Here is a 288,358-nt window from a genome sequence, read left to right as displayed (position 1 = left end):
TTTTTTTTAAAAAGAGGGTTAAATAATAATAAATAAAATATAAACAAAAAAGGAAAAACAAAATGAACCTCCGCAATATCTGCATTTGAATAAATACCTTGAAAATATCCACACAGTTTGTGAAATGAAATATCGCGATATATTGCAGAACCCATATTTTCTTAAACCCCAAATTAGGAATATAGAAATGAAAATGTAAGATCCATAGTAAGCCGGAAGCTGAACAAACTGATACAAGTGCAAAACAGAAGAATCTCAATTTATTTTTGATCATTTGGTGACAATTACAGGAAACTTTACATGTTTTTAGCTTCAAAACAGCCTGACTAGAAAGAAGCTAAACATTCCTAATTACAACAAAACTCTTTAGCATCAAGCAAAATAAAAAACTAAATCACACATGTCAAACTAAGTCAAACATGCGGCCCGGGGGCCAAAACCAGCCCACCAAAGTTTCCAGTGAATTTGCAAAGTGCAAGTTAGGGCATCAAACTCAAAAATAATATTATGCTAACCTTTAAATAATGACAACACCACTTTTTCCATTTGATTTAGTGCAAAAAAACATTAAATTATGAAAATATTTACATTTACAAACTATCCTTTAACAATAAAATGTGAATAACCTGAATAAATATGAACAACCTGAAATGTCTAAAGAGAATTACGTGCAATTTTAACAATATTCTGTCTGTTACTACATGTTTTGTGCCTTCGTAGATCTGCTCTGTAATGCACATGTATAAATGATAAGTCAAGGCCTAATATTGATAAAATTGTACTTATATTTTTTTAACAAATTGCATTTTTTCTTCAGGTTATTCACATCCTTTTTGTTTGGATAGTTTGTAAATGTAAATATTGGCATAATTGAATGTTATTTTTTGCACTAAAACAATTTGGAGTTGCTATTATTTATTGGCTATCATGCTATCAACCTTTATCAATCAACCTTTATTTATAAAGCGCTTTTCATGCACAGATGCAACACAAAGTGCTTTACAGAATTAAAAACAATTACACAATAAAAACAGAATAACAATTACAAAGAAAACCCCTCCCTCCCACCCTCCATACTAGACACACACACACACACACACACACACGCCCACACACGCACACACGCACACACATGCACACGCACACAACAGGGAGACATGGCATGGCACTGTGGATCAAGGAAACGCCACCTTTGGGGCCGTCCACACTGGGAGGAGCCACAGGCCGTGCCATCGGGGGGACCGGCACCCAGGCCCCCCGACTCCGACAGACAGGTGGATCCCCACATCGAAGGGAGGACCCCCAGCCAGCCGGGCCAAAGGGACCCAAGGACAGTACCCCCACTAGCAGACCAGACACAGCTCCCAGTGTGGAGGACCCCCCTGAGGAAACACTGGCGTTAAAAGCTAAAAACTAAAAGCATAACATAGGACTAAGAGAATAAATAAAATAAAATAAATACAGTACCAAGAGTAAAATACGTAAGATTATAAATAAAATAGAATAGATAAAGTATCAGTGATAAATAAAACAAAATAAGAACAAGAAGAGTTTAAAAAATTAGTTCAAAGCCTGATTAAAAAGGTGTGTCTTTAATCTTCTTTTAAAAATAACAACGCTACTATTTTACTGGTCCGGCCCACTTCAGATTAAATTGGGCTGAATGTGGCCCCTAGGAGAAAATGAGTTTGACACCCCTGAACTAAATAAAATGTGCTAATGACTTAAGGCAGGGGTGTCAAACTCATTTTAGTTGACGGGCCAGATTCAGCTAAATTTGACCTGCAGTAGGCCGAACCAGTAAAATAATAACATAATAATATGTAAATAATGTCAACTCCAAACTTTTATCTCTGTTTTAGAGTGAAAAAAGTAAATTTACATGAAAAGGTTTACATCTGCAAACTATCCTTTCAAAAGATGTGAATAACATGAACAAACTGGAAAAAAAATAAGCGTAATTTTAACAATATTCTGCCTCAGTTTATCATTTACACATGTACATTAGAACTTACAGATCACAGTGGATCTACAAACACACACAACATTCAGTAACAGGCAGAATATTGTTCAAATTGTACGAGCTTCTCTTAAGACATTTCAGGTTATTCACATTTTTTTTCAGTATTATACTTTGTTTTAGTGTAAATACATGAAAATATTTACATTTACAAAGAGAAACATTTGGAGTTGTCATTATTTCTATGTTATTATGATAGTATTTTACTGGTCCTGCCCACTGGAGATTGAACTGTTCTGAATGTGGAACCTGAAATGAAAGGATTGTTCATATCTTAGTGTAATTTTTATATTTCACAAATTCATCCCAAGGACCAGACTGGACCCTTTGGTGGGCCGGATTTGGCCCCTGGGCCGCATGTTTGACACCTGTGACTTAAGGTATTGTTTAAGCTACATTACTTAGTATTACAGCGTGGGGAAGCAAAATTTACAATGAACATTTAGTTGTTTTTTCTCAGCAGGCACTACGTCAATTGTTTTGAAACCAAACATATATTGATGTCATAATCATACCTAACACTATTATCCATACCTTTTCAGAAACTTTTGCCCATATGAGTAATCAGGAAAGCAAACGTCAAAGAGTGTGTGATTTGCCGAATGCACTCGTCACACCAAAGGAGATTTCAAAAATAGTTGGAGTGTCCATAAAGACTGTTTATACTGTAAAGAAGAGAATGACTATGAGCAAAACTATTACAAGAAAGTCTGGAAGATACTATTAAAGAAGAATGGGAGAAGTTGTCACCCGAATATTTGAGGAACACTTGCGCAAGTTTCAGGAAGCGTGTGAAGGCAGTTATTGAGAAAGAAGGAGGACACATAGAATAAAAACATTTTCTATTATGTACATTTTCTTGTGGCAAATAAATTCTCATGACTTTCAATAAACTAATTGGTCATACACTGTCTTTCAATCCCTGCCTCAAAATATTGTAAATTTTGCTTCCCCACCCTGTAGAATAAAAGTATAGCCACTCAGAGACTGTCCAGCCAGACTTGGAAAGAAAAAAAAAGTGTTGTTCTTTTTCTGGGAAATTATACAAGCATTTTTTACAGTTGCAGGTCAAGTTTATCTGAGCACCATCTGTAATATCTAAGACAAACTTTGACATGTTTTCTTAAAACAAGATTACATTTCCAGTAAAAAAAAACAAACAAACTGCACAGCAGGCTTTTTTTTTTTCTCAGGAAAAGATAAAACTGACTAAACAACTGTTTTACTTTTCATTTCTTTTTTTGTTTTTTTTACCGTGTAAAGCATTCACTTACACAATGTGTGAAGCGTCTCCATAAATGTGCCAAAAACATCTTTATGGGATCATGAACAGTGTTTTCCGGTGCAGAAGTGGTCAGGAGGACAATGGCTCACGTTGCCTCTCTGACGTTGTCGTCCCCTGGCTCTTTGATGCTTCTCGTCTCAGTCCAACATGATGACGTAGATTCGTTGCCCTCGGTCTCATAGGACAGACACAGAAACACACACAGACACTTCATGTAAAATAAAATGCAGAAGCCTGACAGTAACAGCCACACACTTTTCCTGCCAGAGCATTGTTGGCGTGCCCGGCCTCATCTTAACAGGAAGCAGTATTTCATAGAGGAACTGTTGATGGCCAAACCTGCGGCAACTTTTCAGACAAGATTCTAGATAAAAGAGCCAACAAACCCAGGATATCAAAGACAAATACAAGATATAAACAGGCACCGTGTCGACTGCATTCAAACTGAAGTGGGTTGTTTTTATCCTCAAATCTAAACACCGGGTTTAGGCGGGGTTTCACATGAGTTTACATTTGGAGCCACGCATGGGATGGTGCCAACCAGGCTGACACAGCACTGTTAAAACACTTAATAAGATTTATTGCATAATTTTTCTGCCAGTTACAGAATCTCTATGACATTGACTATTTAATAAAATATATATATGTATTATTTTAGAGTTCATTCCTATGACTCGTACTGTGTTGTATCAGAACCAACATTAGTTAAGTCTGTCAATGTAAACACTGAAAATCTTTTGTTTGTAGTTTTATTGGTTAAATAAGATAAGATAAGATAAGATAAGATAAGATAAGATAAGATAAGATAAGATAAGATAAGATATGCTTTTATTTATCCCACAAGGAGAAATTCCAGGTTATAGCAGCAAAGCACACAAGAAAAGCACAGAAGAGCAGAAGAAGTGCAAAATCAAAGAATAAAGACCAATCGAAAAAGCTATACATACTGTTTACAGTTGTGTGTATGTTGATCATGGTACAGGTTGAACAGAGATATGATTTATTGCACGGTTTATTGCACAGAGTTATAAATAAATAAATAAATGTTCATGCAAATTAATACATCACATATTTTTGTTAGAAACTCTTGCATCTTTTCTTAGTATCTCTTTTTAAATCCACAGTATGTAATTTCAAGCACTAGGAGTCTCTAAAATACAGCAAATATAAAAGATCAGAATCAGAAGGAACTTTATTGACAAATATGTTTTCACATACCTGTACATGGAATTGGTCCATGTGCAAATGGAGAAAACAATAACAATAAATATATATATATTTAACGAATAGAGAAATTTTAAAAAATCACACAATAGATGAAAATATAAATATATAAAAATAAAAATATACAGGAATGTACAAAATGTGCAATAATGTGTGAGAAAAGTGATAACCAGACCAGAGACGTACTAGTATTGAAGTAGTGAAGGATCATGGGAGTTGTTGTTTTTGCTGTTATTAAAAATGAAAATATAGTGTGGCTCTGGCTGAAATGTATCTAAGTTGTTCTTTTTAATGCTTATATTATGAAATACCATCAAATAATGTTAAAAAATGTAATGTGATGCTTGAAAGAGCATGAAAGACAAGCCGTAAAAACTGAATATTAACGTCTCTGAATTTGAACATCGTTGGAAACATCTAACGTAAGATAAGCACAGAAGTCAACAAACTATTTTTTTCTTTCTTTAAATACAGAAATGTTGCATATTTTAGCTCTTTTTTCAAACTGTCAATAAGCAGTAATGGGCACACAGAATAAGGCATTAATGAATGTTTTAAATGATTGATAAACACTGATAATACTTTTTAATGGTTAACTCATGTAGGTAATATTACCTAACAGATAATATACATTGCCTAATAGGGTGGTCCAACAATCATGGTAAAAAATAAAGTTTCAGATAACCTCAATTAGAACCCTGCATTAGGTTTTGGCATTCAAAAGATGATTTAGGAAAAAATTTGGAAGAAAAAGGAGGTGTTTTGGAGGTTGCACAAGTTGCTGGAAGTTTCCTAGAAATTGACTAATTTTGCGTTTTCAGCATAGCCGAGCTGACCTGCTAAGAGAAACAGCAGTACTATCAAAACCAAGGTTTGAGTGCTTCATCTAGCAATATATGTGTCGAGGCCCAAAATGGAATCTGGCCCGATTCAGAATCGGGCCGGCCCAGAATGGAATTCTATTCTAGGCCGGCCTAGAATGGAATCCTGCTGCTATAATGTTATTTTTATACCATGTTTAATGCAAATGATCTAAATTATTACAAAAATCAATACATGGAATTGGCAAATATGTGAAAAAAAATGAAACAAACAACATTTTAATTGTAAACTATAATACACTTTATTTACAAATAGAACCTAGTGGTACTCCCCACCAATACATGGTACAGTGAAATCGACTGAAATTGACAATAGTTACTCAAGGTATGTAAGACTGAAAATGTAAAATTATGACAAATTATGGAATTATGGATCATTTGCATTAAACATGGTATAAAAATAACATTATAGCAGCAGGATTCCATTCTAGGCCGGCCTAGAATAGAATTCCATTCTGGCCCGGCCCGATTCTGAATCGGGCCAGATTCCGTTTTGGGCCTCGACATATGTATGAAGTAAGGCCGCCGACATCTGTGGTACTGGAGTGAAGAATTAGTTGGTCTGGCATTCTGTGACTCCAGTGTGACACAAGAGCAGAAGCGGCTGATGGTTCACAACATGATGGAAAATGAAGGTTCAGAGGTTCCACTAAAGCGTTGGGATGCCCTTAATCAAGCAGATTATGAAGGGAAGCAGATCAGTGATTTTATCACCACCAGCACCATGCGTTTCTTTGAAACTTTGGATCTGCCACAAATATTCTTCAGAATTCCTCCAGAAGACTGGGCTGATGATGCAGACTTTCAGAAGGCTGTGTCATGATCCACTTTTTGGTTTGGTTTGGTTGTCTTCTGTTCCCTCCCCTCCCCCTCTGTGATTGACCAGGTAATGGTACACACCAGGAGCTGATCTGCAGTCAAGCTCTCCTCCTGCTTTAAGCCCTGCAGCTCCTGTGCTGTGTGCCAGAATGTTTTTGCTTCCATGCTGGTAAGGTGGGCTCTCATTTTGGTTTACTTCATGTTGTGGTTTCCTGGTGCTTGGGTCCTTTGTTAATTTAGTCTGTGTCTGAGTTCAGACCGTCGTATGTATCAACCCTCAGTTTCCATCGTGCGTTTCTTTCCCTGTGTGTGTTTTTGAACGCCACATTCTGTTGTGTTTCAGGTCCGGTTCCCTTGATTCTGTTCATGTCCATCTCCTGATTCGGTGACGCCTTTGGTTCTCCTTTGTCAGAGTTTTACTTTTCTTCTGTATGTTTGATGGACTAATAAATGTTTAAATTGCATTCACACTTGTCCAAGTCTGTCTGTTGTTGTTGTTGTTGTTCACCACATGTGCTTGGGTTCCACTAGTCTCAGGTTCTAACAGGCTGCTGAAATTGTGCATTCCAGGAAAGTTGTCAATGATGTTGCCTGAAAGAGGGGTGAAGCTTATTCAAGACTTCAACTGTAGCCGAACAAAAAATGAAGATCGGAAACAATACTTGTTCCAAGTTGTCAATGAACATAGGAACATTTTTTTGTAATTTCAGTAAAGCAACAGTGGTTGCTGGACTTTCTAAGTAACATTTTTATGCAAGTTGCGGTTTGATTTTGAGAACAAAATTACAAACTATTCTAATATGCCTTATTCATTTGGCTAGTTATGTTATAGTATGTAGAGCAATCATCACGTGTCTTGTGCAACCTCTAAATATTAATTAATTTGCATAAAATTTGGACTGAAGTAATTTGGCCAGATATGGAACCAAATGCAGGGTTCTAATCCAGAGAATCTTAAAAAAAAAATTTGGACCACCCTATTGCCTAACTAAAACACATAAGTCATACACACTATACTTCATTATAAATATTTCCATCCAGACTTTCAATCATTTTCAGCAAGATCTTGTATTGATGATGGGATAGATGAACCACTGGGTAAAGCGTTCTCCATCACATCTCAAAGATTCTCCCTGGGGTTCAGGTCTGGACTCTGTACTGGACAATCCATGTGTCAAAATTAGATTTAAATGCTTGCTGAACTACTCTGACAATTTGAGCTGATGAATCCTGGAATATGCCGAGGCCATGACGGGAAAAAAAATCTATAGATGGAAAAATGAGGTCATTCAGTTTATTCAGGACACATAACATTACTGATCCTAGACCTGCTCAACTGAACCAACCTCAGTTCATAACACTGACCCCACAGGCATGTACTGTATTCACTAGGCATGATGGGTAATCACTTCATCCATCACTCTGGAACAGGGTCAGTCTGGACTCATCAGACCACATGACCTTCTTCTATTGAAACACAGTCCAGTCTTTATGCTCTTTATTTAACTGATGGTTGTTTATTAAATGAGAATCTAATTAAAAGGTTAAAGAACTTGTTGCATGTGAAATATATGGATCAGACAAGTCAATATTTAATGGAAGGATCTTCAGTTATTACCTCTGCCAGGAGGTTTTGTAATCACTTTGCTTTGTGTGATTGTTTGTTTGTTTTTTAGCAACTTTACAGGAAAACTATTCCAACCATCTTTACCAAATTGTACCCACAGATAGGCCTAGGCCCTGGGACCAAACCATTACATTTTGGACCAAGTAGGCCAAAGTTCAAGGTCACAGCAAGGTCACAAAATCTCAAATTTTCCTATCTCTGATCATTGAGCAATTTTTGAAAATTCATAAAAAATTCAAAACAACTCCGATTAGCCTCCAATTTGATCCACCTATGGCTTATACTGTAACAATATCTTGTATCTGGCACAAAACTGTGCACATCCACTGTGGAATGTGGACTCTGTGGACATTTCAATTTAACATTGAAAATCCCATTTACGACACATTTTTCATTATAACTCAACAAATATTGATTGGAATTTAATATAATTTGGCATGCACATGACTGGGACCAAGCTTCAACTTTTTCTGCTGTATGGAACAACCTTGAAACTGTTTAATTTAAAAAGAAATAGTCGATCCACACATGCACACCGTTCGGGGTGCTTGGTGGAGGTTTGCGTTCTCTGAACACTTGTTTCATTTAGATCTAGGCAGGGACTTCTTTTTTGGCCAAGGTGCATAACATGCCATTAATCGTTACCTGCAGAGGCTTTATAGCTGTGTTTTTCAACCTTGCCAATTACTGAAATTTCTAGTAATTGATAAAAATAAAAATAAACTTACTAATAAAAATTAATGGTGAGTTGAGACAGACAATCCCAATCCATAAAAGACATGACAAACTGTGAAGCTGAAACTGAAGCACTGTGGTACTGTTTATCTGTCACATGTTCATTGTGGTCAGTTTCAGATGCTGCAGCTCTTTCATAATTCATAGTTTGAGTTATTGTTTGTTCAGTATTAACCCTTTCATGCATAGTGGTCACTACAGTGGACAAGGCTAATGACGTTCATTTTGTCTTCTGTGAATGTAATTATACTTTTCTTTTGTTCAGACAAGGTATAGTTTTCAGATGTTACCTGCTTGACAGTTTTGACTGTGACCAGCTGATAAATGACATGTCGGATGACCCTTCCAAGGAAGACTGGAGTCACAGTCGAAACTATCAAGCAAGTAACATCTAAAAAGTATACCTTGTCTGAACAAAAGAAAAAAGAAAAGTATAATCACTACAGTGGACAGTTATTCTACAGCTGTTTTCTTGTACATTTATGGGTTTTGTTGTTTTCATTCCATATCAGCCAACACAGTGGAAACTTATGCATCATCCCATACAGTGCGATTCATACTGGTACTGTAACTATGCTGTTCTTGATAAACCTGTTCTGCACTAACATGTTTTAGTGTAAATCAGGTGCTAATTGTTATTAGACTGTACTTAACAGGGGATTTTTTTTTTTTATTCATTCATTCATTTTCTGAACCGGCTTTATCCTCACTAGGGTCACGGGGGTCGCTTAGAGCCTATCCCAGCTACATAGGGGCAAAGGCAGGGTACACCCTGGACAAGTCACCAGTTCATTGCAGGGCTTTTTTTTTTTAACAAAAAGTTTTGTTTTTTTTTGCGTATTATCTCCATGAAGTGAAAAATAACTAGTAATAGAGTATGATAAAATGTGAGAAAACATCTGATTAACAGCATTAAAAATGTTTTTATTGCATAGTATTCCATTCCACTTTCTGATATTAGTGTTTAAATACATGTTAAAAATTAAATGCATGGTGTCCAGCTGAGTGGAAATTTTTGTAACTCCTTAAAAAAGAAAGAAAAAAAAAAAACTCGATCGGATTGTTTTTTTCATGCCTATTGACGAATAAAAACACTCAGGAAAAATATCTTGGCTAAGGTTCTCATAATTCATGCATGAAAGGGTTAATTGTCAGCCTTGTAAATCCAGGCTGGACTGACTGTACACATCCTGACCAAAGAAAATAAAATTCTCACTTTGTGCAGTAATCTACACCTGGCTTTTCTACCTCCGTCCATAATAATATACATTATATAGACTAAATGTCATCTAAAATTAACATTTATTTGCAACATAGTACAGCAAACTATTACTAACATAATCAGAGACAAATAAATTTCAGCCAAAAAATGTCTCTGTTTTGAATGTCTGGGGTCGCCAGAAATGTTTGATGTTAAAATGGGATCACGAGCCAAAAAAGGTTGAGAACGACTGCTTTATAGTTATAGAAATGATCAGCTTTTTGTTATAAAATACCTGCAAACAACTATCACCCACCAGTGGAAGGATGTGGGTGTAACGGCTTCATGTAGAACTAGTGTGAACAGGAGAATCAAAGGTGAAAAAGCTGCTCCACTCCCACACATGAACAATCTGCAGTAGGAGTACAGCTTCTACTGACAGAAAGTACATGGCTGTGACAGATTACACTGGTACCGGTACAGGGAGTGAGGGAACACGAGCGTATTGTCTGGTGTAAGCATTGTTTGGGTTATAAATCTTCTGTTGGACACCGAGCGAAGAGAACAGTGTTTAAAGGGTTGTTTTCCTGTTTGAAGAAAATGTCTGCGCTGCATGAAGACGTTGTTATTGACATGTTTGTGATGTCACACACCTGAGTGATAAAGACTTAGATAGTTTATGTGTGTTAACGGGAACATGACCTCTTCTATGGGAATGATACTCCCCTTTTGCCACTGTAAAGGAAATAGCATCTATGAGCCTTTAGTACGAAGGTCAAATAATGATAACTCCAATTGAAAATAACCATGTTTCTCTCAAAATGATGCATTTTCTTAACCCTTTCATGCACAGTGGTCACTCCAGTGGATAGCTATTCTACAGCTGTTCTCTTGTATATTCATGGGTTTTGTTGTTCTTTTTTTTTTTTTTTTTTTTTTTTTTACACATATCTTTATTAAAGTTTTAAGACACTACATATCTTTTCTGGCATGAATTGGTAACATTATGTAGATCTCTCCTGAGCATAAACCCCCAGAATCATAAGCCCTCCCCATAGTTTTCACACAATTTATCAGTAAATACATGTTTCTGTGCGTCAAAAATTAAACGTGTGGTGTCCAGCTGGGTGGACATTTTTGCAACTTCATGAAAAATATGCTCATAAGAATTTTTTTTCATTATTATTTTTTTATTTTTATTATTTTTATTTTATTTATTTTATTTTTTTTATTGATTTTTCAGAGGAAAATTTTCAATCGCATTGTTTTTTTCAGGCCTAAAGAGGAATAAAAACACTCAGGAAAAAAAATTGATTAAGGTTCTCATAATTCGTGCATGAAAGGGTTAATTTAAACAGCTATTATAAATAAAATAATGGTTTATAAAAGCTGTAAATCATTACATTCTGTTTTTATTTACATTTTACACTCGGTTTGTATTATCAGTGTGCAATGTTTTATTTTGTGAAGCTTCTAAAATGTTCACTCATAATTAAGTAATGGTGAAATAATCTTCATACCATTGCTGCAGTTTCTTTGGGTTTGCTTGTCAACAAAACAAAATGGAATAGAAAACAAAAAAACAAGCGTATAATGCATATAATATATATGAAAAGAGATTTACAGTTATTAAAAGAAAAGCAGATTTTACAAGTCTGGACTGGATTTAAGCAATTATTAAAAGGAGAACATTCCCATACTTATGGAACAAAGCCCCCAGCCATCTTACATTTACATAAAACTGATCACTAATCAAAATGTAGTTAAATAATACTGACGTATTACCATAAATTTCAAGTATAGCCCCAGGAGTTTCTTCTGTCATCAGGGAACGTTTAAATTCAATGAACAGTCACATCCTCTGGTTCCACAGAATATTAATTATCATGGAATACACTGCCACTTAGTGGGACGTCAATACTACTGCAGCTAAAAACTTTTGGGCTCGATTCACCCACTGATATTATCTACTACAATACATCTCAAAGGCATAAATGTAGCTTTTATGCAACTACATTTTTTTCCTGACAGATTTATTTAAATTTCTTTTTACAGATTTTCAATCCTCTGGACAACCAGGTGTATGTCAGTTTGGAGTGTTTGCAAAACAGTACAAAGTATAAATGTTCCTTTGTAGAAATAAATGAACTCTGTTAGCTGTAAAAACCCTCTAAGATCAGCTACAAGTAGTAGTAGTGGTAATAGTAATAGTAGTAGTTCTAGTAGTAGTAGTAGCAGTAGTAGTAGTAGTAATGGTAGTAATAGTACAGGGTGGGGAAGCAAAATTTACAATGACCATTTAGTTGTTTTTTCTCAGCAGGCACTACATCAATTGTTTTGAAACCAAACATATATTGATGTCATAATCATACCTAACACTATTATCCATACCTTTTCACAAACTTTTGCCCATATGAGTAATCAGGAAAGAAAACGTCAAAGAGTGTGTGATTTGCTGAATGCACTCGTCACACCAAAGGAGATTTCAAAAATAGTTGGAGTGTCCATAAAGACTGTTTATAATGGAAAGAAGAGAATGACTATGAGCAAAACTATTAGGAGAAAGTCTGGAAGATACTATTAAAGAAGAATGGGAGAAGTTGTCACCCCAATATTTGAGGAACACTTGCGCAAGTTTCAGGAAGCGTGTGAAGGCAGTTATTGAGAAAGAAGGAGGACACATAGAATAAAAACATTTTCTATTATGTCCATTTTCTTGTGGCAAATAAATTCTCATGACTTTCAATAAACTAATTGGTCATACACTGTCTTTCAATCCCTGCCTCAAAATATTGTAAATTTTGCTTCCCCACCCTGTAGTAGCACTAGTACTAATAGTAGTAGTAATAGTAGCAGCAGTAGTAATAATAAGAGTAGTACTAGTAGTAGTAATAGTAGTAATCTTAGTAGTAGTAGTTCTAGTAGTAGTAGTAGTAGTATTAATGGTAGTAATAGTAGTAGCACTAGTACTAGTAGTAGTAGTAGTAGTATTAGTAGTAGTAATAGTAGTAATAGTAGTAGCAGTAGTAGTAATAATAGTAGTAGTACTAGTAGTAGTAATAGTAGTAATAGCAGTAGTAGTAGTAGTAGCAGTAGTAGTAGTAGTAATAGTAGTAGCAGTAGGGTAGTAACAATAATAGTAGTACTAGTAGTAGTAGTAGTAGTAGTAGTAATAGCAGTAATAGTAGTAGTGGTAGTAGTAGTAGTAGTAGTAGTAGTAATAATAGTAATAGCAGTAATAGTAGTAGTAGTAGTAGTAGTAATAGTAGTAGCAGTAATAGTAATAATAGTAGTAGTACTAGTAGTAGTACTAGTAGTACTACTAGTAGTACTAGTAGTAATAGCAGTAATAGTAGTAGTAATAGTAGTAATAGTGGTAGCAGTAGGGTGGTAATAATAATAGTAGTACTACTAGTAGTAATAATAGTAATAGCAGTAATAGTAGTAGTAGTAGTAGTAGTAGTAGTAGTAATAGTAGTAATAGCAGTAATAGTAGTAGTAGTAGTAGTAGTAGTAATAGTAGTAATAGTAGTAGCAGTAGTAATAATAATAGTAGTAGTACTAGTAGTAGTAATAGTAGTAATAGCAGCAATAGTAGTAGTAGTAGTAGTAGTAACAGTAGTAGTAGTTTTAGTAGCAGTAGTAATGTTAGTAGTAGGAATAGTAGTAGTAATAGTAATACTAGTAATAATAAAAGTAGTAGTAGTAGTAATACTAGTAATAGTAGTAGTAGTGGTAACATTAGTAGTAGCAATAGTAATAGTAATACTAGTAATAGTAGTAGTAGTAGCAGTAGTAATGGTAGTAGCAGTAGTAGTAGTAGTAGTAGTCGTCGCAGTAATAGTTGTATTTATTTGTTCATTTGTTTATTCATCTCTGTTCTGTTTAATCCATGCTGCTTTTGGTTCATGCTTGTTTAGTTTTTTTGGTTGTTTTTCTTTAATCAGAAAATGTGATAATTTAAAAAAAGTATCACTAAACTTTCCCTCCAAATTCCATCTCCCTTCCTGGGGTTTCTTTTCCTGCATGTTTGCTTAATTGTTGACTTGCTCGGAGGATCTGGTTGCCCAAACATGTGTGACAGACGAGCCGTATCAGGTGACTGGTCTTAAATAAAGGTCTGTGTTCCAGGGCTGGGCCGGTGGTAAATACCTAAGCAGACCAGCAGCCCAAGGAAACAAATAAGCAACGCAGTGCTAAATAACTGACTGTGGAGCGGTTCCAAAGGCAGCAGGAAACATTCCCTTTTGTTGTGCCGCTACAATATGTCATTGCTCGACACACAATATGTACTTCTACGGTGAGTTTAAAGAAATCCAGTCATTTATCACGACGCTGTAGGATAATATCGAAGACAGAAGTGTGTAAAATGAATTTCCTCAACAGGCTCTGTGATGTACAATCCTCTCAGATCATTTATTCAAGCTCCAATTTAATTTAAAATGAAAGCGGAGCTGTGGCCACTGGCTCCTGCGGTGACATGATAAGAGCGACTGCTGCATTCATATCAAAGGAATTCCCCCTTTTATCCGCGTTTTAAAATCATTTCTCCTTCTGAGCTAAGAGGCAGCGGCATGAGAAAAATAAGGAGGGATGGATGGGTAATGATGTGACGTACAGTGGGTTCCCATCAGGCGTCTCTCATCGGAGGTGACTGAAAAGGCCAAATGATAAATACCCATGAGTTAATCCCCCACTTCTTCTGTGTGTCTTCAACCCAGCAGATGTTTTCCCTTTGACCTGCACAAAAGGCCTCTGTTTTTGTTTCCAGGCTTGTCCATTCCTTAAAGGTCAGAGGTCACGCTGGTCTAAGGGAGATGCTGTCACTGCGAGTCTAAACATTTGATGGCCGTCGGAGCGTGATGAAAACGGCGAGCCTGTGAGAAGACCGCACTGACGCCTGGTGATTACTTTAAGTGAAGACCTACTTTCCATATGGTGATGTGGTTGAGAGCACACTGCTAACACCCTCAGATTGAATTACAGCGGTTGGCGGGGACGCCTCGGGGAGAGGGACGACCTAACTTTAGACACTGGGACATGGTGGGTGGTGGTGGTGGGGGGGTGATTGTGCTCGTGACGGAACCTCTGTTACGGGCCTTAAAGGTTAACTAAAATGGTTGAAATGTTAACTGAAAATGTTGTCCGACTCATGTTTGGGCCTGTCCTGACCTGCCAGTGGGCGGGGTTTAATCACCCAGCCTGTAATCTTTACTTACGCAAAACAAATCCGAACGCCAAAAGCCAAAAATCGTTTTAAGTCCGACCGACCACTTGGATCCACTTGGTTGAGGTCTGAACATAAGATTACAAGGTTTTAAAGGAGGATTGTAGGAAACTGAGGAAAATAAAAACTCTAAAATGTTATTCCCTAAAGATTTCATGGTTTCATGGTAAATAAAACACCTCTTAAAAATGTATATCAAAGATCCTTAATGCACACTTGTCCTGTAAATCATATTTTATATCATGTATTGTTTCATCTTACCTTTTTCCAGCTTCTATTATGTCTCTAAAAAAAAACCAAACTAAATAAAAACGAAAACTATCACTTGAAAAAATAAAAATTAGGGCTGTACTATTCAGTTTAGAACTCATTTATTGATTGTTTTGGGAAATAATATGCTGATGATGCTCCTGTTTATGTTTTATACAGTTCTTCTATCAACTTAACCCTCCGGTATCCCGTCCAGCAAGGCCCTTCCTAAGCACCAAGTGTGCCTTTTTGGCACACTTGTGGAATAATGTAAAAAAAAAAAAATTTCATACAGTTTGTTTTTAATTCTTTTACACTTTTTTCTATTTCATCAACTTGAGCTGTAAATAAAAATACCAAATACTCAATAATTGTCACCTTTTTTTTATACCCTTTAAATGCTGTGTTTGTGATGTAAACAAACCATTTTTTGGATGCAAAAAACAAACAAAAAAAATTTTTTCAATACACTACATAAAAAGTGGATCACATAATATTTGATTTTTTCATCCTGGCATATGTCAGTGATTAACTCCAACACTGGTTAATTTGCATTATTATTTTTGGCGCTAGGTCACATGTTCAAAAATACTAGCATATGTCACCAAGTGTGCGTAAAATGCACACCTATAAATCAAACTATTAAATATTATATATTGATTTATTTTTCTGCTCTAATTTGATTTTATTTTTGTAAATCAAGGTCAGCCCTAATCATACATATCAAATGGAAGAAATAGTGCGTTTTAGGCACACTTGGCAGACAGATGCTAGTCTTGTAATTTTCTTTTGTTTACAATGTGCACATTTTAGCTGGTGGCCAGAATTTTAAAGATCATGCAAAAATTAACAACTTTTGAATCCTAACCTTATTTAAATTGTGAAAAATAATATGAAGTTTTTTAAAACGAAGTGCAAAGTGTGCCTAAAAGACGCACCCGGATACCAGAGGTTTAATGCACACTTGCCCTGTAAATCATTCTATTCTATATCATGTATTGTTTCATCTTACCTTTTTCCAGCTTCTATTATATCTCTCAAAATACCAAACTAAATAAAAACTAAAACTATCACTTGAAAAAATAAAAATTAGGGCTGCACTATTCAGTGTAGAACTCATTTATTGATTATTTTGGGCAATAATACGCTGATGATGCTCTAGTTTATGTTTTACACAGAACTTCTATCAACTTAATATTACTAAATCTAAAAGTATAACAAAAAACAGACACACTGCACTCATTGTTTCGGTGAGGCTATGCTTTATTTATAGTACTGTTTGGAATAGTGTCAGGTGGCTGAAATGTATATTGTATATGATTTTGGGAAAAGTGGTGGGATTAAACAAGTGTTAACTTATTCTTTTTGGATTTGTAAGTAACACATAAATTATATTAAGTATTCACATTAAGTACATTTCTTTTGTATAGAGGGTCTGCACATGACGTCACCGCTAGTGGAAGTCACTGCGGTTCCACCCACTGAGTGGCAGAAAGAGGGAGATGAGTGACAGCGTTGGCTTCAATACTGTCTAAACTGAAGAACAATATTTAATAAAAAATGGGGAAGAGCTGTTGTGCGATTGATTGTACGAACAGGTTTGAAAAGCAGTCGGAGCTATCGTTTTACAGACACTGAAAGACAAAGAAAAGAGAAGTAGATGGATCCACAAATCCAGGAAACCAAACCTAGATCTGTGGGTCTTGTTTCATGTCAAGTAACATTAATTTATGCTGTATTTTTAGGTAAAATTATACCTTAAATGACGTATTGTTTTGGCTAACGTTCCTTCTTAGTAAAGTTCTTGGTTTCATGATCAGATCTTTCATGGTTTTTGTCTTCATTTTGTGATTCTGAACCTTGTGCTCCTACATGATTAGTAAACTAACTAAAACTGAGGCTAACCTAGTTTTTCAAATACAGGGGAACTTGAGAATAAAGCTACGACGGAGTATTAGGACCACATAAGAAAATAAAAACACTTGTGACTACGAGTATAAAGTCATAAAATATCGATATAAAACCCATAATTTTATGATAATAAAGTCGAATACAAAAAGAATCACAATGTTATGAGAATGAAGTCGTAGTTATAAAAAATCTCACATTTTAACAAAATTTGTCATTCGTTTATGAAATTAAAGTCGTCATATTCTGACAATAAAGCCATAATATTACAAGAATAATGTCATAATTTAAAAACAGGTGGGAAAAATATAATTTACCAGAATAAAGTTGTACCCTGCTCGTACAAAGCAGTAGTATCTGTGTTGTATAAAGTACTTGACATTAATTGATATAAGCTGTTATATAAGCTGCTATACTCTGTCATGTTGAGCAGGTTGGTTTTTGCTATCTGATTTAGAGGGGCGTGGCCCAGGGGGGAAGTGGCATATGTGCATACCCTCTATAGATGTATAATTTTTTTTTTCTTATTTTGCTTTTCTGGTGTTTATTTCCCCACCCCCTGAAGGGGAGGCAAAGGGTATTGTTTTTGGTTCAGTTTGTTTCTTTGTTTGCTTCTTTGTTTGTTAACACTCTAGCAGCAAAACTATTGGTTGAATTCATACCAAATTGGGTTTATAGATTGCCACTGACCCAGAATAGATCTGATTACGTTTTGGGAAAAGTAGGTCATAGTTCACATTTTTCATGAATTTTTCAAATCTTTTTTTTCCCCATTTACTTATAATGGGCGAAATTTCAAATGTCTATAAAAACATCAATTTTGTTTCAGTTTACTTCAAACTTGGCACATATACAGTGACAGTTGATATGATGACATCAGCTGGATCGATGCCAAAATAAGCTACAATACATGCGAGGGGCGGGGTTTGTTGTGCCTGGCACCAGGGTGCGATTTGTCAAAAAAACAGAAGGGGGGGTGTTTTTATTTTTATTGTTTTGTTGAGGATGGGGGGGGGGGGGGCAGCAGTTATATACGTGGGGGTGCGGTCCATAATTAATGTAACTAACGCTGGCGTGAAACTGAAGTGAAACTTTACATACATTCAACGTCCAACTCCCGGGTTCTACTCCTCTATTATACAATGGATCTTACACAAAATTTTCACAACTTCTAATCCACAGGTGTCAAACATGCGGCCCGGGGGCCAAATCCGGCCCGCCAAAGGGTCCAGTCCAACCCTTGGGATGAATTTGTGAAATGCAAAAATTACGCTAAGATATTAACAATCCTTTTAGTTCAGGTTCCACATTCAGAACAATTCAATCTCAAGTGGGTCAAACCAGTAAAATACTATTATAATAACATAGAAATAATGACAACTCCAAATGTTTCTCTTTGTAAATGTAAATATTTTCATGTATTTACACTAAAACAAAGTATAATTTTGCCAAAAAAAAAAAAAAAAATGCGAATACATGTCTTAAGAGAAGCAAGTACAATTTTAACGATATTCTGTCTGTTATTAAATGTTTTGTGTATTTGTAGATCCACTGTGATCTGTAAGTTATAATGCACATGTGTAAATGATAAACTGAGACAGAATATTGTTAAAATTACACTTATTTTTTCAGTTTGTTCATGTTATTCACATCTTTTGAAAGGATAGTTTGTAGATGTAAACCTGTTCAGAATGTAAATTTACTTTTTTTGCTCTAAAACATAGAGAAAAGTTTGGAGTTGACATTATTTATATATTATTATGTTATTATTTTACTGGTCTGGCCCATTTCAGATCAAATTTAGCTGAATCTGGCCCCTGAACTAAAATGACTTTGACACCCTTGTTCTAACCTGTGTCCACTGGACCCCCTCCACTGCTCTATGGGCCCCCAACAAATGCTGAACCCCATGAATTTATCACGTTTACCCCCTCCCCCCTTTATGGCGCCCCAGTGCAGGGGGATGTTCACGAATTCTGAGACTGCCAACAGTTCAGTTCAGGTGAACGTTAACGCCAGTAATGGAGGATATAGGTGTAAGAAAACTCAGTCACATTCTGCCTGTTATTCACATTTATTCCACCCCCCAAGGATGAAATAAATTGAGCAGAAGTAGGGATGTAAAAACCAGAGGGGGGATTGACACCCCACCCCCCCATCCACCCTAACAAATCGCACCCTGCCTGGCACCATTTGTTTGGTTTGGTTGGTGTTTGTATTGTGTTTTTTTTGTTTTGTTTATTGCTTTTTTTTTCATAAATCCGTCTGAAATAAAATTTTAATCTATTCAGTCAATTACTTCAACAAATTCAAAATCCTCTGAAGTGCAGCCTTTTGCACTTAATAACTGCACAGGCTGATATTGCCATGAATGGAAAAAAGTTTTCAGACACCCTTAAAATTGTACAGAAATTCAAATATTATCATGAAACATTTGTTGAAAAATCTGTTTCATGTTTCAAAAGGTGTGTATGGAAGTAAATCTGTCTCATCAGATTTTGAATAATAAAAGCCACTGAATTTCTAGCACTGATTTTTTTTTTTTGCACTGAAATTAAGTATCTGAATTTTTTTCAGCGTCACATGACCAACCTAAAGTAAATTGATTGGCTGGCTGTCGGTTCGACTTGAGATAGAATCCTTGCTTAACCTTGGTGTCCCGGATGTGTGATCGGAATTTTTTGCGTCTGAATTTTTGCAACAGAATTTTTTGCTTCTGAATTTTTTTATTCTAAATTCATGAACAAAGTAAAATTGAAAGACAAACAATTCAGACACTTAATTTCAGTGCAAAAAAAAATTCAGATGCTTAATTTCAGTGCAAAAAAAAATTCAGATACTTAATTTCAGTACAAAAAAAAATAAAAAATTAGATGCTTAATTTCAGTGAAAAAAAAAATTCAGATACTTAATTTCAGTGCAAAAAAATTCAGATGCTTAATTTCAGTGCAAAAAAAAATTCAGATGCTTAATTTCAGTGCAAAAAAAAATTCAGATGCTTAATTTCAGTGCAAAAAAAATTCAGTTACTTAATTTCAGTGCAAAAAAAATTCAGATACCTAATTTCAGTGCAAAAAAAATGAGATACTTAATTTCAGTGCAAAAAAAAAATTCAGATACTTAATTTCAGTGCAAAAAAAATCAGATGCTTAATTTCAGTGCAAAAAAAAATTCAGATACTTAATTTCAGTGCAAAAAAAATCAGATGCTTAATTTCAGTGCAAAAAAAATTCAGATACTTAATTTCAGTGCAAAAAAATTCAGATGCTTAATTTCAGTGCAAAAAAAATTTCAGATGCTTAATTTCAGTGCAAAAAAAATTCAGTTACTTAATTTCAGTGCAAAAAAAAATTCAGATACTTAATTTCAGTGCAAAAAAATTCAGATGCTTAATTTCAGTGCAAAAAAAAATTCAGATGCTTAATTTCAGTGCAAAAAAAATTCAGTTACTTAATTTCAGTGCAAAAAAACCATTCAGATACTTAATTTCAGTGCAAAAAAAATTCAGATGCTTAATTTCAGTGCAAAAAAAAATGAGATACTTAATTTCAGTGCAAAAAAAAAAAATTCAGATACTTAATTTCAGTGCAAAAAAAAAAATCAGATACTTAATTTCAGTGCAAAAAAATTCAGATGTTTAATTTCAGTGCAAAAAAAATTCAGATACTTCATTTCAGTGCAAAAAAATTCAGATACTTCATTTCAGTGCAAAAAAATTCAGATACTTCATTTCAGTGCAAAAAAAAAAAACTTCAGATACTTAATTTCAGTGCAAAAAAAATTCAGATACCTAATTTCAATGCAAAAAAAAAAAAAAAAAAAATCAGATACTTAATTCAGTGCAAAAAAATCAGATACTTCATTTCAGTGCAAAAAAATTCAGTGCTAGAAATTCAATGGCTTTTATAATTCAAAATCTGATGAGACACATTTACTTCTATAGGTGTGGCTGAAAAAACAACTAAACCAAATTCTTGGCTGCTTCCTGGATGAGTTTCATTATCTTGCTGAAACATCTAGTTTTGACCTCAGCAGAACAGAGCATGTGCAGAGGGCAGCATGTGGGTTTGGAGAATGAAACAATACTTATATAATCACAGATGCACGGGGTGTCCAAAGACTTTTTTCCACCAATGTATGATAATTAAATGTATTGCAGCACCAATTTAAAAAATTCACTCATTAAACCACATAAAAAAAAGAGTAATCAGTAATCCAGATGAAAACGTTCTAAACTGCTGTTAAAGGTCAGTAGCTGTTAGTTAGAGCTGCTTATGTTGGAAGTGTGAAACCTGCTGTACATTTAATTGAACTCTGCACACCCTGACATGCTCTGAGGCTTTTAAAAAGCAGTGTATTCATTCAGTCAACACGCTCCATCACAACAGTAACCAAACAGCAGATCACAGGCTGCGATCCGCATCAGCAATGTTTAACCTCAGAGGGGGTTTCAATGCATAGTTGTGGGTTGTAAATTATGGTCCCTGGCACCCTAAACAAACCTGGAGACCTTTCACCTCAATAAAGCCACACAAGGCCAGCAGAACAAAGACACAAAGTTGAGTCAAGAGAAACAAACCTGCATGTTCTGAGTCCACTGAACGCATCACAGTGTTATTGTTGCTCCAGTAACTAAACATAGCCTACGTGTTTAGAATCGAAAATAAGAGAAACTGTATTTAGCTGCAGTAACAATTCACACTGTTAAGAATACAGATATGTTTTTAACCCATAAAGACCCAAACATCCACCGGTTACCGAAGCCGTCTACTGATCTAACATGTTTAATACTTATAAATGCATGGAAATAATTGGTGTTCTTTTTTTTGTTTGTTTGTGAAGCGTTTTTGAGTGTCCAAAAAAGCGCTATAAAAGTGTGATGTGTTATTATTATTATTATTATTATTATTATTATTATTATGGAGCTTGTCATCTCTTCATGGTCATCAGATATGATCCATTTGGACATTCAGAAGCTCCGTAGTGAACATGCGCTGTAAAAAACAAAGTATAATTTAACAGAATTTTCACTGTTTATTTCGCAGATTTTTCCTGTATTTTAAAGATACAGGAAAATATCAATGAAATGACAAAAATAGACTGTGATTTTACATGTCAAATGTAAAATAACATGAAAAAACTGTAACTGTGAATAACCATAAAATTTCAGTTTTTTAAAAGATTTTTTTTTTGTTTTTCACAGAAAAGTACAGTTAAAATACATTTGCAAATGTGTTGTAATTTCACAAATATTTATTTTGTATTTATGAGATTAAACCATTAATTTAAAGTTTAATACTGTAAAAAATAAATAAATAAATAAAACGAGACAAAATTACTGACAGTTAACCATAAAAGAAATGTTTGTTCTGTAAGTTTAACAAGACTTGTTTGTTAATTGACAAATATCTTGTGTAATTACAGGAGATTTCACAACCAAAATGTTGAATAAATGTGTTTTTGTGAATGTATAACATGTATAAGCACTGATAAACTGTCCAAATACAGTTTTTATCAGTGGATCGTACAACTTAGTCTCATTGAAAATCATATGTATACATATATATATATATATATATATATATATATATATATATATATATATATATATATATTTATTTATTTATAGGTAATTTGATTGTTTTAAAACATGAAAATATTCTTTATTAAACATTAAAAAGTCAAAACAATATGTAAATCTCATGTAAAGTTAGGGCAAAAAACTGTATTTTAATTATGGAAAATTACCGTATTTTTATGAGATGGTTGTTTTCCGTTATTTTACAGTATTTTTTTGGCACCCCTGCTGCCGGAATATTACCGGTTTTTGTTTTTGTTTTTTTTACAGTGTGGAAATGCCACTATCTTTTACTTTTACACAGAGATTCCAAAAAAAAGGTGAGATGGTGATCCCACCTTTTTTCCACCATTTCCACAGCCAAGCTAAAGGAGTAACAGAGCTGAGAAAGGCTGGACTTTTACACAGCGGACCTGCATTCCGGAATCAAAGGGGCGGTGACACAATGCAGCGTATAGTGTGATGTATAACTTGTGTGTCAGAAATACTCCGAGCATAGCAGTGATACTAACCTCTCCAGAGTAGGTCTGTCTTTCATTGTTCTACAAATGTTAGCATGGATAGAGTCCTCCAAACAGAGTGAGAACAGCTTGCGGATCTCGGCGTGTCCCCAGTTCATCTTTCACGTTGATATGTTTGTTTACTGTACATGGCCCATTCTCTTTTTTAATTTTTTTTTTTTTTTTTAATTTATTACCTCCGCCAAGGAGGTTATGTTTTTGTCAGCGTTGGTTTGACTGTTTGTCTGTTTGTCTGTCTGTTTGTGTGCAAGATAACTCAAAAAGTTATGGACAGATTTGGATGAAAGTTTCAGGAAATGTTGATACTGGCACAAGCAAAAAATGATTAAATTTTGGTGGTGATCGGGGGTGGGGGTGGGGGGGCACTGATCTGCCTTGGCGGAAGTCTGCGCTCTACAAGTGCTTTTCTAGAAAAGACAGCGCAGACCTCCGCCAAGGCAGATCAGTGGCCCCCCCACCCCTGATCACCACCAAAATGTAATCATTAGTTCCTTGTGCCAGTATCAACATTTCCTGAAATTTTCATCCAAATTCGGGGCACTGATCTTCCTTGGCGGAGGTCTGTGCTCACCGAGTGCTTCTAGTTTACCTTATGTTTTCATCACAGTTTGTCTGTTTGTTTGTTTGTTTGTCTGTTTGTCTGTTAACAAGATAACTCAAAAAGTTATGGGAGAATTTTGGTGAAATTTTCAGGAAATGTTGATACTGGCACAAGGACTAAATTATTACATTTTGGTGGTTGATCAAGGCGGGGGGGGGGGGGTCTGCCTTGGCGGAGGTCTGCTTTTCTAGTTTTATTTTATTTTACCTTTATTTAACCAGGAAGTCCCACTGAGATCACAAATCTCTTTTGCAAGACAGACCTGGCCATGGTAGCAGCCATACAAAGCCCAAACAATAGAAAACACATACAAATCCCCCTGGCGCAGGGGTCGCACATGCAATACGCCATTAAAACATCACACCTTGGTTGCGGAAACAGAGGTGTTCCTTTTACATAGCGTTCCGGAAGCATGATTCCACCTGTATCTCGGCTCTGTTACTACCTCCAGAGGTGTTACAAAGCATTGGCAGAGGTGGAACCAAATGATCCCACCTTTTTGTTTACACAGATGTTGCTCTAGAATAAAGGTGAAATATTCCCTTAACAGAAGTGCTGTGTAAAAGAGGCTGTATTGATTCACCTGTCTGATAAATGACAGTGGATGGAGAAAAAAAGTCACTTTTTTTCCTGTTTTTTTCTTTTTCTGATCTAATAAATTTTGGATTTACTCTGAGCTTTAATGAACATCCACATGATCAGTGAATTAAATATAGGAAAATACATAATTTACACTAAAAAATGCAAAATACAGACGATACTATTATAATAAATGGTGATAAATCACTTAAGAATTGTGAAACAGAGGGATGAATTCATTTGGGAATTGTCACAAAAGTAGCACTGGGTCTTTATGGGTTAAAATCATGAGACTACTTTAAAAGGATTATGCTATATATGTATGCATTTGCTCTGACATTAAAAACATAATTAATTTCCCATAAACCTCCGATGTAAAAGCATAAAAGTGTGTTTGTGCGACCTACGGCTGCCAGCTGAGGGTGAATGTACAACGGCCAATCAAAATGCATGTTCAGCTAAGCAGAAAATTTACATGATTGATATTTATGTTCTATCTTTTTCAGCCATTTTATGCTGTGAGAAGACAAAGCCAAAACTGTGTCCTCTGGTTCCACTTTAATACTTTTACAATAATTTCACAATTAAACATTCTACTATGAATTGGAACAGGTTGCAGGTTTCATTTTAACCGGATACTGTAGATCACAGGTGTCAAACATGTGGCCTGGGGGCCAAAACCGGCCCGCCAAAGGTTCCAATCCGGTCCGCGGGATGAATTTGCAAAGTGCAAAAATTACCCTGAAGATATTAACAGCCAAGGGCATCAAACTCAAAATAATAGCATAATAACCTAGAAATAATTACTCCAAATTTTCTTCTTTAATGTGAAAAAAATAATAACAATATGACATTATTCCTATAAATAATGGCAACACCAATTTTTTCTCTTTGATTTAGTGCAACGAACATTAAACTCTGATAACCTTCAATAATAAAATGTCAATAACCGGAACAAATATGAACAACCTGAAATGTCTAAAGAAAAATAAGTGTAATTTTAACAATATTCTGCTGTTTTGTGCCTTGGTAGATCTGATCTGTAATGCACATGTAGAAATCCTAAGATGAGGCATTATATTGATAAAATTGTATTTGTTTTTCTTCAGAAATTACAGTTTTTTCCCAGTTATTCATATCTTTTTTGTTTCGGATAGAAATAGTTTCATCATTTAATGTTAGCATAATAACCTAGAAATAATTACTCCAAATTTTCTTCTTTAATGTGAAAAAAATAATAACAATATGACATTATTCCTATGAATAATGGCAACACCAATTTTTTCTCTTTGATTTATTGCAAAGAACATTAAATTCTGATATCCTTTAACAATAAAATGTCAATAAACAGAACAAATATGAACAACCTGAAATATCTGAAGAAAAAAATGTGCAATTTTAACAAATGTTTTGTGCCTTGGTAGAGCTGATCTGTAATGCACATGTAGAAATCATAAGTTGAGGCATAATATTGATAAAATTGTGCTTATTTTTCTTCAGAAATGTCTTTTTTTTTTAGATTATTCACATCTTTTTTGTTTTGGATAGTTTGTAATATGTAAAAATTTTCGGGATTTAAGTTATTTAAGTTATTTTTTGCACTGAAAAATTTGGAGTTGTTATTATTTATAGGTTTTTATGCTATTATTTTATTGGTTTGGCCCGCTTGAGATCGAATTGGGCTGAATGTGGCCCCTGAACTAAAATGAGTTCGACACCCCTGCTGTAGAAAATCCTCTTCACCATGTTACATAAACGTGTTTCTCTATATGTTCAGTTTGTAGCAGCATCGTGTAAACCCCACCTTCATTCACACTTTTATATGCAATAATAATGGAACAAATGCTGTAATTATTCAAATCTGTTACTCACTTTGAGTACAGAAAAGGTTAGAAAATACATTTACGCGTCTATAATATTTTGTGGGTTGTTCTGAGATGCATTTTAACACTGCAAATAAAGAAGAGCTGCAGATGGAAGCCTATACACTCATATTTATTTGTATGAAGAGGTGTATGGAACAGAAATAGAAGGAAACTGAACATTAATCAGGGGTTAATGTATACTTGCTGCTTGAGTGCTGCGAATTGATTTTTATATGGCTGAAAGCTACAACTTACATTCAGTTGCCGCTGTACTCCTCACATTTACCTAACGCCCATGCAGTCTAATACGCAAATGATACAAATTGTGCAAAAAAAAAAAAAAAAAAAAAAAGCCTTCCCACACAATACATCTGAACAGGAGCAGACACTGCAGCACAAAATACACAAGAAGTTGAATTAATACAAAATATACAGCCTGATCACAATCAAAAGTACCAGAAAGGGTGCACATATAGATAAAAAATAATAATCCTCTATCAAAAAATCAGAAAGGCCATTTTATTTGTCTGATATTTCTCTTTTAAAGTCCAAAATATTTTTGTATTATGGTGTCTACTAAAAATTTCACAGGCTTGTACCCCTGTCAAATCAGAAATTATTCAGTGTACGGACACTCCAGCCTAACAGCCTCCATATTTAATGCCTACAAAGATATACAAATGTTTCAGCACTCAGGATAATCATGCATTGTTCGTTGCATAGATGTCGTGTCCAAAGCATGCGCGCTGAAAAATTCCATATATTGACAGAAACAATAAAATTAGACCCACATATTTTGAATCTGGTGTATGGACACTACTTGGTGTACGGACTCTACAAGACTGGAATGGAAATCTGGCTTACCACATGGTCGCATCTGTGTTAGATCTGTAACTAAGTCTTCTGGTACAGGAGGAAATAAACATTTGTGAACAAGTTAAAACAATATATCTATAAGGCATATATGACATATTATTGATGGAAGTATATTGGTGTACGGACACTACATGAATTTCGGTGAACAACCCGTCATTGAAAACATGCGGTTGGACGTAAACATCCGTTTGACACATTGTTACCAAATTTTCTGCAGCCAGGGAGCATACCAAAATCTGTCTAGTTGTGCATATTTAGTCATAATAATACTTAAATAACAGGTTCCCATTCTATTATTATAATTAAAGGGCTGTAAAAGAAGGGTTTTCAGAACAAAATGGTTGATTGTCTTAAAACTAAAAATGAGAATTGATAATCAAACAGCTGTTCAACAAAAATGATCAATAAATGAAAAGTAATGTGATGTGTGTATTTTGTAATAAAAAAGACACAGGAGTTGTGTAGTAATTATTTATTGTGTTACAAAACATTATGTACAATAATTTTGCTCTCTTATAACAATAACATTGTGCACGTTTTCACGCTCATTGGGTCGCCATTTTATCAGTTTTTATCCGATTTTCTTCAGATTTGGAGGATTGCAAGATCTAGTGTAGCGTGGCTCAACTTCGTAAGGTTAATAATATGGCTAGTCGGAGAAAAAACAAAAAAATGAAGGTCTTCCTTTTAAGGTTTTTTAATTCCAGTCTTTCCAAACTCAGTGACAGCTATTTACAGAATATTAACAGGAAAAGGGAAAAGAAATAAGTAAAAAAAAAAACTCTTTGCAGACTGACAAAACACCCACAATGTGTCATCAGCTTTATCAGACTCTCCACAAAGCCAAAATGGCTGACATATGTGTAGGGAAAAGCCCCTCCCACTGGGCATGACCCACAGCAATCAATTATACAAACATGATTTCTCCTCAGAAAATCACAAAAAGAAGAAACCTCAAAACACAAGGGAAATAAAGAAAAATACCCTCTTTAACCTTTCCACTTTATTTTTTATCATATACCACTCTCTACCAGAGAGAAATAACCTTAATAAGTGGAAACCACCAATTAAATGGTCAGGTGACCATTTTCCCGCCAGACGTCCCCTTTATTACACGGCGGCACAAGCTACGCCCCTGTTTGGCCGGCTCGGGGTCAGTCTGCAGGAAGCAGAGCGTGTGGTGAGTATACAGCATGAATGTCGAATGTGTGCGTATGCTGGTGTGTAGAACGGACAAGTGTGCACCCTCGTACGAACTACTGTATGTGTGCGTGTGTGTGCACGACGTGTACTTGTGTGCATGTGTGTGGCGTGTACCTGTGCGACACATATTGTGTATGGGCTGTAAAAGAAGGGTTTTCACAACAAAATGTTTGATTGTCTTAATACTGAAAATAAGAATTGATAATCAAACAGCTGTTCAACAAAAATGATCAATAAATGAAAAGTAATGTGATGTGTGTTTTGTAATAAAAAAGACACAGGAGTTGAGTAGGAATTATTTATTGTGTTACAAAACATTATGTACAATAATTTTGCTCTCTTCTAACAATCAAATTGTGCACATGTTTTCACACTCATTGGGTCGCCATTTTATCAGTTTTTATCCGATTTTCTTCAAATTTGGAGGATTGCAAGATCTAGTAATAAGATGGCCAAAGAAAAAATTTGGGAATGGTTTTTGGGTGGATCTTTTTGCAATACTGATTAATAACTGATGCAAATATACTTGTACACCTTGATTGTGATCAGGCTGTATACTGAACACCTTCCCTTTTATTACTTTATGATTTAATTTTAAACACAGATCTTTTAAACACAAAGATTTATTTTCCTGAATATATTAATTTTTTTATTATTATTTATTTATTTTTTTACATTTTTTACAATTTTTTTGGCTTTCAGTTTTGTATGGTAACCCTAATATATTCATTTTAACTAAATATTATTTGATAATTGAAGACCCTGGTGCTAAAAGTACTGAAGTCACATTTTTGGACAATTCAAGTTGAGCATATAAACATGTTGTATTTGTTTAGCTAGGTCCACCCTAGAAATATTTATAACAGACTTTTTTTTGGGACTTCAGTACTTTTAGGGTCTTCAGTTTAAGTACAAACTAAGCACAGTAGTTTAATAATATTAGGTACCTATAATTTTGTGCACAGATCTGTTTCTTATGTGTTTACTGATTTTTATATTCCTTTTATTTATTACCCCACCCCCTGAAGGAGAGACAAGGGGTATTGTTTTTGGTTTGGTTTGCTTGTTTCTTTGATTGTTAACACTCTAGCAGTAAAACTATTGGTTGAATTCATACCAAATTGGGTTTATAGATTGCCAGTGACCCAGAATAGATCTGATTACATTTTCGGAACAGTAGGTCAAAGTTCAATTTTTTTAGGAATTAAAAAAAAAATAATTTCCTCCCAATTATAATGGGTGAAATTTCAAATGACTATAAAAACATCACTGTTGTTTCAATTTACTTCAAACTTGGCACGTATATAGAAGCAGTTGATATGCTGACATCAGTACGTGCATAGACATAATGACATCAGCTGGATCGATGCCAAAATAAACTACAATACGTGCGAGGGGCGGGGTTTGTTGTGTCAGGAACCACTTACACTGGTCTACAATTTTTTAGAAATGATTTGCTTCAGAGATTAAATGTTCTAAATGTTACGTATTTTAATAAGATTAATTGGAAAATAAATGACAAAAGTGCCGGTTTGCTGATGTTTTCAAGGTAAATGATTAAGTGTTATTACACATATATATATATATATATATATATTGGTTTATGTACATTTATATAATAGTTTTATAAATCTTCCACTAAAAAGAACCTGTAAATGTATTCTAATGTGCAGACAGTGTTTTGAAGTAGATCTTGGAGCTCTGAGACAAATATTCCTTTCGAGTCAAACCCATTCTCTCGTTAATTCTTGAATTTCACATTTTGACCCAAGGCTGTATCTTGGAAAGTTCAGCTAACCAGCATTTTTGACTTGATTTTTCTTTATCAGTGACTCTCATGTGGTAAAATTTCATTACTTTTATTCTGGAAGCATTTTCCTTGTAGACCAGTGTTATTAACAGACTTTTTTTGGGGGATTTTTAGCACCAGGGTCTTTTAATTTAAGTACAAACTAGAAGCACTCGGAGAGCGCAGACCTCCGCCAAGGCTGATCAGTGGCCCCCCCGTGGGCCCCCCCACCCCCGATCACCACCAAAATTTAATCATTTCTTCCTTATCCCATTTCCAACAAACCCTGAAAATTTCATCCAAATCTGTCCATAACTTTTTGAGTTATGTTGCACACTAACGGACAGACAAACAAACAAACAAACAGACAAACAAACAAACAAACCCTGGCAAAAACATAACCTCCTTGGCGGAGGTAACTAAGCACAGCAGTTTAAAAGTGTGGGAGACTTTCGTGACAAATTTTTCATCAAATGTGTAAAACCTCAGTCATAGCCTAAGAATCACAAATCTGTAAGTCTTTCTGTGATTACTCACCGGAATCTCTTGCATTACGGTGAACAATTTCGAAGTGCCATCCACCATAAACAAACCGTGTGTTTACAAACAGAGTCGGGAGGTCACTCGGGCATCTTCGGAATTTTTTCACGACGTGCATTGTGGGAAACAGAGGCTCGTGCCACCGCCTGTCAGCGGCAGCGACAGTGCGACCATATGATATTATATGGATGAAAAAAAAAAAAAACGCGCGGAAACGGCTGGAGGAATATGCATAGAGGGGAAGGGAGCTCCTGCCGTTTCCGCGTCGTGTCTGTAGCAGCGGCATTGTGTTTCCCACAATGCACGTCGTGACAAAATTCCGAAGTTACCTACTGGCTCTGTTTGTAAACATATGGTTTGTTTATGGTGGATGGCACTTTGAAATTGTTCACCGTAATTCAAGAGATTCAGGTGAGTAATCACAGAAAGACTTACAGATTCATGATACTTAGGCTATGACTGAGGTTTTACAGATCTGATGAAAAATTGCTCACGAAAGTCTCCCGCACCTTTAAAGGTAGGGTAGGAGATCCTGGAAAAATGGTTTGAGCAAGCTACATTTTGAAAATTCAAAAGTCCAAACCCCTTTCTTCAGACTTCCCCCCAAAGCCACGCCTCCAGAGTACCAGATTTGTCTCACACAGGGGAGAGGGGGGAGGGACAAATGGCAGTTGAGTTTGATAGACATATCACCATTCAATCATTTGTTTGGGCGTTTTTCAGTCCTGTCCTTTCCACAGGTGACAACATTTTTTATTTTTGTGTTAAAGCATTTATTGGAATGTGAAGGGGATTTTAAGCAGTATAGCAAAAAATGGTCCAGGAAAACATATCCTACCCTACCTTTAATAATATTAAGTACCTGTAATTTTATGCACAGATCTGATTCTTATGTGTCTACTGCTCTTTGTATTTCTTTTATTTATTACATTTGTAATGCCAAGTTTGCTGTGTTTTATTTTTATGTCAAACTCTACGACTGTTGTCTGTGAAAAGCCACACATGAACACATTGTACAATTTCTACTTACAATCATAGCAGTGTTTTGTTCAGTATTAGTCTAATATTGAATAGGGCTGTGTATCGGCAAGAATCTGGGGATACGATACACATCACAACGCAAGGATCACGATACGATATATCACAATATATCATGATACTGTTAAAAAGGCAATTTTTTGTTTGTTTCTTTTTTTTAAACGATTATTTCCTTGAAAAATTGAATTACACCAGAAATATGCACAAATACTAAACACATTTTTATTCAATCACAACAGGATCTAATGCTATATCACAAAATGTTCCAGTGTTCAAACTGAAATGGTGTTTTACAGACATTACAGTTTAAGATCCTGTTCAAATGTTCACATTCTATTAGTTCAGAACTAACATCAGAACATTATTTTTGTCCCAACAAAGGAACTTACATCTGCCTCAGACGGTAAAAAGTGCTTTTAGGATGATTGAAATAACCATTATTTAATAAAAGAGTGTTAAAGAAAAATACATAAAATATAAACAAAAAAGAAAAACATAAATGAACCTCCACAATATCTGCGTTTGAATAAATACCTAAAAATATCGATACAGTACTTTTTAATATCGATACAGTATTGTGAAATGAAATATCGTGATATATTGCAGAGCCTGTCTTTTCTAACACCACTAATATTGAATGAAAACTACCAACATTAATCAATGTCTTAATTTCTTCCTGTTCCTGTCATAACATGTACTATTGTGTTTGCTATTGATCATTTTCTTCAGTTTGATTTTATTCATATATTTGATGCAAAAACAGTAGATAAAAATTGCCCGTTGCATCACTTTGCTTCCCAGTCAGCTGTCTCTGAATCTGTGTGCATAACATCCTGGATCAGTTGGAGTTGGCAGCTTGGCAGGCATCTTTCGCAGTCTTGCATTTCTGGATTCCTCGCTGGGGGCAACTGCATTCCTGACTGCTGGTTCAAAGGTCATGTCAGTCGTTCCCCCTGTGGTATCTCACACACACTGAAGTAGAAATGACTGGCATGTCCAGCATGTCTTCAGCAAAAATTATTTTAAGTTTACCACACCATTTCCCCCACACATGAGGGATGGAGTTTGTTGAAATCATCAAATCCGGTTTATTTCATTGGTCTAAGTAACTGGATCACAAGAAAGAACACTAAAATGTTCATACAATACTCAATCTTCTGCAGTAATCAGTTAAAATATTCTTACTTAACAGTTAGTTGGAGCTTTTTTAGACATGATCTTTGGAATGTACCACTGGCATGTTATGATGGAAGCCTTTAGGTGAACTGCTATGTGTTGTAGACCCATGACAATACACCCGAGTCCAGTGTGCGAGGGTGAAAAATCTGAACAAAATCTGCAAAAAAAAAAAAAAAAAAACTATGTAAAGCTCAGGCTATTTTTATGGTCAGATGTGCCAGTTTGTATGAACTTCATGTTACAGAACATAATTGACCCTCTAATCTGCCAGTATGATGACTCCAACATGAACAGTAACAAGAACTGTTAATTTCACAGCTAATGAACTGCATACATTACTGAACCATTAAATCATTGACAGAAAATCCCAGTTCTTTGAAAATGGACCCTTTACTGGTCCTTCTGAACAACTCAAAGCATTTTTTTTTTCAAATACCAATTTCCATGCATCAGTTTCAATTTTGTATCATATTTGATACATCGGGTCTCAGTGCTCAAATATTATTATTACTGAACAAACAAAAACATAATATAACACAGACATATCTAACAAATTGGTCATTTCTTTTCAAAATCAGCAAAGTTCTGCCTCCTTCCTCATTAATGACAATCTTGTCGTGTCACTGAAAAGGCCTCTGGTGAAAGAATTCCTCCCCCTGGTGGATTATCTGTGTATTGCATGTATTTAATTGTATACATCAGGTTTTCCAAGAAAATAAAATATCACACTGATCAAACTCATGTATCAGATATGATGCATTTGACGTTATAGGGTTAACCATTAAATGTGACTCTTTAGACTATTTTTATTTCTAAAAAGCTAGTGGAATTACCAAGTATTAAAAACTGGATGCAGGTTTTCATTTTATAACACACTAATTCAGGTAATTTTCCATGGTATTTATTTTTATTTTTCTCAATATTTAACTCTGTTTTGATGAAACCTTATGGCCAGATCCACAAAAAAGGCAACATTTAGCTTGATTACACTGTTTATGATTATATGGATCATATTGATACCAATATCTAGTGACTGAAGTTAGTAAATACATTGTTCCTGTTTTTAACTTCATTTCCCGTCATGCAGTGTGGTACTGCACTTTCTGTAAACCGTCATGGGCATAGCAACATAATTGTAAGGCTATTGTATTCCAAAATTACTAATATCTCCCAAAATATTGGTCCTATCAACTTGCTGAGATATTTAATGTGGAGATAGGACTACTCCTCAACTGTAGATACCAAAATGGCCAGTTAAAAATGTCTCAGTTTCTCAGAACTGTGCAGATACACACAAACACATGCTCTTAGACCTTCCATTATTATGATATTAATTAATTAATTAATTTTATTCCATGTTTGAAAGGGTTTTTTTTTTTTCTTTTTAGAAAAAACCCTTTTCCATTTATTTGTGTTGATAGTGAGTTACAGTCAGAACGTTGCATAAGCCACAGGTTCTTTTTATTTATGGTGAATCATGACCTTCGAATGGTGATTTATATGTACTGTATTAATGCAAAATCACACATTAAGCTTATTCGTTATTCAAATTTAAATGTATAATGTTTTGGTAATATGATGCATGGCTGTGGGTATGTATGATAATAAAAATAAATGATTTAATTTATATTATCAGTGTGTAGTTGCTGTGTTATTCACTTGTTCGAATGGTGGTTTGCGTGACCTGCACTGACACTAAAACACATTTTTGCAGTAGTTTGACAAGATTTGTAAAAAGCATTTGGTTTTGCAAGAGATCAGTACAGGAAATATGTGTACAGCCTAAACCCTTTAACCCCTGAGCCATGATTCCAGATAAAGGTGCTGCTGTGAATTGTCATCTGTTTCTCTGAGGATGTGCTTGTATTCCTTTTCTTCAGTGGTTTTGTTTTACTGTGTGTTTTAGGGTCAAAACAGAGTGGAATAACAGAAAAAGACACAGAGGAGTTGAAGTTTGACAGGTTTGGACTAAATAAGGCACTTAGAATGTACATTAATAACAGATTCTAGTCTGTTCTAAATTGTCTTGTATTTGTTTTGTGATCACTCTGGTGTTCCAAACAAATCAATACAAATATCTCCCATGTGATCTTTGAATTGTTCTATCAACCACACATATTTCATTTCTTTATGTATTTATTTTACCTTTATTTAACCAGGAAGTCCCATTGAGATTAGGAATCTCTTTTGTAAGGGAGACCTGGCCAAGGTAGCAGCCATACACAGTCCAAACAACATAAAACACATACATGATACACAATGAACAATATAACACGACTAAAATTTGCTTAGAGGTCTTATTTATGTCTTTGTGCATAAGAAATCAATATAAGTGAATCCCCAAAGGAACTTTGTGTTGGTAAATGCAAGTTATGCAAATTTATAGGATTTGAGTTCTGTTGTAACATGTTGATGGTCAAATGAACTATGTTTTCAGGTCAAAAATGTCCAATTTCATCACAATTAATGCTATATTTTCATGTCACAAATGGCCAAGTTATATTTTAACTGAATTTACCTGAAAAACAAATATTCTATTCTTTTAGATTCCCCAGTTTTTCTTACAAGATTATTTACTACATATCACATGTTTGATTTTTACAGGTTGCAATCTGGAGTATGGTGCTGATCCATCCTGCTTATGTTACGCCAATACATACATTAAAAATGTCACATGTCACTTTTTAAATCAACAGTTTTCTAATAATAAGCATTTTTATAAAGAAATAACAATTCTATATTGTTATTTCCTCTTTAGTATGATGATAAACTATACAATAAATAATTATGATCCTAGTTTTTGGACAGGGATCATTTGTGGAAACGGTGACATGGCTGCCGAGCATCAGTATGATGGGATCTGTAACAACCATGTCACATCCATCCACTGCCACATTTTGTGTTTTTGTGTCAGCTGTTATTGTTTTAGATCCACAATACTAACATTTATGAATAAGAGGATAATTAGCAATACTAAGTATATAAGTTTATTACTAATAAAGTACTGGTACTGACCAGATCATCATGGGTAATGTCACGTCCGTCCACCAGCAAAAGTTTTCACATACACGTGCTATTCAAAATCCAATATTTCTGAAAATATAGCTTCCACTGTCAAATAATATCAGTAGTCTGAGCACAAATGTATTAGTATTATTTGAACACAGTTCTATGCATTTCTTACAACTTTTTTTTTTTTTTTTTGACAAAAATGGCCACTCATTTGACCCCCTAAGTAAATTTTAGCTGAACACAATACCAACTATTTAACCATAATGGCATCAAGAAAAACAGTGACATTCCTCCTTCGCTGCATTCTCTATGATACTTTTAAAACCATTAATAGAAATGAATGTATGTAGTTTTACAGTTTTTTGAAGATTATTCCACGACCATGGTGCATGCTAGGAAAAGGCTGTTTTTCCAAAGTCTGTCAGAACTCAGGGAACAGTCAAAAGCAACCACTTGGAGGAATATAAATGGTAACTACTGGAGCTAATAGAAAGAAGATTACTGAGGTATTTGGGGAGTTTACCCAGCAGAGCTTTATAGATGAAAACCACAGTTTTTGTCTATGGATGGTTAATGATGTCCAGTCCACAAGGTCATAGAGAATTCAGTGATGAGGGAGAGATTTTGCATTAAAAATTTTGCATATAAAATTGATCAATTTAAAAGATCATTTTTGTAGCCAAGAGAGTAGCAGGTAATTATGAGGATGGTAAACTAGCATCTATGCATGTGATACACGTCACAACGACTGTTACCTCCACATGTTTAACCTTATTATCCAAGATGGAGGTGCAAAAGTATTAAGACACCAGGAGCGATTTCTCAAAGACTGCAAGGAAATCTTGGCTTCCCCTAAAATTACAAAAATTAAATGGTTAAATATGTACAGTTGTGTTGACATTTCATTGACTACAAATCTGTTAGAACACGTTCATCTCACAGACGAGTTCAGAATCAGCTTTATCACAAATCAACGGACTCGATGTTGTTCACTTCTCATACATTCCCGTTGCGCTGTTTTCTCATACGATCTCTGCTCAGTGCATTTCCCCGTAGACGCTCAGTGTAAAAACTATGAAGGTTGATGATGAAGGGCTGATTTGTGTTGGAATAATTAAAACTTCTTCATTGGCATACGGTCAGATACGATAACTGGTCAGGGATTGCGTTTAATGCTTTATTCTCTCTTCATGCAGATTATTTACAGGTGGAACAGTTCAGGTGATGACATGGATGAGATGATTTTAAATCTTAAACAAAGGGAAACAATAACTGTATTACTAAAACAACTCCAAACATATTCAAGGATATTCAACTAACAATAACACAAAATAACTCACTCAGGTATGCCTCCATCCAGTCTGTGCATTTAAGTCTTATTCTTCTTCAGGCTGCATGCTCCCAGTCTAACAAAGGGAAAAGAGGATGGTCTGGGCCTGATCCTTCCTCTTAAATGGTTGGGTGTGGCCTGATAGGTGAGGCAAGGTCCTGCTCCTCCCCAACCAGGAAGTGGAGTTTTTAACACTCAGCGTCCATGCACTTCAATGGGACTGAGTGGAACAGTTTTTTTCATTGCCTCAAAACTGGACGGTAATTGGATAAATGCCACGATGTTGTCCCGCCCCCAGATGCTCGGCGACTCTGGGGGTGAATGGAGCTGTGGGCGGAGCTCGGCCGGGCTGGATGCCAGGCTTCCACATGCTGATTGGAGGATCAGTCAAAAGGCTGAATCCCGTTTGATTGACAGCTATTTTGAGATATACTCCTTCACTGACACAGTTCAGTTTAATACTGTCGTGCATTTTGCTGTGAAATCGAGAGAAACCACTACGAAATGACTTGTTCCTTTCTTGCACTGTAAATAAAACACACTCATTGTACTTCCTTGTTTCAATTTAACATAATTTCAGCGTTTTCTTGTTTACTTGGTACGATAAGGTCACTGAACATTTTCTTAAAAAGGAACGGAGGGCCGAATTTATGTTTAACCCTTTCATGCATTAATTGTGAGAACCTTAGTCAAGATTTTTTTCTTCAGTGTTTTTATTCCTCCTTAGGCATGAAAAAAACAATGCGATCAAGGTTTTTTTTTTCTGTGGAGTTTCAAAAATATCCATGCATTTAATTTTTGAAGTAAAGAAACATGTGTTTAAAACCCAATATCAGAAAGTGATATGAAAACAATGAAATAAAAACATGTTTAATGCTGCTAATCTGATGTCTTCTCACATTTTAACATATTCTAATGCTACTAATTCCTCACTTCATCAAGATAATGTGCAAAAAAAACCCTTCTTGTCTAACAAATAACAGTTGATTTACACTCAAACATGTTAGTGCAGATCAGGTTTATCAAGAACAGCAATGTTACAGTAATGGTCTGAATATCAGGATATGAGATGATGTGTAAGTGTCCACTGTGTTGGCTGATATGGAACTAAAACAACTAAACCCATTAATATATAAGAGAACAGCTGGAGAAGAACTGTCCACTGGAGTGACTTACGCATGAAAGGGTTAAATAACTTGACTTTTTTTTTGATGTAAGCCGACAATGAGCTTCCCCTGTCTGAAAGACGAGCAGCCGCCATTGTAGGAGGCATACAAAAAAATGAAACTAAATGGGATCTAAAGGTTAAAGTGACTATTTAATGTGACCTCTGACCCCATGACAAGAAACAGTTAAAAATATCAGACGTGTGAATGAAACCTGGTATAAAACATTAGAAAAGTAATGCAATAAATCTCATATTGTCTGAAGAAAAGGGTGAAAGACACGTTAAGAGCAAAGGGAAGTCATACTAAATATTATCAGTTTATTTTACAGAAGCTGTTTTTTCCCTGAAACTTTCATTTTTACTGCTGTTCATACTTCACATATATCCACATTTTTAGACATAGACTTGCAATGTAATTTGTATAATTTTGATACTTTAATTTGAGTATATTGTATACATTTTTAATATGTGATCAAGTATACATTTTTAATATGTGATCGAGTGAATAATAAAATTATATGCAAATAAACATAAATTTATGGTGTTTGTTTTTGAAAATATGATTTGTCCGAAAAGTCCTACTCTGCAAAAAGTGCAGTCCGAAACATCCTAGTCCGGAACATCCTAGGCCGAAACGTCCTAGGGCGAAACGTCCAAGTCCGAAACGTCCGTCCACCATCCACATTATATCTTAATAGACTGAGAAATGCGTATGTGTGGTCAGCTAAACCAACAAACAGAAGTACCATATTGATGTTGTCTGTAAAAAAAAATCATGAAGTCAATTGGCATTTTGAGCAGAGTCCGTTCATTGATAAATCATTCCTGTTTCTTGGCTTTTTATTATTGCTTAATTTATCCTTACATTATTTATTGCAATACCGTTTGGGCTGCTACCTGTCCCACTTATCTCAATAAGATTTTCTTAATTCAAAAGAAATTTTTAAGAATGATCAGCTTTTTTAAGAGACTCGACTCATCTGCTCCTCTTTTTAAAAAAAATCAAACTTCTCGCAGTTTTTGATGTGAATGTTTACCGAACCTGTGTCGTACAAATATGTTCACTTAACTCATGACCTTCCCAAAGTTTTCCAGAACTTCTTTATGTTGACTTCTGTTATTCATAATTATCCCACACGATATTCAAGCAAATTTTATATTGCGTACTGCCAAACTTCTGTCAGTCAGTATTCTCTAAAATATCGTGGACCACATCTTTGGAATAATACAACCTGAACTTCAATCAACATCTTCTTTATCATTATTTAAAAAGCATCTGAAAAGTGCTCTAATTCATGAAAAAATGTATGGCTGTATTTAATTTGATTTGTATTTGATGATTTCTAATTTGATTTGTATTTTTATTGTTTTTACATTAGATTATTATTTCAGTTATATCGTATTTTTAATTCTTTTTTTCCCCTGTTTACTGTGTTTTTTCCAGGAGGTATTCACATAATCCTTTTTTGGCTTCTATCCTCTCCTGCACAATGATGTCACTTGTTTGAATGTTGTTGTTGTTTTTTTATATATATTTTTCTCTCGCTGTTTTATAATGTGCAAATAAATAAAATAAAAAATAGAAAAAACAAACCTAATGGAGCCGATTTGATCTCCAGTGGGCCAGACCAGTAAAATAATAACATAATAACCTATAAATAATGACAACTCCACATTTTTGTCTTTGTTTTAGTGCAAAAAAAAAAACCCATAAAAGAATGAAAATACTTACTTTTATAAACTATCCAAACAAAAAAGATGTGAATAACCTGAAAAAAACTGAAATTTCTTAAGAAAAATAAGTGCAATTTCAACAATATCGTGCCTCAACTTATCATTTCTACATGTGCATTATGGATCGAATCTACAAAGACACTAAACACTTAGTAACAGGCAGAAAATAGTTAAAATTGTGCTTAATTTTCTATAGATATTTCAGGTTGTTTATATTTGTTCAAGTTATTCACATTTTATTGTTACAGGATAGTTTGGAAATGTAAATATTTTCCTAATTTAATGTTATTTTTTGTACTAAAACAAAGACAAAAATTTGAAGTTGTCACTATTTATAGGCATAATGTAATTTTTTTTTTTTTTCTCATCAAACCAAGAAGAAAATATGGAGTCATTATTTTTTGTAGGTTATTATGCCATTATTACCTCCGCCAGGAGGTATTGTGATCGCTTTGCTTTGTTTGTTTGTTAGCGTGTTTGTTTGGTTGTTAGCAGGATAACTCAAAAAGTTATGGACGGATTTTCAGGAAATTTTCAGGAAATGCTGATACTGGCACAAGGAAGAAGTGATTAAATTTTGGTGGTGAAAGGGGGGGGGGGCGCACGACAGATCTGTCTTGGCGGAGGTCTGCGCTCCCTGAGAGCTTTTCTTGTTTTACTGAAGATCATATTGGTCTGTATGTGGAACCTGAACTAAAATGAGTTCCACAGCCTTGACTGGGGAATTTTTTTACTTTACAAATTCCTCCCATGGGCCTAATTGGAACCTTTGGTGGGCTGCATTTGGCCCCCAGGCCACATGTTTGAGATCCCTGGTCTAGGACTTTTGCACAGTACTGTATTACTTGTGTATGAGAATCAAATAAGAGTATAAATCCTATAAATTAAGATAAGGTAAGGTAAGGTAAGGTAAGGTAAGGTAAGGTAAGGTAAGGTAAGGTAAGGTAAGGTAAGGTAAGGTAAGATAAGACAAGATAAGATAAGATAAGATATTCCTTTATTGATCCCACAATGGGGAAATTCACAGTGTTGTCAGCAGCAAAAACATACACATAAACATACACGTTAAACAAACAGTCATATAAATTAGAATAAAAAAGTGTTTAAAAAGTGTTTAAAAGGAGGGTGCAAATACGGTTGATATGAATGTAGTGCAAAAAATATATAAATACAGATTTGAATATATACAGATTTGGACAAATGTGGTTTTAGATATACAGGGTGGGGAAGCAAAATTTACAATGAACATTTAGTTGTTTTTTCTCAGCAGGCACTACGTCAATTGTTTTGAAACCAAACATGTATTGATGTCATAATCATACCTAACACTATTATCCATACCTTTTCAGAAACTTTTGCCCATATGAGTAATCAGGAAAGCAAACGTCAAAGAGTGTGTGATTTGCTGAATGCACTCGTCACACCAAAGGAGATTTCAAAAATAGTCGGAGTGTCCATAAAGACTGTTTATAATGGAAAGAAGAGAATGACTATGAGCAAAACTATTATGAGAAAGTCTGGAAGATACTATTAAAGAAGAATGGGAGAAGTTGTCACCCGAATATTTGAGGAACACTTGTGCAAGTTTCAGGAAGCGTGTGAAGGCAGTTATTGAGAAAGAAGGAGGACACATAGAATAAAAACATTTTCTATTATGTACATTTTCTTGTGGCAAATAAATTCTCATGACTTTCAATAAACTAATTGGTTATACACTGTCTTTCAATCCCTGCCTCAAAATATTGTAAATTTTGCTTCCCCACCCTGTATAAATATGGTGCATATAGACAGTGATGCATATAGACAGTTCCAAGTAAATTCCAAGCTTTAAATTCTTTTTTGTAACATTGCATCATTTAATGCCACAGTTTTTCTGAGATTTACATAAAAAAAACCAACTCAGATTTAAATTTCTCAGGCCCAGACCTATTGACTAATGCTGCTGTTGAATTTCTTGTCCCTCCACATCAACACACCCAGTCCTTTACATAGTCCTTTTATTTGACAAGCCTAATCTTGCCTAACAAAAGAAGTGACAGTAAGCAGGCATAGCGGCCTAATTAAAGGGACTTTCATTGAAATTAACACACACTCTCCCACACACACACAACCCTCTGATGACCTATTAGCTGCACAATGGCCAACACAATGCACCTCTGTCACCCACAGACTCACTGTTCTCCAGGGGATAAAGCTGGGTTTAGCTTTAGGAATATCGTAAAAGTGTCTGTAGGGTGAAAGAATGCCTTCAGCATATCTGTAAACACTGTCCAGATAAGACAACCAGTTGCATACAGTGGATCTTCCAGGTTGTAGCGCTTTCATCTCGCCATCTTTGTGTCTGCAACACCCGGCGACAAAAAAAAAAAAAAAAAAAAAAAGCCACATCCCAGCTTCACTAAAGAGCTGCAAATTTACAAGCAGATTCATCACTTATCTCTTCAGCTTTTATCCGGGGCTATTTTGCATCCTCCCCTCCCCTTTATCTGCGTTTGACCCTGGGCTTTAGCATGCCGTGGGGTGTGAAAGTCACTTTGACCTCTCGGGGTAAACTCGAACACAAATCACCATGTGCGCCACAAAGCGCTGAGACAGAATGCCTTTGAGAAATGAGCAATGACCACAAAGGGCTAACCTTTATTTCCAGCACAATAAGCTGTTCTGGGGAAGACTCTCTGTCCACACATATTTGGATCAAAGTGACTCGAGAACACCAAGATCTTTCCTCGCTGGTACATTTTGAATTTGCTGCACCTGATATTTTATTCAGGGAAAATCATTCTACAGCTGAGTGTGGGAAAAGATGCACAAAAAGAATAAAACCCTGTCAAATTTTATGGCTGAAACGTGTTTATGTTTAATCAATACTGCAGCTTAGTTGATAGTGATTGTAAATTTGACATGGATTAGCATCATGCTGCTAATTAGGAACATAGAGTGCAATTTATAATATACCTCGATTGCTTATAAACTGAACATTGGCAACATTTTTCACAGATAAATACAACAAATCCCTAACTGGCATTTTTCTCTATTATGATTGTATGTTCCTTATAGTGTCTTCTAATTCATTTTGGCAACTTATGACTGATTGGAAGTGCTTTTATTGAGTAAATACTGCAAGCTAATATCACTATACCAAATATGATGATGTATTTTAACCCTTTCATGCATGAATTATGAGAACCTTAGTCGAGATGCTTTTCCTGAGTGTTTTTATTCCTCTTTAGGCATGAAAAAACAATGCAATTGATTTTTTTTTTTAAATAAACCTGTTTTTTTTTTTTGTTTTTTTTAAATGAAGGTAGGTTTGTTTCTTTATTGCTTTAACTAAAAAAAATGTCAATGAAAAAAGTGTTTGAATGAAAAAAAAAAAAAAAAAATTACAATCCAAAAAACTGCATTTGAACACTTTTTTTGTCCTTGATTGAAGTGATTTTTTTTTTTTTTTTTTATGAAAATATTTTTTGGGGTTAAATAAAAGAAATAAAGAAACAAATCTACCTTCATAATTTTTTGTGGAGTTCCAAAAATGTCCACGCCGCTGGACACCATGTGTTTAATTTTTGAATATCAGAAAGTGATATACAAAATCAAAACATTTCTAATACAGCTAATCTAATGGGCTTTTTACCTCCGCCAAGGAGGTTATGTTTTTGCCAGGGTTTGTTTGTTTGTTTGTCTGTTTGTTTGTTTGTCTGTCTGTCCGTTAGTGTGCAACATAACTCAAAAAGTTATGGACAGATTTGGATGAAATTTTCAGGGTTTGTTGGAAATGGGATAAGGAAGAAATGATTAAATTTTCGTGGTGATCGGGGGTGGGGGGGCCCACTGATCAGCCTTGGCGGAGGTCTGCGCTCTCCGAGTGCTTCTAGTTTTGTTTTGTTTTGTTTTGTAAAATAATAAATAAAATAAATGTGCTATATAAATAACCCTATTTTGCCTTTTGTAGTGCGGACAATTTTACAAATCTACAAAATATCAGCCAAATCAGTACTTTTTACTTGTCTGCCTTGTTTGCAGTTTTGTTTTTCTGCTTTTTTTCTGCTTTGTGTCATCATTTGAGCAAAACCTACTTCACGTACCAAGATGATGCTTAGTTTTTATACTTCCCACATCCTACTAATACAAAATAGCTGGTATAAAATAAAAAATATATGGATAAGAAAAGCCAGGGAGGTTAAATGTGTGCGTCGGTGTAAAACTTTCAGCAGATTTCTGTAGAAAAGACAAAAAGCAGGTAAGAGATTTGTTGCAGGGGTTCAGGGTAATCTGGTAGTTTTGTTTTTCGGCTTTTTTTCTGCTTTGTTACACAACAGTGTCATCATATGAGTAAAACCTACATCACATACCAAGATGACGCTTAGTTTTTACATTTCCCAGATCCTACTAATGCAAAATAGCTGGTATAAAATAAAAAACACATAGATATAAGAAAAGCTGGGGAGGTCAAATGTGTAAAACTTTCAGCAAATTTCTGTAGAAAAGACAAAAAGCAGGTAAGAAATTTGTTGCAGGGGGTTTGGGGTAATCTGGTAGTTTTGTTTTTCTGCTTTGTGTCATCATTTGAGCAAAACCTACTTCTCGTACCAAGATGACGCTTAGTTTTTATACCTCCCAGATCCTACTAATGCAAAATAGCTGGTATAAAATAAAAAATATATGGATATAAGAAAAGCTGGGGAGGTCAAATGTGTAAAACTTTCAGCAGATTTCTGTAGAAAAGACAAAAAGCAGGTAAGAGATTTGTTGCAGGGGTTCAGGGTAATCTGGTATTGTCGGGCTGGTTTTTTGAGGCCTTGGGGTCATGCTCTCTGCATCTCTGAGGAGAGAGATCCTCCACATTCTTCCTGTGTGTGTGTGTGTGTGTGTGTGTGTGTGTGTGTGTGTGTGTGCTGCCCCACACATCCCACTCTCTTTGCTCTTTGACTCCAATGGCCATATAAGGCAGCCGGCACCATGGTAACCGCAGGGCTTGAATAGCAGTGTCAAATCCCTGGGAGTACACACACACACACACACACACATATAGACTACCCCCTCCCCCTCTGCACACACACACACACACACACACACACACTCCCTCTCTGCTCTTTGCTTGATCTCCCTCACAAACACACACAAAAAGGCTGAGGGAAAACAGACAAGAGGAAGCAGAGGGTAGAGGCTGGAGGAGCTGGGGCCATTTTCCTCAAAGCTGATCTGTGGATGCAAAAGGGAAGAAGAAGAGGAACAAGAAGAAGAAGAAGAAGAAGAAGAAGAAGAAGAAGAGGAGTGCACGTCCCATCCATCCACCCCCCCACCCCACTCCCTCCACACCTCCTCCTATTCGCCTCATACACAGGACCAAACACCACTAGGCCGCAAGTCATTAGTTCTTCGTGGGCAAGCACCGACAAAAGACTAGATCCTGCAGGAGCCGTGGACGTGGATTTGTGGAAGATAACTGTCACCACCTCGAAATCAGAAATCAGAGAAGCAGAGGAGGAGAGGAGCAGAGGAGGAGGAGAGGTGATCACTTCCCTGTTTCCAAACACAGACGGTGCGTCGTGCGTTTCTGGATGTGACACGCACACTGTGACTTAACCGGCTGCGTGGAAGTGTTTTTTTTTTTTTTAGTTGTTTTGTTTGCGTGGAGAGCTGGGATATCTTCATAGTGGGTCACAATGCTTCTGCCTCTGCTGCTGAGAGGATTACGGCAGAATAGCGGAGCTGCGTGTGCGCTCTCAGACGCAAAGATGATCTAAGGATTTATTTTGTTCCAAATCGAACGCAGCGCATTGATATTTATTCTAAAGGTAAGAAAGAGTCATGGCTGTTCGACTCTATTTTTTTTTTTTTTTTTTGCACGATCGAGTTTGGTTTTAGTGTGAGGGGTACTTTAAGAAGAGGGGTGGTCAGATCCTCTCCAGGCATGTGCTAAGGCGAGCTACAGCGAGGTCCTTTTTCAGCCATTACTGTTGCTACACAGACAGAGCTGCGAGTGTGTGTGTGTATGTGTGTGAAAACCGGAATAAGTGTGTGTGCTGCAACATTTGACTCCTTCTTTACCTCTCCAACCCTTCCTACGATCTGTACTTTTTATTTGACACGTTGTTTCCTGTGTGAAGGTTTCCACAAACGACGCGTCGAGCACAAAATTACGCACGTATCGGATGAAAGAAAAAGACAACAAACCTTCACCCAAAAAAAAAAGAAGAAGCAGAAGAAAAAGAGGACACAGATCCACAGGCATGCTGAAGTAAAAGTTGCCAGTGTTAAAGTGTTTCCAGGTCATAGTGGAGTGGGAGGAGACTGACTGAAACAAACATTGTCGCCTTATTTTTCCTGTTTTTTTTTGGAGCGCTTGTTTGGACTGTTCCTAGAATAACACATGAGAGGACAGAAAAGCGGTAAACACTGACTGACTGACTCTTATCTCAGGTAGGAGGACACACTGGTATTTATGATCCCTTGACAGCAACCAAGAAAGGTTTTTTTTTTCTTTCTTTTTTTTTTTCTTTTTTTTTTGGCTGTCTGTCCAATTTTTTCCTCTGCGGTGGTTCGGTAACCAAGCGATGGCCATGGTGAGTGGGGGCTGGGGAGATCCCAACGGGGGCACCAACGGGTTGGGGGATAAGGGCTACCTGAGGGGGGAGGAAGAAGACGGGTCTCCGCAGGCGGGGGGCAGCGACATGGAGGCCGGAGAGGATGATAAGGCCTGCGTGGTGGACTGCGTGGTGTGTGGGGACAAGTCCAGTGGGAAGCATTATGGCGTGTTCACCTGTGAAGGCTGCAAGAGCTTCTTCAAGAGGAGTGTCAGACGCAACCTCAGCTACACCTGCAGGTGAGGGGGCTTATCGATCTGGGATCCACCACAGCATGTGCATTCTGATCCAAAAAAACCAACAAAAAACACGCACACACACATATACAGGGTGGACTCCCCCTAGTGTATCCATGTCAGAAAAACAACAATAGCCTACATTGCTGGTTTTATATTTGGCTCAATGGGAAGAGTTTGATCAAATAATCCAGAGCAATCCAGTTGCAAACATAAGGCCCGCGGACCAAAACCCGGACCATTATAGGCTTCAAATCTGGTCCGGTCCGTGGGATGAAGCTATAATATTTAACCCTTTCATGCATGAATTATGAGAACCTTAATCAAGATTTTTTTTTTTTTTTCCTGAGTGTTTTTATTCCTCTTCAGGCATGTAAAAACAATGCGATTGAAATTTTTGTAATCTATCTTTCATGGAGTTACAAAAATGTCCACTCAGCTGGACACCATGTACTTGATTTTAGAAGCAAAATCATATACTGTGTGGAAACAATGAAATAATAAAAACATTTTTTACGCTGCTAATCTGATGTTTTCTCACATTTTAGCATACGCTAATATTAGTTACTACTCACTTCATGGAGATAATCTGCAAAAAAAACTGTTAATTACAGTCTAATAACAGTTAACAATTGATTAAAACTCAGACATGTTAGTGGGTCAAAACATGGCATTCGAAAAAATAAATAAATAAAACAAAACACATACACACATATACAGGGTGGACTCCCCCTAGTGTGTCCATGTCAGAAAAACAACAATAGCCTACATTGCTGGATTTATATTTGGCTCAATGGGAAGAGTTTGATCAAATAATCCAGAGCAATCCAGTTGCAAACATAAGGCCCGCGGACCAAAACCGGACCACCATAGGCTTCAAATCCGGTCCAGTCTGTGGGATGAAGCTATAATATTTAACCCTTTCATGGATGAATTATGAGAACCTTAGTCAATATTTTTTTTTTCCTGAGTGTTTTTATTCCTCTTCAGGCATAAAAAAAAAAAACAATGCGATTGAAATTTTTGTAATCTATCTTTCATGGAGTTACAAAAATGTCCACTCAGCTGGACACCATGTACTTGATTTTAGAAGCAAAATCATATACTGTGTGGAAACTATGAATTAATAAAAACATTTTTAACGCTGCTAATCTGATGTTTTCTCACATTTTAGCATACGCTAATATTAGTTACTACTCAATTCATGGAGATAATCTGCAAAAAAAAACCCTGTTAATTACAGTCTAATAACAGTTAACAATTGATTAAAACTCAGACATGTTAGTGGGTCAAAACATGGCATTCGAAAAAATAAATAAATAAAACAAAACACATACACACATATACAGGGTGGACTCCCCCTAGTGTATCCATGTCAGAAAAACAACAATAGCCTACATTGCTGGTTTTATATTTGGCTCAATGGGAAGAGTTTGATCAAATAATCCAGAGCCCCAATGTCAAACATAAGGCCCGCGGACCAAAACCGGCCCACCATAGGCTTCAAATCCGGTCCAGTCTGTGGGATGAAGCTATAATATTTAACCCTTTCATGCATGAATTATGAGAACCTTAATCAAGATTTTTTTTTTTTTTCCTGAGTGTTTTTATTCCTTTTCAGGCATGAAAAAACAATGCGATTGAAATTTTTGTAAGCTATCTTTCATGGAGTTACAAAACTGTCCACTCAGCTGGACACCATGTACTTGATTTTAGAAGCAAAATCATATACTGTGTGGAAACTATGAAATAATAAAAACATTTTTAACGCTGCTAATCTGATGTTTTGTCACATTTTAGCATACGCTAATATTAGTTATTACTCACTTCATAGAGAAAATCTGCAGAAAAACGTGTTAATTACACTCTAATAACAATTAACAATTGATTAACGCTCAGACATGTTAGTGGGTCAAAACACGGTATTTGAAAAAAAAAAAAAAAAATTAAAAAATTTTAAAAACCACACACACATATACAGGGTGGACTCCCCCTAGTGTATCCGTGTCAGAAAAACAACAATAGCCTACATTGCTGGTTTTATATTTGGCTCAATGGGAAGAGTTTGATCAAATAATCCAGAGCAATCCAGTGGCAAACATAAGGCCCGCGGACCAAAACCGGCCCACCATAGGCTTCAAATCCGGTCCAGTCTGTGGGATGAAGCTATAACATTTAACATCTCCACATTAACCCTTTCATGCATGAATTATAAGAACCTTAATCAAGATTTTTTTTTTCCTGAGTGTTTTTATGCCTCTTCAGGCATGAAAAAAACAATGCGATTGAAATTTTTGTAATCTATCTTTCATGGAGTTACAAAAATGTCCACTCAGCTAGACACCATGTACTTGATTTTAGATGCAAAATCATATATTGTGTGGAAACTATGAAATAATAAAAACATTTTTTACGCTGCTAATCTGATGTTTTCTCACATTTTAGCATACGCTAATATTAGTTACTACTCACTTCATGGAGATAATCTGCAAAAAAAACTGTTAATTACAGTCTAATAACAGTTAACAATTGATTAAAACTCAGACATGTTAGTGGGTCAAAACATGGCATTCGAAAAAATAAATAAATAAAACAAAACACATACACACATATACAGGGTGGACTTCCCCTAGTGTGTCCATGTCAGAAAAACAACAATAGCCTACATTGCTGGTTTTATATTTGGCTCAATGGGAAGAGTTTGATCAAATAATCCAGAGCCCCAATGTCAAACATAAGGCCCGCGGACCAAAACCGGCCCACCATAGGCTTCAAATCCGGTCCAGTCTGTGGGATGAAGCTATAATATTTAACCCTTTCATGCATGAATTATGAGAACCTTAATCAAGATTTTTTTTTTTTTTCCTGAGTGTTTTTATTACTTTTCAGGCATGAAAAAACAATGTGATTGAAATTTTTGTAATCTATCTTTCATGGAGTTACAAAAATGTCCACTCAGCTAGACACCATGTACTTGATTTTAGAAGCAAAATCATATACTGTGTGGAAACTTTGAAATAATAAAAACATTTTTAATGCTGCTAATCTGATGTTATGTCACATTTTAGCATACGCTAATATTAGTTACTACTCAATTCATGGAGATAATCTGCAAAAAAAACCCTGTTAATTACAGTCTAATAACAGTTAACAATTGATTAAAACTCAGACATGTTAGTGGGTCAAAACATGGCATTCGAAAAAATAAATAAATAAAACAAAACACATACACACATATACAGGGTGGACTCCCCCTAGTGTATCCATGTCAGAAAAACAACAATAGCCTACATTGCTGGTTTTATATTTGGCTCAATGGGAAGAGTTTGATCAAATAATCCAGAGCCCCAATGTCAAACATAAGGCCCGCGGACCAAAACCGGCCCACCATAGGCTTCAAATCCGGTCCAGTCTGTGGGATGAAGCTATAATATTTAACCCTTTCATGCATGAATTATGAGAACCTTAATCAAGATTTTTTTTTTTTTTTCCTAAGTGTTTTTATTACTTTTCAGGCATGAAAAAACAATGCGATTGAAATTTTTGTAAGCTATCTTTCATGGAGTTACAAAACTGTCCACTCAGCTGGACACCATGTACTTGATTTTAGAAGCAAAATCATATACTGTGTGGAAACTTTGAAATAATAAAAACATTTTTAATGCTGCTAATCTGATGTTATGTCACATTTTAGCATACGCTAATATTAGTTATTACTCACTTCATAGAGAAAATCTGCAGAAAAATGTGTTAATTACACTCTAATAACAATTAACAATTGATTAACGCTCAGACATGTTAGTGGGTCAAAACACGGTATTTGAAAAAAAAAAAAATTAAAATTTAAAAAACCACACACACATATACAGGGTGGACTCCCCCTAATGTATCCGTGTCAGAAAAACAACAATAGCCTACATTGCTGGATTTATATTTGGCTCAATGGGAAGAGTTTGATCAAATAATCCAGAGCCCCAATGTCAAACATAAGGCCCGCGGACCAAAACCGGCCCACCATAGGCTTCAAATCCGGTCCAGTCTGTGGGATGAAGTTATAACATTTAACATCTCCACATTAACCCTTTCATGCATGAATTATAAGAACCTTAATCAAGATTTTTTTTTTTTTCCTGAGTGTTTTTATTCCTCTTCAGGCATGAAAAAAACAATGCGATTGAAATTTTTGTAATCTATCTTTCATGGAGTTACAAAAATGTCCACTCAGCTGGACACCATGTACTTGATTTTAGAAGCAAAATCATATACTGTGTGGAAACTATGAAATAATAAAAACATTTTTAATGCCGCTAATCTGATGTTTTGTCACATTTTAGCATACGCTAATATTAGTTATTACTCACTTAATGGAGATAATCTGCAAAAAAAACTGTTAATTACAGTCTAATAACAGTTAACAATTGATTAAAACTCAGACATGTTAGTGGGTTATTACTCATTTCATGGAGATAATGATGATAACTGTCCACTCGAGTGAACACTGCATGAAAGGGTTAACATCCCCACATTAAAAGTGACTAAGACTGTATTGGATATTTGTTTTGCTTTGTAGTTACATTATATTAGACATTCCCAACAGGGGTAAAATTCATATAAATCTATAATATGACACTCCCTGTACTGACATGAACGCCACTCGCAACAATTTCATTAGAACAAAGCAACATAACGCGAATATGTATCACTAAACCAGTGGTTCAAACCTTTTTTGCCTTATGACCCCATTTTATCATCACAAATTTCTGGCAACCCAGACATTCAAAATGGAAACTTTTTTTTTTTTTTGCTAAAATTAATTTGTTTTTGTCATGTAAGGGTTAGTATTATATTATGTTGCGAATAAACGTTAATTTTAGACAACATTTAGTCTATATAATGTATATTACTATGGACGGAGGCAGAAAAGCCAGGTGTAGATTACTGTGAATGAGTGAGACTTTGATTTTCCTTGGTCAGGATATGTACAGTCAGTCCAGCTTGTATTTACAAGGCTGACAATTAAGAGGAGCATCAGACGCAACCTCAGCTACACCTGCAGGTGAGGGGGCGTATCGATCTGTGATCCACCAGAGCATGTGCATTCTGGTACATGCTGTTAAAAAAAAAAAAAACACACACACACATATACAGGGTGGACTCCCCCTAGTGTATCCGTGTCAGAAAAACAACAATAACCTACATTGCTGGTTTTATATTTGGCTCAATGGGAAGAGTTTGATAAAATAATCCAGAGCACCGGTGTCAAACATAAGGCCCGCGGACCAAAACCAGACCACCATAGGCTTCAAATCCGGTCCGGTACGTGGGATGAATTTGTGAAATGCAAAAATGAAACTGAAGATATTAACAATCAACTGTTAAAATGATTTTAGTTCAGGGACCACATTCAGACCAATTTATTTATTTATTTATTAGACCTTTATTGAATCAGATAGAATCCCACTGAGTAGGGCCCGACTGATTAATCAGCCCGACCGATTATTTACATTTATGCATTTGGCAGATGCTTTTTTCCAAAGCGACTTACAGGGGAAAACCAATATTAAAAAAATAAATAAATAATAAAAAATAAAATAAAATACAAGAATAGATTAAAGACATAAAGCAGCTGTACAATTAAAAACAGTGTCGTACAGAAGATTAAAAAGCAAAAATTATAGACTAAAAATACAAGAATAGATTAAGACGACATAAAAACAGCTGTACAATTAAAACAATTAAAAGTGAAATAAAAATACCAAGTAAAACAACAGAATAACCATAATAATAATTAGAGCTGCAACCGATTAATCGACTCAAAAAAATCATTCGGCCACAATTCTCCTGAATCAGAGCTCTGTTTCCTTCATTTCTCTGCTGTTAAACATTGGTTCCACTGTTGTGTTTCACACGGACGCTTATTGTGACGCACGAAGAAGCTTCAATTCAGGAAAACTGCAATAGAATATCTCCCTTCAATCAATTTGAGTCGATTAATCGAATCTGGACTTTTTGCATTGACTTCAAGCACCTAGTCGACTAATCGGTTGCAGCTCTAGTTTTGATTTCATATATCGGCCAATATATCAGTTATAGGCCAATGTATCGGATATCTGCATTTTTTAGCCCCCAATATCGGTATCAGCCCCAAAAATCCTACATCGGTCGGGCTCCACCATTGAGATCGAAATGTCTTTTACAAGGTCAGCAGCACATGCCATGAAAGAAAACAGGTTTTACAGACAGGCAGTAACAATAAATTCAAACAAACAGTAATAATATAGTAATAATAGAAAAGTTAGACAGTTTTTTGAAGTGCAGTTGAGAAAGTGCAAAAATTTAGTTGAGGTCACTGCAATTTAAAAACACAGGCATTGTCCGATTGACTCTCGAGCTTTGTAGGTTAAGGTTAACCAATGGGTCAGCCTTCGCCAATTCAAACTCAAGTGGGTCAGACCAGTGAAATACTATCATAATAACCCATGAATAATGCAAAAAAAAAGTCAAATTACATGAAAATGTTTAAATTTACAAACTGTAATTTAACAAAAAAAAATGTGAATAACCTGAATAAAAACGAATAACCTCAATTGTCTTAAGAGAAGTAAGTGGAATTTTAACTATAAATATGCCTCTTAGTGAATGTTTTGTATCTTTGTAGACCCACTGTGATCTGCAAGTTGTAATGCTCCAGTAAAAATGATAAGATGAGGCATAATATTGTTAAATTCTGTTGAATAGTTTAGTGTATATTGGATACAAAGGGAAGTCACACTAAATGCTATCACTTTGGTTATAGAAGCTGTTTTTAATGCTGTAAATATTTCCTGTATGTCTAGCCTGTGTCTTAATACAAAGACAGGAATGCATATGTCATTATAACCTAGCAAACTTAAATCCAGCCTAAGACTTTTGCAGAATATTGTACAATAAGATGATTAAATACAAAATAGGACATTGTGCAGGAGAGTTTGGATATTAAAAGATGCAAATCGATGGCTAAAAAAACAAAACCTATCTGCAAATTTTTAGATTTTGAGTTTTCACATTAAATGGGCTACACTTTGGGAGGCATAAATACCTAGTATGTATTTTTAACACATAATATAGAAAGAGAGTCTGAGAACAGTAGAATATGCTTGGATATCTTTAACAAAAACCATACTACAGGGTGTCCCATAAGTCTCCATACATAGGAAAAATAAACGTTTCTTGACATAAACCATTTTTATTTATATAATATGCTCTATATGACTGCCATTTTGTCAGGAACACATTTCAATGTGTGTCCTCCACTGCTGAAGAACTATAAAGAAGAAATATAAAGAAATACATGTTAGAACCATATGTATTATGTTTCCTATGTATGGAGACTTATGGGATACCCTGTATAATAAAACTAAACTTTTTTTTTTTGTTTCCTGAAAAATGTGATTTTTTCAGATAGGAGGTTTTGTATTCTGGCCATCGAAATGCAAAAAAACCTCCCTTATAAACACTTAAGCAGTCATATAAAAAGCCACACAGCTAATAAATAAACTAGAATTGATGTAACATTTTAAAAGCAGAAAAATTCAGCTGACAAAGAATCTTATGTCAAAAAATTGAGATGCAATACAAGGAAATATGAGCCAGACAGCCCCCAACTCCCTCATAGCCAGTGGTACCTTTTAATTAGAGCCCATGGCAAACAAGAACTGGAAAAAAAACTGCATATACAGAAGTGGGTGCTTTTGTATACAGTGGTGTTTTTAAAAAAGCACAAAAAAAAAAAAACAGGAAAATGATGTGAGATCGTGAAGAATAAGCTGATTAAGAAAGTCATGAAAAATTATCTTGAGAATAAATCATGTGGAAGCTGTGTCTGCGTAATCTAGATGTTTTTAGTTAAATACATCAGTTATAATCCATCTTAAAAGGATAAATAGTCTATCAGTGACTCTCATGCTACATTTTTAGTAGTAAAGACCCGAACATATTAATAATGTGAGACGCATGATTGAAATAACACTGAATGTTATCGGTGCTGCTGTCGATCCGTGACAGCGTTGCCTGCAGTCTTATGGAAAATGTAGTCGAGTAATACAATATTAATGTAAAGATGCTCCTCAAACTCACTTGTGGTGTGAAACATGCATAAAGCATTATACATACAAGGGTGGGTCGATGTTAATGGAATACTTACATGCTATTATGTTCATAAAAACAGCAGACCCCCTTATTTTTGAGTGATTTCAGATCGATGGAGGATAAAATACCCGGTCCTACAATGTGCAAAATTACATTGTGAAGGTTAGCAGAAAGTAATTTAAGGCTTCAGCGGTCTAAAACAGACAAATGAAGTGTTTTTTTGTTTTTTTTTACTAAAGTTAGTCTTTTGAATGCAAAATTCCCTCTTTGTTTCCCTTGGCTGCTTCTTTGTTATGCTGAAGTGGAGGCAAATCACACAAAGAGGGAATTTGATATTAAAAAGGCTGCAACTTTATTTGCCTAACACAGGCTGCAGAAGATATCTTCATAGTCAGTGTGGAAAGGAGAACAAACACAGTGCTTTTTACACGTGCATCCCAGCAGCACAATTCTTTTCACATTTTAATTTGCACAAAAAAGCGATAGAACACAGGTGTCAAACATGTGGCCCGGGGGCCAAATCCGGCCCGCCAAAGGGTCCAGTCTGGCCCTTAGGATGAATTTGTGAAATGCAAAAATTACACTAAGATATTAACAGTTAGAGCCCGACCGATTAATCGGTTGGCCGATTAATTGGGCCAATTGTAGCGTATCACCAATTAATCAACATCGGCCAATATGTAGCCGATGTGGCCGATATAACTTTTTTGTTGCGCTGAGATTCTGTCCTTTGCTGCTCCTGTGTGTGTGTGTGCTGCCCGGAGAATAAGAGGAACTTTAAAGCGAGTTAGTTTCACTTTCACTCCTGCTCGGACAATGACGCTATCACCCCCCAACACACAATCATCACATAATCACAGAGCTACCCCCCCCACCCCCGCTCCAAAAATCACGAACCCCCCCCTCGTCTTATGAAGTATTCACCCCCCCACACACATCCATGTCCGTGAATTTCCTGTCTACCTCACAGTTTCATTCTGCCAGCAGGCCTGGGTGATAATAGTGTAGGGGAGACCGGGGACAGTTGTAACATGGGTCAGTTTAACTCTTGCGATTGCTCCAATCAGGAACAACTTAGGACTCACCTAATTCACTCTGCACATGCTCAGTTTAGTCCTTAGTCCACGTAAGAAGTTGTAGTGCCGTGAGGCAGACACATCAAAATTTGTGAGTAAAAACTTAATTGTGTGCTAAGTTATATTTTTTGCTCTAATTATTTTTGTGATTGCATAGTTTGCATTTGAAAGTTGTGTAAATTATCTTTGTGAGATAAACAAAGATTTATGCAACTGTTTATCCACCTGTCCACAATTATCTAATATAAGATTATTATATCCTGTGGTGATCAGTGTTCTTATTTCATATATCGGCCAATATATCGGTTATCGGCCAATATCGGGTATTGGCCAATATATTGGATATTGGCTTTTTTTAGCCCCCAGTATCGGTATCGGCATCGGCCCCAAAAATCCCATATCAGTCGGGCTCTATTAACAATCCTTTTAGTTCAGGTTCCACATTCAGACCAATTCAATCTCAAGTGGGCAGGACCAGTAAAATACTATCATAATAACATATAAACAATGACAACTCCAAATTTTCTCTTTGTAAATGTAAATATTTTCATCTATTTACACGAAAACAAAGTATAATTTCACAAAAAATGTAAATAACCTGAACAAATATGAAAAACCTGAAATGTCTTAAGAGAAGTAAGTACAATTTTAACAATATTCCACCTGTTATTAAATGTTTTGTGTATTTGTAGATCCACTGTGATCTGTAAGTTATAATGCACATGTGTAAATGATAAACTGAGGCAGAATATTGTTAAAATTACATTTATTTTTTCAGTTTGCTCATGTTATTCACATTGTTTGAAAGGATAGTTTGTAGATGTAAACCTTTTCATAATATAAATGTACTTTTTTCGCTCTAAAACATAGAGACAGGTTTGGAGTTGACATTATTTATATGTTATTATATTATTATTTTACTGGTTCGGCTCACTTCAGATCAAATTTAGCTGAATGTGACCCTTGAACTAAAATGAGTTTGACACCCCTGCGATAGACCAACATTTGTCGTTATGGGCTGAAGCCAAGATGTTACTTGTTGAGGGGAAATCTGCATTTAAAGTCTGACAGTGTCGTTAATTCGATGTTGCTGAAGCAGAACGCTGCCATTTGATTTTTGGATTTGTTTTGTAATTCTCTTCCGTCTTCAGGTCAAACAGGGAGTGTCAGATCGACCAGCACCACCGGAACCAGTGTCAGTACTGTCGTCTGAAGAAATGTTTCCGCGTCGGCATGCGCAAAGAAGGTAACTCTCTAACTTTCTTCACTGCTCAAGCAACGTGATTGTACATATCAAACGCTCTCAGATGAGTTAAATTAGTCTTTATCTCTGCTCGTGTGCTTCATGAGCTCCAGAAAATGCTCACATGGCTGTCGAGGTCCTATCATAGCTAAGCCAGCCATGCGTGTCAGCTCAATGCCATGTACTAAGTGGCTTAATCTAGTGCCTGCGTAAGGATGACTGAGAGGGAAACGGTGTTAAGGCACCTGTGGCCCAGAGCCTTAAGCCTCTGGTTGAAGCCAGAGGAGCCCTGTGCTGTGTTCGCTCGATCTGGCACAATCCAATACGGGATTTCACCTCAAGTGGTGAAGCCTAAATGAGGCATCATTCAGTGTCAAGCTGCTAAATCCACAGAAATAACCGCACCGGAATTACGTTCTACTGATGTTTCTTCCACTTGATACGTGTTTTTTTGGTTCTATTTCTGAATTTAGAACAGGGGTGTCAAACTCATTTTAGTTCAGGGGCCACTTTAATCCAAGTGCAACGTTAAAGCTATAATATTGTTTTAGTTAAAGCTATAATATTTAATATCTCCACATTAAAAGTGACTAAAACTGTATTGGATATTTGTTTACCTTTGTATTTACATTATATTAGACATTCCCAACAAGGTTAAAATTCATATAAATCTTTAATATGACGCCCCCTTTGTTGACATGAACAAAGGGGGTGTCGCAACAATTTCATTAGAGCAAAGTTAATAATGTGAATATATATCATTAAGTCAGTGGTTTCCAACCATTTTTGGCTCGTGACCCCATTTTAACATCAGAAATTTTTGGCGACCCCAGACATTCAAAAAACAGACAATTTTTTTTTGGCTAAAATTAATTTGTTTTTGATCATGTAAGGCAAACTCATTTTAGTTCAGGGGCCACATTCAGCCAAATTTCATCTCAAGTGGGCCGAACCAGTAAAATAATAACAGAGAAAGAAGTAGAATTATATTATGATCAGGTTTACATCTACAAAGTTCCTGTAAAAATCTGAATAACATGAACAACTTGAATTGTCTTAAGAAAAATAAGTGCACTTTTAACAATATTCTGCCTCGGTTTATCAGTTTATCATTTACACATGTGCGTTACAATCGCACGAAACATTTAGTAACAGGCAGAATATTGGTAAAATTGCATTTACTTTTCTTAAGACATTTCTGTTTGTTCATATTTGTTCAGGTTATTCACGTTTTTTGTAAACATATACTTTGGTAATGTAAACATTTTCATGTAATTTTACATTTTTTACACCAAAAAAGACAAAGAGGAAATTTGGGGTTGTCATTATTTATAGGCTATTATTATAATATGTTATTGGTTCTGACCCACTTGAAATCTAATTAGACTGTATGTGTCTGTATGTGGAACCTGAATTAAAATGATTTTGACACCATTGTTAATATCTTCAGTGTAATTTTTGCATTTCACAAATCCATCCTATGGGCCGGATTTGGCCCCCGGGCCGCATGTTTGTCACCTGTGATTTAGAAGAAGTCTCGACAACAGCAGGAACCGCTTTTTTTGTTCTTGTCTTTTTTTGGATTCCGTGACTCAGGGAAACGCACAAGAATTCCAATGTACCTCTACTGCGATGTATCTACACAAATGGCAAATAAAGTCTATTTCACAGGTGTCAAACATGTGGCCCGGGGACCAAATCTGGCCCTCCAAAGGGTCCAATCCGGCCCTCGGGATGAATTTGTGAAATGCAAAAATTACACTATTACTCTTTTACATTCAGACCAATTCAATCTCAAGTGGGCAGGACCAGTAAAATACTATCATAAGAACATAGAAATAATGACAACTCCAAATTTTTCTCTTTGTAAATGTAAATATTTTCATGTATTTACACTAAATCAAAGTATAATTTCGCAGAAAATGTGAATAACTTGAACAAATATGAACAACCTGAAATGCCTTAAGAGAAGTAAGTGCAATTTTAACAATATTCTGCCTGTTATTAAATGTTTTGTGTATTTGTGATCTGTAAGTTATAATGTACATGTGTAAACGATAAACCGAGGCAGAATATTGTTAAAATTACACTTATTTTTTCAGTTTGTTCATGTCATTCACATCTTCACATCACACATCAAGAATAGTTTGTAGATGTGAACCTTTTCATAATGTAAATTTACTTTTTTCGCTCTAAAACAGAGTAAAGTTTGGAGTTGATGTTATTTATATATTATTATATTATTATTTTACTGGTTCAGCCCATTTCAGATCTAATTTAGCTGAATGTGGCCCCTGAACTAAAATGAGTTTGACACCCCTGGTCTATTCTATTCTATTCTGTTCTATTCACTGAACATGTTCACGCTGTGCATTAAAGGCTGTTTTCAATGATCCACTCCTAAGTATAAAAGATCACATGCTGAATTAGACTGCTGATGTCACTGATTCCTGCTCTAATAAACACATGTGCATCACTTCTACTTACACATTAGAAATCAGAACGCTGGTGTGTTCCAGGCAAACCCAAGTGTGACGCACTAGTAGTGTGTCATGTTTTAGTTAAAGCTATAATATTTAACATCTCCACATAAAAGTGACTAAAACTGTATTGGATATTTGTTTACCTTTGTATTTACATTATATTAGACATTCCCAACAAGGTTAAAATTCATATAAATCTTTAATATGACGCCCCCTTTGTTGACATGAACAAAGGGGGTGTCACAACAATTTCATTCGAGCAAAGTTAATAATGTGAATATATATCATTAAGTCAGTGGTTTCCAACCATTTTTGGCTCGTGACCCCATTTTAACATCAGAAATTTTTGGTGACCCCAGACATTCAAAAAACTGAGACAATTTTTTTTTGGCTAAAATTAATTTGTTTTTGATCATGTAAGGCAAACTCATTTTAGTTCAGGGGCCACATTCAGCCAAATTTCATCTCAAGTGGGCCGAACCAGTAAAATAATAACAGAGAAAGAAGTAGAATTATATTATGATCAGGTTTATATCTACAAAGTTCCTTTAAAAATCTGAATAACATGAACAACTTGAATTGTCTTAAGAAAAATAAGTGCACTTTTAACAATATTCTGCCTCGGTTTATCAGTTTATCATTTACACATGTGCGTTACAATCGCACGAAACATTTAGTAACAGGCAGAATATTGGTAAAATTGCATTTACTTTTCTTAAGACATTTCTGTTTGTTCATATTTGTTCAGGTTATTCACGTTTTTTGTAAACATATACTTTGGTAATGTAAACATTTTCATGTAATTTTACATTTTTTACACCAAAAAAGACAAAGAGGAAATTTGGGGTTGTCATTATTTATAGGCTATTATTATAATATGTTATTGGTTCTGACCCACTTGAAATCTAATTAGACTGTATGTGTCTGTATGTGGAACCTGAATTAAAATGATTTTGACACCATTGTTAATATCTTCAGTGTAATTTTTGCATTTCACAAATCCATCCTACGGGCCGGATTGGACCCTTTGGCGGGCCGCATGTTTGTCACCTGTGATGTAAGGGTTAGTATGTGTATTATGTTGCAAATAAACGTTAATTTTAGATGACATTTAGTGTATATAACACTGGTCAACAACAAATTTATTGTTGAAGTTTTTTGAGCTGATTTAGGATCATTTTGGTGTGCTGAATCCAAAAATCACATTAATTTTGCTCAATCAGGTCAACTTTCTGAACTATGCTACATATTGGCTTTTTAACATTTTTGCTTACATTTACGGGCATTTTCACATCATATGATACAAAATTCTTTCATATTTCTTGCAATAAACGAGTTCTGAAGATTTTACTTTTGCCAATTTATGATTAATGTTTTTTTTTAATATTACAGGTGAATGAAATGGCTTCGACTAGAAGATCTTGCAAAAATAAGCCTGACGTATTCTGCTACATCTGCGGTGAATACACCATTGTACCTAACAGGAAACCTGTTAGAAAATGATTTTTTTCTCTTAAAACCTATTTTGGGTGAGAACTATTTTAAAAAATCAACTGATAAAGTCACAAAAATGTAATCAATTTTGTGAGAAGATCAAATTTTTCAAAATCAAATTAGCAAAAAAACCTGACCTGATTGAGAAAAACAGATGTCATTTTTGGATTTAGCGGTGCAAAATGGTCCTAATTCAGTTGAAAAAACCTAGACAACTTGCAAAAAAAAAATTTTTTGTAACCCAGTGTAATGTATATTATTACGAGGGCTGTTCAATAAGTTCATGGCCTCACCCAGAACAGAACAACACAGACTGATAATTTATATTTTATTTTTCAACATAATCTCCATTTACAGCAATGCACTTGGTCCATCGATGTTCAAGCATCACTATCCCATCACGAAAGAATGTAACATCCTGTATTATAACAACCAGTATTTCTGGGTGAGGCCATGAACTTATTGAACAGCCCTCATATGTACGGAGGCAGAAAAGCCAGGTGTAGATTACTGCACAAAGTGAGAATTTTATTTTCCTTGGTCAGGATATGTACAGTCAGTCCAGCTTGGATTTACAAGGCTGACAATTAATACTGAACAAACAATAACTCAAACTATGAATTATGAAAGAGCTGCAGCATCTGAAACTGACCACAATGAACATTTGAAAGATAAACAGAACCACAGTGCTTCAGTTTCAACTTCGGAGTTTGTCATGTCTGTTATGGATTGTGATTGTCTCTCAACTCACCATCAAGGTTATAATAGTTTTGGATTTTTCATTATAGTTTAGTTTAAAATAGTTTTGACTTTTTTTTCTCTAATTCAGCTAGTTTTAATTCGTTTTTAGAGCAGGTTTGCTAGTTTTTATTAGATTTCATTTTTTTCTAAATGCTTAGTTTTCATTTAGTTTTAGGTTTTTTTTTATACCTTTTCTCTTCTTCTCCATCGTATTCGTATAAATCCCAGACAGGACTCTGCTGCTTTCTCCCAACTTTAGTCTCCATGTTTCCAGGTAGAGTGGGGACCAGAAGACGACTTAACGACAAGTGACGAGAAGTGACGGACCGTGAAGTACCCTATGGTGCCACTAGCTAAAATTGGTAGAGCGAAATAAATCGCTTTCGTATCAGTCCGACATTGACAAAGACAAAAACAAAGGGAATTTTATTATCCATAATTTTTATACGTTTTAGTTAGTTTTGTATAATAACCTTGCTCACCATATATATTTTTTATTAGTACGTTTTTATTTTTATCAATTACTAGAAATTTCAGGCGAATCCATTTGAATTCCAGGCGACCTCATGTGGGGTCCCAAGCCCAAGGTTGAAAAACACCGCACTAAGCGTACTGTGAATGAAAGCATCAACCATTACCTCTTGTACATGATTCATAATAGATTTTCCTCAGAGACAGTGGTGATAATAGTAACACCCGTGATCCCACACCACAACATCATCGTGCCATTTGAATGCGGTCGGAATAATTGCATTTCAATGTGTTTTAAATACTTTCACACCTGTGTTTACAGCTGTGGGTTTGTGATCGGATCATCCAAAGCATCTGTTTGTGCCAAGTGTGAACACGGTGTGTGAATATCTCTGAATTCAGGAGATCTGTTCACTATAAACCAGAGAAAATGCCCTAATCCGTCTGAAGTCGTTAGCAGTTAGTGGGTGTGTGATTTGTAAACCTAAGGACATGTGAGGTCTCTGCGTTGGCTTTGGTTCTCATGCTCCTCTACAAACAACCTGTGTTAATGAGACCCATTACAGCCCCCTGAGGAGGAATTCTCTTTGTTTGACCACCTCCACAGAGAGGTCAAAGGTCAGTTTCAGCTCTAGACCAGCATTCCTGATCATTATAGAGATTTAGTGTCTTGCTCAAGGACACCTCAGTGGGGATTTCCACATGCATTCATCCCCCCTGAATGAAAATGGTCCCTCTGTAGTCTGGCCCACTGTCCCGCTAAAGCTGTCGGTCATGGTTATGGCGCTTATTCGTCGTATATGGAGCTCAATTTTTCGACATATTGTCATCGCCGTACCCATTCCCACTCCATACATGCAATGATTGAAAATTTGAATGGGAAGTAAATTCTTTGTTTTATTTCTATACATGACCTTCACACAGTCTGATGAGCTTAAGAACGTTTCAGCTCGATTTCACGCTTTAGGAATCAGTCTGGTTTCACTCGTGCTTCTTTACAGTCGTGAAGAACAGCTTCACAATCGGGTCAATCCGTTCTGTGGATAATCTGATGTACACCCCTGGCTGAACTCAGTTTTAACTTTTCTTATGCTCTTTTATCCTCCCCTTGTCCTTCTCGATTCCTCCTCCCCTTTGTCTTCTCTGTATTCTCTCTTTTTTTTTTTTATTTATTTATTTATTTTGTTTTTATTTCATTCAATCCTCTCCTCCCCCTTTGCCCCCAACCAAACTACAGCAGTTCAACGCGGTCGTATCCCACCTCAGCCCAGTCTCAGCCCCTCCATTACACCATTAGGTGGCGCCAGCGGCCTTGGAGGCAGTGAGTTTTATAATAACAACAATGGAAGCGGTGGAGGTCAGCCGGTGTCGGAGCTCATTTCCCAGCTTCTCCGAGCCGAGCCGTACCCGAGCAGCAGGTACGGACACCAGTACAGCCAGCAAGCAGGTCCAGATAACGCCATGGGGATCGACAATATCTGTGAACTGGCAGCACGGCTACTCTTCAGCACCGTGGAGTGGGCCAGGAATATCCCTTATTTCCCCGAGCTGCCCGTCCCAGATCAGGTTAGTAGATAAAACTGACTAAAAAGCACTTTCTGTTCCTCTCAGACTGGACTCTGTTTTAAACAAAATTGTCTTAAACTGAAAAATTTTACATGACAGGGCTGAAACATCCAGATGTAGTTGCTTTTGATTCATGGTTATTTTTGGAGTTATGTGTAAATTGGGTATTGACAGTGTATTTTGTAAGTTTTTAACTTTATATATGATTTTTTTTTTTTTTTTGTTTTTTGATCAAGATCTTTTTATTGAAGTTTTCTCAATATAATACAAGTGCAGTGCTGAATGGTCATTAAAGAAATCTTAAGTAAGCATGGGAATAAATTAAACACAGCTAGCACCATAGAAAAAAAAAAAAAGAAGCAAAACAGAGCAAATAACAAACCGTACATGAAATAATCCCTCTTCAGTCATTGCCAGTGCGCTAGAAATAATAAAGGAAAAAAAAAAATATATTAATAATAATAATAAAGGATCACTATCACGACAGAAACCTGCACTAGGAGTAAGTATGGCATAAGCAGCATTGTTAAACTGCACCTAAAAGTCTAACATTTACATGGTCTGGAATGTTTCTAGGAAGGGACCCCACACTTAACTTTATATATTTTTGATTGAATGTTTGGTTCAACACTAATTGTAACTGATAATTTTTGACAAAAATGACTTTTTTGCATCAAATACTCAATTTCTGGGAAAATTTTTGTGTTTTTGGAAAAATCAGAAAAAAATACTCAATTATTTTAGGAAGATAATGCAGAATTTATTTTGCTGCCTGTCTCAAAGTGACTTTCCTGGTTTAACAAAGGTGGGAACAAATACAAAATGATTAAATTATTCTATAATATTTTATCCAGAAAACAATACATATCACAACAACATAGAAAATTTTCTGTGAATAAAATGAACTTCCTGAAGATGATCTCAATGTGGTTTAGGCATTTTAATTTGGAAGATGGAAAAGTTACTAACTGATGAGATGACTTGACAAAAAAAGGTAAAAAATAAATAAAATAATTAATTGAAATTACATAGTTTCACATGAATTGAATATATCCACCTGTGACACAGCAATGCATTTTTGTCCTCTGCAGTAGACATGAGTTTCACGGCATTCCTTAACTTAAAAACAGTGTCAAGCAAAGGACATACCATAAAAAAAAAAGTGCCAGAAAAAACTGTTTTATCACTAGGGGTGTGTATTGGAGAATCCGGCGATACAATACAAATCACAATACTAGGATTACAATACGATATATCACGATATATCTTGATACTGTTAAAAAGGCAATTTTCTGTTTGTTTCTTTTTTTAAAAATGATTATTTCCTTGAAGAATTGAATTACACCAGAAATTGGCACAAATACTAAACACATTTTTATTTGATCTGAACAGGATCTAATGCTATATCACAAAATGTTCCTGTTAAAACTTAAATTCTGTTTTACAGACATTACAGTTTAAGATCCTGTTCAAATGTTTATATTCTATTAGTTCATATTACATTATTTTTGTGCAGTCCTAACAAAGGAATTAACATTATTTCATAAGAGTGTTAAATAATAATGAATAAAATATAAACAAAAAAGAAAAACAAAAATGAACCTCCACAATATCTGCATTTGAATAAATACCTAAAAATATCGATACAGTACTTTTTAATATCGATACAGTATTGGGAAATGAAATATTACAATATATTGCAGAACTGATATTTTCTTACACTCCTATTTATCACGCGGTTTTCAATCCAGGCACTTATTTAATGTACTGTAATCTCATGAGGATATGATAACGATAGTCTTTAACATAAAGTATATTTTAATGGGGACATGATAAAACTGAATTTATTAATAAAAGTTGTGTAAATGAATACAGAAAAATCATCGTATAATAGAAACAATCCTCTTACTCATATTTGACGTCTAGTCTCTTTTTTATTTTGACCTTTTATGGATTCCAGGAATTGCATGCGTATATATTTATAAAAAATAGATAGAATTAGACAGTATGTCTACATGAAAACATAAATATACAATGATTACAGTGCACATTAAAAATAGATGAAACCAGTGCAGGGTATATGATTAAGTCCCTCATGACTCCACAGGTGGCCCTGCTGAGGCTGAGCTGGAGCGAGCTGTTCATCCTCAACGCGGCCCAGTCGGCGCTGCCGCTCCACATGGCTCCTCTGTTGGCCGCCGCCGGCTTCCACTCCTCGCCCATGTCGGCGGAGCGCGTGGTGTCCTTCATGGACCAGGTGAGGGTGTTCCAGGACCAGGTGGACAAGCTGACCCGGCTGCAGGTGGACTCTGCGGAGTACAGCTGTCTCAAGGCCATCGCACTGTTCTCACCAGGTAAGTGTCAGACATACCTGATGTTACTGTCGGAGGAAATAACAGCAGATCACAGGTGCATGACAGGAGCGTCTGTTTACAGTTCGGTTCTTGGTCACTCATACTTACACTACATGTAGGGTGATCCTTAACAAGTCTTAAATTGGATTGTCCTAAATTAAGGCCTTTATTATCCTTTAAAATCATTCAATCTGGCACTGAAAGGTCTTGCAAATTCCACACACACAATAAATGATATTGCTGCATTTGCTTTGGGAATCTTTGTAAAGTATTTGTCACATTTTTAATTATTGTTTAGCATTTTACATCTAGTGATGCAATGAAATGAGTAATTTCTCCATCAATATATACGTAATAATAATAATAATAATAATAATAATAACAAATAATAATAATAATAATAATAATAATAATAATTATTATTATTATTATTATTATTATTAATAATAATAATAATAATAATAATAATAATAATAATAATAATAATTAGATTTATATAGTGCTTCCCTCTGAATGCATACTCCCCTGCCAGCATGTCCACGTGGGCCCCAGAAGGGTTACGTTTGGGCTGCATATAAGGGTCCCATTTGGGTTTGTCCACAGTTTCCATGGTGACCCCACATGTGTTTGCCCGTATCAGAATCAGAGATCTGAATATCTTATATTATTTATTCTTCACACTATTTATCCCACGATGTTTATCTTTCATGTCATTTGCACTACTTGTCGTGTTATTTGCACTATTTAAATTCTCTGTTTTACAAATGTCTTAGTTTGCAATACTTTTTATTTTTTAATGTAAATAACTGTGCCTTTTACTGATATTTGTTGTTTTTCTGATATTTGTTGTCTGTCTGTAAATTTTTGCACTGAACCGGAGAGCTTTACCTCAGTTTTGTTGTACTTGGTACAATAACGATAAAGAGATTCGGATTCTGATTTTGATTCCGATTCTGATATGGGTAAACACACATAGCCAGCATGGAAACTGCAGACAAACCCACATGGGACCCTTATTTGCAGCCTAATTGTAACTCTTTTGGGGCCCACATGGACATGCTGGCTGGGTCAAAGTGCATACAGTGGATCCATTATTCATACTCTGGTGGTGGTAAACCACATATGTAGCCACAGCAAAACAAAAACACTAAAAGCAAGGAGACATACAAACTGTAAAATTCAATATACAATGAGGTAATGAATGACTGGAGCCTCCAACAGTCATTCATGGGTGGAGGGTTCAGGTATGAGCTTCAGCAGCATTAGTTAAGGACAAATGAAAACGTACCTTTAACTGGATTAAAACGTAGTTCGGACTGGGTCAAGTTAATAACTGAGGCCCACTGTACTGTTATTTTAGTGAATGTGAGGTCTTACATTTGACCAATGAAAAATGTCTAAAAAGTCACATATCTTCCTTGAACCTGCACATGTTACTTATATACAGTAGCATAACTACAGTTATATCACATATATACATTGCGGTGTGAAAAATGTCATGTGTCCTACATATGAACATGACTTTCAGGCTTTTAATACCGTGGAAATATTTACCTGGCAGCTGTTGGCAGACTAAACAGATTTAGTTTAATTTGCTCTAATTAGAAATGTGTGAAATAATTTGCATTTCAGACTACAACTATTTTTGCCACAAATCATTATTTAAAATGTAGCATAACAAATCTTGTATTCTAACATGTCAACTTCATTTTTGCCTGAGCTGTGCGTCTGTATTTAATTTATGTAAATGTGGAATTCTGTTCCACATTCCAGCTTTGCAAGTGGTGGTGGTGCACCTTAAACACTACTGGCTATTAAATAAAAGATGAAGAAGATGATGGTAATGTACTGCGCAGTACATGAAGATTTGTCAAGTGCGATTCTGTGAAATACAGCCAGTGTTGTATGTCATTTAGGAAACCGACATACAGCTAATTTTTAAGTTTGTCACAACCCACTGCTTTTGTCAGAACTGATCTACTGTTCGTGCATAGTATGGCCCATAAAATGAATAATCTTTAGATTTGATGCTTTGTTTTGTGTGAAATCGGCTGGAGTTGCTTTAAGAGCTGCTACATTAAAATGGGAAGTACCTGCTGTAGCACCATCTCCTGGCTAATGAGTGAAAATGCACTCATGTTCAGTGCTCTGTGTAATTATTGCTTTCATTGCTCATTATGCAGCACTTTGTATTTAAGACTTGCTAAGTTGTTATTACACTTTTGTTGAGTTCAACGTCTAAAACAAATGAAAATCATCTTCTTGGAGCTTCAGTACATGTTTCCCACAGAGTCTGTCAGTCATGTGAGGGCTTCTTAAGGTCTTAATGATACACTTATTGTATATTTAAAGAGTAGAGAGATGATGAGCTATATTTGTACGTGTCTCCCTCTGGAGTATTTTATCATTACTTGCTGGTATTTCAACCTTCATCTCTTCTCATCACGACTCTTTATGTAACCTGCCCACACTATTAAGTAACTCCCTCCTCCTCCCTCTCAGACGCCTGTGGTCTAACAGACCCTGTCCACGTGGAGTCTCTGCAGGAGAAGGCTCAGGTGGCTCTGACGGAGTACGAACGGATGCAGTACCCGAGTCAGCCTCAGCGCTTCGGCCGCCTGCTCCTGCGCCTCCCCGCTCTGCGCGCCGTTCCTGCCAGCCTCATCTCTCAGCTCTTTTTCATGCGCCTGGTAGGAAAGACACCCATCGAGACGCTGATCCGTGACATGCAGCTCTCCGGAAGCTCGATCAGCTGGCCGTATGTCCCGGGACAGTAGCCCCCCGATGGACGAGGTCTCCGTCTGGGATTAGTGACGACAAGGACCCACAGGAAACCTCCTGACTCATCACTATCCATCTGTGTGGTTAACAAACTGCAGTGCCAGCTGGCCGTCATATGTCCTGTACTGTAACCGCTCTATTCCCCTTTATGAAATAAGCCTCCAGAGAAGAGAGGAGCCGGTGCCAGGCTGGATCTGACTTGTTGCCAGCCCAGAAGTTCTTGTGCCAGGTCTCAGGCCAGAGACCTGCTCTTCCTGCTGGGTTCCGATATGGCCACAACAGCCAGTCATGTCACCACCCACATGCCATAGTGACTAAAGATGCGGCAGTTTCATGTAGAGGGCAGCAGCACCCTGCCACAAATACATCTAGAGGACAAAACTGTCCCGCCATTTATAGTCGGCGGAGTAATTTTTCACACACTGGGCTCACTTTCCATGGCTCACCATTTGTGATACATTGAGATACATTGCAACACAGTGTCATCATAATAGATGTGATTCAGCGGTCTGATAAGAAAACTGATTGTGAGGAGAGCGTCACACTCAATACACTGGTCTCTAAGAAGCCAAGGAACTGCTCTTATGGGACAGAACTTCAATAAAACCAAGAAAACTTCACCAAAGTCTATCCTGAGAGATGGTATTTAAATGGACTCATTAGTTCACACGACAGAGGAGGAGGAGAAGGGACGACGGTGGTGACTGCTCGGCCATCAGACATTGTGAACGGTGCATTTAAATTCATTGACAGGGCTCACTGTTGCTGTAGTTGAAGACAAATAATAATAATAATTAAAAAAAAAAAAACAGTTACATGAGAAAGGACTAATACCTCAGTAGACATCAGAATGCTTTAGTCTGATAAACACAAACCTCTGTAAATGTTGTTCACCAGAAACCGCCTTCTTTTTGACAACTGCCTTGTTGTTCTGTGTGAATTTGGGACACCGGTTAAAAACGTGAAATGAGTCTTATAAGCATCACAAACATTCGTCTTGTATCTTTTGAAAGATCCCCGAAATAGTTTTAAACCTTGTGTTATGAGTTTGACTGACTGAATCTGGTGAATTCAGCTTTTTTAATATCGTTCAGATGGAGCTTTTTTTAGTTTTTATTTTTTTTGTTTAGGGAAACGGCAGGCTAACTTGGAAATGAATACGGTTTTGGTGCGACCAATAACTCAAGATAAAGAGTTATGTTACGAGATGTGTTTGGTCAGAGTTTGAAACAACACTACCCGTTAAATGCCAGTTTACGTCAATCAGTGCTGTCTCTGGTTCATTGATTCCCTGAAAATGTATTGAAGTGTAAATATTTTTGAGGCCAACTTTGTGTTTTTGCATGTTCAGATGTTGTTTTGGATCTCTGATAAGTTGAAGTTATTTTATTCTTTACATTATGTAATTCAAGGTTCATTTAAACCTTTAACGTATTGCTTTCACTGTTAGCTCCTAAATGTTGTTTTTCTATATATACTTTCATGAAAATACCTCTGTCATCTGTTCAGATGTCATAAAAAGAGCTTATCCTAATGCCATTGCAGCTGATAGTTTATAGTTGAAACGCACAGATGTTCATGCTCTCATCTGTGAGCATTTAAGTCTTCGCTGTTGACAATACTGTACTGGATGAAAACTGGTGACAAAAAACTGCACCGGGAGGATATTCAATGCCAAAACGTCACTGTCTCTGAGTAGTTAAAAAAGATGGGCCACCAGATTTACCTCACTAGTATTTCAAGAAGCGAGTTTACAAAATCACAACTTCAAAACACACTTAAAATCACACACCTCTCAATACAACATTTTATGTATTTTAACATTTATTCAAGACAAATGTAAATTGCATAATAAACAGTTTTCCAATCGAGGGGCAAAACTCAGCTTCTTGATGTACCACCAGGCTTTTTGGAAGTTATTTGGATTTTTTGTTTTTTTTTCCCGTTTTAAACCAAGTCACATAAACATGTCATAGAAAAAAAAAGATGAATATACTCTTAATGTTTTCTTATCTTTGTGTTACTGAGTTTTTAAAATTTCATGTGTATGGCAACGTTATTAAAAGAATCAAAAGATGACGTGTCTTTTGTTATATTTGTTTTCTTTTTTTAACTACTTGAAAAAGTGTTGTAATTGCATCTGTATGAGGAATGCCAAATAAACACTGCAACATGTACCACAAATGGTTAAGTGTATTAATGTCAGTCTTCATAAACGAGACTTGCACATCAACAATAATTCATAGCAATTAAACATATTTAAATACTGGATGCACAGTGTTCATGAGATGTTTACAACCATGCAGAGAAATGTCAATTAACCCTCTGGTATCCAGGTGCGCCTTTTAGGCACACTTTGCACTTTGTGTTACAAAACTTCATATTATTTTTCACAATTTAAATAAGGTTAGAATTCAAAAGTTGTTCATTTTTGCATAATCTTTTAAATTCTGGCCACCAACTAAAATGTGCACATTGTAAACAAAAGAAAATTACCAGACAAGTATCTATCTCCCAAGTGTGCCTAAAACGCACTATTTCTTCCTTTTGATATGTATGATTAGGGCTGACCTTGATTTACAAAAATAAAATCAAATTAGAGCAGAAAAATAAATCCATATATAATATTTAATAGTTTGATTTATAGGGTGACAGATGCTAGTATTTTTGAACATTTGACCTAGCACCAAAAATAATAATGTAAATTAACCAATGTTGGAATTATCATTGACATATGCCAGGATGAAAAAATCAAATAATATGAAATCCACTTTTTATGTAGTATATTGGAAAAAAAAAAATTTTTTTGAGTTTTTTGCATCCAAAAAAATGGTTTGTTTACATTACAAACACAGCATTTAAAGGGTTAAAAAATGTGACAATTATTGAGTATTTGGTATTTTTATTTACAGCTCAAGCTGATGAAAGAGAAAAAATGGTAAAAGAATTAAAAACAAACTGTATGAATTTTTTTTTGTACATTATTGCACAAGTGTGCGAAAAAGGCACACTTGGTGCTTAGTAAGGGCTTTGCAGGACGGGATACCGGAGGGTTAAAGTACTGATATAATTGAGAGTAATCTGTTGTAAAGAGGTGAAGATAATGCAGATGCTGTAAACATTAAGGCAAAAAACAGTAAAGGTTTCCTGAACTGAGGCAGCATGCAGCCAAAGTTAATGTGGACTGAACTGTTAGAATTCAACCCAAAGTCAGTGAAACAATGAAACACTGGAGGAGTCCCTTTCTTCAGTCATCAGACTAACAAAGACCCCGGTCATAGTTTTTGACCAGGCGTTTGATGTGGAAAAGTTTTTGCCGGAGTTCTCTGCTTTGTTTCTTCTTTGTTTGATAATCTGGTGTCTGCAAGAAATAATGAAATTTAAAGGAGCATAAAAGGAGGTTAGGGACATTATTACCACATGATGAAACAAATGGAATTACACTCACTCTTTTCAGGTCCTTCAGTCTGTTATATTCATCTGCAACACCCTAAAAGAAGAAACAGCCTCAGTTACACAGTTGTACTGACTTTAAAGCATAAATGGTCTTTGCTGATGATGTTTAGATCTCTATGTGAGCTATAATTAAAACAAAAGACAAAGATCTCTATGTAAATATCTGGCGTTTAACCCATAAAGACCCAAACAGCCACTGGTGGCCAAAACCATTTACTGATCTAAAATGTTTAATAACTTCTGAACCACTAAACCTGTTAATATGTTGAAATAATTGGTGTAAAATACAGTTTGTCATCTTTTCATGGTCATTAGATATGACCCATTTAGACGTTCAGAGGCTACGTAGTGAACATGGAAACACCGTCATCTTCTACAACATTGATTCACCAGTAAAACCCATAGAGTTGGATCAATGACAGTGGATGGAAACACGTTTTTAAGGTTCAAGGTTCACTTTATTGTCATTACATGTGGTATATACATGAAATGAAATCAGCACTCAGAACCAGCAATGTACATCATAAAAATCCTATAAAAATGAATCCTATATTAAAACAAGTGTTCAGAGAACAAAACCTCCGCCAAGCACCCCGAACAGTGTGCATGTGTGGATCGACTATTTCTTTTTAAATTAACCCTTTCATGCACAGTGGTCACTCCAGTGGACAGCTATTCTACAGCTGTTCTCTTGTATATTCATGGATTTTGTTGTTCTTTTCGTATTTTTTTTTTTTTTTTTTACACATATCTTTATTAAAGTTTTAAGACACTACATATCTTCTCTGACATGAATTGGTAACATTGTGTAGATCTCTCCTGAGCATAAACCCCCAGAAACACAAGCCCTCCCAATAGTTTTCACACAATTTATCAGTAAATACATGTTTCTGTGCGTCAAAAATTAAACGTATGGTGTTCAGCTGAGTGGACATTTTTGCAACTTCATGAAAAATAGGTTCATAAGATTTTTTTTTCATAATTATTTTATGTATTTTTTAAATTTGTAAAATTATTTCTATTTTATTTATTTTTTATTTATTTTTCAGAAGGAAATTTTCAATCGCATTGTTTTTTTTTCATGCCTAAAGAGGAATAAAAACACTCAGGAAAAAAATCTTGATTAAGGTTCTCATAATTCATGCATGAAAGGGTTAAACAGTTTCAAGGTTGTTCCATACAGCAGAAAAAGTTGAAGCTTGGTACCAGTTGTGTATGTCAAATTATATTAAATTCCAATCAATATTTGTTGAGTTATGATGAAAAATGTGTTGCAAATGGGATTTTCAATGTTAAACTGAAATGTCCACAGAGTCCACATTCCACAGTGGATGTGGACAATTTTGAGCCAGATACAAAATATTGTTATAAGCTACAGGTGTATCAAATTGGAGGCTAATCGGAGTCGTTTTGAATTTTTTATGAATTTTCAAAAATTGCTCAATGATGAGAGATAGGAAAATTGTAGATTTTGTGACCTTGCTGTGACCTTGAACTTTGGCCTACTTGGCCCAAAATGTAATGGGTTTGTCCCAGGGCCTACAGTCAAATTTAATTTAGAACATGTTAAATGAATTAGCTTGTCTCTGGCACCACTATGCACTGTTTATCATATTATATACTGCATTACAACCTTATCCTTTACAGGTGGATTGACACTTGATGTGTATAGAATCAATCTTCAAGAAATCTATGAAGGTTATTCAAAAAATGTTTCATCTTAGTAATATATTAGAGTCTAATAGAGTCTAAGCCTAGCCAATTACAGCCGGGCTCATAAGTTTACATACCCTTCCAGAATTTGTGATTCTTTGGCCATTTTTCAGAGAATATGAATAATACAAAAACTTTTCTTTCACTCGTGGTTAGTGGTTGGTGAAGCCATTTATTATCAAACAAATGTGTTTGCTCTTTTTAAATCATACTAACCCTAATGACCCTGATCTAAAGTTGACATCCCCTAGTTCTTAATCCTCTGTATTGGTCCTTTTAACATCAGTGACAGTTTGAAGTCTTTAGTGGTCGTTGTGGATGAGCCTCTTTATTTTCTCAGATGGTAAAACTGCCCATTCTTCTTGGCAAAACACCTTCAGTTTCTTTAAGACTTTGGGTTTTCTTGCGTGAACTACATGTTTGAGACCTCCCCAAAGTGGCTCAATGATACTGAGGTCAGGAGACTGAGATGGACACTCCTTCACCTTCACGTTTTTCTGCTGTAGCCAATGACAGGTGGACTTGGCCTTGTGTTTTGAGTCATTGTCATGTGGGAACATCCAAGACCGTCCCATGCACATTCTGTCAGGGTATGTAAACTTATGAGCACAACTGTATCTTTGTCTAATAATTAGTCCAGTGGCTTGTGACCCCATTTTAACATCACACATTTCTGGTGACCCCAGACACTCAAAACTGAGAATTTGGTTTTTTTGCTAAAATTAATTTATTTTTGATCATGTAATAGTTTGCTATACTATGTTGTAAAATGTTAATTTTAGACAACATTTATTCTATATAATGTATATTATTATGGACGGAGGCAGAAAAGTCAGGTGTAGATTACTGCACAAAGTGAGAATTTTATTTTCCTTGGTCAGGATATGTACAGTCAGTCCAGCTTGGATTTACAAGGCTGACAATTAATACTGAACAAACAAGAATTCAAACAATGAATTATGAAAGAGCTGCAGCATCTGAAACTGACCACAATGAACATTTGAAAGATAAACAGTACCACAGTGCTTCAGTTTCAGCTTCACAGTTTGTCATGTCTTTTATGGATTGTGATTGTCTCTCTCAACTCACTATATATTTTTATTATGAAGTTTTTTTTATTTTTTATCAATTACTATAAATTTCAGGCGACCCCATCTGAATTCCAGGTGACCCCATGTGGGGTCCTGACCCCAAGGTTGAAAAACTCTGAATTAGACAAAGATAATTGACTAGGCTTTGATGAGAACCTAAATTTACTGCTGTATAAAAGGTTTTGCAGGATCAACATGAAATCACCACAAAGAAGAATCCAACTTTTAAATCTGTTTTCAAGTGAAGCTGACTCAGAGGTCGTCCCAATCTGTCAGATAAAACTAAAGCCTCAGGTAGTTTCCTGGCGTTCGACACTCTATTTTTCCACTCCCCATCCTTCCCGCTGTTTATTCTCACCTGGTACTTGATGGAACTTTCGTCCAACATGTCCAGTTCTCGGCTCAGCTTGTGTATCTGGTCACTTATGTCGTCCATTTCGGCACAGAGATTTTTATATCGAGCCAAGTCGGAGTCAAACTCCCTCTTGTACTGTCGGCGCTGCTCATCTGATGTTATCTCTGGGTACAGCCTGGAATTACGACATGAAATGATTAGAAAATTAATACTAATGTTGACATAGGGGAAATGTAGAGGGTAGTTTAGTTTTATTAATCTACACACAGATGACTTGGAGGTCACAGTAATGGTACTAGTGGTAATACAGCAGGTTTCTCAGCAAATAATGCATGTAGTGTAGATGACAAACAGGAAGAAAACTCCAAGGCACTTTCTTTAAGCAATCAAATGGCTGTATTCTCATGGCATGGTCATACATAGACCTTAAAAAACTGGAGGAGCGGATTTACATCATTTATGACATTTTTAAGTTGTTCTGAAAAAATGGTAAAGATGGATTAGGTATGTCACACCAGTTCGACCACTGTTTATCTAAGACCATGTCTTGTGTCCATTTCACCCCCTTTTTTTCCCTTTTAAACCCTTTTGTATAGATTTTTTCTATTTTATTTTATTTTACTATTTTTTTAAAAATCAAAAATGTGCACCCAGTATTCCTGTTCTAGGGAGTTTAGTTCTTCATTTTGTATTGTAAAAATGACATCTTTGGTATTGCTGAGAAAGGACCAATCATCCTTACTTTTATTGTCTTACTTGTGGAGTCACGAAGTATCGCTATAAGATTCAGTTGTAATTTTCAGATGAATGGATGAGAATGATGAATTGCTATGTGAATAAATATGTGAACCATGGAAAACATAAAAAAAAAGAGAATTGAAAAAAAAAAAGACCTTAAAAAACACTTCAACGCATTTTGGCTTCAAGCTTTCATCAGGAAGTCAAGTCAGGAAGTCTGTTTTTTTTTTGTTTGTTTGTTTGTTTGACTTCCTGATGAAAGCTTGAAGCCAAAACGCATTGAAGTGTCTTTTAAGGTCTATGTATGACCATGCCATGAGAATAAAGGTATTTTAATGCTTAAATGAGTGCCTTGGAGTTTTCTTCCTGTTTGTCATCTACTTTATGAATCCCTTTTTCCAAAGAGCACCTCAAACAAACTCTTTTTTTGGGTCCTAGAAGCATTCCTTCCCATTATTTTTAAATACATATAGTGTCTTTTTAACCCTTACTTTCGGGAGGTGTTTTGTTGTATGAGGCTGTTTTGGACAAACGGATCAAGTATTCAATACAAGAACTTCTCAGTACAATCAAAATCTAGGTTTTCATGTCTATAAATTATTTCAATCAATACATTATCACAACAAACTGGTTAACCCATTCCTTTTACCTTCTGCTTTACAATAAAAAATCATTTATGCCTTGTTTCATTCTTCCATTAAGTCAAATTGTAAAGCTATAGTATGAACTATAGAGTCATAGTCATCAAGAGGACTATTTTAGGACTGACAACTCGTGAAATATGATGTCATAAGACTTAGAAATGTCACTTTAAGTCACACAATTTGATATTTAATGCAATTTTACTGTTTTTTTTAATATATTTACTAGCACGATTGATTGACGGCATGTATATATTAATGTTAAATGATGATATTTGTCCAAAAAATTTTCAATAACACAATATGGTACTATATATCGTTTTGTAGCCTGCATAATTAACTTGACTTGCAGTTTATATCCTCAAATTAATACTAGAAAGCACTCAGATAGCATTCAGCATTCCCACTACCATTATGTAAATACATTTCAGATTTTATTCTGCACTGTGGCACACAATGGTCCAAGGACACCTCAGTGAAAAAGTCCAAATCTTGATATTTAGTGATATTTAGATTAGAACTTGACCTTTGATCTTTCATGGTAAAACATCCTGTGGCTCTGATTCTGGACACTGTACATGTATTTGGTAAATTAGATTAAACTCAGATGAGGTTTGGCTTGATTTGAGGTGAAATGTTTTAAAGATTTCATCGTATGCTAACAAATAGGAATTTTGGGACTCTTTCTTTACAGTTTTTTTTTCTTGACCTTTGACCAAGAGTAGCCCTATTAAATCATCTGTAATCAGTCATCAGGAATTCACACATTAAATGAATCTGGACAATTTGTCTTGAACTGTTAATATACAGGGTGGGGAAGCAAAATTTACAATGAACATTTAGTTGTTTTTTCTCAGCAGGCACTACGTCAATTGTTTTGAAACCAAACATATATTGATGTCATAATCATACCTAACACTATTCTCCATACCTTTTCAGAAACTTTTGCCCATATGAGTAATCAGGAAAGCAAACGTCAAAGAGTGTGTGATTTGCTGAATGCACTCGTCACACCAAAGGAGATTTCAAAAATAGTTGGAGTGTCCATAAAGACTGTTTATAATGGAAAGAAGAGAATGACTATGAGCAAAACTATTACGAGAAAGTCTGGAAGATACTATTAAAGAAGAATGGGAGAAGTTGTGACCCGAATATTGGAGGAACACTTGCGCAAGTTTCAGGAAGCGTGTGAAGGCAGTTATTGAGAAAGAAGGAGGACACATAGAATAAAAACATTTTCTATTATGTACATTTTCTTGTGGCAAATAAATTCTCATGACTTTCAATAAACTAACTGGTCATACACTGTCTTTCAATCCCTGCCTCAAAAGATTGTAAATTTTGCTTCCCCACCCTGTATACAGACAAAAACATAAACAACAAGTGTTCAGAGAACACAAACCTCCGCCAAGCACCCCGAACAGTGTGCATGTGTGGATTGACTACTTCTTTTTAAGTTAAACAGTTTCAAGGTTGTTCCATACAGCAGAAAAAGTTGAAGCTTGGTACCAGTCATGTGTATGTCAAATTACATTAAATTTCAATCAATATTTGTTGAGCTATAATGAAAAATGTGTCGTAAATGGGATTTTCAATGTTAAATTGAAATGTCCACAGAATCCACATTCCACAGTGGATGTGGACAATTTTGTGGCAGATACAAGATATTGTTATGAGCTACGGGTGCATCAAATTGTAGGCTAATCGGAGTCATTTTGAATTTTTTTAGGAATTTTCGAAAATTGCTCAATGATGAGAGATAGGAAAATTTGAGATTTTGTGACCTTGCTGTGACCTTGAACTTTGGCCTACTTGGCCCAAAATTTAATGGGTTCGTCCCAGGGCCTAGGCCTATTGGTGGGTAAAATTTGGTAAAGATGGTTGGAATAGTTTTCCTGTAAAGTTGCTAACAAACAAGCAAACAACCACACAAAGCAAAGTGATCACAATACCTCCAATACCAGTAAAAAAGGAAATAAAAAACTAATAATCTTGTCACCTTCAAGTTTTATGTTCTCCTGACTTAAATTAAAAAAGAAAAACATTCCACTGCTACCATAGCTCTATAACACTCTGTGGAGGATGGCTTTACCTGTGCAGGTGATCTGAGTGCTGTCGGCTCATCTCGTTGCCACTGTCTCCTCCAGTGGTATAACCAGTTTCATACTGGGACTCCACCATCCCCACAGCAGCAGGTCTGGGCTCCAGGACCCTCCTCTGGAGCTTCTCTGCATGAGAAGGTTTTGTGACGCCGTCGGGCACATCTGAGGAGCTGGTGGAACAAACGGTGACCCTGCTGTTCTGGTACAGAGGCTCGGCTCCACGGTGATTACTACTGTCGGCAGAGAAACTACGGAAATGCAGAACGGAGATTACACACATTATTATGTCTATAGCTGAGTTCATTTATGATACATTTAATATTAACTCGTACAAAATATGTTTTCAAGTCCTACTTCCACTTCTCCGATCTCACATATATAAGAAAAGTAAATTGATGTTCATTTTATTGCTAATTATTAAACAATTTATCTGATTAACTCTCATAGATAAAACCCACTAACCATTATATATGTGAGAGTGTACGTACGTGTTTATATATTTGTACAGTTGACAGCATGGTCTGACATCTATCTATCTATCTATCTATCTATCTATCTATCTATCTATCTATCTATCTATCTATCTATCTATCTATCTATCTATCTATCTATCTATCTATCTATCTATCTATAATTTAATCATATATTTCTGTTTATATGAATATACATATATTTTGTGTGTCATGTTTAACCCTACAACGCATAATGTATCATATTTGATACAGATGAGTTTTGAAGCCCTCTACATCAGGGGTCTCAAACTAATTTTCTTTCAGGGGCCACATTCAGCCCGATTTGATCTCCAGTGGGCCGGACCAGTAAAATAAAAGCATAATAACCTATAAATAATGATAACTGCTAATTTTTGTCTTTGTTTTAGTGCAAAAAAAACCCCCATTAAATTATGAAAATACTACTTATATAAACTTATCAAACAAAAAAAAGATGTGAATAACCTGAAAAAACTGTAATTTCTTAAGAAAAATAAGTGTAGTTTTAACAATATTATGTCTCAACTTAACATTTGTACGTGTGCATTATGGATCAGATCTATAAAGACACTAAACATTTAGTAACAGGCAGAAAATTGTTAAAATTGTGCTTAATTTTCTTTAGACATTTCAGGTTGGTCATATTGGTTCAGGTTATTCACATTTTATTGTTACAGGATAGTTTGGAAATGTAAATATTTTCATAATTTAATGTTATTTTTTGCACTAACACAAAGACAAAAATTTGAAGTTGTCATTATTTATAGGCATAGTGTCATATTTTTTTCCACATCAAACCGAGAAGAAAATCATTGGAGTCATTATTTTTTGTAGGTTTTTATGCTGTTATTATTTGACTGTAGATCATATTGGTCTGTATGTGGAACCTGAACTAAAATGAGTTCCACAGCCTTGACTGTGGAATTTTTGCACTTTGCAAATTCTTCCCACGGGCCGGATTGGAACCTTTGGTGGACCGCATTTGGCCCACAGGCCACATGTTTGAGACCCCTGCTCTACATGATCATTGTGATTTTTTTTCTTGAAAAACCTGATGTATACAATTAGATACATGCAATACACAGATAATCCACCAGGGGGGAAGAATTTGTTCACCGGAGGCCTTTCCAGTCACACTACAAGATTGCCATTAATGAGGAAGGAGGCAGAACTTTGCCAGTTTTGAAAAGGAATTACCAGTTTTTTAGACATGTTTCTGTTATATTATGTTTTTGTTTGTTCAAAAATAATAGCATTGAGCATTTAGACCCGATGTATCAAATATGATACAAAATTGAAATGCATACATGGAAATTGATATCTGAAAAAAAAAAAAAGAAATGGGGGTTGTTCAGAAGGACCAATAAAGGCTCCAGTTTCACAGAACTGGAATTTTCTGTCTGTGATTTAATGGTTCAGGCTTTACAGGTTAAGAAAATTGAATTCTATCTATCAAAAAGTCTCATATAAAGGGACATAGAGTTATACTATATTACTCTGTAGTCATCTTCCAAACAGGTACTAGGTGTGGGTTAGCATTTTTTTTGTCTAATTCTTCACTTGTTTTGACATTTCTTTCTTTCTAAGGGATTATGCAGTTTGAAAAAGAACAAATAAATAAAAAAAATAGTTTAGATATTTTAACTGCTTACAGTATTTTTACTTCAGGTCTTCAGTATTAGTTGCAGCCCAGTATTATATGGTATTTATTGCATTGCACAATACATACTTAACAAAACATCATAAAATACAATCCTCAAACGATCAATAATTCATCAAAGCTGTGTCCAACTAGGCTTATTTTAATAGAATAACCATCTTATTCCATGTTATTTGTTTAGTTTCTGTGCCTTTAAGGCTCCAAACCAAACTGTGTGTTATTTTCAGATCCTTAACAGACAATATTAAAGGTCCGTTCCCATGTTGACAATATAGAACATACGGCGGGCTCCTGTGTGCTGCAGGTCATCAGCTCTGACCATCACTCACCTGTTGCTGTTGTAATTTCCCTCGCTGCGGACGCTGACTGTTCGGTTGTCATAGGAGACCACGCTGTTCTCCACCCTCGGGTCGGGTGCAGCTCTCTCCGATATCACTACAGTCGGTGCATGCTGGGTACTTCGGCCCTCTCCAACATGATTCACCTACAACAAAACCAGGAAAGTGGGGATGAGGAGTTTTTCTTTGTGAGTCAAAAGGTTTGTTTTTTTTTGGTTCTCAGTCTAATAATCCATTTGCTCCTACATCTGCTCTAAGGATTTGTTGCGAGAAATGGGTTTCATTTCCATTCATTCATTCATTTTCTGAACGGTTTAGTCCTCAGGAGAGTTGTGGGGCTGCTGGATCCTATCCCAGCTACCAACAGGTGAAGGCGGGGTACACACTGGACATGTCACCGGTTCATCACATAGCTGATTTACACACACAAACAACCATTTAGTGCAGCAGATTAAGTCAATATACCATAACAATCTTTCACTTGGTGATACAAGCACCAAATTTGGTACACATATGCTTTAGAACCTATATTTTCAGAAAAGCCCGCTATCCAGGTTGAAAACAAGATGGCCGCCATTTTTCAAGATGGCCGCCACGCTGAACATGAAAAACACCGTTTCCGCCACAGAATGCTTATAGATGTACAATCGTCTGGATAATGAAAGCTTCAAAAGGAAATTTTTTGTGAAAAGGAAGTAACTAGCATCAGTCAAGTCCAAAATACCCCCTTAGTTTTTGAATAAGTGGCATATTTACTCCAAAATGTGTGTTCTAGCGCAACACTCTGATTGCAGATATAGCGAAGTACCTTTGTACCATCAACTCCACCATCACTCTTCAGGATAGGCCTACTGTATCAAGCTTCCTTTCTTTCATTTGTTCAATATTAGAGTGATGTCAAAGCACAACCAGGGCACACTGGTGACATCACTGCTGTGAGACTCAGAATGGGAACAATGGATCAAGAATCAGTTATTCAAGAATGGATCAAGCAACCATTACCCCTCTTGAAACACAACCTGAATGTGATACCATTGTCATTGATGGTTCCTCTCTTGTGTATTCCCTTTCTCCTAGGACATCTAAAACCTTTGAAGAATATGCTGTCCAGGAAGTAGTTCCCAAAGTACAGATGTACTCATCAAAATGTGAGAGGACAGACATAGTTTTTGATGTCTACTGGACTTCAAGCCTGAAGGCTGAAACTAGGTCAAGGAGGGGCAAAGGAGATCGGCGTAGGGTGATGAACAACACCAAGCTCCCACCAAATTGGAAAAGGTTTCTACATGACAGCGACAACAAAACAGAACTTTTCGGATATCTAGCTGACAAGGTAGTAGCTCTGTGTCCTGACAGCGTCGTAGTTGTGACCAAGGGTGATCTGGCTATCTCTAACAAACCCATCAGTCTTGATGAGATAAGCCCATGCAATCATGAAGAAGCAGACTCGCGAATATTTGCACATACTTATGATGCAGTCAAGCAACAGGCAAAATCTGTATTGATCAAAGCATGTGATACAGACATTCTTGTTATTGCTATCACTGCTTTCGAAACACTTAAGGCTGCTGGCCTTGAGGTGCTTTGGGTTGAATTTGGCCAGGGCAAGTCAATCAGGTGGTTGCCAATACATGATATAGTATTGCATCTTGGTCCAGAGAAGTCAAGTGGATTGCTTTTCTTTCATGCTTTCACTGGCTGTGATGTTGTTTCCGCTTTTCGAGGAAAGGGCAAAAAAACTGCATGGCAAGTATGGGAATTTTTCCCTGAAGTAACCCCCGTGTTCCAAAAGCTGAGTAGATATCCAGCTGTCATAGATGATGCTGACCTGAGTATTCTGGAGAAGTTTGTTGTTAACCTGTATGACAAGAACAGCTCTTCACAGAAGGTTGATGAAGTCAGACTGGACTTGTTTGCACGGAAGCAAAGGTCCTATGACGCTATACCACCAACAAGTGCATCACTTCTCCAACATATCAAGTGGTCCATCTTCCAAGCTGCGTGTATATGGGGCCAGGCCACTATTTGCAAAATGCAAATGGAAAGCCCTGCCAATTGGGGGTGGAAGAAAGATGGACAAGTCTGGCAGATTTTGTGGACTGAGCTCCCTGCAATTGCTGAGAGTTGTCAACAGTTGACAAAATGTGGGTGCAAGACAGAATGTCGAGGCAGATGCAAATGCTATCGTTTCAGTCTGAAGTGCACACAGTTGTGCACCTGCAAATGTGAAGACTGATGTCAAACTTTTGCATAAGAGAGAGCTGATTCCTGTATTCCTGTGTCAAATAACAAACCTATTTCGATAAACTATTTTTTTCCCCTTTTTTTACGACATTGAACTTTCAAGACATACAAAATACAGTGTTATTTTAATCATATTCTACCCTAGTTGCCATGATTTCTTCATTTTGTTTTTTTAGAGATGCTGAATTTCATTTTTTTGCATTCTAAAATGATATTCAGACCTTTAAAGGGCTGTCAAAATATTCAAATCTTGCAAAAATGATGGTTCAACCAGTTCAGAAGTCGGCCATCTTGAAAAATGGCGGCCATTTTGTTTTTCAACCTGGATAGCGGACTTTTGTGAAAGAGTAGCTCCTGGAGCATGTTTGTGCCAAATTTGGTGCTTGTATCACCAAGTGAAAGATTGTTTCAGCTATTTGCTGCACTAATTCACTCACACACTCACATCCACAGGAGATTTAGATTCACCAATTAACTTATTAAAGTGATGTTGGAGTGTATTATCTGTGCCCTGAATGCATTTAAAAATCATTATTGTATAACAAAACATAATATCAGAATATTTCCTTACACTAACACGTTCAAGTATGCGTTGACTCTCACAAACACACTCTCCTCAGATAAATCTATTCTCATATATTTGTTCTAAGATAAATTATAACAGATGATATACTGCAAGAACCAATCCCCGGTCTACAGGGTGTCCCATAAGTCTCCATACATAGGAGACATAATACATATGGTTCTAACATGTATTTCTTTATATTTCTTCTTCATAGTTCTTCAGCAGTGGAGGACACGCATTGAAATGTGTTCCCGACAAAATGGCAGTCATATAGAGCATATTATATAAATAAAAATGGTTTATGTCAAGAAACGTTTATTTTTCCTATGTATGGAGACTTATGGGACACCCTGTAGAAAGTTGGTCTACAAATAAAATGCCTTCAGGTAAAAACAGTAAACTTTACTTTGTTTGAGTCACTAATAAAGAAAAAATGTATCTAAAAACTCAAATTCAAGATACAAGCTTGGGTCAAATTGTAAATTTATAAGAATTAATGAGAGAATGGGTTTTACTCAAAAGGAATGTCCATCTCAAAGCTTCCAGATCTACAGTCGCGGAAAACATTAGACCATCAAAAGTCATCAAAAATAATGGTTATGGAAAAGTGTGATTCGCTTTTTTAGAACACCTGCACAAAAAGGTTTAAATGTAGATGCATCATGCTGGAGACAGTGTGGGGTGAAAAAAGCTCATCACCATCATATTTTTTGGAGCTGTCCCAAATTATCTCCTTTTTGGGAAAAAAATCAGGAATAGTATTGACAAAGTCATGAAAATAAAAACGCCTTTAAATTTTGAGAATATGTTCTTAGGTACACGACCAAGTGGTATAAAAGGATTTTGTAAAACATATCTGTGGAATATCTTGTTGATTGCCAGCAAATAAGTGATCACTAGGAAATGGTTGACAGACAAGACACCCTCGCTGGATGAATGGAAGGACCTTGTTAAAGAAATCACTCAAATGGAAGAACTCACCTTTACACTAAGACTGGACCATGACAAATTCAAGGAATTCTGGAGACCGTGGATAGACTTTATAAATACTTAAAAAGAACACACTTGACGCCCATTGTTCAATTGCTACTCAATTGTTCTCTTTGTTTTTTTTTTGTTTGTTTGTTTTTTGTCTTGTTTTATAAAAAAACAAAACTTTCAATGTATAAAATATGTAAATCTTGCATCGTAAACCAAATAAAAAATTGAATTAAAAAAAAAAAAAAGGTTATGCAATCAAGTACTAACTCCTGTGTGTGTCATGTGACTAAAACAGAAAAAAAAGAAAACATGGAATGCCTAAAAGCACTGTTTTTGTCAGTACAATGCCATAGATAGTGATGTAAGAACTGAAGTGATTTTGGTTATTATCAAAAAAAAAAAAAAAACATAGAAAATGGGTAGATATCAGCTCTGAAATTAAACTACAATGAGCTTTTTTTTGTTGTTATCATTGTATTTGTTCAAACAAATGTACCTTTAGTTGTGCCAGGCATTAAAATGAACAAGAAATTGACGAAAACAAGGGCGGTCTAATCATTTTTTCAAAACACTGTATGCTCATTGCAATATATTCACTTTACAGGTTGTTTATACTGGAAAATAAATAAACTTATTGTATAAATGTACATAAACCAATATACATGTATAATAACACTTCATCATATACAATGAAAACATCAGCTAACCAGCACTTCTGTCATTTGTTTTCCGATTCATTTATGCATTTAATCTGCACATTTAATCTCTGAGGCAGATAATTTCGTTAAAAAAAAAGCAAACCAAAGTAAGAAAAGTTGCCAATCTGTTACTTTACTTTTAATGTTAATATTTTAAATATTTCCTCCACAACCGCCTGATGACCACCAAAAATGATCTTAAGACCAACTTGTGGTTTGAGACCCTCAGGTTGGAAACCCAAATGTATAATTTAAAAAAACAGATTAAAAATTATGTTTTATTGTCATGATTTGGATATTTAAGTGTTTTGCGAAATCATGTTATTCTGCTCATTTGGACACTGAATAGGGATGTAACAATATGAAAATTTCATACCATGGTTATTGTGACCAAAATTATCACGGTTATCATTAATATTGTAGTATTATTGAAATTGCGTTCAAAATGTTCAAAAAGTACTTATACACACACTGAAATAATTTAACCAAGTTGTATTTTGAAGAAAACAAAAAACAAATAAATAACAGGCACAATGCACTTTCTGTTGGCAGAAACATTCAAGTATTAATGAAAAAATAAGACGTTTTTCAGTACTTTTGATTTTGCCTTTATATACTATATAAACAAATGTTAACTATACCCATGTTTGGTATCTGTTTTTTCCAGCGCAACTTCATTTATATCATCTGCCTATTATTTTTTTTCACTTTAACCTACTATATCAACACTAAAGGACAAAAAACACAAAAATATATAAAAAATCCGATTGGAAAAATGTATATAATTTATTGGATAAATAACACAGAGATGCTTAACGAACCTTTTCAAAGACTTTAAAAGTGAATATTGGTTCCAAATATTAGGTATAGACAATTAAAATTGGAATAAATTAAAACTATACTCAAATATTTGACATAAAAGCAGATCTTTACATAGGCGTTTTCTCCGGGAAAATGCGGTAATCAAACACGGTTATCATGATAATTAGAATTTAAATGGTAATACTAACCGTCTGAAATTTTACTGCGGTTTATTGTTATACCGGTAATCGTTACACCCCTAACACTTAATAAAACCCCCCCAGAAATGACAGGTTATGTATTCTGACATATAACACAGAATGCGACTTCTAACGTACAAAAACTCATCACAGAAGTAATTAATGATGATGGATTATTCTAAAATAAATAAATAAACACTATATTGCTAACTGAACCAGCTCTGACATATATAATCCTTTTCCTCCAGGTTTTCATCCTGAACAGTGTCTCAAATCCTACCTTTCCTTACTTGTTCGTCATCTAAAATAACTATCCCAGCCATTTAATTGGAAGCCAACGCACAAAAGCAATTTCCTGAGCAGTGTTCGACATGAAACCCAAGGTGAGTATGTGTGTGAACTCCTGTATCATCACAAACATGCTGTGACAAATAGAGACAAGACTGAATCCAGCAGAACAAATATTTTTGTTGTTCTGTCTTTCTGCAAAATCAAAGGAATAGGTGTTATTTCACTACTCCAAAAAACAAAAGTATATAAAACAAAAAGTTTCACATCCACAGAAAAGTATTTCCATAAAGAAATGTGCTACGTCAGCTCCTCTACAAGCAGTGAAGAGAAAACATCTTCAAAGCTACACAGAATATCAAACACTAAAACTGCATTATGCCTGGTGTAATCCACCGCTGTACTGAATGATGCATCATTAATGAGTTCTTGTCTTTGACCTATTTCTGGATCATGTGTAGTCAGATCGGATGAGGATCCAGTGAGCTGACGAGAGCATCTGGAAACAGCAGCATGTGAAACAGATCTGATGGATGTGGAGTCTGAGGATGACTGTTTATGAGGATCTTATAGACTGCAGCAGAAGTCTCAGCTTCATGAAATTCATGCTATGTTGGTCAATATTTGTGAAGCTGACAGACGTCAAATACTCAGACAAACGAGGAAACGTAAATATAGATATTTTACATTGCATTTTTAACATACAGTTGTGGAAAAAAAAAAAATTAGACCATCAAAAGTCATCAAAAACAATAGTTATGCAATCAAGTACTAACTCCTGTGTGTATCATGTGACTAAAACAGACAGAAAAGAAAACATGGAATGACTAAAAGCACTGTTTTTGTCAGTACAATGCTATAGATATTGATTTAAGAACTGAAGTGATTTTGGTTTTTATCAAGAAAACATGGAAAATGGTTAGATATCAGCCCTGAAATTAAACTCTTATGAGCTATTTTTGCTGTTATCATTATATTTGTCCAAACAAATGTACCTTTAGTTGTACCAGGCATTAAAATGAACAAGAAATGGTCTAATAATTTTTTCCACAACTGTATATTGTTGTATTTTAACCCTTTCATGCATGAATTATGAGAACCTTAGTCAATATTTTTTTCTTGAGTGATTTTATTCCTCTTTAGGCATGACAAAAAACAATGTAATTAAAATTTTTTATGAACTTATTTTTCATGGAGTTAAAAAAAAAAGGTCCACTCAGCTAGACATTTTTTAACTCCATGAAAATGTAAATAATAAGTGTAAAATACAGTTTGTCATCTTTTCATGGTCATCAGATATGACCCATTTGGACGTTCAGAGGCTCCATAGTTACCATGGAAACACCATCATCTTCTACAACATTGATTCACCAGTAAAACCCATGGAGTTGGATCAATGACAGTGGATGGACACACTTGATTAATGATAGAGTTGCTGAAGAAGTCACTTTTTTTCCCCTTTTTTCCCCATTTCTGATTTAATAACCTTTGAATTTCCTCTGGATTTTAATGAACATCAACATGATCAACAGATTAAAAATAGGAAAATGCCTACTCTACACTGAAAAAAATGCTAAATACAGAGGATAATATAATAATAAATGGTGATAAATACTTAAGAAAGGTTAAATAGGGAGAAAAAATCATTTGGGAACTGCCATCAAAGAAGCGCTGGGTCTTTATGGGTTAAATATTAATAACATTTTATTTCCTTGCTTTTATATTCACTCATGCAGATATTATGCAGGTACTGTTTTAGAAGTTCAGGTTAAATTACATTGTAGAATAGCTGTCCACTGTAGTGACCACTATGCATGATAGGGTTAATTTAATCATCCTGTTCCTTACAACAAACTTTTAATATACTACGACTCACTCTAACCAACTTATCATACTGTCTTTCATTCATTCATTTAATTCTTTACACTTCTATCACTGCATTAACACACTTCTTCAGCTCTTTTTCGAGAAAATGTAGGAAATGACTGCTCTGCCAGGAGTCCGATCTGCATCAGTGTGAAGAAGCCCCTTCGCAGACTGAATCATTTAGCGCCACCACACTCTGCAGGGAATCTCACAGCAACAACACTGAGGCAACTCAAGCCTTTTTATACATTATACATGCCACATACATTATATATGTCTCCCTGTAAGGCAAGCATCTTCACTGAGATACAAGAACACCCCAGAATAGGGTCTGTGTCTCCATGAACCAATTCACCACCCGCTTTGCAGTGACATGCAGTTATGTGGGCCACGGCCTCACTGGATGAACTGACTGACTGACTGAGTGCTGTGTCGCTCCCTGTAATGACTCATGGTGGACATGATACACACACTTACACCAGTAGATTAATCACGGCTAAATACCACATGAGGACATGAAGCAAAAACAGCATGAATACCTGATAATGCTGGGACTCTGATACTTCAGGAGGCAGGAGTTTCTCACATCTCTACCCAACAATCCACTCAAAAACATTGTTGGTCATGTAGAATAATTGCCTAAATCATATTTTTGGCCAAAATGTGATATCTGCATAAAATAAAGCAGCAGTGTTAGCAGGGGTGTAAGAAAATATCGGTATCGCAATATATCGCAATATTTCACTTCACGATACTGTATCGATATTAAAAAGTATTGTATCAATATTTTTAGGTATTTATTCAAATGCAGATATGGCGGAGGTTCATTTTTGTTTTTCAAACTCTTTTATTTCTACATTCTCATGGGTATTTTGTTCTGTTGTTTTTATACTACAAAAGTAGTATTGTGATACTGCAGGTCATAAATGTAATTTTTTTTTTAAAAAATTGATAACGCAGTTTTGTTGAATAATGGATAATTCAAGCATCCTAAAACCACTTTTTACTGTCTGAAAGAGGCAAAGGTTTGTTTTTTTAATTGGGAATGCACAAAAATGTTATGATGTTGGATGAGTTAGGGACTGAACACTACGTATTCTTTTCGCAATAGAATACAAACATTTAAGCTGGATCTTAAACTGTAATGTCTGTAAAATATTATTTATTTATTTATTTGAGTGTTTTTTGTGTACCTGTGAAGCCACATGTTCAAACTTTATTTATCCAAATGCTGCACTATAAATTTTTTCAGGAAATAATCTTTAAAAAAAAAGAAACAAAACAAAAAAATATCACCTTGTGAACAGTATCGTGATATATCGTATTGTGATCCTAATATTGTGATTTGTATTGCATCGCCAGATTCTTGCCAATACACAGCCCTAAGTGTTAGGAGAGTAAAGTTACACAGATATCACAATGCTATGCTATGAGGCTAACGACATGTTCATAACCTGTATAAATATATTATCCTAAAGAATTCATGCTTCTAAAAGTAATTGGTAACATACTTATTTGTTTAACTCACAGAAGTACACAGGAAATTTGGCTGAGTAAAATTTACTCAAACTAATTTTTTTTTTTACTCTACTCAGATAACATTTGGTCCCTCTCTAAAAAGAGTAAAAGCTACTCTTTGGGTAGAGCTCTCCAAACTCAATATAGAGCTAAATTTATTCATTTGAGGACAATACTTTTGACTCTGGAAAAAATACTCAGCAATTTTTCCTGTGTACAAACAGGTAAAGCATTTTAAACAGGTTAGAGCAGGGGTGGGCAATTAATTTTCCTATGGGGCCACATGAAAAACACTGACAGTTGTTAAGGGCCGGATCAATACACTTGCAGCTCTGCTCAATATATTTCTCTCTATGTATATACTTTACTGAAATATAAAAACAGTAAATGCAAAAATACAATGATAAAATGTGGAGCACAGAATACAACTATTTAATGAATATTCACAATAACACTTTCGAAAATGTGCAAAACCAGCTCCACATTAACTTAACATGAAAAACTCTAAATGCATCCAACTTTGTTTGTTTGCATATGTCAGTTCCTTTTCTTTTTTGTTACCTCTGACTTGAGTAAAGAAATACTTAGAAGTCCATGTCTTGTTAAAAACTCTGCATTCTGTATCAATCTTTCTTCTTTGGGTATTAGCTGACATCTTCTCTGAAACTGACCAACAAACCAATCAGTGCAAAAGCCTTATGTTAAGTACAGAAAGTATGTGTGAAAAAATGTTAATTTAGCAGATCCTTCAAAATAAAAGCAGTGGCGTTGTATTGGTTGCATCTATTACAATTATATATATTTGCATTGACTTTTAATTCGCCAATAACCTCATGCGGGTCAGTTAAGGTCAGCTATCGGGCCGCATGTGGCCCACGGGCCGTACAATGCCCAAGTCTGGGTTAGAGTATATCAGCATTGCATGTAATAGTGTGAATGAGTGTGGAATTCATACAATACTAACACTACCATGAATTTACAGTTCTAGGCAGGACATTTTATTTTCAACACCAACTAAAATAGTTACAAAAGAAGCACTTTTTACTTTCTGTGTTGAAATAGGCGAAAAAGAATATAAATAACAGTTGTATGTAAAGCATGCAGACATGTAAAGCAAATGTGTATTTCTGTTGTGGGTGTCAGAATGTGGAATTCTTTGGCAATGGAAGAGAAGAGCTGTACAAATATTTTTTCAGTTTAAGAGGTTGTATAAGGAGAGAATAGAGAAGCTTTATAACAGCATGTAATGAAATAATTTTAGCATTTAGCATCTGAAAAGGACTTTAATTCATGAAAAAACGTAAAGCTGTATGTCACTTGATTTGTATTTGATGATTTGTAACGTGGATTACATTTTTATTGTTTTTACTTTAGTTTATTATTTCAGTTATATTGTATTTTTTAAATTATTTTTTTGTGTATTGTTCATTTCGGGGGAGGTATTCATATAAGCCTTCTTTTTTGGCTTCTAACCTCTCCTGCACAATTTTGTTACTTGTTTGAATGTTGTTTTTTCCATTGCTGTTTTTATTTTGTGCAAATAAAAAAAAAAAAATTTACTTGTGGGTTTTGGATTTGTTTTATTTTCATTGACTATCATGTAAACTGTTTACTGTAATAGCTGTAACGGCAACTTATCTGATGTAAGCAGATGTTTCAAGAAAGGGGCAGGTATTATAAGTTTTTTCATCCTGCTCCTTTCTAATCATTTAGATTGGAATAAATAAATAAATGAATGAAAAATAAATGAACAGTAACATAAATTTACTATAACACCTCAACAGCTCGCTAGCACTTTGAGATTTTGCTGAATGAAAAGTGCTTTATAAATGCAATTATTTATTTATTCATTTATTATTGTTATTATTATTATTATTATTATTAAGTCAAATGGTCTTTTTTTTAATCACACATTTACTGTGTTCACATTAGGCAATATAGTTCTTTGTGACACTACTATAACTTGCAGGGAAGATAAAACGTAAGTGCCGGGATTTTACATTTGTTACAGATGTGCAATAACAAAAACTTAAGGGGAAAAATGGGTGGGTGCTCCTCTGCTTGAGTGACCCCAATGTGTAACTATGTCACCTTTCAACTGTCATTAACATGTCTCTGGAAGGTTTAAATGTTTGAATTCACTGTCATCCTTCTTTGTGTATGTGTTTCACATACGCTGTTATTAGGCAAGGCGAGGCAAATTTATTTATACAGCACCATTCATACACAAGGCAATTCAAAGTGCTTTACAAAGGCATAAAATTATATTAAATTCATAGAGAATAAAATATTAAACAAAAGGAAAGTGCAGAAAAGATTAAAAAATAATAATAATAAACAAGGAAATTAAAACAGGAATAAGAGACAGCTAAAACAAAAGCTAAAAACAGTCTTGGTTAAAATTAAGAATTTAATGTTACAGTTAATATTGGGAGTTGCAGCGCAGGTATTAGAACTGAAAAAACTAATCAAAGGCAGCTTGTGTTTGCTCTGTGTTTAACATGTGCTTTTATTGAGAGCTATGTTAATGACAAATTTCTGCTGCTTTTGCAATGGATAATAAAGCATTTTCTTGTTCCAATACTAATTTGTATAAGTCATGTAATATGAAGTGTATTCTGATTACCACATATTTAAATTGTAATCAAAACTAAATACAGTTACACATATTTTATTTGAAAACACTGCACCAATGAAAATAAAAATACTGTAAGTGGATTTTTTTCTGTAAGGATAAATATATAGCTGGAAAATTTAACAATTTTGTCATATTAAAGCGTTTTCTAGTGAAGCCTCTTTAAGATGTATCTCCCACAAACTGTGATTCTATATGTTCTGCTAATGCTGTCCTATTACCTCCTTCCCCCATATGAGCTTTCAGTTCTAAATGCTGATTTATGATATATAATCCCATACATCTTGTTGCAAAATGTCAGAGACATCAGTTGCATGCAGTTAACAATTTATTACTGGCTGCCTCAGCACTTAAACGGTACCCTAACCCACATCATGATCACATTACAATCGACTACAACCTGGAGGGGGTGGGGGTGGGTGGTGACTAGTAGCAGGTATTGTGAGACAGCAATGTACAGACTGCTGATGAAATGAAACAACCAATGCTATGGAACATCTTGTAATCGTTGTTACAGCAAAACGACAGTGGATTTCAGATGTTCTCATCTATTCTCCAGGCTGACAAATACACAAATACAAAACAAATAAGTTCCTATTTCAATAAACTGTTTGCAGGTGATGTCAGATCACAGTTTGTACTGCAGACAGAGGACAAGGAGGGATTTTCTCCAAAGAAAACACTGTCAAAATGTCTCTGTCAGTCTCTTCAAGAAACTACAGAGAACTTTTATCAAGTAACAACAGTTGTTAAAAGGGGGAACGCAAAAAACTGAAAAACAGCTTGAAACCTTTATTTCAACTATAGACATAAATGGCAAGAGAGGACAGTTTTATGTGATTTAAAAACAAAGATAACGTCACCAGCACTTCCATCTCGCTGATGACTGTTATTAGAAGACCATTAATCTGTCATTGGTTTGTAAGTCTGATGCTCAGTTTTACTAGTGATAATCAGGTTAATTTACTTTGACCTGCTGTTAGTGGTGGTTCTAAGACATAATTCAATACATTGTTAGCTTGCTGGGTCAATATATAATTGAGGGACTTTCAAAGTTCGTGGGATATACCTTGATAGGCTACATCTTTATTAAAAGTAAAAAAAAAAAAAAAAAAAGTCCATTATGATCATGAATTTTAAAAAAATCCATAATTAATAATTAATTATGTAAACAATCACTTAATAAATGATTGATAAATAATGAATAAATGACTAGATATACTAAAATGTCAACTAAATAAACAACCACCTTCTAATTAGCTAAACAATTATAAAATGAGCTTATTCAAAAATAGTTTTGATTGTGTTCTTTTTATTAAGTTGAGATAATCATGACAGATATTTCTTTTTTGACAATATATCGAAATGTATATGGAGAATACCAAATTTTATCTGTGTCTGAGAAATCACTTTCAACTAAGTTACCCATTACAAAAGCACCTCTCATGGAAGTGTGTTAATTCCAAATCACATGACCTGCTCCACATGATGTCACTTCCTCATGAAGAAAACACTGGCAACACTCCGAGGTATGTTCTTTCTCCTCTTTCTTAGTTATTTAATATAAAGTAGTGTGTGAGTCAAGTGTGTATTTATCGCACTGTTATGTCACCAGTGTCACTACAATATCTTTATAAGTAGCTTTCAGTTTCAATTTTACTCAATTGTATACATTATATTTAGAAGAATCTTTCTGTAAAAATGCCATGTGATGTTATGTTTATGTTGATTTTAGGCCTGAAAACAGAAAAAATGTCAACTATACCTGTCAACAATGTTAGCCTGTAAAGGTAACTCAAAAAGTCCCTCAATTATATATTAAACATAATTTTATATTATATATACAGGGGTTGGACAAAATAATGGAAACACCTTCACCTCAAGATGATAATGCCCCAATCCATACAGCTAGAATTGTTGAAGAATGGCATGAGGAACATTCTAATGAAGTTGAGCATCTCGTATGGCCGGCACAGTCCCCAGACCTCAACATTATTGAGCATTTATGGTCAGTTTTAGAGATTCAAGTAAGACGTCGATTTCCACCGCCATCGTCTCTAAAAGAGTTGGAGGGTATTCTAACTGAAGAATGGCTTAAAATTCCTTTGGAAACAATTCACAAGTTGTATGAATCAATACCTCGGAGAATTGAGGCTGTAATTGCCGCAAAAGGCGGACCTACACCATATTAAATTATATTTTGTTGATTTTTTAAGGTGTTTCCATTATTTTGTCCAACCCCTGTATATCCCTGCTACATAGATGTTGTTGCAGAAGGAAATTAACCCTTAAGGTGCAGTTTTTTTTTATTTTTTATTTTGATATGAGGATTTTAAAAAGCTTTGTTTCGTTCAGTTATGTTGCTTGTTGCGATATTGTGACTTTGGCGCTTACGGGGTTAAAATATCTGCAGTTTGGAAATAAAAGTGGTATGATCTTTGCCACTTGTATTGACAGCCCGACGGCCCAGTTTAGCAGACTCTGGGACAGGATGTTCTCTTTGTTTTCATTTATAAAGAAGTCTGCAGAAACTGTAAAACTGACTTTGTTGTTGTTCATGTTTGTACTTTTCTCTGTAATATCATCACAATTAGTGAAGTCCATACTTTTCTGTATTTCATCCATTCTGCTGTTGACTTCTTGCCCTCTGTCTGAATTTTATGCTTCACTAGACTCATGTGGTTGCAAACAAATCCAATTAGATAAACTCTGCCATACAGGCAGATCCAACAGTACAAGTGTAATTTCTCTAAAACTCAGTGAACAAGACAAAGAAGAGCAAAAATAAAGGTTGCATTATGAAACAACGATTATGAATTTTGTCTTACCTTTGCTGTTTTCTGAACAAAACCGTGTTTAACCGAATGAAGCCTCTGCTATCAGCTGATCCATTGTTTTGTGTTATATTGAAATGACTCCCTCTGGAAACAAATGGCCCAGGACTGAACAGGTTAAGCAGTCTCCAGGCCTGTTTCCGGTCATATAATCCTGTTTGTCACTTGTCTTTTATTTGGTTTCTGTGTGACTGTTATCACTAGTTTGGTTAATGATCAGTCAGAGTGAAACCTGGGTGTGCTGAAGATAAACAGCAGCTTTCTCTGAGTCAACAGCAGCAGGTATTGTCAGCTTGTAATGGTCAAAAGAAAAGCATGGGTTTATAATAATGAGTTTACATTGGACCTGAGACTTCATATCTTTTGAAAACACAAAACTACAAATTGCACAATCACCTAAGTCTCTTTATCTGAGTGGAAAGAATTTAGAAATAAACATAAACCACAATGGTATCATAATCTTCTCTATAGTAGTGCATGGATTCTCACCCTTCTATGACTTAAAGGAGTGATATTTTGCTTTTTTAAATGGAATTATGGATTTTAAAACATTTCCCTGTGGTCTACATAAACTGTAAATGCTCTGCTTGGGTCTGAATTCTTCATTAATTCAACTCCAGAGGTCCATCTTCAACCCTATTTCTGAGTAATGACACTAGAAAGGTCATTTTGAGCGCTGGCCCTTTAAATGTAAATGAGCCACTTCACGCCCCTCCCCCTCCAGGTTGTTGACTGTGCTGCTCTGTCCCATTCAGCCACTTATGTTCATTAATACAACCAACAACTGAACGTTTTAGGTAATGGGCTCGAAGTTTGGACATATTTTACACCTGAAACTTTTGTTTTTACTGCTATACATACTTCACATATATCCAGATCTTAATCTTGTCTTAATACATAGACTGAGAAATGCATTTGTTTAGACATTATAACTTTACTGAACCAACAAACTTAATGTTGGCCTTGTACTTCTGCACAGAGCAAAATAAATAATAAGATAAGATAAATTGTGGTAAGTTTAGTGAATAAATATGAAGTGGTATGCAATGGAAATATAAATGATGACTGACAGACATGCTGATTGCTATACGTCTTCATATATGAGGGAATAAAAATGATCCATTTTATTTCACTGCATCCAATGGAATGTTAGCTAGCAGTACAGTTGGCCTGTTGCAGACAATTAGGCAAATACATGTGGTGTATTTACTGGAGCATGTAAATTCTGTGACACATTTAGGCTATGTTTAGACCAGAGGTGTCAAACTCATTTTCTTTCAGGGGCCACATTCAGCCTGATTTGATCTCCAGTGGGCCGGACCAGTAAAATAATAACATAATAACCTCTAAATGACGACAACTCCAGATTTTTGTCTTTGTTTTAGTGCAAAAAAACCCCCATTAAATTATGAAAATATTTACTTTTATAAACTATCCGAACAAAAAAGATGTGAATAACCTGAAAAAATGGAAATTTCTTAAGTAAAATAAGTACAATTTTAACAATATTCGGCCTCAACTTATCATTTCTACATGTGCATTATGGATCTACAAAGACACTATTGTTCGTCCATCAGTCTCGATGACAACCTTGACTTCAGTTTTTGTGAGTCCAGGAGTATCTGCCACAAAGACACAAAACACTTAGTGACAGGCAGAAAATTATTAAAATTGTGCTTAATTTTCTTTAGACATTTAAGGTTGTTCATATTTGTTCAGGTTATTCACATTTTATTGTTTCAGGATAGTTTGTAAATGTAAGTATTTTCATAATTTAATGTTATTTTTTGCACTAAAACAAAGACAAAAATTTGTTGTCATTATTTATAGACACAATGTAATAGTTTTTTCACATCAAACCGAGAAGAAAATATGGAGTCACTATTTTTTGTAGGTTATTCTGGTGTTATTATTTTACTGTAGATCATATTGGTCTGTATGTGGAACCTGAACTAAAATGAGTTCAACAGCCTTGACTGTGGAATTTTTGCACTTTGCAAATTCATCCCACTGGCCACACTGGAACCTTTGGCAGGCCACATTTGGCCCCCAGGCCGCATGTTTGAGACCCCTGGTTTAGATGGTAACAATCTGAACCGAAAAAGCAAAAGTGGCGTTGTGTTCTCACTTTTAATTCTGTGTTTAGCGGGAAAAATCTGCATGCAGACGGATATGCAAAAGTGTGTGAAATGTCCTGTTTATCGATGTAGTATGCACATGGCTAGGTGACATCACCACCACCAAGACCAAGCATTTGCGTAGAACCTTTCCTGTTCTCTCCTAGCGCGAAATACAATCACAAAACAGGAACCAGAACATGGTGAAGCAACACACAAAAACTGACAATTTTGTCTGGATAGACGTGGGGGTGGAGTTATTGCTTAACTTAGACTTAAGTTAGATTATAAAGCCACAAAAGCACCAGATAACGTGGACTGGGAGTTAGAGTGTCTGTGATGTAAATGTTACGCAATGAAAAAATGCATTTTCAACCCTTTAGACCACAGGTGTCAAACATGTGGCCCAGGGGCCAAATCCGGCCTGCCAAAGGATCCAGTCTGGCCGTTGGGATGAATTTGTGAAATGCAAAAATTACACTAAGATACTAACAATCCTTTTAGTTCAGGTTCCACATTCAGACCAATTCAATTTCAAGTGGGCAGGACCAGTAAAATACTATCATAATAACACAGAAATAGTGACAACTCCAAATTTTCTCTTTGTAAATGTAAATATTTTCATGTATTTACACGAAAACAAAGTATAATTTCGCAAAAAATGTGAAGAACCTGAACAAATATGAACAACCTGAAATGTCTAAAGAGAAGGATGTACAATTTTAACAATATTCCACCTGTTGCTAAATGTTTTGTGTATTTGTAGATCCACTGTGATCTGTAAATTATAATGTACATGTGTAAATGATAATCTGAGACAGAATATTGTTAAAATTACACTTATTTTTTCAGTTTGTTCATGTTATTCACATTGTTTGAAAGGACAGTTTGTAGATGTAAACCTTTTCATAAGGTAAATTTACTTTTTTCGCTCTGAAACATAGAGACAAGTTTGGAGTTGACATTATTTATATATTATTATGTTATTATTTTACTGGTTCGGCCCACTTCAGCTCAAATTTGGCTGAATGTGGCCCCTGAACTGAAATGAGTTTGACACCCCTGCTTTAGACGGTGACATGAGAGTGGAGTGTTTTTAAGATTTCCACTCTGGAAGGTGGCTCCATTTTTTAGCATTTTCAACCCCCCAAAAAACGCTGTTGCCATCTCAGCGAAAGGCACATCTGATAAAATATTTTTTCATTTTCACTATTCAGAGTTGTCATGTAAACTGGGCCTTAGATGTATAAATAACAAACTTTGCAAAATTGCCCAAAGATCCATTTAATTTCAGTCTAATCCCTGAAGTCCCACTACTGTCACATGCCCACTACATGATGCCCACTAGTGGCGAAAAGATGGCGGGGCAGCTCCATATGAACAGCTTTAAACTTTCCCAGAAGAATGGTCCTTAATTAATTCATCCCTTTTCACTTATTAATTTACATTCAACTGTAAGCATTCGTCTTCATAAAATTCAGATGAAGTCAATAACAGCAGATGCTTCACCCACCCAGTCCTGTACGTCCTGGCTCTCTGATGGCCTCAGCAGCGGTTCGTCCCAGAAGATGTTTGCTTTGCCATGGCGCCATATCTTACTGCGGGTTTTGTAGGCGTAGTAAGCAGCCAGAGACAGAGCCAGCACCACCATCATCCCCAACACTAACGCTACCGCCTGAAGAAGAATTAATAATGCATCAGAAACAGACTAAAAAAATAGAATAGAAATGAACAGAATGAATTCAAGCCACTAACCTCCTCTGGGTCCATGTAGCAGTAGTGGTGCAGGTACTGAGTGTACATGGGGAATCCCCCGGGAAAACTGGCTCCAGCACTGGCGCTGAGGCTTGGGCTGCCCTGGATGTTCTGGCACATCATCAGCATGGGGTTGTACAGCATGCTCTGTGAGCTCTGAGACATGGGGTTCACTCCAATCACAAAGATGATGTCAATGATGCCCTTGGAGTGGAAGGAAAAGTTGAATAAACTAGTGTTCTGATCACCTTCTATTTACTGCACTGAGGTTTGGTTCACTGCATCTTACAGAATACATGCCCTTTAGTATAATCTATAATGCAGTGGTTCCCAACCTTTTTTGGCTCGTGACCCCATTTTAACATCACAAATTTCTGGCGACCCCAGACCTTCAAAACGGAGACATTCTTTTTGCTAAAATTAATTTGTCTTTGATCATGTAATAGTTTGCTATAATATGTTGCACATAAATGTTTATTTTACATAACATTTAGGTTATATAATGTAAACTTTTATTAGTAAGTTTCAATTTTTTAAAATTTTTTATCAATTACTAGAAATTTCAGGTGATCCCATTTGAATTCCAGGCGACCCTACGTGGGGTCCCGACCCTAAGGTTAAAAAACACTGCATTAACTGCTCCCAATCCCCTTTTTAAGTTGTGTGGTACAGTCTGTTCTTTCTTAAACTGCTAAAATCTTGCACCACAAACATCTGAAACCAGTGTTCAAGGGGTTAAACTGAAATGAGGAGGAAAGAGGGTCTTATTTAGAGGCTCACCTGGGGTGCTCATCCACCAGCAGCACCAAAGTTTGCATTGTAATAACGTCGATTGTTTTACAGTGAAACCTTGCCACTTTAGTAAGTTTTTAATTTTTTTTTTTTTGTCTTTTTTTTTATCAATTACTAGAAATTTCAGGTGACCCCATTTGAATTCCAGGCAACCCCACGTGGGGTCCTGACCGCAAGGTTGAAAAACACTGGTATAATGTATTCTGTTATATAGCTCTAATTTTCATATACTGTATTTTCCGGACTATAAGCCACTACTCTTTCTCACGCTTTGAACCCTGCGGCTTATACAACAATGCAGCCCAAGTATAGATTTTTACGGGCTAACGGCCTCCAGGGGGCGCTCTAGTAGGAAGCATAAAAGAGAGACAGACAAATGGAAGAAGTGATGCAAAGAGGAGAAGTTTTAAGCTTAACTTTTAACAATCATTTTGCACAAACTCTCATCATGGAAAACACATGAAGAAATGTATAAGATGCAGCTTTTAAGTTAAAAGCAATTGATCTGTCTGTCCAAGAAGAAAACAGAGCTGCTGCACATCAGTACAACTGAGAGCGACAATGGAAGATAGACTGAGAAAGTGTGTGACGGAGCCTTTCTGAGGCTGTTCAACTCCAACACTGAAGAAGACGATTTCAGTGGTTTCAATGCGCAGAAGGAAGATGAAGATAGCGATCAATGACTTTTCTGGGTTTTTTAGCCAGCCGTGTTTCTGCCGTTTTACTGCCGTGTTACAGGCACTGTTTGCAAAAAAGCAGTTAAGGTATGGAATAGGGATGTAACGATATGAAAATTTCATATCACGGTTATTGTGACTAAAATTATCACGGTTATCATTATTATCATGGTATTATTGAAACTGTGCTCAAAATGTTCAAAAAGTACTTAAAAACACACTCAAATAATTTAACCAAATTATATTCTGAAAAAAAACAACAAAAAACAACAACAACAAAAAAAACAAACAAATAAAATAATTGGTACAATGTACTTTCTCTTGGCAGAAACATTCAAATATTAACCCTTAGTGGTCTGAGCCTATTTTGGCCATTTTTCATTACTTTTGATTTTGCCTTTATTTACTATATACATAAATGTTAACTATACCCATGTTTGGTATCTTTTTTTTTTTTTCAGCACAACTTCATTTATATCATCTGTCTATTATTTTTTTTCACTTTAATCTACTATATCAACACAAAAAGACAAAAAACGCAAAAAAAAAAAAAAAAAAATCCAATTTGAAAAATATATAGAATTTATTGCATAAATAACACACACGTTTAACAAACCTTTTCAAAGACTTTAAAAGCGAATATTGGTTCCAAATATTAGTTATATAAAATCAAAATTGTAATAAATTAAAACTATATGCAAATATTTGACATAAAAACATGGCTTTACATGGGCATTTTCTCCGGAAAAGTGTGGTAATCAAACACAGTTATCATGATAATTAGAATTTAAACGGTAATACTAACTGTCTGCAATTTTACCGCGGTTTATTGTTAGACCAGTAATCATTATATCCCTAGTATGGAAATAAATATTTAAATCTTTCTGTTTACCATCTTTCTGTGCAAATATCTCATGTTACAATGTGGACACCTGCGGCTTATAGTCCAGTGCAGCCTATATATGTACAAATATTTTTTTTCTTTTAAAATTTGGTGGGTGCGGCTTATATTCAGGTGCGGTTTATATTCAGGTGCGCTCCATAGTCCGGAAAATACGGTATATGAAATTTGATTGTTTAACAACTGTAACAGTAAGATTGAAATAGAGCTGCAAAATATATCGTTTGAGCATCGTCATCGGAACGTACGTGTGCGCAATAGTCACATCGCTGGTCCTGCAATGTAGGAGGCAAATGAACTCAACGGGTTCTCATCTAATTTCATCCTGTGTACCTGACACACACTGCACACAGCGATCCACCAATCATTCCAAATCGGTTTGCTGAAGCAGACCACGCTCCTGCACATGTAATGAGTCACTGGTAACAATATTGAAAAATGAGCAGCGAACAAGAGAAAATCACCGAAAATGAAGACTTGGTGCCAAAAAGAAAAGCAATGTCAGTTTTCTGACATTATTTCGGCCACAAGAAGGATGAAACTGAAACACGTGTTCTGAACAAGAGGAAACACAACTAATTAAATAATTGTTTAACCATTTACGTCAGCAGCACACAGCTGTTATATCCTCCTGAGTAGTTTTTCATATCGCAATATATATCGCAGGGTTAAAAAAATCGCAATGTCAGTTTTTTCCAATATCGTGCAGCCCTAGATTGAAAAGGTTTTCACACAGTATTACTCCATAAATTAGACTGAACCCAGTCGCTTTGAATAAATATGAACACCTTCTGTAGAAATAGAAGCAACAGGTTTCTGAAAACACAAAAGCTGTGTGATTTTATTTGTTGATGATGAAGACAAAGACCTAATTTTCCATTATCTTTTATTGTCTGCATTATGAAATTAGAGTGAGCACTAATAAAGCAGATAAACAGTGTGAATTAACAGGTCAATAGTACAATGTTTTATTTTCATTTAGTATGTAAAATTCCTTTTTGTTGCCTTGCAAACAAAACATAAAATAAGAGAAAAAGATTTAACAGAAAAAAAACATCTGTAATCCACCACATGCCATCATCTCTGTGTAATCTACTGATTTTAATAGTGTAACTCTATTCTATTTACCACCTATTATAACTGTAACTATAACTACATAGTGCTTCACATCATATTATATTAAAACGTATAAAGTCATGGCTTACATTCTGCTTTGTCTGATAAAATATGCTGTTTTTAAGAAAGTAGTTTGCTATATATATTAGTATTTATAAAGCCATTATATGACTCACTGTAATAGAAAACTGTTGGTAGAAATGCTGATCTCAGTGTCTGTTACAAAATGCTGTTGCAGATGCAGATTTTAGTCAGTGTCAGCTCACATTTTGTCTTTCTAGTCCTTAAGGACTTCCAGCAGCCTATTGACATTGGTATCAAGTTTCTATCTAAGTTCAGTTTTGCCAGCCAAACGAAGCCACAAAAGTGTAACTAAAACAGCAAAAGTAGGCCACAATGTAAGGTACACTGTCTTGGTCTGAGCTGAACTATCCATATGATTACTAATTTTGTAGTTCCCAAGTTCATGTAAAATTAAAATCCTACTTTACAATCCTTGGAAAGGTCTTGAAATTATCAGCAGACAATTGTGATGTGTGCTTAAGGTTTTTCTCTCATTTCTCTCAGATAATGGATGCCTTGAAAATGGTGGATATATTTTGCCATTTTTGACAAGATTTTACAAAAAAACTCTTTAAAGGAGTGATATTTTGCTTTTTCAAATGGAATTATGTATTTTAAAACATTTCCCCGTGGTCTACATAAACTGTAAATGCTATGCTTGGGTCTGAATTCTTTATTAATTCAACTCCACAGGTCCATCTTCAACCCTATTTCTGAGTAATGACACCAGAAAGGTCGTTTTGAGCGCTGGCCCTTTAAATGCAAATGAGCCATTTCACTTCCCGCCCCCTCAATGTTGTTGCCCATGCTTCTCTGTCCTGTTCAGCCTCTTGTATTCATTAATACAACCAACAACTGAACATTTTAGGTAATCGGCTTGAAGTTTGGACATATTTTCAGTTTTTACTACAACCGCTGCTGCTAACAAACTCTGTACTCTAAGAAATGTTCGTCGGAAGTCTTGACCCTGTATGTGCAAATGCCATGACATAACTAGTTGTAAAACGTAACAAATTAAGCAGGAATTGAAACAGGTTGTAGAAATCCACTTGATTTTTGCAAGAATGAATATAAAGATAGCTTTGTAGCACCTGGAGGGTTCAAATTCAAACTTTATGAACTATTAGAGTCCAAATACACAAATAAATGAACCAAAGACTAATAAAAGTGGGTTTAGCAAAATATGACCCCTTTAATGTGAAAGCAAAAATTTTTTACAACTCAAAGTAATGTCATGTATTTAAACTACTGTATATAACATGAAACAAGTGACTGCATAAAAATAAAGTGACTGACCTACTTTAACAGAGGTCCAGGATACTGGGGCTGGTAGTGAAACACAGATCATCTGAGTGAATGTGTTTCAGGTGAGTGTAGTATAAAGATACCTGTATCTGGAACATGCAGCCACTGATTACTCAGTATTCTTGGCTACAATTACACCATGAAGACAAAAGAACACTCAAGAACACTCCAAGCAGCCCTGAGATAATGTTATTGAAAAGTATAAGTCAGGGAATGGATACAAAAAAATCCAAGAAATCATAAAAAATCCAGGAGTTCAGTTACACCCATTACTAAGAAATGGAAGCAATAAGCATGTTTACATCTGCATAGAGCAGGGTAGTCTACACAAACAACAAGACAGTCTGGAGCAGAGTTCACCCAAAGACAGAAGGGACACTCCGAGGTCAAGTGGAAGAAGGTTCTTTGTCCCCTTTTCAGACAAAACTAGAACTTTTCAGTCATCAAACTGAACACTATTTTTTAACAGACACCAAACACACACACACACACATACACACACACACACACACACACACAAAAACAGACACCAAACACTGCCCATCAGTACAAACACACTATCCCTATGAAGCATGGTGGAGGGTAAAATGAATGCAACAAAATACAGGGAAATCCTGGAGGACAATATGATTCAGTCTGCAAGAGAACTACAACTTAGAAGAAGATTTATTTCCCTTGACAAACACCTGAACCATACAGCAAAAGTTATAGAGAAATGGCTTCAAGACAACAAGCTGCATGTTCTGTAGTGGCCAAGTCAAAGTCTGAAGCTAAGTCCAGTACAGAATTTGTACCTGGACTTCTGTCAGTCAGTATTCTCTAAAGTATCGTGGACAACATCTTTGGGATAATCTACGTCCTGGACCTCAGTCAACATCTTCTTTATCATTATTTAAAAAGCATTTGAAAAAGACTCTAATTTACGAAAAATTTTAATGTTTTATATAATTTGATGGGGTTTTTTATTATTATTATTTCAATTATACTGAATGTTTATTCTTTCTTTCTTTTTCATCTGTTGTTTATTTTTGGGGAGGTATTTATATAAGCCTTTTTGGCGTCTATCCTGTCCAGCACAGTGGTGTTACTTGCATAATTTTTTTTTTTCTTGTTGTTTGTGATGTGCAAATAAATAAATAAATAAATAAAATAAATAAAAGGGATGTTCATAACCTATCACTGTACAACCAGACAGAGCTTGAGGAGTTTTGCAAAGAAGAATGGAGTAAAGTTGTATTTTCCAGATCCTATCCCCACAGCTAAAGGTGCATCTACTAAATACTGACTTAAGGGAGTGAATAATTATGCACCCACTTATTTTACATTATATATTTTTATAATTTAGCATTACTTTAGAGGAATTTTGCACTATACATACACACAGGAATTAAGTACAGTACAACTCATGAGTGAATGTAATTACTTACTTTTCAATGCTTGAAATGGAGAAAATCTTTAACTGATGACACAAAACACTATAAAGTTATCTAAATGCAAACAATAAAACACATTCTACATTATTTGAGGAAAACTCACCTGAAGGACAGCTAAGATGATATCACAGATGAACACAGTGAGGTAAAATCTGCATCCCCTCATGGCACGAGACCGTGAGAAACTCCCCACCAGGAACCCCAGTGACACCAGGAAGTTGATCGCAGCCATGGAGATCATAGCGGACTTGGCAGACTGTGGCGTCATATATGAGTTGCCATACCCATAACTACCTCCATAGTATCCTGCACCCGTCCCTGAAACACTGCCGCCCGTGGCCCCGACGGCGTAGCCCCCATACCCGAATCCATTCATATCCCATACCAGAGTAGAAGCTACACAGGCGAAGATGAGGAAACACATGAGTGCTGTCAGTCCCTGGAAGGTTTTCACAAATCCAGGGGGAGAAAACCAGCGGTAGAAGTGCTGAGGCCTCTCCTCCATGTAGTAGGAGTCTGGGTTGTAGGTGTAGGGGGCATAGTGGGCCTGTGGGGAGTGGACGCTCCGAGGGACATGTAAGCTGTGGGAAGTAGTGCTGTAAGGAGGGCTGTACACAGGGGGGCTGTCATAGTGCCGAGGGTCGTACATGGTTTAATGGATACTGGTGCAATTTCACCTGGATGAAAAGAGAAAAATAACAAGACATTAATTCAAATCCAATCAAATTTATTTACATAGCGTCACATCATCTTTTTTTGTGATTTACTTTTTATTGAGGAGTTTTTACAAAACTAACACAAAGAACACAGACTGTCATCTCATTCACCCTATAACGCCAAGTGTATCTTATTTGATACATGAGTTTTGAAGCCCTCTACATGATTTCTTTCTTGAAAAACCTGATGTATACAATTAGATACATGCAATACACAGATAATCCACCAGGGGGAGGAACTCATTCACCAGAGGCCTTTCCAGTGACACTACAAGAATCTCATTAATAAGAAAGGAGGCAGAACTTTGACAATTTTGAAAAGGAATTACCAAATTGTCAGACATGCTTGTGTTATATTATGTTTGTTCAAAAATAATAATATTTAAGCATTAACACCCGATGTATCAAATATGAAGCAAGATTGAAACTCATTCATTTTCTGAACCCGCTTTATCCTCACTAGGGTCACAGGGGTCGCTTGGAGCCTATCCCAGCTACATAGGGGCGAAGGCAGGGTACACCCTGGACAAGTCGCCAGTTCATCGCAGGGCTGAACATATAGAGACAAACAATCACTCTCACATTCACACCTATGGGCAATTTAGATTAACCAATTAACCTATTAGTGCATGTCTTTGGATGGTGGGAGGATATGGAATCACAGGAGTGCCAAAATTAAAAGGAAATAAATGTGGAAATAAAAAGAGAATCAATAAAAGAAATTTGGAAATAAAAAGAGAATCAATAAAAGAAATGTGGAAATAAAAAGAGAATCAATAAAATAAATGTGGAAATAAAAAGAGAATCAATAAAAGAAATGTGGAAATAAAAAGAGAATCAATAAAAGAAATTTGGAAATAAAAGGAGAATCAATAAAAGAAATTTGGAAATAAAAAGAGAATCAATAAAAGAAATTTGGAAATAAAAAGAGAATCAATACAAGAATCAATGATAAAAAATATACAAATGCAGTCATATCATTGCTTTTGCTTATTCCATTTTGACATTGTCTTTTCCATTTGCGTTTTGACATTGTCTTTACCATTTGCGTTTTGACATTGTCCTTACCATTTGCGTTTTGACATTGTCTTTTCCATTTGCGTTTTGACATTGTCTTTACCATTTGCGTTTTGACATTGTCTTTTCCATTTGCTTATTGTCATTGCTTTTACCTGATGGCTCAAGCTGTCAATCAAATGGCTGTGGGTGGGTCTTTCTGTCCAGGATAACTAGTCGATACCTGATCAGACGATTCCGGCTTGACAGTGGCTATGCAGTAGCTCTGTTTATGTGTTAGCTCTCAGCACGGGAGACCAGAAGTAGCGTCACGGACAGGACGTGGACACACATACACGTGTCAACTAGAACCATGTCTGCATTCGTCAGTGCAGATATTTCTCCAAGACTTTCCATTACATCTTCCACCAACCTTAAAATATAGTCCGTTGGAAAATTTTCCTCCACATACTGAGCAATTGCTAATAATTCTCGTTGAACGCCTCTTCTCAATTCGTCCACGTCAACCATATTTAACTTTCCCTCTTTTTACTACAGATAAATGTGTATGTGTGTCTACGTCTTGTCCGTGACGCTACTTCTGGTCTCCCGCGCTGAGAGCTAACACATAAACAGAGCTACTGCATAGCCACTGTCAAGCCGGAATCGTCTGATCAGGTATCGACTAGTTATCACGGGGAGAACATGCAAACTCCACACAGAAAGGTCCCACCCCCCGTCGACTGGTGTTGGAATCAAACCCAGGACCTTCTTGCTGTGAGGCACGAGTGCTATCCACTGCACCATCGTGTCGCCCCGTGATTGAAACTCATACATAGAAACTGATATTTGAAAAAAAATGTTTGGGTTGTTCTGAAGGACCAATTAAGGCTCCAGTTTGAATGAACTGGAATTTTCCGTCAGTGATTTAGTGGTTCAGGCTTTACAGGGTTAAGAACTAAAGTCAAAACCAAGAAAAATAGGCGCATACCATGATTGACAGATGGTAGAAAAAAGTGAGGAGGGTTACAATGACATAAAAAAAAGGAAAAATATACATCTAAAAAGCAAAGGAAAAATACATTATAGTTTTTTCAACAATTTATTAACATCTACCATAAAATTTGACCATTCAGCTCCAGTTTGGGACTTTTCTCAGTTAAGTCTGACTGTTGAGTACTCTAAATTTGCAATGTGTTGTACATTTAATAACCAATGTTTAATAGGGTTAATCGCTTTATTACAGCATCACAGCATAATAAAAGTTGTCTCACCGTGACACTTTACTGTTGCAGAAAAAATTATTAGACCATCAAAAGTCATCAAAAACAATGGTTATGCAATCAAGTACTAACTCCTGTGTGTATCATGTGACTAAAACAGAAAAGAAAACATGGAATGCCTAAAAGCACTGTTTTTGTCGGTACAATGCCATAGATATTAATGTAAGAACTGAAGTGATTTTGGTTATTATCAAGAAAACCATGGAAAATGGTTAGATATCAGCTCTGAAATTAAACTCTTATGAGCTATTTTTGTTGGTATTATTATATTTGTCCAAACAAATGTACATTTAGTTGTACCAGACATTAAAATTAACAAGAAATTGAAGAAAACAAGGGGTGGTCAAATAATTTTTTCCACGACTGCACATATAGAGCTGGTCTAAATCAGACTGTTAAACCAGTTTACAGAAACCCAACAGAATCCTCCAGGAGCAAACATTTGGTACTTGCGGTGAGGAAAAACTTCCTTTTAACAAGTAGAAACCTGGAGCAGACCCCAACTCCTGGTAGATATACTACTACTGCAACAGTTAGTACAAATAATAGAAACCTGTACCATCTATGGAACTATATAATAAACACTATCATAACTATTCACTAACACTCACTAACAAGCATACAGATTGCATAGGTAAGTAATGGTTAACCACTCCCTTAACCCTTTTATAGGTCATTCATTAAAATACTCTGAAATTCAAAATTTTATCCTCAGTGTGTTATTGGACATCGTCATCTACCTCCTCTTGCCATAAAACATCAGAACAGACACTAATTAAAAAGTAAACACATGCAATAAAACTATTGTTATAAGGTCAGAAATCGACAAAAATCACTCATATTCACTATAGGGATGCAAATTATGAATTAATCCATTAATTATTAGTTGATTGACCTTATCGATCAATAAACGATTAATTGATAAGCGGCAATTTTTCTGAGAGCCTGGATTTCTCTTTCGATAGGGTCTATAAGAATAAAAGCTAAATATTTTTTATATACTTCATGAAAAAAGCATGTCATATTCCTTAATGATTGATTCATTGTCCCATTGGATACAGTACAGGCAATGACATTTATGGAGTAGAATTAATAAATTATGCAGAGAAATTCAATAAAATAAATGGATCTGAAGAGTGGCAGTTTAGAAGAAATGGGCATTTCTGACTTTGCATCACTGACATGATGGAGCGAGATTTCACCGCTCAGTGTTTGAGCTTTTTGTTGTTCTTTCTCTCTCCTCTGTCCACTGCCCCAGCCGATCCTGGCAGATGGTTCTGTTGGAGGTTTTTCCTTCTGTTAAATTAGTTTTTCCTCCTTGCTGTTATCTTGGGATTTGTTAGGTTTCCTCTTTGTATAGTCTTTTTAATCCTTAATTATCTGAATTTGTGAAGTGCCTTGAGATAATCATGTACAGTGATTTCTGCTCTGTAAATAAAAACTGAAATTAATTGAACTGAATTGAATTAATGCATGAAGTTAATACTGGGTCACCTTTACACTGGAAGTCTGATATTTATATTTATAATATTTAAAATTTGCTTAGAGGTCTTATTTATGTCTTTGTGCATAAGAAATCAATATAAGTGAATCCCCAAAGGAACTTTGTGTTGGTAAATGCAAGTTCTACAAATTTACAGGATTTCAGTTCTGTTGCCACATGTTGATGGTCATATGAACTATGTTTTCAGCTCAAAAATGTCCAATTTCATCACAATTAATGCTATATTTTCATGTCACAAATGGCCAAGTTATATTTTAACTGAATTTACATGAAAAACAAATATTCTATGCTTTTAGATTCCCCAGTTTTTCTTACCAGATTATATACTACATATCACGTTTTATTTTTACAGGTTGCAATATGGAGTATGGTGCTGATCCATCCTGCTTATGTTACGCCAATACATACATTAAGAATGTCACATGTCACTTTTTAAATCAAAAGTTTTCTAATAATAAGCATTTTTATAAAGAAATAACAATTCTATATTGTTATTTACTCTTTAGTATGATGATAAACTATACAATAAATAATTCTGATCCTAGTTTTTGCACACGGATCATTTGTGGAAATGGTGACATGGCTGCCGAGCATCAGTATGATGGGATCTGTAACAACCATGTCACATCCGTCCACTGCCACATTTTGTGTTTTTGTGTCAGCTGTTATTGTTTTAGATCCACAATACTAACATTTATGAATAAGAGGAGAATTAGCAATAGTAAGTATATAAGTTTATCACTAATAAAGTACTGGTACTGACCAGATCATCATGGGTAATGTCACGTCCGTCCACCAGCAAAAGTTTTCACATACACATGCTATTCAAAATCCAATATTTCTGAAAATATAGCTTCCACTGTCAAATAATATCAGCAGTCGTGCACAAATGTATTAGCATTATTTCAACACAGTTCTATGCATTTCTTACAACTTTTTTTTTTTTGACAAAAATGGCCACTCATTTGACCCCCTAAGTACATTTTAGCTGATATATGTAATTAGATATTGATTAGCCTCACTGTGGGATGAACAGCCATTTTAAAATGAATCAGGAAAACAGTGGCAAATATTTCCATCCATCCATCCATCCATCCATCCATCCACTCATCCCTAAAAACACGACATGGGGGCTAAAAATTCAAACCAGATGTAGACCAATGTTATGAAGCAACTTTGGCAGCACTTTGGGTCTATTTTAAAAATAAATATTTACTGAGACAAAAGAGAAACTATTTTTCAGATAAAACACATTTTCATATATTTTTTTTTATACAAGAATCTGTATGTAACATGGTAAAAAGGATGCGAAAATTATGTGCTACTATTTTTTTGAATATCTTTTTATTCTCTCACAGGTACATTTAGGGAATTGACCTAAATATGCAAGGGAGAGTGTTTCATAAAAATGACTGCTGTTGCAAAATCACTCACAATTTATTTGTGTTTAAATGGGCAGGTTCCACATGTAAGACGAATGGACACAATGGGTTACACGCAAAACCTGGAATGAGACTGAGATTCATGAAAAACCTTCATGTCTGGATTAGAAAAATCACTAGGATCATCAAATTTAACACAGTGTCTTTATTTATAGTGGTATATAAGACCATTTACAGCCATGTTCTCAAGATCAAATACACTGGCACCTAGGTAGCTTTTCCTGTCCCAATTTTGATCCTATTTTTGGCCCCAATATTTTATTTAAAGTTCATTAATTTTGGGAGGGCTCAGAGCAAGAGTATATATATTTTTGCATTTATCTGAGGTCATCATTAGGTACATCCTGGGGGAAATATATTTGAATTTCTCTTTTATCTTTGGGTCTAAAAAGCTGGCAAAGTTCCAGGTACCAAAATGAACTCAGTTTCATAGAACCACCTATTTATTTACAACTAGGGATGCAAATTATCAATTAATCCATTAATCATTAGTTGGTTGCCCTTATCGATTGATTAACAATTCATTGATATACGGCAATTTTTCTGAGAACCTGAATTTCTCTTTCAATAGGGTCTATAAGAATAAAAGCTAAATATTGTTTATATACTTCATGAAAAAAGCATGTCATATTCCTTAATGATTGATTTATTGTACCATTGGATACAGTACAGGCAATGACATTTATGGAGTAGAACTAAATAAATTCTGCAGAAAAATTCAATAAAATAAATGGATCTGAAGAGGGCAGTTTAGAAGAAATGGGCATTTCTGACTTTGCATCACTGACATGATGGAGCGAGATTGCAGTGGAGTCAATTAATTGTTTACATCCCTGTTTACAGCTGTGGTAATGGTCTCATTGCTGCTTCTTCTTCTGACTAGGTTCATGCAACAACATGTAAATATGTGCTTCTAGTGACCACTTTGATTAATTAAGGCTTCATATGTATTTATAGAGAGATCTGTTCTTCTTACAGACTGGATGATCAAATGCCTCAGCCTGTGTTTATATCACCATTATATATCAATAATTTTGTGTCATGTTGGCAGATTAATTTATGTATGAAGTAACTGGGAATTCTGTCAAACACATGATAGAAACATAAAGCTACAAAGACTTGATGGTTAGTTTTATGATCAGTTCATCCTGCATCAATCCATGGCTTAAAAGACTCATACATTCATTTGGCAAGACTTAACCATTTGAGTTGTATTATTTTTAGTTCTCACTATAAATTATCTGTGAAATGAGTGTGTTTATATGTACTGTCAAACATGTTTCAGCTCGACCACAAAATAACATTTCCAGTTAACAGCAACCCCCATAATCAGTCTAACGTTATCTTGTCTAAGTCTTTTGGAATGATGCCTTGATAAGTAATGTATCCGACTGCAAAATATAAACACGTCTTCCTCTGCTTTGTTAAACTGGCATCATATGTTTATTTTTTTAAGCACCTTTTGTTCCTCTGAGCCCTTCCTTCACCTCATCCCATCTCTGAACCCTTTCTCCGATATCGCTGACCCACACCAGTGGAACTCAACCCAACAAGCTTCAATAATTCAGACAGACAGCAGATAAGAGGCGAGCCTGGGCAGCCATGCATGGTGTTTACTGCAGACGTGTTCCCTGTGCTGCATCTGTGTTACCTGGGAGCACCTGCCGAGTGTCAGCCCTTTCTCAGAAAACTAACACAAAACCATTCATGCATTACAGATGAGTTTTTGATGAGCATCTAGATTTATTTAAGTTGAGGCTTTTCACCCAGGGTGTAATATCAACAACCGCCAAAACTCACGTATGTTTATTTTGTTTCCATGAGAGAAAAATTACTCCATGCTTCAACTCATCTAAACTACCCATATGAATTCTATCTTAACTTTCAAAGACTCAAACAAACAAAATCCTCTACTGATCTAAAATGTTCAATAACTGCTGAACCGTTAATCTTATTAATGCATGTAACTGATTCTGGTAAAATGCATTTTCTCAGCTTTTCATTGTCATCACATATGATCCTTTTGGACGTTCAGAGGGTCCATAGTGAGCATGGAAACACTGTGATAAAACTGCCACCAAATGTTTACTGTTGTTTATGTACTGTATATATTTCTTTCTTTGAGTAATTTATTATTACCTCCACCAAGGAGGTTATGTTTTTGCGGGCGTTGGTTTGTTTGTTTGTCTGTCTGTCTGTCTGTCTGTCTGTGTGCAAGATAACTCAAAAAGTTATGGACGGATTTGTATGAAAATTTCAGGAAATGTTGATACTGGCACAAGGAACCAATGATTAAATTTTGATGGTGATAGGGGGGTGGGGGGGCACTCATCTGCCTTGGTGGAGGTCTGCGCTCTCCGAGTGCTTTTCTAGTTTCTTTATATTTTGCCAGCACAATTAAGAAATGCAAAGGTAAAATATTATATGAGTATGTGCATGTGTGTATGTGTATAAATATATGTATGTGCATATGGATGTATGAGTGTGTCTGTGTGTGTCTGTGTGTGAATATATATATATATATAAATATAAAAGCGTAATGTAAAAGGAAGAGGGAGATAAATCTATATTATTAATATTTCATGGAGAAGAGGTGGAATTAAATAAGTTGCACTGCTCACCCCTTTTCGGGCATGTAAATGAAACTATTGTGCTGTTCTTTCTAAGATTGTCATGATTGTTGATTTTTGTATTATTATTTATGTTTTACTTGTTCACATATGTTACATTTCATTGCATATTCAGAATAAATCACTCAATCACGTAATCAATCAATCAAAATCCATGTAATCTGACAAATGACAGTGTTTGGAGATGCTTGTTTTTACGTTCAGTTATTAACCCTTTCATGCATGAATTATGAAAAAAAAAGTATCTCGATTTTTAAATTGATTCTATTACTTAAAATTAGGCTAAAGTTGAAATGCATTTTGAATTTTTGAAAATATGGTTTTATTGAGAAGATATTTAACCTTCTGAGAAGTTTTGGCTTTTTTTAATTAAATAATTGCCTATATTGAAACATTATGATAGAACAATCTTTTCAGATGCTTTTTTTTTTTTATTTTAAATTTTTTTTTTATTGAATGTCCTTTGCAGTGAACAGTTTTTTTTTTTTTTTTTTTTTTTTTTTAATAAAGCTGTGGAACTCTTGCCCACGAACGTAAATTCAAACGTATAGCTGGGTCTCAGGAGGTTAACTTTATGAGATCACAAATAGAATATTGCCTTTAAAACCTTTGGAAAGTGAGCTTAAACTATGTGTCTACAAATGTGGACATCATGCATGAAAGGGTTAATATCTTTGCTGATGAAGTCACTTTTTCTTCAGTTTTCTCTGTTCTAATATAATGACTTTAGAAGCTACTCTGAGTTTCAATAAACATCTACATGATCAATGAATTAAATATAGGGAAAATACTAGATTTACACTGAAAAATGCAAAACACAGAGGATGGCCTTATAATAAATAGTGCTAAATAACTAACTTAAATTCATTTGGGAGCTGCCATTAACCCTTTCATGCATACTGGTCACTCCAGTGGACAGTTATTCTCCAGCTCTTCTCTTATATATTCATGGGTTTTGTTGTTTTAGTTCCATATCAGCCGACACAGTGGACGCTTATACATCATCCCATAATACATTGTAATTCATACAACTACCGTAACTTTGCAGATCAGCTTGATAAACCTGATCTGCAGTAACGTGTTAAAATAAATTGCTAATTGTTATTAGTCTGTAATCAACAGTTTTCTTCATCAAAAAGGGTTTTTTTTTTTTGCATATGGTCTGCATGAAGTTAGTAATAACTAGTATTAGAGAATGTTAAAATGTGAGAAAACATCAGATTAGCAGCATGAAAAATGTTTTAATTTCATAGTTTTCACACAGTTTATTACTTTCTGATGATGGGTTTTAAATACATGTTTTTTTGCTTCAAAAATTGGTGTCTAGCTGAGTGGACATTTTTGTAACTCCACGAAAAATAGGTTCATAAAAAAATTTCAATCACATTGTTTTTTTCATGCCTAAAGAGGAATAAAAACACTCAGGAAAAAAAATCTTGATTTAGGTTCTCATAATTCATGCATGAAAGGGTTAAATTCATTCTATTACTTAAAATTAGGCTAAAGTTGAAATACATTTTGAATTTTTGAAAATATGGTTTTATTAAGAAGATATTTAACCTCCTGAGACCCGGGAAAGTACAAGTTTTGGCTTTTTTTAATTAAATAATTGCCTATATCGAAACATTATGATAAAACAGTTTTTTCAGATGCTTTTTATTTATTTATTTATTTTTTTTTATTGAATGTCCTTTGCGGTGGACAACTTTCTTTTTTTATAAAGCTGTGAAACTCTTACCCACAAACGTAAATTCAAACGTATAGCTGGGTCTCAGGAGGTTAACTTTATGAGATCACAAATAGAATACTGCCTTTAAAACCCTTTGGAAAGTGAGCTTAAACTATGTGTCTACAAATGTGGACGTCATGCATGAAAGGATTAATATCTTTGCTGATAAAGTCACTTTGTCTTCAGTTTTCTCTGTTCTAATATAATGACTTTTGAAGCTACTCTGAGTTTCAATAAACATCTACATGATCAATTGATTAAATATAGGGAAAATACTAGATTTACACTGAAAATGCAAAACACAGATGATAGCCTTATAATAAATAGTGCTAAATAACTAACTTAAATTCATTTGGGAGCTGGTATTAACCCTTTCATGCATGAATTATGAGAACCTTAATCAAGATTTTTTTCCTGAGTGTTTTTATTCCTCTTTAGGCATGAAAAAAATAATATGATTGAAATTTTTGTTTTTTATTAATCTATTTTTCATTGAGTTACAAAAATGTCCACTCAGCTGGACACCATGTGTTTAACCCTTTCATGCATAGTGGTCACTACAGTGGACAGCTATTCTGCAGTTGTTCTCTTGTATATTCATGGATTTGGTTGTTTTATTTGCATATCAACCAACACAGTGGACGCATATACCATCATCCCATACACTGCAATTCATCCCATTGCTGTTCTTGAACAACCTGATCTGCAGTAACATATTTGAGTGTAAATCAATTGCTAATGGTTATTAGACTGTAATTAACAGGGTGTTTTTTAAACAACTTTTTTTTTTTTTGGCATATCTGAGTAATAACTAGAGACCCAGGAAAGGAAAAGTTTTGGCTTTTTTGCATTTAATAATTGTCTTGATTGGAAACAGCATGATGCAACAGTTTTTTCAGATAGATTTTTATATTTTTTTAATTATGGAATGTCCTTTGCAGTGGACAGCATTTTTTATTTATTTTTTTAATAAGGCTGTAAAACTCTTGTCCCCTAGAGAGGACAAAAATGCATTGCAGGGTCTCAGGAGGTTATAAAATGTTAAAATGTGAGAAAAGATTAACAGCATTAAAAAAAATGTGTTTCATTGTTTTCACAGTGTATGTCAGTAAATGCATGGTGTCCAGCTGACTGGACATTTTTGTAACCCCATGAAAAATAGGCTCATAAAAAGAAAAAATTCAATCATATTGCTTTTTTTCATGCCTAAAGAAGAATAAAAACACTCAGGAAAAAAATCTTGATGAAGGTTCTCATAATTCATGCATGAAAGGGTTAATTTTTGAAGCAAAAAAAACCAAGAATTTACTGTCATACTGTGTGAAAACGATGAAATAAATGTTTTTTTTAATGTTGCTAATCTGATGTTTTCTCACATTTTAACATACTATAATAGTAGTTATTACTCACTCAAATAATATGCAAAAAACAACAAAACACAACAACTTAAAAAAAAAAAACAAAAAAAACTGTTATTTACAGTCTAATAACAATTAGCAATTGATTTACACTCAAATATGTTGCTGGAGGTCAGGTTTATCAAGAACACGAATGTTACAGTCACAGTATGAATTGCAGTGTATTATGGGATGGTGCATAAGTATCCACTGTGTTGGTTGATATGCAAGTAAAACAACAAAATCCATGAATATACAAGAGAACAGCTGTAGAATAACTGTCCACTGGAGTGACCACTATGCATGAAAGGGTTAAAGGAATACTGGGCCTTGATGGGTTAAATTCACCCTCTGATCGGCTATTTTAACCCTTTCATGCATACTGGTCACTCTAGTGGACAGCTATTCTAGAGCTGTTTTCTTGTATATTCATGGGTTTTGTTGTGCTTTTCGATTTTGGTTTTTTTGTTATTTTTTTTTTTTACATATATCTTTATTAAAGTTTTAAGACACTACATACCTTTTCTGACATGAATTGGTAACATTATGTAGATCTCTCCTGATCATAAACCCCCAGAATCACAAGCCCTCCCCATACTTTTCACACAGTTTATCAGTAAATACATGTTTCTATGCGTCAAAAATTAAACATGTGATGTCCAGCTGAGGGGACATTTTTGCAACTTCATGAAAAATAGGTTCATAAGATTTTTTTTTTTTTCATTATTATTTTTTTTAACCCTTTCATGCATGAATTATGAGTACCTTAATTAAGATTTTTTTTTACTGAGCATTTTTATTCCTCTTTAGGCATGAAAAAAAAAAAAACAATGTGATTGAATTTTTTTTTTTTTTTTTTTTTAATCAACCTGTTTTTTATGGCGTTACAAAAATGTCCACTCAGGTACACCATGAATTGTCTTCTTGAAGCAAAGAAACATGTATTTAAAACCCAATATCATAAAGTGATATGAAAACAGTGAAATGAAACCATGTTTAATGCAGCTAATCTGATGTTTTCTCACATTTTAACATATTCTAATACTAGTTATTACTCACTTCATGGAGATAATATGCGAAAAATAAATATTAAAAATTGATTTCCACTCAAGAACAGCAAAGATACAATAATGGTATGAATTGCAGTTTATGAGATGATGCATAAGTGTCCACTGTGTTGGGTGATATGGAACTAACACAACAAAACCCATGAATATACCAGAGTAAAGCTGTAGAGTAACTGTCCACTGTAGTGACCACTATGCATGAAAGGGTTAATGTATTTTTTAAATTTTAAATTATTTTTATTTAATTAATTAATTTATTTATTTTTATTTTTCAGAAGAACATTTTTTTATCGCATTGTTTTTTTTCATGCCTAAAGAGGAATAAAAACACTCAGGAAAAAATTTTGATGAAGGTTCTCATAATTTGTGCATGAAAGGGTTAAGTTGATTTTTTCCCCCACATTTTCATAAATAATAATAAAAAAAAAAAAGCGTCTAAGAGTTTCAACAGTGGCTTCGACTTTTAAGCAGTTTCTGACCCTCACATGAGAATCCAATCATGTCAAAGTGAACAGACTCCATGACAGTTTCGTGCGTAACTCACCCAAAGCCGGTGCAAAGCGGTGGTCAACTTTTGGACCCGTCCACCTCAGACCTCATGTCGCGGCGTCATTCGGAAGTTGAGCGACACTGTTCTTCCGTTCCACGTTCGCAAACTTCACCACTTTAAATTATAAATAGTTTTTCCTTGAAGAAAAGCAGTAAAACAAGCAGACGGAGTCGCGCGCAGTAACCTGACTCACCTCGGGCATGCGCAGACGCGGTTCATCTTCAGCTGAGTTGGCTCCTTCCCTCCACGCGCACAGAGGTGGATCACGAGCATCAGCAACTTCCAGACTCATTGTACAAGTTGTAATGTAATCTGTTATGTCTGGTTTAGGCCCGGGGATTTTATTTTATTTTATTTTTTCAACTTTATTGAAAATATACATGTATCTTTTGAACAAACATCCAGATGTCAAAAGAAAAATCATCAAAAAAAAAAAAAAAAGATTAACATAATGCACAGGGATACAAACACAAAGAAAGAATAAATAGTAAAAATTAAAACAAAAATAAAAATGATAACTTAAAAGATAAAGATCTAAGAAAAAAAATAAAATAAAATAATAATAATAATAACACTGGGTTAAAAAAAAATGTTTTTTGCAAGTTGTCTAGGTTTTTTCAACTGAATTAGGACCATTTTGCACCGCTAAATCCAAAAATGACATGGTTTTTCTCAATCAGGTCAGGTTTTTTTGCTAATTTGATTTTGAAAAATTTGATCTTCTCACAAAATATAATAATTAATTCTAAAATAAGATTGGTAAGCACACTTTATGAAACTTGTGACTTGATTCCTGTTAGGTACAATGGTGTATTCACTGCAGATGTAGCAGAATACGTCAGGCTTATTTTTGCAAGATCTTCTAGTCGAAGCCATTTCATTTACCTGTAATATTAAAAAAAAACATTAATCATAAATTGGCAAAAGTAAAATCTTCAGAACTCGTTTATTGCAAGAAATATGAAAGAATTTTGTATCATATGATGTGAAAATGCCCATAAATGTAAGCAAAAATGTTAAATAGCCAATATGTAGCATAGTTCAGAAAGTTGACCTGATTGAGCAAAATTAATGTGATTTTTGGATTCAGCACACCAAAATGATCCTAAATCAGCTCAAAAAACTTAAACAATAAATTTGTTGTTGACCAGTGTAATAATAATCAGAGAGTAAATTAATTCCAATTTAAAAAAAAAAAAGTATATATTGTCATAGTATATATTGTCAGAGTGTCTGTGCTTTTTTTGTTAAATATAAATTCCAGTGATTTCATATATTTATCAAATTCAGTCAAAAAGACTTTAAAATTTGGGTGTGTTTTGGCATATTTACTTTTATCTATGTGAAACCCCCACCCCCACCCCACCCCAAAAAAAGGATCAAGTTAACAATAAATTCCAAATTATGTATTTCATGTTTTCAATATGTAAGTACATTTTGGGGTGTTATAGCTATATTTTCATTCGTTTTCATTAACCCTTTCATGCATGAATTATAAGAACCTTAGTCAAGATATTTTTCCTGAATGTTTTTATTCCTCTTTAGGCATGAAAAAAAACAAAGCTATTGAGTTTTTTTTTTTTTTTTAAGGAGTTACACATATGTCCACTCAGCCGGACACCTTACATTTAATTTTTGAAGCAAAAAAATGTGTATTTAAAACCTAATATCAGAAAGTGGAATGGAATACTATGCAATAAAAACATTTTTAATGCTGCTAATCAGATGTTTTCCCACATTTTAACATACTCCAATACTAGTTATTATTCACTTCATGGAGATAATATGCAAAAAAAAAAAAACAACAACTTCTTTGTTATAAAAAAAAAAAAAAAAAAAAAAAAAAAGCTGTTAATTACAGTCTAATAACAATTAACCACTGATTTACATTAAAACATGTTAGTGCAGTTCAGGTTTATTAAGAACAGCAAAGTTACAGTAACGGTATGAATTGCAGTGTTTGGGATGATGCATATGTGTTCACTGTGTTGGCTGATATGGAACTAAAACAACAAAACTAATGAATATATAAGAGAACAGCTGTAGAATAGCTGTCCACTGGAGCGAACACTATGCATGAAAGGGTTAAGATATAAGAAAATTCTCAATTTTAGACAAAAAGTCAGAAGAACGCACACAAAGAAAGAATAAGTGTAAAGTGGTTTCAGAATAAGAATTACAAAAGTTGCATATTTGTTCTGGTTCAGGCCTGGTCATGCATTACCTTGTGTGTGCATGTTTACATAAAGCAGTGTTGTTCAACCTTGGGGTTGCAACCCCACGTGGGGTCGCCTGGAATTCAAATGGGGTCACCTGAAATTTCTAGTAATTGATAAAAAAAAATACTAATAAAAAGATTTTTTTGAATGATTCAATATATATTTTATTATAATTAAAACACCACACATTTTTCCTAATAAAGATCAAGTTCAAATAAAATTCAGGATATAATATCTGAGAGGGCATATCTTAATTGACCTGATCATGTGACCGCATGTGTAACTGTACGCTACAACCTGCCCAGACTCAGTCACAGTCCGAAAACTGGACCGAACAGAAAATGTAAAGATTTCTTCGCCCGCCTGGCCCTGCCAAGACAACTCCAAGAGAAACTGAGAGGCAGACACCAAAAAGGTGCATTATATACATTATATAGCCCAAAGATTGTTTAAAATTAACATTTATTTGCAACAACAAGATTTGAGGTTTACTGATATTATAAACATATGATAATTTTTAGAATATGATGCATTACTGTAGATTTAACTACTCAGCAGTATACAGTATAATGTTGTTCAAATGAGCTCAATCTTAAACATCTACTCTAGTAAAATGGTTTTAAAAAAAAATTCTGAATAATGAATTAATAATTGCTAATAGGTTAATACTTAGATACTTTTACTTGTGTAAAGAATTGAATGCAGACCTTTCATTTCTTGTGGACTATTTTCACAGGGCCAGTAATAGTACTGTTATATCAGTATTGTAAATATAATATCTGTACACTGTTTTCCAGTGTACATAACGATACAGGGAATTTCTTTCACACATTACAAACAGTTAAATTTACACACAAGGGTTAACACTTTATAAGTTTAAATAACAGAAGAAAAAAAATAAAAAATATGCAGCAGACAATAAATGTATATTAAAAAATCTTTATTCAACAAATTACATTCCATTAGCAATATGCTAACATAAATGTACACAAAACCAATATGTTATTCTTTGGCACTAAGGCATATATTATGAATGAAAGAAAAAAAAAATGCAGTATTAACTTAAATTTATGTACAGAAGATGCCCATAAATCATTGTTTTTATGTATTTAAAAGGTGATTTGTTCTGTTTGGTCAGTAGTTGCTTCTTGCTTCACATTTCACCATTTGCAATGTTTTCCTCATCAAAAGCACGGATTCTGTTTTTTAAGTGACTTAATTTAGCCTTCAGATAATCACAGCGTTCCTTTTTCTCTAAAAAGGCAGGGTCCTGTAATAAAAAAAAACACATACAGTACTGTTATAATGACTATTTTTTATCCATAGCCTATCTGTATTTTTATTTTTCTGCTTTACTTACTTTCTTTTTCTCCTGATACTTTTTCAAAACACTTTGAATTCTCTGCTTCTAAGGAATAAACAAAATAAAATGCAACAAATTTTACACAGAATGCGACAAAAACACATATCTGATGTGTGTATGATTATGAAGTATCAGTACACTGTAAAAAAAATTTTAACAGAATTTTCACTTTTTATTTTACAGATTTTTCCTGTATTTTTAAGATACAGAAAAATATCAATGAAATGACAAAAATAGACTGTGTTTTCACATGTCAAATGTCAAATAACATGAAAAAACTGCGACTGTGAATAACCATAAAATTTACATTTTTTTAAAAGAATTTTTTTTCTTTTTTCACAGAAAAATACAGTAAAAATACATTTGCAAATGTATCATAATTTCACAAATATATCTTTTCTATTTATGAGATTAAACTGTTAATTTAAAGTTTAATACTGTAAAAAAAAAAAAAAAAAAAAAAGATAAAATTACTGACAATTAACCGTTAAAGTATTTGTTCTGTAAGTTTAACAAGACTTGTTTGTTAATTGACAAATATCTTGTGTAATTACGGAAGGTTTCACAACAAAAATGTTGAATAAATGTATTTTTGTGAACATATAACATGTATAAGCACTGATAAACTGTCCAAATAAAGTTTTTATCAGTGGATTGTACAACTTAGTCTCATTGAAAATTATTTATATATATATATTTATAGGTAATTTGATTGTTTTAATACATGTAAATATTCTTTACTAAACATTAAAAAGTAAAAAAAAAATATGCAAAATCTTATGTAAAGTTAGGGGAAAGAAGTGTATTTTAATTATGGAAAATTACCGTATTTTTATGAGATGGTTATTTTCCGTTGGTTAACAGTATTTTTTTTGGTACCCCTGCTGCCAGAATATTATCTCATATATATATATATATATATATATATATATATATATATATATATATATTTTTTTTTTTTTTTTTTTTTTTTTTTTTTTTTACAGTGTACAACATTACTTTAAATGAAACCCTGGTTTATAAAATGGGTTTATATGTGTTATGTATTTTCTGACTCACCTCCTGGCCATTTCCATCTCTGAGGAGTCGGACCATCATGCCATCCAGTTCTCTGAACTTACTGAGGGTGTTGCTGATGTCTGTGTGAAGGTCTTTGTATTCCTGATACTGGTCATTAAAAACAGCTTTGTATTTTTCCCTTTCCTCCACACTGGTGATTTTTGGGTACTTCCTGCACAAGACGTGATTTAATATGGTTATTAACAGCTACTTTTATTCCCACAGAGAGATTTAATTATGTGGAAACAGTGTGGATTAAGATTTCAGCGAAAACAAAAAGACACAGCTTTTTAACGTGCGTTCTTCATTTTTTACTCACATGATGTAGTCTGCAATGATGTGTATTTTCGGAGTGTATTCAGCCGCTGTTGATCTGTTCAGATTGACTGGATTCTTACGGACCTCTGTATGGTGGCCCTGAAGGTCAAAACACAACATTTACATAATACAACATTTCAGAAAAAACATACATACATGTCAGGAAACACAACATTTTAGAAAAGTCAGAATTTTGAAAACAATATTATTTCAGCAGTGATGACATTTCAGAAAACAGTGGGTTGGATCCACACCAAGGTTATTATTGTTAACGAAAACTAATGAAATGACGAAAACTAGAATTGTAAAAACATTTCCATTAACTGAAATAAATAAAAATTACACTGGTCAACAACAAATTTATTGTTTAAGTTTTTTGAGCTGATTTAGGATCATTTTGGTGTGCTGAATCCAAAAATCACATTAATTTTGCTCAATCAGGTCAACTTTCTGAACTATGCTACATATTGGCTTTTTAACATTTTTGCTTACATTTATGGGCCTTTTCACATCATATGATACAAAATTCTTTCTTATTTCTTGCAGTAAATGAGTTCTGAAGATTTTACTTTTGCCAATTTATGATTAATGTTTTTTTTAATATTACAGGTGAATGAAATGGCTTCGACTAGAAGATCTTGCAAAAATAAGCCTGACATATTCTGCTACATCTGCGGTGAATACACCATTGTACCTAACAGGAATCCTGTTAGAAAATGATTTTTTTTTTCTTAAAACCTATTTTGGGTGAGAACTATATAAAAAAATCAACTGATAAAGTCACAAAAATGTAATCAATTTTGTGAGAAGATCAAGTTTTTCAAAATCAAATTAGCAAAAAAACCTGACCTGATTGAGAAAAACAGATGTCATTTTTGGATTTAGTGGTGCAAAATGGTCCCAATTCAGTTGAAAAAACCTAGCCAACTTGCAAAAAACATTTTTTTTGTAACCCAGTGCTATAATTAAAAGAAAAAAACAACAATTAACTGAAACTGTATTGTGTGCTTACAAAACTAACTGAAACGTGTAAAAATTATGGATAAAATTCCCTTAGTTTTCGTCTTTGTCAATGTTGGATTAATATGGAATCGATTTATTTCCCTCAAGCAATTTTAGCTGCTGGCACCATATGATATTTTACGGTCCGTCACTTCTCATCACTTGTCGTTTAGAGTCAGCTTTTCGTCCCCACTCTACCTGGAAACATGGAGACTACAGTTGGGAGAAAGCAGCAGAGTCCTGTCTGGGATTTATGTGAATTCGACGGTGAAGAAGATAAAAGATATAAAAAAAAACTAAAACTAAGCATTTAGAAATTAAGGAAAACTAACAAAAACTAGTAAACTTGCTCTAAAAACTAATTAAAACTAACTGAATTAGAGGAAAAAAAGTAAAAACTAAATAAAACTAAACTATAATGAAAAATCCAAAACTATTAGAACCTTGATCCACACCGCTGATTGTGCAGTGAATCGTGCACTATTTTTGCACCTAATCACCCCCTCACAATTGTTTTTGTACAATGACATGATGGCACAAACCCACCGTAAGGTTTTGCATGTGTTTTGCATGAGAGTTTCTAGTGTTTCAAGTGTTTTTCCACATTTCAGCCACTAGTAGGTCTATGATAAAAATGTCAAATACCCTTATGAGCAGAGACGCCCATGCAGAACACTCCACAACCAAACCAGTGTTCATGGTTCTACAGTTCATCATATTTATAACACAACCTCCTCAAATGTCCATCAAAATAGGCACTAACTGATGTAATTTGGGCAGGTCTGATTAATGCCTGTCTCTTAAAATAATGCTGTGTGTCACTGAATATACTGTTCCTCATCAAGATGGAATAAAATATGCACAGCAGCACTAACTTCGTTAAGAACAGATCAGTGACAGTCATTAATGACATGTGTTCTGGGGTTTGGGGATAATAAGGATATGTGGATATGTAATAAAGATCATGAGTGCTTTTGATATTCACGTACGGAAACTTAGAGATAACATGGATACTGACCTCATTCATCCAATATCTGAGGGAAGATTTGTTCCTGATATGGTTAAATACTATTTTAATATAATTCAAGCCTCACACACTTAAAGATTTGGACAAACAGAGATGAACAAAGATAGACAGTGAGTTTGACTTGAGTGTGTGTGCAGCTTTCAGCAGGCGGTGTTTGCACCATCAAACAGATGCAGTTTGAGGTGGGTTTTTTGTGAATTAGACAGTTTTTGCAATAATATTTGCATAGAAAGGGGCTGATTTTGCACAAAATGTGTGAAAATTCTCTAATTTTCATAAATGTAAATGCAGCAGCCTCAACATTGGGAATATCAGTCTGACTGCATTACATTTAACTAGTGTACAGGTGTCGAACATGCAGCCCGGGGGCCAAATCCAGCCTAAGGGTCCAATCTGGCCCGTAGGAGGAATTTGTGAAATGCAAAAGTTACACTGAAGATATTAACAATCAGTAGTGTAAAAATCTTTTTAGTTCAGGTTCCATACAGACACATATAAACCAGAGGTGATTTCTCAAAGACTGCAAGGGAAGCCCGGCTTCCCCTAAAATGACGAAAATTAAATGGTTAAATATGTTCGGTTGTGTTGACATTTTATTGACTACAAACGTGTTAGAACACGTTCATCTCAAAGACGAGTTCGTTCAGAATTAGCTTCATCACAAATCATCAGATGCGATGTTGTTCACTTCTCATCCATTCTGGTTGCGCTGTTTCCTCATCCATCTCTGCTCAGTGCATTTGTCCGTAGACTGCGGGCGTCTGTGGGCTTCAATGGGACTGAGTGGAACAGTTTTTTTCATTGCCTCAAAACTGGACGGTAATTGGATAAATGCCACGATGTTGTCCCGCCCCCGGACGCCGGGCGTCTCTAGGGGTGAATGGAGCTGTGGGCGGAGCTCGGCCGGGCTGGACGCCAGAATCCCACGTGTTGATTGGAGGATCAGTCGAAAGGCTGAATCCCATTTGATTGACAGCTGTTTTCAGATCTACTCCTTTACTGACAGTTCAGTTTAATACCGTCGCGTATTCTGCTGTGAAAGAGAGAGAAACCACTACGAAATTACTCGTTCATTTCTTGCACTGTAAATAAAACACACTCATTGTACTTCCATGTTTCAATTTAACATAATTTCAGCGTTTTCTTGTTTCAGTTACATAATTTAATCATTTCTTGTTCGAGTTGAATATTGTTTTGTAGATAGTTAAGTCAATCAAACTGTCGGCTAGGTCGGAGTGAAAGGAGCATCTGTAGTTTAAAAAGGCTGAAGTCTTACACCCACAACACACTGGGCCTCGGCAATCTAAGCAGAGAGGACACTGGTCCAGTCCCTGGAAAAGACGCTTACTTGGTACGATAAGGTCACTGAGCATTTTCTTAAAAAGGAACGGAGAGCCGAATGTATGTTTAAATAACTTGACAATTTATTTATTTATTTTTTTTTTGATGTAAGCCGACAGTGAGCTTCCCCTGTCTGAAAGACGAGCAGTCGCCACTGATATAAACCAATTAGATCTCAGTTGGGTCAGACCAGAAAAATACTGTCATAATAACCTGTAAATAATAACAAGTGCAGATTTTATCTTTGTTTTAGTGTTAAAAAAAAGAAGTAAAATTACATAAAAATGTTTACACTAACAAACTATCCTTTTACAAAAAATGTGAATAGCTTGAAGAAATAAGGACAATGTGAAATGTCTTGAGAAAAGTAAATGTAATTTTATCAATATTATGTGTATTTGTCATTTGTTTATTTTTATTTAATAAAAATTAAAAAAAAAAAAAATCTACATCGTTTCCTTAAAAATCTGAATAATGTGAACAACTTGAAATGTCTTAAGAAAAACAAGTGCCGTTTTAACAATATTCTGCCTCAGTTTATCAGTTCATCATTTACACATGTACATTACAACTTACATTACAATTACAAATACACATTATATTGATAAAATTACATTTACTTTTCTCGAGATATTTCACATTGTCCTTATTTCTTCAGGCTATTCACATTTTTTGTAATATGAACATTATCATAATGTAATTTATGAACATTATCACAATGTAATTTTACTTTTTTCACTGTTATTATTTTACTGGTCCAGCCCACTTGAGATCATATTGGGGTGAATGTGGCCCCTGAACTAAAATGAGTTTGACACCCCTGAACTAGTGTGTTGACCCAATATGGATCCACAGGTTCTAGATGTGGTAGTTTTTATGCTGTTGTGTATTCGTACATGCTGTACCACATTTATCCAGCAGTCACCACCAAAGCATTCAGGCCATAGCAACAGAATTGTAAGGCTATTGTATTCCAAAATTACTAATATCTCCCAAAATATTGGTCCTATCAACTTGCTGTTTTTGCTACTGCCCTCCTTGACCAAAAATACATATGAATACCAAACTGCGGCAGTCAGCTCTTTCCGGACTTTGAGTGAATCCCCAGACACACACATGCACACACACAGCGGCTGCTTGGTGTTTATAATATAAATTCTACTTTTTGTGCATGCTTTGTCAATTACATGCAATATTTTTACTCATTTGCACCCGTTTCCACCAAGGTTATTATCGTTAACGAAAACTAACGAAATGACGAAAACTAGAATTGTAAAAACATTTTCGTTAACTGAAATAAATAAAAACTATAATTAAAAGAAAAAAATGATAACTAACTGAAACTGTATTGTGTGCTTATAAAACTAACTAAAAAAAATAAAACTTATGGATAAAATTCCATTCATTTTCGTCTTTGTTAACATCAGATTGATATGAAATCAATTTATTTCCCTCAAGCAATTTTCTCTGCTGGCACCATGTAATATTTAAAGGTCTGTCACTTGTGGTCACTTGTGGTTTCCAGTTGTCTTCTGGTCCCCACTCCTAGCTGAGTCCAGGACAAGGTTATTATTGTTATCGAAAACTAACGAAATGACGAAAACTAGAATTGTAAAAACATTTTCGTTAACTTGAAATAAATAAAAACTATAATTAAAAGAAAAAATCGATTAACTGAAACTGTATTGTGTGTTTACATAACTAACAAAAAGGTATAAAAATTATCGATAAAATTCCCTTCGTTTTCATTGTTGTGGATGTCGGATTCATATGAAATTGATTTATTTCCCTCAAGCAATTTTAGCTGCTGGCACCATATGATATTTAACGGTCCGTCACTTCTTGTCACTTGTGGTTTCCAGTCGTCTTCTGGTTCCCACTCTACCTGGAAACATGGAGACTAAAGCTGGGAGAAAGCAGCAGAGTACTGTCTGGGATTTATTTGAATACGACAGAGAAGAAGAGAAAAGATATAAAAAAAAACTAAAACTAAACTAAAACTAAGCATTTAGAAAATAACGAAAACTAATAAAAACTAGCAAACCTGCTCTAAAAACGAATTAAAACTAACTGAATTAGAGAAAAAAAGTGAAAACTAAATAAAACTGCACTATAATGAAAAAATCCCAAACTATTAGAACCTTGGTTTCCATCTGTAAAAGCCCCACAATCCTTCTGCGTATCTGGCCCAGTGTCATGAAATGTCATATTTTGTGAAATGTCCTTGTGTTTTGCCCCTCAGGGCCACCATACCTCAGGCACAGGTTTGTAGCGATGAGTCTGATTTCTACCACTATCCATTTCGTCTCTGAATGAAATCCGTTTTGGTCTTTGTGGGACCAGCTCGATGGAGTTCTGGAACTCTCTGGGCTGAAGGTAAAAGAGACAAGCATGAGAAAATATGAACCCACAAACTGCGTCTTCCAGTGACCATAAACCACGGTGCGATCAAACCTAGGCTGTCATCACAGTGAGATGTTATAGGAGCAAGAAGTGTTGGCCAGTTCATTTTTATGAAAAGCACTACCCAGTGAAAAAAAAATTGGCCCATTCTTCTGCTTTGACATGTTAAGCCTCTGAAGCTACATCCCCTCCGCTGGGGAATTGAATCATTATGTTCACCTCCCAGCCTTTCTGATTTGACATCAAATATATTAGCTGACCACGCTGTTTCTCATCTGTAGGTGGTGGCTGTGATGCTCAATAACATGGACTCTCATTGATAGTTTTTTTTTTTTTTATGAGACTGGTAAAGCTGCTGAGGGGAAGCATCAGCAGGATTTAACTACTAACATTTTTTGTATGTGCTTGTTACAGCAGGAATTATTTGTCTTTTTTGTTATTCTTGTAGACATCACTTCAAACCAGCTGCTGCCTCAACAACAAAACTACTTTTTACGCATTTTTATTCCTTAAGGTGAATTCGTGGGTTTCTCACTGTTCATTTGCAAATAATATATTTTGCAGTTAATAACAAATCACTGCTAGAAGACCAGTGGCTCCAGCTGCAAGTATGTTTTTTTTTTCTCATATATTAATACGCAGCTCTGGAATAAACAAGATACCACTACAAAATTATCACTTTCTCTGATTTGACCATTCATAGCACAGGTGTCAAACATGCGGCCCGGGGGCCAAATCCGGCCCGCCAAGTGGTCCAGTCCAGCCCCTGAGATAAATTTGTGAAATGCAAAAATCACATTAAGATATTAACAATTATTTTACTTCAGGTTGCATATTCAGACCAATTCAATCTGAAGTGGGTCAGACCAGTAAAATACTATCATAATAACATATAAATGACAACTTCAAATATTTCTCTTTGTAAATGTGAATATTTTCATGCATTTGCACTAAAACAAAGTATAATTTTGCAAAAAATGTGAATAACCTGAAATGTCGTAAGAGAAGCAAGTACAATTTTAACAATATTCTGCCTGTTACTAAATACTAATATTAATAATCTAAGTGAATACTTTATCAAATCTGAATTACTTTTGTCATACCTTAGTTTAAGTGCAGACTCATTTCAAGAATATGAGTTTAAAAAAAAGACATTTTGACATGTATTTATGCACATTTGATAGCTGTCTTTCCTATTGAAAAAGTAGTAATAGTAGTAATAATAAGCTATGATAAAACACAGTAGATCACAGGTGTCAAACATGTGGCCCGGGGGCCAAATCCGGCCCGCCAAGTGGTCCAGTCCGGCCCCTGGGATGAATTTGTGAAATGCAAAAATCACATTAAGATATTAACAATTATTTTACTTCAGGTAGAATATTCAGACCAATTCAATCTGAAGTGGGTCAGACCAGTAAAATACTGTCGTAATAACATAAAAATAATGACAACTCCAAATATTTCTCTTCGTAAATGTAAATATTTTCATGTATTTACACTAAAACAAAGTATAATTTTGCAAAAAATGTGAATAACCTGAAATGTCTTAAGAGAAGCAAGTACAATTTTAACAATATTCTGCCTGTTACTAAATATTAATATTAATAATCTAAGTAAATACTTTATCAAATCTGAATTACTTTTTGTCATACCTTAATTTAAGTGCAGACTCATTTCAAGAATATGAGTTTAAAAAAAAGACATTTTGACATGTATTAATGCACATTTGATAGCTGTCTTTCCTATTGAAAAAGTAGTAATAGTAGTAATAATAAGCTATGATAAAACACAGTAGATCACAGGTGTCAAACATGCGGCCCGGGGGCCAAATCCGGCCCGCCAAGTGGTCCAGTCCAGCCCCTGGGATGAATTTGTGAAATGCAAAAATTACATTAAGATATTAACAATTATTTTACTTCAGGTTCCACATTCAGACCAATTCAATCTGAAGTGGGTCAGACCAGTAAAATACTATCATAATAACATATAAATAATGACAACTCCAAATATTTCTCTTTGTAAATGTAAATATTTTCATGCATTTGCACTAAAACAAAGTATAATTTTGGAAAAAAATGTGAAGAACCTGAAATGTCTTAAGAGAAGCAAGTACAATTTTAACAATATTCTGCCTGTTACTAAATATGTTGTGTATTTGTAGATCCACTGTGATCTGTAAGTCATAATGTACATGTGTAAATGATAAACTGAGGCACAATATTGTTAAAATTACACTTATTTTTTCAGTTTGTTCATGTTATTCACATCTTTTGAAAGGTTAGTTTGTAGATGTAAACCTTTTCATAATGTAAATTAACTTTTTTCGCTCTAAAACAGAGAAAAGTTTGGAGTTGACATTATTTATATATTGTTATGTTATTATTTCACTGGTTCGGCCCACTTCAGATCAAATTTAGCGGAATCTGGCCCCTGAAATAAAATGAGTTTGACACCCCTGATTTATAGGCGTTTGAGTAAATTTATTCTCTAAACTACTGACAACATTTTTCCCAAATTCCAAATAAAAATGTTGTTATTTAGAGCATGTATTTGCAGAACACGACACATGGTCAAAATAACAAAAAAAAAAAAAAAAAAAAATGCAGGTGTTTTCAGATCTCAGATAATGCAAAGACAACCAGTTCATATTCATTTCTAAACACAATACTAATGTTGTAACTTGGGAAAAGTTCAGACATCAATATTTGGTAGAATAACCCTGGTTTTCAATGACAGCTTTCACATGTCTTGGCTCTTCATCATTGCTGTTGGATGACTTTATGCAGCTCCTGCCATAGAAATTCAAGAAGCTCAGCAATGTTCCATGGCTTATGACCATCCATCTTCCTCTAGAAGTTTTCAAAGTGTGTTCAGGTCTGGAGATTGGGCTGGTTATGACAGGGTCTTTATCGGGTGGTCCGTCATCCACACCTTTATGGACCTAGCTGAATCCAGGACAAGGTTATTATTGTTATCGAAAAGTAACGAAATGATGAAAACTAGAATTGTAAAAACATTTTCGTTAACTTGAAATAAATAAAAACTATAATTAAAAGAAAAATCGATTAACTGAAACTGTATTGTGTGTTTACAAAACTAACTAAAACGTATAAAAATTATGGATAAAATTCCCTTAGTTTTCGTTTTTGTCGATGTCAGATTCGTATGAAATTGTCAGAGCAGAAGTCCAGTAGTTTTCAATAGTTATCGTTTGATTCCAATTACTTTTGCGTTACTAATAGCACTGTTTTTACCTATTGTAAGAAAATAGTGATGGTCACAGTAGTGGTTTTTATACAGGGTTATTCAAAAAGAATGAACCGATTTTATTACGCAATATTTTAATAAGGAAAAGCAATAGAAAACTCCAGCCAAGTCACAAGTATTCTACTCACAATCAACTTTTATTTCCTGTCTTAAAAGTGTTCAATGTGTCCACCACCTGCAGCACGGACAACATCAATGCCATATGACACAGGTGTCAAACATGCGGCGTGGGGGCCAAATCCGGCCCGCCAAAGGGTTCAATCCGGCCCCTGGGATGAATTTATGAAATGCAAAAATTACACTGAAGATATTAACAATCAAGGATGTTAAAATAATTTTAGGTCAATTCAATCTAAAGTGGATCAGACCAGTAAAATACGATCATAATTACCTATAAATTATGAAAACTGCAAATTTTTCTCTTTGTTTAGTGAAAAAAAAAGTTACATTACACAATAATATTTACATTTACAGACTAGCCTTTTACAAAAAATGTGAATATCTGAAATGTCTTTAGACATGTATGTGGAATTTTAACCCTTTCATGCATAGTGGTCACTACAGTGGACAGTTATTCTACAGCTGTTCTCTTGTATATTCATAGATTTTTTTTGTTTTAGTTGCGTATCAACCAACACAGTGGGCGCTTATACACCATCCCATACACTGACATTCATACCATTACTGTAACTTTACATTATTGTTCTTGATAAACCTGATCTGCAGTAACATATTTGAGTGTAAATCAACTGTTAATTGTTATTAGACTGTACAGAACAGTTTCTTTTAAAACAAAAAGTTTTTTTTTTTTTTTTTTTTTTACATATTATCTGAGTGAGTAATAGCTAGTATTATAGTATGTTAAAATGTGAGAAAACATCACATTAGCAGCTTAAAAAAAAAAAAAAAAGTTTTCACACAGTATGACAGTAAATACATGTTTCTTTACTTAAAAAAAATAAATGAATGGTGTCCAGCTGATTGGACATTTTAGTAACTCTTTGAAAAATAGGTTTATAAAAACGTTTCAATCACATTGTTTTTTTCATGCCTAAAGAAAAATTAAATCACTCAGGAAAAAAAAAAAAAAAAATCTTGATTAAGGTTCTCATAATTCATCCATCAAAGGGTTAATAATATTTTCCCTGTTATTTAATGTTTTGTGTATTTGTAGATCCACTGTGATCTCTAACTTGTAATTCCCATGTATAAATGATAAACTAAGGCGTAATATTGTTAACATTGCACTTATTTTACTTAAGAATTTTCAGGTGGCTCATATTTGTTCATGTTATGTTCAAGTACAATTCATAGATGTAAACATTTTCATTACGGAATTTTAATTTTTTCACTTAAAAGTTATTATTATCCTATTATTTATATTATTTGACTGGTCCGGCCCACTTTACATCATATCAGGCTGTATGTGGCCCCTGAACTAAAATGAGTTTGACACCCCTGTCATAAGAGAATTCCTCCCAGACGTGTATCAGCATTTCACAATACACTGAGTTGATCACTGTTGTAGTTTGATGTTTAAGGTCATCGAGGTTTAGTGGGTAGCGGTGAAACATAAATGCGATCTTTTACATATCCCCGCAAGAAAAAAATCACACACGGTGAGGTCTAGGGATCTCGCAGTCCAAGTACAAAGAGTAAAGTCTTATGCCCCCTTCTGACCAATCTATTGCTGGGGCACTTTTTCATTTAACCCTTTCATGCATGAATTATGAGAACCTTAATGGGTCAAAACACAGTGATGTCCCATCAGAGAGTGAACTTTAATTGATTGCCATTCCAACATTTATTTCAATATAAAGCAGCTCCTTGTTTTGGATAATCCCTTATGGTCCAACTAAAGCAAAAATGAATTTAAAAGTAAAAATGTGGGTCAAATTGTCTCTAAAATGTCCCTTCAGAGAGATTTTGAATACAGTTTTTTGACCCTAATCAAGATATTTTTCCTGAGTGTTTTTATTCCTCTTTAGGCATAAAAAAAACCAATGTGATTGAAAAAATTTTTATGAACCTACAGTATTTCTCATGGAGTTGCAAAAATATCCACTCAGCTGGACACCATGTATTTAATTTTCTGAAGCAAAGAAACATATATGTACTGATACACTGCGTGAAAACTATGAAATAATTTTTTTTTTAATGCTGCTAACTTGATATTTTGTCACATTTAACATACTATAATATTAGTTATTACTCACTTTATGGAGATAATATGCAAAAAAAAACCCTTTTTGTTTAAGAAAAATGGTTAATTACAGTCTATTAACGATAACAAGCAATTGATTTACACTGAAACTTGTTACTGCAGATCAGATTTATCAAGAACAGTAAAGTTATAGTAATGGTATGAATTGCAGTGTATGGGATGATGCATAAGCGTCCACTGTGTTGGCTGACATGGAACTAAATAAAATCCATGAATATACAAGAGAACAGCTGTAGAATAGCTGTCCACTGTAGTGACCACTATGCATGAAAGGGTTAAAAAAAGCTAAAAATGAGAAAACTCCTGTTTCAAATGGTCACTGACTCATTCCATGATGATGCTTGAGAACTGAAGCAATGCATCATGAAATTGGTTCATTGTTTTTGAATAACCCTGTACATCTCCTTAAATAAGACATGCTTCAGGTGTTTATTCAGTAGAATAAGGTGTGCTTATGTTGGAATTCAACAGATACAGGAATGAAATGGCTGATTTCACAAGAAATTGCAGTGGTCTCTTAATTTTTTCCAGAGCTGTATTTTTCTATATCACCACTATCTGCCTTTATAATGTACAGGGTGGGGAAGCAAAATTTACAATATTTTGAGGCAGGGATTGAAAGACAGTGTATGACCAATTAGTTTATTGAAAGTCATGAGAATTTATTTGCCACAAGAAAATGTACATAATAGAAAATGTTTTTATTCTATGTGTCCTCCTTCTTTCTCAATAACTGCCTTCACACGCTTCCTGACACTTGTGCAAGTGTTCCTCAAATATTCAGGTGACAACTTCTCCCATTCTTCTTTAATAGTATCTTCCAGACTTTCTCGTAATAGTTTTGCTCATAGTCATTCTCTTCTTTCCATTATAAACAGTCTTTATGGACACTCCAACTATTTTTGAAATCTCCTTTGGTGTGACGAGTGCATTCAGCAAATCACACACTCTTTGACGTTTGCTTTCCTGATTACTCATATGGGCAAAAGTTTCTGAAAAGGTATGGATAATAGTGTTAGGTATGATTATGATATCAATATATGTTTGGTTTCAAAACAATTGATGTAGTGCCTGCTGAGAAAAAACAACTAAATGTTCATTGTAAATTTTGCTTCCCCACCCTGTATGTCTGCTCTGGGATCTTTGAAGCTTTATCTCCGAAAACCATTAACACATGTATGTCGCACTGTATTCATTAGATCGCATGTTTTGAGTTTCAGTAATTTTAGAACGCGTTTTTTCCAAAAGTGTGTATTCAGCTCACTACTTTACACTCACTTTCATCTCAAATTAACTAGAATAAATGGCTTTTGTTTTCTTGTAGTATGTCTTTGTTGTTTGAGAAGAATAAGAACATTTTAAGAAAAAAAAAAAAGCCTAGAATATAGATAATCCTTGGCATATTTTGTCAAGAACCTCTGTGCATGTGCATTTACTACATGCATAACAAAACTGACAAAAGTGGTTTTCGTTCATCCTATCAGTGTGTAGTTGTTTTTTTTGTGTATGTGTATAGGTGTGTGTGTGTGTTTATTCAAATCATGGCTGTGTTTGTTCTCTCACAAAAATCCTTGAAACATTTTACAAGAATTGTTTGCTTTCTCCAGACACATACTGTATACTATTGTGTTGGTTTGGTTTAAGGCTTTGTGAAAAGTGTGTTAGTGTGAGCAGTTTTGCAAAAGCGCCAGGTAGTTTCAAAGATAGACATAAAGCAATCAGAAAGACGGTAAATCCTATTAAAGCTCAATTGTGAAAGCATCAACAAGGATGTGGTCTTATCTTTTTTGTTGCACAAGAGAGCCGTGCGGTCATAACGGTGCTAAACAAACACATAATGACTTGTTGTTGACTGTTCAGGCACCAGTCAGCAGAAAAAAAACGACATACAGATACCAACAAACAGCATGTTCACTGGAGATTGTCATGAGTGACTGTAAATGTTATTGCTTTTGCATTGCTGTGCTGTTTTGGAGGCTGTTTTCTGTTTATTTGCAGTCAACAACTGTATCTCTTTGTATTGCTTGAAGTAAATGTACTTTTTTCATGACATATAAACTTAAAACAAATGTTAAGATGACAAGAAAAAACAGAATGATGTCCTACTTGTATCCAAACTGCTTCCTCTTGCAACAATCGTGTAACTTAGAAGAAACTGTGCGATGCAGCCACAGAGGGAGTAAAAGGACTCACAGAGGACACAAGATAAACCATGTGCTAAATATTATGGTAGCTGACAGAAGCAGATCTGGGATTCTTGTTAAATTATACACTGTTGCCCATAGAGTTGGAATAATACTTTATCTATCAGGAATAAATCACATTGCCACAATCAGTGGTGTAGTCCAGGGTATACGGTGGTATATGGAGTATACCAACTTATTTTCAGTCAGCATTGAGTATGTGCACTTCTAAATCCCCCTAATTTTCAATTTAAAAAAAATTCAGTAATATCTGTGGCCAAATTGCCCATGTTTTCTCCTAGGATGGTGAAGCCATGACCCGCCCTACTCTGCCTCTAATTGGCTAGTACTTGGTACCTTCACTGATTAGCTTGGTTAACTTTAGACATGAGGACTGATGAGCCAATCAGAGGCAGAGTAGGGCGGGTCGTACAGAGGAAAATATTGCTAATTTAGAGTCAGATCCAGAGCTTCACTTAGCGCTGGCCACCTCAGGAACCTGATTGGACACCTCAGGTGCCAGTTCCACCCCAGTTGATTGACAGGTTGCCTTGAAAGATGCATGATTTTTGGAAATGTGAACAAGGCAGGATAAATGTCTCTCAAATGAGAGACACATATTGAGAGAACCTACTTTCATGGAATACATAATTCTGGGTAAGTTTTAAGGTGGTTTCAGAATGAGTCACTGTTTTAAACTACACTGTAAAAAAAAAAAATCTGTAATTTAACAGAATTTTCACTGTTTATTTGACTGATTTTACCTGTATTTTTAAGTTACAGGAAAATTTCAATGAAATGACAAAAATAGACTGTGATTTTACATGTCAAATGTAAAATAACACGAAAAAACTGTAACTGTGAATAACCATAAAATTTCCATTTTTTAAAAGAAAAAAATTTTCACAGAAAAATAGTTAAAATACATTTGTAAATGTATCGTAATTTCACAAATATTTATTTTCTGTTTATGAGATTAAACTGTTAATTTAAAGTTTAATAGTAAAAAAAAAAAAAAAAAAACGAGATAAAATTACTGACAATTAACAATAAAAGAAGTATTTGTTCTGTAAGTTTAACAAGATTTGTTTGTCAATTGACAAAGATCTTGTGTAATTACGGGAGATTTCACAACAAAAGTGTTGAATAAATGTATTTTTGTGAATGTATAACATGTATAAGCACTGATAAACTGTCCAAATACAGTTTTTATCAGTGAATTGTACAACCTAGTCTCACTGAAAATTATTTTTATATACATATATATTTATAGGTAATTTGACTGTTTTAATACATGATAATATTCTTTACTGAACATTAAAAAGTAAAAAAAAATATGCAAAATCTCATGTAAAGTTAGGGGAAAAAACTGTATTTTAATTATGGAAAATTACCATATTTTTATTAGATGGTTATTTTTCGTTATTTAACAGTATTTTTTTCGGTACCCCTGCTGATGGAATATTACCTTTTTTTTTTTTTTTTTTTTTTTTTTTTTACAGTGTACTGGCGATATGAACGCACATGTAGAGAAGAGATTTTGTTGCCAATAGTTCAACTATGTTAGTAGGCTAACGTTATGAAAGGCTAACGTTATCCTATGTTTGCCTCGTCTTGAATACATTTACATTCATGCAGCTGCTTGTGTGACCAGTAAAACCCACAAACTGCTCCTGATCAAGTCATGATAATTTTATAATAGTGAACAAATACTACTGATAGATTTTTGGGTAAACTAAATAGAGTAGTCTGACATGTCACTGTTTCTAAAATGGCATTTTGATGGACTAATTAAAAAAAAATAAAATAAAGGGCAATAATTGAGAGTATACCCACTTCTCCAGGGACCACTACACCACTGGTCACAATTATTTCATTAGAATAGGGAAAAATATTTTATTCCAACTTTATGGGCAATAGTGTGTAATATGACACAGACAGTACATTTTTTTTAAATTTTAGATTGATGTCCTTAAGGCCAAAATGAGACTTGTTGCCAATCTGTTCATGTCTAGCATTGTCATATACAGTCCATGCAGGCATCTTCCCAGTGTTTACATGTTCCATAAACCTTCTACCATATAGACAGTATACAGAACACACATCTGTATACAGAACATACATCTGTATACAGAACACACATCTGTACACAGAACACACATCTGTACACAGAACACACATCTGCATACAGAACACACATCTGTATACAGAACATACATCTGTATATAAAACACACATCTGTATACAGGACACACATCTGCATGCAGGACACACATCTGTATACAGAACACACATCTGTATACAGAACACACATCTGCATGCAGGACACACATCTGCATGCAGAACACACATCTGCATGCAGAACACACATCTGTATACAGAACACACATCTGCATGCAGAACACACATCTGCATGCAGAACACACATCTGTATACAGGACACACATCTGCATGCAGGACACACATCTGCAAACAGAACACACATCTGTATACAGAACACACATCTGTATACAGAACACACATCTGTATGCAGAACACACATCTGTATACAGAACATACATCTGCATGCAGGACACACATCTGCATGCAGAACACACATCTGCATGCAGGACACACATCTGCATGCAGAACACACATCTGCATGCAGAACACACATCTGCATGCAGAACACACATCTGTATACAGAACACACATCTGCATGCAGAACACACATCTGTATACAGGACACACATCTGTATGCAGAACACACATCTGTATACAGAACATACATCTGTACACAGAACACACATCTGTATACAGAACACACATCTTTACACAGAACACACATCTGTATACAGAACACACATCTGTACACAGAACACACATCTTTACACAGAACACACATCTGTATACAGAACACACATCTGTATACAGAACACACATCTGTACACAGAACACACATCTGTACACAGAACACACATCTGTACACAGAACATACATCTGTACACAGAACACACATCTGTATACAGAACACACATCTGTATACAGAACATACATCTGTATACAGAACACACATCTGTACACAGAACACACATCTGTATACAGAACATACATCTGTATACAGAACACACATCTGTATACAGAACATACATCTGTATACAGAACACACATCTGTATACAGAACATACATCTGTATACAGAACACACATCTGTACACAGAACACACATCTGTACACAGAACACACATCTGTATACAGAACATACATCTGTATACAGAACACACATCTGTACATAGAACACACATCTGTACACAGAACACACATCTGTATACAGAACACACATCTGTACACAGAACACACATCTGTACACAGAACACACATCTGTATACAGAACACACATCTGTACACAGAACACACATGTAAAAGCCCTCACTCATCACAGCTTATATTCAGGTCTGATGTTCTGCCTGGTCCACTCGTAAACTTAAACATTGGCATATTCTTATTTATAGGTCTGTTCTAGGCCTGTTGCCATCTAATGTACACATCTATCACAGAAGAACAGGCAGTTACTGTCTTCAGGACCAGGACTTATCTTTCCCTGAAGCCCATCTGGATGTTTGAAGGTATTACACGTAACATTTGATTCAGGCTATTGACATGAAAACAGGATGGAGAATGAAGCTATTTTAACTGTATATAAAAAAGCAGTTAGTACATGTGCCTTTCATTACCTCTATTACATATTGGACCTATAAGTATGCTACTCCCTTTATGTGGAATCTTAGTTCTTAATCCTGAGATGCATTTAAATACTTTTAAATGTCTTCGGAGACAGACACACAAGTATTATATCTGACTCATATTTATATTTATATTGAACATTTTTTCATAAATGTATTTATGTCTGCAACTGTGCCTAAACCTTTGTTGTCTCTACTGTGTCCTGTTTTGATAAGACTTTAACTGGTTAAACACTGTTAAGGTTAGAGTTGAAGGTGTTTTCAAGCTAAAGGCAGAAACCAGGACAATGCAGGAGACCTTATGCAATTCCATGCCACGATGGGAATGAGTGTCTGTTCTGTGTCTGGAATGAAGACAAGATGTTTCCCTCTTCCATCATACCTGGAAGCCATTACATCATTATCAGGCTTCTGCAGAGCATGATGATGAGCTGATCATTAATTGAAGCAGGTGTGGCTGGAAGAAGGAAATATCTAAAACATGCAGGATACCAGCCCTCGAGGACTGGAGTTTGACACCTGTGCGTCAGATATTGAGTTTGCTATATGTCAACACATGACAAATTCATGTACAAATCTTGCATATTGAACCTTTAAATGTCCAAGTTTACCTTTCATCTGAACTGTACCTCATTCTCATAGTCCTGCCTTGCTCTCCGTGCAGCTTCATGCCTCCACATCTTCAGACACACGAGGAAGCTTCCCAGATACATGGCCATGTTGATGAAGATGAACGCTGTACCTGCCATCTGTCCCCCATCAACTCGACACAGATTAGCCATGATGGGGTTAACGCCTATAGTTGTATAGCACAGACCTCCTCGGTTCAGGTCATTCAAGTATACAATCCCTGCTGCCATGTAGAGGAGAAATAAGGCCACATTGATGAATGCTTCCGTCAGGGGCCACCAGGGGGCATCGAGGAGGATGGTGCGATAATACATAGTCATCCCCATTACTAAGAGACTCAGGGTTATGATCCATGAGACTCCAGCTACTGCCAGGATAAAAGGGGTCATGGGGCCTCTGTAGCTGTACCCAGACAGGCCGAAGCCGTTGTTATAGGCCCCGTTATAGAGTCCATAACTGTTGGACCACTCGCTGTCTTTCTGGATGTAGGCAATGACACAAGCAAACACCATACCCCCAAAAAGAAGCTCCAGTCCAGCAAGGAGTCTGAGCAACCCTGGCCAGGACTTCAGGTAGGCGTACTTCTGCTTGTAGACCTCCACCTTCTCTGCATAATACTCTGCAGGGTGGATGCTGGTCAGTAAAGACTCCTCTGGTGGGATCATCAGGTCATCAGTGGAGCTTTCCCGGAGGCTGGAGTTGCCCAGTGTTTTATCCCACTTTCTCCCCAGAAGTGGACTCACAGGTGGACTCACCCTGGTCCCATTGGGCAGGATCTGAATCCTACTGGTACTGGCCTCAGACCCAGTAACACTGTCGCTTTCCTTTTTCCATTTATGGATGAAGCTTCCCCATGAATCAGGGATGAGTGTTTTCAGCCTATCCTTCATGCTCCCTTTGCTGCTGTTCTTCTCCTTCTCTGTATATGGTGGAGTGCTGGAGGTACGGCCCGTGGAGCTTCTATCATCATCATCTAGTGTAGGTGTATGAGTGACCCACACAGGCACCGGTGAATCTCTAATGGAGGTCGATTTGTGAGTGGAGTCCCCATCCACGCTCTCGGGATCGTCCCTTCTAAATTTACGGCTCCAGCTTTTCATGTTTCTGGGTGATTTTGGTGATTCATTGAAAAAGGAGTAATGAAAATGTTCTTATGAGATGTGGAGAAGAAGAATCTGTTGAGAAGAATAGATGTTATTAGTTGTTTTTTTTCCAAACACAAATGCATAGGCTTGACAGACAAATGGCAAATTAAAGGAAAAAAAACCCAACATAAACTAAGTAGTGTTGTGGGGTAAATAATTATATATAATTAACCCTTTCATGCATTAATTATGAGAGCCTTAGTCAATATATTTTTCTTGAGTGATTTTATTCCTCTTTAGGCATGAAAGAAACAATGCAATGGAAGTTCTTTTTATGAACCCATTTTTCACGGAATTACAAAAATGTCCATTAAGTTGGACACCATGTGATTAATTTTTGAAGCAAAGAAACATGTATTTAAAACCCATCATCAGAAAGTGATATACTGTGTGAAAACTATGAAATAAAAACATTTTTAATGCTGCTAATGCTCACATTTTAACATACTCTAATACTAGTTATTACTCACTTCATGGAGATATAAAAAAAAAACAAAACAAAACTTTTTGTACAAGAAAACTATTAATTACAGTCTAAAAACCATTAGCAATTGATTTACAAAAAAACAGGTTACTGAAGATCAGGTTTGTTTAGAACAGCAAAATTACAGTAATGGTATGACTTATAAATTGCAGTGTTTGGAATGATGCTTAAGTGTCCACTATGTTGGCTGATATGGAACAAAAACAACAAAACCCATGAATATACGAGAGAAAAGCTGGCGAACAGCTGTCCACTGTAGTGACCACTATGCATGAAAATAAAAGTAATTTCATTATGTCCCACATCAACTTAACGTTAATTGTTCAATTTCAAGCATCTGCATCTATTTCTCCAGTCATTTAACTTCATTTCACATGTTTAAAGTGCATTTTATTGTATTAATTGTATTTTCCTCAGACAGAGAAATTATATATGTATTAAAATATATCTGTCAATAATATTTCAGATTGTATAAAATTTTAAGGTTGTCCTAAAACCTTTTTCTACTACTGTACTTCTACAACTTATAACCAAAATTAACCCACGTCACATATTTTTAATTATACTACATGTAAAATGTCTGTGTCATGACACATGGTACAATCCTTAAATGTATTTTTATTTACATTGGAATTATGGGAACTGTTTATGTGCTGCCTTCAGCACTGAGCTGTCATGTGAATATGTATATTGAATCTACGTAAATACTTTATCAAATCTGAATTACTTTTTGTCACACTTTAGTTTTAGTGGAGACTCATTTCAAGAATATGAGTTTAAAAAAAAACATTTTGACATGTATTAATGCACATTTAATAGCTGTCTTTTCCTACTGAAAAAGTAGTAAATAGACTGATAGTAATAATAAGCTATGATAAAACACAGTAGATCACAGGTGTTAAACATACGGCCCGGGGGCCAAATCTGGCCCGCCAACGGGTCCACTCCGGCCCCTGGGATGATTTTGTGAAATGCAAAAATTACACTAAGATCTTAACAATCCTTTTAGTTCAGGTTCCACAATCAGAACAATTCAATCTCAAGTGGGCGAGACCAGTAAAATACTATCATAATATAGAAATAATGACAACTCCAATTTTTTCTCTTCGTAAACGTAAATATTTTCATGTATTTCCACTAAAACAAAGTATAATCTCACAAAAAATGTGAATAACCTGAACAAATATAATCAACCTGAAATGTCTCAAGAGGAGTAAGTACAATTTTAACAAGAGTCTGCCTGTTACGAAATGTTTTGTGTGTTTGTAGATCCACTGTGATCTGTAAGTTATAATGTACATGTGTAAATGATAAACTGAGGCAGAATATTGTTAAAATTACACTTTTTTTTCAGTTTGTTAATGTTATTCACATTGTTTGAAAGGATAGTTTGTAGATGTAAACCTTTTCATAATGCAAATTTAGGCCATTCCACCGAATGGGTGCCATTTCCATCCCCAGGACATTATATGTATAAATGTGCATGAAAATCAACTCTAAAATACATTTTACTATTAAGCAAAGTGTCCTGCACATTGATCTAATTGCAAATTTCAAATATTTATTTGAAAACATTAATAAAAACTACTTAGAACACTGAAAAATAGCCTTTGTTGCCTGTCCCCATTCTCTAATGCTACACTTTACCATGAAATATAATGATTAAAATACTTCAGAAATTTTTTTTTTTTTTTTGCATTGTTGTGTGACTCCATATTCCATCTATGCTTTAAATACATTTTTTTCATGAGAAATCCATAATATTTTTGTGAAAATATACATTTTAGTCGTGTCCCTGGGTTCTCACTCAGTCCTGTTACCCTAACACATTCTCCCCTCTGAAAAATTTGGAATATTCCACAAGTCCCATGTTCAGCAGGAAGTTACATCAGCTGGATTTTCTGAAGGCCATGGGAAGATCAAAACTAAGTTCTTTCATTTTTTTTTTTCTGTATATTTGATGATATTGTAACTGTGACTGAGAAGGTTAATCTCAACACTCAGTCCTGTTACCAAAATTATTTCTTAGATGTTATTTGTTTATCTTAAAAATACATATTTTTCGCAAATCACAAGAATGTGCTCAGTGTCCTCATGCTATTACCATGAATGCCATGTGGCTGTATTTCATGAACTTGCTAATTCTGTGCTAAAAAGTCACTCCTGTTACTTTCAGTCCTGTTACTCAGATAAAGAGTAACAGGACTGAGTAACAGTAACAGGAGTTAAAATGAAAAAATGACTTTGCAGTTTAAAAAAAAATACAACTTGCGTGCATATATATTGATTTTTTAGTCACAAATATTAATTATTTTAACATGTAACCAACCATTTCTTTAAAATAAACACTTTGTTGAGAGGAAAACAAAGGAATTAGTTAACAAGCTTTTAAGTGTGCTTTTTAAATGTCACATGAGTTTTGGTAACAGGACTGAGAAAAATGCAATCATGTTCCGCTTAAAAACCTTGTAAAAAATGAAATAAAGTTGCCTGAGATGGACCAATACACATTTTGAATAGTTAAATATGTGTGTTATTAGATTCAGTGTTGAAAAAAGATAAAAAAAATTAAGTTTAATTTGGAAGAGTTATAACAAGCAAATGGCACCCATTCAGTGGAATGACCCATTCACTTTTTTCGCTCTTAAACATAGAGAAAAGTTCAGAGTTGACATTATTTATATATTTTTATGTTATTATTTTACTGGTTTGACTCACTGCAGATCTAAGTTAGCTGAATGTGGCCCCTGAATTGAAATGAGTTTGACACCCCTGCAGTAGATCATAACAGACTGGGGTTTTAGAGCAAAACTATACAGATATTTTAGATCATGGTTAACTACGGTGTATTAAATACATGGGAATGATCCTTTAGACCTGTTCCTGTTTGTAGTTCCGCATTAGAAACACATTCAAGCTCTCGAAAAATGTCTCCAACAACATGACAAACACAACACAGAGTAACGTTTCCCACTGCAGGAGCTGCTGAGGCAATAATAACAGAGGAGTTAGAGCTGAGCTGGGATTCACAACCAGCCACAGTCACACCGCTGTGGCACCACATTATCACACACATGTCATTATAACAAGAAAAAGTATCTCAAAACTCACAGCTTCCCTCACCCGTTTGACCCCTGGAATCACTCTGGTCAAGCTGATGTTCCTTGTGTTTGTGAGGAAACAGGAACTACCTGTTACAAAATGGCCGCCTCATACACCTGACCCCCTCGGCTCATTCTGTTCTGTCTCTCTGGTGACTCACTCCTGCTGGTAGATGCACTGTTCCGCACATGCAGGGCGGTTATTGACCAATGTGTGTGGAGAACTGAAGTGGGGGGGGAGGAGGGTAAAGCTTAAACATTAAACCTGAACCACCCCTGAGCTGGTGCTGACTGGTACTACGAGGTTAATCTGTGGGAGGGAGAGAGAGCTGTTGACATTCAGAAACTCAGAGGAGGAGGAGGTGAGTCGCCTTCTACCGATACATGTACCAACACACAGGCCTTGGACCACAGTTTATGCACACTTATGTTTCTGTACAAGGTTTTCATTTGTTGAAAGTTTAATTCAACAATTTGATGTGCAACATGTGTCAGAAGTATCCTGACTGAAGTTTTACTTTCTGTATCTTTGCATGAAATTAATTTATCATTCACACTGTAAAAAAAATCTGTAATTTAACAGAATGTTCACTGTTTATTTTACAGATTTTTCCTGTTTTTTCAAGATATAGGAAAATATCAATGAAATTGCAAAAATAGACTGTGATTTATATATCGAATGTAAAATAACACGAAAAAACTGTGAACAACCAAAACATTTAAATTTTTTACAAGAAATTTTTTCTTTTTTCGCAGAAAAATACAGTTAAAATACATTTGCAAATGTATCATAATTTCACAAATATTTATTTTCTATTTATGAGATTAAGCTGTTAATTTAAAGTTTAATACTGTAAAAAAAACAATGAAATGAGATAGAATTGCTGACAATTAACTGTTAAAAAAGTATTTGTTCTGTAAGTTTAACAAAACTTGTTTTGTTAATTGACAAATATCTTGTGTAATTACAGGAGGTTTCACAACAAAAATGTTGAATAAATGTATTTTTGTGAATGTATAACATGTATAAGCACTGATAAACTCTCCAAATACAGTTTTCATCAGTGGATTGTACAGTTTAGTCTCATTGAAAATTATTTTTATATACATATATATTTATAGGTAATTTGATTGTTTTAATACACGTAAATATTCTTAATTAAACATTAAAAAGTAAAAAAAAAAACCTGCAAAATCTCATGTAAAGTTAAGGCAAAAAAGTGTATTTTAATTATGGAAAATTACTGTATTTTAATGAGATGGTTATTTTCAGTTATTTAACAGTATTTTTTCAGCACCCCTGCTGCTGGAATAGTACTGTTTTTTTATGGGTGTTTTTTTTTTTTTTTTTTTTTTTTTTTTTACAGTGCAGTACTCTGGGTATGCATTGATTAACTTGCTTTAAATCTTTAGTTTCATTTTTTCTGTTTTTAGAATAGAATAGAATAGAATAGAATAGAATAGAATAGAATAGAACTGACTTTATTTGCCATTTACACAGATACATTGCAGTATAGGTACTTTAGAATTCTTGTGTGTTTCTCTGAATCACGGAATCCAAAGAAAAAAAGAAAAAAAAAACATGAACAAAAACAGAAACAAAACATAAACACAGCTAAAACATATAAAAACAGTTATTGCACAGACAAACACAAATACACACTTGTAAAATAGAGTACTGTATCAGAAAAAAAAAAAAAAAAAAAAAAAAGTACTGGAAGGTAAAAACAAGTTATTGCACATTTGAATTAAAGTACTGGGAGGTGGAACAGGTACTTTGCAAATAAAAAACATGTCCATGTAAAGCACAGCATACACAGATCAGCCATAACATTCAAACCACTGACAGAAGAAGTGATAATAGTACTGATTATTTCATTACACTGGTACCTTTCACTGGGTTTAATATATTAGGCAGAAAGTAAACATTTAGTCCTTGAAGCTGATGTGTTGGAAGCAGCAAAATATTCAACATAAGGAACTGAGTGACTTTGACCAGGTTCATATTGTAACAGTGAAGACTGGGTCGGAGCATTTACACAACTGCAGGTCTTGTTGTTTATTCCTGGTCTGCAGTGGTTAGTACTGACCAAAAATGGACTAAGGAAGAACATCCCAATCTCAGGAATACTTCCAGGACTTCAGGGATCTGCTCTAACATCTTGGTCCAGATCTTCAGAGGTCTGGTGGAGTCTAGGCCTCGGGTTGGAGCTGTTTTTGTGGAAAAAGTAGAACCTACACAATATTAGACAGGTGGTAATAACATTCTGATCCCATAGATGATTGACTGGTGGAGACCCAGTTGTTCTTTAGGTACTTTTGGTAGGTTCTAAGCACTTGACACTGGGAAGGAACAATAAGGTCAAAGTTACTCAGATCCATACTCTACCTATTTTGCTGTTTCTAACACATCACCTTCAAATGCTAAATGTTCACTTGCTGCCTATTATATCCCACCCACTGAAATGAGATAATCAACATTAACAACACTTTGCCTGTCAGTGCCCACACATTCAAAACAGAGACTTTTTTTCTTTGCTAAAAATTATTAGTTTTTGATCATTTAATATTTTGTACTATGTTGCAAATAAACGTTAATTTTAGATGACATTTAGTCTATATAATGTATATTATTATGGACGGAGGCAGAAAAGCCAGGTGTAGATTACTGCACAAAGTGAGAATTTGATTTCCCTTGGTCAGGATATGTACAGTCAGTCCAGCTTGGATTTACAAGGCTGACAATTAATACTGAACAAACAAGAACTCAAACTATGAACTATGAAAGAGCTGCAGCATCTGAAACTGACCACAATGAACATTTGAAAGATAAACAGTACCACCGTGCTTCAGTTTCAGCTTCACGGTTTGTCATGTCTTTTATGGATTGGGATTGTCTCTGTCAACTCACAACATATTTTTTATCAGCAAGTTTTGTTTTTTTTTTATCAATTACTAGAAATTTCAGATGACCCCATTTGAATTCCAGGCGACCCTATGTGGGGTCCTGACCCCAAGGGTGAAAAACACTGATGTAATGTAATCAGTGTATTTACTGCATTTGTCAAATATCCTATTATTATTTATTATAAATATCCTATAAATATCCTATTACACTGGGTTACAAAAACCTGTTTTTTGCAAGTTGTCTAGGTTTTTTCAACTGAATTAGGACCATTTTGCACCGCTAAATCCAAAAATGACATCTGTTTTTCTCAATCAGGTCAGGTTTTTTTGCTAATTTGATTTTGAAAAATTTGATCTTCTCACAAAATATAGTAATTAATACCAAAATAAGATTGGTAAGCACACTTTATGAAACTTGTGACTTGATTCCTGTTAGGTACAATGGTGTATTCACTGCAGATGTAGCAGAATACGTCAGGCTAATTTTTGCAAGATCTTCTAGTTGAAGCCATTTCATTCACCTGTAATATTAAAAAAAAACATTAATCATAAATTGGCAAAAGTAAAATCTTCAGAACTTGTTTATTGCAAGAAATATGGAAAAATTTTGTATCATATGATGTGAAAATGCCCATAAATGTAAGCAAAAATGTTAAAAAGCCAATATGTAGCATAGTTCAGAAAGTTGACCCGATTGAACAAAATTAATGTGACTTTTGGATTCAGCACACCAAAATGATCCTAAATCAGCTCAAAAAACTTAAACAATAAATGTGTTGTTGACCAGTGTTATATATGTCCAAAAATCACTTTTTCTTTTTTTTTTTTTTTTTTAAATTTCTTGCTCATTAAATAACTATTGAACTACCACATGTGAAGGCTAGCTGTACATAGTATTTGATTCCAAATTCTAAACTGCATTACTGATTGTATAATACTTTAGACCAGGGGTGTCAAACTCATTTTCTTTCAGGGGCCACATTCAGCCAAATTTGATCTCCAGTGGGCCGGACCAATAAAATAATAGCATAATAGCCTATAAATAATGACAACTCCAAATTTTTTAGTGCAAAAAATAACATTAAATGATGAAACTATTTCTATCCAAAACAAAAAAAGATGTGAATAACTGAAAAAACCCTGAAATTTCTGAAGAAAAATAAGTACAATTTTATCAATATTATGCCTCAACTTATGATTTATACATGTGCATTACAGATCAGATCTACAAAGACACTAAACAGGCAGAAATTTGTTAAAATTACACTTATTTTTCTTTAGACATTTCAGGTTGTTCATATTCGTTCAGGTTATTGACATTTTATTATTAAAGGATATCAGAATTTAACGTTCTCTGCAATAAATCAAAGAGAAAAAATTGGTGTTGCCATTATTTAGAGGCAAAATATCATGATTTTTCTCACATTAAACCAAGAAGAACATTTGGACTCATTATTTCTAGGTTATTATGCTGTTATTTTTGTGTTTGATGCCCTTGACTGTTATTATCGTCAGGGTAATTTTTGCATTTTGCACTTTGTAAATTCATCCTGCGGGCCAAATGGAACCTTTGGCGGGCCGGATTTGGCCCCCGGGCCGCATGTTTGACACCTGTGCTTTAGACAATAAACCATATTCTCATCAGGCTCAGTTTCAATATATATGATAAACCATCATGTATTAAATACTATGAAAGGAAACTGACCCATGTTGTGTGTTAGGAGTTTGTATAGTGTATGTATCATAACGTTAGGTACTGTAATGGCTTATATGGCATTTTAGTTATTACATTTTATAACTTTAATATTATTATTTTAGAGGAGTGCATTAGAGCGGAGCCTTGTATGTTATATGAGGAGATTATTTATGATGAAGAGGTTGGTTAATGTTCTGTTTTCCTGTGTTTTTAAGAGGGACTTGAAACAGGGTTCTACATAGACATTACATTTAGCTTTTGTTTTAGTGTTATTTTCCAGTTTTCCTTTGTTTTTATAGAAGCTGAATGAAGTTGGATGAAAGTAATTTACAAATAAATACAATGTGCTTATTGAAGGTCCTATTACATTTTAGGTAAAACCTAATCTGTTTATCAGTTCTATTGTTTCTTCACAGCATTAATTTGTTGTGTTTTGCTGGTAATAGAGATTTTTTTAAAACTATGTATTGTTTATCCAAATATCAGACTCAAAATCTATTGCACAGTTTGTTTGTCTCAGAGGAGTGATTCATCTTCTGTGGGTCTTGAGTTTTTTTTTTTTTTTTTTTAATAATTCTTTTTTTCTATTAAGTGTTTTTTTTTTTTTTTTTGTCACTCAAACTGAGGGTCGACAGACTGAGAATGTTGTATTTTCTACACACTATAAATGAATGAATGAATGAATAAATGTATTTTTGGTTTTACATCAGTCATTATACTCAGTCCATCAATTGTAATAAACATAAAAACCCAAAAAAGGAATAGGCTAGAAGCAAAAGCTTATTTTTTTGCCTATCCTTTTCAACTAATACACTGCTTACGTCAACTTAAATGTGTACAGCATCGAGCATTTACACCATAATAATAACAAAAAAAAAAAAAAAAGTCAACAACAAAAACACATCTTCCATCTCAATTCAATATTTCTGAATAATTTAAACTTAATGTCCTCTTTTTTCTTTTCTTTTTTTTTTTTTTTTTTAAAGCCTTCGAGGGGAATTTCTGATTTGTGATACTTTGTTAGAAATAAAATCAACTTGAATCAAATATACATTTAATTTATAATAGTTACTAAACTGTAATTGTCAAGTCAACTTTGTGTTTCGTGCTGAGTGACTGATAACATCCACAACCCTAGAGTCCAAACATCCCTTCAGACGATGAACAACACCAGCTTGTCCACAAGATTACACTCATTTTTAAAGACAAGCATGTGTTTGATATCGGAGCTGCAATATCAATTACATCTCCTATCTGAGATCAGTGAAATACTGCTTTATCATCCCATCATTTATGAATTATTCATCCTCTTCTCAGCTGTGTCATAGTGCGCTGTAGTCAAAAGGAGCTGAAATGTTTGGCACTAGAGGGCAGCAAGCTCCTGCACTTCTGCTCTCCACAGTTCATCGCTAGCTTTCTACACTGCTGAGTTTGATCATGCTTCATCCTTTTTATTGTATTTTTTATGCATTTCTTTGCAGTTTTATGGATTTTACCAGGTCTGTCCCTTTAAAAACCCACTGATTAATACCTTTTGAACCTTTTCCAGTCATGCATGAAGAATAAAATACTGTATAACTGCATCTTAATTCCTAAACACACATTCTGAAATGTAAGTTTTTTAATGTTGCCGTGCACCAAACTGCAGACTATGATAATAAAACAACCAGTATCTGTGAGTGTTAAACTGCAGCACTAAGCCCTGCATGGTTTCTCTACAGATAAGACTTAACCCCCATATGTGACTCCAGGACACATTCCCAATGTATAATGTGACGTCATTCTGTGCCAGTGATTCTTCCAGAGCTCTGCTAATTTTTTATGTAGAAAAAGCTCAGGGCAAGGACATCTGTAGCGACCCCCCCATCCCCCTCTCCAGCCCCTCACACACACACACACACACATACACACACACACTGCAGTACTTCTAGCTAGTGCAGTACAGTAAACACATAATGCAACCCACTCTCACTCAAGTGAGAACTAAGTCCCACCAGTGGCCGTGGCCTGAGGCTACCTCATCTGGTGCTGCCTTGCACGTCCTTGCAGGTCTTTACTCAACTGCAAATAATATGTGGAACAATGCAAGGCTCATGTATAGAGCGGGTATGGATTCTATTCAAACTAAAAGCATGCATAAGAATTCTGTAGCAATTGTTTTGCATTTATGTTTTGTTGCACTATAAGGATGATTATTAATTTTACTTTTCATGTTGTGTTACTATTATGTATATTTGTCATTGAGCTCCATGCATTTGGATATTTAGCATGACTTTTGCTGCTTTATCATTCTTTGTCAGGTTACTGCAAGAAAACTCTTTCATCCTTTCAGAGGTGACATTCTCATAAATCAATATCCTGACTTTAAGTGCCTCATTAAATAGTGAGGTACGAGATGATCAGACATTAACGGGAAGGAAGGATAAGTGATGTGACTGCGGTGTTATAGTATAGGTTAGTCTAATGCAAATTAGATAGACGGACAAAAATAAAGGTCTGTATTTAACTTTGTTTCCACAGTAATAGTCAGTTTAACATTGACAAAAAGGAGGAAAACATAGATCATCAATTGTAAGTCGTTTGTGATTTAACAATATTGCGGAGACTTGACTTAAAGCAATAATATCACTGGTCTACAAATAAAATGTCTCCACAATAAAAGTAGTGAAATGTTACCAAGTTTGGATCAATAATCACTAATTAGGAAAAATTAAGCGAAAAATTCTGGTTGGCTGTAGTTTCCAAAATACAGTCTTGGGTCAAAATGTGAAATTGTGAGAATTAATGAGAGAATGGGTTTTACTCCAAAGGAATGTTTGTCTCAAAACACAGTCTGCACATTAGAATACATTCACTTTTCAGGTCCTTCATACTAGAATAATTAAAAATCTATTGTATAAATGTACAGAAACCAGGATATTTATCATTTGTTTTCCAATTTATCTTATTAATGTATGTAAGATTTAGCACATCAATATTAATCTCTGAGGTACATAATTTCTAAAAAGAAAACAACAAAAAAAACCCCAGCAAAAAACAAGTAGGCTAGTGTTACTTATTCAAACATTATTTTTTCAATCAGTCCATAATCTGTATATTATGTCTGTACCACTGAAGTATATCCATTTATTATATCTACACGCATCGGCACATTCATTGTACTTTAATAATGCATATTGTAATCTGTTTATTTATCTTTATAATTATAAGTATCATGTATTTATCGCACCCCAACAATCTATCCTGTATATTTATATCTACTAATGGCACCTTTGGTTTGATGCCAAACTGCATTTTGCCACCTTGTACTTGTACATGTGTAATGACAATAAAGTTAAATTGAACTAATCGAATCTAATCTATTGTCGTGTTTATCTCTATATGTCGGTCCTGCAATGAACTGGTGACATGTCCAGGGTGTACTCCACCTTCGTTCATAAGTAGCTGGGATAGGCTCCAGCGACCCACGTGACCCTAGTGAGGATAAAGCGAGTTTAGAAAATGAATGAATGAATGAATAATCTGATCTAATCTAATTCAATTGAATCGAATCAAATTTAATTAAATCTAATGTAATCTAAATTAACCTTCTAAGACCCAGGAAATGTCAGCAAAGTACAAGCTTTTTTTTTTTTTTTTTTTTTAATTAAATAAGGGCCTATATTGGAAAAACCGTGATGCAACAGTTTTTCAGATGCAGTTTTTAAAATTTTTATGGAATGTCCTTTGTGGTGGACAGTTTTCTTTTCTTTTTTTTTTGTATAAAGTTGTGAAACTCTTGCACACAGATGTGGACAGAAAACCCATAGCTGGGTTATAGGAGGTTAATCTAATCTGATTTAACTGAATCTAATCTAATGTAATCTAATGTAATCTAATCTAATCTAATCTACAGGGTGGGGAAGCAAAATTTACAATATTTTGAGGCAGGGATTGAAAGACAGTGTATGACCAATTAGTTTATTGAAAGTCATGAGAATTTATTTGCCACAAGAAAACTGACATAATAGAAAATGTTTTTATTCTATGTGTCCTCCTTCTTTCTCAATAACTGCCTTCACACGCTTCCTGAAACTTGCGCAAGTGTTCCTCAAATATTCGGGTGACAACTTCTCCCATTCTTCTTTAATAGTATCTTCCAGACTTTCTCGTAATAGTTTTGCTCATAGTCATTCTCTTCTTTCCATTATAAACAGTCTTTATGGACACTCCAACTATTTTTGAAATCTCCTTTGGTGTGACGAGTGCATTCAGCAAATCACACACTCTTTGACGTTTAATTTCCTGATTACTCATATGGGCAAAAGTTTCTGAAAAGGTATGGATAATAGTGTTAGGTATGATTATGACATCAATATATGTTTGGTTTCAAAACAATTGATGTAGTGCCTGCTGAGAAAAAACAATTAAATGTTCATTGTAAATTTTGCTTCCCCACCCTGTAATCTAATCTAATCTAATCTAATCTAATCTAATCTAATCTAATCCAGTCTAATCTAATATAATCTAATCTAATCTAGTCTAATCCAGTCTAATCCAGTCTAATCTAATCTAATCTAATCTAATCATTGTCTGAAGGCAAACTGGTGACTAAATTGACTAAGGAGGCATCATAATTTCTAAACTACATCACATTAAGAGCCAATATTTTTTCAAGATTACTCTTTTAAAATTTACTCTTTTAAACCAGAATCTTGCAGGTAAACTATCGTCTAACTGTTAAAATTCCTCCTGAAAGTAGAAGTTTTGTCTTGGATTGACCTGAGCTGAGTGTTTCAATTACGTTTTTAGTTTTAGTCTTTTCATTTCAAGCCAAATTATCCTACTTTTAGAGTTTTGTGATGGTTTTGGTGTTAATATACACATCTAACTAGCAGAATAAACAATTAATTCCCATCAGTAAAGCATTGAAATAAAGTTATTCAGGTTTGTATAACAGATGTGTTTCAGAATGGAGCTGAAGTCTCACTATTAGTTCGATCTTAGCCGTGGTCGACGTGTATCAGTGTGAAATCGGCTCCTGGTTTTGGGCTCTTAAAGCGGCTCTTTTCGTCTTTTTGGGCTAAATGAAGCAGAGAAGCTACGGTGGCCTACAGCAGACAACCTCATTTGTATCAGTTCATTCAGCTTCAGATGTCTCGGAGAGAGAAATGAGCAACAGTGGAGGAAATCCAGAAAGAAAGAGATGGAGAGATAGAACAGGAGAAAGACAGAAACACAAATGATGGACTAATAAATGACATGGATTAATACAGGGTGGGGAAGCAAAATTTACAATGAGCATTTAGTTGTTTTTTCTCAGCAGGCACTACGTCAATTGTTTTGAAACCAAACATATATTGATGTCATAATCATACCTAACACTATTATCCATACCTTTTCAGAAACTTTTGCCCATATGAGTAATCAGGAAAGCAAACGTCAAAGAGTGTGTGATTTGCTGAATGCACTCGTCACACCAAAGGAGATTTCAAAAATAGCTGGAGTGTCCATAAAGACTGTTTATAATGGAAAGAAGAGAATGACTATGAGCAAAACTATTATGAGAAAGTCTGGAAGTGGAGGAAGCAACAAAAAACGTACCAAAGCTTTTATTAAAGCTCTCAAATCCAAAATCCTAAAGGATCCAACCAAATCCATGAGAAAAATGGCAATTGAATTTGAGGTAGACAACAAGACCGTTAGAAATGCAGTAAAATAAGATTTGAAGTTAAAATCTTACACAAGAACACCAAAACACTTGTTGACAACAGCTATGAAGGAAAAAAGATTGGAAAGGTGCAAGAAAATTATTACATGGTTCAAGAAAAAGTCCTCCATTGTAACGATCTTTTCAGATGAAAAGATCTTCACTGTCGATGCTGTTCTCAACTGCAGAAATGACAGATTTATCGCAAAATCGAAAGCTGAGGTTAAGGGGACATTCAGAACAAAACATCCTGCTCAAGTTATGGCTTTTGGTGTTGTGGCTTCCGATGGAAAGAAAATGCCTCTAAAATTCTACAAAGCTGATGAAAAAATCAATGTTAATACTTACAACAAGACTCTGAGATACCAGGTATTGCCATGGCTAAAAGCAAACTACCCAGATGGAAATTATGTATGGACACAGGATGGTGCTCCAGCCCACACAGCTAGAAAAATACAAGATTTCTGCAAATCCAACTTTAGCAATTTTTGGGAATCATGTTTATGACCGCCTTCTAGCCCAGATCTAAACCCTCTGGATTATGCTATTTGGGGCGTTTTAGAACATGCTACCAATAGAACATCACGCAGCAATGTCGACTTTCTTAAAGATACTATTAAAGAAGAATGGGAGAAGTTGTCACCCGAATATTTGAGGAACACTTGCGCAAGTTTCAGGAAGCGTGTGAAGGCAGTTATTGAGAAAGAAGGAGGACACATAGAATAAAAACATTTTCTATTATGTACATTTTCTTGTGGCAAATAAATTCTCATGACTTTCAATAAACTAATTGGTCATACACTGTCTTTCAATTCCTGCCTCAAAATATTGTAAATTTTGCTTCCCCAACCTGTAAATGACACTCAAACATTTGGTGGAATGAAAAGGCCCTTCACACCCACTCTTTCCCACTACAGCACTGCACATTAAAAAAAAAAAAAAACACATCCAAAAACCAACATCAATACTCCTATTCTTTCAGATTTTCCGAAGTGTATGCTGATAGTGATAGGGAGGGTATTAAGTATAATGCTGCTGCTAGCTATTAGCTCACAGGGCAGGCGGGGAGAAAAGCAGGCCTGTAATAAATTCCATAAATGACTTCCTCTGCTTGCCGCAAGCTGTCCCTGAAGGACCTTTTCACACCCGGGGAAGCTCCTCCACACCCTGCAAGCTGATGCCTTCACTGTCCTTCCACAGTCCAAGGGTCATGTTCGGTCCTCTTGTCTTTCCTCTCCAGTGGATGATCTTCAGTACCCTCTAGGGGACATCACTGGTAATTTGAAGCCTGTTGTCTTCACTAATTCTTGTCTTTCACGCAGAATAAGCAAAAGGGGGGGAAAGTACGTGAGGGTCTCTTATTGTGCAACTTACCTCAGATATTTAAAAAAAAAAAAAAAAAACAACTTTAAGGTTCTTACTTTAAGTCAGTTCAAGGGTATTTTCACTTTGGTTTACACAAAAGAGTTTTAGTACAAGTCTAAAATCACAGATGGACACACTTTGTAATAACACTGTTTCTTTACATGCTGTCGCTCTCTCAGCTCCAACGATGCAGCAAATGACATCGAATCATCCCAGAACTTTTATTTTTCCACTGAGTTCCTCCTGAGACCCGGCAGTGCATATTCCTCTGTAGTGGACAAGAGTTTCACAGCTTTATTTTAAAAAGAAAAAGAAAACTGTACACTGCAAAAGACATTAGATAAAAAAATATGTATCTGAAAAAACTGTGCATTATGTTGTTTCCAATCAAGGCAATTATTTAATGTAAAAAAAAAACAAACAAACAAAAAAACTTTATCACTTTCGAAGCACATTTGGATCTGCTTCCAACATACTGTGCATAGCAAAAATGTTGACCCCATATGATCTTTAGATTTTCATTTAGGACCCCTTTAACTGTCATAGAATTAAGGCTCACATCTATAATTAAAGGAGATGTATGTAAGTATTATAGTCTAAGTAATCATAAAAAGGCCCTGATATGTCACCGGATGTTAAGGAATCATGTTCATTTCAAATACTGATATCACTGACAGTAGTAGTCCAGCCAGAATATTCACATTTGAAAAGCTAAGTGTTAGCCCACAAGTAATGTTTGTATTGTCATTTTGTGTTTTGGTCTGACGCTCCGCCCATCACCTATATCTCCCAATCACGAAGTCAGTAGCGTTTCAGCATCCAGGTTTCCAGTTCCCATTGAGCTGCAGTGAGGAACATTTCTGATCATAAATGTCTGACGTTACTAAATCTAAAAGGCCTTGTTATGATTCCCAAACTGGGGCGCCGTTAAGGAGGGGGTGAACATGAGAAATTCATGGGGCCCAGCATTCCTGGGGGGCCCATACAGCAGCGGAGTGGGCCCCAAGAGTTTGAGGAATAGTAAAGCATCTTCAGTTTCTCTTTCACTTTGCCCCGCTCCGACAATCATGGACCACTACCCCCCCCCAACCCCAGTGGCGGCTGCTTGTCTTTCAGACAGGGGAAACTCATTGTCGGCTTACATAAAAAAAAAATTGTCAAGTTATTTAAACATACATTCGGCCCTCTGTTCCTTTTTAAGAAAATGGTCAGTGACCTTATCGTACCAAGTAGGCGTCTTTTCCAGGGATTTAACCAGTGTCCTCTCAATGTCCAGCAGAGCTAGGCTGCTTAGATTGCCTTGGCCCATTGTGTTGCGAGTTTAAGACTTCAGCCTTTTTAAAAAAGACATGCTCCTTTCACTGCGACCTAGCCAACAGTATGAACGACAACTACAAAACGATATTAAACTCGAACAAGAAATGATTAAATTATGTAACTGAAACAAGAAAACAGTGAAATTATGTTAAATTGAAACAAGGAAGTACAATGAGTGTGTTTTATTTACAGTGCAAGTAATGAACAAGTCATTTCATAGTGGTTTCTCTCTCGATTTCACAGCAGAATGCGCGGCGGTATTAACCTGAACTGTGTCAGTGAAGGAGTAGATCTCAAAATAGCTGTCGATCAAACGGGATTCAGCCTTTCGACTGATCCTCCAATCAGCACGTGGGATTCTGGTGTCCAGCCCGGCCGAGCTCCGCCCACAGCTCCATTCACCCCTAGAGACACCCAGCGTCCGGGGGTGGGACAACATCGTGGCATTTATCCAATTACCGTCCAGTTTTGAGGCAATGAAAAAAACTGTTCCACTCAGTCCCATTGAAGCCCACAGACGCCCGGCGTCTACGGACAAATGCACTGAGCAGAGATCGAATGAGAAAACAGCGCAACGGGAATGGAGGAGAAGTGAACAACATCGAGTCCGTTGATTTGTGATAAAGCTGATTTGAACGAACTCGTCTGTGAGATGAATGTGTTCTAACACATTTGTAGTCAATAAAATGTCAACACAACCGTACATATTTAACCATTTAATTTTCGTCATTTTAGGGGAAGCCAGGCTTCCCTTGCAGTCTATGAGAAATCACCTCTGCCCCCCCCATCCAGCTCTGACTTTCTTACAGCAAGGGCCCAACATGATGATGTTTCAGGGGCGCCCCAGTTCCCAAAAACATTGTGACAAAGTGAGAAACAAAACAAGGATAGGTATAGGAGATGCCTTTGAAAGACAGAGATGTCTGAAAGCGGAGAAGAATTTGAATACCAACGCCAAAGTTACAAATTTTCTCCTGGACAGGTAAGATTCAGCTAAGTGTGCCTAACTTAATTCTACTTATTGTAAGCATGGACATTTCAAATATTCTCTACAGTCGAATAATGTTATCCATATTTGTTCATAGTACGTTAGCCCGTATGAAGGTGGGTCATCGACTTGACCAAGTAATAAATTGTTTGAGAAACAAAATATTGCTAACATTAGAAATGCATTATGCTGAGACGCTGTTAGCACAACATGGCAATAAGAAATGTAACTGAGACATCACATCGGTCAAATGAGTCCTCTGTCAGTCTGTACTCATGGTATAGTCGCCTGTAGAAGAGAGACAGAGGACGCATATCAAGGTACTGGCTACAGGTGCCAGCACGAAGCCATGACAATCCATGCCAGTGCATTTAAGTAGAGTTAACATAAAATACTTGATACAATACAGCTACAACAGCTTTGTGCTTGAGTACCCCCTTATTTGGAAAACTAGGTTAGCCTCAATTTAAGCTAGTTTACAATTCATGTAGAGCACAAAGTTCATAATCACACAATTGAAGACAAAAACGATTCAGTTATGAAATATAGAACTAAATGACAGATGCTAACATTAAGAGCTTTACTAAGAAGTAACGTGAGACAAAACAATATGTAATTTAAGGTATGATTTTACACAAGAATACAGCAGAAATTAACGTTACCTGACACGAAATGTCAACCACAAATCCAGGATTCCAGTTATTTCTACGAATTGCAGCGATCCATCTGCTTCTTCTGTCTTTGGATTTAGGTCGCCAGTAAAACAATGGCTCTGAGTGCTTTTTAAACCTATTTGTGCAATCGGCGACACGGTGGTGCAGTGGTTAGCACTCGTACCTCACAGCAAGAAGGTCCTGGGTTCGATTCCAACACCAGTCGACGGGGGGTGGGACCTTTCTGTGTGGAGTTTGCATGTTCTCCCTGTGTCTGAGTGGGTTCTCTCCGGGTACTCCAGCTTCCTCCCACCATCCAAATCTAAATCTAAATTGCCCATAGGTGTGAGAGTGATTGTTTGTCTCTATATGTTCAGCCCTGCGATGAACTGGCGAAATGTCCAGGGTGTACCCCGCCTTCGCCCCTATGTAGCTGGGATAGGCTCCAAGCGACCCCCGTGACCCTAGTGAGGATAAAGCGGGTTCAGAAAATGAATGAATGAATGAATTGTGCAATCAATGGCACAACAGCTCTTCCCCATTCTTTAGATTGTTGTAAAGTTTTCGCAGTATTCCAGCCAAAGCAGCTACTCGTCTCCTTCTTTCTGCCACTCAGTGGATGGAACCGCGGTGACTTCTGCTAGCGGTGACGTCCCGTGCATACCCTCTATATCCTAAACAAATGATTCATAGGAAAAAATTCCAGTTCAGGGTTTCAAAATAAAAATTATGTCGAAAAATATGGTCTCAAAGTTTTCACTGACTGTGAGTGTATAAAGTTGTGAAATTGTTGTCCATAAATGTGGACAGTGGGTCTTAGGAGGTTAAGTTTGGTATCAAGGTTATAATAGTTTTGGATTTTTCATTATAGTTTATTTTTATTTAGTTTTGACTTTTTTTTTTCTTTAATTCAGTTAGTTTTAATTAGTTTTTAGAGCAGGTTTGCTAGTTTTTATTAGTTGTCGTTTTTTTCTGAATGCTTAGTTTTAGTATTAGTTTGAGTTTTTTCATATATTTTATCTTCCATCCTATCCAAAGAAATTAGTGAGGCTACCCTGAACACTTTATTTGGGGGTGGGGTTAGGGCGGCTCTGACTGAGCACAGACACAAACATTTGTACAGTACGATGGTTACATTTCCTACAGGGTGGGGAAGCAAAATTTACAATATTTTGAGGCAGGAATTGAAAGACAGTGTATGACCAATTAGTTTATTGAAAGTCATGAGAATTTATTTGCAACAAGAAAATTTACATAATAGAAAATGTTTTTATTCTATGTGTCCTCCTTCTTTCTCAATAACTGCCTTCACACGCTTCCTGAAACTTGCGCAAGTGTTCCTCAAATATTCGGGTGAGAACTTCTCCCATTCTTCTTTAATAGTATCTTCCAGACTTTCTCGTAATAGTTTTGCTCATAGTCATTCTCTTCTTTACATTATAAACAGTCTTTATGGACACTCCAACTATTTTTGAAATCTCCTTTGGTGTGACGAGTGCATTCAGAAAATCACGCACTCTTTGACGTTTGCTTTCCTGATTACTCATATGGGCAAAAGTTTCTGAAAAGGTATGGATAATAGTGTTAGGTATGATTATGACATCAATATATGTTTGGTTTCAAAACAACTGACGTAGTGCCTGCAGAGAAAAAACAATTAAATGTTCATTGTAAATTTTGCTTCCCCACCCTGTATAGCAGGTTGGAGGGGGTAATGTAGGTGGGGGTGCGATCCATACATAACGTCACTTACATGAAAACGAAACTGAAACTTTCCATTCTTTCACCGTTGGCCTCCCGACTTCTATACCTCTCTTATACTGCTGATCTTAGACAAAATTTTCACGCTCTGTCGTATATCAATATTGGCAAAGATGAAAACTAAGGGAATTTTATCCGTAATTTTTATCCGTTTTAGTTAGTTTTGTAAGCACACTAAAGTTTCAGTTAGTTATCGTTTTTTTCTTTTAATTTGAGTTTTTATTTATTTCAGTTAAGGAAAATAATTTTTCAATTTTAGTTTTCGTCATTTCGTTCGTTTTCGTTCACGATAATAACCTTGTGTGGTATGATCCATTTTATATTTTTTTTTATCTTACATTTTGTTGTTTTGTTTTTCTTGTAATCTCACTTTAATTTTGTCTTACTGTTGTTTGGCTTTACCTTCTGTGTATCCAGCTATGGCTTTGTCTGTTAAAGCCCTTTGTAAACCATTTTTAAAGGCGCTCTGTGCATCCATTCCTTATTATTGTTGTTCATTATGCTATAAGCCTGCTCTTTTGGGATGGATGCGGAACAGAGGAGCTGCACCCTGTGTTTCCACTGCTGCATGTCTGTGGGGTTGTGTAGCAACATCTACAGGGTGACTGACTCTGCCACTCTTGCAGGATATCGGGCTGCTGCCAAGTCCCTCCTGATTTGGCTGTAATTAACCAGGCTGAGCCTTGTTTGTGCATGTGGACATGAATAGTAGCTTGTTATTTGAACATTAATGACTGTGTGTATGTGAGTGTGCAGCTCATAGTTCACCTTGGAACACAGCCTCAGCAGCTGTGTGTCCTCTGGAGCGATGTTTATGTTTATATCAATACATCCTCCCGTAATCATGTTTTAGGACGTCCCTGCCTCATAGTTTTACAGAAGGAGACGCGTTGATGCTTGAATCTGTCAACATGTGCCAGCGCACCTTTCAGTGTCAAATCTGGCTTCAAACTGCTACCATTTCCCACTTTCATTTAGTCTGGTCTGGGAGTTAACCCTTTCATGCATAGTGGTCACTCCAGTGGACAGTTATTCTCCAGCTGTTCTCTTGTATATTCATGGGTTTTGTTGTTTTAGTTCCATATCAGCCAACACAGTGAACGCTTATGCACCATCCCATACAATGACATTCATACCATTATTGTAACTTTGCTGTTCTTGATAAATCTGATGTGCAATAACATGTTTTAGTGTAAATCAATTGCTAATAAAAACTGGGAATATGATAAAATGTGAAAAAACATCAGATTAGCTGCATTAAAAAATGTTTTGATTTTGTATATCACTTTTTGATATTCAAAAATGAAACACATGATGTCCAGTGTAGTGGACATTTTTGGAACTCCACACAAAATTATGAAGGTAGATTTGTTTCTTTATGGCTTTAACCAAAAAAAAAAAAAAAATCAAGGAAAAAAAAAGTGTTCAAATGCAGTATTTTGGATAGTAATTTTTTTTTTTTTTTCATTCAAACACTTTTTTTAAACGATTTTTTTTTTTAGTTAAAGCAATAAAGAAACAAATCTACCTTCATAAAAAAAACAGGTTTATTTAAAAAAAAAAAAAAACAACAACAAAACAATTGCATTGTTTTTTCATGCCTAAAGAGGGATAAAAAATCTCAGGAAAAACATCTTGACTATGATTTTCATAATTCATGCATGAAAGGGTTAATAATAAAAAATAAAAACAGGACATTATAGTCTCCGGTAACTCACAGGCTTTAGGTGTCATGGCTTGTTCTTCATTTGTCCTGGTTGTCTATGTGGTTCTAATAATACCACCAGTAATGCTGAAAAGAAAATGAGTGGAAGTATGTATGAATCTGATGATGAGGAGACACAGGATGATGACCCAAAATATACCACAAAGAAGATTCTCAATCAGTGTGAGAGGAACAAGATAAAGAGGAAGACATAGAAGTTGTTGGAATGACTCAGTCATAGGAGGGGGAAGGAACAGAAGATCCTCAAGGGCCCTCGAAATCCTCAAGATTTAAAGTCTGTAGAGAAGAATACAGGAAAATCCCACCTGAGCGATTAGTTTATCCATACAGGAAGAGAAAGAAAAGGTGTCTTTTTCCTTTCCTTTTCTTTTGTCTTTTCTGCTGTAATTTATGTTTTTTGTCTCATTGCAGTTGGTATTTGGAGTCCATATCCTGGTCAGTCATAAATAAAAACTAATAGTATTCTTGCCAGTTGGTGTCTGTTAAATGAAGTGTTTCAAATGTCAAAATCTTCTCCAATACATATCAGTTGTGTTCAACATAAGAGTAATACACGAGTTCATTTTTGGGTGTTGCAGTCTCATTTGGGGCCTTTTGTGTGTTTATACAGTTAATTTTGTATTTTAAGTAATTTATTCTTATGTACAATATTAATTATATTTGCAGCAGTTTCACAAATAACATTCTTATTTAACCCTTTCATGCATAGTGGTCACTACAGTGGACAGCTATTCTCCAGCTGTTCTCTTATATATTCATGGGTTTTGTTGTTTTAGTTCCATAGTGGATGCTTGTGCATCATCCTCATACACTGACATTCATATCATTCCTATAACTTTGCTGTTCTTGATGAACCTAATCTGCAGTAACATGTTTGAGTGTAAATTAATTGCTAATTGTTATTAGGATGTAACTAACAGTTTTTTTGTTTGTTTGTTTGTTTTTTTTTACTTTTTTTTTTTGCATGCTATCTACATGAAGTAATAACTAGTACTAGAGTATGTTAATATGTGACAAAAAATCAGATTAGCTGCATTAAAAATATTTTTGTCATAGTTTTCACACAGTATATCAGTAAATACATGTTTCTTTGCTTCAAAAATCAAACACATGGTGTCCAGCTGAGTAGACATTTTTGCAACTCTGAAAAAAAAAGTTCATAAAATAATTTCAGTTGCATTGTTTTTTTTTCACGCCTAAAGAGGAATAAATACACTCAGGAAAAAAATCTTGACAAGGTTCTCATAATTCATGCATGAAAGGGTTAAATGTGCTTCATAAATAAAGTTGCATTGGACTATTTGTCACTTCCATATAGACATCAACTACACTGTAACAAATTACTGTAAAAAACAGTATATGTTGTACAGCATCATGCTGTTATTTGTAAATACAGTATAATGCTGTAAATAATGAGGTCTTTAAGGTGCAAATTTAAAGCAGTAAGCTACTGCAAAATTGTACAGTATTCTACAGTGTTTTCTTCAATTCCTCTGCTGCTGTCCGCCCAGAACTGGTCTGAATAAATCATCTAGCATCAAATCCCACCAGCTCATTTAGAAAAGATTGAATTCAACAAATGTTAACTATGGACTTGCTGCATCAAAGGTAAGTGGTTCTTTTTCGAAGCAGAAGGATAAAATAAAATGCGAAAATAACTGGGGATGACTATTTTCACCTGGACTTAACCCCATACAGAACAGGAACGGAGGTCACCTGATGCTTCTACCAACACTGCCATAACTCCACCCTACTCCAGTTGTTCATTGATCAAAGTAATTGTGATTTTATCAACGTAACTGTGGCATTTTGGGTTCATTAAACTTCTTCTTCTTGCAAGAATTTAAGAAAATATGTTAACTACTGAATGGATTTCATGTGGTAGTTTCAATTAATGTAATGTAATATATGATCTCTTGTTAAAGTTCAAGTAAAAGGAGACTGAATTCACAGCACATGTACTAAGCTATGCATTTTGAGCCAATGTTGAACCAAATCACAGAATATGATTGACAGTGAATTGAATAAAAGCTCAGGGTTATAAGGTCATCTCTTGTTTGAGCTTTTTCTAGCAATGTTCATGATTTTGTATTTTAAAATGCAATTTGAAATGTTAAAATCCTAGCTTTTTGCTTAGTTATACTGTAAATATTACATTAAATACGTTTTACAGTAATTTATTGTTTCTTGGAATATGGTAGTTACTGTAAAATGCAGCAACTGTGGCTAACAGTATTTTACTGTAAAAGGTACATTATATACAGCACAGTACCATAATACCTTTTACAGTAAGAAACTGTTGTTGTAGATTACAGCGGAGATACTGTAGAATAACAGTAACATGCTGGCAACTCTAGCTGACAGTATTTTACTGTTATTTAAAGGTAAAATTTGTTACAGTGTATGTTTTCTTTATTTATGTGAATTATTGGAGTTAATACTAATGTCTGGTTAAATCTGGATGTAAGTTGCTGCATTGTTGATGACTTTAAATTAAAATACAGGGGTTGGACAAAATAATGGAAACACCTTCACCTCAAGATGATAATGCCCCAATCCATACAGCTAGAATTGTTAAAGAATGGCACGAGGAACATTCTAATGAAGTTGAGCATCTCGTATGGCCGGCACAGTCCCCAGACCTCAACATTATTGAGCATTTATGGTCAGTTTTAGAGATTCAAGTAAGACGTCGATTTCCACCGCCATCGTCTCTAAAAGAGTTGGAGGGTATTCTAACTGAAGAATGGCTTAAAATTCCTTTGGAAAAAAATTCACAAGTTGTATGAATCAATACCTCGGAGAATTGAGGCTGTAATTGCCGCAAAAGGCGGACCTACACCATATTAAATTATATTTTGTTGATGTTTTAAGGTGTTTCCATTATTTTGTCCAACCCCTGTAGTTATTATGTTAAACGCATATTTCTCCTACTGTACATGTCATCACTGCTATTGTCGGGGGAAATGACGGTAAATAACTTCCGGCCTGAGGTTCATTCATCATTTGCTGTGAAAATAAAAGAAGAGAGTTAAGGTCATAGCTGAAGATAGTCTTTAATGATTTGATCTTGGTGTCTCTCCTCTCTAGGACAAAAGTTCACCTGCAAAATGAAGGAACAGCAACAGTATACAGAGAACATACCATGTTAAACCCATTTGCCATCCATTAAAAGTTGATTTATTCCAGTGCTACTACGTACATTATGCATCATGTGGCAGTGTACACAGAACAATGATGGGTTACATTTCTTCACTTTTGGGGGTTTTTCACTGTTATTGTTCAGTAGAAGTGTATTCTTATACCTGCTCTATGAGGAAAGCCTACTTGTCTGGATAATAAAAGACTCTGGGATGAGTTTTATCACTTGGACTTATCTACCATCATCAGAATAACGTCATGAATGTCCCTCACTTCACTACAAAATACTGTGAATTTTATTTTCCAGAGGAGAAAATTGGGTCACTATTATATATTGGAATGGTGTTTTTGGCAGGTCTTGATTGGTGATAGAGGAAAGGCTAGAAAAAGCAGTTGAAAGGAAAAGATCTTTACAAAAGAAAGAAAAATAAAATGACAGAACCTGGATCATAAGCAGAAAATAAATTGTAAATGACTTGGATTTTAATTTGCTACAGTTGATATCTTTCCGGTCCTGTCTAGGTGTTGTTTTTCTGTATATCTGCAACATGCTGCGCACTGCACCCTGCGACCTTTACCCCTGCAGTTCACCGTTTGTCCCGTTTACTTAGCGACATCTACAATGAGGTCATATTTACAGGACACCCACTCGAGCTGTTCACAACCCCCTTGAGCCAAAACAGACGTCTGTCAGTAAATGAGCTATGGCTCTCATTTTTCTGTCTTTTTATTTATTTATTTATTTTATTTAAAAAAAAAAAAAAAAGTCTACTCTCTCCTTCTGCCTGATGAGGGATGAAGTCCTTAACACCAGTGCTGTCACCTCTCTCTGGGGAAGACACTTCAGCATCTGTGATCCTTCCTGGTGTAACTGAATATTACACACTGAGTGCAACACGGAACATGACCTGCGGGTTCCCCTGCTTCTTTCACTTGTACTGGATTTTTTCTTGTTTTTTTTTTTTTTTTCTTTGGAACCACTGAAAGGTCTTTGCTGCAGGCCATTTGGGAGGCCTCTTAGTGCGTAGGGACTGATGCTCTTAATGATGACAGATGACAAACGAGAGGCTAAAGCTCTGATGTAATGAAGAGGCGGAAACCTTAGATACGAACAAGCAGGTGAGGTCATAATCAAGCAGATAGTCTTCCATTAGCCTTCCTGACTCAATGAATGACACTGATTGAAACAGAGATTGTAATGACATGATAGATCCCCTGTGGAGTGTAGCACTGTACGAGAAGTGGTTAGAGGTGGGGGCAGTAAAGAGTCATGCTTCATCAACTCAAGTTGAAAGGAAAAAAGCTAATATTCATGCTTGATTAAGGTCCACTCTTAGTAAACTGAATATGTTCTTAAATGAAGTGCTCTCTGGTCAGTCCTCAGCCTGTGGGAGTGAACACTCATTCACCATCTCAGAGGGATTGACTTTCATCCCCAAGCATCCTAAAAATACTTCAGATGCAGGAAATAATAGCGATTCTATTTGGGCCATAAAATGAATTTTAGCACTATCATCGTTTTGGGACGTTGTGGGATAATCTACCATTCAAACTACTTTAGGAGAGCATGCTAGCCCGCTAACTCACTGACTTCCTGATCTGCTCCTATTTGGTTTGGAAAATATTTTTTCTCTTCAGATCAAACATTTACAAGTCATCACAGCTCTAGGATGCATCATACCCCATGCCACTGATATGTTCTCAGAAGCTTTCATTTCAGTGAATGTGTTTCCATGTTGTTAGAATACTGTAATGTTAAACTTGTTCAGAGACCAATTCACTGTTCTGTAACCACCAAAGTTTCTTCAGCACTTTTATTTGTATCCTTTCAGGATTCTTTTGTATTAGAGATTTATCTTCACCTCATATTTTAAACAGGGAATGCATTACAGAATCACATTACTGCAACTCTCTAGGTTCTGCAACTCTAAAAACCCTATGTATCCTAGTAAAAAAAATGAAAATTGAGTAAAAAAAAAAACAAAAACACAAAATGAAACAAAGAAAGGCAACAAACAAACTGATGTAAACAAAATAAAATTTAAATTATGTAAATCATGTAAAAGCATCAAGCCATCGGAGGAAGTTCCATTGTCGTTTTTGCACACAACCATGCAAAAGGGGCGGGGCTTGTTTCTCAGTTCGACCTGTAGTGTGTGTGTGTGTGTGTGTGTGTGTGTGTAGGTGCGTGTGTGTGTGTGTGTGTGTGTGTGTGTGTGTGTGTGCGTGCGTCTGTGGCCATATATTCTATCAGCAGACTTCAAGCCATGCCATTTTCTGAAGACCACAGGATACTCGAATTAGTGTTGGTGAGAAAAGTAGATGACTACGTATTTCATTGTTGTGTGTGTGAGTGAGTAGCATTGAGCTAAAAGTGAATTCGTTCTCTGACAAACACACTCACAAATATTCATTCTCAGTCTGTCTCACTTGCACTTTCTCTCTAAATTTTTCCATTTTCTCACTGTGTTAGTACAAATAGAAAAAAAATTAAAACATTACGAGTTGCTGTGTAATGGAGGCAATGTTATGCATTACATTAAGACATTTTCTTTAAATTTTTGGAGAGGAATGTATCTGAAAAAGGAATGCAATGCTGTATTCAGACTGTTAACATCGTAAAAAAGCTTTGAAATTAGTAATTAAATAACCCTCTACTATTTATACATTCAGGCACTGAAAAATCACATGTCAATATGTAACTAAAAAAGATAGTCGCTCTCATTTTTCCCTTGGTAAGAACAAGGAAGCTGAACCCTTGAAGTTGGCAATTGTGTAAATTTTTCCTACCCAGTAGTAATGCCATGTGCATCCCCTTTGCTCTTCTTTGTGTGACAGTTTCCCCTCCCCTTAAGTGCATTTTCAGACACTGACCTGATGTCAGATCATTTGTAGCCACTCCTAAAGCTTTCACCTTAATCTGTGGGAAAGAGTCCATGACACTAGTCTTTTGAAAGGGAAATCCAATGTTTTGTCTCGCTCTCCTCACCGGACAAACAGATAGACGGACGGATGGGTGGACATATGTCCTCCATGGCCTCAGAGGGCCAGCAGGTGAGCCGAGGCCCTCAGCTCCACAGACCAACTTCCCCTTTGAGGTTAAGGACTCTCCGGTGTGATAGCCAGCTCTCACCCCAGCGACCCTGAACTCAGTCATTTTTTAACTATACAAGGGCTTTTACAAAAAAGCTAACTTGAACAGCCATACAATGGCTAAAACATAAACCATATCTCTACTTTATCTCGGTTTTCAGTCATTTTTAAAATTTTTTTCATTTTCTTTTTTAGATGCATTTGTGTTTTTTTTCTTGATTTAAGTCTTTGTTTGCCGTTCTTTGTTCTTTTGGAATAGCTCTGATCCAGTCCTGTGCTGTGAGGCTCAGTCACAGAGGAATTGGTTTTTGGATTTGATGTTGGGGAAGGATCAGGTCAGGGGTTAAGATACGGGGTCATCATTAGTCCAGACATGGACTCACCAGTGGTTATTGGTACGGTTTTAGATGAAACAGAATGAGGTGACGATTTGTTTTGGGAAGTATGGAGCTTGAAGGCGACTGTGGAGGGTTTGTCAAGGTTATCCGCTATCAGAGGAGGTGTGTGGTGCTGTGGAGGGTGAGCGCCGCCTGCGGGCGGTGGAAGTCCAAGATCGCTCAGAACGCTCAGAGCGCTCTGAGGCTAGTGAGGCGGGCCGAAAGCGGTGAACAAAGCCGTCCAGGAAGTCCTGCTGCTGCTGGGTTATGGCTTGGGAGATGAGGCAGGGCAGCGCCTGCAGGCTGCCCGTCACCGAGTCCAGCTTGTCCTCCAATGTGCCGATGCGCTTGTCCAGCTCCTCACTGCGCTCCTGCAGCTCTGACACCAGGTCGTACATCACATTCTGGGTCTAATGAAGGAGAGAAAGTGAATGTGTTTGGGGAGGTGCGAGAAGAGGAAGACAGGGAAGGAAAAGGAGGAGGGTGGGACAAAAGACAGACACCAGAGAATTAAACAATCATGTTTTTTCTGAACATCATCTAGCCCATGTTTTTTTTTTTTACTCCTTATGATGGTATTTGGCTCAACACTGTCTGTATTATTTTATGTACCTTGACATAATTGAAAAAGAAGTCCTCCCTAAAAGGATTATGATGTTTTATAACATTATATTCACAGATAGAGATAAAACAAAGCAAATTATTCCTTTCACTGTCTATTCAATTTAATCTAATTTGAGCCACTTGACGAATACTAATAGTGTAAAGACACAAAGCTTTACACTATGAGTTTAACAAAAGATGTCTGTAAGTATAACCAAATGTATTAACATATATATACTACTTCAGATTATTTCTTACAGTAACTATACATTGACAGGAAAAAAAGGCTTTCACACAATAATTTATCATAAATCACTTATAAAGCTGTAGTCTAAATCAGTCAGGAAGCAGCATGAAGGGGAGTTGTATAGCTTAGCGAGTCAGCATAGATTTTATCATCCCACCATTTAACAACCAGAGTCTCCAATCCATTTATAGCCAGAGGAGGTCTTTAAGTCTTTATGCGTTTGCTTTATACAACTCATTCACTTAATGAAAAGTGTCTTTATTATTTAGGCACATATAGTTCCACAGTGGATTCAAGCAACTATGCATCCAACCCCCCTGTATCAGCAGTTATTCCTGCGTTCTGCTCATGACAAAGTTATAGAGTGAAAGAGCACTGCAAAATACTGAGATTTAATAGATTATCCATCGATGATTAAGTTAGTCAAAAAGAATTGAGATAATTTGATGTTTTCCAGTGAAAAACTTTAAAATCAAACAACTAATAGCTGTTGTGTGTCATTGAGTTTAAAGGTGCAGGAGACTTTCGTGACCAATTTTTCATCAAATCTGTTAAACCTCAGTCATAGCCTAAGTGTCACGAATCTGTAAATCTTTCTGTGATTACTCACCTGAATCTCTTGCATTGCAGTGAACAGTTTTGAAGTGCTAGCCGCTATAAACAGACCATGTGTTTACAAACGAGCTGGGAGGCCACTCGGGCTTCTTCGGAATTTTGTTGTGATGTGCATTGTGGGAAGTGAAGGCTCGCGCAGCCACCTGACAGCGGCAGCTGGAACAGACACGATCGGAAACGGCAGGAACTCCCTTCCCTCTAGGCATATTCCTCCAGCCGTTTCCGCCTTTCCGCGTGTTTGTTTCATCCATATAATATCATATGGTTGCGCTGCTGCTGTCAGGTGGCTGTGCGATCCTCCCTTTCCCACAATGCACGTCATGACAAAATTCCAAAGATGCCCGAGTTACCTCCAGGGTCGGTTTATAAACACACGGTTTGTTTATGGTGGATGGCACTAAGAAATTGTTCACCGTAATGCAAGAGATTCAGGTGAGTAATCACAGAAAGACTTACAGATTCGTGATACTTAGGCTATGACTGAGGTTTTACAGATTTGATGAAAAATTGGTCACGAAAGTCCCCCGCACCTTTAAATAACAGCAACAGCATTATTTATTTTGGTTATTTACGACAGTAGCAAGACATTCTCAAGAAAAAAGGTAATAATTTATCATAAATCACTTGAAAAGACAAAATATCAAGACTGATAATATTGATAAAAATATTAACATTTAAATTATCCATCAGTGATTAATATTGAGACAATTTTTGCAGAGTATTTCATCAAGTGGATTACTGGAAAGCAACAGAAACAGTTTTATTTTAGATGCATGTACCTTTAAACTGAACAGAGACAGAGTTTCTACCTAGAATCAACCCCCTGGGATTAGGAGACTGTTCTGGTCAAAAATCAAATGCCTCATGTCTGTCTCATGTACATGACAGGAATGAAAGGACGTTCTCTATGGACGTTTAGAAAGAGGCACTGAGCCACTGAAGCGGTGTCGGGTGGACACAGATGGATCTGACCATTGAGCAGAGTAAGGGCAAGTAAACACACATTAAAGGCGCTGGCCTTCAAACCTTTTAAAATACACTGGAGTGCAAATGCCATCCACATCAAATGAGGCTGTAGTCGTGCACCTCCCTTTGAACCTCCTCGCTGCTCTGCTCTGGTAGGTCAGCTGATGTCTATACAGCTGGATGTTCTGAACTATGGCTGCATTTTCACTCTTAGGGCCATGAAAGTACTGAATAGAGCAAATGTTAGCTTCAGGCTCTTCAAGCTCTAAATCACTCTTGTGATTGTCCAAGGATCCAGGGCACAGTCTGATTAGTTATACAAAAGGATGCCACAGGAAACACACTCTCACCCTCTGACTTGAGTTGTTTGACATGTTAACAGTGTAAAGACAAATCTACATTTTTAAGAGTTTCATCCTATAGAGGGTATGCACATATGTCACTTCCTCCTCAGGCCACGCCCCTCTAAGTCAGACTGAGTGACAAAAACCAACCTGCTCAACATGACGGAGTATAGCAGTAAACACAGCGAGACCGGGAAAATGTAAAATTTGAAATTAAATTAAGGACAGCTGGACTGGACATGGATCTGTACGAGCTACCAAAGAACAAGTGGTCCATGAACATTGACATGTGGACAGAAATCGCGTATCCGGACATCCAGGGTGTAGGGGATCATCATTATTTTTACCTGAAACAAATATACATGGTTTCATCTAGGGATCTAGGGCTCCGATACTCAGTGTGTGTACTCGTACTCGTAAAAGTAATCCGATACAAATGCACTGATACCACTTCCGGCCGTGTGACATTCCCAGTTCAGTGCAGCAGGTACGAGGAGGAGGAATAATGTGTGATGAGTGTGAAGAGTGTGGAGATTTAACCAAATAAATGACAGTGATAAAAGTAACACTGACTGACAGTAACGTTAAAGACACAGACAGATACGGACGCAGTGTTCTGTCCGTCCTCTGCGTACATTCCATCCGTTTTCCAGGTGCTGGCAGATGCATACCCTGACGGAGAATACCACCGGGAGTACGGAGCGGTGCGGACCGCCGCCAGCGGAAGTGAAAACGAAACTTATCGCTCATTTCTCTTTTCTCTACCTGCTGAAGCTAAGCTGTTAAACCTCACCAGTGAAAATGCAGCAGTATTAGTATCACATTAGTGTTGCCTCTGTCGTCTCCATGTTTGTTATTACTGACTTTCTTCTTCTTCTTCTTCTTCTTCTCAAAAAACGTTACTCTTCTTCGTAGTATTTGTCCAGTGTGGTTAATTAAGAGTGGTGCCCCCTGGTGGATTAAACTCTCATTCCAAAACATTAAATGTCAGTAACAGCACTTTGTTCCAGTCAGACTAATGACAACGACAATAAAGCAGATTTACAAAAGGAACTAAGGACTGGAATGGGATTATTAAGTACTCGTATCGGTACTCGGTATCGGCAAGTACTCAAATGTAAGTTCTCGTACTCGGTCTGGAAAAAAGTGGAATCGGTGCATCCCTACTCTCAATGTCCAACTCCTGGGTTCTTTTCCTCTGTTATACTGCAGATCTTACACAAAATTTTCACAACTTCTAACCTGTATCCACTGGACACAAAAATGCTGGGCCCCAGGAATTTGTCACATTAACCCTCCCCCTTTACGGTGCCCCAGTGCATGGGGACGTTTGAGAATTCTGGGACTGCAGACAGTTCGGTTCAGTTGAACGTCAGTGCCAGTAATGTAGGATATAGATGTAAGAAAACTCAGTCCCAACCTGCCTGTTATTTACATTGGTTCGTTGTCCCCCCCAAGGAGGAAATTCATTGAGCAGAAGTAGGGATGTAAAAACCAGAGGCGGGGGTTGATCTCCCCTATCCCCCCCAACAAATCGCATCCTGAATAAGTGTAAAATTTCTTTTCAGAATATGTCTTTTCTGGACAAGGTATATCAGGCGTTTGCCACATGCAGTCCTTCAGAAAGTGCCAAACTGCCCTTCAGTGAATGGGTTTCCTGTTTTGGTAATTAATTCACTCACCACATAACAGGCTTCAACTGCAGCATCAGCATCCTCTGGCTTTATGGAAAAGATTTTGCTGAGATGTTAGCCTTCTGTGTAGCTGCATGGCTTGTTTTTTCCTCTTATCTCCCTGGTACTTTTCATTATGTGTTTAGCTGACACTCAAGATCATATTTCTTTACAGACTTCTTCCTTGCATTTCCATTGAACTCCATAAAAATGATGCAATGTCCATCCTTCTTGAAAATGCCTGTTTTCATCAGCTACTATCCTTTTCAGTTCATCTTTGTTGAACCAAAATCAAATATCAAACAAAGCTTCAATATCTGCTGTAAGTAAAGTAAAGTAAAGTAAATTTTATTTATAGAGCACTTTTCACAGACAGAGTCACAAAGTGCTTTATCAATGCTGTCATTATATACAGGCAACCTATGACCTTTAACATCATTTATAGTCATTTGAACAGAAAAGGGTAGTTTAAAAAGTCCTGCCCTGGTGACTTCATGGGACATAAGTTCATAAAAATGAATAGTGGTCAATGACAAGAGATCAATAATATCTGGACACCATTTCAATTGTGCCATCATTTACACATGTGATCTTTATCAGTGTAGGAGCTAATTTTACAAGTGGTTCATGGCAAAGATAGTAAAGAAACATCAGGTTTAGTATTAAACAGCTTCATGAACTGAATTTCTTGTCGCATTTAAACATGCCACCAACACCAAAACAGTCGCTGCCTCTGCACATTTTGAGAGTGAGGGGAAAAAATATTAAAGGAGTGACATTTTGCTTTTTTTAAAAATGGAATTATGCCTTTTTATATGTCTCTGATTTCCCATGCAACCTTAATACAAAATTAAATCTGACCTGACAAAATCATATTGACAACATTTTAAAGGAGTGATATTTTGCTTTTTTTAAAAAAAAAAAAAAAAAAAAATGGAATTATGCATTTTAAAACATCTCCCTGCGGTCTACATAAACTGTAAATGCTATGCTTGGGTCCGAATTCTTCATTAATTCAACTCCACAGGTCCATGTTGAGCCCTATATCTGAGTAATGACACCAGAAAGGTGGTTTTGAGCGCTGGCCCTTTAAATGCACATGAGCCACTTCAAGCCCCGCCCCCTCCAGGTTGTTGGCTGTGCTGCTCTGTCCCGTTCAATCAACACTTTAGGTAATCGGCTCAAAGTTTGGACATATTTTCAGTTTTTACTACAACCGCTGCTGCTGATAAACAATTATGTCGTACTCAGAGAAATTACCGTCGGAAGTCTTGACCTTATATGTGCAAATGTCATGACGTAACTAGTTATAAAACATAACAAATTAAGAAGGAATTAAAACGAGTTGTAGAAATCTACTTGATTTTTGCCGGAATTGATATAAAGATAGCTTTGCAGCACCTAGAGGGTTCAAATTCAAACTTTTTGAACTAATAGCGTCCCCAAATACACAAATAAATGAACCATAAACTAATAAAAGTGGGTTTAGCAAAATATGACCCCTTTAAAGCCTTACATTTTTATTTCTTTTTAAGTAACTGTGGGAATCCTGGTGTGCTGAGTGATTCAGCATGTTCACATTTCTGTTGTATTTTTGTCATTGTATCAGTAAGTTTGGAAATATTTTCAGTACGGACTACAACCGCTGCTGCTGACAAACAACTATGTTGTACTCTGAGAAATGTTCATCGGAAATCTTGACCTTATATGTGCAAATGTTGTGACGTAACTAGTTATAGACGCAACAAATTAAGCAGGAATTTAAACTGGTTGTAGAAATTCACTCGATTTTTGCCAAAATGAATATAAAGATAGCTTTGCAGCCCCTGGAGGGTTCAAATTCAAACTTTTTGCACAATTAGGGTCCAAATACACAAATAAATGAACCATAAACCAATAAAAGTGGGTTTAGGAAAATATGACCCCTTTGAAAGAGGTGAAAACCACTGCAGTCTGGTCATGTTGAAGCTGTAGAGAAATCTTTATCAACTCCGGAGGTATGTACGAGGACACCACCTCCACAGCTTTCAGGTGTGCAGCGTCTATGTCTTCCTATTTTCACAGTCTGATACTTCGACAGTTTTACAACAGACTGTAACTTTATTGACTAAAATCATCTTTTAAATCAACAATCATCACATGTATAAATGATGGCATTACTGAAAGGGGATCAAACATTTACTTGTCTCTTCCAATTGACTGCAAAACAGTTTTATCCTGACATTCTGCACAATGGGAAGGGGTGCAACTTCACTCCCTATTTTGCAGGCTTGGCCATCTTATAGCATGAAACTACTTTTTTGTGATGAGGGTCTGGCATTAAAAAGGTTTTATTCCATCCCAACATACAAGACATATCACTAGTCGCTTTTCCATTGACCCACAAATTGCACGAATATAACTTGCACATAAAAATTTACCTAAAACTCCAAAACTCTAATTTTTTTCATTAAAAGTTTTTGTGCTGGGAAGAGGTATTGTTTTTTGGGTGTAGCGAAATGGTATGTCATGCAAAACTGAAATGGAAAGACCTTTTTCCAAAACTAGAGTCATGTGAATTAAAAAAACTGACGCTGACGGACGTTACAACACGCAAAGAAGAGTTTTAAAAGAAACATGGTATGTGTGGACACTGAAGGAAACCAAATGATGTTTTAATTTAGTACGGGATAGAGGGGTCATATATAATAATAATAAATATATCTGTAAATCAACATGATATTTATGTTCGTCGCCATGTTTATGGAATGACTTCTCATGTCATCTCACGATAATAAATAAGCAAATCATCGCATTTGTGATTTAATGGAAAAACTCACATTACGCACTTCTGTTTTTTGGGACATTTAGTAAATATCGGTAAAGTTTTGCACATATCTCCAATGGAAAAGTGGCTACTGACAAGCAGTAAGTGTCTAAACTGAAATGTAAATACCAGTGTACAGGGTAGCTGGAAACTACAATACCAGGTAAACAAACTCGATACTTTCTTGGCTAAACATGAAAGCCAACATTTGTATTTTGCCCGTTTTTTTTTTTTTTTTTTTTTCTTAAACCCCACAGTTTAACAGGGCATCAAAAAATTAAATCAATCTCTTATTGGTCCTCTGCATGGAAATCTTTAGTAAAAGGCAAAAGATTTATTCAATCTGTAGAAAACCCAGAGTGAAATTTGCCTGTATTTTTAACAGAATGTGATGCTAAAATCATCAACAATTAATTGCTTGGTCTTTTTTCTAGCTCACAAACATAAACCACTTCAAACTCTACAAAGAAAACCTGACCTGAGTGTGTACCATGGACCACAGAACTGATATAGGCCTCTACTTACTTATGAAAAAGACAATTAACCTATTGTAACCACATATATCCTACACTGTTCCCTAAATATCACCACAATTTCCGAACTCAGGTAGATCTGCCTGTTAGAAAACAATAAAGCCTTTTATCTACACCGCTTACTTCATACAGTTAACTTTAATCCAACACTTCACATGATGGTTATCTAGGCAGATTTGACTAAATAATAAAACAGAAAAAAATAACATTCCAGAGGTCTTTTTGGACTCTCCATCATTTAAAATCATATCTGAGGTTAAATATGATCTAAAAAAGTTGGTACGTGCCCCCACACACTGGGATTTTTGGGCAATGGTGGATATTTTGGACATTGCCAGGGACTCTGAGAACTTGGAAACAGTCCTTATGTAACGTTTATAGAGTAGTCTCTTTAACCCTCAAAATACTTAACCGCCACCGTCGACAAATGCACTAATGTGTGTTTTAATAATTAAAGTAAAAAATGTCAAATGTAGTTTCCCAGCTTTTCACACAGGTTGAAATTGATTTTGTTGTAGGGACAGAATGCGGTGATGCAAAATTGAAAAAAAAAAAAAAATATATATATATATATATATATATATATATATATATATATTAGGTGTCTAAAATACAGATAGTTGTGTTAAAATGTGAAGAGTAAAGGTAAAAAATGCAGATATTTGAAAACTCCGTATTAAAATATATGTACTATTAATACTACTTTGTGTGTATACATATATGTCTATTTATGCATAATTTTCTTTGCCTTATGTCCTAAAAGTGTGATTGGCTATGTGTACAAATGTGTTATAATAATAATAATAATAATAATAATAATAATAATAATAATAATAATAATAATAATAATAATAATTAATAATAATAATAATAATAATAATAATAATAATAATAATAATAATAATATTATGATCCATTTTTTAAACTTATTCATTTACTTTATTGTTTATTGTACACTTTTTTGTAGCATGACTGTAAATACTATTTTGTGTGTTGCCATATATCTATTTATGCATAATTTTCTTTGTCTTCTTTCCAAAAAGTGTGATTGGCTATGTGTACAAACTTGTTAATATCATAATTATTATCTTTTTTTTTTTTTTTTTTACTTATTTATTTACTTTTTTTCTTTCCTTTTCTTCCTTTCAGTGAGCATTATTGATACCTTTTTTCTGTGCAAAGAAAAACCAAACCAAAACAAAACAGTGGACTTTGTACTATTAAAGTCCTGTTTCATGTCTTATGAGACTGCTCTGAATAAAAAAATTGAATTAAAAAAAACAACAAAATGTACTATGTTACTTTCCACCTTTAGGTTAGGTCACGCCTTTACTTACTTACTTACTTACTTACTTTTCTCTCTTCTTCTTCTTTCTTTCATGTTTTATTTTTATTATAGGAAAGTATCATTGTACTTTTAGAATGTAAGTCCTTTTTAAGTATTTGACTATAACCATTCAGCCTGAGCATATTTTTCTACATTTGTCATTGTTTAATGGTTTTCTTCCTGTATATTATTAGTACTTTGTAACCATGGGATGTTTTATTATGTTGGTTGTTTGTCCAGGACAACAGATGGAAATTAGCTCCTATGCTAAATCTAGTGCACGGATCTTGTTCTTTGTAACAAATGCTAATACACACTGTCCTGTAGCTAAATAAACACTAAAATACTAAATACTGCGCCTTTATTTAATTATGTGACTTTGTCTTGATGAAGTGCCAGATTAGTGTAACAATTAGGGCTGGGCAAGTTAATGCGTTATTACCTTGTTAACGCATTCATTAAATAACACAGACAATTTTTTTTTTATCCCACATTAATGCTATTTTATTCTAACTCATATTCTTCTGCCCCTGCTTGTGTGCGTGTAGCAATTAGCTTGGCAGATAGACAACAGGTTTCCCAAGAAATCTTTTTCTTGAGACTCACTGTAAAACTGCAACATACATACAAAATATGTCTGTTCTGTTCATTGCCTTAGTACATTTACATGGCGTTATACATTTAAATGAATGGGAAAAAGATTGCTAGCTCGATGCTAACTTGAATGGGAAAATAGATAGACACGCTAACGATTAGCATTTACAGATTAATTTAAGATTTCCAACGTCTTTTTATCCAGCAACAAAGGTTCACATCAGAGATATTTTATACTATTCATTCTTACACCAACTGAACATAAAATACTCACAGGCAAAAGTTTTTCAGGCCATACAAACAGTGAAAGAAATGTGTCTGTTAGTTCCTTCTTATGTCCGAACTGTCTACAATAACACCGTAAGTACAAAACATACGTTAATGCAACTTATTCCGACCACTAGAGGGCCCCCTTTGCTTGCTTTGAACAACTGAAAATCACATTATTGGGCTTATTAGTATTAGTACTTACAGGGGTTGGACAAAATAATGGAAACACCTTAAAACATCAACAAAATATAATTTAATATGGTGTAGGTCCGCCTTTTGCGGCAATTACAGCCTCAATTCTCCGAGGTATTGATTCATACAACTTGTGAATTGTTTCCAAAGGAATTTTGAGCCATTCTTCAGTTAGAATACCCTCCAACTCTTTTAGAGACGATGGCGGTGGAAATCGACGTCTTACTTGAATCTCTAAAACTGACCATAAATGCTCAATAATGTTGAGGTCTGGGGACTGTGCCGGCCATACGAGATGCTCAACTTCATTAGAATGTTCCTCATGCCATTCTTGAACAATTCTAGCTGTATGGATTGGGGCATTATCATCTTGAGGTGAAGGTGTTTCCATTATTTTGTCCAACCCCTGTATTAGTGGTCTTAAGACTCCTGTTGGTCACTCACAAGCAGAAATAAACTGGTGTGGACATAAACATGGAGAAAAGCAGCGGTCTGTTCCATGGACATTTTCATTTTAAATGTCTTCAGATGGTGGGGTTGAGAAGGACAAAGTTCAATGTGGAATTATTTTTTATCACTACTACTTCGAGTACTTCGAGTCTGAAATATCACTTAAAGGAAATACACGCTGTTGATGCCGGCAACCCCCCCTCCAATATAACTATGCGATTAATCATGATTAATCGCAGAAATCTATGCGATTAATTGCGATTAAAAATTTTAATCGCTGCCCAGCACTAGTAACAATATTAAAGTGACAGAAGTCTTACCTTTGCCAGGTCCACCAAGGTGTTGGCCTGATCGTTGAGTTTTCTTTGCTCCATCTTCACACTGCGCAGTCTGGATGGAGGCAGAGGGAGGTGGGAAACAGGAAGAAGGAAAGAGCAAAGGAGGGAATAGGGGATAAGAGAGGGGAGCGTGGGTCGTAAGAGTAGAGAAACAGGTTGTTTGGGGTTATGAAGAGGCAGAAAGGGCCAACAGGGAAGAAAAAAGAAGGAGGAGGAGGAGGAACAACACATTGTCTTTATCAGGAGGGCTCTCTCACTAATGACATTGACAAGAGAGAGGACAGCCTGCATGCATCTTAAATATATGTACTTTACATGTCTATATGTATACATATATTGAGACGTGTATATATGTATAGATATATATATATAAAAACAAGCATTAGTGGTCTTGATCAATGCAATACCAACCAATACATGCAAAATTACAGAGGCATACTGCAGTCATTTTGAAAAAAGTGAAGAGTGTTTGTCATGTTTTATCACAATATTTTTCTTATTATAACAAGATCTTTTTCTCATATACCAATGCTGGGAAAAGGTTTAGCCTAAAAAAAAAATATATATATATTTCTTGCAATCAGACTCAGTCTCAATAAAGAGAGATGATCTTGTTACAACACATCTGAAAATCTGTTTTTCCAATATGAGAGGAAATAATAATAATAATCAAGTCAAATAAATGCTGTTATGACTCCAATGACAAAACATGATGCTTTTTCCAGGAAGAGTGCAATATGCTTCCATACAAGAAAACCCCAAAAACTCTTTTTGTGAAATCAAAAAACATTCCCTTCACTTTTTCACCCAAAAATAAGACATCAAATAAAGGAAAAGATGACATGCCCGTTGTCAGTGCTACACACAGCTCAGAGGCAGGAGTTTATATATATATACAGTATATACACACTGGTCATTCAGTAAGCGTGCAGTGACTGTGAGTGGATTGTGCACGATGACACTCCTTCAGTGCTGGGTTGTGTGTGTGTGTTTGTGGATGGCACAGATAAAAGATGAAGCTTGTCAGAAATAAATTCTCTAATGACACTGCTGAACATACGGCAACATAAACATTTCAAATAACGTGTACCATGACACACTGGACGTGTTTTGTGATGCCTTCAACATTGTGCCTCCTTATCTCTAATCAAATACATTACGGTTCTGTAAGAAACTGTTAGCGCTGATGTGAATAATGTGTCATTGTTAGCGGTGGCATCACACAGCCATCATCTGGATGTGTGAGAGGAAGAATTTCCCTGTTCGGCAAATTATGAGACAGGATGACATTCAAGGGCATTTATTCATGTGCAAATCAGTATATCAGAGCAGAGTGAGACTGCTCGCTTACGGCTCTATCTCTGTGGGAAACCGGTTCAGCTCATATGTGTCTGTTTGCTTGGCTTTGTTATCCCTTATGGCTGTTGAAGAATAGGGGCTAAACGCGCTAGTTATTAGTGTAACGCATTATGAGTACAATTTAGCACGACAAAACCCCCGTCTTAGATGTTGTGCCGTATCCTATCATGACATGTCATCGATGTCATAGGCAACCGTTAGTCGTTTAGTCTCAAATAAGACAAGATGGCCATGTAAAGAAAAAGAAAAAACAAACAAAAACTCAACATTTAAACAACAGTAGACATTTCAAACTTCAGTATACATTACAGTGTGTGTTCATGTCATCACAAAAAAATCATCAGGAGTGTAGGATGAGTTCTGTTAATGCAGGTTAATATAGCCTCCAGAGCAGCTATATTAATCATGGGCAACATTGTACAGTACATCATAGATGATTATGAACCGCTGGCCAGGCCAACAAAGCTCCAAGCTCATTCGGTGCAAGATGCTTTTTTTTTTTTTTTTTCTTTCACACTTTCTCTCCAGACAACCCTCCACTATTAAGACCGGTGGCAAAATGTTGATGCTTATTTTGTTTCATTCCATTCAGAAGGGGGGATGGGAGGGAGAAGGAAAGAGTAAATGGAACACTGAAGTAAAGAAAAATACAAAAAACAAAAATAAGTCAGCATCCAGCAAAAACGTTTTTGGTAACAAACGCTGTGTGTGTGTGTTTTTTTTTTTTTTCTTTTTTTTTTTCTTTTTTTTTTTTCATGCATGTCAAATGTAGACATGGAAGAAAGGAGGAGGAGGAGGAGGATGTCAAGGAAACAGTAGGAGGAGGATACATAGAAGACTCAACTTACTTCTGAGCTCTGCAGTGATAGAGCAAAACAAAGACAAAACACAGTACAGAGTTTTAACCCCACAACATTCACGAAACGAGTGAAACCATTACACTTCTCACTGTAAGCACAGGGTCAAAGGGGGTCGGAGGGAGAGGGGGACGGGGAGGGGAAGAGGAAGGACCATTACACTAGGCTGCAGAGTGTGTGTGTGTGTGTGTGTGTATGTCTGCATGTGAAAGAGCTTACATGTATGCGAGCATTAACAATCACAGGAAATTGTAATCTGGGGGAGGATATTGTAACAAACACTAGAGGTGTGTGTTACTACCAAACATTCACAGCTACCACTTTACATTCCAGCTGTCAGATAACAATACAACTATAAATAATGGTGCATACATATCATACTGTATATAACATTCGCGTGAGTTGATTTAAAGACTTAATGAGCATGCCAGGGTTTCTACAGGTCGCAATAAGTTAAATTTAAGACTTTCTACAAACATTATGAATGCATTTAAGAGTTATTTCATTTTTATTGAGTCTCTGGGTGTGTTTACAGAATATATAAGATGATGATGCCTTTATACAGGGTGTCCCATAAGTCTCCATACATAGGAGACATAATACATATGGTTCTAACATGTATTTCTTTATATTTCTTCTTTCTAGTTCTTCAGCAGTGGAGGACACGCATTGAAATGTGTTCCCGACAAAATGGCAGTCATATAGAGCATATTATATAAATAAAAATGGTTGATGTCAAGAAATGTTTATTTTTCCTATGTATGGAGACTTATGGGACGCCCTGTATATGTCTCTGATTTCCCATGCAATCTTAATACAAAATTAAATCTGACCTGACAAAATCATATTGACAAAATTTTTCAGTGTTGTTATGAATGAAGCATAAGCAGAGGCCAGAGTCAATCTATCCCTTGAGTCCTGTCTCTCGAAAAGCTGTATCAAAATTTAACTATTTTAATGTTTTTTAAGGATATCTGGCTTTAAAGGAGTGATATTTTGCTTTTTTAAATGGAATTATGTATTTTAAAACATCTCCGTGTGGTCTACATAAACTGTAAATGCTATGTTTGGGACTGAATTCTTCATTAATTCAACTCCACAGGTCCATCTTCAACCCTATTTCTGAGTAATGACACCAGAAAGGTTGTTTTGAGCGCTGGCCCTTTAAATGCATATGAGCCACTTCAAGCTCCACCCCCTCCAGGTTGTTGGCTGTGCTGCTCTGTCCCGTTCAACCAATAACTGAACATTTTAGGTAATCGGCTCACAGTTTGGACATATTTTCAGTTTTTACTACAACCGCTGCTGCTGATAAACAATTATGTCGTACTCTGAGAAATTACCGTCGCAAGTCTTGACCTTATATGTGCAAATGTCATTACGTAACTGGTTATAAAACGTAACAAATTAAGAAGGAATTAAAACGAGTTGTAGAAATCTACTCGAATTTTGCCAGAATTGATATAAAGATAGCTTTGCAGCACCTGGATGATTCAAATTCAAACTTTTGGAACTATTAGGGTCCAAATACACAAATAAATGTACCAAAGGGTTTAGCAAAGTATGACCCCTTTAAAGCCTTACATTTTTATTTCCTTTTAAGTATCTGTGGGAACCCTGGCGTGCTGAGTGATTCGGCATGTTCACATTTCTGTTGTATTTTTGTCATTGTATCATTATTTTTAACTTCTCCTTTGGTCAATCATTAGATATTGCAATCATATAAAACAAAAATCAGCCCGAGACTTACTGGTGAATGGCTTGGAGAAACTTGCGCTGGTGTTTCCGCACCTTGGCGTGATCTATCTTCTTGACCAACTTAGTGTGTTTGTAGATGAGCCATGTTTCCCTGAGTACATTGGCAGCTGTGTTCTTTACCTGCGAAATGAGGTTAAAAGAGATGCGATGTAAGCGGCGGCACCACGGATCCGCATCAGTGAGATGTATTACAATAACAATCTGTTCTGAATTGGCATTATCCTTGTAAAAGAACAAAACCTGCAATAAAGGTGAAACAGTGGCAAGATGACAAAACTGAGTATTTGAGAAATATTAGCTTTGACACTTTATTAAGAGCAGAGTGGATGTAAAAAGAAAGCAAAGTAAGCAAGGTGACACAAAACAGGGGAAAAGAACCTTTGGCTTGGATTGTTTTACTTTATAATGGACATGTATACACCAAGGTTATAATAGTTTTGGATTTTTCATTATAGTTTAGTTTTATTTAGTTCTGACTTTCTTTCTCTAATTAAGTTAGTTTTAATTAGTTTTTAGAGCAGGTTTGCTAGATTTGTTTTTTTTTTTTGAAATGCTTAGTTTAGTTTTAGTTTTTGTAACCCCTTCATGCATACTGGTCACTACAGTGGACATCTATTCTACAGCTGTTCTCTTGTTTATTCATGGGTTTTGTTGTTTTCATTCCATATCAGCCAACACAGTGGACACTAATGCATCATCCCAAACACTGCAATTCATACCATTACTGTAACTCTGCTGTTCTTGATAAACCTGATCTGCACTAACAGGTTTGAGTGTAAATCAATTAAAAATTGAAAATGTTTTTATATCATAGTTTTCACACAGTATATAACTTTCTGATTGTTATTTTTGCTATTTTTTGTCACTTTAGCCACTTTAACAAACTTGTTTATATTGTTTGTATTTTTATCTCTTTATTTTTCTATTGTATTGATGCATACTGTCTTGCACTGCTGTACACACTTAAATTTCCCCCTTGGTGGATCAATCAAGTATATCTTATCTTATCTTATCTTATCTTATCTTATCTTATCTTATCTTATCTTATCTTACTTTCTGATGATGGGTTTTAAATACATGTTCCTTTGCTTAAAAAATTAAACAAATGATGTCCAGCTGAGTGTACATTTGTGTAACTCCATGAAAAAAGCATTCATTAAAAAAAAAAAAAAAAAAAAAAAAATCAATTGCATTGTTTTTTTCATGCCTAAAGAGGAATAAAATCACTCAAGAAAAAATATTGACTAAGGTTCTCATAATTCATGCATGAAAGGGTTAATATCTTTTATCTTCCTCGAAATCGTATTTAAAGAAATCCCATACAGGACTCTGCTGCTTTCTCCCAACTTTAGTCTGCATGTTTCCAGAAGGAGTGGGGATGAGAAGCCGACTCTAAACGACAAATGGCGAGAAGTGACGGACCGGGAAGTGCCGTATGGTGCCACCAGCTCAGTGGTGTAGTCCTGGGTGTACGGTGGTATACAGAGTATACCTACTTATTTTTCAATCAGCATTAAATAGTATATATGACCCGCCCTACTCTGCCTCTAATTGGCTAGTACTCGCTGCCTTCACTGATGAGATTGGTTAACTTTAGGGATGAGGACTGATGAGCCAATCAGAGGCAGAGTAGGGCGGATCATGCTGAGGAAAATATTGCTAACTAGCGCTGGCCACCTCTGGAACCTGATTGGACACCTCAGGTGCCAGTGCCACCCCAGTTGATTGACAGGTCACTGCCCGTCTTGTTGAAAGATGCACGATTATTAGAAATGCGAACAAGAAAGGCAAAATAAACGTATTTCAAGTGAGTGACACATGTCGAGAGAACTTACTTCCATGGAATACATAATTCTGAGGTAAGTTTTAACCTCCTAAGACCCAGCTATGGGTTTTCTGTCCACATTTATGGACAAGAGTTTCACAACTTTATGCAAAAAAAAAAAGAAAAGGAAAACTGTCCACCACAAAGGACATTCCCTAAAAATTTTAAAAACTGCATCTGAAAAAACTGTTGCATCTTGATGTTTCCAATACAGGCACTTATTTAATAAAAAAAACAAAAAAAGCTTGTACTTTGCTGACATTTCCCGGGTCTTAGGAGGTTAGGGTGGTTTCCAAGTGAGTCACAGTTTTAAACTACTGGACATATGACTGCACATGCAGAGAAGAGATTTTGTCACCATTAGTTAAACTGTGTGAGTAGGCTAACGTTATGAAAGGCTAACGTTATGAAAGGCTAACATTATCCTGTGTTTACCTCATGTTGAATACATTTACATTCATGCAGCTGCTTGTGTGACCAGTAATACCAACAAACTGCTCCTAATCAAGTCATTATAATTTTATGATAGTGAGCAAATACTACTGACTGATTTTTGGGTAAATTAAATAGAGTAGTCTGACATGTCACTGTTTCTAAAACAGGACGTTTTTTCTGGACTACTCAAAATAAAAACAAAATGTAAAAAATTTTTCGAGTATACCCACTTCTCCAGGGACCACTACACCACTGCACCAGCTAAAATTGCTAATTGCAAAATAAATCAATTTCATATCAATCTGACATTGACAAAGATAAAAACAAAGTTAGTTTTATAAGCACACAATACAATTTCAGTTAGTTACCGTTTTTTCTTTTAGTTATAGTTTTTATTTATTTCAGTTAACGAAAATATTTTTTCAATTCTAGTTTTCATCATTTTGTTAGTTTTCGTTAACAATAATAACCTTAATGTACACAGACTTGTGTAGATAATAGTTGATATTATCATTATTATTATTTTTGATGTAGTGTCTATGATCACAGTATCTTCATTTCAGTAACATAGATATCTCTTAACCTGGGTTTCAGGGGCTGATTATTCTAGACTAGCGGCATTGTACCCATGGCTAAAACGCCCTCCTGTGGTGCAACAGCAGCATTGTAGCCTTCCCATGCTGCAACACTGATCGGACACAAGACACCGGACGCCCAGACGGACACAGAACGTGCATTATTATATAGATAGATAGATGCAGAAACCAGAATACTGCTGTATGTAAATATCTTATCCAGGTTTATGACCTCAGTTAACTACCTGCACAAACACATGTTTAGCCAAGTGATTTAACTCAGATTACATTTACACTGCAGGTCTTATTGTTTGCTTAATTTTTGCTGAAATCCAATATCCTTGTGTGGTTGTTCACATTATAATTGAAACCATCAGACTAATATGTGAACAGTCTACGGCCCTGAAGTGACTCACATGCACAGAACATGGTGTTTAACCCTTTCATGCACGAATTATGAGAACCTTGATCGAAATTTATTTTCACGAGTGTTTTTATTCCTCTTTAGGCATGAAAAAAAAATGCGATTGAAAATTTTGTTATGAATCTATTTTTCATGGAGTTCAAAAAATGTCCACTCAGTTTGACACCATGGATTTAATTTTTGAAGCAAAGAAGCATGTATTTACTGATAGATCATGTGAAAACTATGAAATAACAACACTTTTAATGCAGCTAATCTGGTGTTTTCTCACATTTTAACGTACTCTAATACTAGTCATTACTCACTTCATGGAGATAATATGCAAAAAAAAAACAAAAAAAACTTTTATGTAAAAAACAAAACAAAAACAAAATTGTTTAATAATAATGACAAACAATTGATTTACACTCAAACATGTTACTGCAGATCAGGTTTATCAAGAACAGTAAAGTTACTGTAATAGTGTGAATTGCAGTGTATTGGATTGTGCATAAGTTTCCACTGTGTTGGCTGATATGCAACTAAAACAACAAAACCCATGAATATATAAGACAACAGCTGTAGAATAGCTGCCCACTGTAGTGACCACTGTGCATGAAAGGGTTAAGGAAGTAAATATCTGGAATGGGTGCAGAATTGTGAGATCTGTCATATTTCAGTGATGTAAAAGTCAGATGAAATGTGACACGACTGTTCAGACTGAAACTGCATTGCAAGATATCAGATATGTATCTGATTTAAGATGACATATGAAAGAGGCCTGAGTCTGATTTGCGCTGTTCAGATTGTCATAAAAAAAAAAAAAACAGATATGCGTTACATATGGGCCAAAAAGTTCGATTTGGGCCATTTTTAGCTGCAGTGTGAACGTAGCCTTATAGACACAAACAGTAGAGGCAATTACAGTGTTTATGTTTTGGAATGATACAGAATGGTGAGTTTTGATAAATACCTGGTAGTTTGGATAGAAAAAGCATTTAAATACTGACTTAATCTAGAAAAAGTTTCTAGAAAATAGGACGCAGGATGTGAATTTCCAACACAAACAGTGGTGGAAGTCAAATACTCAAGAAACATTATTACGTGGTGAAATTAAATAAATGCCTCTTTTAGTTGCTTTCAGAATTTTACACAATTTTAGACCACCATGCTTGAGCTTGTCAAAAAAGACTTTCATATTGACATCATAATACCTAATATACATAATGCCAGGAACATGATACTAATATTTAACATGATAATCCTAAAGATGATCAAAATCAGGTTAACTCTTATTGGTCTGAGCCTATTCTGGCCATTCTTTAATACTTATAATTTTACGTTTATACATCACCTACACATGTTTACCCATATTTATTTTTCCATCAGAACTACACTCACAGGGTGGGGAAGCAAAATGTACAATATTTTGAGGCAGGGATTGAAAGACAGTGTATGACCAATTAGTTTATTGAAAGTCATGAGAATTTATTTGCCACAAGAAAATTGACATAATAGAAAATGTTTTTATTCTATGTGTCCTCCTTCTTTCTCAATAACTGCCTTCACACGCTTCCTGAAACTTACGCAAGTGTTCCTCAAATATTCGGGTGACAACTTCTCCCATTCTTCTTTAATAGTATCTTCCAGACTTTCTCGTAATAGTTTTGCTCATAGTCATTCTCTTCTTTCCATTATAAACAGTCTTTATGGACACTCCAACTATTTTTGAAATCTCCTTTGGTGTGACGAGTGCATTCAGCAAATCACACACTCTTTGACGTTTAATTTCCTGATTACTCATATGGGCAAAAGTTTCTGACAAGGTATGGATAATAGTGTTAGGTATGATTATGACATCAATACATGTTTGGTTTCAAAACAATTGATGTAGTGCCTGCTGAGAAAAAACAACTAAATGTTCATTGTAAATTTTGCTTCCCCACCCTGTATATGTTCTGATAATTATTTTTTTCACTTTAACCTACTTTATTAACACATTGGGCCCGAAAATACACAAAAATCATCAAATCTCAATTGAAAAAAGTCTATATTTTATTACATAAAAACCACAAACATGCTCACACATAATTCTCACAGCTGGAAAAAGTAAACATAGGTTACAAATATGAACATACAAAGATAGAATCTTATAGTTTTGTATTATCGACTTGAAACTACCATATCTGTGGTTTTACACGGTCTGTCAGTGTCAAATAAAAACTGGGAGAGAGACTCAAATTTGCACTTTTGAGTGACGTTGAAAGCCAGTTTTTTGTTATTGTGCTTTGAAAATGTCATGTGGTTCAGACTGTGGAGGGTTAAGCTTCATATCTGGGCTATAAGTGCAAATGTAAACACAGACAGCTTCACTTTAAAGGCTTTAAAGACGAACCTGAAAAGAAATCTGACAGCGTTAAGCAGTGACTCACTCGTTTGCAGAGTTGTGTGTCCATCATAAAGTTGTGGACATGCTTCTCAGCCTTGGTCAGCTCCAGCTTCCTGGCTACCACTGCAACAACCAGAGCAGTGCAACCAGCCCCCTGTTGTACACAAACAACAAATGAACACATGCGTTAATGCAACAACTTTAGAACAAGAAAAGAAATAAAATCATAAAGGAGATAAATAATACAGTCAGTAGGTTTGGTATGATTTGACATATATTCACATCCAAGAAGTGAAAACTCTCCACTACACACAACCTTCTTTACATCTTCCAAATCTCATTTTAGTATTATCAGCAAATGTGATGTTTTTAAATTAGCTTTACCACTGCATTAATGTGTATAATGCATTTTACTGCTGAGCTCATTAAAATGACTTTGAGGCAATTTTACACCAATGCACCATATTCTATAAGATCATCATCATATTTGCAGTGTCATTATCCTGAGAACCATTTATATCTAAAAAGTCAGTTTTTCATGAGCTCAGGCCTGTTTTCTATGGAAGTAAATCTGTCTCATCAGCATTTGAACTATAAAAGCCATTGAATTTCTAGCACTGAATTTTTTTGCACTGAAATTAAGTATCTGATTTTTTTTTTTTTTTTTTTTTGCACAGAAGTTAAGTGTCTGAATTTTTTTTGCACAGAAATTAAGTATCTGAATTTTTTTTGCACTGAAATTAAGTATCTGAATTTTTTTTTTGCACTGAAATTAAGTATCTGATTTTTTTTGCACTGAAATTAAGTATCTGATTTATTTTTTTTTTTGCACTGAAATTAAGTATCTGATTTTTTTTTGCACTGAAATTAAGTATCTAAATATTTTTTTGCACTGAAATTAAGTATCTGATTTTTTTTTGCACTGAAATTAAGTATCTAATTTTATTTTTTTTTTGCACAGAAGTTAAGTGTCTGAATTTTTTTTGCACTGAAATTAAGTATCTGAATTTTTTTGCACTGAAATTAAGTATCTAAATATTTTTTTGCACTGAAATTAAGTATCTAATTTTTTTTTTTTGCGCTGAAATTAAGTATCTGATTTTTTTTGCACTGAAATTAAGCGTCGGAATTTTTTTTTTTTTGCACTGAAATTAAGTATCTAAATATTTTTTTGCACTGAAATTAAGTATCTGATTTTTTTTACACTGAAATTATCTAATTTTTTTTTGCGCTGAAATTAAGTATCTGATTTTTTTTTGCACTGAAATTATCTAATTTTTTTTTTTTTTGGCGCTGAAATTAAGTATCTGATTTTTTTTGCACTGAAATTAAGTATCTAAATATTTTTTTGCACTGAAATTAAGTATCTGATTTTTTTTTGCACTGAAATTATCTAATTTTTTTTTGCGCTGAAATTAAGTATCTGATTTTTTTTGCACTGAAATTAAGCGTCTGAATTTTTTTTTTTTTTGCACTGAAATTAAGTATCTGAATTTGTTGCCTCTCAATTTTACTATGTTCATAAATTTAGAATAAAAAAAAATCAGATGCAAAAATTCAGTTTCAAAAATTTCAGAAGCAAAAAATTCAGATGCAAAAATTCAGATGCAAAAAAATTCAGATTACACATCTGGGACACCAAGGATAAACCGATGATTCTATCTCAAGTCGAACCGACAGCCAGCCAATCAAGTTACGTTAGGTTGGTCATTAGATGCCGAAAAAATTCAGATACTTAATTTCAGTGCAAAAAAATTCAGTGCTAAAAATTCAGTGGCTTTTATAATTCAAAATCTGATGAGACAGATTTACTTCCATAGTTTTCAGCTTTGAGACAATGCATTTTCCAGCAAATTCAAGAGATTTCTAAAGAGTTTATTGAGCTTAAGAAGGTGGAGAGATTTCTAAACCCATAAAGGAACATTTAGTCCTAACCTTTACTGTAAACATTGAAAACAGTTTTTACTGATCAGGACAAGTCATGAAAATTGTAACTGAGACAAAAGTAGGGGAGAATAAAGTACAATAGACTATGATATGCAGTAGAGTACAATTAAGAAGAAGAGTAACATGGGCATTCTTAACCCTTTCATGCATAGCGGTCACTCCAGTGGACAGTTATTCTCCAGCTGTTCTTTTCTATATTCATGGGTTTTGTTGTTTTAGTTCCATATCAGCCAACACAGTGGACGCTTATGCACCATCCCATAATAATTCACTGATATTCATACCATTACTGTAACTTTGCTGTTCTTGATAAACCTGATCTGCAGTGACATGTTTGAGTGTAAATCAATTACTAATAAAAAATTGGGAATATGATAAAATGTGAGAAAACATCACATTAGCTGTATTAAAAATGTTTTGATTTTATAGTTTTCACCCAGTATATCACTTTCTGATATTTGCATTCTTTGCTTCGAAAATTAAGCACACAGTGTCCAGCGGAGTGGACATTTTTGGAACTCCACAGAAAATTATGAAGGTAGATTTGTTGTTTGTTAACCTAAATAAATAAATATTTCAATAAAAAAAATCAAAAAAATTTCACTTCAAGAAAAAAACCCTACTCAATCAAAGAAAAAAGTGTTCAAATGCAGTTGTTTGGATCTTAAATATTTTTTGTATTTGTTTTATTTTGTTACTTTTAATTATATTTCTGATTATTTTATTGCATATTTTACCAGTTAAATCACCCCAAATTGCTTTATTGGACTTTGTTTTCTAGTAGTGGGATGAACCACAGCACATTTACTATGCTACAAACCAAAAAAAAATATATATTTTCAATCAAAAAAAAAAAAATTCCCTTCACTCAAAAAAACAAAACAAAAAACAAAAACATTTTCAATCAAAGAAAAAAAGCGTTCAGATGCAATTTTTTGGATCTTAAATATTTTTTTGCATTCAAACACTTTTTTGTTTGATTGAAAAGGGTTTTTTTACTGCATTTTTTTAAATTGAAAATATTTTTTTTTTATGGTTAGAGCAATAAAGAAACAAATCTACCTTCATAAAAAATAGGTTCAATAAAAAAAAAGTTTTTTCATGCCTAAAGAGGAATAAAAACACTCAGGAAAAAAATCTCAACTAAGGTTTTCATAATTCATGCATGAAAGGGCTAAATAAAGAACCTCAAATTTGAGCACTAATAATAATGTATTCACTATTTGAGCAAACTAATTGAACATTCATGTTTTTTTTTAGGGCAAAATGGAGGTGAATTTAGTTTAAAGCACATACAAAACACATTTAAAACTGGGTATACACTTAATATATGAATAAATAAATAACTGTGATGTAATTTGAACAGAAAGAGATAGCAACTAACGACAAGAAAATAAAGATTGAAACCCACCATAATCCCTGTAAGCAGACACACGCCTTTCCCACAGTACGTGTGCGGTACCATGTCCCCGTAGCCAATGGAGAGGAAGGTAATCGAGATGAGCCACATGGCTCCCAGGAAGTTACTGGTCACTTCCTGTTTGTCATGATACCTGAAGCAATGAAGATAAGCAGAAGTGGGAGACACACAGTTAGTAAGACTGGACACAGCGTCTGTGAACATGAGCATGCTGAGGAATGACGTGGTGCTGTGGAAACCAAAGTGGGGTGGTGGGTGGAGGAGGTGGATAGTGGAGGAAGAAGAAACTACAGTGCAAGGTGTTACAGTTGTTTTGGACACTAACTATATATTAAAGTTAATTGTGGTATAAGCAAAGAAATGTAGGTAAATATGCAAATGGACTTTCAAGAGATTTTCTAACTCTATTAATTTGTCTTTTTCTTCTAAATCATTTCTATGTAATATAATCTGATATGAAGGGGAAAAACCCAGAGAAGAGTTAATACAAAATATAACCACTGAGAATGACCAATGAAATGATGGAGGATTAAAAAAATAATATTTGATGTAAGGCCAAAATCACTTACTCGTGTGGTCCATTAACCACAAAAGTTACAGTTTTAATATTTTATGTTTCAAATGACACACTGTAAGTGACTTAAGATTAAGCATCACAGCTCAAACTGGATTGGAATATATGACAACCCAACAAATGTATTGTCAACACATCCAAAAATGAATGTACAGTTGTTTTAAATCAAACTAAAAAGTGGCTTATCACGATTGACTGCAAATATTCCTCCATTGAGTTTATGCTGCCCCAAAAAAGGTTTGGCAATGCGAATCATCACTTCAAACATGTTGTTTGCTGGAAATAGCTGACAGCCATGCTTGAATTGTCAGTCCAAAGGCTCACAGTTCATATGCAAAGATATTTCTGGAAAAGAACACACTGTAAAAAGCCGGATTGATGATGACATTCCCATACCTTTTACGTTAAGACAAAGTCCATCACAGAGGCAAATGTGCCTTATCCACCCCCCCACCCCCCCCACCCCCCTCATTCAACTCGCCTGATTATTCCCAATGGGCTGTCTAGGAGGAGATCAGATAAGATTTAATTTTGGAGTTAAAATCAAATATTCATTAAACACTTTGAGACAACATCTCACCAACATCCAAGCGACAAGGAAATGTAGATGGAGTCTAATTTCTTGGGATATTGAGGCCTTTCTAAAGGGGATTCTATCTGAGGCCGATCATGAATTGCAAACGACTTCAGACCACGCCGCAGTGACCCAGCATGTGGACTCCAAATGGCCAGAACAATCACCTCTAATTAGTGTGCATGTACAGACTCAAACACTTGGGGCCGCCTAGGGGGAACTTTGAAAGTTTTTCCTTCCACCAGAACTCAGTCAGGGAGTTTTTTTTTTTTCTCCCTGTTTCTCCTCCAAGACAGTTCATTGTTATCGAATATCATAAATGAACTAATCATGCCTTCTGCAGTTATTCAAACTCCCACTCTCAAGTTTCTATTCATGCTCGAAGTCAGGGGGAAATAACTATGAGCACTTTTTTTTTTTCCCTAGAAGTGACATAAAAGTGTGTGGTCTGTGGGATTCAAGCCTCTTAAATGACATGCAGAGAAGCAGTCTGTACAATACCATGCAGGAATAAAAAAGATGTCTGCATCCTGCATGCTTTAAAGCCAGTATATTGAGAGCAGGGGAGCGATGGGAAAAAACCTTTGGTCTGTTTGGAGATGAAAACCATCTCTGACAAATACTGCGGTATCACCGGGACGGGGATTGTACGTCTTCTTGGACGGGATTTCATTTGTAAACAGATAGGGTAGGATTAGATGAGTAACAAGGGAAGAAGCTCATTGAATTTGACACCCCTGTCTCTTTTACCTGCGTCCCAACACTTCACCAGCTGCCCTTTGATAACTGCCAGAGGGGCTAAACTTGATCAGCTGGCTAAATATTGTAATTACAAGTGACTAGTATGTTAATTTCATTCATCTTGTCATCAGGCGTGCGGAGAGTGAGTCATGTCTTCGAGGTAGGGCAGAAATGTGCAGTAGGCTACCTTTCAGCACAGTGAGCGGTTTATTACAGCGCAAGAATTGGCTTTCTCAAGTGGCTGTAAACGTCGCCCCATAAATATGCCTGACAGAAATGCAGAATGCATCATTTCCTTTAGCAATAAAACGTTGCAAGAAAATATTTCCCCATTTTATTAAGTGTTTTTCTATTGGAGAATATGGCAATATACCTTCAACGCAGATATTTCAATAAATCCTTAGTCGGAAAAAGAGCAGAAGACAGCAATATGGGAATAGAGACAGAGGCTTAATGGGGAACCTAATCAATAGCATTTTAAGGCTCTCAATATACTGTGTCAGTTTTGGAATAGCATGAAGAAGAGCTGGCACCACTTTCAACCTATTCCAGGACCAGAGGTAAAGTGTCTACAGCAGACAGTTTTATCCCCCACTTTAAAATTCTCCCTGACAGACAGAGCATTATCCTGGGAACACTTACTTAAATACTTCAGTAATGGCATTATTTATCCACTACTGTAAAAAAAAAAAAAAAATAATACAGTCATTTACATCCAAATGAGGTCTGAACCTTCGCTTCTGTTGTGGGTGAGGGTTAGAGGAGGGAGTACAGTACGGTTCACACAGCATAAAGTAGCTTCTCTACGCCTCATTTTGTTTACTAGGTAAGTTTGCTCCCTCATTGATCTCCTGAAATTATCGCCAGCGCATCAACAGGATAGTCCGTCAGTGGTTTATTTTTCCATTACTTTTGCTGTTATGTGCAGATGTGCAGCTCACTCTAGGATACACGTTGGCGATTCCTGTTGAAATATAACTGACAGCACAAACTCTGACCAAAGAAATACAATGGACCAAACATGAAAGAACCACACACTTCCTTCTGTCAGCAGTCACACAACCTCGCACAAACAAAAAGAATTCTTCGGAATACTTCAATATATTATTATACACTTTATGTGTTTCCATAAAAAAGTTTTTAACAGCTACTCATTAAAATAGGGCTGTGCAATACAGTCATATGGAGTGTGTGATGTCTATTTTTTATGTTGTTTTATGTTGTAAATGACTTTCTATTGCACAAGTGTCAAACATGCGGCCCAGGGGTCAAATCCGGCCCGCCAAAGGGTCCAGTCCGGCCCTTGGGATGAAGTTGTGAAATGCAAAAATTACACTGAAGATATTAACAATCAAGGATATCAAAATCATTTTAATTCCGATTCCACATACAGGCCAATTAGATCTCAAGTGGGTCAGAACCAGTAAATTACTATCATATTAAACCTATAAATAATGAAAACAGCAAATTTTATCTTTGTTTTAGTGTAAAAAAAAAAGGACAATTACATGAAAATGTTTATATTAAAAACTGTTATTTTACAAAAAATGTGAAAAACCTGAAATGTCTTAATATAAGTAAATGCAATTTTACCAGTTTTCTGCCTGTTATTAAATGTTTCGTGCATTTTTAATTGTAATGTAAGTTGTAATGTACATGTGTAAATGATAAACTGATAAACTGAGGCATAATATTGTTAAAATAGGACTTGTTTTTCTTAAGATGTTTCCAGTTGTTCGCGTTATTCAGATTTTTGTAGATGTTAAAAAAAAAAATCTGGAATTAAGCAAAAAAAAAAAAAAAAAAAAAAAATCTTGAAAATTACACCGAAGATATTAACAATCAAGGATGTCAAAATCATTTTAATTCAGATTCCACATACAGACTAATTAGATCTCAAGTGAGTCAGAACTAGTCAATTACTATCATATTAAACCTATAAATAATGAAAACAGCAAATTTTATCTTTGTTTTAGTGTAAAAAAAAAAAGGACAATTACATGAAAATGTTTATATTAAAAACTGTTATTTTACAAAAAATGTGAAAAACCTGAAATGTCTTAATATAAGTAAATGCAATTTTACCAGTTTTCTGCCTGTTATTAAATGTTCTGTGCATTTTTAATTGTAATGTAAGTTGTAATGCTCATGTGTAAATGATAAACTGATAAACTGAGGCATAATATTGTTAAAATAGGACTTGTTTTTCTTAAGATGTTTCCAGTTGTTTGCGTTATTCAGATTTTTGTAGATGTTAAAAAAAAATTCTTGAATTAAGCAAAAAAAAAAAACAATCTTAAATTAAGCAAAAAAAAAAAAAAAAAAAAAAGAAAGTTGAATTAAGCAAAAAAAAAAAAAAAATGTTGAATTAAGCAAAACTAATTTTGAATTAGGCAAAAAAATCTTGAATTAAGCAAAAAAAAAGTTGAATTAAGCAAAAAAAAAAAAATCTTGAATTAGCAAAAAAAATCTTGAATTGAGCAAAATAAAAAATCTTGTATTAAGGAAAAAATCTTGAATAAGCCAAAAAATCTTGAATTAAGCACACACAAAAAAAAAATCTTGAATTAAGCAAAAAAAAAAAAAGTTGAATTAAGCAAAAAAAAAAAAAAGTTGAATTAAGCAAAAAAATGTTGAATTAAGCAAAAAAAAAATCTTCAATTAAGCAAAAAAAAATCTTCAATTAACTAAAAAAGTCTTGAATTAAGCAAAATAAAAAATCTTGAATAAGCAAAAAAAATCTTGAATTATGCAAAAAAAAACAACAACCTGGAATTAAGCAAAAAAAAAAAAAAAAAAAGTAATAATTATATATTGTTAAAATTGGACTTGTTTTTTCTGAAGATGTTTCCAGTTGTTCATGTTATTCATATTTTCGTAGATGTTAACATTATCATAATTTAATGTTACTTTTTTCCACTGTTATTTTCTTACTGGTTCGGCCCACTTGAGATCATACTGGGCTGAATGTGGAACTGAACTAAAATGAGTTTGACACCCCTGTCAAGTAGTATTTTTCATTATTTGGACAAAACGTGACAGGAGCACAATCAGACATGAAGAAGCTGGGGGTGGGGGTTAGGGTTAGGGTTAGCCATATTAATAGCCATAGCCATATTAATTTAAATTAATTCATATAAACTCAAAACAGATAGTAACTGATACAAATACATTATTACAAATATTCAATTATTTAACTCATTGTATTGTGACTGCCTCCACCACTACTGCCGCCACAATAATACTAGTAAATGTGGCTACTGGTATTATTATTATGTATTTTTATATTATTACAACAATTATTAATTTCCCCCTCACTCCCCCCTCTGTCTTTCTCACTTTCATTCACACACCCCTCTTCCCCTTTTCCCTATTTCCCCTAACCAAGCTATATTGTTTAGTTGCTATTTACATTTCTGATCCTTTTCATTGTAATATGACGTTGTCGTTGTTGTTTGTCAATACTCTGTCGTCGTTGTTGTTTTTGGTTTGTTTGTTTATTTGTTTGATTTCCCCTTTATGTGTTGTTGTTGTTTTTTCTGTCCACATTGTCTTATCACTAATAAAATAATAATAATAATAATAATAATAATAATAATAATAATAATAATAATAATAATAATAATAATAATAATAAAAATAAATACATAAAAATTATTCGGAATACTTCAATATCTTATTATCCACTTTATGCATTTCCATAAAAGAAGTTTTTAACAGCTACTCAGTAAAATAGGGCTGTGCAATACAATCATATGCAGTGCGTGATGTCTATTTTTTATGTTGTTTTATGTTGTAAATGACTTTCTATAGAGTAGTATTTTTCATTATTTGGACAAAACGTGAAAGGAGCACAGTCAGACATGAAGCAGAGTGAACGTGACGCAGATCAGGGTCGTTCTGAACACGAGGACTGAGACGAAATCAGGAGCTCAGACCTAAAAGATGGCCTACTTCCCTAGCATGGATGTGGTTCGGGTAATAAAAGTCTGACACGGACCAGAAAAGCATTCCTTTGTACGTTTGTTTTATTGCCAATTATTTCTTGGTTAATTCCTGTGCACATACAGGTTTGTCTAACCCCTGTCTGTTTGTTTATCTCAGTTCTACACCCTTTTTCTTATTGTGTCTCATTCATTACAAGAACCAAGGGAGAAGAAGCTAAAGATTCCATGAGATGAACCACCACCCTGAGTGTCTGTGCCTGAACATCTGAAGTACATCCTCCATCTACACATTCACTGATCCTTCATTCATCATGCGCCCCACACCTTCGCGTCGTCCCCTTATCGATACATTCTTCATCCCTTAGAACCTGTTACTTAACTGTTCCACATAAATTATGGCGTGGACTCGATGACTGTGGGTGAAAAATACGTCTCCTATCAGGAACAGGCCTATTTCTATGTTCATTTTCTACACAGCTGCAACTGACAATTATTTTCAATGTCGATTCATTTGTTGATTAGTCGTCTACAAAATGTGACAAAGTGATGAAAAATGCTGATCACTGTTTTCCTCCAACATCGAGTTTGCTTCCTAACCCAAACATAATCAGTTTATTATGCACAGTTAAAACCATAAAACTTTGACTATTTTATTTGTATGTAAAATATTTGTTCATTATTCACAGAAAATGTGTCATATTGTGACACATATTGTTATCTGTATTGGCTAAAATTAGCTTAGAGGTCTTATTTATGTCTTTGTTCATAAGAAATCAATAGAAGTGAATCCCCAAAGGAACTTTGTGTTGGTAAATGCAAGTTATGCAAATTTACAGGATTTCAGTTCTGTTGCAACATGTTGATGCTCATATGAACTTTTTTTTCAGCTCAAAAATGTCCAGTTTCATCACAATTAATGCTATATTTTTATGTCACAAATGGCCAAGTTATGTTTTAACTGAATTTACCTGAAAAACAAATATTCTATTCTTTTAGATTCCCCAATTTTCTTACAAGATTCTATCCTACATATCACATGTTTTATTTTTACAGGTTCAATATGAGTATGGTGCTGATCCCATCCTGCTTATGTTACGCCAATACATACATTAAGAATGTCACATGTCACTTTTTAAATCAACAGTTTTCTAATAATAAGCATTTTTTATCAAGAAATAACAATTCTATATTGTTATTTACTCTTTAGTATGATGATAAACTATACAATAAATAATTTTGATCCTAGTTTTTGCACAGGGATCATTTGTGGAAACGGTGACATGGCTGCCGAGCATCAGTATGATGGGATCTGTAACAACCATGTCACATCCGTCCACTGCCACATTTTGTGTTTTTGTGTCAGCTGTTATTGTTTTAGATCCACAATACTAACATTTATGAATAAGAGGAGAATTAGCAATAGTAAGTATATAAGTTTATTACTAATAAAGTACTGGTGCTGACCAGATCATCATGGGTAATGTCACGTCCGTCCACCAGTAAAAGTTTTCACATACACGTGCTATTCAAAATCCAATATTTCTGAAAATATAGCTTCCACTGTCAAACAATATCAGTAGTCTGTGCACAAATGTATTAGCATTATTTCAACACAGTTCTATGCATTTCTTACAACTTTCTCAGCTGTTAAACATCAAGTTAGAACCAAACCCCCTGACTGCTCTATTTGGTGTAATGGAAGGTGTAGTTAAGCTACCTATAGAAAAACAACGCACTTTATCGTTTGCTGCCCTTCTAGCTCGACGAGCAATCCTGTGTAAATGGAGGGATGCTTCCCCCCCCGACTCATGCACAGTGGTTAGAAGACATTATGTCCTGCTTAAAACTGGAGAAAATTAGATATTCACTCCCAGCAATTCAAATGGGAAATTCCAGAAAGTGTGGGGTCCCTTCCTAAAAACATTCCAGACCCTGTAAATGCTTGACTTTTAAGTGCAGTTTGATAATGCTGCTTACTCCATACCTACCCTTAGCGTAGGTTTTTGCCATGATAGTGACCCCTTATTATTATTTCTAGTGCACTGGCAATGACTGAGGAGGGATTATCTTATGTAGTTGTCTGCTCTGCTTTGCTTTTTAAAATTTTTTTATTGTTTTTCTATGGTGCTAGTCGCGTTTAATTTACACCTATGCTTACTTGGGATTTCTTTGATGACCATCCAGCACTGCACTTGTATTATTTTGAGAAAACTTTAATAAAAAGATCTTGATTGACAAAAATGGCCACTCATTTGACCCCCTAAGTAAATTTTAGCCGGCTATTTGAATTACTTGTATTGGTTTCATTCGGTCATATTGCACAGCCCTACTGTGGAGATAAAGATTCAAAGCGTTTGGATCCTGACACACAGTATGTGTTTATCCCACATATGTTACAATATCTTTCATGTATTATGAATGTGTCAATGCAGACTCACACAGTGCACATAAAACCTCAATTTACACTAAAATAAATCATCCAAGCCTCCTTTCAGGAATCGCACATGCTTGTGTTTCTACTCTCCTGTCCGGGTCAGCAGCTACTGTAAAGTAAATTATTTATCGAAGCCTCCACATTCACACGCTGCTGCTTAGCATTCTGCAGCTACCGTCTACGTACAATAACAACACTTCCCTCTCCTTCCTGAGTTTGGTTACACATCAACAAAAACAAATTAAAAAGATTTTCAACGAGCGCAAGTCTTGTTGATACCAATTAATTGGGAGTTTGTGGCTGAGATTACTTGGGGACAAATATACTATATGGATGCTCCTCAGGAGTGTGTTACTTGCAGCAAACATGAGTAGATTAAAGTCAAAAGTGATAATAACCTAATTAAAAAAAAATGCAACCGTGCTTTACCGTGCAGCCATATATTTAAGGCATGCATGCAAGCAGTTGCACACTCCAAATGGACTGAAATAAAATTAGGGGTTTATTTGTATGTGTCCTAAAAATGTCAAACTAAGCGAAGTCAACTGGAGTTATTGAATAATTTTATGCTGCTTAAATTGTGGAACAATTTAGATAAGTATATTACTTAATACCACAGTCACATTAAACCTAATTTAAAATATTAAATTTATATTATATACATATTAACCCTTTCACGCATGAATTATGAGAACCTTAATGGGTCAAACACAGTAATGTCCCATCAGAGAGCAAATTTTAATTCATGCCATTCCAACATTTATTTCAATATAAAGCAGCTCCTTGTTTGGATAATCCTTATGGTCCAACTAAAGCAAAATGAATTTAAAAGTAAAATTGTGGGTCAAATGTCTCTAAAATGTCCCGTCAGAGAGATTTGAATACCGTTTTTGACTCTAATCAAGATATTTTTCTGAATGTTTTTATTCCTCTTTAGGCATGAAAAAAACAATGTGATTGAAAAAATTTTTTACTAACCTTTTTTTCATGGAGCTGCAAAAACATTCACTCAGTTGGACATCATGCATTTAATTCTGAAGCAAAGAAACATGTATTTACTGATACACTGTGTGAATACTATGAAATAAAAGTTTTTAATGCTGCTAATCTGATGCTTTGTCACATTTTAACATACTCTAATATTAGTTATTACTCACTTCATGAAGATAATATGCCAAAAAAATATTTTTGTTAAGAAAAATGGTTAATTACAGTCTATTAACAATAATAAGCATTGATTTACACTCAAACATGTTATTGCAGATCAGATTTATCAAGAACAGCAAAGTTACAGTAATGGTATGAATTGCAGTGTATGGGATGATGCATAAGCGTCCACTGGGTTGGCTGATATGGAACTAAAACAATAAAATTCATGAATATACAAGAGAACAGCTGGAGAATAACTGTCCACTGTAGTGACCACTATGCATGAAAGGGTTAAATGTTTCAGAAAGCTGTAAATATAGGGGCATGTATCGGCTAGTTGGGACAGACAACACATTCTCTTTGGGAAAACCATGCTAAATTAAAACAGGTATTTCTGTGTTTCCTTGTGACGTGAACACAACGAACAAAAGGTGCAGTTTCATTACAGTTTTGAGGACCATTATCTTCAGGTTAAACAGATGATTAGAGGACAAAAAGTAGCTCCTGAATCTATCACTTGGCTTCTTGCCTGTATTTAACTGTGCTCAGCAGATACTTAAACACACTTGACCAGCCAGTGACTCAAAGTCACAGTGACCCCTCATCTGAAAACCAAACATAAAGGTGTGACAGTCTCACACGGTTTGTTAAAACTGTAATTTAGCCCATTAGCACCGTGATTTGTGTGTTGCTGAAAACAGACAACCCTCACCTCTTTAACTCACTGGCTCTTAGACCTACAGTTCATTTTTTACAGAGGACGAATGATTTTGTTATAAAAATGGAAGTGTGGCTGCACTTTACTAATGAATTTTGTATTATATGTTGCTGTCAACCACCTCAGTAGTGAATCCAAAAATAAAGACCTGCTTAGATATGCTGACGCGCAGATTGTGCATGGAGGCAGGGTTCCCATCTCCGTTTGCCAGAAACAATCAAGTATGTGTGCAGATTTTTATTGAGGCTACGTGATAGATTTCCTGCAAGTCACTGCTACAAATACTGGAGTAAAAGACGTAAGTTAACCCTTTCATGCATACTGGTCATTACAGTAGACAGTCATTCTCCAGCTGTTCTCTTATATATTCATGGGTTTTGTTGTTTTAGTTGCATATCCGCCAACACAGTGGACACTTATGCATCATGTCATACACTGCAAAAAGTTACTGTAACTTTACTGTTCTTGATGAACCTGATCTGCAGTAACATGTTTGAGAATAAATCAACTGCTAGTTGTTATTAGACTGTAATTAACAGTTTTCTAATTTTTTTTTTTTTTGCATATTATCTCCATGAAGTGAGTAGTAACTATATTAGAGTGCAGATTAGCTGCATGAAAAATGTTTTTATTTCATAGTAAATCACTTTCTGATTTTGTGTTTTAAATACATGTTTCTTTGCGTCAAAAATTAAATGCATGGTGTCCAGTTGAGCAGACATTTTTATAATGCCATAAAAAATAGGTTGATTTAAAAAATGTCAGTCATATTGTTTTTTTATGCCTAAAGAGGAATAAAACACTGAGGAAAAAAATCTTGACTAAGGTTTTGATAAGTCATGGATCAAAGGGTTAATATGTATAAGCCCTCAACACAGTCTAGTTGCGCTCTACATCTGAAAACGTTCATATTTAAAGATGACTTCTTCAGCCAAAGTCAGGAATTTAGTATGACCTGCTGCGATTGTCCTTCTTAATCTATAAAGCCACCAGACAGGAAACACCTTCACAAGTCCTTAATCTGTGCTGGGACGTTGTTATGTCCCTGGGGTTATCTCAGGTATGCTATTACAATTCTACTGAAATAGGTTTGGGACACGTTTAAAATCTCAACAGTCAGTTCAGGCATCCGTGTCCCATTTCATGTTAATCTAAAACTAGTAAATAAGAGTCTGTGCAATTAAAAAAAAAACAAACAAAAAAAAAAAAAACCTCATATGCTGCAGTGAATTCATCATATGCCTGGTGGTGTTTATACTGTTTATTTTGCTTCAAACCTTCCAAACTTCAGGGGACACAGACATGAAATACCACCACTCCACCTCCACTGCCAACTCAGCCCACTGAAACTCTTTCTTTCATGTTTTCTCAATACACTCCACAAAATATCGTCTTAGCTGCACTTCTGCCCACAACAACATCACGTCTGGGTGTATGGTAGCGCTTTATCATTACAATCCACAAGATTACAAGCTACCTGCATATAATAGGTAAAAATAAAAATAAATGCTTGCCTAAAAGGGTTTTTTCAGGTCTTCACAGTTTCACTTCTTCCTATGAGGGCCTGCAGTGGTTGGTATAGAACTTCTTTGTCCCCATTAAAATCGACTGTGACTCAAAAAGCTAAAGGTGCATGACAAACATATAAACTGTTGAAAATGCCGCATTGATACCAAATATTTAAAGCTGTTATTGCCATTTGTACCTACAGATTAAACATCTTTTTTTTCAAATGAAGGAACAATCTGATTCATCCTGTTAGAAAAAATACAAACGATCTCAAAGGAGGATAATAAATGGAACAAATTCTGCTGTTAAGTTTCCAGTATATCAGCTATAAGTGTTTACCACAATCTACTGCTAACTACAGACCTGTAATGAACAGCAGAAGCACAGAAAAAACAAACTAATCATGTTCAAGCTAATTTGAAGTGCTATTGTCTCTCTTAAAACAAATAACAATACAGATTCACACACTGCATTGCAGATGGTATCTCAGGTTATTGTTACTTCACTTCTTATCCAAACATGCTTTGCTGGCTCTGCATATGACAATCAATATGCCTGCAGGGTGTGTATACTGTACATGTTATCAGACTGAGTCATCACACCATGGCTAATCCCACCTGTCCTTGAGGTTTTAGTAAGATGCATAAAATCCATCCATGCTAATGCTAATTGTTATTATCAATGCTGAATGATTTAAAGTCAAAGCAAAGAGTGCATTAGGCAGTTAGTATGTGCATATAAAATGGACTGAACAATTTTAACCTTGGAGTTTAATCTTAAGGTCACATTTGATCTGTGTTTGTGGCAGTTTATTCAATAACATCTGTCGGAAATACTGTTTGATGTGATCGTCTTGTGATTAATGTGCAAAATTCAGAGTACTTTGCATCCGTTTAGCCAGTAGAATAATGTGTCACTGCATTAAAAATACACAGCCCAGCCAAAAATGAAAGGTCCTACATGCAATATTGGGACACATTCACCATGGCATCCTTTCTGCCACACAAAACCTATGCAATGTCGTAATTAACGTCATAACATTTTTTACATCCATTGTCGCTTTAATTCTTCAGAAAAATCTTATATTGATGATGGTACACTGTAAAAAAAATCCTGTTGTTTTTACGGGAAAAAAAAACTGGCAGCTGTGGTTTCCAGAACAATACTGTAAAAAAACACATCCAACTGTAAACATATTTACGGAGTTAACAGTATATTTAACATTTTAAACATGTAGATTTAACACTGGATTTAAATGGTAAATGGACTGCACTTATTTAGCACATTTTCTACACCTTCATGGTGCCCAAAGTGCTTTCCAAAACCACCAGGTCCAGCTGGGAGCAATTTAGGCTTCAGTGTCTTCCATGTAAACTTTGGCATATGGACAGTCGGAGCCAGGATTCGAACCACCAACCCTTTGGTTATTGGACGAGCTGCTCTACCAACTCTACCAACCCATTAATTTACAAAATGTTAAATTGTTAAATGTTTACTTTTTTATGCCGTTATCTCAACAGTATGGTCTTGCAATTTAAACGGCACCACATTGTTTTTCAATTTACAGTTTTATTTTCTAAAAACAATAGAAATACATCATTTCTACATATAAATCTGGTTTTGTTCACATACTCTTTCTGTAAAAACTACAGCTATATTTGATTTAATCGTTAACACAAAAATCTTTTCAAATAAACAACTTTGCTTTGTATTGTCACTTACAGTTTTTTTACGTTGCAATTTTACAACTTTTTGGTGTTAATTCTACGGTCATTTTTTACAGTGTAGAGTCGTAGTCTTCTCCAACGCATCCCAAAGATTCTCAATGGGGTTCAAGTCTGGACTCTGCGGTGTCAAATCCATGTGAGAAAATGACATGTCATGCTCCCTGAACCACTCTTTCACAAGCCGGATGAACCCAACGAATCCTGGCATCGTCCAGTCTTTATCCTCTCTAGCAAATTGATGGTTGTTTAAGAAATGAGAAGCTACTCACTGGCATCGGGTTAGGGTTAAATAATCTGTTCCAGCCAAAACATATTATCACTGCTGTAATTATCCAGTGGAAGCATCTTAACCTATTTGCTTAGTTAAATCCAGGTGGGGGCTTTTTTTTTTTTTTTGGCCCGGGCTGCGGATGATTCCTATTGTGATAGCGAACTGAAAGGAAAAGCACTTTGTCAAATGTGTCTTCAGTAACAGTACAGCGCAGTGCACGTTTAGCCCCTACCTGAATATTTTAAGTGAACCTGCGGTCAGAGTGAGAAAGTTCAAGTTGCAGTGGTGTATGTTTCTCTAGTTCGACATTTGGACAGTCTGTACTTGGCTGCTGCTGTTTGTATCTTGTGGCAAAGCGATGACACAATGTGGATGTCGAACCTAGGGTGTAGGTGTTTCTGACTAGTAACTCAAGCCTGATAATCCGCCGCTGCGCTCTGAGGGAAAGTCAGCTAAACTTTCTGAGAGCTTGTCTTTTACGTAGCCTACGGGTCCTCGCTGGAGAAACAAGGTGAGAAACAGCAGCCTCACATCGCTTCGAAACAGAGCATTTTGTTTCAGATAACAGAGTAAGAACAGGAGAGGAAGAGAATTAGATAACAGTTAAAGATAAAAGGGAGCGGGAAACCAGGGAGGCAGGCAAGGCATGCATGCAAGTGTGTAACAGAGTTCTGGCTGGATTAGGTCTGCTTGTTATGGATAAGGGAAGGCAAAGGACAGGGAATCAGTAGTGGGGAGATGAGGAAAAAAACGGCAAAGCATGCCAAGTTAGATGGGTACAGTAGGAGATCTGCAAAGGATCAGTCAGGAGTAAGAGAGAGAGGGAGGGAGCCTTATAGTAGTGAGGGAGAAGCCAAAAGAGCTTAGTTAGGGAGCTTAGTTGAGGTAGGTTAGCTCTGAAGATTGGCTGTGTAAAGAAAGAAGGGAAAAGGGTTCAGTGACCAGAATTAAATCCATCTACTGTAACATTAACATTCCTCCGACTCCACCCTCCCTCCACCCCTCCATCCTTCTCTGTCTCCCTGGTTGTGTGTCTTTCATTCCCCCCATCTAGGCGTTTTCCAGGTAGACTCCGTGCTCGTCCAATCTCACACCGTACTGCCCTTTGATTGGCTCAGGAGCGTGGTCAATGTGACAGTGTAACGGCGCATTTCACAGAGAAACTCACATACAGCACTTTGGAAAACAAGCGCCTCTTCCCCTCCCTTTTTTATTTTTTTGTTGTTGTTTTTTTTGGTTGTTTTTACTTGAATAGATGGGTTTGATGGGTAAACATGAACACTTCCATGCTGTTTCAGTGTTTACCAGCAGACAGGACACAGGGAGATGAGAACACTCAGTTCATGGATGTCAACGAAAAGCAGAGATTCTTCAGCTCGGAACGAACTCCTCCTTCAAGAAAAGAAACCCTACCTTACCTGCCTATCGATAAAACAACATAACACTCCTCATATATGCAGAATAAAGTAGCGATAAATGTGATAAGCACATGAAATGCCCTCTTCTTTGTGTCATCTTTTTCGACAAGTCAGAAGCAACAAACCGCTACAACACTGTTTAATTAATTTTGTGAAGGGAAACACATAATGGGATGGTAATGTGTGAAGACAAAGAACAGAGAAGCTTTTACTCCTCGACAAATCTTTGGAGTAGATGCTAAAAAGACTTTTGAGAAATATGGATCTATAACAATTGCATAAGGAGAGGAAGGAAAAAAAAATGAGGAAAGACAAATTGCCCTCTGGCAGACTCGTGAAGGTGACTTGAAGGAGCTGCTCCATTTTAGCACAAACTTCCTCCTCCTCCTCCTCCTCCTCCTCCTCCTCCTCCTCCTCCTCCTCCTCCTCTAGCCCCTACTGGCCTAACACAAAACAGTTAGCAAAGAGACGCTTGCTTCCAAGTGCTGCTCACACCGTTGGTCTCTGCTGTGCTCTTAGCCACTAAAAGCCTGGATGGTGCCAGAAGAATGGTGCCACTTTCATGCCAACTATTGGGCCTACCTAACATACTGAGTTAAAAAAAAAATCATCTTTGGAGTTATTTTTTATTTTATTTTTTTAGAGGGGCTGCCCCTTCTCCCCACTACCACCCCACCTCCTAACCCCACTCAGGGCAGCAGTGGCGCCAGCTCGGTGCAAAAAATGATAAGTTGGTTTTTCCACGGCTAGAGAACGAGGGACTCACATGGTATCCCTATGGAGCAGCATAGTGGGGAAATAGAAAGTACAACAAAACATTATACAAACACACACACTCACACACACACACACACACACACACACATGTGCATGCTTGCGCCCATCCATTGTAACACATCTACACACGTCTGAGCACACGTTGTTCTTACACTAAAAACCAAAACACTAACAGCATGCACCGCTCATGGACAGTGTGTGTGCTAAAAGTGTGTGAGCAAACCAGCTTACTACCACTACGTTACGGCTTCTGTGCTTCCCATGTATTCATCCACATGTAACTCCAGCAAACAGAGGACGTGCAGTGTCAGGTGTCCACTGTTGTACTACCTCGAATGACACTGTCACATGTCATCTTTTTTTTTTTTTTTGGGGGGGGGTGAAAACTGTCCTGTATAATGAGCTACTACAGACTGAGGGAATAAGACTTAGAGTTTAGAAATAAGAAAGAAAAAGACAGTGAAAGAGTCTAGAGCAGTAGACATAAAATGTTCAACTGCAAAAAGACTCTGGTGATGTGATACAAACTCGACGGCACGTGTCTACTGGTGCAGGTGAGGGTAACACTTCATATTAAGGCACACATATTCACTATTACCTAACTGTTAATCGTACTTCATATTAGTAGCATATTAGCTCTTTGTTAGTCATCATAAAACACTTATTAATGCCTTACTCTGCATGACCACATTCTGCTACGCCGTATGTAACAGTATAATTCATCCTCTAGTTCAGGGGTGTCAAACTCATTTTCTTTTAGGGGCCACATTCAGCCAAATTTGATCTCCAGTGGGCCGGACCAATAAAATAATAGCATAATAGCCTATAAATAATGACAACTCCAAATTTTTTAGTGCAAAAAATAACATTAAATGATGAAACTATTTCTATCCAAAACAAAAAAAGATGTGAATAACCGAAAAAAAACCCTGAAATTTCTGAAGAAAAATAAGTACAATTTTATCAATATTATGCCTCAACTTATGATTTATACATGTGCATTACAGATCAGATCTACAAAGACACTAAACAGGCAGAAATTTGGTAAAATTACACTTATTTTTCTTTAGACATTCCAGGTTGTTCATATTCGTTCAGGTTATTGACATTTTATTATTAAAGGATATCAGAATTTAATGTTCTTTGCAATAAATCAAAGAGAAAAAATTGGTGTTGCCATTATTTAGAGACAAAATATCATGATTTTTCTCACATTAAACCAAGAAGAACATTTGGACTCATTATTTCTAGGTTATTATGCTGTTATTTTTGAGTTTGATGCCCTTGACTGTTATTATCTTCAGGGTAATTTTTGCATTTTGCACTTTGTAAATTCATCCTGCGGGCCAGATTGGAACCTTTGGCGGGCCGGATTTGGCCCCCGGGCCGCATGTTTGACACCTGTGCTCTAGCTGCTAATGTTGTTGAATTAAAAATGCCAGTTTAAGGTGTATGAGTACAATGTTGATTAAAAAAAAATTAAAAAGAATAGCTGTCTTTTCCTACTTGTAATATAAAAGACCCAAGCAGAGCCAGCTCACCTTCAAAATAAAAGTTGCATCAATTAATATACTTATTGAAAAGCAAGCCCTCATGAATACTCCCTAAACCACAGGTGTCAAACATGTGGCCTGGGGGCCAAATCCGGCCCGCCAAAGGGTCCAGTCTGGCCCTTAGGATGAATTTGTAAAATGCAAAAAATTCTAATGACAATATTAACAATCAGGGATGTGAAAATCATTTTAGGTAAATTCAATCTGAAATGGGTAAGACCAGTAAAATACAATCATAACAACCTATAAATAATGAAAAACATAATTTTTTGTCTTTTCTTGGGTAAAAAAAGTAAAATTACACAAAATTTTTATATTTACAGACTATCCTTCTACAAAAAATGTGAATAAACTGAACAAATATGAACAATATGAAATATCGTAAGAGACGTATGTAGAATTTACGAATATTCTGCCTGTTACTAATATTTTGTGTATTTGTAAATCCACTGTGATCTGTGAGTTGTGATGCACATGTATAAATGATAAACTAAGACGTAATATTGTTAAAATTGCACTTATTTTTCTTAAGAATTTTCAGGTTGTTCATATTTGTTCATATTACGTTCAAGTACAGTTCGTCGATGTAAACATTTTCATTATGGAATTTTACTTTTTTCACTCAAAAACATAGAAAAAACTTTGGTGTTAATATTATTTATAAGTTCTTATCCTATTATTTATATCATTTCACTGGTCTGGCCCACTTTAGATCATATTAGGCTGAATGTGGCCCCTGAACTTAAAATGAGTTTGACACCCCTGTGCTAAACTGACATTTTTCATTTGATGGTAAAAGCTGGAGATGAAATATACTTCAAACATAGCCCAATAACATCCCCATTATTGCTTATTAACAATAAATAATAAATGCTTTTGAACATGAATTACAATCTACAGGTGCTTTGTTTTGCATGTAAAAGCACTTTGACTTTATTAACTACTAGGGCATCAGGTATATGAAAATAATGAAGTTATTTGGTGCTGATTAGCACTTATATATTTGTAGTTTTTGTACCTAAGAATAGATCATTTTTGATAACCGCTATTATGGAAGAAATAGACACTGAGCAAAGCATATTAAGATCATAATTCATGTGCAGTAATGTGTCAACAAGCACTAATGAGAAGGTTACATAGCAGTTGTAAAATTATTACTAAGTTATAGAATATGATCACGTAGATCACAGGTGTCAAACATGTGGCCCGGGGGCCAAATCTGGCCCACCAAAGGGTCCAGTCCAGCCCCTGGGATGAATTTGTGAAATGCAAAAATTACAGTAAGATATTAACAATCTGTTTAGTTCAGGTTCCACATTGAGACCAATTCAATCTCAAGTGGGCAGGATTCAGTAAAATACTATCATAATAACATATAAATAATGACAACTCCAAATTTTTCTCTTTGTAAATATAAATATTTTCATGTATTTACACTAAAACAAAGTATAATTTGGCAAAAAATGTGAAGAACCTGAACAAATATGAACAACCTGAAATGTCTTAAGAGAAGAAAATACAATTTTAACAATGTTCTGCCTGTTATTCAATGTTTTGTGTGTTTGTAGATCCACTGTGATTTGTAAGTTCTAATGTACATGTGTAAATGATAAACAGAGGCAGAATATTGTTAAAATTACACTTATTTTTTTCAGTTTGTTCATGTTATTCACATTGTTTGAAAGCATAGTTTGTAGACGTAAACATTTTCATAATGTAAAATTTAATTTTTTCACTCTGAAATACAGAGAAAAGTTTGGAGTTGACATTATTTATATATTATTATGTTATTATTTTACTAGTTCGGCCCATTTCAGATCAAATTTAGCTGAATGTGGCCCCTGAACTAAAATGAGTTTGACAGCCCTGATGTAGAGTAAGGCCTTAATATAGATGTCACATTGACTAATAAAGAGCCAAAATGCAATCGTATGTAACCATAATTAGCATAAGTAGATAATAGTGAAAATGTGTCTGAAGTGTTACTGACATGAGTTGCACTTTATTGTCCTTTCTCTGTTTTCCAGGACCTGGAGTCAATGCTGTTTTCGCTGCTGCTGGTTTTCTCCCATGAGATTTTAACGCACTGACCAGCAGTGGAAGTTACTGATGGTCCGAGGGGATCCAGGGGGTTGGGCGTGCGAGGGGAGGTGGTTAGTGACAGGTGTTAACACGGGAAGTTAAGAGGAGAGGTAGAGGAAGGGAGTGGAGGTACTTAGTAAAAGCAGGCAAAGGTGAGCTGTCGGAGGAAACTGAGCATGTGTAGTCAGGGCCTGGCTGCAGACTTTAACTCTGAACTGATGCTTATCTTTAACAGTACAGCACATGTTCAGTATCATATTAGATTTGACAAGAGCTGCTGGTATAAATACCGCACCCGCCACCCACCCTACTCAAGTCCCCCTTCCACTCCAACTACGCAAAAATGACTTTAAAACATCAAAGCTAGCATTAACGTCTCATTTCCCTATGCAAATGCTAAATGAGAGAGAGAAAAAAAAAAGCTTTTCATTTCTCCCTGCCTCATTCATTTTCAGTGAGAATCGTTGCTGCCCCCATGAGACGAAGCCCGATGTGCAGTTTTGGGGAGAAAACGGGTTAGGGGATCCTGGGGGCTGCTCAGCATTACCAAAACAAACCATTCAGCAAACAAACAATTAGACACTCATGAATTATGGACAAGCCATCGAAAATAGCAATAAAAACAAGGAGTGGGGGGTTGTGGAGCGACTGCTGAGCTAATGAAACGTATATTATAAGGGTGTTTTAAATACTCAGGCAGTGGAATAGTATGTGGGCGTGTATGTATATGCAAGTGTGTGTGTGTGTGTTCCTGCACATGCCTGTACTGTGTCTACATGTAACCTGTCCTTATAATGGCACACATTTAAGTGAAACAGTGCAGATGAGTGACGGAAAGCCAGGTCACACTAAGAAGCGTGGGACAAAACACAGAGTGAAATCAGAAATGTGTGTCGTAATCCACAACGCGTGATTGTGCATCAGCCATTTTGTTTTTCAATTTGTCCCCAGCAACATCCATTATTTACAACCCTGTGATTACCTCTCGCAGACGCGCACAGTCCATGCAGCAATGATCCAGGAGGATATACTGAACACCAGCAAAACAGTTCCTGGACAGATGGTCATGAGGGTCTTCATGACAAAGCGTGTGTTGAAGTTGATCTTGTTGAGAGCGCCGATGCTGCGAGACGAAGCGTCCGTGAACAGCTTGGAGTGGAGTAACATGACTCTGCCGATCAGGTAGAGTCGCAGGAACATGGGGATGGAGAGGATGATGTCCACGTCAGCGTCGGCCACCGATGGCGTGTACGTGAAGGCCAGCCGCGCCGTCCAAGTGAAGACGTACTGACCCGGGATGGGATGGATGGCACACACCAGCAGCTCCAGCACAATGAAGAAGATCCGCTCATACGTCATGGCTATCCTCCAGTCGTCCGCACCATTGTCGACCATAAACAGCTGAAGAAAAACAGACACAGCGACTTTATTGTCCAAATTTTCTTCCATATATAAGTTTTTTTATGCTTTTAGTGTTAAATATTTTGCTTTCTGGAAAGTTCACCAACTACTGCGTTTTAAAGCTTATGCACCTTTAACCCTTTCATGCATAGTGGTCACTCCAGTGGACAGTTATTCTACAGCTGTTCTCTTCTATATTCATGGGTTTTGTTGTTTTAGTTCCATATCAGCCAACACAGTGGACACTTATGCACCATCCCATACACTGACATTCATACCATTACTGTAACTTTGCTGTTCTTGATAAAACTGATCTGCACTAACATGTTTGAGTGTAAATCCATTATTATTTGTAAGACAAAAAGTTTTTTTTTTTTGTATATTATCTACATGAAGTGAGTAATAACTAGCATTAGAATATGTTAAAATGTGAGAAAACATCAGACTAGCTCAGTGGTTCCCTACCTTTTTTGGCTTGTGACCCCATTTTAACATCACATATTAATGGCGACCCCAGACATTCAAAACGGAGACTTTTTTTTTTTTTGTTAAACTTAATTTATTTTCAATCATGTAATAGTTTGTTATACTATGTCACAAATAAACATTAATTTTAGACAACATTTAGGCTGTATAATGTATATAGTGCACCTTTTTAAAATTTTTATAAGGAAAAGTGGGTGGTGTTTTAATCATAATGACACATATATTGAATCATTACAACATATTTTTTATTAGTAATTTTTTTTTTTTTTATCAGTTATTAGAAACTTCAGGCGACCCCACATGGGGTCCTGATTCCAAGGTTGAAAAACACTGGATTAGCAGGATTAAAATGTTTTAATTTCATTGTTTTTATCTCACTTTCTGATATTGGGTTTTAAACACATGTTTCTTTAATTCAAAAATTAAATGCATGGACATTTTTGTAACTACATGAAAAAAAAAAAAAAACTCAATCGCAATTTTTTTTTCATGCCTAAGGAGGAATAAAAACACTCAAGAAAAAAATCTTGATAAAGGTTCTCATAATTCATGCATGAAAGGGTTAACTTGTAAATAACTGACACCACAGACTTCAGAATTCTACCATGTTGAACTCAAGTAAAAGGTGATTTATGTTTGTGACATAACCATGACACCCTAAAATGTAGATTTCAGATGCAGTTTAGGGGCCCATACTACAAAGCAAGTTCAACATACTACAGTATCTTTTCATTATCTGGATTCATTGAATATAAACAATTACAAAACAATGTAAAAGATGCATAAAAACAAAAAAATTTCAACGAAAACACAATGATGTAAAGAAAAAAAAAAGCAAAATAAAAATAAAATGATGTAAAAGATTCAAAAAAGGTGAAAACATGAAAAATGCAACAAAAACAAATAGCCAAAAAAAAATCTACAGAAATATGATGTAGAAAATGTAACAAAAAAAAAAACAATGTTGAAAAAAAAGAAAGAAAAACAAGATGAAAACATTAGAAAAATGCGACAAAAATGATGATGTAAAAAACACAAGAAGTGACAGATGAAAGATGAAAAAAGATGAAAATTTAAAAAAAAAAAGAACCTCAAAAAACAATAAAACCAAAATACATCAATACCAAAATAAATAAAAATATAACAAAAGGACTACAACAGCAGTGTCACAATGACGCAAAATAAAACGCAAAATAAAAATAAATCAATGTAAAAGACTCAAAAAAGGTAAAAACAACATGAAAAATGCAACAAAAACAAATAGATAAAAGAAAATCAACAGAAATATGATGTAAAAATGTAACAAAAACAAAACAATGTAAAAGAAAAAGAAAAAAAAGAAAAACAAGATGAAAACATTAGAAAAATGCGGCAAAAACAATGATGTAAAAAAAAAGAAACACAAAAAGTGACATAAAAGATGAAAAAAGATGAAAATAATAAAAATACCAAAAAAAAGAACATCAAAAAACAACAAAACTAAAACACATCAATAACAAAATAAATAAAAATACAACAAAAGGACTATAACAGCAGTGTCATCATGATGCAAAACAAAACGCAAAATAAAAATAAAACAATGTAAAGACTCAAAAAAGGTGAAAACAACATGAAAAATGAAACAAAAACAGACAAAAAAATCTACAGAAATATGACGTAAAAATTGTAACAAAAACAAAAAAAGTAAACAAAAAAAAGGAAGAAAAACAAGACGAAAACATTTGAAAAACGCGACAAAAACAATGATGTAAAAAACACAAAAAGTGATATAAAAGATGAAAAAAGATGAAAATTATAAAAAAATACCAAAAAAAGAACATTGAAAACAACAAAACCAAAACACATCAATAAAAAAAAAATAAATAAAATAAAAATATAACAAAAGGACTACAACAGCAGTGTCACAATGATACGTCTTAACTCATTAAGTCAACCCAGGTTTTCAGAATGTAGCTATAAGTACTTTCACATGAAAAAGAATAATCATATTTCTCACATGACCTAATCTAAAACCTTAAACAGATATAAGGAATATGAAGATATAACACAGGCTAAAAGCAACACAGCTGCTGCAGACAAAACCAGGAAGGAATACTGGCAACAAATTGCTGACTGTGTGAATGTGTAAATTAATGGGATTATCAATATCACTGCCCCATCGTTGAGGCACAAGTGAATCTGACTGCAGTAATTACCTCCACCGAGGAGGTCATGCCATCATTCCCCTTTGGCTGGCTGTCTATCAGTAGGATTATGCAAAAAAAAAAAAAAAAAAAACTGCCACAATTTCCATGGAGTTAGTGAAAGGGTCAAGGACAAGTCTCTTAAATTTTGGAGTGGATCAATAAAAAGGGGCGGAGTCTGTAAGTGGTTTTCACTTCCACTTAACCCTTTCATGCATGAATTATGAGAACCTTAATCAACTTTTATTTCCTGAGTGTTTTTATCCCTTTTTAGGCATTTAGCCATTTTAAATATTTTAATAAATTTCTTCCCAGGCTTATCACAGATTTTCCCAGGATTATCTCTGGACCTGCTGCGGTGGTCCTGCCTCTCTCCTGCCTTCATCATCATCACTCACCTATCCTCAACTGCCTGCATGTGTCTCCCCCTTCTCCCCCAGTCTCTATCTCTATCGCTCTCTCTCTCTCTCTTTCTTTACTCTCTCTCTTTAACCCCAACTGGTCAAGGCAGACGGCCATCCTCCAGGAGTCTGGGTCTGCTCCAGGTTTCTGCTGTTAAAGGGAAGTTTTTCCTTTCCACTGTCACCAGTCACAAGTGTTTGCTCCTGGAGGATTCTGTTGGGTTTCTATAAATTGGCTTAGAGTCTGGTTTTGACCAACTCTATATATAAAGTGTCATGAGATAACTTTTTTGTTGCGATCTGGCGCTATATAAATAAAATTTGATTGATTGAATGATTTAATTGGTTTTCCCCTGTAAGTCGCTTTGGAAAAAAGCGTCTGCCAAATGCATACAGGGTGGGGAAGCAAAATTTACAATATTTTGAGGCAGGGATTGAAAGACAGTGTATGACCAATTAGTTTATTGAAAGTCATGAGAATTTATTTGCCACAAGAAAATGTACATAATAGAAAATGTTTTTATTCTATGTGTCCTCCTTCTTTCTCAATAACTGCCTTCACACGCTTCCTGAAACTTGCTCAAGTGTTCCTCAAATATTGGGGTGACAACTTCTCCCATTCTTCTTTAATAGTATCTTCCAGACTTTCTCGTAATAGCTTTGCTCATAGTCATTCTCTTCTTTCCATTATAAACAGTCTTTCTCCACTCCAACTATTTTTGAAATCTCCTTTGGTGTGACGAGTGCGTTCAGCAAATCATACACTCTTTGACGTTTGCTTTCCTGATTACTCATATGGGCAAAAGTTTCTGAAAAGGTATGGATAATAGTGTTAGGTATGATTATGACATCAATATATGTTTGGTTTCAAAACAACTGACGTAGTGCCTGCTGAGAAAAAACAACTAAATGTTCATTGTAAATTTTGCTTCCCCACCCTCTAAACATAAACATAAACATGAAAAAAACAATGCGACTGAAAATTTTCTTATGAACCTATTTTTCATGGAGTTCCAAAAATGTACACTTGATACCATGCGTTTAATTTTTGAAGCAAAAAAAACATGGATTTACTGATATATCATGTGAAAACTATGAAATAAAAACATTTTTAATGCTGCTAATCTGCTGTTTTCTCACATTTTAACAAACTCAAATACTAGTCATTACTCACTTCATGAAAATAATATGCAAAAAAAAACAACTTTTTATTTAAAAAAAAAAAAAAGTTAATTGCAGTATAGTAACAATAACAAGCAATTGATTTTTTATTTTTATTTATTTTATTTTTTTTAGTTTAATTTATTTCGTATATGCAACAAGACAACATCATCTTACTTAGTCTTTAGAAATAAAACAGGTAGTAAGAGGTCATGGAAGAAAACAAAAAAACAAAACTTATACATATACATGACTTCATTTGCACATTCGAAAAGGAGTGGGAGGAAGTCTCATTTATTTAATCCCCACCCCTTCAACACTCAAACATGTTAGTGTAGATCCTTTTTATCTAGAACAGCAAAGTTACATTAATGGTATGAATTACAGTGGATGGGATGATGCATAAGTGTCCACTGTGTCGGCTGATATGGAACTAAAACAACAAAATCCATGAATGTACAAGAGAACAGCTGGAGAATAGCTGTCCACTGTAGTGACCACTATGCATGAAAGGGTTAAAACCAAGACATCTCTGGGATAACTTCGAACCTCAAATGGTAGCAGTTGGACACATAAAAAAAAAGAGAATAATAATAAACTAACAACTCAGATCTTTGTCATCATGGTATGAGTCAGTGGCACCAAAGGAGAAAAAAGAAGAATAGGTCATAATTGTTTTGTTTGTGGTTTAATAACATTGCGGTGTGACTGCTGTCCTTGGTGCAGCTCTGTGCTCTCTGGGCCCCTTCCCATTTACAATCGTTTATTCCACTGAATTGCATGTGTTGCTTAGATGTATTGTTATGGTGTGTAAGACAATTTTAGCCTTGTTCTTTTGGCTGCATCCCTGGCAGTGCTAAACACTCTCGGGAGCAAATAAAGAACACATACTGTATATAAATATGCTGCTCATCAGGGAAAGGCTTTAAATGCTCTCTAAAAACTCTGACCTTCCTATGGGACAAGTGCACATTATCTATCTCTAGAGTAGATTATGTGTAAATGTGTAAAGTCATCATGCAGATTCTTGTATCCTTGTAAAAAGTGAACCACTGTGGTGAAAGTGAAACCCCAGGGTTAAACCTGAAGTTACCTCATTAACTCATAGTACAGGCCCCCGGTCACAAAGACAAATATATATATAGTAGATCTATACCCAAGAGAGCCATAAAAACATAAAAACATGCACAAACTGTGATGCAATATGGAGAATATCATCTCATATCACAAATATAGACATTTACTGTATTTTATGTTTGATTATAACAGTGTTTCTCAAGCTGTGGGGCGGGCCCCTCAGGGGGGCGCAAAGGCTTGCCAGGGGGGTCCATGGGATCTCTCCTGGATGTTTTTTTTTTTTTTTTTCTTTTTCAGGTTAGAACATGTAGCAGGTGAAACTAATGTTTTTGCATTGGAGCATCCTGGACTCATTTTAGGGACGTACAACAAACAATCTACTGTCATGGTGATCTGTCAAAGAGTTTAGGTTTGGAGAACGGACAAGGATTGGACTGGAAAAGAAAAATGTGCAATGTTTCTGTTTTTGCACAGTTTGCACTTTAATGTTCTGAGATGTGCAATGGAAAAGGGCTCACTGCAGCCATTGATATTGTTCAAATGTTCATCGTTGTTACCAAAATTAGTTTGTTCTAAAAAAGTAACTTGATTGTCATAGTTGTAAGATAATTGCTCATTTCCTGTTTTTATTTGGAAAAACATTGTCTCGGAGCAGTCTGGTTGAGTTTATTTGTACTGTTCAAGCAAAAATCTAAGTTATTTTTAATTCTGCACAACAAATTATTCAAGGAAAACTAAAAAGTATTGTTATAATATTGATGTCTCTTTCAGTAAAAGTTATAATTGCACCACCACTCTCCTTTTAAGCACTTTTTTACTCAAATCTATATGACTGTTTGTTTTATGTGTGTGTGTATGTTTTTGCTGCTGACAACACTGTGAATTTCCCCATTGTTGAAAAAGCCCAGATGGACTAGTGCTAGTGAATTGTTTGTGTCTAATCATGTAAATTCGTTGCGTGCTGTGCTGAGAAATCTGATGTTTAAATTTATGTGTCGCCTGAATCACTCGGAAAATACTGTAATTTTATTGCTGACAAATCTTGCATATAGTGCTGTACGTTACACATCTCTGTTCTGGAAACACTGGTATGACTGCCTCTTGAAAGTATAGAGTTTTTTTTTTTTTTTTTTAAATGTATTTTATTCATATATATATATACATATATATATATATATATATATATATATATATATATATATATATATATATATATATATATATATATATATATATATATAATTTATTTATTTATTTATTTTTTTAATTGTATCTGTATTTCTCTCTTTGCTTTTTAATGTGGACCATGAGTCTGTAATAAAGCTTATCTATCTATCTATCTATCTATCTATCTATCTATCTATCTATCTATCTATCTATCTATCTATCTATTTATCTATCTATCTATCTATCTATCTATCTATCTATCTATCTATCTATCTATCTATCTATCTATCTATCTATCTATCTAATATCTTATGTTATCTTATGTTATCTTATCTTATGTTATCTTATGTTATGTTATCTTATCTTATCTTATTGTTATAGTGTTGTTAGGGTTGAGGGGGGCCTAGAGATTTTTTGTCCTCCAAAGGGGGGCCCAACAGAAAAAGATTGAGAACCACTGGATTATAATAACGTCTTGAATACAACTCAAAAACACAAAGACAAACCATCATAGTGTTGAAGTTTTACACACAACAACATAAAGGTTGTGTATGTGAATAAACATTTAACCAAAATGAATATTTACAATGTGTATACTCCTTTTATGTATACAATATTATTGTAAATTATGTAAAAAGCAAAATGTAATCTGAAAACCCCATCCTTAATGTCTTCAATATAATCATCATAACACCATCAGTACACTGATGTCGAAGCTGCTAGGATTTTGTGTTATTTGTTTTTGTGTTAGACTCACCTGGATTTCCCGGGCATGGTACATTATTATAAGACCAAGCAATATAACAGTGGAAAGGCTGATAAGGCATTTCAGTGCAAATGAGTATGAAGATTCCTGTGGTGAGAGAAAAAGACACAAAAAAACACATATATTAGAACTAGTCATGTTAAACAGCAACTTTTAAATTATAATAAATTATACTGTGCGGAGACATATAACTGTTCTTGCAGTTGCTTTTCGTGCGAGTTGAAATCAGTGATTTTTTAGTTGTATATTAATACAAGAAGGAAAATGTAGGTTTCAGTGTAAAATATGAAATAACTTATTCCACTGTGTGTGGCAATGCAGTAAGATCAAATCTTTTTGGGAGGAGGTTAAAACAGCAATAGAAAAAATGACTTCGAAAATCGTTCCAATGAACAAATATTAATAGATATGTGTCTTTTACATGCCAAAAGATCCATTGCAATGTTTTGGAAAAAGACCAGCAGGCCGAGTATTACATACTGGGTGAAGCAAATATTGACAACTTTTCCTTTGGAGAGACTGATGTACATACGGAAAGGAAGGCAGGATATGTTTGAAAAGATATGGGAACCTTTTAAGATGTTTGTTAAAAGTGTTGGTTTAGCAAATGACAATGAGGAGGAATAAATATTCAGTTGTGTAAACCTTATAATATTGTTAATGAGTTCAAATACCCGTAATTGTAACAGGGTATTCAATTATGTACAAATGTTTATGGCTGAGAAGTTTGTGATGTGTATATGTATTGTTTATTTGTAATTTTTTTTTTTTTTTGTTTGTTTTTGCTCGTAACACTTGTAATGTTGCAGGTGCCTCTGTTAGTGAGGTCTACATGCTTACTACAATTGTGTGTATATTTAAAAGTATATGTGTGTATATATAAAAAATGTGTTAATAAATATATTGTTAAAAAAATATATATAAATGAAATAACTCAACATTTCATAGGTTTAAAATGGAAGAAAAACTCAATACCATCCAGTATTATGTAATATTTTTGTATATAAGTAGCTTCCCGCCACACATTGCCACCACATAAATATGGACTAACATTTAAGCAAAGACACACACATCTACACACACAAGTACACTACTTATTAGCTTAAGAGTCTAGGGGAGACCAGATAATGGGGTTTTACACACAAACAGTAGAGTTAGGATGTTGCTAAACAATGCAGCTGCAGGTGTAGGTGCAGCCTGATATTATCTATGGACGCTTTTCCCCACCATCTAAACTACCAATTAATCAAAGCCCAGCACTAACAGGGGGACTTTCCACTTAATGGTAGGTGCAGAAAAGGCAAGGCTAGAATTAGCGGAGGGGGGGTGAGAATGGGGGGGCACACCGAACATTACTGGTGATAAATAGGCCAGCTGGATGTAAGCTCTGCAGTGCTGTGTGTGTGGTGTGTGTGTGTGTGTGTGTGTGTGTGTGTGTGTGTGTGTGTGTGGTGTGTATGTACACCGGGGCCATAGATCTAGGAAATGAGAACCTGTACTACTCGAGTTCCCCCTCTATGTTGGTAAAATGCCATTTGATAAATCAATTTAACAGCCATGGTGTGAAAATGCCGCTCTACAGCCGGCTAATGATCGCAGGGCTGTTATAATAATAATGACACAGACAACAAATGACAAAAACAACAAGTGAAAATATTGTTCATAATCGTCAGTGTGACAGCCAAGCTGCTCAATATTACTCTGTCCTTCGGTGGTCCATATTACACATATTATGCGAATGTATTTTTAGCAATCAACTAGATTGCTTTGGCCCTCAGGTCGGCCACATGTTCTCAAGACATTCTGATGTCTGAAATTGTTTTGAGAATTCCCTGGTGAAATAATATTGAGTAAACCAATTAATCCACCTGCCAGAGGTTCAAGGATTTTTCAGTCCCAGCGCTTGCAGCCTCTTAGCGGGTGTTAGCCTCCTTCAGGGCTCAGAAAACCTTGGCTAAACTTGGAGTGTGTGCCGAGTCTGTGATCTGACGTCTGATGGAAAATGGATCGTCCGCCGCGACACATGCTACCTGTCCTGATGTGGGCGAGGTGCGGTGGCACTCAGAGATGAGAGGTCATTCCCATTTCAGATGAGGTCAGCTTGATGAATGGACTAACCCTCAGTCCGTAACAGTCACAGACAAACCTATTGACTTTCTTAAAACCCCATAAATCATCCTATAGATTACCACATGGCATTACTAAACCAGAGAGACTCACACAGGAACACGTGAAAAAAATTCAACTAATTCTGAATGAAAAATCTGCAGTTATGTGTGTTTTGGGCTTTTGGATGCACTCGAATCACACATACTCCACATAATGCCCAGAGTCCTGTTTGGTCTTTATTCAAATACAGCTGGACCTCTTCACATTTCAGCCTTGTTTCTAGAGATTAAAGACACCTGTTCTGTGACCTCTTGTATACTGCAGTGCACTGCAATGTCAGCTGCTCAGTAAACAGCCCATAGCGTGATCGAAGCAGCGCTGAGTGCTCTGAGTGAATGATATTTTTTTTTCGAAATACCCTGATGCAGCAGAATTAATGGCTGATAGAGAAGGGTATTCACAGGTCAAGGGGCGGTGACCTGGTCAAAGTGACCCTGACACCAATCTGTCCTGCTGTTTTCACTTTTCAGCTGCTTGTTTATTTTCATTGTATGTCCTCTGATCTAGTTGTTTTCTTCAAATGTCCTCATATGTCATCTGAGCAGCCTGCATACATCTTGTTGTTTGGCAGCGTGTAGTGGTTGGCTAGAAATCACCATACTGTGGTGTGTAAGTGACAAGATGAACACGGCTGATCTGGTAACACTGTAGTATAGTGACAAACTACTTAGTGCAGGGGTGTCAAACTCATTCTACTTCAGGGGCCACATTCAGCTAAATTTGATCTGAAGTGGGCCGAACCAGTAAGATAATAACATAATAATATATAAATAATGTCAACTCCAAACTTTACTCTGTGGTTTAGAGCAAAAAAAGTAAATTTACATTATGAAAAGGCTTACATCTACAAACTATCCTTTCAAAAGATGTGAATAACATGAACAAACTGAAAAAAATAAGTGTAATTTTAACAATATTTTGCCTCAGTTTATCATTTACACATGTACATTATAACTTACAAATACACAAAACATTTAATAACAGGCAGAATATTATTAAAATTGTACTTAGTTCTCTTAAAACATTTCAGGTTGTTCATATTTTTTCAGGTTATTCACATTTTTTGCAAAATTCTACTTTGCTTTAGTGTAAATACATGAAAATATTTGCACTTACAAAGAGAAAAATTTGGACTTGTCATTATTTATATGTTATTATGATAGTATTTTACTGAATCCTGCCCACTTGAGATTGAATTGGTCTGAATGTGAAACCTTAACTAAAAGGATTGTAAATATCTTAGTGTAATTTTTGCGTTTTTGCACAAATTCATCCCAAGGACGGGGCTGGACCCTTTGGCGGGCCGGATTTGGCCCCCGGGCCGCATGTTTGACACCTGTGACTTAGTGGGAGGAAGTTGGGGTGGATATCGCAGAAATAAAACGGAGGACTTAAAGCTTCTGTTTTGTGTGTATATACAGGGAAACATTTCTATAATAACGATGAGGCTACTTGTAATTTATGTGATCTGTGAGGAAAGAAAACTGCTGCACCTTTTCTTGGCTCTGTTTTCAAGCCCATAATAGAAAGATTTTGGCCAATCACAGGTCTGTTCAGCAAAAGTGATTAAAGTGATTGACAGCTGTATTGACCAATTGCTGTCATCAAACAGCACTACGTCACTCATCTACAACGTCTAAAACCATGGATTTTCTGAGTGTATACTGTATACCAGGGGTCTCAAACTAAATTTCTTTCAGGGGCCACATTCAGCCTGATTTGATCTCAAGTGGGCTGGACCAGTAAAATAATAGCAGAATAACCTATAAATAATGACAACTCCAAATTTTTGTCTTTGTTTTAGTGCAAAAAACCCCATTAAATTATGAAAAATACTTACTTTTATAAACTGTCCAAACAAAAAAGATGTGAATAACCTGAAAAAACCTAAATTTCTTAAGAAAAATAAGTGCAATTTCAACAATATCGTGCCTCAACTTATCATTTATACATGTGCATTATGGATCGGATCTACAAAGACACTAAACTCTTAGTAACAGGCAGAAAATTGTTAAAATTATGCTTAATTTTTTTTTTAGATATTTCAGGTTGTTCATATTTATTCAGATTATTCACATGTTATTGTTACAGGATAGTTTGTAAATGTAAATATTTTCAAAATTGAATTTTATTTTTTGTACCAAAACAAAGACAAAAATTTGAAGTTGTCACTGTTTATTGGCATAATGTAATATAATTTTTTCACATCAAACCGAGGAGAAAATATGGAGTCATGATTTTTTGTAGGTTATTATGTTATAATTTTACTGTAGATCATATTGGTCTGTCTGTGAAACCTGAACTAAAATGAGTTCGACAGCCTTCACTGTGGAATTTTTTCACTTTAGAAATTCATCCCACGTGCCGGATTGGAACCTTTGGCGGGCTGCATTTAGCCCCTGGGCTGCATGTTTGAGACCCCTGCTGTATTGGGTGTCATTATTGTGCCTCATTACCAATAACCCCAGTGGCCACTTATGGTACTGCAGTGGGAAAAAAACCCGGGTGGCCAAAAAGGCATGTTTTACGTAGAACCAAAAATGATCAAAGTCTATGAAGTAGCAACAGGACACCTACAGCTGCAGAAAAAGGGTTGGAAATTACTTCTATATCAGTTTTTAGAGCATAGACACTTTGTACAAAATCTGTGACATCACTGCAATTTAGGTTGAATGGGAAACTACCATGACATTTTGGGGGTCTTGCACCATTAAGCAACTTCTAGATGGAAAGAACAGCAGCATGAATACTGTGTCATTTCTCCTGCTGCCTGTAACAGCACAAACCCATTAAACATTGATGTGGGTTGTGTGAGAGGGTATGGGTAAACAGAATATTGGGATAAGATGGTGTATTACTTAGCTTTGAATTATCAGATTCATAAATTTTATTACAATTGACATGATTTTATCTCCATCTAGTTTCTAATCAAACTAATCCTTTGACCACAATGGATATTAAGAAAAATTCCTACATGTAACCAAAGACTTTATTCTAGTTAACTTGAAATACTTCTTATTTTAAGCCTTAAAAGGAAAATCATAGGCTTTTCCTTTTAAGTCCACAGTTATTCACAGTGGAGCTCACAGCATACTGGTCTTTCTTTGCATTTCTTCAACACTCCCAACACCATTTTTAAATAATGCATGTCACTGTCTCCTCATAAATCTGACAGCCTCCAACCACACACAACTCAAAAATAACAACAGACCATGACAACATACAATGCTTCCGCCCATGCATCACACACATGCACATCCTACCTTAGTGTAAACCCCCCATGACAGTTCCGTCTCTGTCACCATGACAACAATCCCAAACATCCCAAAGATGAGTGCGTAGTCGCTGAGCCGCTTCCGTTTCTCAAACAGCGCCCTCCGGTGGCCGAGCTTATAGCCAATGTCCCTGTTCTTCTTCTGCGGCGCCCTGCCTCCGCCACGCCCACTCCCCTCCCTGACCAAGCTCTCATTGGACGCCTTGCTGGGGTCTTCGCCGCCGTTGCCCTTGGACACCACCACCTCCAAGCCAGAGCTGTGCAACGTCTGCAAGGGCTGCGTCTCCGAGTCAAGCTCCGCAAGGTTGCGGCGCGACGAGGACGCCAGGCTGCCCACTAGTGGTCTCACCACTCCGCCATTGTACTTGCAGGTGTTCATGGCTATCTGAGGGAGTCGGCCGCTGCTCTCGGAGAGGGAGGGCTTGGATCCAGCATGGCTCAGCTTCTTCTGCTCAGTAGTGGCCTGCCAACAGGAAGGAGAATACTATCACACACAGGTTTATACTTTATATAGAGCATTGTGGGAGTTGTATAGCTGTGGTTCTGGAAAGGGCACAGAAGGAAGAATCTTGCAAAACAATTTCAGTTATAAAAGCAAACAGATTTAGTGCTCACCAGGACATGAGTCCAAACAAACAGTATGAACCCAAAATATCAACAGCTCTCTCTGTGGGCTCTGTTTCAAGAGCTTGAACAGGCCAGTAACCAGAATAAAATGTTGCTGTTGCATGTTTCTGCAAATCGTCAATACGTATAATTTCAACACATTTGAACCAGAAATATCTTTTATATAATAATTTCTGTATATGTGCATCAGTATTAGAACATGCCACTCAGAAATTACATTCATATTTAACTTTCTATTGATGTTTAAGGATTGTTTTAGCAGAGGTTACAGTCATATGTAGTTGTACAGACTCATAGTAGGTGGTTAGGGTTTGGAAAAGGTACTGGGGCTAGGACTTAAGTCTGCCAAGATATGGTTAAAAATGACTACAACTATTTAGCAGCCTTTAATTCAAACTATTGTTCACATTGCAAAAGACTACATGAATCGTGATGAATTAGTAAAATAATTTCATTAATGATTGTCGTGCATCCACATTATTAAATTCAAACATCTGGCTTGTCAGATGGAGCCATGGACATACTCTCACCTAGACCCACCTAGTCATCAGTTCTGCACTGTTTACAGTAAAAATCTAAGTATATTCCCGTCCCATAATGCATTTCTGACTGTGAATGTACATTTCAAATGTGTCAAAATGCAGATTCTCCACCAGTTTAGCCTTAGACTAAGTGGGGAGTGACAGTAAGGTTAGGTTATTTATCTCAAGTCATGTTGGCGTTGCAATGCTAGACAATATTTGCCCACTTCAGATTCTTCTTATATTATGGAATCTAAAATCTAATGGGAGTCAGAGTTTTCAACCACCTCCTGCCCACTGAGGAACGACAGAAGTGTTCCGACGACCAGGCTGGCTAAAACACACTGTCAATGATACACATGTAATGAGAAATGTAGATATGAAGTGTATTCTTTCATTCAGACACATAACTTATCTTAGCTCTAAATACAGTGTTGAAACAAGTTACAGGTGAGACACAGAATGGTGAAAATATATTTACAATTTTACAGTAAAAAACCCTCAAAATGTGTTCTTTCTTGACTTGTTCATTTTTCTTCATAGAACACGCGGACCAGCTTGCGTTTAAGAAAGTGGCATCCAAATTGGATAGCTTGAAAACACGTAAATAATACATCAACTTTGACTTATAAATAAAACCATATAACCAATAGTGGACCCTACAAAGTGCAGAAAATTGAATCTTTGCGCTGCACAAATTTAGATATAAATGATTAATGCCCCCGATGACCCTGTTTCCTGTTAGAGAAGCACTCTTCCCCTGCAGAGATGAGCCCAAAAGAGGGGAAAGAGGAAGAAAGTGTCGTCTTTTTCAAGGCTTCAGATGTGCCACAGAGACCAAACGTGAGATTCCACCTGCTTTAAAGAAGCCATTTCTATTGAAGATACTGTACACTGTTAACTGGACTGGTGAGGTAAAGGGCTACATAGGGACAGGACGAATGGAATCAAATTTGAGGAGTTTAGCATGTACACTGAACAAATATATAAATGGAGCACTTTTGTTTTTGCTCCCATTTTTCATGAGCTGAACTCAACAATCTAAAACTTTTTCTATGTACACAAAAGGCCTATTTCTCTCAAATATTGTTCATAAATTTTTATCTAAATCTGTGTTAGTGAACACTTCTCCTTTGTCCTTTGCTGAGATAATTCATCTACCTCACAGGTGTGGCATATCAAAATGCTGATTAGACAGCATGATTATTGCACAGGTGTGCCTTAGGCTGGCCACAATAAAAGGCCACTCTAAAATGTGCACTTTTACTGTATTGGGTGGTCCAGGGGGGTCAGAAAACCAGTCAGTATTTGGTGTGACCGCCATTTTCCTCATGCAGTGTTCTTCATGAATTCTCTGAAACGCCTTTGGAGATGGCTTATGGTAGAGAAATGAACATTCAATTCACAGGCAAAAGCTCTGGTGGAGATTCCTGAAGTCAGCATGCCAATTGAATATTCCCTCAAAACTTGTGACATCTGTGGCATTGTGCTGTGTGATAAAACTGCACATTTTAGAGTGGCCTTTTATTGTGGCCAGCCTAAGGCACACCTGTGCAATAGGGTGGTCCAACAATCATGGTAAAAAATAAAGTTTCAGATAACCTCAATTAGAACCCTAGATTAGGTTTTGGTATTCAAAAGATGATTTAAGAAAAATTTGGAAGAAAAAGGAGATGTTTTAGAGGTTGCACAAGTTGCTGGAAGTTTCCTGGAAATTGACTAATTTTGCATTTTCAGCATAGCCGAGCTGACCTGCTAAGAGAAGCAGCAGTACTATCAAAACCAAGGTTTGAGTGCTTCATCTAGCAATATATGTATGAAGTAAGGCCGCCCACATCTGTGGTACTGGAGTGAAGAATTGGTTGGTCTGGCATTCTTCGACTCCAGTGTGACACCAGCGCAGAAGCAGCTGATGGTTCACAACATGATGGAAAATGAAGGTTCAGAGGTTCCACTAAAGCGTTGGGATGCCCTTAATCAAGCAGATTATGAAGGGAAACAGATCAGTGATTTTGTCACCACCAGCACGATGCCTTGCTTTGAAACTTTGGATCTGCCACAAACATTCTTCAGAATTCCTCCAGAAGACTGGGCTGATGATGAAGACTTTCAGAAGGATGCTCAAATTGTGCATTCCAGAAAAGTTATCAATGACGTTGCTGAAAGAGGGTGAAGCTTATTCAAGACTTCAACTGTAGCCGAACAAAAAATGAAGATCACAAACAGTACTTGCTCCAAGTTGTCAAAGAACACAGGAACAATTTTTGTAATTTCAATAAAGTAACAGTGGTTACTGGACTTTCTAAGTAACATTTTTATGCAAGTTAGTTTGATTTTGAGTATAAAATTACAAATTATTCTAATATGCCTTATTCATTTGGCTAGTTATGTTATAGTATATAGAGCAATCTTCAAGTGTCTTGTGCAACCTCTAAATATTAATTAATTTGCATACAATTTTGACCGAAGTAATTTGGCCAGATATGGAACCAAATGCAGGGTTCTCTTCCAGAGAATCTTAAAAAAAATTTTTTGGACCACCCTACTGTGCAATAATCATGCTCTCTAACCAGCATCTTGCTATGCCACACCTGTGAGGTGGATGGATTATCTCAGCAAAGGAGAAGTGTTCACTAACACAAATTTAGACAGATTTGTGAACGATATTTGAGAGAAATAAACCTTGTGTGTACACAGAAAAAGTTTTAGATCTTTGAGTTCAGCTCATGAAAAATGGGAGCAAAAACAAAAGTGTTGCATTTATATTTTTGTTCAGTGTAGTATGTACAACTTTATTTTGGCAGTTTTGAGCATAAATCAGAAAAATACTGCAATACATTAATCTGTTTATGCTGTGTGTATATTCTCTAATTCAATGCTGACTAGTGTTTTTCTTCATTGTACAGTTTTTAAATCACCTTCACATAATGTTCCCTCTTTTAAGTCGCCTATCACATCTGCTGTTCTTGGAAGATATAGGACCCTGTGAGTTTCAGTCCTGGTTCCACAGACAAAAAAAAAAATGTTCTCCCCATTCAAGTGCTGTGGAGCAGTCACCCCAGAAGCATCTATCTGCCTGTCTATCCCCTGCCCTTCAGAGACTCGGGCAGATTATCATAATGGGTTATGAAAACTTCACATGGAACAGTGCTTTTTCCGAAACAAGTCGGGGGTGTGTGATATCACTGCTGGCCCTTTTTATTAGCCTTGACAAAGCATGCCTAATGCCTTTAAATGTGCTGGTGGGAATAAAGAAGGGCGGCCCTAATGGAAATTTACTAACTCCAGTCCTGTGATGCTATCGTCTTGTGCATATTGTGGCTCCATGAGAACAGGACTAAAGGTTAAGGATTAGTGCAGCCCATAGTGTCTCTAATCCCCTTTTCTGTATTAAATTGCTTTTTAATCTGTGCCATTAGGACCCCTCTACAGTTTTGAAGACTGTACGGTGAGTGAACTTTAGGTTTGAATGACAAGAAATATTGTAGAAATTGATGCTGACAGGGCAATAGTGGTCTAGATGATGTCTGCCACACTCGGTAACGAAACTGGAGCCACAAATTGGTGACGTCTTCTGATTTTTTTTTCCAACATCGGGTATGCTCTATATATAGAAAATATCAATATGAGAAATATTATTGATGCAGAGGCTATACTCTGAGACAAGACAGCAGAAATAAAGTCGAAGAATCATGAAAAATGTTCTGTTGCAGGCAGTGTTATCCACTAAAATGTTGCAGATATTGTTTTTCTTTACCAGCACAGACTAGCTTGTATCATACACACAAATTGCAAGAGATATTTAAGCTGTTTTTTTTTTTTTTTCCTGCAGTCACTCCGCCAATCTTTTAAAGGTGTTGAAATCTACACCCTTTCTGATTCTGAGAAACTACACAGCATCACAACTCTTTTCATTTTATGTGTCTGAGAGGCAAAACATGATGTCATTTATGCTCAAAAGAGAGCGTCTTGCTTTTGTGCTGTAAGTATAATACAGTAACTAACTCTGAAGTCCTGCTCGGAGTATTTTTAGCTTCAGTCAAATTTTCAGAGTGGTTTTGAGATGTTTGATATGTAAATATGGATACAGAGTGATGATATCTAAGGAAATATTCCAGAAACTCACCCAACAACCTCAAACACAAGCTGTGTAGATTTGTAGGAAATGTTGCTCATGTTGTTTTGAACATTTGCAGAAGTCTATTTTTATCACACAGCAATAAAGTATAGGAGCGACTGTACTTCCGAATGGAGATTCATTAACTCAGTGTTTTTCAACCTGGGGGTCGAGACCCCACGTGAGGTCGCCTGGAATTCTAATGAGGTTGCCTGACATTTCTTGTAATTGTTAAAAATAAAAACTTACTAATAAAAAATATATGGTGAGTTGAGACAATCACAATACATGAAAGACATGACAAACTCTGAAGCTGAAGCTGAAGCACTGTGGTACTGTTTATCTGTCAAATGTTCATTGTGGTCAGTTTCAGATGCTGCAGCTCTTTCATAATTCATAGTTTGAGTTATTGTTTGTTCAGTATTAATTGTCAGCCTTGTAAATCCAAGCTGGTCTGACTGTACTTATCCTGACCAAGGAAAATAAGATTCTCACTTTGTGCATTAATCTACACCTGGCTTTTCTGCAAAATATTACATGATCAAAAAAATAATAATTTTAGCAAAAAAAAAAAAAAAAAAAAAAAGTCTCCATTTTGAATGTCTGTCTAGGGTCGCCAGAAATTTGTGATGTTAAAATGGGGTCACGAGCCAAAAAACGGTTGGGAACCACTGAATTAACTGCTTATACCCTAAACCAGGGGTGTCAAACTCATTTTAGTTCAGGGGCCAGATTCAGCTAAATTTGACCTGAAGTGGGCCGGACCAGTAAAACATAATAACAATCATAACATAATTATATATAAATAATGTCAACTCCAAACTTTTCTCTATGTTTTAGAGCGAAAAAAGTTAATTTACATTATGAACAGGTTTACATCTACAAACTATCCTTTCAAAAGATGTGAATAACATGAACAACCTGAAAAAATAAGTGTAATTTTAACACTGTTCCGCCTCAGTTTATCATTTACACATGTGCATTATAACTTACAGATCACAGTGGATCTACAAACACACAAAACATTTAATAACAGGCAGAATATTGTTAAAATTGTACTTACTTCTCTTAAGACATTTCAGGTTGTTCATACTTTTTGCAAAATTATACTTTGTTTTAGTGTAAATACATGAAAATATTAACATTTACATAGAGAAACATTTGAAGTTGTCATTATTTTTATGTTATTATGATAGTATTTTACTGGTCCTGCCCACTTGAGATTGAATTGGTCTGAATGTGGAACCTGAATTAAAAGGATTGTTAACTTCTTAGTGTAATTTTTCCATTTCACAAACTCATCCCAGGGGCTGGACTGGACCCGTTGGCAGGCCGGGTTAGGGTTAGGGTTAGGCCAGCTAACATTTTTGACACCTGTGCCCTAAACTCATACTCACATATCTTAGCAATAGAAACACTGAAGAATGCAACGCAGAATGTAGCCCTAATGTGGTTTCCAGTGACCAATTACACAGTGATTGATTGTGTAATACGGCCATGTTGTGACAGTCATGGGACGTAAAAGGAGAACATCCTGGGTTGTTCCAGTAACGTAAATGAGCAGAAATGATGATAGACAACATGGCTGCAGAGCTGCTGTTACATCCTCGGCTTTTGTTACCTTTTTCCTGCTGGTCATCCATTTATTGAACATAGGCAGTGCAAACACATCGCTTAGTTCCAAAGAAAATAAAAGAAAGAGTACAGGTTAGGCCTGTGCAATACGACGATAAAAAAAAAGCATCTATGTCTTCATATAATGTGCAGCCATTTATTTTGTTATTTCTCAAATTACTCTTTTTATGGCTATATTCTCAACAGCTTCACCCCGCTATTATTCGGTTTCAATTCATAAAACTTAAGAGCAGTTATGGCTGACAATAGCAAAGCATATGTACAGAGTAATAGCACATACCTGACCCAGACTGGTGAGGGATATGACAGTTGTACATCACACTTTTGTAGGAATATTTTGGTCTAGTGAGTCTACTAAAATCACTGACATGTTTAACAGGTTTTATACTGTATGTTTGGTTTAATTCTTTTCGACCATATTCAGATTTTTGTCCTAGTAACTTCTGCATCTTTTATATTTTGTGGCATGCTTATTTGAAACCTTGCAGAAAGGTACAAAATAACAAGAGAAACATAATTAAATATCAAGATCTACGTTATTTATCAGGAATACAATAACAGGCTTTTCCATTTGGTCATTCTGTTTCAACTGACATATACTGAAATATTCACAAAAAAGCCTTGCATATATACCTAATGATCTTGATCTACCAGAATTGTTCTATTTTTTTATTTTTATTTTTTTTAGAAAAATGCATATTGTTAAATGTACATATATTTCATCAGCTGAATACAAAAATATGTTTTTAAAAATCTTCTTTTTTTGTCAGTATATTTTTTACATGTAACACACACTTAAACTGACCCTCTGCATTTAACCCATCACTAGCTGAACATGCAGGAACACACCACACACTAGGAACCAAGCCATGTCAAGCACCTGGGGAGCAAATTGGGGGTTAAGTGCTTTGCTCAAGGGCACATCAGACTACAATTTCTTTGCCAGTCCAGGGAATCGAGCCAGCAACCCTCTGGTCACAAGCCACCTCTCCAACCTTCTAGGCCAGGGGTTCCCAAACCTCTCCATGCAAAGGCCCCACAAACAGCATTAACTTCTGGCCGGGCCCCCCTTTGGAAACCCATCAACAATACTACAAAATATGTCAAGAAATGTTGACTTTTTGAATGTGTTTTCCTACTTTTATTCACTATACAATAATTAGCAAATTTGTTTAGCATAAGAATATTGTTAACTAACATGTTTCCACACTGTATATTCATAATAATCCTTGATATTTAGCATCTATTTTTTAAATGTTTTGTTTTGCATTTTTTCCTTCATCTTTCCTCCAAATTCCTGAGGTCATCCTCATGCCCCCCCACTTTGAAAACCACTGTTTTAGGCCACGGTCACCCCCATTTGAATAAGAAGTTATCTATATTACAGCCTGATCACAATCAAGGTGTACAAGTATATTTGCAGAAGTTATTAATCAGTATTGCAAAAAGATCCCCCCAAAACCATTCCCAAAATGGTTCTTTGGCCATCTTATTACTAGATCTTGCAATCCTCCAAATTTGAAGAAAACCGGATAAAAGCTGATAAAATGGCGACCCAATGAGTGTGAAAACGTGCACAATTTTATTGTTATAAGAGAGCAAAATTATTGTACATAATGTTTTGTAACACAATAAATAATTACTACTCAACACCTGTGTCTTTTTTATTACAAAATACACACATCACATTGCTTTTTATTTATTGATTATTTTTGTTGAACAGCTGTTTGATTATCAATTCTTATTTTCAGTATTAAGACAATCAACCATTTTGTTCTGAAAACCCTTCTTTTACAGCCCTTTAATTGTAATAATAGAATGGGAACCTGTTATTTAAGTATTATTATGACTAAATATGCACAACTAGACAGATTTTGGTCTGCTCCCTGGCTGCAGAAAATTTGGGAACAATGTGGCAAACGGATGTTTATGTCGAACCGCATGTTTTCAATGACGCGTTGTTCACCGAAATTCATGTAGTGTCCGTACACCAATATACTTCCATCAATAATATGGCGTATATGCCTTATAGATATATTGTTATAACTTGTTCATAAATGTTTATTTCCTCCTGTACCAGAAGACTTAGTTACAGATCTAACACAGATGCGACCATGTGGTAAGCCAGATTTCCATTCCAGTCTTGTAGAGTCCGTACACCAAGTAGTGTCCGTACACCATATTCAAAATATGTGGGTCTAATTTTATTGTTTCTGTCAATATATGGAATTTTTCAGCACGCATGCTTTGGACACGACATCTATGCAATAAACAATGCATGATTATCCAGAGTGCTGAAACATTTGTATATCTTTGTAGGCATTAAATATGGAGGCTGTTAGGCTGTAGTGTCCATACACTGAATAATTTCTGATTTGACAGGGGTACAAGCCTGTGAAATTTTTAGTAGACACCATAATACAAAAATATTTTGGACTTTAAAAGAGAAATATCAGACAAATAAAATGGCCTGTCTGATTTTTTGATAGAGCATTATTATTTTTATCTATATGTCTATCTATGTTTTATCTATTTATTGTGTATCTACAGGGTGTCCCATAAGTCTCCATACATAGGAAAAATAAACGTTTCTTGACATAAACCATTTTTATTTATATAATATGCTCTATATGACTGCCATTTTGTCGGGAACACATTTCAATGTGTGTCCTCCACTGCTGAAGAACTATAAAGAAGAAATATAAAGAAATACATGTTAGAACCATATATGTATGGAATGTATTATGTCTGCTATGCATGGAGACTTATGGGACACCCTGTATATCTGTTTCTGGTACCCTTGACTGTGATCAGGCCGATTATGATACGAGATTTTAGTCATATTTCACAGTCCCAGCACAGGCAAGTAAATAAAACACAATAACAAAATATTGACATCAATATGTCCTCTGTATGAACTTAACAGACTTGAGAAAGCATTCTTGTGTCACCGAAAACCTCAAAGCTCTCGATCAATCCCATCCACTTTCCCACTTCCTCATGCACTTGTTGCATTTCCCCTGCACAGCCGACTCAACAGTGCAGCAGAAGGGCATGACGGCGGGCCAGTATTGGCCTTGTCGTCCCCTGATGCCCCCTCACAGGAGCCACAGGGAGGCCGCCTGTCCAGCCGACCAATAGCTCAATTTCATTCTGAATGGCACGCAGCATCCAGGCTCTATGAAATGGAGCCTCATAATCAAATTGAAAAGCCTCAGTGCAGAACAGTTTAAATGAAGGCAACTCTGTGCCTCTCTCCCCCCTCTGTCTCTCTCTGCAGCCAGCTCAAATCTAATAGAAAATCCTCATTCTGTGGTGTTGTATGGGGCTTCTGTGCTGCAGTTTTGAAGGCTTATATACCCTAAAAATGGAATTGTGCATTATAAAATTAAGCGTGTTCAACCCTGTGTGTGTGTTTGTGTGTTTGAGCATGCTGGGTGCCAGTCTGTTTAATTATGTGTGTGTATGTGTGTGTGTGTGTGTATGTGTGTGTGTGTGTGTGTGTGTGTGTGTGCGTGTGTGTGTGTGTGTGATCGTGGGTGGGTGGGTGGATGTGGGCATATGTGTGCAAGTTGAACAAGCTGAGCCGCAGCCAGGCATTGGATTAAGTCGGATATTGATGCAGACAGTGTGCAGCAACGAAACAAGCACGAGGAAAAATTGTTTGAGGGGATCCGTGTGTTTGTGTGTAAAGTCTGCGAACGGTGGACAGATGCTGAAAAGCCGGCATGAAAGGAGGATGACAAAAGAGAGAAGAAGAAAGAGGATGAAGAGGAGGAGCGACAAAATAAGGTAGAGATTTAGAAATTGTGGAGACATGTAAGATAAGAGAGGGTGAAAGAGAGAGAGATAAATGAAAGAGAAGGAAGACAGCTCCCTGTGGGTGTCTCTGCCAGCCCTGGGAGTGATTGAGAGCTGCAGGCTACACTCTCCAGTTTGTCCCTGCACACTAGACGCTGTCACATTTCTGTGACAGGCCAGCAGGCATCAGGGCTCCTCCGTCCATCCCTGACCAGCAGCATGTGGATCATTACTCAGTGCTGGTAAGGACAGGGGGAGAACCGCCCCATATTCATACTGAAGGAAAAAGCTCCATCACGGCTCTGCAGCGATGGAAACAAATATATTTCCACGCTAAAGGAAAGGATGGAGTATTTTAAAGCTGCATGATGCATTGTTTCACCTTCATCACTGCAGTCTGTGCAAGTTTAGAATACGTTTTTGTTTTATTTCTGTACTTTTTCTCTTTTTTGCTGAATAAAGCAAATTACCTGTGAACACAACATCCTCCAGTTTAGAGCTATATGTATATTTAGGTATATACGGTATATTTTAGACCTATATATAAGTGTATATTTTAGAGCTATTTAGAGAACAATTTCCTCTGGTATTAATAAAGTATTCTGAATCTGAACCCATTCAGTTTGTTGTTAGAAGTAGGGATGTAACGATTACCGGTATAACGATAAACCATGGTAAAATTGCCAATGGTTAGTATTGCCGTTTAAATTCTAATTATCATGATAATTGTGTTTGATTACCGCACTTTTCTGAAGAAAATGCAGATGTAAAGATATGCTTTTATGTGAAATATTTGAGTAAAGTTTCAATTTATTACAGTTTTAATTTTCTATACCTAATATTTGGAACCAATATTCACTTTTAAAGTCTTTGAAAAGGTTTGTTAAACATCTTTGTGTAATTTATTCATAAATTATATACATTTTTCAAATAGGATTTTATATTTTTTTTTGTGTGTTTTCTGGCCATTTGTGTTGATATAGTAGGTTAAAGTGAAAAAATAATAGGCAGATGATATAAATGAAGTTGTGCTGAAAAAAAAAAAAGATACCAAACATGGGTATAGTAAACATTTGTTTATATAGTATATAAAGGCAAAATCAAAAGGACTGAAAAACAGCCAAAATAGGCTCAGACCACTAAGGGTTAATATTTGAATGTTTCTGCCAACAGAGGGTATATTGTGCCTATTATTTTATTTTATTTTATTTTATTTATTTATTTATTTTTTAAATACAACTTGGTTAAATTATTTCAGTGTGTGTATCAGTACTTTTTGAACATTATGAGCACAATTTCACAGTTCAGTGCAGCAGGTACGCGGCGGTGGAATAATGTGTGGGGAGTGTGAAGAGTGTGGACATTTTTCAAAATAAATGACGGTGATAAAAGTAACGCTGACTGCAAGTAACGTTAAAGACACAGACAGATACGGACGCAGCGTTCTGTCCGTCCTCTCCGCACATTTATCCATTTTTCCAGGTGCTCGTGGATGCGTACCCAGATGGAGAATTCCAGTGGGAGTACGGAGCGGTGCAGACCGCTGCCAACAGAAGTGAAAACTAAACTTATCGCTCATTTCTCTTTTCTCTACCTGCTGAAGCTAAACTTTTAAACCTTACCAGTGAAAATGCTGCAATATCAGCATCACATTAGTGTTGCCTCCGTCATCTCCATGTTTGTTATTACTGACTTTCTTCTTCTTCTTCTCAAAAAACTTTACTTTTCTTCGTGGTATTTGTCCAGTATGGTTAATTAAGAGCGGCGCCCCCTGGTGGATTAATTGACAAACGCTCATTTCAACACATTAAATAATAATAATAATACATTTTATTTATAGGCGCCTTTCTTGGCACTCAAGGACACCGTACAGTAAAACAGGAGAGTTAAAAACAAACAATAAAGCAGAGTAAAAATAAAAGGCAGGTTAAAAATTTGGACAGTGCAATTGTGTTCACAAAGAGAAAGAGGTCCTAAACAGATGGGTTTTGAGTCTGGATTTGAAGAGAGGAAGTGAAGTGGTGTTTCTGAGATCCGGTGGCAAGGAGTTCCAGAGCTGAGCTAAATGTCAGTAGCACCACTTTGTTCCAGTCAGACTAATGACAACGACAATAAAGCACATTTACAAAAGGAACTAAGAACTGGAATGGGATTATTAAGTACTCGTATCGGTACTCGGTATCGGCAAGTACTCAAATGTAAGTACTCGTACTCATACTTGGTCTGGAAAAAAGTGGTATCGGTGCATCCCTAGGCATAACAAATTAAGCAGGAATTAAAACAGGTTGTGGAAATCTACTCGATTTTTCTAAAAATGAATATAAAGATAGTTTTGCAGCACCTGGAGGGTTCAAATTCAAACTTTTTGAACTATTAGGGTCCAAATACACAAATAAACATACCAAAGACTAATAAAAGTGGGTTTAGCAAAATATGACCCCTTTAAGCTCCTCATCCATTTCATCTATAGTAGGGCATGAACAGAAAAGCCGGCTTGCTGACGCGTCGACGTCTGTAGCGTAAGTCGACGTTACTTTGGAAGAGTCGACTAGTCGTAAGTTATTCTCTCTCTCCCTTCCATCACCCGACAGCACGAGCCTTCATTCAGTGCGTGTCGATACTCTCATCTTTCTACATGAAAACATGGAGGGAATGGTAGTGATGTGCGGATCAGTGGACCCGGGTCAGGTTGGTGTAGATCCAAAAAATCTCACTTTATTTGCGGGGCGGGTCAAATAATTCCACAAAAGCGGGTTGAAAAAAAAAAAAAGCACGACAGCCAGTGTTTGGATTATTCATTCATTTTCTGAACCTGCTTTATCCTCACTAGGGTCATGGGGGTCGCTTGGAGCCTATCCCAGCTACATAGGGGTGAAGGTGGGGTACACCCTGGACAAGTCACCAGTTCATCGCAGGGCTGAACATATAGAGACAAACAATTACTCTCACATTCACACCTATGGGCAATTTAGATTAACCTATTAACCTATCAGTGCATGTCATGGACACGCAGACATGGGGAGAACATGCAAACTCCACACAGAAGGGTCCTACCCCCATCAGCTGGTGTTGGAATTGAACCCAGGACCTTCTTGCTTCTCACAAGTGATTCTTATGAGCTCTAACCACTGCACCTCCGTGTCGCCATGTTTGGATTATTCTGCTCATTTATTTCATGAAGAACATGCACTCTTTTCTCTAACACAGGGGTGTCAAACTCATTTTAGTTCGGGGGCCACATTAAGCCCAAATTGATCTCTAGTGGGCCGGACCAGTAAAATAATAGCATAATAATCTGTAAATAATGACGACTCCAAATTTTTCTCTTTGTTTAGTGCAATCAAAATTAAATTCTAAAAATATGTACATTTGCAAACTATCCAAACAAAAATGATGTGAATAACCTGAAAAAAACAGAAATTTCTTGAGAAAAATAAGTGCAATTTTAACAATATTACACCTCAACTTACCATTTATACATGTATATTACGGATTGGATCTACAAAAGGCACAAAATATTTAATAACAGGAAGAATAATGTTAAAATTTCACTTTCAAAATTTCAGGTTTTTCAAATTTTATTTTTAAAGGATAGTTTGTAAATGTTAATATTTTCATAATTTACAGTAAGTTTTTACACTAAAACTAAGAGAAAAATTTGGAGTTGTCATTACTTATTTATGGATGCAATGTAATATGTTTTTCACATTAAACTAAGAAAATTTGGAGTCATTATTTATAGGTTATTATGTTATTATTTTAGCTGAGATCACATTGATCTGTATGCGGAATCTGAACAAAAACGAGTTCGACATCCTTGATTGTTAATATCTTAAGTGTAATTTTTGCACATTGTAAATTCATCCTGCGGTCCAGATTGGACCCTTTGGCGGGCCGCATGTTTGACACCCCTGCTCTAACATGTTGTGCATCTTGGCTGCCACTGTCTAAACCTTTTCCCACTTTATGTTGTTCACTTGAATTTCAAAGAAAATTTAAGGTGTTAGCCTATGTTTTGTTTGGTTAAATGTCTGAGACTGTTGATACTTGTGTCCTGCAAGTTTTTAGTCTGCTCTTTACTGTACATTGTTAATGTTCCAGTGAACGTCAGTACAAGTTGCTCATTGTTGAACGGCTGTGTCTGTGTTGGTCCTCCACTGTCAATGTGATGACATCATCATGCAACTTGTCGACTCGACTTTGACTTTATTGACAAATAAGTCGATCTGAAACAAATCGGAAGTCACTAATGCTTTAATCTGTAGCAGTGCATTCCTTTATTTTACACTGAAGTGTGTCCATCCCCTAGATCAGGGGTCTCAAACTCAGTTTCTTTCAGGGACCACATTCGATTTGATCTCCAGTGGGCCGGACCAGAAAAATAATAACATAATAACCTATAAATAATGACAACTCCAAATTTTTGTCTTTGTTTTAGTGCAAAAAGAACCCCATCAAATTATGAAAATACTTACTTTTATAAACTATCCAAATAAAAAAGATGTGAATAACCTGAAAAAAACTGTAATTTCTTAAGAAAAATAAGTGCAATTTTAACAATATTATGCTTCAACTTTTCATTTATACATATGTATTATGTTTTGGATTGACAGAGACACTAAACACTTAGTAACAGGCAGAAAATTGTTAAAATTACTGCTTAATTAGTGCTTTTCTTTATACATTTCAGGTTGTTCATATTTGTTCAGGTTATTCACATGTTATTGTTACAGGATAGTTTGTAAATGTAAATATTTTCATAATTTAATGTTGTTTTTTGCACTAAAACAAAGACAAAAATTTGAAGTTGCCATTCAAATTTTTGACTGTTTTAGGGTTAGGGCTAACCCTAACCCTAACCCTAACCCTATAATTTCATAATTAAATGTTTTTTGCACTAAAACAAAGACAAAAATTTTGAGTTTTCATTATTTATAGGCATAGTGTAATACTTTTTCACATCAAACCGAGAAGAAAATATGCAGGTTTTTGGAGGTTTTTATGCTGTTATTATTTGACTGTAGATCATATTGGTCTGTATGTGGAACCTGAACTAAAATGAGTTCCACAGCCTTGACCGTGGAATTTTTGCACTTTGCAAATTTATCCCATGGGCTGAACTAGAACCTTTGGCGGGCTGCATTTGGCCCCCGGGCCAGATGTTTGAGACCCCTGCCCTAGATGGGTCAATGTTGACATCACAAACAAATCTCTCTAAATCTACATAAGGGGAATCCATAAAGATCTGGTTTGGCAGTAACAAAATTTAGCTAAGGCACTTCTCATTTCATCCATTTTCTACGGCCTTTACCGTCATATGGACAGTAGAAGAATGACCACTGGGTGTGTTTTATAGACACAGGGACACAGCACTGCAACATACTGGGTACAATCTAATGAGCAGAAGTGGACCTGGAAACAGTGAGTGATGTCATGGTTTAACAAGTAGATTTTATAGCATCCAAGTATATCTTTACCCCCGAGGAAAGCTCTGATGCTCCACCAACTGCACGACTCTGAAAAACACTACAAAGTCAGAAAGGGGCTGAGTGGACATGTGACAGGAGTTGCTGAGGAACATCCCCAGGACAGAGCATCGCACCCTAGCAACAACATATGAAGGTCTGAAAGGCTAAACTGGGATCTTTGTGCTGTTTAACCAACCTAAAAACAGCCCACACACAGAAATCAATATGAGTTTAAGTGCACACTATATTTGGAATATTTCCACCACTTTACCTTGCTGCTCACACAGCTCTTTGCCACAGGTAACTGAAACTCAGAAGAGCTCTTCAAACCAACCAGACTTGCATGAAGAGCAATCGTCCAGTCCACTTCTGCTGCTGTGTGGCTTTGGCATTTTTCAGTTTCTTATCGGAAAAAAAAAAAAAAAATCTGTGAAGGACAGTGGGCCACACACCCCTGATTAGAGAGAGTTAATATTGATTTTTTTTTATAAAAACTGGATAGAGTTATCACAAATATTTCATTCTCTCAACATCCAGGACTTCAAGATGACTTTAACCCTTTCATGCATATGGTCAATACAGTGGACAGCTATTCTACTGCTGTTCTCTTATATATTCATGAATTTTGTTGTTTTAGTTCCATATCAGCCAAAACAGTGGACACTTAAGCATCATCCCAAACACTGCAATTCATATCATTACTGTAACTTTGCTGTTCTTGATAAACCTGATCTGCAGTAACATGTTTGAGTGCAAATCAATTGTAAATTGTTATTAGACTGTAATTAAGAGTTGTCTTGAACAAAAAGTTTCTTTTTTTTTTCATATTATCTCCATGAAATAAGTAACAACTAGTATTAGAGTATGTTAAAATGTGAGATAAAGGCATTAGCGACATTAAAAAAAATTTATTTCTTATTTTTCACACAGTATATCACTTTTCTGGAGATGGGTTTTAAATACATGTGTCTTTGCTTCAAAAATTAAGGTGTCCAACTGAGTGGACATTTTTGTAACTTTGTGAAAAAAAATTCAATTGCATAGTTTTTTTCATGCCTAACAGAGGAAACAAAAAAACATCACTCAAGAAAAAAATATTGACTTAGGTTCTCATAATTCATGCATGAAAGGGTTAAAACAGGTCATGGTATGTTGAGCCATCACCTATAAAAAGTTTATGTGCATTTTTACAAGTATTCATGTTTTTCCACACAAATAAGGCAGTTAACAGCTCAAAAAAAAGTGTTTTATAGATTTTTTCAACTTTCTTAGATTATATTTAATTTCTCTCATCATCTCAATTCAAAAAGCATTACACACTTTAAGAAACAATACTGTACTGTCACTTTTTCTCTTATATCACGCAGGCCTAGAACATGTCAAAACCGAACATATATTGAAAATGTTAGACAGTAAATACAGAAAAGGACTCTAGATTACCTTGAATAAATGCCTCAAGAATAGCATAATAAATTACAGCTTTCAATTGTTATCAATACTGATATAAAAATACGATTTCCATGAAGAAGAAGAAACAGTGAGCTTATGCGTGCCAAGTCTTATCGCCTATACTTCATGTCTTCATATCTCTGTGGGGATGTCCACTGTTAAATAATGGCTGCTGCTGCTGGTGGTTACACTTCAGCTACTGTAAGTGTTTCACAGAGAGACAAGAGGCTTGAACAGGTCAAAGATGCAAAAAGGATAGGTACGACTTCTGTATGTTAAGGCTCTTGTAATAATCATTGCTAGTGTTCTGTGAGTGTGTGTGTGTTATAGATAGATAGATAGATAGATAGATAGATAGATAGATAGATAGATAGATAGATAGATAGATAGATAGATAGATAGATAGATAGATAGATAGATAGATAGATAGATAGATAGATAGATAGATAGATAGACTGTAAAAAATGACTGTAGAATTAACACCAAAAAGTTGTAAAATTGCAACATAAAAAAACTGTAAGTGACAATACAATGCAATGAGGATTATTTGAAAAGATTTTTGTGTTAAAGATTAAATCAAATATAGCTGTAGTTTTTACAGGAAGAGTATGTGAACAAAACCAGAATTGTATGTAGAAATTATGTATTTCTATTGTTTTTGGAAAATAAAACTGTAAATTGAAAAACAATGTGGTGCCGTTTAAATTGCAACACCATAATGATGAAATAACGGCCTATTTACTTTATTTATTTAGTTATTCATTTTTTTATAAAAAGTTATTTAGAAAAAGGAAACATTTACAATGTAACATTTTAAACTTGTAAATTAATGGGTTGGTAGAGTTGGTAGAGCGGCTCGTCCAATAACCAAAGGGTTGGCGGTTCGAATCCTGGCTCCGACTGTCCATATGTCCATGGAAGATACTGAATCTTAAATTGCTCTCAGTAGAACCTGGTGGCTTTGGAAAGCACCTTGGACACCATGAGGGTGTAGAAAATGTGCTAAATAAATGCAGTCCATTTAAATTCAATGTTAAATCTACATGTTACTGCGTAAATATGTTTACAGTTGGATGTGTTTTTTACGGTATTGTTCTGGTAACCACAGCTGCCAGTTTTTTACCATAAAAACAACAGGATTTTTTTTTACAGTGTAGATAGATAGATAGATAGATAGATAGATAGATAGATAGATAGATAGATAGATAGATAGATATGTCTGTACAGATAAGTGCCTACACTGCACTTTTCATATATCAGTACTTTCATTTAACTTACCTTGTGTGCACCTTTAGTCTTGGGTAAATAAAGCAAAAACCATTCACTTCAATCACATGACATCCTCATCATCTGGTCTCTATGGATGATAATCTGTTCATGTGTCTTTCACTAAAAATGTGTTTAATCAGGTCATAGTGGTTCATTCTTCAGTCAAGCTAAACATTTGTGGCAGATTTATACAAATTTGGATGGAGAATGGAGACACATAAGGTCATGGTGACATTGACCTTTAACCTTTGACCACCAATGTATTTCCAATTCCATTTTAGGATGAATTGAACATTTGTGCCCAGTTTGGAATTCTGAGATATCGTGTTTTAAATATAATGGGGACAAACAGACCTTCTGATCTTCAGAGGGTTTAAGTTATTTTTAAAGTATAGATTTAACTTCTGCTGTTCTTTCTGTTTTTCACTCTATGACGGGGTGTAAAACTCTTGTTAGTTCAGGGGCCACATAAAGCCCAATATGACCTGCAGTGGGCCGGATCATTAAAATAATAACCTAATAATAGATACATAAAATCAATTCCAAAATTTGTATGTCTAATTTCTATGTTTTAGAGTGAAAAAAGTAAGATTATATTATCAAAATTTCTACATCTACAAACTATCTTTTAAAAAAATATGGAAAAACATGAACCATGACCAAAATGAAATTTATTTAGAAAAAAATGCAATTTTAACAATTTGTGCCATTATTTGGCCTCAGCTTCTCATTTTTACATGTTCATTATAATGTACAGATCACAGTGGAACTACAAATAAACACAAAACATTTAATAAGAATATTGGTAAAATTACTCTGAAATCTCTTTAGACATTTCAGGTTTTTCACATTTTTTGTAAAAGGCTAGTCTGTAAATGTTAACATTTTTGGGTAATTTTAGTTTTTTTTTTTACACTAAAACAAAGAGAAAAATATGTGGTTTTTGTTATTTATACTTTATTATGATAGTATTTTACTAGTCTGACCCACTTTAGATGGAACTGAACTAAATTTGTTTTGACATCCTTGATTCATTCTTCATTCTTGTATTTCATTAATTCATCCCGTGGGCCAGATTGGACCCTTTGGTGGGCCAGTTTTGGCCCCCGGGCTGCATGTTTGACACCCCTGCTCTATGACATTTAAAAAAAAATAATAAAAATGTCTAGAATGCAACTTTAAGTAAAGGTTAAAGGTTAGCTCAATTTATTGTCCTCATAAGACAATTAATTCTCTGCATATTAACCATTTTATTACACACTGCATCTAGAATTAGAGAGTATCATTATCAAATAGCACATTAGGAGCAGTGAGCTTCCATTGAAGATGGCTGGAGACCAACTTCAGTTCGTAATGTTAATAATAATAATAACACTGGTCAACAACAAATTTATTGTTTAAGTTTTTTCAGCTGATTTAGGATCATTTTGGTGTGCTGAATCCAAAAATCACATTAATTTTGCTCAATCAGGTCAACTGAACTATGCTACATATTGGCTCTTTAACATTTTTGCTTACATTTATGGGCATTTTCACATCATATGATACAAAATTTTTTCATATTTCTTGCAATAAACGAGTTCTCAAGATTTTACTTTTGCCAATTTATGATTAATGGTTTTTTTAATATTACAGGTGAATGAAATGGCTTCAACTAGAAGATCTTGCAAAAATAAGCCCGACGTATTCTGCTACATCTGCGCTGAATACACCATTGTACCTAACAGGAATCAAGTCACAAGTTTCATAAAGTGTGCTTACCAATCTTATTTTGGTATTAATTATTATATTTTGTGAGAAGATCAGTTTTTTCAAAATCAAATTAGCAAAAAAACCTGACCTGATTGAGAAAAACAGATGTCATTTTTGGATTTAGCGGTGCAAAATGGTCCTAATTCAGTTGAAAAAACCTAGACAACTTGCAAAAAACATTTTTTTGTAACCCAGTGTAATAATAATAATAATAATAATAATAATAATAATAATAATAATAATAATAATAATAATTAGTATCTTCTAAGGTTGTAAAAAGGACTCATTAGTTCATACTTATTACAAGTGTCTTATTCACAGGATACTCCCACAGATTTCACATGCAGTCGGTAAACATGTGGAAGTGTTTGATGTGCTGAAGCAAACAGTTTACATCTGTGTGGGACAGAACAGAAGTATATGTGTGTTTAAAAAGCATGATGCTCGGCATGCGGGGTTGTATTTTTCATCTCATGAATTTATTCAAATAATTCTGGTCCTACATCTGCTCATGTCTGACTGTGCATACGCCCTCAGACTAAAGTGATGACTTGACAATAAGTAAAGTGCAAATTTTCCCGTCGACTTGGCAGAAGACATCAACAGCTACAGTATCACCAGCATCTCACTTCCTACATGCTTCTGACATTGGCATCCTGCAGAACAGCTGGGATATATTATATACATTTTATTCTGCTATGAATAATACCAGAGTTGATATAATTAAAGTATCAATGATAATAATTTAATCTAACAGCCACACACTTTATCAATATCTAATCTCATCCCATTTATTTTAGAAAAAAATAAGTTTTATTCTAAAAATAGATTGAATATAAACAGCATATGCACATATGTATAATAAAACATATTATTGATTGATAAAACATCATTGCCAAACAACCATGATCTGCACAACATGATGAAAATCTGCAAGGAGCAATAACACTGCTCAATACTGTGACGTCAGTACGACTTGGGATAGAATAAAATAACCAACTAATTATCATAATGGCAAACACTGGACTGGTTACTGTTTTACACCATTTTGCTTCTGGTTTTCATGTCAGAAGTCACGTTAAACAAAGATGAGTTGAGTTCAAGTTTCCAAAGTGTACAATGATGTAGGTAAGTATACTATTATTATTGCACTATAGGAGAGAACTTCTAAGAACTAAATTTGCCCACTTTTTACTGTACAAATAGATACTTTTTAAGCATATCTTACTTGTGAGAACAAAACTAGTTTACATCCATGTTTTATTTTTTATTGCACCAGTATGATAATTGAATTTAGACGTGTGAGTATGCACTCTTATATTTAGTTTAAAAGAAATCCACCAATTGGACATTAGAATAAACTTTTTGTAAGGATTACAAGCTTTACTGGCCTCCAAATATAACTGGTCCAACACAGTACACATTTGTGATATTTGTTCTGATTTTTACAATTGGAGAAAAAAGTGGTCACAATAATCCCACTGCTAGTCCATAACATAAGTGGTTCTTGGTTCTAGACCAGCAAAGTGTTCTCTGGAACCAGTTTTCCTGGCTGAGAACTGGTGGTGTGAGTGTGAAAAGCACCTTTGTACTGCCTTGGTTGAAAAGAAGTAATGATCACCCTCATTTAGTGGCAAATAATGTATGTTAGTGGGGTCCCCTGTAAAGTCTATCGCTGTCAGTGGCCTCATTGGATTCCCCATGGGGAAAGCCCAATACAGCAGCTCAGCTCAGCTCATGCAACAAGATAATAAAAGCAGCACACAATAAATTGTGACAACACTTAAAAAATCAAGTTCAGCTCTGCAGTCGCCTCAGGGAAGCTATAACCTTTACTGAGGCAAAGAACTAGACTTAAAATATGGAACAACTCAGAGTAGTGAAAAAGATGAGATTCTTTTAGTGTTCAATTTAGTGTGTTGGCAACTACTAAAGATCACATTCACTCCTGCTATGAATCATCTGAAGCATGTGTACAAGACTGGTTTTTGAGCATTTGATGAAAATATATATATAAAAAACAACATTATTACATGTGCATTAGATGATTCTAAAAAAAAAACAAAACAGGAAAATAATGAGTGACAGATGCAGGATATGAGGTGAAATACAACAGTTATAGATCTGCTGTAACGAAGGAGAACATTGAATCCTGTGTCTAAATCCATATTTGAACATTTCACTCTTCACATCAGTGACTATTCTAACCTATAGTTTGATGACAGAGGCAATTATTGACCTCCAGCCCTGCAGGACCACCAGGACCTTCTCTTTCCTTCATTCACCCCAAGGATAAAATGATCTGAAAAGGAGACAAAATCTCCATGGAGAAAGAGGACACATGAACATGCCTTTGGGAATGTGTCATTGTTAGGGCTAATAAAGCACAAGGTGTTCACAGATTCACAATGCTATTATAATTACGACCCAACAAGGTTACTCCATGTAGTGTGTGAGTGTGTGTCTTATAAATTAGGTCCTGAGGAGATTGGGGTTAAAACTGATGGGGGGATACTTTCCCTATGGGATACCCACTGCCTCATTTAGAAAAATTAATTTCCAGCACATTAGAGGAGGGGGTTGGTAGACGTTGATTTGTAGATCAAAGCTATAATAGATAGATTCATCTGTTTGGAGCAATTAACATCTTTTAGTCAGTCTTACTCATGGTCTCATGACACATGGTATAAAATGTGCCACCACTTGTGTAACTGAATCGTCTGACAAAGTATTAAAAGTTGGATTGAGATGTCCTAGGTATGACATCTAGTGAGTAATCAGAGAGCAAGGTTTTTGTAAAATTATTCCAACTGATTAATGCACAGACATGAAAAAAACCAGAGCTTTATACTGCTTCATATCCAGTCACATGTTTTCAAAAGAAGCAACATCTTTATAAAAGTGCATTGAATGAATGACAGAAGGAAAGACTTCCACAAACCTCACTAATGCAACATGAATCCTTGGCACTTAACCATAGACGAGTGCAGAATAAATACAACCTGGAAAACAGCCATTAGTGCCACTTAAGGCTTACTAAGTTTGTTTGCACCAACAAGTGATAAAAATTACTCATAAAAAACAGAAAATTTAAGGAAACTAAGTGGGATGCATTCCTCCAAATGCATCTTCTTGTGTCCATATATTTAGATTTAAGGTAAAGTAATGCAAAACTCAAAATCTAAGAAAACTCCAGGGTACAGTTTTAAAGAAATAGTATTTGTACTTTCAAATATTTAAAAAATTATAACAATGTTCACTGAAATTATCACTACCTTGTTTAGAATGAACAATTCTGAAGTTCTGCCAAAGATGCCAATGTATTGAATTGTAGAGATATGAACGGAATTTATTCAAAATGATGGGATTCATGTGTCCACTAGACGGAGTAGTGAGTCACTCTGCCGGTCTTTCACGGTGAAGAAAACTATCACCGTGGGATCTTCAATCAGAGCATCACAAAGTGATGAAATGGGATGAGAACCACTAGAAAACAACTTTTAGAGTCATAGAAAGTGACAAAGTGATAAATTCTAGAAGCACTGTTGTTGTTTTCTCCACTGGACACAGCTCTAAATGAAAAGAACGGAGTATGATACTGAAATGGGAGCGTTTCTTCTGCACAGGTGAGTTTGATAATGAGGCTTGTGAAGGTATAAAGTATTATGTGATCTTATTATCTGTGCTAAATTGCTGGTTGTTCATGGTTCAGACTAAACTGTGACAGTTCTGACTTTGTTTGTTCAATTCCAAATAGATCTTTAGTTCAGCTACTGACAACAAGTGTTGGGCAAATTACTTTTAAAAAGTAATTAGTTATAGTTACTAGTTACTTTCCCAAAAAAGTAACTGAGTTAGTAACAGAATTACTCCTTCATAAATGTAATTAGTTACACAGGAAAGTAATTATTGCATTACTTTTGAAAAACCTTCAAATATGTAAAAGGAAACTGATTTTTTAGCGTGTTTCACAGGCCAGTGTCACAGAGTAGAACAGCAGACAGGTACTGCATACCATAACTGTGGGGAGGCTGGGGTCCACCAGGGCCCGGCTGGGGTTCACCAGGGCAAGGCTTTTCCACCACATAAGTGCATATCTGCATTTATAGGAAGAAGATGCTCCTCCAGTTAATCCCACATCTCCACTTTTTTCAGTTGCCCCTCCCTGATACAGCAAGGCAAGGCAAGGCAAGGCAAGTTTATTTGTATAGCACATTTCAGCAACAAGGCAATTCAAGGTGCTTCACACAGGACATTGAAATAAAAGAAACAAAAAGAAACACATTTAAAACATTATAAAAGAAACATATAAAAGGTGATTAAAACAACACATAAAATCAAAAAAATAAAGTAGAATAAAATAAAAAATAAAAACACACATATTAAAGTAAGAGTTGCAGTGCAGAGTTTCAAAGAGAATATAAAGTTTAAAAAGTCAAAAGCCTTTTAGTCAAAGGCAGCAGTGAACAGGTGAGTCTTTAACCTGGACTTAAAAGAACTCAGACTCTCAGCAGACCTGATATTTTCTGGTAGTTTGTTCCAGATATATGGAGCATAGAAACTGAACGCTGATTCTCCATGTTTAGTTCTGACTTTGGGAACACAGAGCAGACCTGCACCAGATGACCTGAGTGGTCTGGATGGTTCATGCTGGACTAGAAGGTCTCTGATGTATTTTGGGCCTAAACCATTCAGTGCTTTATATGCTAGTAAGAGAATTTTGAAGTCTATTCTCTGAGAGACAGGGAGCCAGTGTAGAGACCTCAGAACTGGACCGATGTGGTCCAGTCTCTTGGTCTTAGTGAGGTGGTAAAAGCGGTAAATGCCTTCAGTCCAGTCAGTCACTGATAATTCCTCCCATAAATAAGCTGCACACATAGCTGCGTTCAAGTGAATGGGGTGTGCTGCGTACAACTCAAACTCGGAGATGTCATTAGTCGTTCAGGTGACGGCAGCGTGGACAACTCAGACTCATGGGGCACACAGGTGAAGCATGAAGGCAGTGTGGGTAATTTGAATAGAAGAATGGCTCATAAACTAACAGCTCGCAACAAATCGGTTCTTATTGTTCACTGAAAAGAGCCGTTCAAAAGATTCGACTTGTCCGCGAATGTCACACCTTTCGTACCTGGCTTAGCAAGCCAGGACGGATAACAGCTGTTAGATATCAGTGCATAGGAGCGCACCACATTTCACTAATGGTAACGGTGTTCTAACATTTCAAATAGTTATTCATTAGATTACCCCTTACTGGAAAATATTACCGGCGCTATTTTTAACGCCGTTATTCCCAACACTGCTGACAACACAAACCAGACAGAAAACAAAGGTGATTTGTGTTTTTACTGTGGCTGATTTCAGTCTAAAACAGAAATAAACTAACAGAGCTATGATGTAAACTATCAGTTTATGCAGCACATGAAGATTATATGACACAGTATTATTTTGAACCACTGTCAAAATAACCACTGTGAGCTATGCTATTCGGGTTGGTTTGTTTCTTTGTTAACACTCTAGCAGCAAAACTATTGGTGGAATTCACACCAGATTGGGTTTATAAATTGCCAGTGATCCAGAATAGATGTGGTTACATTTTGGGAAAAGTAGGTCAAAGTTCAAATTTTTAATGAATTTTTTAAAATCTTTTTTTTCACTTATTTAACTTATAATGGGTGACATTTCAAATGTCTATAAAAACATCAATTTTGTTTCAATTTCCTTCAAACTTGGTACATATATAGAAGCAATTGATATGCTGACATCACCACTCGCATAGACATGATGACATCAGCTGGATTGATGCCAAAATAAGCTACAATACATGTGTTTGATGAAGAAAATTTGATGATACTGTAATACAGATGTGTGTAAACAATGAGTTTCATACTTAATTCAGGGAGTAATTCAGTCTGTGGATACATAGCATTGATTGTCCAGGAAATCCAGAAAGTGCTCCTATCCGTGAATATTTTATTTTGTAACATCAGTTTAAAATTCAATGTTTAATTCAATGTATTTACATTTTGTAGAGGATTAATAAATGGGGCAAAGATGGATGAGATAATTGGCTAATTTAAAGGCCATTTATAATTTTACAAAATACTAAGGATAAGGCAGGTAAAACTGTGGCAATGTACAGTATTTATATATGTGAAAGCTGGAGAATGTTGGTTATATAATGAATTATATCAGGATAGTGTGAGGGAAAGCCCTGTCTTCAAAACAAAAAGCTAGAGGATGTACATCTGACATTCTTAGATGATGGTGATGCGTGAACGCCACCATAAACTACATCCTTGACGTTTGTACATGGAAATAGGACTGACGACGTCGCTTTAAAAAGCATCGTCTTTATTTTAGCTCATCGACAGTATTGCCCCTTTCGCCTCCATACACTCCCATTATGTCTGATTGCTTGATTGATGCCAGATTTGTGCTGATAACCCACTCATGAGGAGGCAGACCCAGTCTTAGACATGTTCCCACACAAACTGAGAAGCATGAGCGGAGCTTTAAGCCAGAAATCATACATGCTGTCATGCACAACTGCACTCCCATATTCACACACATCAACCTAAAACAGCTGTGTGTTACTTTGACTATTAAATATTACTGACTTACTGGGTGACATTTCGTTGCTTTGAGATGTGATGCAATAGGAGTAATTTGTCTTGAAAGTCTAGCAATATTTAGATTACAGAAAGTAGCATGATGTGCTGCGTTAGTTTATTGTGTCTTGACAAGAATTTGAGTTTGTAAGTGTTGTTACTCATATTATGTTTTGTACAATAAGGTGAAGAACGGGGCTAGTAATTAAACAAATGCATAACAGACAAACATCAGGTTTAATCTGTGGTGTTTGATAGTTTTTAAGCATCACTGAGCAAAAAAAATTCCATAATTATCTTTCAGCATATTTTCATTTTTTCTTTTCTTCAATTCTACCCAATGATGTAGCATTTTTCGCTAATCACAGGCATTTTCAGACAGGTAGGAGGGTTAAATATGTGTTTGACAGCTGTAATTACTGATCATTAATCAACCTGGGTGCAATTCAGTCTTAACACAGATGCTTGTAATAAAAAAAATAAATAAATAAAAAATAAAAAAAAGGGTCATCTGTGTTTTAAATATGGACCAAGAGGAGAAAGCTGTAGAATCAAGATCTGTATGTGTTTTCTAATTCTGGATTTTCTCCTCCTGCAAATTTAAACAGTATACTTCTAGCTATTTTGAGTTCCAACCAAATACATCTTAAATATTAGTCTTGCAGCCCCATCAACGATTAATGCTCCATGCAAAGTGTGTACTGAGTTTTAACTACTAACTGTAAAATTAAACTGGGTGGTCTATCTATGAGAGACAGTGTGAAACAATATGAAAAAAAAAAAAATCAAAGGTTTATTGTGTGTGTGAGTACCTATTACAGAGGAAATCATAAAAATGTAGGTGAAAATAATAGAAATTATGAGTGAAAACACTTGCAGTATATGATTACTGCAGAGAGTGTTACATTAATGTTACCTGCATGTCCATAGATTTATAGATATATGAATATGTCTGAGATATAGTCAACATTTCCACTGGTATTGTCCTCACCTGATGATGATGCAAAACAACATAAGCTTATATTCTGGTCTAAGGATGTTTAGCACCTTACAGGAAGCAGGAAAATGCACAAAATGGTGGATGTAAGCAGAAACTTCATTATGGCCTGGAAAAGACTGTGATTAGAATTAAAATAATAAAAGTTTTAATAGAAAGGCAAAGCCCTGCCCCATTGGAGCTAACTGAAAAAAATATATATTACAGATAGTCAGTGGAAAAAGATCAATATTTTGTGATCCCATCCATGATACATATGATGTTGGACTTTTAAAAAATAAAACCTTCCAAAACAACAATGTCAAAGTTACACTGTGGACCGCATCTCTTGTCCCATATGATACATGTCACCAACACACACACAAAAAAAAAACAATTAGAAAATGACATAAGGCTACACTCTGGTCTTAGGCGATGATTACTGCCCTACAGTTACGTAGAGAAACTGTACAAAAAAACACCAAGGTAAATATCACTACAAGTCTAGTCATCTTCACTTACTCAGAAAAGACCATGAATTAAACCTTTCTTTTCATGTCACAGGTGTCAAACATGCGGCCCGGGGGCCAAATCCAGCCCGCCGAAGGGTCCAATCTGGCCCGCGGGATGAATTTGTGAAATGCAAAAATTACACTGACAATATTAACAATCACTGGAGTCAAAATCATTATAATTCAGGTTCCACATACAGACCAATATGATCTAAAGTGGGTCAGAACAGTAAAATACTATCATAATAACCTATAAATAATGACAACTACACATTTTCTTTATGCTTTAGTGTCAAAAAGTAAAATTCCACAAAAATGTTTACATTAAGAAACTATCCTTTTACAAAAAATGTGAATAACCTGAACAAAAATGAATGACCTGAAATGTCTTAAGAGAAGTATATGCAGTTTTACTAATATTTTGCCTGTTACTAAATGTTTTGTGTATTTGTAATAGTAATGTAAGTCGTACCGCGCATGTGCAAATGAAAAAGTGATAAACTGAGGTAGAATATTGTTAAAATTGCACTTGTTTTTCTTGAGACATTTCAAGTTGTTCATATTATTACGATTTTAAAGGGAGCTTTGGAAATGCAAACATAATCATAATGTAATTTAACATTTTTCATTTTTATTATTTTACTGGTTTGGCCCATTTGAGATCATATTAGAGGGAATGTGGCCCCTGAATTAAAATGAGTTTGACACCCCTGCTTTATGTATTTTAACAGTTTGATTTTTCATTTTACAGCAAACTAACTTTCTTGATCTGTAAACATTGTCTTTTAACCCATAAAGACCCAGTGCTACTTTTCAGGCAGTTCCCGAATGAATTTTTCTCTCTATTTAAACTTTCTTAAGGAATCAAAAATGTGCCTTTAAAGTTCTATTTCCTTTTGGTATTCAGCCAATGGGTGAAGACGGCAGTTGACAGTACACTGGTCACATGGGCGTATGCTCATTACAAACCCTAACCCTGCTTTAAGAAGCTAGTTAGCATTAGCATGATCAATGTGATCAGTAACATTTCTATGACTAGTTAGAATTCTTTATCAACTGCAGATTTATCTACCAGCGTCCTCAGTGTCACATCCCCTGTTTGAACATGCAAAATGTTGAAAAAATGCAAGTGTTCCTACTAGGATTCAAACATCGTAGATCCCAGGTGTCAAACATGTGGCCCGGGGGCCAAATCTGGCCCGCTAAAGGGTCCAGTCCGGCCCTTGGGATGAATTTGTGAAATGCAAAAATTACACTAAGATATTAACAATCTTTTTAGTTCAGGTTCCACATTCAGACCAATTCAGTCTCAACTGGGTAGGATTCAGTAAAATACCATCATAATAACATATAAATAATAACAATTCCAAATTTTTCTCTTCGTAAATGTAAATATTTTCATGTATTTACACTAAAACAAAGGAAAATTTTGCAAAAAATGTGAATAACCTGAACAAATATGAAGAACCTGAAATGTCTTAAGATTTTTTTTTTTTTTCAGTTTTAACAATATTCTGCCTGTTACTAAATGTTTTGTGTATTTGTAGATCCACTGTGATCCGTAAGTTATAATGCACATGTGTAAATGATAAACTGAGGCAGAATATTGCTAAAATTACACTTATTTTTTTTCAGTTTGTTCATGTAATTCACATCTTTTGAAAGGATAGTTTGTAGTTGTAATCCTTTTCATAATGGGAATTTACTTTTTTCACTCTAAAACATTGAGAAAAGTTTGGAGTTGACATTATTTATATATTATTGTGTTATTATTTTACTGGTTCGGCCCACTTCAGATTAAATTTGGCTGAATCTGGCCCCTGAACTAAAATGAGTTTGACACCCCTGGTTTAGGGTATAAGCAGTTAATTCAGTGGTTCCCAACCATTTTTTTTGACTCATGACCCCATTTTAACGTCACAAATTTCTGGCAACCCCAGACATTCAAAACGGAGACTTTTTTTTTTTTTTTTTGCTAAAATTCTTATTTTTTTGATCATGTATAATTTGCAGAAAAGCCAGGTGTAGATTACTGCACAAAGTGAGAATTTGATTTTCCTTGGTCAGGATATGTACAGTCAGTCCAGCTTGGATTTACAAGGCTGACAATTAATACTGAACAAACAATAACTCAAACTATGAATTATGAAAGAGCTGTAAATAATAAACTGAGGCAGAATATTGTTAAAATTACACTTATTTTTTTTCAGTTTGTTCATGTTATTCACATCTTTTGAAAGGATAGTTTGTAGTTGTAATCCTTTTCATAATGTAAATTAACTTTTTTGGCTCTAAAACATTGAGAAAAGTTTGGAGTTGACACTATTTATATATTATTGTGTTATTATTTTACTGGTCCGGCCCACTTCAGATTAAATTTAGCTGAATCTGGCCCCTGAACTAAAATGAGTTTGACACCCCTGTAATAGAGTTTGGAAGTAACTTGTAAAACACTGGACAGGACACGAATGACTTCACACTAATTTCACCTTTCCACAAGCTGCTGAAAACATTTACATCTGTCAACATTTGCTACCTTGTCATTTGTTCTGTTAGAACGAAGTGAAATGCATCACAGTGACAGCCCGTTCACTGTTGGTGACATGTATCACGTGAAACAAGAGCTGTATTCTGTTCATCTGTACCCACTTTACATGTGGAAAGTACCCATCCTAACACTGGTACACTCAAAAAAAGGATTCTTGGCTCTAATGAACATGAAGTAATATTTTAAAGTAAAATGTAACTGAAATATATGAAATTTAAAGTTTATTTATACGAAAAAGTCAAACATAATGTGAATATGCTTAGTGTAAAGTGAATCTAAACAAGTAAAGTAAACTTTATTTACTAGATCACATAAAAAGGCTGACAAAGTCAAACACAGTTTATGTAAAAGTTTGCATTAACTAAAGCAAATCTGACTGAAGGTATTTAATTTATTCATATTGACTCAATATGATAGAAAAAACATTGTATTAAATGCAACTCTTTACATTAAACTTATGTAACAAAATTACATGGAAAATTTACATGTAATTAAAATACATAAAGTCAACATTTTTGGCTTAATTATTTTTTTGAGTGTAGAACATATGCTCTATTCACACTTGCACAAAAATACACACACACACAAACACTGAAACCACAAAAGCATGAAATACATCTTAGTCCATGTGGACTCAGAGGACTAAACCATCTTCATTAGGTGACTGTTCCCTTGGCAGCGATTCCACATCCACACAGGACCACAGTGGCCATATATTCCACACAGAGATTATCACTAGTAAGTGCCCCATAACCCACACTACAACCCCACAATCTTTAGCGCTTATGAAACTGCAGTCACTTCTGTGAGATCCAACAACAATATCAATGCATAAATGCCACTGCCTGCCAACTTCTATTTTCATTGTGAGCTGATTGTAAGTCATTTTAAAACGAGCCTTCGGTAAATTCTGGCTGAGGCAGTTTCATTCTTTCCCCGAGGCAAAAACATCAATAGCAGAGAGAGAAGCCAGGACAACCTATAGCACAGGACAGATCGATAGTGCAACAAACTCAGTAAAGATTGACTGGAGAGTTGCCTAGAAACGTCCTGCTTGAGATTTATGATGGTAGGAGGACACAAGCCAACAGGAAGAGCTAGAGGACAAGAGAGAGGGAAAAAGAGAGAGTGATGGGGAAAAAGTGGAATCTGGAGTTTTTCAGGGAGAAATATCCACTTCTGCAGTCAAATCAGCTGTTATAGTTTCAGTATGTTTTTTTTTTTTTTTTATTTCTTTTCACTTTTATTTTGTGGTATTACCAGTTTTGGGAGTTTTCTTTTTAGTTTTAGGCAGTAACTCCGGGGAGGTGGCATCTTTCCTTAAAGCTTTATCAGATCACTTTTAACTAAACATTGTAGTTTCCTGCAATTTTCAAGAGCCACATTGTGACATTTTCTTGTTTCTGCTTGTGAAGATATAGCCTATTTTTTTTTTTAATTTTGCCTTGAATGCCATAAACTTTATGTTTTTATTTTTCACTGGAACAACTGGAAAAAACACAATCTTCTCTTGGTCCCACAACAATTAAAAAAAAACTGTTTATTTTTTGGCTAAAATTTGCTTAGAGGTCTTATTTATGTCTTTGTGCATAAGAAATCAATATAAGGAAATTCTCAAAGGAACTTTGTGTTGGTAAATGCAAGTTATGCAAATTTACTGGATTTCACTTCTGTTGCAACATGTTGATGGTCATATGAACTATGTTTTCAGGTCAAAAATGTCCAATTTCATCACAATTAATGCTATATTTTCATGTCACAAATGGCCAAGTTATATTTGAACTGAATTTACCTGAAAAACAAATATTCTATTCTTTTAGATTCCCCAATTTTTCTTACAAGATTCTATCCTACATATCACATGTTTTATTTTTACAGGTTGCAATATGGAGTATGGTGCTGATCCATCCTGCTTATGTTACGCCAATACATACATTAAAAATGTCACACGTCACTTTTTAAATCAACAGTTTTCTAATAATAAGCATTTTTGTAAAGAAATAACAATTCTATATTGTTATTTACTCTTTAGTATGATGATAAACTATACAATAAATAATTATGATACTAGTTTTTGCACAGGGATCATTTGTGGAAACGGTGACATGGCTGCTGAGCATCAGTATGATGGGATCTGTAACAACCATGTCACATCCGTCCACTGCCACATTTTGTGTTTTTGTGTCAGCTGTTATTGTTTTAGATCCACAATACTAACATTTATGAATAAGAGGAGAATTAGCAATAGTAAGTATATAAGTTTATTACTAATAAAGTACTGGTACTGACCAGATCATCATGGGTAATGTCACGTCCGTCCACCAGCAAAAGTTTTCACATACACGTGCTATTCAAAATCCAATATTTCTGAAAATATAGCTTCCACTGTCAAATAATATCAGTAGTTTGTGCACAAATGTATTAGCTTTATTTCAACACAGTTCTATGCATTTCTTACAACTTTTTTTTTTTTGACAAAAATGGCCACTCATTTGACCCCCTAAGTAAATTTTAGCCGTTTTAATTTTTAATTTTAATTTTTTCCAGGTATTACGAGGAAAGTGAGTCAAAAACACAGAGAAACTAAGGAAGAAAGAATGCATGCCATAAAATATTAAAAAAAAGATTCTGTTGATTGAATGTCCAATATTGTGCAAAGCTATTTCATTCACGTAATCCGTTCATTGGAGAAAATGGTTCACACTGCACTGATTAATGTAGCTTTTTATTTGAATTTCAATTAATTCAATATTTTATTCCCTGTTCTTGTTTTAGTTTTTTGTTAAGAATAAAATAAATACTTGCATGAAATAGTCAGCTGAGAAAAAGCACAATTTTACACCCCAGCTGTAATTATCTTTTGGAAAGCTTTTGGTATAATTTCTGTATTGTAGTTTTCTTCCATTTTTATTTCTAACATGCCACCTTCTCTTCGAAAAAAGGGGGGAATTGATAGCTGTAGAAGCCGATGGTACATGTTTGACATTCCAATGGGAAAATTACTGAAACAGTGACAAGATGAAATGAGAAGATATCAGGTTTCATTGCTCCTCCACTCTAAGAGCCATATGTCAGCCGGTTCCAACATGGTCTGCCTGGTGCAGCAGCCTTCCATAGACCAGCGCTAATTGAATATCCTTATCTGGCTCTGAACCTCTTTCCTCTGGTGAAGTGAAACAGAGGCCAGTTGGAAAAGAGGCACATTTGTATTCACCCACATACATTTCCGGACAGAATGTAAAACGTACACATACCAACTCCATTTTACTGCACTGCATGTAATCTTGTTTTAGGTTGGTGAACCATATTGCAATGTTTTCCAGTCAAGTGTGGCCCTGCATAGAGTGGCTGTCTTTTATACTAGTCTATTACGTCTCACATGATAAAAGTTCTGGGAAATGTGCTAACAGCCCCAAGCTACTGTTTCCCTTCGTGAATTTTTTTTCTTTTTTGGTTATGAAATTAAGTGCTGCCGTTTTCTAATGCCCCCTGGGCCCTTTAGTGTAAATTGATTCTATTTAAAAAACCTTTTTTTTTTCCAGGCTGACAGAGAAGAAGAGGTGGCTGGGGAGCAGAAATGAGTGATCAAAAATGGACTCTCAAAGAAAGAAAAGGGAAAGTTGGATGAAAGGCGGCTTTGTGCATGAAAGGGTTAAAGAGAAAATGGCACTGACAAAAGGGGAAGCGTGTTGTCCGCTAGCCCATAAAGGGGTTAACAGTTGGAGGAGGGCTGATAATGGAGGCTGAAGCAGCTGTATAGGAACTACCACACATTCAGCCAAACACCATAGAAACCACTAACATCAAGCACAGAAAAGCGAAGAGAGTGACGAAGGGAGGGAGGAGACACTCCTACTCCTCGTGTTAGCTTGTCGGTGTTATGTGAAAACTAATAAACCAAATATAGTGCAAAGAAATAAACACAGTAACACTTTTTTGAGGGGATGTCATTCACAGAGGTTGTTATTATTGCATCTAAATGTGTTCAAGAAGTCCCACAGAGAAAGAACACCGCATTAAAAAGCATCATTCCAATAACTATGATGAATGAATATTACCACATCTATCACAAATGTGTTTAGCTTCTCTGTTCCTGTAAATAACCGACCCTAAGATGCACTGACACAAAATGAAAACTGATATAAGAGACCAACCTGCACCAGTAAAAGCTCCAAAGCATGTACTGACATAATAAAACCTTGAATATATTAATATATTAGATTTTGATTCATAATTATAGCTGGTGATGAGTGGAGTATTTATTTTGCATGATGTTTATTGTCATAACTAGGGGTGTAAGAAAATATCAGTTCCGCAATATATCGTGATATTTCATTTCATAATACTGAATCGATATTAAAAAGTACTGTATCGATATTTTTAGGTATTTATTTAAATGGGTATTTTGCTCTGTTGTTTATACTAAAAAGGTAGTATTGTGATATTGCAGGTCATGTATGTTTTTTTTTTGTTTTGTTTTTTGAAACTGATAACACTGTTTTGTTAAATAATGGTTATTTGAATCATCCTAAAATGATATTTATTGTCATAACTAGGGGTGTAAGAAAATATCGGTTTCGCAATATATCGTGATATTTCATTTCATAATACTGAATTGATATTAAAAAGCACTGTATCGATATTTTTTAGGTATTTACTTAAATGGGTATTTTGCTCTGTTGTTTATACTAAAAAGGTAGTATTGTGATATTGCAGGTCATGTATGTTTTTTTTTTTTGTTTTTTTTTTTAAAACTGATAACACTGTTTTGTTAAATAATGGTTATTTGAATCATCCTAAAAGCACTATTTACTGTCTGAGAGGCAGATGGTAGTTCCTTTGTTGGGATCGAACTAAAATAATGTTCTGATGTTAGTTCTGAGCTAATAGAATATGAACATTGGAGCAGGATCTGAAACTGTAATGTCTGTAAATATCACTGTATGTATTTATTTATTATTATTATTATTTATAACTTTTTTTTTTTTTTTTTTTTTTTACACAGGAAAGTTTTGTGATATAACATTAGATCCTGTTCTGATCAAATAAAAACGTGTTTATCATTTGTGCATATTTCTGGTATAATTAACCCTTTCATGCATTGATTGTGAGAACCTTAGTCAAGACTTTTTTCTTCAGTGTTTTTATTCCTCCTTAGGCATGAAAAAAACAATGCAATCGAGTTTTTTTATTTTTTTTTTTTATGGAGTTACAAAAATATCCATGCATTTAATTTTTGAAGTAAAGAAACATGTTTAAAACCCAATATCAGAAAGTGATATGAAAACAATGAAATAAAAACATTTTTAATGCTGCTAATCTGATGTCTTCTCACATTTTAACATATTCTAATGCTAGTAATTACTCACTTCATGGGGATAATGTGCAAAAAAAAAAAACTTCTTGTCTAACAAATAAAAATTGATTTACACTTAAACATGTTAGCGCAGATCAGGTTTATCAAGAACAGCAAAGTTACAGTAATGGTATGAATGTCAGTGTAAGTGTCCACTGTGTTGGCTGATATGGAACTAAAACATCAAAACCCATTAATATACAAGAGAACAGCTGGAGAAGAACTATCCACTAGAGTGACCTATGCATGAAAGGGTTAAATTTTATAATATCTTAGAAGAAGAAACAAACCAAGAAAATATATTGCCATGTTAACAGTATCGTGATATATTGTGATATATCGTATTGTGGTCCTAATATTGTGATTTGTATTGTATCTCCAGATTCTTGCCGATACACAGCCCTAGTCATAACATGTATTTACAATTCTTAGTTCATCTTTTCTACCTTTTTTTACCTTGTTTACTTGAGAAGGTGGTCCTTGAAAGTAGGGCTGTGCAATTAATCGAAATTCAATTACGATTTCGATTATTACACGCAACGATTACAAAAATTATGTAATCGAGAAAAAACGATTATTAATTTTGAGTTGTTTTAATTCACGCGCACGCAAGCTCCCATGAGCTGTTCTGCCCCGCCCCCCCTCTAAGCTACTGCTGCCAGCTAGCCGGCAGGTCCCACCCCAAGAGGAAAGTTGTACCTAGCGCTCTGGAAAAATGGCAGGAGAATCACAGCAGAAGTGCTTGGTAAACAAAAAAGGCAAGTCAAATTCAATTGTATGGAATCACTTTGGGTTTGATGAAGAAGACGAAGAGCAAAAACACATCACGTGCAAAAAGTGTTTCGTAGTTGTGTCCGCACCGACTGGTAACACAACAAACCTTTGTAACCATCTAAAGTTTAACCACCGCCACCTTTATCATATTCTTTATCTTATGAAAAACTAAAACGCATAAAAACAACTTCGTCCGCAATGCAATCTTCAGTCTCCGAATCTCTTTACGCTGCAACTCCCGTATTAACCTAACCCTAACCCGTATAACCCTAACGTGCGTATTCTATAGGGTGTCCCATAAGTCTCCATACATAGGAAAAATAAACGTTTCTTGACATAAACCATTTTTATTTATATAATATGCTCTATATGACTGCCATTTTGTCGGGAACACATTTCAATGCGTGTCCTCCACTGCTGAAGAACTAGAAAGAAGAAATATAAAGAAATACATGTTAGAACCATATGTATTATGTCTCCTATGTATGGAGACTTATGGGACACCCTGTAGATGGCTGATGTATACAGAAGGCCTGAACTGAAACCTCACGGCATGCCACTGAATTTACTATGTTTCATACTACATTGAACATACTTGAATTTCTAATTTGCACTTTACGTGAGTTTTTTTTTTTTTTTTTTTTTTTTATTGCTACAGTTCTATGGCAAGTCTATAGCAGTTTAATTCCAGTGCACTATTTGTTTACAAAAGGAAACATACTTGAATTTACAGTACACTTATTTGATTTCAAAGATTTTTTTGTTTCGTACAAAAGTGAAAATACTTTGTTTTAGTGGTTAAAAGCTTTATTTATGTTTAAAGAGTGTATTTTACATTGTTTTGCAAGAAAAAAATAAACAACTTTAAGGTTAACAAATAATCGTTTTTAATCATCGTGATTTCAATTATTGCTAAAATAATCGTGATTTTTTTTTTTTTCTATAATCGAGGAGCCCTACTTGAAAGTGAGTCTTAAGTGGCTAAATGTTGAGAACCCCTGGTATGTACTGCACATGCCTCCTCCCTTTTGTAAACAGGACTGTCGATGCATAATTAAACAGATGCTCAAATGGACTGCAGTGATATAATGGAGGATTTCTGAAGAAGAGGGACTTTCACATGACCAGAAGCTGCTATAGAGTTAATATAACCTTTACTATTTTAACACACGACTGTTGCATCTGCACGATAATGATATACTAAAACTAACCTCCCACTCATTCACTCACTTGCTCCTTCATTCTCTTTCCCTCATACATAAACACAGCCACAAAGGAACATGTGAAAGCGCACAAACGCACACAACGCCTGACACCTGCAGCAGAACATACGCGCAGATACGCCAACATTGCCAGAAAAATGGCCCTAAGAAACTCAAGTTTTTTTATAGTCAACCTCAGCAGACCCGCAACAGAGCACACAGTTGCTGTGTTATCCGTGATAGCTGTATTGTGTTCTCCAGCTAGGTGATTCAAGGTAACCGAGGAGGGGGGGAGGAAAAACCGACACAGCTGAAGAACAGCTTCACACTGCTATTCTTCTGTTTCAATTTGTAAAGCATGTGTGATGGAAAAGAGCCATTATAAGAAACAAAAGCCAAGCACATGTAATCTGCACATATTAGACACACATATATAGGGACTGTGACGATTTAATGCATGGCTTTGTGGAATTCTCCGTTCTGATTGGTCGACGTAGCATTCAACAATCATTTATTTCTGTATAACAGGCTGTTGCTATGCTATATGATAGACTGTTGTATTTACCGGAAACATTAAAACCATTTTTAAATCAGTCAAATGATTTGTAGATCATTATTTATTGTCAAATTATTGATTTTTTTTTTTTAAATAAAAAGCAATGTAGTAAGTAGTAAAAATGTACAAAAAGATAGTTATTGATGTTTTATTTTGTTATAATGATTAGTATAATGCCGTATGTTCCCATTGTATGTGACTTATGGGAACAGAAAAATGCATCTTGCTGTATATTACTCTCTAGTGTTTATTCTGTTGTTGCAAATTGTTGCAATATTTTTTTTCATTTCAACTAGTTATGAGCAAAACAGTCAAGATTGTGTCCATGGTATAAATGTTGGTGTTTGTCAAGATCAATAATTATCAGTCGATGTAAAATCATCTTTTGTTTCCAAGTTAAAGGGCTGATTTTTTTTTGTCTTGAGTGAAAGCTAAAGAGACCAGATGGTTATTTGTGATTTTTAAAATTATAACTATTATAGAGACATAGATCATATACAGTTTGGTGACTTTTATTTAGTTAAATATGTAAATGCACTGTAGGATATGCTCTATTATATGGACTATATTAGCACCAACACAAATTCATAGTCACTCTTCTTCATATCTTCTTTATATCACAGCATGTAAAACAGTTCTCAAACATCAGAACATTTCATAAACGTAGGTATTAAATTTTTTTTAACCCTTTCATGCATGAATTATGAGAATATTAGTCAATATTTTTTTTCTTGAAAAATTGTATTCCTCTTTAAGCATGAAAAAAACAATGCAATTGAAATTTTTTATGAACCTATTTTTCATGGACTTAAAAAAATGTCCACTTAGCTGGACATTTTTGAACTCCATGAAAATGTAAATAATTAGTGTAAAATACAGTTTGTCATCTTTTCATGGTCATCAAATATGACCCATTTGGACGTTTAGAGACTCTGTAGTTACCGTGGAAACACTGTCATCTTCTACAACATCGATTCACCAGTAAAAACCATGTAAATTGATCAATGACAGTGGATGGAGACATTTGATTAATGGTAGATTTGCTGAAAAAGGTACTTTTTTTTTCTTTTTCCCCTGTTTGTGATTTAATAACCTTTGAATTTACTCTGAGCTTTAATGAACATTAACATGATCAACAGATTAAATATAATAAAATACCTACTTTACACTGAAAAAAATGCTAAATACAGAGGATATCTATAATAACAAATGGTGATAAATACTTAAGAAAGGCTAAATAGAGAGAAAAAATCATTTGGGAACTGCCATCAAAGAAGCACTGGGTCTTTATGGGTTAAAAATTAATAACATTTTATTTCCTTGCCTTTTTATTCACTCATGCAGATATTATGCCGGTCTTGTTACAGAAGTTCAGGTTAAATTACATTGTAGAATAGCTGTCCACTGTAGTGACCACTATGCATGAAAGGGTTTACATCAAACTATGCATGAGGAAGTAGAATTTAGTAAAGCAACAAAACATTGAAACATTTTCTTGAGAAAAGAAAGAAAATTTTATGTAATGATTTTCACTGCTGCTGATTTTCACAAAAAAATTATCACTATAAATTCCTTGGCAATATATTGCTTTAGAATGCTTTGGTTTCTTGAGCATGGCTTGAAGGCAACACGTTTTAATTCCATGAATGACTCTGACCGGTGATGTAACTAAAGAAAGGCTACTTCTGTCGCATGGATGTGATAGTGGTCAGAAAATTCTTTTGTCTCACTAACACAAGAATCACTCTGAATGTTCATCATGAGATAGCCAAAGGAGTCAAAGCCTTTTCATGCTTTCATTTTGTTTTCGACGATAATTAAAAGTGTTAGGGTTAGGCTAAAGATATTTACCATTTCACATCTTTTTACATTAATAGTGTTTATTTTGTTAGACGCTTAATCACAAATTTGCACGATTCTAAATAAAAGGAGAAAAATAATCATATACAAGTAAGTACTTATATCTGTTGAGTATCTCACTTATTTTATAGAAATTATTTATTTATTGAATAATAAATTTGGTTTCTTGAGCATGGCTTGAAGGCAACACGTTTTAATTCCATGAATGACTCTGACATGTAATGTAACTAAAGAGAAGCTACTTCTGTTGCATGGATGTGATAGTGGTCAGAAAATTCTTTTGTCCCACTAACACAAGAATCACTCTGAATGTTCATCATGAGATAGCCAAAGGAGTCAAAGCCTTTTCATGCTTTCATTTTGTTTTCGACGATAATTAAAAGTGTTAGGGTTAGGCTAAAGATATTTACCATTTCACGTGTTTTTACATTAATATTGTGTATTTTGTTAGATGCTTCATCGCAAATTTACACAACAATTCTAAATAAAAGGAGAAAAAAAATCAAATACGAGTAAGAACTTACATCTGTTGAGTATCTCACATATTTTATAGAAATTATTTATCCAATAATAAATTTGGTTTCTTGAACATGGCTTGATGGCAACACGTTCTAATTCCATGAATGACCCTGACCGGTGATGTAACTAAAGAAAGGCTACTTCTGTCGCATGGATGTAATACTGGTCAGAAAATTCTTTTGTCCCACTAACACAAGAATCACACTGAATGTTCATCAAAAGATAGCCAAAGGAGTCAAAGCCTTTTTGCGCTTTCATTTTGTTTTCAACGATAATTAAAAGTGTTAGGGTTAGGCTAAAGATATTTACCATTTCACGTGTTTTTACATTAATATTGTTTATTTTGTTAGATGCTTCATCGCAAATTTGCACGATTCTAAATAAAAGGAGAAAAATTATCAAATATGAGTAAGAACTTATACAGGGTGGGGAAGCAAAATTTACAATGAACATTTAGTTGTTTTTTCTCAGCAGGCACTACGTCAATTGTTTTGAAACCAAACATATATGGATGTCATAATCATACCTAACACTATTATCCATACCTTTTCAGAAACTTTTGCCCATATGAGTAATCAGGAAAGCAAACGTCAAAGAGTGTGTGATTTGCTGAATGCACTCGTCACACCAAAGGAGATTTCAAAAATAGTTGGAGTGTCCATAAAGACTGTTTATACTGTAAAGAAGAGAATGACAATGAGCAAAACTATTACGAGAAAGTCTGGAAGATACTATTAAAGAAGAATGGGAGAAGTTGTCACCTGAATATCTGAGGAACACTTGTGCAAGTTTCAGGAAGCGTGTGAAGGCAGTTATTGAGAAAGAAGGAGGACACATAGAATAAAAACATTTTCTATTATGTCCATTTTCTTGTGGCAAATAAATTCTCATGACTTTCAATAAACTAATTGGTCATACACTGTCTTTCAATCCCTGCCTCAAAATATTGTAAATTTTGCTTCCCCACCCTTTATTTGTTGAGTATCTCACTCATTTTATGGATATTATTTATTTATCGAATTTACATAAAATGTGGTATTCTGATGTATTGTTATGTGGATTTAAAATAAGTGAGCCCACACAACATCATATGTCTAATAGAAAGTTTTCTCCATATATGTAGGGTTAGATATTAAACAAGTACGAGCAGATTATATCGGACTAGATGCAGATCAGCTAAGCCTTTTTGTTCCTCACTGAATATTTATCAGTGGCCAGAGGAGGCTGTGATTGAGTTTTACAGAGGAATGGTTGTGTATCATGTGTTGTAAATTAAGTAGTAAGGCAGCTCAGGGGATCAGTAGTCAAACTCTGACCCGGGGGCATAAAGACCTGATGAAATGCAGAGTATGAAAAAAAAAAGTGTATCCAGTGAGAGCAGGGAACTGTGAATGTAGCACAGAGCACACACGTGTACTCACATGCACATATGCAGCCGTCCATACAAAGCAAACACTCTCTGTATGGAATTTCACAATGGCAGGAGAAGCCTTCCAAACTTGTTTTTTCAAGGGCAGGCTGCAAGTGAAGCGTTAGTCGATTGTGTGAGCAAAGTATGATGAAATCACACATCTCTCACATCTCGTTACTGCACTCTGCACTCCAACCAAACACTGTGTTTAACAAACATTTGAAAACAGCCAGCAGGCAATATTGAAATGACTCAGTGAGCTCACACGTCGACAGTATTATAAGACATTTACAAAGATACATGCACACTTGCACCTTCGCACACATATGAAGCCATCATTGTACATCTGAATAACACCAGGTAATGAATAACAAATATCTGCTTACAGCTGCATTACTCATACTCTCATACTCTTTTGTGTTGTGATCATGCCCTGACGCCGGAACAGCCTCAGATCAATAACCTAATTAGCCATAAAGCATATGCATTGCGGTGATACATTATATGGCTGGCATCCCTTGGCTACCATCTCACAGGAATTACCATATAAATGAACTGTGGTCATTTATTAAGCAAAGAGCCGTGGTATGGACTTGGCATGCTACGCAGCGGAGGAAAAAAAAAAAAAAAAAAGAAATTGTAAGTTACTACACACATTAGAAAAGGGAAAACATCATGAGAGGTCGAACAGTCAAGTTACAAATTGCATTGACTGCTGGCAGAGCGAAAACATCTGCCAAGCTGTGACTCTAACGGCGTAGCACGCAGTCAGCAGCGAGGCTCAGAGCGACCGAGGAAACCCCCAACACGCTTTCTTTCCACTCTTTGTATTCAACTGGACTGCAAGTAATTCAATACACCTCTCCTTGTACAGGCTCACTCAAATGAAACGCAAAGCGAATGAACTATATCAAGTAGAGCTCTATTTGAACACCACTTACAGTAATATTAGTGTTTGTGTGGGCTATCCTGCAGTGTGTATGCATGTGTGTGTGTGTGTGTGTGTGTGTGTGTGCATGAGTGCGTGTGCACCATGTACAAGAACATACTGTATCTACATGTACAGCAAGTGTGAAATGATTCGTAAATCTAAAAGATAATCTTGTTCTGCACATGATTCCTTGACCAAACTCAATACCCTTGAGTGAGACTGCTACACAATACCAAGCTGATCTCTCCATGGCAACACACATGGTAATACAAATCTATTTCAGGGCAGGAGAGCAGCACAGCACTTAAACACAGCGGACAAAAAAAATAGGGAAAACAGCGATCAATTATTAAAAGAGCCTCATGTTCATACTTACTGTCTGTGTGTTGCCAGCTGCAGCCGAAACTAAGAGGCTCACACAGCTCACACCTCATTGTTAGCGTTATCAGAGATCTCCAGCAGCGCCACTCCTTCGTCATATATACAGAGGATGTGAACTAGGCTCTGCCCCTTGTCTGACATTTAATTGTTTCATAGGGTGGGTATGCTTTCAAGGTGTTGGCTGCCCTCGCCCAATGTAAAAGGCAGTGGAAACATGGACGCCTAATGAGAGAAAAACAAACGGTGGCCATGTAACAGCGCACAGATGACTGATAGAGAAAGTTTAAATCAACATAATGTTTCTCCTGGCATAAGCCCGCTAGTAAATCACACGGCTGTAAGCAGATCTGTCGACATCAATTGTTCCAAGCCCTTGCATTCAACTTTACCTCAGAGTTATTGCGGAGCCAACACAAACGTACGACTGATAAGATGAACTAGTGTTTTAAAGAGAGAGAGACGGCGGCCCAATTACCATGACATTTTACTTCATTTAGAGAGGACGAAGGCAAATATAAAACACGAGTGCTCTGGTAGGATGCAGGTGACAACAAATGCTCTCAAGTTGTGGGAAAAACTAACTGAGCGCTGAGAAAACAAGAGAAAAATCCAAATATTAAACAAGAAGCTGGAAAGAAACAGAGAGGGAACATATTTCAAACAAGCATCAGCGGGGTTTTGTTTCCTGTCTTTGTACGTCTGGTGAACAAAATGAGGCAATCATGTACTTTTTAGAGCACAGGTGTCAAACATACGGCCCGGGGGCCAAATCCGGCCCGCCAAAGGGTCCAATCCGGCCCTGGGGATGAATTTGTGAAATGTAAAAATTACACTAAGATACCAACAATCCTTTTAGTTCAGGTTCCACATTCAGACCAATTCAATCTCAAGTGGGTCAAACCAGTAAAATACTATCATAACATATAAATAATGACAACTCCAAATTTTTCTCTTTGTAAATGTAAATATTTTCACATATTTACACTAAAACAGAGTATAATTTCGCAAAAAATGTGAATAACCTGAATAAATATGAACAACCTGAAATGTCTTAAGAGAAGTAAATGTAATTTTAACAATATTCTGCATGTTATTAAATGTTTGGTGTATTTGTAGATCCACTGTGATCTGTAAGTTATAATGTACATGTGTAAATGATAAACTGAGGCAGAATATTGTTAAAATTACACTTATTTTTTCAGTTTGTTCATGTTATTCACATCTTTAGAAAGGATCGTTTGTAGATGTAAACCTTTTCATGATGTAAATTTATTTTTTTCCGCTCAAAAACATAGAGAAAATTTGGAGTTGACATTATTTATATATTATTATGTTATTATTTTACTGGTCCGGCCCACTTCAGATCAAATTTAGCTGAATGTGGCCCCTGACCTAAAATGAGTTTGACACCCCTGTTTTAGAGCTTTATACACAAGCATCACTAAATACAGCCACTCTAAATCCTCCAGACAGTCAAAGAGACATTAAGTTAGTTGCAAGTGCCACTTTGATATATACTGTGTTGACCTTTCCTAGATCATATAGGGTGATTATAAGCGTGTTGGGCTGCAGTTTGGCAGGAGCTGCACAAAAGGCTTTACTGTAATAGCTTTCCTCCTCTTTCAAGCCATCCATTCTGCAGTGACACATACAACCTTATGTTCTCCAGAAAGGTGGGCTGGCACTCGACTGACACACACATAGCTACAGGAGAACAGCTCACAGGCCCTGAACGCCCAACAAACATGACAGGAGAAGGAAACGATGGCACCAGACTCGGAATATTTTCACTTCTCTTATCCTCATATTCAAGGGCAAATTTACTGAACTATGAAACTGTAATATGTGCAACACATGCTGACTAAAATGCATTCAGAATGATTCATGAAGATTGCCTTTAGCTCAGAGCAACAACATATATGGTGATATATACCATGCGGCGTCTGTTGTTGTATGTTACGCTCTCTGATTCATTTCATTGTGTTGGAAATCACACTCTTTACTGCAAGGTTTTTGACTTGACTCCATTTTTCTACAAAGGAAGGAAATTCACAACACAAACAAACATGGAGTGGAGCGAATCTGATACAGAATTAACAGAAAAAGGACCTAGTGGAAAAATATTAGGAGCTTGTACCTATATGTGGAAGAGGTCTTTGTATGAAAAGTCAGATAAAGACCAAAACACTGCACTTTGCAAGTAGTGCTGCAAACATAATAATAATAATAATAATAATAATAATAATAATAATATTTATGTTGGAGAATGTGTAATTTTTACAAAAGGTGTTTAACCCTTTCAGTTCTTCTACAGCTGTTCTCTTGTATATTCATGGGTTTTGTTGTTTTAGTTCCATATCAGCCAACACAGCGGACACTTACACATATGTAACTTAACTGTTCTTGATAAACCTGATCTGCAGTAACATGTTTGAGAGTAAATCAATTGTTAGTAGACTGTAATTATCATTTTTTCTTTAACAAAATGTTGTTGTTTTTTTGTATATTATCTCCATGAAATGAGTAATAACTAGTATTAGAGTATGTTTAAATATGAGAAAACATCAGATTAGCAGCATTAAAAGTGTTTATATTTCATAGTTTTCACTGTATATCAGTAAATATATGTTTCTTTGCTTCAAAAATTCAATGCATCGTATCCATTTGAGCGAACATTTTTGCAGCTCCATGAAAAATAGGTTCATAAAAAGCTGCCAATTGCATTTTTTTTTCATGCCTAAAGAGGAATAAAAACAGAGGGGGGGGGGAAATCATGATTAAGGTTCTCATTATTCATGCATGAAAGGGTTAATAAAACAATAAAAACAGTAAAATACGAGTAAGAATATGTGTAAAAGACATAAACCTTTCCATGTGGTCATTTTATATTAACTATTTAGTCACTGGATTACCTGAAAATGCACCATATTATGATCTGAAGCACCTGTATATGCCATAACTAATACTGGGATATAAGATTTTGGTCATATGACTCCTTTTAATACATCTAATAAATCAATAAGAATCACAGTATTTTCCATAAATGAATCTAATCGATTTGGGTTCAGTTTTGTGATCCACAGTGATCTCTTCGTATGCACAAATCACAGATTGTATAGTGCAGGGGCGTCAAACTCATTGTAGTTCAGGGGCCACATTCAGCCCAATTTAACCTCAAGTGGGCCGGACCAAAAAAATAATAGCATAATAACTCATAAATAATGACAACTCCTATTTTTCCTCTTTGTTTTAGTGCAAAAGAAACAAAACAAAAAAAAAATCAAAAACATTAAATTATGAAAATATTTAAATTTACAAACTATCCAAACAAAAAAAGATGAGAATTATCTGAAAAAAAAAAAGAAATTTCTTAAGAAAATTGAGTGTAATTTTAACAATATTATGCCTCAACTTATACATGTGCATTACGGATCAGTTCGACAAAGGCACAAAACATTTAGTAACAAGCAGAATATTGTTAAAATTACACTCAATTTTCTTGAGACATTTCAGGTTATTCTCATTTTATTGTTAAAGGATAATTTGTTCATGTAAATATTTTCATAATTTAATGTTAGTTTTTGCCCTATAACAAGGAGAAAATTTTGAAGTTCTCATTATTCATGGGCATAACATGATATTTTTTCCACATTAAACCAAGAAGAAAATTTGGAGTCATTATTTATAGGTTATTATGTTATTATTTTACTTGAGATCACAATAGTCTGTATTTGGAAACCTGAACTAAAACCAGTTCAACACTCTTGGTTGATTATATCTTTAGTGTCATTTTTACACTATCCAAGTTCATCCCACAGGCCGGATTGGACCCTTTGGCGGGCCAGATTTGGCCTGCGGGCCGCATGTTTGACACCCCTGGTATAATGTGTCAACACAAAAGATCACTTTATGTGACAATATGAGTAAAAAACTGCTCATTAAAATGCAAGGAATGTAAGTGGATTTGTTTTTTCAACTTCTCGTTTAAAACTTCACCGGTGTTACATAATACTTTCAGGGTTCAGAAAAAGTCAGTTAATCTGTGAATCTGACAAACTGCAAAACAATTAATCACAATGATGTCTGTGCACTCTCAAAAATCCGCCTTGTTAAATGAGAACAAATCCATTAGTGTTTATGTACTACAGTGTCCCTGCAGGGGATATCACCATAGCAGTAAGTGGCAGGCATTAGAGTACTTACACAGGCTATCACAATAGAAGCAGCAACGCACCTTTCAAAGCACAATGATTGAGGCAGGACACAATATCGTACTACCTTCCATCCGTTCAGTGGGCTAGCTATTGAGTTTCAGGGTGTGTTTGTGGGATACTGTAATCGTATACACTTTATCAGTCTTGTTCTGTCACAAGTGTTTTGTTTAAGGCATTTCAAATGGGAGTGGGGGTAGGGGCTGTCTCATTAAGGGCAAGTCAATAAGATGTAACCGCGATCCCACAAATATCCGTGAATAGATAAGCGTGTCTAGCCGTATCAAAATACTTGGCGCGGTTTGATCTGAGCGACTAGAAAAGGTTTGATACTTAGGCTGAGTCTGTCATGGGAGTGCTTCTAAGATTTTCTTTGCTTTCAGATTTGCAGTTTTAGGATTCCAAACTAGATTATGCATGAGGTGCAATAAATGAACTTGTAATCCATAGTTGACAGTATGGATGTCATCAGTGACATTCCAACACAGCTTGTTAAAATCTGCTCTCAGTAATAATCACTAGTAACTATTTATAATGATGCATTGTCCTGTAATTAGAATAATATGGAGTTTAAATGGGGTAATATCCTTGCGTTTTACACACTTTGTAATGTTAAAAACTGTACATTTTCTATTAAATTAACAACTTGATGCATCTCTAACACTAAGCTGCAATGATTAACTGCATAATCAGTTTGCTGTCAACTATTCTAGTGATAAAAAGAGCCAAAATTCTGTGATTCCAGTTTCTGAATGTGAAGACTTTCTGATTTATTTACAGTTCTATGACAGCAAACTCTGTATATTTAAGTTTTAGACCAAAACAGACATCATCTTGGACTTTTGGGGGAAAATTAATGATCTGTTTTACTATTTTTTGATATTTTACAGACCAAACAACTAGTCAAAAAATGGAGAAAATGGTAATAGATTAATCTGCAATGAAAAGAATCATCATTTGCAACTCTCTAAATAAATCTTCTTTCACTCATGATGCATTGTTTTGTTTTTCTACTGACACTTCATTCACATTTCTTAGTATGTAGTCCCTCCTTGTGGGTTTCTGTCTAAATAGGATGATGGCAACTTCAAGAAAAAAAGTTTACTTTCCCTTCCCTCTTTTGGTCATTTTAGCGTTCTGCTGATGGTCCAAAATTGAGCCAAGTTCAGAACAGTAATGTCAAGGTGGTTTGATGTACCACCTTTTGCTACTAGTGCCAGCTCAGCCCCTGAAAACAGCTGCAGCATTTTAAAGAGCAGCCTGATGCTCTTATTTAGATGCTGCACCCTCATCAATGCCTCCTGCTCCTGATCTTGCCCTTCTTGTTGATATAAAAACTTCACCTTGCCTTCACCTGGGAAGGAAAAACAATAACAACGGGGGACACTGCGCTAATTATTTTAGGGGAAATTATTTTTTAATCACTAACAGAATTAACTGCAAAACAACTCATGCTGCTGGCATGTTTTCACCATTCAGATTTCTCAAGGATGAAAATTAGATGATTAGTTGGAGGAAGGGAGTTATTTATCTTGTATGGAAACATCAGTGAGATCCAGGAATGTGTTGTATTGCCTTAGAATATGTTATAAATGTACGTTTGGGGTTATTACTTTACTTTGCAGAATGAATTGAATATCCAAGATATTTAGATTGAAGCTGTTCTGATACAAATGATCTTTGACTCTAAATATGACTTAAATACTGTCATCTATAAAGGATGAGCACATTCAGGACAAACAAAGATTGGTCAGATTGAAAAGATTGTGATCAATGTGATTTACTCTAAATAGATAAAGTGTAACTGGGACTCAGTATGGAATCATTTCATGTGGTCAAAGGTGATTACTGATGTGTAGAAATAGGAATAAAGAGAGGAATGGGTCTGAAAACAAAAGGATTCCAACTTTATGGACAACAGTGTGTATATCATTCAATCTACACCTTGAGCTGAGTTATATTTTTATTTATTGTATCAAACTCTATTCACTCGTGTCTGTTTTCTCTATTATTTTACACATTTAAAGATACTTGACCTTAAGTGTTTTTTTTTTTGTTTTTTTTTTGTTAGGCTGAAAAGTTAATATTACATCGCTACACAGACAATGATTCTATTCCAGCTTTCATTTCGATTCTATTATCCTTAACCTGATCTTTTAGTTGTCATTTCTTTGGTTTCATATAATAAACCCTATGAAGCTTTTTATTGACACCAAACATGTGATTCTCCCTTTCTGTGTCTATTAGACCTGTTAGACCTAGTACACAGTGTGGTGTTGTGCAGCTCTAGAAGCAGTGCCTATACAGGACCATAAAGTGAGTTTTGAAGTGTGTTTAACAGCCTGCCAGAGGCTGACACACTGACAGGTAGGTCTATAATGAAATAAAGCTAACCTTTGTGTCAGAGCGGTGTCTGGAAGCCAAATTATGCACATTCCCCTGCTCAGAACCCCCTCTGTTCTGAGGAAACAGCAGACGCTTTGTTTCTAATTCAGCTGCCAGGGAGAGTCATTTGAATATTTTCAGTGGGTTACCCAAAACAACACTGCAACATGGAACAGGTGTGTGCGCGCGTGTGTGCGTGTGTGTGCGTGTGTGTGTGTGTGTGTGTGCGTTCCCGGGCGCCTTAGTGCGTGTCATGCGCGTGCCATATGAACAAATGAGACAAATACCAGGTTAGATAAGAAATACTGCGCTTAGTATAACACGGATCTTAGTTAGGCCATATCGTTTTGGAGAAGCTGCCTCACAGAATGACGACTGAAATACTGGAGTCAAACACACACATACGACACACAGCACACACATATGCGACTGTGCTCTATCAAAATCATATGACAGGCGTGGTCATTGAAAACGTTAAGGTCAGTTTGTTGTGTTGGAGGAGGATGATGAGGTGCGATAACGCAGAGACAAGGAAAAAAAATGTACCTTATGGAGGTCGATGTGAATCCTCTCCTCTCCTTTATGCGGGCTCTCAGGCCACAGGTGATAGCTGGAGCCGTAGTTGGGGCTGTCTTTGCTGCTGTTGCTGCCAGTCGCAGACGAGTTCCCCGCGTATGCCTGTTGTGTTACCGGGGGGGTTACGCGGGAGTCGCGGCTGTGTGGCTGCGCCTGGTCGCCTTGCACGGTGATCCTCCCAGACTTATTGCGGTCTTGGTCACAGTGCTGCGGGCGCTGGGGACAGAGCCCCAGTGCGCCTTGCTGCTGCTGCTGCTGCCGCTGCTGCTGCTGCTCTTGCTGTTGCAGCAGTGAAGCCTGGTGAGTCCTACATAGCTCTCCTGAGCCGCTGGCGCAGTAGTTGATAGGCAAGCTGCTCCCCACCAGTAGCTGTTGCTGCGCTCGTAATTGTGGGATCTGTTGCTGTTGCTGCTGTTGCTGCTGCAGGTCCTGAGTCTGAAACTCGAATGCTCTCCTGTTAGCTTCGGTTGACTCACATACATTTAAAGAGCGCCCTTTCTGCGAGTTTGCACGGATTCCTTCAGGGGAGGGGTCCCTCAGTTGGAGTCTTAAATGACTGTGCTGTTGATGCTGTTGCTGCTGCTGCTGCTGCTGCTGCTGCTGTTGCTGCAACAACTGCCTGTGGTCTCGGTGCCCTCCTGCTCCTCCTCCTCCCCTGCAGCGTTCCACGATGCTTGCCTGTTGGTAATTATTGGCACTCCTTCGGAGACGATCCCCTCTTTTAGATTCCCGGGAAAACGGCAGAGAGGAGGAGGACGACGTTGGTGGCGGTGGTATAGGCTTTGGAAAAGGTGGGGAGGGCTGCGGTGAGAGAGGATCGACAGGATGGGGCTGATTTTGAGAGAGGCTCGCCTCCTGTTCGGAAAAACTGCAGTGGCAGCTCGGAAAAACAGGCTGCTTCTCCGACTGCGGCGGCGGCGGCGGCTGGTGCTGAGAGCCGGCCGGGGCCCAGGGATCCTGCTGCAGGTGCGCCGGCTGCCCGGTGCTGGGTTCACTGCCTCGGTGTGAAGGTCGCTGGGCGGTGTCGTAGCTGGCCAGAGGTAGTGGGTCGCCGCTGTGAACAGGTCTCCGAGTGGGCTGGCTCAGACAGGGGAGCTCCTGGAGGCTCTGGCGGTGAGCGGCGGTGGTCGAAGTGCGGTCTCGGTGGTGAGAAGAGGGCGGGGGCGGCAGGCTGAAAACAGGAGCTGGGTCTGGGCTCTGCTTGCTGCTGCTGCTGCTCTCCTGCTTGTCGTTGGGGATGTGGTGCTGATGGACAGCTCCCGCGTACCGATGCCGCATCCCCTTGATCGCCTCGTCTCGCTGTGGTTGCTCCTTTGCCGTGCAGAGCTCCGACACCCGTTCATTGCGATCAGTCCCAGCAGAATAGGACCGACTTGTATCATTGGTAGGTTTGACCAGGACCTGCCTTAAAACGTCACTGTACAGCCAAAACACCGCCTTCGACTGAATATCGGTCCATTGCCTGCTATGCGCACAGGTTGCAGCGGATCGATCACTTACGGGTGTTTGGACATTACAAGAATGGGACCATGAAGATGTAGACAGGTGTTTAAATCCTGCTCACATGGTTAATCATTTTAGTCCACTCTGGACCCATAATGATCGACTTTGTCAATGTTGCCATAACCACACTGCATAATCAGAAATCACTTTTACTGCTACGTCACCCAAACAGATCCATAGGCCTGTCAAATATAATGCCTAGCCCACCCCGAGCGTTAGTTTATGATCAACTCTTAATTATCAGCCTCCTTCTTAAGAAAGTGTCAGCGTTTTGAGAATCAGGGTAGGGGGGGGGGGGCTATAAAACTCTGGATGTCAATTTCCAAAACACATTTCCACTTGTTGGCATAAAATGTACAGAGATGCAACGATTACCTCATACCATACAACCCGAGCCTTGCAGTCTGCTGTTAAATAATTGAGCAGAATATGCCTGGTTTTGTATTACCAGGCAGAAATAATATTTAGAATAGGTGCTGCATGCAGAGACTGCATTCGGCTCATTACGCCTATAAGCTGGTGTGTGAGCCGCCGTTCACTGTTCTTACATGCGCACTGTAACATGGGCTTTACTGGCATAGCATTCATAAAACCGGCTAGATGGAGACAGAGAGGGGGGCACAGACGCTGTCCGCGGTGCTGCGGGAGTTAGGACGCGCATTTACCAAAATAGCCTCTGTTATAGTGTCAAGTAGCCAGAGGATGGACAACTGTCAGGTAGATGTCGATCACAAATTTTTCTTGCAGCAGTGAGGAACTTGATGAGACAGAAATAAGATTAAAGGATAAATTTGGGTCGTTTCAAGTCTCTTCTAATACAAAACAAAGTTAGTGATGGATGTCTCAGTCCTTGTCATTCCATCACTGAGACAAATGCACATTCCTCCCTCTTACCTTCTGAACTGTGTGTGTGTGTGTGTGTGTGTGTGTGTGTGTGTGTGTGTGGGGGGGGGGGGGGGGGGGTGAATGGGTTTACCTGGTACTAGAGCTGGAAACTTCCTGAGGGTCGTGAAAAAGACAAAGGCAAAGGCAAAACCAGCAGAACATCCCTTTCTCTCTCTCTCTCTCTCTCTCTCTCTCTATCTATCACTGTCTATGTAAACAATCCCCAAATGTCATGCAAAGTGCACTTGTAAAACAATCTACGCACAGAAAATAACACTTCCAAATCACCAAATGCAATACTAACCATATAATTTACACATATAACTCCCACTATCTATAGCTCCTCATGGAAAAATAAATTGTTACAGAAATAAATCCAGTTGTAAACTAACATACACTGCAAGACCGGACTTAAAAAATCTGAGGTAACTCATTGGCTTAAAAAATTTAAGTAATGAGTAATGAAAACTTGAGTTTATTAAACTTCAATGCTTGAATTGAATGGAACTGCTATTTTAAGTAAAACGCACTAAATGCCAAGTGAATTTAACTTGAAATTTGTTGCAGTGTCAATTGCTTTAGATAATCATTAGACTTAATGTCATCAATTCATTGGACTCAATTCCAAGTAGATTTAAATTGAACATATTGCAATATAAACTGCTTTGTAAAATTATTAAACTTATAATATTGTAGCGGGGCTAGAAACTGGGATAAAGGCTCAATGTAATCAGCTGGTACAGACAGAGTTTAACCCTTTCATGCATAGTGGTCACTACAGACGACAGTTATTCTACAGCTGTTCTCTTGTATATTCATGGATTTTGTTGTTTTACTTCCATATCAGCTGACACAATGGAGGCTTATCCATCATCTCATACACTGCCATTCATACCATTACTGTAACTTTACTGTTCTTGATAAACCTGATCTAGAGTAACATGCTTAAGTGTAAATCAAGTGCTTGTTATTGTTATAAGTCTGCAATTAACAGTTTTTTTTTAAACAAAAGTTGTCTTTTTCTTTTTTTTTGCATATTATCTCCATGAAGTGAGTAATGACTGGTATTAGCAAGTTAAAATATGAGGAAACTTCAGATTAGTAGCATTAAAAATATCTGGTAAAGGTTCATACTGTCTTACACGTATAATTTTTGTAGATAATTCATTTACCAAACAAACTAGTAAACAAACAACTAACCCTCTCCGATAAATGAATTACCTATAATAAGCATTAAAAATGTTTTTATTTCATAGTTTTCACACAATATATCAGTAAATACATGTTTCTTTGTGTCAAAAATTAAACGCACGGTGTCCAGCTGAGTGGACATTTTTGCAGCTCCATGAAAAATAGGCTCATAAAAATACTTTTTTGGTATGTTTTTTCATGCCCAAAGAGGAATAAAATCACTCAGGAAAAATATCTTGATTAAGGTTCTCATAAATAATGCATGAAATAGATATACTTTAGAAAGGCTTAAAGTCTCACATTGTACTAAAATAATCAGAGTTGGGCCTATGGCTCTGACTCATGGTGCAGCTCGACAAAAATACAAGAACAAACACAAAAAGGCCAATAAACATTACCATACATGCATTAAGTCCATATGAACACTAAACACCATAACCCTACTGAACCCCTGCACAGAAAAAGAACACATTTTCAACAACATGCCCAATACCCACAATGCAATGCGGAGATAAAAAGGTGTGGTCATGCCTAAAACTGAGTGATTTAAATCCATTCAACTTAAACTTTTTCGTACTTTCATCTATGTCTATAAATTTTTAGAATACACTGAACATTTTATAGTAATGGAATAAAAGTTTAGTAAAAGTAATTAAAGCATTTTAGTAAATACAAAGTCCGGGCTTACAGTGTAGATGGCCTATTTGTTTTTATTTATTTATACGCAACTTTCAGGAATAACTATGTGAGGTATGTCTTACTAACTTATTGCTGAAATCTCAAATGAGCTTTGACTAAACTTAAAGTCAAAGGTTATGATGTCTAATCATGCTTTAGAAGAAAATGCAACTGGTTGTTGTCTTAGGTGACACTCAAACTCAAACTTTCTTTTTTCTAGAGGTAGAAATGTGTTGCTTTGCTGCTCTGTCCATGGCTGCATGAGTGCATACATGCGGTTCATATCTCTATGGTGGATTAGAGGTTCTTCTCCATCTCTGGTAAGTTTTATTTTTCTTTCTCATTGTGTTCTGTTGTAGTTTTGTGTCATTATGCTCATCTACGCTTGTTGTTATGATCATTTCACATGTAATGTAAACCCAAAGTCAGTGAGATGTGCTATTTAACTTCAATTCCCTTGCTGTGCAGGATTTTGGATTTGGTCCCTCATCTCTTACTATGGAGCCAGACTAAGAAGGGATTATTTTTATAACTTTATGGACAGTATGGATAAGAGGTATAATCTTTCAGTGTATGTGAGTAAAATGGATGTTAAAAAAAAAAAAAAAAAACATGGTCAGATTTCTTCAAGCTTATGTCTCTTCAGAGTGATGGAAATAGTGTGAGAAAATATAAGCACAAGCAACACAAACACATCAATTTAGCGCAGGAGAAAGAAGCTGAAACTGGGCCAGAGAGACAGGGGGGATAGAAATGGGCAAGGGAGCCAACTTTTACATCATACATTAGCCATTCTTAATAAGTAATCATCCTTTTCTTAAAGCTTGCTCAGCCATTTGGAGTTTTGATGGGTCTAAAGACTGCAGCGGTGGCACACTTTGCCTAACCACTGGAAGAAAGCTGAGGTACACTCTGTTTTATAGCTACGTGAAGTACTGCGGGAATTTGGAGTAGAGCTCTGCCCAGGGCTGCATTAGAAACCTGATCATTTTCATTAAGTAATTGGTCGCTGTGACCTGTGTGAGTTCCTTGGCAAGATGGAGTTTCATTTGCTAGTTTGGGAAGCAATGTTACTGCTTCCACATGAATAATTAAATCTAACTTTACAAGTCCTGGACACACAAACACTCATTCGCTAACAGACTTTGCATGCCAAAACCTACATTTTTTTTTTCGCTGCCTTGCTTGTTTTCTCTCTCCCCTTTTTTCTGTCTCTCTCTCTCCCACTCACTCATGCACAGACACACCCACTACCATAATGACACAACAATATTTCACTCAAATTCACCTCTTTCTAGCAAAGAAAAGCTGCCACCAGAATTTAGTGCCTCTTGGATTTGTCCCATGCAGCCGTCAAACTTGGCCGATCCAGCCATGTTGAAAAGCATATTGCGTGTCTCTGTCCCTGTTGGCTCTAGGAGGGAGAGCGGCGGAAGAACTGTGACACTAAAATGGTAGAGGAGGAAACACAGAGGAGGCCAGCGGCTGCGGCACGTAACATAGGAAGTAGATAAGAAGCCTGTAATTACAGAGAAAGAGAAAACCAACCAGGGTAAAGCAGGGAGATGTGTAAATCTACATGTGTGCGTGAGAGAGAGAGAGGAAATGATGTGCATGTGTGTGAGAAAAATAGGACTGAGAGGGTGAGATATCTAAAAAGAACAGGTGCATCAACACAAAACAGATCAAAAGAGTTCAACTGAAAAGAAAAAACACACAGAAAATGAGTTTTATTGTGTAGTAAAGCAAAAAATAGTTACACATGCACACAATGATTATCTTCAAATTAACCCATGAAGACCCAAACATCCACTGGCAACTAAAATCATTTACTGATATAAAAAAGTTTAATCACTGTTGATCCATTAATCCTATCAATACATGTAAATAATTGGTGTAAAATGCAGTTTGTCATCTTTTCATGGTCATCAGATATGACCCATTTGGATGTTCAGAGGCTTTAAGTGTGTAAAAGTATTTATTTTCAATACACAACTTTGTTTTCCTGTTATTCAAACAGGATTAAAAAAAAAAAAAAAAAGGATAAGTGTACATAGCATCTACTGATCTAAAATGTTTAATACCTGTTGATCCATTAATCCTATCAGTACATGTAAATAACTGATGTAAAATGCAGTTTGTCATCTTTTCATGGTCATCAGATATGACCCATTTGGACGTTCAGAAGCTCTATAGTGAACATGGAAACACTGTCATCTTATCGACCTGGATTTGATCTTTCAGGTGCATGTTTACACAAAGCAATAACAGACATGAGCAAAATACGTGTGATACCATTGTTTTGTAATCTCTGTCCACACAGAAACACACAAACTGGATTTTCACAACGGCAAACCAGTTTTAACTGTTTAAAAGTACTTATTTTCAATACACAACTTTCTATCCTCCTGTTATTCAAACAGGATTTAAAAAAAAAAAAAAAAAAAGGATTAGTGTACATAGCATCTACTGATCTAAAATATTTAATACCTGTTGATCCATTAATCCTATCAGTACATGTAAATAACTGATGTAAAATACAGTTTGTCATCTTTTCATGGTCATCAGATATGACCCATTTGGACGATCAGAAGCTCTATAGTGAACATGGAAACACTGTCATCTTATCGACCTGGATTTGATCTTTCAGGTGCATGTTCTTTAAACAAAACAATAGCAAACATGAGTAAAATATGGGTGATACCAGTGTTTTGTAATCTCTGTCCACACAGAAACACACAAACTGGATTTTCACAACCGCAAACCAGTTTTAAGTGTGTAAAAGTATTTATTTTCAACAACTTTCTGTTTTCCTGTTATTCAAACAGGATTTAAAAAAAAAAAAAGTAGTGTACATGGTATCTACTGATCTAAAATGTTTAATACCTGTTGATCCATTAATCCTATCAGTACATGTAAATAATTGGTGTAAAAT

At 35.6% G+C, this 288,358-nt stretch overlaps 4 protein-coding genes and 1 non-coding gene across 10 annotated transcripts; 1 reads left to right on the top strand and 4 right to left on the bottom strand.

The window, feature by feature from the left end:
• The first annotated feature begins 45,812 nt into the window (after nucleotides 1–45,812).
• On the top strand, nucleotides 45,813–71,525 carry nr2f6a (nuclear receptor subfamily 2, group F, member 6a). 3 transcript variants are annotated; one of them, XM_030160340.1, is made up of 6 exons: nucleotides 45,813–46,657; nucleotides 46,696–47,015; nucleotides 57,367–57,461; nucleotides 63,885–64,213; nucleotides 66,321–66,567; nucleotides 69,070–71,525. In XM_030160340.1, the coding sequence occupies exons 2-6, from the start codon at nucleotides 46,747–46,749 to the stop codon at nucleotides 69,342–69,344; spliced, it is 1,215 nt and encodes a 404-aa protein (XP_030016200.1). In that variant the 5' UTR covers nucleotides 45,813–46,657; nucleotides 46,696–46,746; the 3' UTR covers nucleotides 69,345–71,525. The 3 variants fall into 3 exon arrangements, with proteins under 3 accessions (XP_030016200.1, XP_030016201.1, XP_030016199.1); XM_030160341.1 differs by having other exon boundaries at nucleotides 45,813–46,660; nucleotides 46,694–47,015; nucleotides 63,888–64,213; XM_030160339.1 differs by having other exon boundaries at nucleotides 45,813–46,660; nucleotides 46,694–47,015.
• An 885-nt stretch (nucleotides 71,526–72,410) lies between these two features.
• LOC115436557 (occludin-like) lies at nucleotides 72,411–123,492 on the bottom strand. Its single transcript, XM_030159423.1, has 9 exons — nucleotides 123,420–123,492; nucleotides 106,826–107,399; nucleotides 100,436–100,639; nucleotides 100,194–100,355; nucleotides 81,925–82,079; nucleotides 79,435–79,692; nucleotides 75,967–76,138; nucleotides 72,797–72,838; nucleotides 72,411–72,709 (listed from the first exon to the last, which is right to left on the bottom strand). The coding sequence occupies exons 2-9, from the start codon at nucleotides 107,369–107,371 to the stop codon at nucleotides 72,608–72,610; spliced, it is 1,641 nt and encodes a 546-aa protein (XP_030015283.1). The 5' UTR covers nucleotides 107,372–107,399; nucleotides 123,420–123,492; the 3' UTR covers nucleotides 72,411–72,607.
• Nucleotides 123,406–147,656, bottom strand: LOC115436556 (MARVEL domain-containing protein 2-like). The gene is made up of 7 exons (XM_030159422.1): nucleotides 147,546–147,656; nucleotides 142,793–143,968; nucleotides 130,619–130,735; nucleotides 124,997–125,094; nucleotides 124,678–124,849; nucleotides 123,616–123,663; nucleotides 123,406–123,525 (listed from the first exon to the last, which is right to left on the bottom strand). Exons 2-7 carry the CDS (start codon nucleotides 143,891–143,893, stop codon nucleotides 123,409–123,411), a joined length of 1,653 nt encoding a protein of 550 aa, XP_030015282.1. The 5' UTR covers nucleotides 143,894–143,968; nucleotides 147,546–147,656; the 3' UTR covers nucleotides 123,406–123,408.
• Nucleotides 147,657–168,662: 21,006 nt separating this feature from the next.
• Nucleotides 168,663–282,544, bottom strand: kcnn1a (potassium intermediate/small conductance calcium-activated channel, subfamily N, member 1a). 4 transcript variants are annotated; one of them, XM_030161202.1, is made up of 11 exons: nucleotides 281,137–282,544; nucleotides 229,711–230,184; nucleotides 224,270–224,365; nucleotides 216,619–217,037; nucleotides 211,991–211,999; nucleotides 196,154–196,295; nucleotides 192,839–192,949; nucleotides 187,161–187,288; nucleotides 185,402–185,410; nucleotides 183,177–183,246; nucleotides 168,663–172,646 (listed from the first exon to the last, which is right to left on the bottom strand). In XM_030161202.1, exons 1-11 carry the CDS (start codon nucleotides 282,442–282,444, stop codon nucleotides 172,341–172,343), a joined length of 3,072 nt encoding a protein of 1,023 aa, XP_030017062.1. In that variant the 5' UTR covers nucleotides 282,445–282,544; the 3' UTR covers nucleotides 168,663–172,340. The 4 variants fall into 4 exon arrangements, with proteins under 4 accessions (XP_030017062.1, XP_030017064.1, XP_030017063.1 ...); XM_030161204.1 differs by lacking the exon at nucleotides 185,402–185,410; XM_030161203.1 differs by lacking the exon at nucleotides 211,991–211,999.
• Nucleotides 179,738–179,853, bottom strand: LOC115438039 (U5 spliceosomal RNA). Its single transcript, XR_003938017.1, has one exon. It is a non-coding gene; the product is annotated as a U5 spliceosomal RNA (small nuclear RNA).
• Nucleotides 282,545–288,358: the final 5,814 nt, after the last annotated feature.

The sequence above is a fragment of the Sphaeramia orbicularis genome, chromosome 17 (assembly GCF_902148855.1).
Source record: "Sphaeramia orbicularis chromosome 17, fSphaOr1.1, whole genome shotgun sequence".
Taxonomy (NCBI): Eukaryota; Metazoa; Chordata; class Actinopteri; order Kurtiformes; family Apogonidae; genus Sphaeramia; species Sphaeramia orbicularis.
The sequence above is the reverse complement of the archived record's forward strand: the minus strand, read 5'-3'. Positions and strand labels throughout refer to the sequence as shown.

Excerpts from the sequence above, each read along its gene's own strand:
- LOC115436556 (XM_030159422.1), bottom strand. The coding sequence starts at position 143,893 with ATGAAAAGCTGGAGCCGTAAATTTAGAAGGGACGATCCCGAGAGCGTG. Across the intron at positions 130,736-142,792 it reads GGCAGGACTATGAGAATGAG|CCCAGAGAGTTCCAGAACTC; the intron begins GTACAGTTCAGA and ends TTTTACCTTCAG. Across the intron at positions 123,526-123,615 it reads AGTATCAGGAGAAAAAGAAA|GACCCTGCCTTTTTAGAGAA; the intron begins GTAAGTAAAGCA and ends TTTTTATTACAG.
- LOC115436557 (XM_030159423.1), bottom strand. The coding sequence starts at position 107,371 with ATGTACGACCCTCGGCACTATGACAGCCCCCCTGTGTACAGCCCTCCT. Across the intron at positions 76,139-79,434 it reads CACTCAGATCACCTGCACAG|GCTGTACCCAGAGATAACAT; the intron begins GTAAAGCCATCC and ends TCGTAATTCCAG. Across the intron at positions 72,710-72,796 it reads GACTGAAGGACCTGAAAAGA|ACACCAGATTATCAAACAAA; the intron begins GTGAGTGTAATT and ends TATTTCTTGCAG.
- nr2f6a (XM_030160340.1), top strand. The coding sequence starts at position 46,747 with ATGGCCATGGTGAGTGGGGGCTGGGGAGATCCCAACGGGGGCACCAAC. Across the intron at positions 64,214-66,320 it reads AGCTGCCCGTCCCAGATCAG|GTGGCCCTGCTGAGGCTGAG; the intron begins GTTAGTAGATAA and ends ATGACTCCACAG. Across the intron at positions 66,568-69,069 it reads CATCGCACTGTTCTCACCAG|ACGCCTGTGGTCTAACAGAC; the intron begins GTAAGTGTCAGA and ends CCTCCCTCTCAG.
- kcnn1a (XM_030161202.1), bottom strand. The coding sequence starts at position 282,444 with ATGCGGCATCGGTACGCGGGAGCTGTCCATCAGCACCACATCCCCAAC. Across the intron at positions 230,185-281,136 it reads TTCACATCGACCTCCATAAG|GCCACTACTGAGCAGAAGAA; the intron begins GTACATTTTTTT and ends TCCTGTTGGCAG. Across the intron at positions 224,366-229,710 it reads CATGGGGGGTTTACACTAAG|GAATCTTCATACTCATTTGC; the intron begins GTAGGATGTGCA and ends CTCTCACCACAG.